Source organism: Chiloscyllium punctatum, chromosome 15, assembly GCF_047496795.1.
Source record: "Chiloscyllium punctatum isolate Juve2018m chromosome 15, sChiPun1.3, whole genome shotgun sequence".
Classification (NCBI taxonomy): domain Eukaryota; kingdom Metazoa; phylum Chordata; class Chondrichthyes; order Orectolobiformes; family Hemiscylliidae; genus Chiloscyllium; species Chiloscyllium punctatum.
The window spans coordinates 103,263,382-103,478,299 of record NC_092753.1 but is presented as its reverse complement, the minus strand read 5'-3'; the positions used below and the strand labels follow the sequence as shown (position 1 = coordinate 103,478,299).

Below are 214,918 nucleotides of genomic sequence, written 5' to 3'. Positions count from 1 at the left end.
AGATTTTTCCCATGGAGAAAATGTCTATGACGAGGGGGCACAATTTTAAGGTGAGGAAGGGAAGAAGGTTTAGGGAAGATGTCAGAGGTCGGTTCTTTACACAGAGAGTGGTGGGTGCGTGAATGCACTACCAGCAGTGGGAGTAGAGTCAGATACATTAGGGACATTTAAACCACTCTTGGAAAGGCACATGGAAGATAGTGAAATGCAGGATATGTAGGTTAGTTTGATCTTAGAGTAGGATAGAAGGCCTCTTCTTTCTGGCCATTATTAGACTGGTGAATGAACTCTGTAACTTCAAATAACGCTGACCTTGCTAACAGTGATCTCACCAGCGCACACCTTGTGCAATGTAACCTTCATGCCTCTGTCTATGTTTTTTTAACAATTTCTGATCTGTCCATCCCTGCATACTGTGATCAGCCTGTACTTCTCAAAAACAAAGCTTTTCACTGTACTTCAGTACACATGACAATAAGTCAATCAATCCCTGTGCACTGCAGCATGCTGCAATTTTTCACTGTTTAAATAATAGTCCATTTTATGGTTATTCCTACCAAAATGGGGACCTCACATTTACCACCATTGTACTCCATCTGTCAGACCCTTGCCCACTCATTTAATCTAACTATATCCCTCTGCAGACTTTCCATTTTGTCTACACACTTTGCTCTAGCACTCAATTCAGTATCAACTGTGAACTTTAACACACAACACTTGGTCCCCAACTCGAAATCATCTGTGTCAGTTGGAAACAATTGCAATCCCATTCTGATCCCTGAGTCACACCACGAGCCACTGATCGCCAACCAGAAAAACACCCACTTATCCCTAATCTTTGCTGTCTGTTAGTTAACCAATCTTCTATCCATGCTAATGTGTTACCCATAATGCTGTGCACCTTTATGTTATGGAGCATCCTTTAGTGTAGCACCTTGTCAAATGTCTTCTGGAAATCAAGATACACTACATCTACCAATTACCTGTGGTCTACTGCACAAATAATGTCCTCAAAGAATTCCAGTAAATTAGTTAAAAATGACCTACCTTTCATGAGCTCCCCATGCTGCATCTGCCTGATGGGACAATTTCTATCCAGGTGTCTTGCTATTTCTTCCTTTTAAAAAACTTTTTAATAATATATTTTTATTAAGAAAAAATAGATTTTTAAATATTACAACAAATACAAAACAATGCAATTCAAAATAATACAAACCTAAATCCAAATAATAAAAAAAATTCCCCAACCCACCCTCCCATATGAATGTGTAAACATATATAGAGAAGTATAAAATTTTTAAAAAAACTAAACTAGCTATTTAACTCAATAAATAAATACCTAACAACAAACAAATAAATATAATAACTCAGCCCAGCCAAACAAAACACTCATACATTCACAGTTCCTCCTCCCCGGATATTGGACTCATGAAACATAATCGTTACGGCTATATAAGAGCCCTTGTTAGTGTGGCAGATAAATCCATGTCCAGGTATTTCAAAAAGGGTTGCCATGTCTTGTGAAAATTCTCAGTTTTGTGGTGTACCATATTTGTGAGAAAATCCAGGGGAATATGCTCCATAACAATCTTCCGCCAACCCGACAGGCCTGGGGGGTTTTCTGATATCCCACCTAGCAAGATATTCTTCCTTGCACAGAATGTAAGAATATTGAAAAGTTTTTTTTTATACGTGTCTGCAGGAAATACAATGGGTAGGCCCAAAAGGAGCGAAATAGGGTCCTTCTCCACCCCTGCACCTAAAATCCTCTCCATTGCACCCACCACAGCGTTCCAATATGTTTGAAGCCTGTCACAAGACCAAAGACAATGGGTAAGAGTGCCCGTGCAGACCTTGTACTTGGGGCATGCTGAAGATACCCCGGTTTAAATTTTGACAAATGGTCTGGGGCTAAGTGGACCCTGTGGAGAATCTTCAACTGTAAAGTATGGGTCCTATGGCAAATTGATATCTTCCTTGCATTCTCCCAAATATTCTCCCAAACCTCTGAAGAAACTTCAACACCCAGCTCTCTCTCCCACATCTTGCAGAGTCAATCAGACTCATCTGAGGAGGCACCCCCCAATTGGTGATATAGAGTACTGACAGAGAGTGTACTATTAGCCCTTAGTACCCCTCTTTATATGTCAGATTTGTAGGGATCAGTCAAAAGTGTGGTCTTTTTTTGAATAAAATCCCTAACTTGAAAAAAACGAAAGAGGTCTCTATTAAGTAACTCGTACTTCCGTACTAACTGATCGAAGGACATCATTACATCACCCTCAAATAAATCACCCATGCAAGATATACCCCTAGCTGCCCAACGTTTAAATCTTGAATCTATCATACCTGGTTGAAAACCCGGCATACCCACTAAAGTTGTAAACAAAGATGTTTTGCCAATATTTCCTTCCCTCTGCTGAATTGCCCTCCATGCTTCAACAGTATTGATGACTATTGGGTTAAGGCAATATTCCCTAACTGTCCTCACCTTGTCCAAAAACAGCAAACTGGTAAGGGGGCACCTTGCCTGGGAGGCTTCGATATCTCGCCATACTGAAAGAGGGTCCCCACAAACCCAATCACTTACGTAGGTCAAAAGCGAGCTTAATTGGTAATTTTTAATTAGATTAGATTAGATTACTTACAGTGTGGAAACAGGCCCTTCGGCCCAACAAGTCCACACCGCCCCGCCGAAGCGCAACCCACCCATACCCCTACATCTACCCCTTACCTAACACTACGGGCAATTTAGCATGGCCAATAATGTCCGAGGAGAAAGTGAGGACTGCAGATGCTGGAGATCAGAGCTGAAAATGTGTTGCTGGAAAAGCGCAGCAGGTCAGGCAGCATCCAAGGAACAGGAGAATCGACGTTTCGGGCATAAGCCCTTCTTCAGGAAGGGCTTCCTAAAGAAGGGCTTATGCCCAAAACGTCGATTCTCCTGTTTCTTGGATGCTACCTGACCTGCTGCGCTTTTCCAGCAACACATTTTCAATTTTTAATATCCGGAAGGTCTACTCCCCCCAATCTGTGAGGCAACTGCAGTTTGGCTAATTTAATGAGGGGCCGTTTATGGTGCCAGATAAAGGAGCTGAACCAACCGTTCAGTCTCCTGAGTGTGTGTTTATTGAAAATCAGAGGGAGCATCCGTATAGGTATAGCAAACGAGGGAGAATATTCATCTTAATAAGCGCAATCCGACCCAACCATGAGACTGGAAGTGCCTCCCATCTTTGGAGATCTTGTTTAATTTTTTCAAATAATTGAGCAAAATTGGCTTTGAACAGCCAATCCAGAACTGGAGTAATGAATATGCCCAAATACATAAAACCCCCCTGTGACCACCTAAATGGGAATCTATAGTCACTCTCAAGAGCCAACTCTTTTGAAAGACCACCCATAGGCATAGCCTCTGATTTAGCAAAATTAATCTTATACCCTGAAAAAGCGCCAGACGTGTGAGTGCATTGTATCAGGCAAGGCACTGAGACTGCTGGATTTGTCAAGAAAATTAGAACATCATCTGCATACAGCGAGATCTTATGTAATTCTGACCCCACTTCTGGAGCTGATATATTGAGATCCCCACGAATGGCCTCTGCCAATGGTTCAATCACCAACGTAAAAAGTAATGGTGAAAGGGGACAGCCCTGCCGGCTGCCCCTAGAAATATTAAAATTGCTTGATCATACCCCGTTGGTAATGGCCGCCGCGAGAGGTACACTGTAGACAACCTTTACCCATCTTATGAAAACTTCGCCCAGACCAAACCGGTCTAGAGTATAGAAAAGGTACGGCCACTCAACTCGGTCAAATGCCTTCTCTGCATCTAAAGAAATCACCAATCCCTGTATTGACTGCTGTTGGCATGCTTGAATGTCGTTAAGCAGCCTCCTAACATTATTGGAGGATCTGCGACCCTTTATGAAGCTCGTCTGATCCTCTTTAATAATAGAGGGTAACACAGTCTCTAGCCTTAACGCGAGAGCCTTAGAGAGGATCTTAAAGTCCACATTTAAGAGCAAGATGCGCCTGTATGAAGCACAGTCTTCCGGGTCCTTCCCTTTTTAAGGATAAGTGAAATATTGGCCTCACTCAGAGATGGTGGGAGACAAACATGACTGTATGAATCATTAAACATATTCAGCATCGGGTCTGACAATATACTTATAAATTCCTTATAGAATTCACTGGGAAGTCCATCAGGACCGGGCGCCTTTCCACTCTGAAGCTGCCTCACAGCTTCCTGCACTTCTTGTCTGATAATGGGGCATTCAGAAAGGACTGTTGTTTGGGAGTCACACCCAGGAGCTTCAGATCTCTAAAAAAAGGATTCCATTTTGGCCTGCTCCTCCTCACAATTCTCAGATTGATATAACTCAGAGTAGAATCTCTGGAACGCCACATTAATCTTTTTAGAATCACGTTAGGTTCCCAGATCCTTCCCTAATCGCTGTAATGGTTTGTGGCAAGGTATGCTAAGTATTTGCCTGGCTTGTCACCATGCTCATATAACCTTTGCTTTGCAAAAGCCAGCTCCTTCTTTGCTGTCCGTGTGAGCACAGAATTTAGTGCAGACCGCAGTGCCGTGATCCTCTGTAGTTTGACCAACGAGGGTCTGTCAAAATAGGCCTTCTCGGCTGCCTTCAACCGTGCTTCAAGGAGACGTTGCTGCTCACCTTTCTGCCGCTTCCTACTGGCGGAATATGAAATAACTAACCCCCTAGCATAAGCTTTGGCAATTTCCCAGAGAACAGATGAGCTATCAACCGAGCCCATGTTGATGTCTAGGAATGCTCGAAATTCTCTAGAGAAATACTCCACAAACTTACTGTCCATGAGAATAAAGGGATCCATTTGCCAGTACCTTGAATCCACTGTAACATCCTTAATCTTAACCATGAGGTACACTGGAGCATGATCAGAGATGGCAATATTGCCAATCGTACAGGATGCCACCAGATCCAGGGTTACCGCAGGGGTCAGAAAAAAATCAATCCTCGTGTGACATCTATGCGGATTGGAGAAAAACGTGAAATCCCTACCCGTAGGGTGGAGACATCTCCAGACGTCCACCAACCCTAATTTCCCACACAAACCCAATAACTGTTTAGTTTGTGCAGAGGGTATCGAGGGACCTTTAGGCAACCTGTCTACTGTGGGGTCCATGAGGCAGTTAAAATCTCCCCCTATATTGATGTGCTGAGACTCGAGACTTATCAGTTTAGAAAAAGCATCTAAGAGTACCTTCTTCCTCTTAATTGGTGAGTGACTTCCCTTGGTATTCCAGGTACACCATTTAATCAAATCATTAGCCATAATCTTCTGCAATTACATTTAAATTCCAGAGAGGAGGAACCCGAACCACAAATTGCTGAGCCTTAGTGTCGCATGGTCCACCAAATATAAAAACTACATAAACTAAAACCACTACATTTAACAAACATACAAAATTATTAAAAATAAAAAACAACAAAAACCAGAAAACAAACCAACATATAAAGCGCCAATAGCATTGAGTAGGGGAACTCACCCCCTGCCCAGAGGGGGCAACTATCCATCCTGAACTGCCCATAAAAAAGGGGCAATAAATACCCCACCCATCCTTTGGTATGTCCTAACTTAGAAATTTAAAATGTACATCTTAACCACCACCAGATATAGTTTGAACCAAACTATTATCAACAGAGGAAAAAATAGGGGGACAAACAAAGCTCCAACCCAATTTCCTCCATTTCTTTTACAGAATGATAAACACATACCCAAGCAACAATATTTATACATACTACAATTGTTTAAATTAGGTTAGTTTGTCCACAAAGTCTCTTGCCTTCTCCAATGTGTCAAAGAGATGCATGGATCCATCTAAGGTGACCCAAAGCACTGCCGGATATCTCAGGGAATACTGAATCCCAAGCTCCTTCAATCTTCTCTTGACACCATCATACGATTTTCGTTTCTGGATCACTGCCACTGAAAAGTCCTGAAAAAACATGATCTTAGACCCCTCGTAAATTAGGGCCTTTGGATCCTTCCCCTGGAGTCTGGAAGCCTCCATGACTCTCTCCTTCTCCCGGTAATGATGGAACCGCACCAGGAAAGGACGAGGGCATTGACCCAGACCCGACCTCTGCGCTGCGACCCGGTGAGCCCTCTCTATCTTCAATCCTCTCATGCTAGTCTCCAAGTCAAGGAATTTCGGAAGCCAATTTTCAACAAATTCCGCAGGCCGCTCACCTTCCTTACCCTTGGGCAGATCGATGATCCAAATGTTTTTTCTCCTGCCCCTGTTTTCAAGATCATCCACTTGGTCACGCAAATTACGAACCTGCGTCTTCAGGGGTTGGATCTCTTCCTTGAATGAACTGGCATCAGCTTCCACCACTGTGACCCTGTGCTCCACCTCATCCATCCTCTTCTCCAGGTCTCCCAGCTGCTGCTCATGCTTCTGCAGCATGAAAGAGACTGGAGCCAGCTTCTCTTCAATCTCTTTCCCCAACATCTCGCGAGATTTTGAGAGCTGGTTCACCAGGTCCTGGAGAGTAATCGGCTCAGAGGCTGCTGCAGGCTGAGCTGCAGGCCCGGCCTCAGATGCTCCTCCTCCCTTTTTAGGCATCTCTGGACAGCTGAAAATACAGGTAGGTCAATTTTTAAATGTTTCTTGGGGCTCCACAATCTTTCCAACGCCCCAAGAAATCCTGATGACCTGGGTTGGGTGGGTCAAAGGACCATCCTGCTCCTGCTGTGATGCGAAGCTCTGCAGTGTGATCTTCTCAGATCACCGCCATCTTAGATCCCAGCTATTTCTTCCTTGATGATAGTTTCAAGCATTTTCCCTTCTATAGAAGTTCAGCGAATGAGCCTTTCTTAAACAGTGGCATCACATTTGCTGTTTTCCAATCTGCTGGAACTGTCACCGAGTCCACCAAGTTTTTGTAAATTACCACTAGCCGATCTGCTTTCTCTCCCACCAATCTTTTAATACCCTGGGATGCATTCCATCAGGTCTAGGACGCTTGTCAACCTTTAGCCCCATTAGCTTACCCAACACGATCTCTTTAATGATCATGATCGTTTCTAGGTCCTCACCTGTTATCGCCTTCTTGTCATCATTTTTGGCATGTTGTTTGTGTCTTCCACTGTGAAGGCTGACACAAAATACCTGTTCAACACCTTGGCCATTTCCTCATTTCTCATTATTAAATCCCCCTTCTCAACCTCTAAAGGACTAATGTTTACCTTAGCCACTCTTTGTTTTATATATTTATACAAATGTTTGCTGTCTGTTTTTATACTCTGACCTAGTTTACTCTAATAATCCATCTTACCTTTCTTTACCGCTTAATTTGTTGCTTTTTGTTGACCTTTAAAGATTTACGAATCCCCTTGTTTCCCACTGATTTATGCCACTTTGTATGCATTAGTTTTCAACTTGATACCCTCCTTTACTAACTTAGTTATCTCTGGTCAATAATTATCCCTTTCCCTACAGTCCTTCCTCTTCGCTGGTATATACTTTTACTGAGCGCTGTGAAAAATCACTTTGAAAGTCCTCCACAGTTCTTCAATTGTCCCACCAAATAGTCTTTGTCCCAGTTTGCCTTAGGCAACTCCTCCCTCATTCCACTGCAGAGTTGCTAATGGAGAGAAGACTTTGTACCATGTTAAATCTGATTTTACCGGACTTGAGAGGGTGAAATCGTATCAGAAACACCAATGCTGGACACAATACTCCACAAAGCAAGAGAGAAAGTTTATTTCAGGGACAAGGTTTGGTGTTGGAACCATGGGACAGGCCCTGCATGGGTAAGAGACGTGGTCAATGCGAGGTCAGGTCCAGAGACATATAAAGTTCGGCTAGTTGTGATGGTCCTGATGTGGACCATATGAAAGCTGTGAACGGTGCAGGAACAAACTGCTCAACAGTCTCTCTGACTGTTCTGGAATCTGTGGGTTTTCCCTGTCTGTCAAATGTCAACGTTACCTTGGAATCGGAGATCCACACAGCGGATGTTGCTGCCTTTACATCTTTGCTGCCTAAAGAAGATAAAGATTTTTTTCTGAGATACTCAGAGTGCAAGAGGAGAGCAACTGTGTTACCTGCCGCCTGAATCAGATACAGAGTTGGAGGGAATCTGACCCAGTGCTAAAACACCCCAGGAGGAATTACAGAAGAATGAACCAGCCTATGTCTTTGATCTCAGAGCTGGAGGGTTGTCGTGATTGTAGCAAGATTAGGCAGGTGAAATCGTAGAGTATGAGTTCCCTGAGTGGGGTTGTTAATCTGGCGTGTCAGCCGTGTCTGTTCAGTCAGGGAGCTGGCTCTGAGGGAGCTGAATCAGTGTCAAGGATTCTTCACATGTAAATAAAGGGGGACTTGGTGACGGGATACCAGCCTCTGTGGAGTTATTTCAGAATCGGTGTAAATTTGTTCACCTTTTGCCTGTCTTATTTGATATTGTGTTTCAGGGTTTTGAAGAAGTATAAAGTGCATTAATTAGATGTCATGTCTTTTTGATTATATAATGGCTTTAAGAGATGTATTTTGTCCTTTCTTTTGAAGAGAGCTTTTGAGCCATAGGTAATAAGCTGTCTATTCTAAGTCAATAAAATAAACAGTTTGTGAAGCCTTGGGGTTTTTTTAAAGATAGAATAATAGAAGCAGAATGAATGGTTGGAGTCAGGCTCCCACAGAGCCAGGGTTGCAGTTCAACTTTTCACAGTTACTGAGGTTTGAAGTTGACTGTGGAAGCTGTGACTCTCTCTCTCTCTCTCTCTCTATTACTTTTAAAATTACTAGAGGTGGTTATATAAACATTAGACGGGGATGGGTGTTGTTACAAACATCTTGCAGCTTCAGCAGCAACAGGAGCTCCAGCCGATGGGCGGGCAGTCTGTAAGTTGTGAAGCCACTGATGGGCCCTTCTCCGAGCACCAGAAGACTCAGTTTGGAGGCAGGCAGATGTGTGCAATCTCTGAGGATATACTCCAGACCTTCACCAGCACCTTCTATGGAGACATGTGACAGTGTACTCTAAGGTCCTCCATCAACCTGGCCAGGCATTGTGGAGCAAACCCCCGATCATCATGGTCCACCAGGGAGGCCTTAGAGAACATTGACCACTTCCATTACCTTGGGAGTGTCCTGTCTGCCAAAGCAGCTCTTGATGAAGCGATCTAGCATCATCTTCAGTGTGTTAGCACAGTCTTTAGACACCTGAGTAAAAGGGCTACAACATCAGATCCAATACCAAGGTCATGGTATACAGAGCTGTGGTGGTTCCCACCCTGATATATGGCTCTGAGATGTGAACTGTGTACAGCAGGCACTTCAAAGTGCTGGAGCAGTCCCACCAACACTGTCTACATTAGATCCTGTGAATCTACAGGGAAGACAGACGCACCAATCCCAGCCCCAGCATCTGCAATCAGGCCAACATCTCCAGCATTGAGGCACTGAACCGCCCCCCCACCCCCCGCCCAACACCTTGATTGGCAGTGATTGGTTGGGTATGTCGTCCCCATGACCAACATGAGACTCCCCAAGACAGTGCTCTACATCCAGCTCCAAAACAGCAGGCAAGCCCCAGGTGGACAGAAGAAGTACCTCAGGGCTACCCTCAAGGTCTCACGGATGACGTGCAGTATTCCCACTGACACCTGGGAATAACTGGCCCTAGACCGTCCACAGTGGAGGAGGAGCTGGGAAGGCGTTGAGCATCTCAAAACTTCCAGTTGGGAAAAAGTGGAAGCCAGGGAAAACAGCAAAAGGAGAGAACAACCAGACCAAGGCCCCACCCGCGCCCTTCAGTGACCACCGCCCGCCCCTTCCCGTGACCATCGACCCCCCCCTCCAGTGACCACTGCCCGCCCCCTCCCATGACCACCGCATGCCCCTTCCCATGACCACCAGCCCCCTCCCGTGACCACCGCCCCCCTGTGATGACCACCAGCCCCCCTCCCGTGACTACCGCCCCCCTCCCGTGACCACCGCCTGCCCCTTCCCATGACCACCAGCCCCCTCCCGTGACCACCGCCCCCCTCCCGTGACCACCAGCCCCCCTCCCGTGACCACCGCCCCCCTGTGATGACCACCAGCCCCCCTCCCGTGACCACCGCCCCCCTCCCGTGACCACCGCCCCCCTGTGATGACCACCAGCCCCCCTCCCGTGACCACCGCCTGCCCCTTCCCATGACCACCAGCCCCCTCCCATGACCACCGCCCCCCCTGTGATGACCACCAGCCCCCTCCCGTGACCACTGCCCCCCTGTGATGACCACCCACCCCTCCCGTGATGACCATTACCCGCCCCTCCCGTGATGACCACCCGCCCCTCCCATGATGACCACCCGCCCCTCCCATGATGACCATTACCCGCCCCTCCCGTGATGACCACCCACCCCTCCCGTGATGACCATTACCCGCCCCTCCCGTGATGACCAGCCGCCCCTCCCATGATGACCACCCGCCCCTCCCGTGATGACCACCCGCCCCTCCCATGATGACCACCCGCCCCTCCCGTGATGACCACCCGCCCCTCCCGTGATGACCACCCGCCCCTCCCATGATGACCACCCGCCCCTCCCGTAATGACCATTACCCGCCCCTCCCGTGATGACCACCCACCCCTCCCGTGATGACCATTACCCGCCCCTCCCGTGATGACCACCCGCCCCTCCCATGATGACCACCCGCCCCTCCCATGATGACCACCCGCCCCTCCCATGATGACCATTACCCGCCCCTCCCGTGATGACCATTACCCGCCCCTCCCGTGATGACCACCCGCCCCTCCCGTGATGACCATTACCCGCCCCTCCCATGATGACCACCCACCCCTCCCGTGATGACCATTACCCGCCCCACCCGTGATGACCACCCGCCCCTCCCATGATGACCACCCGCCCCTCCCATGATGACCACCCGCCCCTCCCGTGATGACCATTACCCGCCCCTCCCATGATGACCACCCGCCCCTCCCGTGATGACCATTACCCGCCCCTCCCATGATGACCATCCACCCCTCCCGTGATGACCATTACCCGCCCCTCCCGTGATGACCACCCACCCCTCCCGTGATGACCATTACCCACCCCTCCCGTGATGACCACCCGCCCCTCCCGTGATGACCACCCGCCCCTCCCATGATGACCACCCGCCCCTCCCGTAATGACCATTACCCGCCCCTCCCGTGATGACCACCCACCCCTCCCGTGATGACCATTACCCGCCCCTCCCGTGATGACCACCCGCCCCTCCCATGATGACCACCCGCCCCTCCCATGATGACCACCCGCCCCTCCCGTGATGACCACCCGCCCCTCCCATGATGACCACCCGCCCCTCCCGTGATGACCACCCGCCCCTCCCGTGATGACCACCCGCCCCTCCCGTGATGACCATTACCCGCCCCTCCCGTGATGACCACCCGCCCCTCCCGTGATGACCACCCGCCCCTCCCGTAATGACCACCCGCCCCTCCCATGATGACCACCCGCCCCTCCCATGATGACCACCTGCCTCCTCCCGTGATGACCACCCGCCCCTCCCATGATGACCACCCGCCCCTCCCATGATGACCACCCGCCCCTCCCGTGATGACCACCCACCCCTCCCGTGATGACCACTACCAGCTCCCTCCTGGGATGACCACCTGCCTCCCGTGACCATCACCCACCCCCTCCCGTGACCACCGCCTGCCCCCAGTGTAACAGAGCCTGTGGTAGCGCCATTGGTCTGTACAGCCACTTACAGACTCCCCCTGAGGGTGGAGGAGAGTCATCCTCATCTGTGAGGGACCCTCAAAGGTTATTTTGTTAAGTTTTCCAAAAGAGTTAAAGTTATACCAATTCTTCTTTCTTTTGTTTGTATTTTAACTGGGGTTAAGAGTACAGTAAGGTTTGCTTAAAGCTGAGTAGGAAGACCAAGCGAAGTACAATGTCAGGGACCTGGTTTCAGTTCCACTCTCGGGTGACTGGATGGGTTTCCTCCGGGTGCTCAAGTTTCCTCCCACAGTCCAAAGATATGCTGGTAATGTGGGTTAGCCACAGGAAATGCAGGGTTACAGGGATAAGGTGGGGGGGGGGGGGGGGGGGGTCTGGGTCGGATGCTCTTCCAAGGGCTGGTGTGTACTCAAGGGGCTGAATGGCCTGCTTCTGCATTATAGGGATTCTATGATTAGTAGAGTCTTTTTTTGTTCCTCATGAGACCTGATGTGAATTTCTTCCCCCACCTCCCCAACTCCCCGAGTAGCTGTCCTTCAGGCAAATTGTTTATCTGATGAGGAAAGGTTGATCCAATGGGCCTGTACCCATTGGAATTTAGCAGAATAAGAGCAAATCTGATTAAAACATATAAGTTTCTAAAGAGATGCTGAAAGAATGAGAGACAAGGGGATAAAATTTAAAAATAAGGACTCTGAGGGTGATGAATCTTTGAAACATTCTTTCCCTGGAGGTGGTGGGGTCATTGAATATTTTTAAGACAGAGGTTGATAGGTTCACAATGAACAAGGGATACTAAAGTTATCAGGGGTCAGCAGGAATATGGAATGGAGGCCATTCTAAGATCAGTCATGATTTTATCGAATGGTGCATCAGACTATAAGGACTGATTGGGATATCTCTGCTCCTAATTTGTCTGTGCATATCAGTACAGAAACTCTGAATATTTACTAACGGTGAACAAACACAATGGTGTTGAAAGGATGTGATGCTACTTCTGCCCACCTTTTGCACAGTGTCAATAAGCACTATCTATTCTTTAGGAACAGTACTTATGCAGGAATATGGTTTCTTTACAATGTCAGTGAAAAATATTGATGAGTTTTGTATCTAATATTTTATTTTTAAAATTGTAAACTGAGACGGTGTGATGGTTCATATCGCTGCCCAGTCCACAAAACAAGAAGGAAACTTGCTCTCCTTGATTAAAATCACTTTGGATTAGTAGTCAGCTGACCAAGACACAGCTTCTTGTTTTTGAGTCGTGGATATTTTTAAGCCAATGTGTATCATTTGTTTTTTTTCAGCCTGCAATCAAATGGTTTTCAGTAACTGGTGGTGCTCTCCATCCCACTATTAATTAGGCAGTCTAGCCTCACACCACATCCTCAATCTGCAGCCAGCTCAGATACAGCGTCAGATGCTCCTTCATTACCTTCTGCTAAACCAAGGGAATCGAGAACAGGGTCATCTGAACCAGGAGCTTCTGTCACAGGACCATTTGTTTCAGCCGCATCAGCCTCTGCTGCATCAGCCTCTGCTGCATCAGCCTCTGGGGCAGCAGCTTCTGACGCATCAGCTTCTGGGGCATCAGCTTCTGGGGCATCAGCCTCTGGGGCAGCAGCTTCTGACGCATCAGCCTCTGGGGCATCAGCCTCTGGGGCATCAGCTTCTGGGGCATCAGCCTCTGGAGCATCAGCTTCTGGGGCATCAGCCTCTGGGGCATCAGTATCAGGAGCATCTGTCTCAGCAACGTCAGTGCCCTCTGTATTATCGGCAACCTGCTCCTCAGGCTCTGAAGCATTGGACTTTACATCGGCCTTAAATGCTGGAAAGGAAAAATGAAACACAAACTATAATTCCATTTAGAGAAAGAGAATTATTTATAGCATAGAAGGAAACCATTCAATTAAGTGTATTGTTGCTGGTAGCACTGTCGATTCAGTACCTCAAGTTCATCTCCAAGTGTTTCTTAAATGTTATCGGGGTTTCTCCTCTCACCTGCCACAAACACTTCCAGGTAGAGAGTTCCAGACCCCTCATTCTCTGAATGCAAAGACTACTCCTTAACTTCCCTGTTGTAACTTCTACCAATGTTGGTTATTGACCTCTCCTCAAAGGAAAAAAAAATATTTCCTGTCCACTCTATCCAAATCCCTCACAATTTTAATCACCTAAACTCATTTCCCCATAACCTCTCTGTTCCAAAGAGAGTAATCCTAGCCAGTCCTCGTTGTAAATCTCCTACCCTCTCAAGTGTGATCACATCTCTGTTTCATGGGGGTCAGATATGTAGTTCGTATTCTTGTTAGTCTGTCATTAACCTCATGCTCACCCACCCAGCTTAACCCCACCATCATTGAAAGAGCTCTCAACCGTTTTACAACCCATTTCATAAACTTCTGCCCAAACTCCTCCCCCTCCCTCCCAAAAGAACAAGAGGGTTTCCTTTGTTCTCACTTTCCATCCACTAGCTCTGATGCCTCCAACGGTATGCTACAAACACACGTCCCTCTGTCCTCCAGCACACTACTGAAGCTGTTCCCTGCACAACAACGTGATGCATTCCTTCTCCATCACTCCCAACACTTTGTCAGTCCTAGCATGACACCTTCCCATGAGTAACACTTGCAACAGGCTAGAGAAGAAATTGCGAGGGCCACAGGTGAGGTCCTGGAAGACTCAAGGGTAGTGAATGTTGTGCCCTTATTCAAGAAGGGCTGCAAAGAAAAGTGTGGGAATTATAGACCAATAAGCCTAACATCTGAGGTGGGTAAGTTACTTACGAGTATTCTGAGGGATAAGATATACATGCATTTGGAAAGACAGGGTTTGATTAGGAGCAGCCAACATGGCTTTGTGCATGGGAGATCATGTCTCACAAATTTGTTAGAGTTCTTTGATGAAATGACCAGGAAGGTTGATGAGAGCAGGGCAGTAGACATAGTCAACATGGATTTCAGTAAGGCCTTTGATAAGGTTCCACCTGGAAGGTAAGATCACATGGAATCCAGGCGAAGCTGGCAAATTGGATCCACAATTAGCTTGATGGTAGGAAGCAGGGGGTAAAAATGGAAGGACGCTTGTCAGACTGGAGGCCTGTGACTAGTGGAGTGCCTCAGGGGTCGGTGCTGGGCCCATTACTGTTTGTTATCTATACCAGTGATCTGGATGTGAATGTACAAGGTATGATTAGTAGGTTTGCTGATGACACTAAAATATGTGGTATCATGGACAGTGAGGAAGACTATCAGAAATTGCAGCAGGACCTTGATCAGCTGGGGAAGTGGGCTGAGAAATGGCAAATCGAGTTTTATTTAGATAAGTGTGAGGTGTTGCATTTTGAAAAGTCAAATCAAGGTAGGAGTTTCATGGTGAATGGTAGGGCCTTAAGGAGTGTAGTGGAACAGAGGAACCTTGGAGTTCAAGTTTATGGTTCTCTGAAAGTGGAGCCACAGGTAGACAGGGCAGTGAAGAAGGCTTTTGGCACACTGGCCTTCATCAGTCAGGACATTGAGTATAGAAGTTGGGAAATTATATTGCAGTTGTACAGGATGTTGGTGAGGCCGCACTTGGAGTATTGTGTTCAGTGTTGATCACCTTGCTATAGGAAGAATGTTATTAAACTGGAAAGAATTCAGAAGAAATTTACAAGAATGTTGCCAGGACTCAAGGGTCCGAGTTCTCTGGACAGATTGAACAAGCTAGGACCTTTCTCTCTAGTGCGTATGAGACTGAGGGGGCATAAGAAATGTATAAAATCATGAGAGGCATGGCATGGCTAGGGTGAATGCACTCAGTCTTTTTCCCAGGGTTGGGAAGACTAGAGGGTATGGGTTAAGGTTAGAGGGGAAAGAATAAAAGGGAACCTGAGGAGCAACATTTTTACACAGAAAGTGGCACACAGATGGAATGAGCTTCCAGCAGAAGTTGTTGAGATGGTACATTAACAACACTTAAAAGGAATTTGGACAAATACATGGATAGGAAGGGATTAGATGGACATTTTGGTCAGCATGGACCAATTGGGCTGGAAGGCCTGTCTCCGTGCTGTAGGGCTCCATGACTGGTGGTTTTACCTCCTAAGTGTCTGAGACAAAAATACATCTTCAGGTGAAACAGCAATTTACTTAGACTGTTTTCAATTCAGTCTATTATATTCAATGATAACAATATGATGTCCTCGATACTGGTTATACAAAATGCAGACTGGATGACCACTTGGCAGACCACATCTGTCTTGTCACAATAGTGATGCTAACCTTTTAGTCACTTGCCATTTCAATACATTGCCTTGTTCTTATATTAACATTTCTGCCCAATGACTGTTCTTGTGACATTCAATGCGAGCCAGACAAAAAGCATCTCATTTTCGATTTAGGCACTTCACCGCTTTCAGGACTAGCATTTCTTTCTTCTGTGCACATCTCCTTAGGTCCAAGTATGGCAGCAACTTCCAAAGTCAGAAGGCAACATTGTGAACAAAGTCAGTCGGTCAATCGCCATATTCAAATCTACAAAGTAGCTATGCAGCTTAGAGGGAAGTTTGTTCAGGATTCGGCATTGAGCTCAACAGCTACAGACCATGAACGCTGTCCTTCTTTATGATTTCACATAACCATCCATCCTGGGTTTTGTTTATTTAGGCTGGCTCTCAGTGGAACTCAGCTAGTTTCTGCTATAAACATTACTACTAATGTATGACTCTCGTCTGCTCCCATTCATATTCACATCACCCTTTGATCTGGACACAGTTACATGGAAACATTGAAAGTAAGAGCAGGAGCAGGCTATTGAGGCCACTCCACCATTGGAAAGGATCATGGCTGATTGTCTATCACAACTCCATACTCATGCATTCTCTCCAAACCCCTTGACATCTTTAGCTGCTACCAAATCCATTCTATGACTTCCCTCTACAGCTTTCCATGGCATAAAACTCCATAGGTTCAGTATCATTGAAGTGAAGACACTTCTCCTCCTGCTCAGGGATTTGGGTGTCCTTGTGTATAAATCTGTAAATGCTTGGTTACTGGTTTAGTGGGTAAAATGGAAGGCAAATGAAATATTGGCCTTTATTTCAACGGGAATGAAGTATAAAAACACAGAAGTCTTACTTAAAACCGCACAAGGCAGTAGTCAGCCCACAGCAAGAATATTGTGAACCATTTGGGGTACCTTACCTAAGCAAAGATATACCAGTATTGGTGGCAGCCCAAGCTCCTTAGCACCTTCAAAGCCAATGATCACAGGAGATACAAAGGAACACTACCATCTGCAAGTTCCCCTCCAGGCCCTCAGTGTCAAAGTGTTCTGGAACTTCCTCCCTAACAGCACTAAATGGACTGCAGCAGTTCAAGAAGGCAACTCACCAGCACTTTCTCGGGGCACCTAGGAATGGGTAATAAATGCTGGCTCAGCCAGTGGTGCCCACATCCCATGAGTGAAGAAAAATAATGACCAGAGCCAGTTCACTTGGCTAATCCTGGTTATGGAAGGAATGTGTGATGAGGAGAAATTAACAGGTTGGGCCAAATTTCGTTGGAGTTTGGAGGTGACCTTCTTGAAAGATACAAGATTCTTGACAAGGTAGATGTAGAAAGATTGTTTACCCTTGTGGGAGAGTCTAGGACCAGAGTTAGAATCTCAGAATAAGATGTTAAACATTTAAGACAGGGATGAGGAAGAATTTCAATCACAACCAAAATGAATCAAAACTACAGAATTTCAACCATTCTGCAGAATAAAGGACTATTCAATTACCAATCACAACACTACTGAGAACCTTGACTACAAAGGCTGCAATGTTCAAATATCTGCTCTTCATAAACAATGATTTGTATGTCTGTTTTTTCAACTCCTGTCTTTTGTGCTCACCTCTTACTTCTAATTTGTATTTGTGTGTTCTGTTACTAGTTTTCTTACATTAACTAATTAATAAGCTCTCTCATTTTGTTCATTCAAGGAAGTCTGATTAAATTGGCTTCTTTTAGAACGTATGTTCATTTGGGTCCACAAAGGCAAGAGTCTATTTAAAATGAATGTTGTTGTAGACAATTCATGAATATAAGTGAATAAAGAAGGGGAGCCAGTTCATCTATATCATAAAGCTGCATTGGAGAGTTGATGCAGATATGATGGCTTGATTGCCTTCTTTTGCACTGTAACACTTCTGTGATTCGGTGACATTTTTGTTGTTCACACTCCTCATCTGAGAGTATTATAGTTCCTGGTATCCCGTCAGGAATCATAATAAATTGGGGAAACTTGCCTGGAGCTAGTTGTATGGACTTTGTTTTAAAAAGGTTTTTCATGGATGTGGGCATTGCTGGCTTGGCCAATGTTTATTACTCACCCCTAATGGTTCATGAGAAGGTGGGGATGAGCTTTCAACAAAATTATAATCAGATCTTAAACTTGCAAATCAAGAAACTAGTTATTCTTCCTGTTTAATTATTCCTAACAAAAAGAGATTGAGGGGGGACCTGATTGAGGTCTGCAAAACCATGAAGGGTATAGACAGGGTGGATAGAGATAGGCTTTTTCCCAGGGTGAGGGATTCAATAACAAGAGGTCACACGTTCAAGGTGAGAGGTGGAAAGTTTAAGGGGGATACAAGCGGGAAGTACTTCACACAGAGGGTGGTGGGCGTTTGGAACACGTTGCCAGCAGAGGTGGTAGAGGCAGGCACGGTAGATTCATTTAAGATGTGTCTGGACAGATGCATGAGTAGGTGGGGAGCAGAGGGATACAGATGGTTAGGAATTGACTGACAGGTTTAGACAGTACATTTGGATCGGCTCAGGGCTGAAGGGCCTGTTCCTGGGCTGTAAATTTTCTTTGTCCTTAATCAATTAATTTTATAGAAACAAAGAATGATTATAGCACAAACGGAGGCTGTTCAACTATCTTGTTGAATTTCATGTCTGGAAAAGTAACTTAGCTAGTGACACTGCACCATTGCAATTTCTTTTCTCTTCAGATACTAACCCAGTTCCTTTTAAAGTCACAAACGAATCTGCCGACACCAGATTTTCAGGCTGCACATTCCAGATCCTGACCATACACTGTGTAAAAAAATCTTATTTTTCCATGACTCTGTTGTTTCTTTTATCAATCACCTTTAATCCTTGAGCCTTCCACCAACATGTACAGTTTCTGCCGGTCTCTAATAAACCATAACACATAGGAACAGAAGTAGGCTATTTAGCCTGTTGTGTCATTCAGTGAAATCACAGCTGATATGATAATCCTCCTTTTCCCCATAACCTTTCCTAAATGAATAAAAATCTGTCTATCTAAGCCTTGAGTATACTTAATGACCCCACCTCAACAGCCCTCTATGATAAAGAATTTCATAGATTCACTCCTCTTTGACTGAAGAAATTCCTCCTCATCTCTGTCTTAACTGTATAATCCCTCATTCGCAGATGATGCCCTCTGGCCCTAGACTCTCCCACAACTGGAAACAAACTTTTTGCATCTACCTTGTCAAGTTCTCCAATATTTAGATTACTTACGGTGTGGAAACAGGCCCTTTGGCCCAACAAGTCCATACCGCCCCACCGAAACGCAACCCACCCATACCCCTTACCTAACGCTACGGACAATTCAGCATGGCCAATTCACCTGCCCTGCACATCTTTGGACTGTGGGAGGAAACCGGAGCACCCGGAGGAAACCCACGCAGACACGGGGAGAATGTGCAAACTCCACACAGTCAGTCGCCTGAGGCAGGAATTGAACCCGGGTCTCTGGCGCTGTGAGGCAGCAGTGCTAACCACTGTGCCACCGTGCCGCCCATATGAAAAGAAGATATTGATAAAGCAGCTGAAGATGGTTGTGCCAAGATCACTATTGGTATTTCCTGATGGCCTGGGTTCAAGTCTCACCTGCTGCAAACGTGTGTCAAACACATCTGGATGGTATGATTGAAAAAGATCTAAAAGTAACTCTTGTGATGTAGTGGCAGTGCCCATACCTCTGAGCCAGGAAGCCTGGGTTCAAGTCCTAGCTGCTCCAGATATGTGTAATAACATCCTGAAGCAGGTTGGTTCAAAAATGTATCAGTAACTGTGCAGTGATGTTCTGGCTGCAGATGAATGATCTCTAACTACTATAATCATCTTCCTTTGTGCTCGTTGTTCCTCCTGCTGGTGGAATTTTCCACTCTGAGTTCCATTCACTCTAATCCTGCCAGGCCTCGTAGATGCTATACTGAGTCAAGTATATAGTGCACAACAGGCCATTCATCCCATTTGGTCTTTATGGTCGAAATGAGCGTCTTCCCATGTCTCTAACTCACCTGATCAGAATATCCTCATTCTTTTCTCCCTCGTGTAATTATCTAGATTCACCTAAAGTGCATTCAAACCATTCCCCACAACCAGCTACTCTGATTCAGTTTCACAGTCTCACCTTTCACTCATTAGGCAAGTTTCTCTTGAATTCTCTGGTCAGACTTACTTTATACCACAGTGGATTTGAGCAGATATCACATAACCACATCACTTCAGAGTCAGGTCTAACATAAATAGCATTCGTACTTACTTGGAGAGTACAACGTCAATCCTGACAGCTTCTCTGCCTTCCACTTCAGGACGGTTATGGTTATGGATTCTTCCTCTGCGATCTCTTCATCGGTTTTGTCCTGTTGTGAGAGATAGTGGGATTCCACACTCAATAAGGGGTGGCAGTGGGATAGTGGTAATGTTACTATACTAATAAGCCAAAAAATCACGCAAATGTTCTGGGAACATAGGTTTGGATTACACCTTGGCAGATAGTGAAACTTTAATTCAGTAAAATCTGGAATTAAACCTAACCTAATGGTCACTGTTGATTGTCATAAAAATCCAACTGGTTCAATGTCTTTCAAGGGAAAGAAAACTGCCAAGGGCAGCATGGTAGCTCATTGGTTAGAACTGCTGCCTCACAGCAACAGAGACCCGGTTCAATTCCTGCCTCGGGTGACTGTGTGGAGTTTGCACATTCTCCCCATGTCTGTGTGGGTTTCATCTGGGTGCTCTGGTTTCCTCCCACAATCCAAAGATGTGCAGATTAGGTACATTGGCCATGTTAAAAATGCCCATAGTGTTCAGGGATCTGTAAGTTAGGTGTACTAGTCTGGGGTAAATATAGAGCTGTAGGCAAATGGGTCTGGGTAGTTTGCTCTTCAGAGAGGTCAGTGTGGACTTGTTGGGCCCAATGGCCTGTTTCCACACTGTAGGGATTCTGTACCATGCCATTCATTTCATAGAATCAAATCCCTACTGTATGGAAAGAGGCTATTCAATCTGTAGAATCTGCAACAACATTCTCAAGAGCATCCCACTCAGGCCCAGCCCAATTCTGTACTAGTAATCCTGCATTTAATGGGCAGCATGGTGGCACAGTGGTTAGCACTGCTCCCTCACAGCGCCAGAGACCTGGGTTCAATTCCCGCCTCAGGCAACTGTCTGTGTGGAGTTTGCACATTCTCTCCGTGTCTGTGTGGGTTTCCTCCAGGTGCTCTTTTGCAGTCTCTGCAATACATTGACATTGTTCTTCCAGTACTGCATCTAGAACTAAACACAAGTGTCTTAAGCAAATACAGCGTTACTTCCTTGCTTTTGTATTCCATGCTCGTGATATTAAACCCACAGATACTGTATGCTTTATTCATTATTCTCTCTGGATGATCTGTCACCTTTCATGATCTGTGTACATATACCTCTAGGTTCTTCTCTGCTCCTGTATCCCTTTTAAAATTTTGAACCTTATTTTGTATTATCTGTCTGTATGCTTGTTACCAAAATGCATCAACTTAGACATTGCTGCTTTTGAACTTTATCTACCAGTTACTTGCCCATTTATCAATTTGTCTCTATTCGTCTGAAGCTCTACATTATCCTCCGCACAGTTTACAATGCTTTTAAGTTGTGCATCATCTGCAAGGTGACCAAAATTGAACACAATACTCCAACTGTGAACTCACCAACATCCTGTATAGCTGCAACATAATTTCCCAGAGTAGGAGAGCCCAAAAGGACATAGGTTTAAGGTGAGAGGAGAAGGATATCAAAGGGACCTAAGGGGCAACTTTTTCACACAGAGCTGCCAGAGGAAATGGTGGATACTGCTACTATTACAACACTCAAAAGGTATCTGGATGGGTTTAGAGAGATGTAGGCCAATTGCTGGCAAATGGGGCTAGATTAATTCAGCATATCTGGTCTGCATGAACAAGTTGGACTGAAGGGTCTGTTTTTGTACTGTACAACATTTTGACTCTATGACCCTACCACATGGCTGCCTCCCCAGTAATTTCGGTTATACCCTATGCAACCACATATATGCACAAAATCCTTATATAGACTTCATCACTTTCTCCCTTACTGCAACTTTACATACTAACCCAGTATTCTGAAAGTTGTGTATTTCCATCACTCCCAAGTTGATCTTCTTCTTCAACATTTTTTTCTTGACTCCCACATCTTGCCAAGTTCACTTAAAGCCCTCCCATCAGCATGAGCAAAATGTTATACAGGTAACTCAGTCTCAGCTCTGTTCAGGGACAATCCATCTGGCTTTTACTGGTGCTACCTACCCCAGAGCCAGCCCCAGTGTGCCAGGATTCTAAACCCTTCCCTCCTGCACCAGCCAAGCATTCATTTGCCTTGTTACTGTAATTTCTTACATGCTGTAATGGCTGTAACTAGTGGTGTGCTGCAGAGATCAGTGCTGGAACTGCAATTCTTTATGATATTTGTTAATGACTTAAATGAAGAAAGTGAATGTGCTATTTCCACGCTTGAGGATGACACAAAAACAGGTGGAAACACAACTGGTGAGGCACATAGAATCTACAGAGGGATATGGACAGGTTAAGTAAGTGGACAACACCTTGATGTATAATATGGAAGATGTGAGGTTATGCATGTTGGCAGGAAGAACAGAGGAGCTGAATATTATTTAAATGAAGAACGACTGCAGAAAGCAATAGATTGAAGGATTTGGGACCCTTTGTCCATAAATTACAAAAAACTAGCATCCATATTCAGTGGGTAATAGGGAAGGCAAATGGAATATTGACATTTATTTCAAAGGGAATGGTGTATATTAGGTTGGGATGTCTGGTCGGAACAGAGGTGTTGGACCGAAGGGTCTATTTCTGTGCTGTAAATCTCTATGATTCTATGACTATAAAAGTAGGGAGGGTTTGCTAAAACTATACAAAGCACTCATCAGATCACAGCTAGAATACTGCGGAAAGAAAAACTGGTATTGGAGGCAATCCAGAGAAGGGTCACTAGGCTGACACCATGTATGGAAGGACCTCTTAGGTGGAGAGGTTGTGTAGGTTGGGCATGTACTCATTGGCGTTTAGAAGAATGAGAGGTAACCTGCAACTTGATTAAAACATAAAAGATTCTTGGAGAATTTTACTGGGTAGATGCATAGAAATGTGAGAGCACCAGAGGGCATGAGGGGCATGGTGGCTCAGTGGTTAGCACTGCTGCCTCACAGCACCAGGGTCCCAGGTTTAATTCCAGCCTCGGGTGACTGTGTGGAGTTTGCACATTCTCCAGTTTCCTCCCACAGTCCAAAGATGTGCAGGTTAGGTGAATTGGCCATGCTAAATTGCCCATAGTGATAGGGGCATTAGTCAGAGGGAAATGGGTCTGGGTGGATTACTCTTCAGAGGGTTGGTGTGGACTTGTTGGGCCGAAGAGCCTGTTTCCACACTGTAGGGAATCTAAACAAAAATCTCAGAGTAAGAGGTCACACATTTAAAACAGAGATGAGGAGGAATTTCTTTCCCAGACTGTTGTGAATCTGTGGAATTCTTAACCATTTGGGCTATTGAGGCTGTTATTAGTATATTCAAGGCCAAGATAGTCAGATTTTTGATTAGTAAAGGTTTTAGGGAGAAGGAAGGTAGAGTTAAAGATGATCAGATCAGCCATGAACGGTAGAATAGGTCAATGGATTGAATGGCTGATTTCTGCTCCTACATTGTATGGTCATATTGTCTTACTTGAGTAATCTGGAGATTGAGGGATCCCCGATTTACAAATACTGGTACTTACAAATGCAGGGGTGCAATTTTAAACACTCAACATATGAATATCTCCTGGACATACAAATGGCTGCTTCATATTGTCTTGTATTGTGTTCTGATTTGTGTACAAATTGTCTACTGAATGGATTTAGAAATGGAACCTGCTTGCACCCCAGGGACTGCTTCTACATTTGAGAAGATGATCTCATCAGAAGGATTGTCTTAGGCACAAGAAATCATATTGTGAAAGAATATATCTGCCGAAAGAGAGGAAACCTCAGACCACTAGGAATAGGAACAGGAGTAGGCCATTCAGCCCCTCGAGCCTGCTGCACCATTAAGTAGGAATGGCTGATCCAACATTCCTTCCATTCACTTTCCTAACCTTTCTCCATGACTTTCAATTCCCTTGCCGATTAAAAATCTGTCTCAATCTTGAATATACTAAGTACTCGGCCTCCACAGCCCTTTGCCTAACTATCTCAGCCTTAAAATACATAAGGAATCTGGTCCCACAACCCTCTTTGGCTAAACCCTCGAAAGACTCACAACCTCTGAGAGAAGAAATTCCTCCTCATCTCAGTTTTAAATTAGCGTCCCTTTATTCTGAGACTGTGCCTTTTGGTTGTAGAAGAGCACAGCAGTTCAGGCAGCATCCAAGGAGCTTCAAAATCGACGTTTCAGGCAAAAGCCCTTCATCAGGAATAAAGTCAGTGAGCCTGAAGCATTGAGAGATAAGCTAGAGGAGGGTGGGGGTGGGGAGAAAGTAGCATAGAGTACAATGGGTGAGTGGGGGAGGAGATGAAGGTGATAGGTCAGGGAGGAGAGGGTGCAGTGGATAGGTGGAAAAGAAGAAAGGCAGGTCGGACAAGTCCGGACAAGTCCAGACAAGTCATGGGGACAGTTACTGAGCTGGAAGTTTGGAACTAGGGTGAGGTGGGGGAAGGGGAAATGAGGAAACTGTTGAAGTCCACATTGATGCCCTGGGGTTGAAGTGTTCCGAGGCGGAAGATGAGACGTTCTTCCTCCAGGCATCTGGTGGTGAGGGAGCGGCGGTGAAGGAGACCCAGGACCTCCATGTCCTCGGCAGAGTGGGAGGGGGAGTTAAAATGTTGGGCCATGGGGCGCTGTGGTTGATTGGTGAGGGTGTCCCGGAGATGTTCCCTAAAGCGCTCTGCTAGGAGGCGCCCAGTCTCCCCAATGTAGAGGAGACCGCATCAGGAGCAACGGATACAATAAATGATATTAGTGGATGTGCAAGTAAATCTTTGATGGATGTGGAAGGCTCCTTTAGGGCCTTGGATAGAGGTGAGGGAGGAGGTGTGGGCGCAGGTTTTACAGTTCCTGCGGTGGCAGGGGAAAGTGCCAGGATTGGAGGGTGGGTTGTTTGGGGGCGTGGACCTGACCAGGTAGTCACAGAGGGAACAGTCTTTGCGGAAGGTGGAAAGGGGTGGGGAGGGAAATATATCCCTGGTGGTGGGGTCTGTTTGGAGGTGGCGGAAATGTCGGCGGATGATTTGGTTTATGCGAAGGTTGGTAGGGTGGAAGGTGAGCACCAGGGGCTTTCTGTCCTTGTTACGGTTGGAGGGGTGGGGTCTGAGGGCAGAGGTGCAGGATGTAGACGAGATGCGTTGGAGGGCATCTTTAACCACATGGGAAGGGAAATTGCGGTCTCTAAAGAAGGAGTTCCAGGTAGCTGTGGGAGTCGGTGGGTTTGTAAAAAATGTCAGTGTCAAGTCGGCCGTCATTAATGGAGATGGAGAGGTCCCAACTACCTCTTGCAAAAATGCCATCCCGTATTCCCAATTCCTCCGCCTCCGCCGTATCTGCTCCCAGGAGGACCAGTTCCACCACAGAACACACCAGATGGCCTCCTTCTTTAGAGACCGCAATTTCCCTTCCCACGTGGCTAAAGATGCCCTCCAATGCATCTTGTTGTGGACTTCAACAGTTTCCTCATTTCCCCTTCCCCCACCTCACCCTAGTTCTAAACTTCCAGCTCAGTAACTGTCCCCATGACTTGTCCGAACTTGTCCTACCTGCCTATCTTCTTTTCCACCTATCCACTCCACCCTCTCCTCCTTGACCTATCACCTTCATCCCCTCCCCCACTCACCCATTGTACTCTATGCTACTTTCTCCCCACCCCCACCCTCCTCTAGCTTATCTCTCCACGCTTCAGGCTCACTGCCTTTATTCCTGATGAAGGGCTTTTGCCCAAAACGTCGATTTCGAAGCTCCTTGGATGCTGCCTGACCTGCTGTGCTCTTCCAGCACCACTAATCCAGAATCTGGTTTCCAGCATCTGCAGTCATTGTTTTTACCTTCTGGTTCTAGCCTCTCCCATGAAGGAAAGCATCATCTTAGCATTTAACCTGTGAAATCTCTTAAGAATCCTATATGTTTCAATGAGATCACCTCTCATTCATTTAAATTCCAAACAGTAGTTTTCCAATTTATTTAACCTTTGCTTATAATCTGTCCAAACCAGGGATCATCCTAGTGAACCTTTTTTGAACTGCATCCAATGAAATATCTTTCCTTAAATAAGGGGACCAAAACTGCTCACAGTATTACAGATGTAGTCTCTCCAGCACCTTGTATGGTTGCAGTAAGACTTCCCTACTCTTATACTCCAACTCCCTTGAAATGTGGGCCAACATTCCATGACCTTTCCTAATTACCTGCTGCCTGTATGCTCGCTTGCTGTGTTTTGTGCATAAGAACCCCCCTGAATCCCTTTGTGTTACAGCGTTCTGCAATTTTTCTCCATTTAAATAACCGTGTTCTTTTGTCCTCTCTTCCAAAATAAACAACTTCACATTTTCCCACATAATACTTCATTTGCTAACTTTTTTTGCCCAATTCCTAAAACCCATCAATATGTTTCTGTAAACTTTTTGTATCTTTCATACAACATGCCTTTATTTTTGAGTTGTCTGCTAATTTGGCTACAGTATTGTCAACAGTATTCAACATAAATTTGGATTCTTTTTTCCAAATCATTAATTATATGTATAATATATATATGTTAATAGTTGCTGTCCCAGCACCGATCCCTGTAGAACCCCACTGGTCACAGGTCACTAATCTGAAATAGAACCCCTTATCCCCAATTTCTGCTGATCACCCATGAATTAATTCTCTACCTAGCCAATATTCTACCTCCCACAATGTGGGCTCTTATGACTTAACATTTTGTGAGGTGACTTCCTCTGGAAGTCCAAATACATCTACTAAATCCTCTCTGTCCACTTTGGTTCAGACTTCCTAGAAAAACTCCAATAAGTTAGTCAGGCACAATTTTTCTCTTGTGAAACCATTCTAACTCTGCTCAATTAGATTATGATGTTCCAATTATGCTGCTTAATAATTGGTTCCAACATTTTTCCAGCTATGGATGTTAGGTAAATCAGCTTATAAATGTCCAATTTTTGCCTCCTTCCCTTTACCCTCAAGACAGCTATCTGCATGTCCAAAAGCTTTTAGATTATCAATCATCAGCCAGAGAATATTAATAAGTCTTTCTAAGCAACATTCTAGGCCAGGCAAGGACAATGTATTAGGTAAAAACAATGACTGCAGATGCTGGAAACCAGATTCTGGATTAGTGGTGCTGGAAGAGTACAGCAGGTCAGGCAGCATCCGAGGAGCAGGAAAATCGATGTTTTGGGCAAAAGCTCTTCATCAAGAATAAAGGACAATGTATTAGTAAAAGGAAGAACTATTCACAGAAGGGCCAGTAGAAAGAACAAGGCCAGAAGTCAGGCAGTAAATATTGTTAAGGACATCACACAGCAAAGAATAGATTGCACGCCCAGCATGGACTAAACAATACTCTAACTGCAAGAAGCTGAATCACTTTGTTCATATATTTAGCTAGGAAGAAATAAAGCAAGCCTGAAAAGACGTCTGATGGAGAAATATCAGCCCATGAATCTGATAATTCACAGTACACCATACACAAGTCTTATGGCCCAGTGGATTGCATCTCCACCTCTGGCCCAGAAGGGCTTGACTGAAATCCCACCTCACATGATGCTTTGTAGTGATCCCACATAATGGAAAAAGGTGAATGATAAATAAATCTCTACATCACAGAACATGTTAACACCATCTAGTCTAAAGGTAATGATTGGTTTGTGACTTTTATAATGATGCCACTGAGAGTTTCAAGTGAATCTGAAGTATCAGAGACACTCCATTGCTTTGTGCAACATCATGAGTTTTCCAGACCTGCTGGCAGTCTTTCAAGATGGTCAGTAAGATGAAATACAGGAAAGTAAGGTTGAGGCTCTCTGACAGAGTGATAGTGATATCAAGAGGATAAATGAAGCTGAGAGCCAATATAATGAAAGATAACTTGGGTTCCAGATGGTAGACATTCAACAAAGTCCACTTCTCTCAGATGAAGTAAGTCTAACATTCAGATAAGTAATCTTAAATGCGCCAGAAGAAATCTTCAGCCATTTGCATGAGTGTTACCTTGTAGAACCTGTTGGTAAGTCAAAATCCTGAAACACCCTCCCCTAAGGGCATTGTGGGTCTACCTACAGCACCTGGACTGCAAAGGTTCAAGGCATCAGCTCACCACCACCTTCTCAAGGTCAGCTAGGGATGGGCAATAAGTAATAGCCCAGCCAACAACACTGACATTCTATGAATAAATCAGAAAAAGTTCCATTGCTTCAGAAGAATATCAGTGCAGATGTACAGGCTGGGCAGTGATGTTTCTGGAGTGGAAAATACCGTGGGTGATTTATAAGTCTTTGGATATGAGATACAATGGAATAAGCCATTACAAACTACGTTGAGAATTTCATGCAATGCTAAAGACAACCAGATGCATGAACAATTAGAGAATAAACACAAATGCTATGCTCAGATGCAGAAAGAGTGTCTGGTTATTATCTTTGCTTGTGAGCATTTTAATCAACAACTGTTTTTGAGAGACCAAGTGACAGTGGAGTCTGACCACAAGCTACTTCAAAGTATCTTCCTCAAAACACTTCTGTCTGCTCCATAGCGGCTGCAAACAATGTTGTTCAGTTTGCAGAGACATCATCTGAATGTGAAATATAAGTGATAGAAAACGGATGCACTTGGTAATATGCTGTCAACAGCAGCACTCACTGTCATGACTCCCTGGTGTAGTGAGCTGGAAATCAAGCCCCTCTATTCCCAGAGTGTTACCAACAAACTGACTAGCTCTCTGTACTTAACAAGAAAACAACTATTCATTGCAAACAGATTGTTTTCAACCAACAGCAAAAAAAACCCAGGAATTCCTAACTTATGACTCTCTATAATTTAAAATCTACCCCTTTAAAAATATTCTTGTACACATACAAAACGACACTTGAAGAAACAGGGCATAAATATGGGGATGAAACAAAATGTCAGTGAAGCACAACCCTGGCACCAGTCCAGATTACAAGTGTCAATACAACATTTTCTTTCAGTTCTTTCAATTTCTTTTCCACTCTTTGATGCCATGAGGTTGTGGACACACCAATTCTTGACTTGTCATTCACCAACTGAAATTCATTTTTTCAGTATCTCTGAAGGTCGTTTTCTCTTTTTGCTTTCAAGTAGAGAATTTGTTGAGAGACAGAGTCACTAGTTGCTTCAAATGTTCTTCTATTTCTCCACTCACACCAGGGAGAGAGTGAGATGTTTTTTCTCTTTTACAGGATGTTTCTGCTGCATTGTCTAAACACAAAGATGCCACTTGTCCAGGAACTAACCAAGAAGTTGTCACTATGCTAAGTACTTCTGAACCTACACATCTAGACCTGGTTGAAAAACCAATCACAAGCCTGACACTGGGTAAAACAGAGCTGAATATGTGTTGCTGGAAAAGCGCAGCAGGTCAGGCAGCATCCAAGGAACAGGAGAATCGACGTTTCGGGCATCAGCTCTTCTTCAGGAACATCGATTCTCCTGTTCCTTGGATGCTGCCTGACCTGCTGTGCTTTTCCAGCAATACATTGTCAGCTCTGATCTCCAGCATCTGCAATCCTCACTTTCTCCACTGGGTAAAACAGCCCCTGGTCACAAACCCATGGAGCCGAGGTGACAAGTAGGCACCCCACTGCTTGAATAAGGCAAAATTGATGATACAACAGATAATGAATTCCAATAACTTGTCTTCCTTAAGCATTACAACATAATTCCCCACAGTCCCATGGTTTGAAACTGTTAATTTTTTGCAGTCCACAGTCTAGAAAAATAACTGGTCATCACAGTGTGTTATGTCTTCCAGGTTTAATCAGAAGCAACAGCTTCGACCCATCAGAAACATTCAATCTAAATGACAAGCCTCTTGCTAATAGAATGTTATTGCTTATTGCAAGGTGACAAGGGCATAAGACTTCAAAGCAGAGTAAGTTTTTTTACCCATCAAGTGTGCTCCACCACTCACTAAGGTCAAGGCTGATCTGATGATCATCAACAATGTACTTCCTCCTCTTTCTAGTTCTATAGGGTCATCTGTTCACTCTGAGGCTATGTTCTAGGATCTTAGTCTCTCTTACTAATGAAAACATCTTCTGCACATCTACTCTATCCAGGACTCTCAGTATTCCATAATTTTCAATGAGATTCCCCACCCCCCACCCCATTCTTCTCAATTTCAACAAGTGCTGACCCTGTGTCCCCAACTACTCCTCACATGACAAGCTGTTCATCTCCAGTCCATTCTTGTAAATCTCCTCTGGACCTCCTCCTATGCCAGAACATCTTTCCTTAGATAGGGGGACTAAAATTGTTCACAATATTCCTACTGCGGATGGAATAGGACCTTGTACAGCCTTAGCAGTGCATCTCTGCCTTTGTATTCCAGCCCTCTTGATATGAATGCTTACTTTGCATTTGCCTTCTGAACTGACAACTGAACCTGCACGTTAACCTTAAGAGAATCCTGAATTTGCTTTGTGCTTCAAATTTCCAAAGCCTTTTCAAACCTCTTCCTATAGCGCATACTCTCCAATCCAGGCAACATCCTGGTAAACCTTTTTTTTCTACTCTCTTCAAGACCTCCACATCCTTCCTATAATGTGGTGACAAGAACTGCACACTATACTCCAAATGTGGTCCAATTAAACTTTTAAACAACTGCAATATGACTTGCCAACTTATATACTCAATGTCCCAATCGATTGAGGCAAGCATACTGTACACCTTCAACTTGTGTTGCCAGTTTCAAGGAGTTATGGTTTTCTATCCCAAGATTCCTCTATAAATCAATGCACCTATGGGGCCTGTTATTTACTGTATTCTTTCCTCTTCCATTTGACTTCCCAAAGTGCATTACCTCACACTTATCTGGATTAAACTTCATCTGCCATTTCTCCACCCAACTTTCCAGTTGACCTAAATCCTGCTAAACCATTGACAACCTTCCTCACTATTCACAACTCCATCAATTTTAGTGTCATCAGCAAAGTTATTAATCAGGGCACCTACGTTTCATCCAAATCATTTAAATATATATTACAAACAATAGAGGTTCCAGGATTGATCCTTGTGGAACACAACTGGTCACAGATCTCTAGTCAACAAAACACCCCCCCCAACAACTACCTTCTGTCTTCAACAGCCAAGCCAATTTTGGATCCAACTTTCCAACTCACCATGGATCCCATGTAACTTATACTTCTGGGACCAGCCTACCATGAGGGACCTTATCAGATGCTTACTAAAGGTTCACATAGATAACATCTGTTATGAAGGTGTAGGTGTGTACTGTACCTTTAAGAGAGACTGGAAGCTGGCAAGGACTTAGAAAAGCACAGAGTATGCTGAGCAAGGTAAAAATGTAACATTTGGTTGACACAAGTAGCTTGTGCTGTGTTGCCATGGAACAAAAACAAATTCAAATTCGGCCAATCAGTTAAAATTATGCCCCAGATACCAAAATCCAATTGAGTTTGAATTTTACTGTTTGGGATGGCATCAAACCAATGAAATGATCTGATGTTTTGGGGTATAAACCCAGACATTTTGAACAGTTAGGGGGAGAACTACAAAGAGCTGCCAAGAAGCAACAGACTGCTAGCAAAATAAACCTCTGAAAGGTATCTGTCTAAAATCACCCACAGCAACCTTTTGTTTTTAGATCTTTCCCTGTCTGCTGACATATATATTCCTATCTGTCCTGCTGGCTATTGTGAGGCCTATAGTACAACCACATCATAGTGACTGCACCATTTTTATTCCTGAGTTCTACCCATATGTCCTCTTTTAGTGTAGCTGTGACCGTCTCCTTAATCAGTAATGCAATTCCCTGAGCCCTTTTGTATCCCTCTCTATCAGACGTCCAACACCTAAACCCTAGAATATTGAATTGCCCTCTCTCAACCATAATATCATAGTTCCATGTACTAAGCTAGACTCTAAGCTCACTTGCTTTACCTATTATACTCCTTACATGTTGTTCTGGTTCTGTTCGCCGAGCTGGGAATTTGTGTTGCAGACATTTCGTCTCCTGTCTAGGTGACATCCTCAGTGCTTGGGACCCTCCTGTGAAGCGCTTCTGTGATGTTTCCTCCGGCATTTATAGTGGTTTGTCTCTTCCGCTTCCGGTTGTCAGTTCCAGCTGTCCGCTACAGTGGTTGGTATATTGGGTCCAGGTCGATGTGCTTATTGATAGAATCTGTGGATGAGTGCCATGCCTCTAGGAATTCCCTGGCTGTTCTCTGTTTGGCTTGTCCTATAATAGTAGTGTTGTCCCAGTCGAATTCATGTTGCTTGTCATCTACGTGTGTGGCTACTAAGGATAGCTGGTCGTGTTGTTTCGTGGCTAGTTGGTGTTCATGATGTGGATCGTTAGCTGTCTTCCTGTTTGTCCTGTGTAGTGTTTTGTACAGTCCTTGCATGGGAGTTTGTACACTACAATGGTTTTGCTCATGCTGGGTATTGGGTCCTTCGTCCTGGTGAGTTGTTGTCTGAGAGTGGCTGTTGGTTTGTGTGCTGTTATGAGTCCTAGTGGTCGCAGTAGTCTGGCTGTCAGTTCAGAAATGCTCCTGATGTATGGTAGTGTGGCTAGTCCTTTGGGTTGTGGCATGTCCTCGTTCTGTTGTCTTTCTCTCAGGCATCTGTTGATGAAATTGCGGGGGTATCCGTTTTCAGCAAATACATTGTATAGGTGTTCTATACACGAGCACCCAAGCTACAAATAGGTATAGATGTTCTAACAACAAGCACCCAAGCTACAAATCTTCTCCCAAACTTTGAATACTCCTTACATTAAAATTATTACACTTCAGACTCTCAGTCCCGCTATGTTCATTAACCTCGCCCTTTCTGTACTTCCTGTGAAACATATTTGACTTACCTAAATCACTCCATATGCTGACCATATCCCACCCCCTGCCACACCTGTTTAAGCCCTCTTCAGTGGGGCTCCTGCACCTCCAGCTCCCTCATCAAGTCTGCCTCATTACACATCAGCAAATCCAGAATTGCTTGATCTATCGTGGGCTCTATCACAAGCTGCTCCAAAAAAAACATCTTGTTGACAGTCCACAAATTCTTTTCCTTAGAATCTGCAGCCTGATTTTTCTAGTCCACCTGCATATTGAAGTCCCCCACGGTTATTGTAATATCGTTGTTATTATTGTTTAAAAGAGATGTGTGAGGCAAGTTTTTCACACAAAGGGTGGTGAGCACCTGGAATGTGCTGCCAGAGGAGGTGGTAGAAGTAGACACAATAGGAGCATTCAAGAAGTTAGAAATCACACAACACCAAATTATAGTCCAACAGGTTTATTGAGAAGTACGAGCATTCGGAGCATTGTTCCACAACCACCTGATGAAGGAGCAGCCCTCTGAATGCTAGTGTTGGAATATAACCTGGAGTTGTGTGATTTCTAACTTTGTCCACCCCAGTCCAATACCTGCTCCTCCACATCATAGCATTCAAGATGCAACTGACGAATCCATGAATAGGAAGGGAATAGAAGGATATGGATCTTGCAAGTCGAGAGTGTTTTAGTATGGAAGGGCAAAATGTGTTGGCGCAGGTTTAGAGGGCCGAAGGGTCTGTTCCTATGCTGTATGCTTCTTTGTTCTTTGTCCTAGTAGTGCCATTCTTATATACCTTTTCTATCTCCTGATTTATTTTCTGTTCTACACTATCGCTATTCTTCTTACAAGTGTGAGAGGAGAATGATTTAAGGGTGACACGGGAAGCAAGTATTTGCACAGAGAGTGGCTCGAGTGTGGAATGAACTTCAAGAGGAAGTGGCGGGTATGGATAGAGTAACAACATTTAAAAGACATTTGGATAAATACATGAATAGGTCCTTTGCATCATGAATGGGAAATGTTTGGAGGGATATGAGCCAAGCGCAGGCAGGTGGGACTAGTTTTGTTTGGGATTATGTTCAGCATGGACTGGCTAGACCGAAGGTTCTGTTTCCTTGCTGTATGACTCTATGCCTCTTTCTTACTACCAATTCCATAATGGAATTTTATGATCATGCCCACGAATTTCTATTGTGCCATTAATTTACAAATTTTGTTCCAAACACTACCTGCATTCAAGTAAAGAGCCAACAAGGCCCCCTACAACCCACCCTCCCGTCCTGGCACTTTCCCCTGCCACTGCAGGAACTGTAAAACCTGTGCCCACACCTCCTCCCTCACCTCTATCCAAGGCCCTAAAGGAGCCTTCCACATCCATCAGAGTTTCACCTGCACATCCACTAATATCATTTATTGTATCCGTTGCTCCCGATGCGGTCTCCTCTACACTGGGGAGACTGGATGCCTCCTCGCAGAGCGCTTCAGGGAACATCTCCGGGACACCCGCACCAATCAACCCCACGCACTGTGGCCAAACAGTTCAACTCCCCCTTTCACTCTGCCAAGGACATGCAGGTCCTGGGCCTCCTCCACTGCCGCTCCCTCACCACCCGATGCCTGGAGGAAGAATGCCTTGTCTTCCGCCTCGGAACATTTCAACCCCAGGGCATCAATGGACTTCAGCAGTTTCTTCATTTCCCCTCCCCCCCCCACCTTACCCAGTTCCAGCCTTCCATCTCAGCACCGTCCTCATGACCTGTCCCATCTGTCAATCTTTCTTCCCATCTATCCGCTCCACCCTCCTCACCGACCTTTCACCTTCACCCCCCACCCCCATTCACCTATTGCACTCTCAGCTACCTTCTCCCCAGCCACACATTCCCCCCCCCCCCCCCCCTCCCATTTATCTCTCCACTCCCAGGTTCATTCCTGATGAAGGGCTCCTGCCTGAAATGTCGGCTTTCCTGCTCCTCAGATGCTTCATGACTTGCTGTACTTTTCCAGCACCACACACTCTCGACTCTGATCTCTAGCATCTGCAGTCCTCATTTTCTCCTTTAATGTTGCCCTATTACCATTTTCTTCCCTTATTTACTGCTGTTTTCTACGTTTGAATACTTTGTCCCTTCCTGTAATCTACAGTATTACTTGCTGTGCAGTGATGGGGAAGAGGGTGGTGTAGAGGTATTGTCACTGAACAAGTGACCTGGAGTATTATGTATAGTGCAGGGGTGTGTGGCATTATGATAATGTCACTGGGTGAGTAACCCTAAATTCAAGGTTAATATTCTGAGGACATGAGAGTTCAAATCTCATCACGGCTGATAGTAAAACTTGAATTCAATAAAAACCTGGAATGAAAAAGGCTGGCATAATGGCAATCATGTAAGCATCATCAATTGTCATTAAATGCCCATCTAGTTCAGTAATATCCTTTGAGGTAGCAAATCTGTGGCCCTTACCTAGCCTGGCCTACATGTGACTCCAGACCCACAGCAGTGTGGTTGACTCTGAACTGCATTCTGGATAATTAAGGATTGATAATAAATGCTTGCTCAGCCAGTGATGCCTGTAGCCCATGAAGAATAAAGAATTGGTCATCTTATCTTATATGAGGAATGATGTACATGCATTGGAAACAGTTCAGAGACTGATCATGCAACATGCAAGAAAATAGTGAACAACACGCCAAACCAATGCAAGCTACACCAGCCTTTGTCAAAGTAAAAGGTTCAGCCATGACTGGAGATAGCGTGGCCAAGCTGGAAGATGCATCCTTCAAACCCTTCCCATTGTTCACAGCAGAATCCTGGCAAAAATAATCTGAAATTAGTGAAGATACCAAACCACACATTGTAGTGATTGTAACGTAACGAGGTCAACCAGGTGGACATCACAGAATATGAGATCCCCAATTGGGGCTGTTAACCCAGTCAAATCAGGAACCCCCCCCCCAACCGACAGATATAAACAGGAGTGTCAGATGTTCTGTTCACTCTGCGAGCTGGCTCTAAGGGAGTCGGATCAGTGACAAGTATTATGCATGTGTGAATAAAGAGTGACTTGGTGAGTGAATGCTGGCCTCTGTGGAGTTATTCCACACATCATCCTGATTCAGTTTATAACCCCACACAATCTCAATTCACTTTATAACTGAATCAGGGTGATGTGTGTTTTATTTTGTTTGTTACAGTATTTCTTTAAGGAAAAGTTCCTCAATTGCGCTGATTTTAAGTTCATTTGTTTCTTCTGGAGCATGAAGTAAAACTCAACGAAGCCTGGGTTCAAATTCTACTCTAAGGCTTTAGTGCAAAAATGATGACCTCCAGTGTAGCAATGAGGGAATGTTGCCTTTCAGATGAGACATAAAACCCAGGCTCCAGCTGCCTGCTTACACATATAAAAAATTGTACAGTCAGTAAAGCTGGGGACAGTTGAGTTCAGAGATGTATAGCTTGTACTGTTTCACTCTGTAAATAATTATTAAGACAAACTAAAGGCTGGGTTTGGGTCTATGCTTCATTAACTGGCTTTTGTGATTATAATTGAAGTTACTTCCTTGCAGAGGACTAATATGAAGCACAGTGCACTATAAATGTAGATGAACTTACAGACCTTAGTGTCCATGAACACAAGGCAAGGTATTTACCGTGTAAGGGTTTGTAAATACAAGGATGGAATATGAACGTGAAGACATTTTAGTGGAACTTTATGAACTTTATGATCACAGGTTACACCTCAGCTCATATATTATGTTAATTTACATCATACTTCAGCAAAGGTGTAAAAGGCTCCGAAAGGGAACAAAGGATTCCCATCATAGACAAGCAGGAGACTAAAAGGACACAGCAGCCAGGCATCATCAGGAGGTGGAGAAATCAACGATTTGGCTGTAACCCTTCTTCATGACTGGGGGTGGGGTGGGGAGGGGGGGAGGAGGGGGGTGTAAGGGGAGCTGCAGATAAAGGAGTGGAAGGGCAGGGTGGTGGTGGTGGTGATGGTGGGAGCAGGGAGGGGGTTGGTGAACACAGGTAGAGAGTATGACCTGGTGGTCGATGCGAGGAATCCAGTTGGTGGCTCGAAAGAAGGGTCGAGGAGAGGAATGGAAGGGAGGGGGGAGGAGCTGGGAACGGAGTCAGGGGATGGGAAGGGAGATCATTTGAAATTGGAGAATTCAATGTGCGTCCTCTGGGCTGTAGGCTGCCCAAGTGGAAGATGAGATGCTGTTCTTCCAATTTGAGATCTGATTCGTTATGGCAATGGAAGAAGCCAAGGATGGTCATGTCAGAAAAGGAGTGGGAAGGGGAAGCCCACCCTTCAAAGTAGTCCCATCAGCTGGGATCATAACAAGATGGACAAACCATTCCCTCTAAGAATAACCAAAAGGCATCGGTTTCAAACCATTGCAAAACGATCTAGAGAGGAGAGAGAATTTTCCTCTCAAAGAATTTTTCTTTTCATTTTAATTCATTCACAGATTGTGGGCATCACTGGCTGGGCCATTTATTGCCCATCAGACTCATTGTTGTGAGTCTGGAGTCACATGTAGACCACACCCGGTAGGGATGATAGTTTCCTTCTCTGAAGGACGTTCGTGAACGAGATGGGCTTTTCCTGACAATCGGCAATGGTTTCATGCTCATCATTAGACTTTTAATTCCAGATTTTTATTGAATCCAAATTCTACCATCTGCCATGGTGGAACATTACCTGAGTCTCCAGATCAGTGGTTTCACAATAATACCACATTGCCATTGCCTCCCGTTTCAAATAATCGGATGTCCCAACTCAAAGAATTGTCAGATTTGGAGCACTGGACCTGAAAAGCTGATAGAAGCTGATTGCATATATTCCATAAGGCAGCTGGAGAACTCTTGGAGAGTGAGGAACTAACATGGCTAGGGACAAAAAGGTGGGAGGGGTCAGGAGCTTTTTCAAATAACCAGCACAGGCTCGATGGCCAAATAACCATTTTCTGCACCAAAAGTTTCAATCATATTATGCTTGTCCTCATATCCTGCAAACAGATCCTAGTGAATAAGTCCTTGTGAAAACATGAAACATTAAGTGACTACAGGGGTCACCTTCAGGATACAGTCTCTGATGAGTGCAAGCCATTAATACTCAGCTTACCATGCAATTCTGTCAGCTCGCCGTCTCCCCTAGCAATTACCTGTTCTATCTGAAGGTATTCTCCATGCTGCTCACAGCCAAAGTCAAAGATGTATTTCCCTCGACCTGTAGGCTGTAGAAATGAAGCAAAATAAATTTTAGTCGAACTTGCCATAATTGATCCAGTTCTCCACCACTTTTGGAATATCGTTAGCAGTTTTGGGCCTATATCTAAGGAAGGATGTGTGTGCTGGCTTTGGAGTGGGCCCACAGGAGGTTTACTAGAATGATATAAGACCATAAGACCATAAAACATAGGAGCAGGAAATAGGCCATTCAGCCCACTGAATCTGCTCCGCTATTCAATACAGCTGATAGGTTCCTCAACCCCATTCTCCCGCTTTCTCCCCTTGATACTCAAGAATCTATCTGTCTCAGATTTAAATACACTCAATGACTTGGCTTCCACACCTTTCTGTGGCAATGAATTCCATAGATTCATCACTCTCTTGCTGAAGAAGTTTCTCCTTATCTTCATTCGAAAATGGCTTCCTATTACTCGAAGTCTGTGTCCTCGAGTCCAAGTCTCTCCTGCTAATGGAAACATTTTCCCAACATCTACTCTATCCAAGCCAATTAGTGTATTCTGTATGTTTCAGTTAGACCCGCCCTCATCCTTCTAAACTCCATCGAGTATCGACCTAGAGTCCTCAAACGTTCTTCATATGTTCAGCTTTTCAATTCTGGGACCATTCTCATGAACCTCCTCCGAACACACTCCAGGTCCAGTACATCCTTCCTGAGATATGGGGCCCAAAACTGTGCACAATACTCCAAATGATCCAGGTGATGAAGCGCAATTAAAGATTCCAGTTCTGTACTCATCCTGAAAGACCTGGATAGAGTGGGTGTGAAAAAAATAATTCCACAATAGGAGAGGCCAGGACCCAAGTACACAGCCTCAGAGTGAGGAGATGATCCTTTAGAACTGAGATGAGGAGGAATTTCTTCAGCCAGAGGGTGGTGAATCTGTGGAACTCATTGTCACAGAGGGCTGTGGAGGCCAAATCATTGAGTGGATTTAAGACAGATGGGTTCTTAACTATTAAGGAGATCAAAGATTATGGGGAGAAGCAGGAGAATGGGGGTGAGAAACAAATTAGGCAGAAGTGGGCACTGCGGATGCTGGAAATCAGAGTCTAGATTAGAGTGGTGCTGGATTTTCCTGTTCCTTGGATGTTGCCTGAGCTGCTGTGCTTTTCCAGCACCACGCTAATCTAGCCCCTGAGAAACAAATTAACCATGATTGAATAGTGGAGCAGATTCAATGGCAGAATGGCCTAATTCTGTTCCTATATCTTCTGATCTGCCAGTACATACATGAGAAGCCTCTTGATTCAGAGATTTTGGAAGATCATTGTCCTTTCACTGCTTACTGCACTGTTTGGAGGTGTTTCTCTTCTACTGATAAACTCAGTTGTCCAGAAAGCCGAGAAGGAGAAAGTGAGGGCTATAGATGCTGGAGATCAAAGTCAAAAAGTGTGCCACTGGAAAAGCACACCTGGTCAGACAGCATCCAAGGAGCACGAGAGTAGAACTTTTGAGCATAAGCTCTTCATCAGGAATGTGAGGGAGGCCCAAGGGCACTGAGAGATAAATGGGAGGGAGGGGGTGGGGTTGGGGGGAAGGTAGCTGGGAATGCAATAGGTAGATGAAGATGGGGTGTGATGGTGATAGGTTGGAGCCGAGGGTGGAGATGATAGATGGGAAGGAAGATGGACAGATAGAACTGTTCAAGAGGGCAGGCCCGAATTGGAGGGCTGGATCTGGGATACGGTGGGGGGAGGGGAGATGAGGAGTTAAATGATAGTGAAATCAACATTAATCCAGTGTGGTTGGAGGGTCCCAAGGTGGAAGATGAGGCGTTCTTCCTCCAGACATCGAGTGGCTAGAATCTGGTAGTGGAGGAGGCCCAGGAATTGCATGTCCTTATGGAGTGGGAGGGGAAGTTCAAGTGTTCGACCACATGGCAATGGGGTTGTTTAGTGCGTGTGTTCCAGAGATGTTCTCTGAAATGTTCCTCAAGTAGGGACCAGTCTCCCCAGTAGAGAGGAGACCACACCAGGAGCAATGGACACAGTAGATGACGTGTGCGAAGGTGCAAGAAAATCTCTGCTGGATGTGGAAGGATCCTTTGGGGCCTGGATGGAGGTAAGGGGAGAGGTGTGGGCGCAGGTTTTACACCGCTTGCAGTAGCAAGGGAAGGTGCAGGAGTGGAAGGTGGATTGGGGGGAGAAATGGACCTTATGAGGGATTCGCGATGGGAATGGTCTCTGCAGAACGCAGTTAGGGGTTGGGAGGAAAAAAAGTCCCTGGTTGTGGGGTTGGTTTGTAATGATGGAAATGTCAGAAGATGTTGTGTGTTGTATCCACAGGTTGATCAGGTAGATGGTGAGGTCCAAAGGGGTTCTGTCTTTGTTGCAATTGGCGGGGTGGGGTTCAAGGATGGAAGTGCAGGAAGTGGAGGAGATGCACTGGAGGGCATCATTGACCATGAGGGAAGGGAAATGGCAGTCCTTGAAGGAGGAGGCCATCTGGGATGCTATATGGTGGAATTGGGCCTCCTGGGAGCAGATGCTATGGAGGTGTAGGAATTGGGAGTAAGAGATAGCGTTTTTGCAGGAGGTAGGCTGGGAGGAGGCATAGTCCACATAGCTGTGGGAGTCGGTGGGTTTGAAGTAGATGTCTGTGCTGAGTTGGTCACTGGAAATGGTGATGGAGAGGTCCATGAAGGGGAGGGAGGTATCCGAGATGGTCCAAGTGAACTTAAGGTCAGGGTGAAAGGTATTCATGAAGTTGGCGAACTGTTCAATTTCCTTGTGGGAGCATGAGGTGGCGCCGATACAGTCATCGATGTAGCTGAGGAAGGGTGCTGGTGTAACTGCAGAAGATGGACTGTTCCACATACCCGGCGAAGATGCAGGCATAGCTGGGGCCCATGTGGGTGCACATGGCTACCCCTTTGTTCTGGAGGAAGTGGGAGGATTCGAAGGAGAAATTGTTGCGAGTGAGGACCAGTTCAGCCAATTGAAAGAGTGTGTTTGTGGAAGGGTACTGGTTGGGTCGACAGGAGAGGCAGAAACAGAGAGCTTGGAGCTTTCATCATGGTAGATGGATGTGTACAGGGACTGGATGTCCATGATGAAGATGAGGCATTGAGGGCTGAGGAACTGAAAATCATGGAGAAGGTGGAGGGTGTGGGAGGTGTCTCAAATGTATGTGGGAGATCTTGGACTAGGGGGATAGGAGAGTGTTAAGGTATGTGGAGATAAGTCTGATGGGGCAGGAGCAGGCTGAGAGGATGGGTTGATCGGGACAGTCAGGTTTGTGAATTTTGGGTAGGAGGTAGATCCGGGCAGTGCGGGGCCCAGACTATGAGGTTGAAAGCTGTTGGTGGGAGATCCCCTGAGGTGATGAGGTTGTGGGCAGTCTCAGAGATGATAGTTTGGTGATGGGGGGGGGTGGGGTTGTGGTCAAGAGGGCAGTAGGAGGGGGTGTCCGCAGGTTGGCGCCTGGCTTCAGCCCCCAACCCCCTCCCCGTCCACTGGTTGGATGGTGATATTGGGTTTGGAGCGGAGGGAGTGGAGGGCTGTGTTGTGAGGGTGAGAGATTGGAGTGAGTGAGAGGGTGGACAGGCTGAGGTGGTCAATGTCCTGTCAGCAGTTGGAGATGAAGAGATTGAGGACGGGCAACAGACCAGCATGAGGTGTCCAAGTGGATGGAGTATGTTGTAGACGGGAGAAGAGATCCTGGGCCTCCTCCACAGTCTGATGCCTGGAGAAAGAATGGCTCATCTTCCACCTTGGGACGCTCCAACCACACAGAATCAATGTTGATTTCGCCAGTTTCTCCCCTGCACCCACCTTATCCCAGATCCAACCCTCCAACTCGGTACCGCCCTCTTGAACTGTCCTACCTGTCCACCCTCCGCTCCGACCTATCACTATCACCCCTCAACGTCATCTACCTGCCTTCCTCCAGCCCCATTCCCCTCCCATTTATCTCTCACCCCCCTCGGGCCTCCCAACATTCCTAATGAAGAGAGTATGCTCAAAGTGTCGATTCTCCTGCTCCTTGGATGCTGCCTGACCGGCCGTACTTTTCCAGCCCACACTTTTTGTCAGGAAACTGAGAAACCAACTCCAGAAGAATGCTGCCAGGCAATCTTCAGTACATTGGTCCCATCTGTTCCAAACTATGTTTATCCAGCAATGAAAGCAGTAAACATCATTCCTTAACTCTCTTGAAAGAATTAACAGAATTAACAGTATTAACAAGATGAGCCACAGCCCATATTACTGTTGAAAGGTTCTGATAAATCATACAATCCTTCAACCCCTTTTTAAACTAGAATGTCCACAGTTCTATACTCCAGTTGCCATAACCCTTCAGTATTTCTGTTTACTTTCAGTAACATTCTCTTCCTTCATTACCCGATGCCCATTATTAGCAGCGTGTACCATCTACAAGATGCACCGCAGTAAGTGACCAAGGCTTAGAACATAGAACATAGAACATAGAAGAATACAGCGCAGTACAGGCCCTTCGGCCCTCTATGTTGCGCCGATCAAAGCCCACCTAACCTACACTAACCCACTATCCTCCATATACCTATCCAATGCCCGTTTAAATACCCATAAAGAGGGAGAGTCCACTACTGCTACTGGCAGGGCATTCCATTAACTCACAACTCGCTGAGTGAAGAACCTACCCCTAACATCAGTCCTATACCTACCACCCCTTAATTTAAAGCTATGCCCCCTTGTAATAGCTGACTCCATACGTGGAAAAAGGTTCTCACTGTCAACCCTATCTAACCCCCTAATCATCTTGTACACCTCTATCAAATCACCCCTAAACCTTCTTTTCTCCAAAGAAAACAACCCCAAGTGCCTCAGCCTTTCCTCATACGATCTTCCGACCATACCAGGCAACATCCTGGTAAACTTCCTCTGCACCCGTTCCAGTGCCTCCACATCCTTCCTATAGTATGGCGACCAAAACTGCACACAATATTCCAGATGCGGCCGCACCAGAGTCTTATACAACTGCAGCATGACCTCAGGACTCCGGAACTCAATTCCTCTACCAATAAAAGCCAGTACGCCATATGCCTTCTTCACTGCACTATTTACCTGGGTGGCAACTTTCAGAGATCTGTGTACATGGACACCAAGATCCCTCTGCTCTTCCACACTACCAAGTAGTCTACCATTAGCCCAGTAATCCATCTTTTTATTACTCTTACCAAAGTGAATCACTTCACACTTAGCTACATTGAACTCCATTTGCCACCTTTCTGCCCAGCTCTGCAGCTTCTCTATATCCCGCTGTAACCTGCCATATCCTTCCTCACTGTCTACAACTCCTCCGACTTTCGTATCATCCGCAAACTTGCTCACCCAACCTTCTAACCCTTCCTCCAGGTCATTTATAAAAATGACAAACAGCAATGGTCCCAAAACAGATCCTTGCGGAACACCGCTAGTGACGGCACTCCAAGGTGAACCTTTGCCATCAACTACTACCCTCTGTCTTCTTCCAGAGAGCCAATTCCTAATCCAAACCTCCAACTCACCCTCAATGCCATATCGCTGTATTTTCTGCAGTAGCCTACCATGGGGGACCTTATCAAATGCCTTACTAAAATCCATATATACCACATCTACCGCTTTCCCCTCATCTACCTCCTTAGTCACCTTCTCAAAGAATTCAATAAGGTTTGTGAGGCACGACCTGCCCTTCACAAAACCATGCTGACTATCCTTGATCACATCATTCTTATCCAGATGTGCATAAATCCTATCCCTTACAATTCTCTCTAAGACTTTGCCCACAACAGAAGTGAGACTCACTGGCCTATAGTTACTAGGATTATCCCTACTCCCCTTCTTGAACAAGGGAACCACGTTTGCTAGCCTCCAGTCCTCTGGCACTACTCCTGTCGACAAAGAGGACACAAAAATCAAGGCCAATGGCTCTGCAATCTCCTCCCTTGCTTCCCAGAGAATCCTAGGATAAATGCCATCAGGCCCAGGGGACTTATCTATTTTCACCCTTGCCAGAATTTCCAACACCTCTTCTCTACATATCTCAAAGCCATCCATTCTACTTATTCGTGCCTCAGTATTCATATCGACAACAATGTCCTGTTCCTGAGTGAATACTGACGAAAAGTATTCATTCAGCGCCTCCCCAATCTCTTCAGCCTCCACACGCAACTTCCCATTACTATCCTTGATTGGACCTATTCCTTCCCTAGTCATCCTTCCCTAGTCTGAGACAATAACTTCCAAACCCACCAAGAAAGACAAGGGCAGCTAATGCATGGGAACCACATCAGCCTGACTTGGAAATATATCAATGTGCCTTTGCTGCTGCTGGATCACGATCCTGGAACTCCTTCCCTAACAATTCTGTTGATGTACCTACACCACATGGATTGCAGCAGTTCAGGAAGCTAGCTGACCATCACCTTCTCAAGGACAATTAAATGCTGGCCTATCACTGAATTAAAAATAAAAATGATCTTGCACAAAGCTTAATGATTGTATGGAGTGTACTGGAAAAGCACAGCAGGTCAGGCAGCATCCGAGGAGCAGGAGAATCAACGTTTTGGGCAAGAGCCCTTCATCAGGAATCTGACTTTGTCCACCCCAGTACAACACTGGCATCTCCACATCATGGATGGAGTGAGGGAGCACAGTGATTCAAGGGACAATTGTGGTGAGGTGAGAGACACTGTTGAGATTCCTGCCACAAACACAACACTTACATTGTTATTGAGAAAATTGCCCTGGTATCGGTGGTTCAGGTGAATGAGCTCTCCAGCTTCGATCTGCTTTCCATGAACCCAGGTTCCCACATACTTGGAGCCAGCCTGTGCATACATGTAGGTTCCCTGACCATGCCTGGTGAAGGAAAGCAATAAAAACAGGGATCCAGATGAAAGGTGTATGACTGAAAGACACATCACTTTCTTGGATTTCAAGTGAGTGGTATGTGGATGTTGGTCTATTTTTGTGAACCCTCTTGAAAATTAACTCAGTTAATCCTTCTTGAACAATGATTTTAAACCAAAATGTGCCTCCTGCAATGTAAATGGGAGGTTGGTTATACTGTGGGGTTTACAACCAGAAAGAGAAAATATTAAGTTATTGATTTAGCAGCAGTTTAATTGAACATTTTGATGGAGACTCTAACTGGGGTCAGAAGCAAGTGTAGTCTGTCCAAGAAAAAACAGACTGTTTAGAGTAGTTATGGGAATACGTTACTTCAGTGAAGTGTTGTTTGTGAACCTTGTTTAGAACTCTGAAAATTATTAATAGACTGACAAAATCTAAGCTCTCAATTGTGTGAGGATCCAACTAAGAAACTTCACAGGTTGCAGGACCAGACTGACAAGAAGCGGTTGATCAGGAACTAATTTTTCTAGAGTTTGGTGTTATGGCAAAGAGAGGGTGTTAGGATTAGATGAGATTTTGTTTTACTATATATCTTGACATTTTAAAACTATTTATTTAAATAGTTTGGTCTGATTTGTTTATATTTCTTTCATGTGTGTGTAATAAACTTTGGTTGCACTGACGAAACTAAATCTGCCATATTGCATGTATTAGTGAAAGACCTTCTGGTAAAAAGAATCTATCAAGTGAGATTTCATTCTGGGACCTGATCTGTCCAGTATTTGATGCAGACTTGATCAGCTGGGATCATAACAACACTTTCAAAATATACAAATCCTTCACGACTTTACCATGTGTTACTTATCTAATGGGCCATTGAGAACTTTATCAACTGTCAACTTTTATTTAATAAATACACCAAGATAGCTGCCCAGTAAGATTATCCAGTGAGTAGCTATGCATTTAGGCAACAGGCTTCCAGACTCATTCCGTATCTTGTGCTGAATAGCGTGTGGAGTCAGTGTTCTCTGAGTTGGGAAGAGGCTATCAAAGGATGTTACTGCAGTTATCATTATCTCAAGACTCCATTTGGACACAGGATAAGAGCAAGGTTGGTCTCCATGGTGATGGTTCTCATGGTGTAAACTTGTAGTCTGAGATCACAACTTAACCTTGAATTTTGACTTAAATGCCTGAGGGTAGTTCATTCCAGCAGAAACCAAGGGCTTTCATCACAGAGTGAAGATGAGGTGAGAAACAATGAGCTTTCACATCCCATCCTACCAAGTTACCTTTCTCCTCAGGAAACTGACCTCTTGCATTTGATAAAACTGTGAATTGATCATATTGGAATTGTAATTGATCTGACTGTGTTAGAGGGTAGTCAAAATGTGTGGCACTGGAAAAGCACAGCAGGTCAGGCAGCATCCGAGGAGCATGAGATTTGACATTTTCAACATAAGCTCTTCATCAGGAATGTTTCTGACGAAGGGCTTATGCCTGAAACGTCAATTCTCCTGTTCCTTGGATGCTGCCTGACCTGCTGTGCTTTTCCAGTGCCACACTTTTCGATTCTGACCTCCAGCCCCTGCAATCCTTATTTTCTCCTGTGTTAGAGGGCAAACAGCCTCACTCTAAATGGCCAAGTACAGTGACATGATGTGGTTATATATTACAGTGAGATAAATCAGCCCGAACTTCAAAGAAATTCTAACTGCTGATGCTATCCCACCTCACATCAACATCATCAACTCAGAAATTAGCGAACTTACTTGGTTACAATGTTAAAATTTAACAGCCCTCCCATCCCCATCCCCACAATGAGCAGAAGGCTGGTATTACACTCAATGTTAGACCTGTGTTGTACCTTTGATGAGCAAGCCATTCTCCAGTATATGTATCACCATTTGGATAATAATAAGTTCCTTCTCCGTGTCGCTGATCATGTGCCCAACTTCCTGAATAAGACAAGGAACAGAGTTGGTGGGTAACCAGGAGGGATTGCAGGATAGCAGATTGTGTGAATGACTGACTAACTCCCCAGGCATACAGTCCTGTCACAGTGTGATTAAATGAGCCCTTAATAGAGGAGCCCTGTCACTTGTTATTGACCGGCTCCTAGATTTAGAATGTCATTGGAGCTGGAGCCAACATGTTGTTCAATCTCAAGCTGCAAGCACTCTTGCTTTTTCTCACTATCACAGTTAGTAGACACAAAGAAAGTATTTTTATGATTGGCTAAGATCTGAACTTGTGGTATTGTTTTGTGCAGGAATACACAGGTCAACTGCTAAGGTGTCAGCTAATCAGAACACAACACAGATTGTGTCCTGTGCTTTGATGGTATGAGCAAGATCTCTTTATTGCACACTGTATAATAAGAGAAGACTAGATGGCAAAATATTACCTTCATACTTGGAACCATCTGGATAACAGAAGATCCCTTGACCATGTTTCTTGTTCTGCAGATATTCACCTACATAACGTGCTCCATTCTTAAACCTGTATGTTCCCTGCAACATTAATCAAAATTTCAAAGTAAATTGCAGAAAGGTGAGTATCATAAATATTGTTACTGATTGAAGGCTGCAATCTGCATTTACACAAGTTGCTTCGTCCAAAACAAGGCAAGTGAAAAGCTAAACACCACAAGACATGGGGAGAAGCAGGGCTGACCCCACCCAGCATCTACATGAAGGTAAGCTAAACACCTTCTACACCACTGTGAAAGAGGCCTACTACTCCATCCCCCACCCTCAGTTTGGGAACTCCGACCACAATGCCGGCTTACAGACAAAAGCTCAAGCAGGAGACTCCCTCGCGGATACAGGTCCAGTGCTGGTTGGAGGAAGCAGAGGGTCAACTCCAGTGCTGTCTGGAGCTGGCTGATTGGGCCATGTTCAAACAGGCTGCAGGTACTTTGGACAAGTACGCCACCACCATCATAGACTTTATCAGCAAGTGTGTGGAGGACGGCATACTGAGGGAGTCAATCCGGGTGTTCCCCAACAGGAAATGCTGGATGAATCAGGACTTAGAGAACCTGCTAAAAACAGGCGTGAAGCCTTCAGATCAGGAGAGCCACTCAAATATAAGGAATCCAAGTATGACCTTCGCAGAGCCATTAGGACAACCAAGGACCAATACCGATCCAAACTAGAGATCCAAACGAGCCTTCTATACTCGCTTTGAGCGGAATTTCGGCGGAGAGGTAACACCTATTCTGACATGTCCTGACAAACCTATCCCAACAGTCACTGCATCAGAGGTCAGATCTGTTTTCCTTCATGTGAATCCAAGGAAAGCAATGGGACCAGACGGAGTACTAGGCCGTGCACTCAGGGCATGCACGGATCAACTGGTAAAGGTCTTCGCAGACATCTTCAACCTCTCCCTGCAGCAGGCCACTGTCCCTGCCTGTTTCACGAGGGCCAACATCATCCCTGTGCCTAAGAAAGCTCATGCAGCATGTCTCAATGACTCCCGCCCAGTGGTCCTAACTTCAGTGGTCATGAAGTGATTTGAAAGACTGGTCATGGTAACTCCAGCCTCCCCACTACTCTTGACCCACTCCAGTTTGCCTATCGGACCAACAGATCCACGTCAGATGCCATACCACTTGCCCTTCACTCCACCCTCAAACATCTGGACACCAAGAACAGCTACGTAAGAATCCTACTCATTGACTACAATTCAGCCTTCAACACTATTATCCCCTCAAGACTGATTACGAAACTTAGTGATCTTGGACTAAGCCCCAGTCTCTGCAACAGGATCCTCAGTTTTCTGAGTAACAGGCCACATTCAGTGAAGACTGGGGACAATATTTCATCCTCACTAACACTCAATACTGGAGCCCCGCAGGGATGTGTAATCAGCCCCCTACTGTACTCACTGTATACCCATGACTGTGTCGCCAAATACCAGACTAATGCCAAATTACAAGTTCGCTGATGACACTACCATAGTAGGTCGAATCTCAGATGGCGACGAAACAGACTACCGACGGGAGGTGGAAGACCTGGAAAAATGGTGCACTGAGAATAACCTAGCTCTCAATGCCAGCAAACTAAGGAACTCATCATTGACTTTCAGTGGGATGTTACTCATGCCCCCCTACACATTAACAGCACAGAGGTGGAACAATTGGAGAGTGTCAAGCTCCTGGGAGTGGTCATCAACAACAAACTTTCTTGGACTCTTCATGTGGACGTACTGGTTACAAAGGCCCAACAACGTCTCTTCTGACCAGTAAGTTTGCAGATGACACGAAGATTGGTGAAGTAGTAGAAAGCATAGGGGACTGTCAAAGAATACAGGAGAATATAGATAGTCCAGCGGAGATTCACACGGATGATCCCTGGAATGGTAGGTCTAACATACGAGGAACGGCTGAGGATCCTGGGATTGTATTCATTGGAGTTTAGAAGATTAAGGGGAGACTTAATAGAGACGTACAAGATAATACATGGCTTGGAAAGGGTGGACGCTAGGAAATTGTTTCCGTTAGGTGAGGAGACTAGGACCCGTGGACACAGCCTTAGAATTAGAGGGGGTAAATTCAGAACAGAAATGTGGAGACATTTCTTCAGCCAGAGAGTGGTGGGCCTGTGGAATTCATTGCTGCAGAGTGCAGTGGAGGCCGGGACGCTAAATGTCTTCAAGGCAGAGATTGATAGATTCTTGTTGTCTCGAGGAATTAAGGACTACGGGGAGAATGCGGGTAAGTGGAGTTGAAATGCCCATCAGCCATGATTGAATGGCGGAGTGGACTTGATGGGCCGAATGGCCTTACTTCCACTCCTATGTCTTATGGTCTTTTGGTCTTATAGACTGGAGAGTTGTGCGGAGAAGTGGCAGATGGAGTTCAATCCCAGCAAATGTGAGGTGATGTATTTTGATATGGAGATGATGGTGTTGGACTGGGGTGTACAAAGTTAAAAATCACACAACACCAGGTTATAGTCCAACAGGTTTAATTGGAAGCACTAGCTTTTGGAGCCCTGCTCCTTCATCAGGTGGTTGTGGAGTATAAGATTGTAAGGCACTGAATTTATAACAAAAGTTTACAGTGTGATGGAACTGAAATTATGTATTGAAAAATACCTTGATTGTTTGTTAAGTCTCTCATTTGTTAGAATGGCCATGACAGTTTCACTTCTTTCATATGCAAATCGCAAAACTTTTAAAAAAAAGTTACATTTTAGATTAGATAACTTACAGTGTGGAAACAGGCCCTTTGGCCCAACAAGTCCACAACGACCCGCAACGCACCCAGACCCATTCCCCTACACCTAACACTATGGGTAATTTAGCATGGCCAATTCACCTAACCTGCACATTTTTGGACTGTGGGAGAAAACTGGAGCACCCGGAAGAAACCCACGCAGACATAGAGAGAACATGCAAACTCCACACAGTCAGTCGCCTGAGGCAGGAATATGAACCCGGGTCTCTGGCACTGTGAGGCAACAGTGCTAACCACTGTGCCACCGTGCCGCCCCAACCACTGTGCCACTTTAACAATTGGTATCAGCCCAGACAATTTTTGGGTATTAGCACCCTTCTGTACTGCTGTCTGTTCCATAATATTCAGACTGATTCTAATCTAAAAAATGAATTAACAGAATCTTTCACGGATTCATGCAGTTTTTGAGCAAACTATAATGTAACTCTGCAAGTACAAATTCACCCCACAAACTTGTGTGTTTCTGTGTGTGGGTGTGTGTGTGTGTGTCTGTGTATATAGGAGTGCCTGTGTCTGTGTGTGTGTGTGTGTGTGTGTGTGTAGACACTCATACACACACTCTCTCTCACACACAGGCACTCCTACATACACACACACACACACACGTTTGTGGGGTGAATTTGTACTTGCACAGTTACATTGTAGTTTGCTCATAAACTGCATGAATCCATGTAAGAGTCTGTTAATTCATTTGTTTAGATTAGAATCAGTCTAAACATTATGGCACAGACAGCAACACAGAGGGGTACTAATACCCAAAAAATTGTCTGGGCTGACACCAGTTGTTCAAGTTCACTTGAGAATGTAACTTTTAACCTGGTGTTGTGTGATTTTCAACTGATGTATTTTGGGAAGTCTAATTCCCGAGCGAACTATACTGTAAATGGAAAAGCCGTGGAAAAAGTTGATGAGCAGAGAGATCTGGGAGTTCAGGTCCATTGTACCCTGAAGGTTGCTGCACAGGTGGATAGAGTGGTCAAGAAGGCATATGGTATGCTTGCCTTCATCGGACGGAGTATTGAGTATTAGAGCTGGCAAGTCATGTTAAAATTGTACAAGACCTTGGGTTCAGCCATATTTAGAATACTGTGTACAGTTCTGTCACCACATTACCAAAAGGATGTGGATGTTTTGGAGAGGGTGCAGAAAAGGTTTATGAGAATGTTGCCTGATATGGAAGGTGCTAGCTATGAAGAGAGATTGAGTAGGTTAGGTTTATTTTCATTTCAGAAAATGAGATTGAAGGGGGACCTGATTGAGGTTTACAAAATCATGAAGGGTATAGACGGGGTAGATAGAGATAAGCTTTTTTCCAGGGTGAGGGATTCAATAACGAGAAGTCACGTGTTCAAGGTGAGAGGTGAAAAGTTTAAGGGGGATACACACAGCAAGTACTTTACCCAGAGGTTGGTAGGTGTCTGGAACACGTTGCCAGCAGAGGTGGTAGAGGCAGGCGCGGGAGATTCATTTAAGATGCGTCTAGACAGATGCATGAGTAGGTGGGGAGCAGAGGGATACAGATGGTTAGGGATTGGGCAATAGGTTTAGACAGTGGATTTGGATCAGCTCAAGCTTGAGATTAGATTACTTACAGTGTGGAAACAGGCCCTTCGGCCCAACAAGTCCACACCGCCCCGCCGAAGCGCAACATTTACCCCTTACCTAACACTACGGGCAATTTTATCATGGCCAATTCACCCAACCTGCACATCTTTGGACTGTGGGGTGAAACCGGAGCACCCGGAGGAAACCCACACAGACACAGGGAGGACATGCAAACTCCACACAGTGAGTCGCCTGAGGCGGGAATTGAACCCAGGTCTCTGGCGCTGTGAGGCAGCAGTGCTAACCACTATGCCACCAAAGGGCCTGTTCCCGGGCTGTAAACTTTGTTGTTCTTTGTTCTTTCTCAGGCAGCTGAGAAAATTAGGCATGACGGTGAATACCCTTGCCAACTTTTATAGGTGAGCCATCAAGAGCATTCTGTCTGGATGTATCACTACCTGGTATAGAAACTGTACCATTCAAGATCAAAGACGGTTACAGAGAGTGGTGAACTCAGCCCAGATAATCACAAAACTCAACCTCCCATCTATAGAATCCATATACCAGGCCCACTGTCAAGGAAAGGCCGCCAGCATTCTCACATATCCATCCCACCCTGGCAATGCTTTTCTACAACCTCTACCATCGAGGAGAAGATACAGAATCCTGAACGTACGAACCAATCAGTTTCGAAAAAGTTACTACCCTGTTGTTGTTAGAATACTGAATGGACTCACAATCTCTCAGCATTTGCCTATACCTGTGTTTTGGTTTTTGCCACTGTTTATGGATTATTTACTTATCTATGATATTTAACTCTGTGATCTGACTGTATTGCTCACAAGACAAAGCTTTTACTGTACCTCAGTACACGTGACAATAAATTCAATTCAATTCTCAACCACCCTATTGAAAAGCGATACAAACGTCAAATAAATTATATACCTGAACGCCTAGGCACTCTGTTCTACAACACGACCCAAGACCCTACTTTTAATTTGTAAGTCTTGCCTTTGTTTGTTTTGCCAAAATGCAATACCTTGCATTTATCCAAATTAAACTCCATCTGCCATTCTTCAGCCCTTTGATCCAATAGATCAAGATAGTGGTGAGATAGGGAATTAAAGTAAATTAGAGGTGCATGCAAAAAGTGTCCTACAGTACTCAAGGGTGACTTCAACCTGCAAGGATTGGACAAACCATATTAGTAAGGATGCTCTGGTGAATGAATTCCTGGAATGTCTCCAATTTTTTTTCAGTCCAGTCCAACTAAGGAACAGGCTAGCTGACATTTGATTTTATACAATGAGAAAGATTAGATTAGATTGCCTACAGTATGGAAACAGGCACTTCGGCCCAACAAGTCCACACCGACCCTCCGAACAGTAACCCACCCAGACCCATTCCCCCACCCTGTATTTACCCCTAAATAATGCACCTAACACTACGGACAATTTAGCATGGCCAATTCACCTAAACTGCACATCTTTGGCCTGTGGGAGGAAACCAGAGCACCCGGAGGAAACCCTTGCAGACACGGGAAGAATGTGCAAACTCCATACAGAGAGTTACCCGAGGCTGGAATCGAACCTGGGAACCTGATGCTGTGAGACAGCAGTGCACACCACTGAGCCACCGTGCTGCCCCTAGGGTTAAAGGTTAAATAATAATTTTGTTCTGAGGCCTTTCATAAAAAGTGACCATAATATCAGACAGACAGAGATCATAGAGTCATAGAAAATTATGAAGGGAATAGGTAATATAGAAGCAGGGCATCATAGGAAATGGAGAAAGATATGGAAGCTGGGGAACTCAGCGAAATAAATAGTGTTGTCTTGAAGAGTCTACATTACAGACGAGGTGGTGCTGAAAGTGTTAAATGCACATAGCTAGATAAATCCCTGGGACCTGATAAAGTGTATCCCAATTGTGGGAAACTACGGAAAATTGTGGGGCCCCTATTGACAACCAGGGGTAAGCTACCGGAAGTCTGAAGGGCGGCTAATGTCCCATTATTTAAGAAAAACTGCCAGGAAAAGCCAGGGAACTGTAGACTGCTGAGCCTAATTTCACTGATTAGAAAGTTGTTGCAGGAGATTCTGAGACACAGGATCTACATAGAACATAGAAAAGTACAGCACAGAACAGGCCCTTAGGCCCATGATGTTGTGCCAAGATTTAATCCTAATGTAAAACATAGCAACTTAACCTACACACCCCTCAACTCACTGCTATCCATGTCCATGTCCAGCAGTCGCTTAAATGTTCCCAATTATTCTGCTTCCACCACCACTGCTGGCAACGCATTCCATACATTCACAACTCTCTGCGTAAAGAACCTACCTCTGACGTCTCCTTTATACCTTCCCCCTAATATCTTCAAACTATGACTTCTCGTACCAGTCAATCCTGCCGTGGGGAAAAGTCCCTGGCTATTGACTCTATTTATTCCTCTCATTATCTTGTATACCTCTATCAGGTCTCTTCTCTTCCTCCTTCTCTCCAGAGAGAAAAGTCTGAGCTTATTCAACCTTTCTTCATAAGGCAAGCCCTCCACTCCAGGCAGCATCCTGGTAAACCTTCTTTGCACCCTCTCCAAAGCCCCTGTATCTTTCCTATAGTAGGGCAACCAGAACTGGACACAATATTCCAAATGTGGTCTCACCAGGGACATGTAGAGCTGAAACAAAACCTTGCGGCTCTTAAACTCGATCCCTCTGTTAATGAAAGCCAAAATACCTTTCTGAACAACCTAATCCCTACATGGCATATGGAAAGGCAAGGTCTGATCAGGGATAGTCAGCATGGCTTTGTGTGCGGGAAATTGCGTCTCATAAACCTGACTGAGCTTTTTGAAGACTTTACCAAGAAGATAGATGAACATAGAGCGGTAGACATTGTATACATGAGTTTAGCAAGGCCTTCAACAAGGTTGTGCATGGGAAACTAATTAGTAAGGTTAAATCACGTGGGATCCAAGGAGAGCTAGCCAATTGGATTCAAAATTGGCTTGACGGTAGGAGACAGAGGGTGGTGGTAAAGGGTTGTTCAGACTGGATGCCTGTGACTAGCAGTGTGCCTCAAGGATCAGTGCTGGATCCACTGTTATTCATCATTTATATCAATGAGTCAGAAGTGAATATAGTAGGCATGGTTAGTAAGTTTGCAATGACACCAAAATTGGAAATATAGTGGGTAGTGAAGAAGGTTATCTACAACGGGATCTTGATCAACTGGGCCAATCGGCTGAGAAATGGCACATGGCGTTTAATACAGATAAATGCAAAGTGTCGCATTTTGGTAATGTTATGGACCAGACGAAACTTCTTATTTAAAGGCAAGTGTAAGGTACTGTGTTTCAGATGTAATTCAATTGATCACGCTACTTGACTTTAAGCAAATCACACTTTATTCTGACACTAGAGTTAAAATACATACAAAAGAAGAATTGTTATAACTTTGCCTCTATCGGAATACTTAACAGAATATTGGATTACTTAACTACTAAACAGCAACTGTTCCAATATAGTAAAGTCCCAATAAAATAGATTGTCTCACTTGTGATGTTTCTCCAGTCCATTAGAAAAGAACACCAAGAGAAACCTTCAGCAGACCAAGAGCTTTGGCAGCTTCAACAACCAATTTCAAAACCCCAGCAACTGTTGAAAGCTCAATTAAAACCCTTGTTCAATGGAAGCCTGACTCCACCATTCATACTGCTTATAGATTCATAAATTCATTCATAGATTCATACAGTGCAGAAGAGGTCCTTCAGCTCATTGAGTCTGTACTGACATGACCATCAGTAAAAGTGTGCTAATCCCAATATCCTGCACTTCTCCCATATCCTTGAATGTTATGAGTCTTGTAGTTCTCATCAATTATTTTTTAAAGGTAGTAAGGTTTCCAGCTTCCACGAGGCGATATGTTCCTGATTCCGACAAACCACTAAGTGACAATGTTTCTTCCCAAATCTCCTCTGAAACTCCCGTTCCTTACCCTAAAACCATGCTCTCTCATGATTGACCCCTCAACAAAAGGGAACAGCTGCTGTCTATTTCATCCTGTCCATACCCCTCATAATCTTATACACCTCAATCATGTCTCCCCTCCCCCAGTCTTCTCTGCTCCAAAGAAAACAACCTAAGTCTTTCTAGTCTCTTCTTATTGCTCAATCACTCCACCCCAGGTAACCTCTGGTGAACCCCCTCTGTGTCCCCTCAAGTGCTATCACATCCTTCCTGTAGTGAGGTGACCAGAAATACACAAATTGTGGCCTGACCAACACTCTGTACATCTCCAACATTACCTCCTTGCTCTTATACTCTGTACCACAACTGATGAAAGCAAGTGTCCTATATGCCTTAACTATCCTATTCACATGGTAAAATTAATGACTGCAGATGCTGAAAACGAAATACTGGATTAGTGGTGCTGGAAGAGCACAGCATTTCAGGCAGCATCCAACGAGCAGCGAAATCGATGTTTCGGGCAAAAGCCCTTCCTGATGAAGGGCTTTTGCCCGAAACGTCGATTTCACTGCTCGTTGGATGCTGCCTGAACTGCTGTGCTCTTCCAGCACCACTAATCCAGTATCCTATTCACATGTTCTGCCGACTTCAGGAATCTGTGAATAATTACTCCAAGATCCTTCTGTTCCTCTAAGCTACCCAGTATCCTGTCATTCATTAACTATTTCCTCATCTTGTTTCTTCTTCCAAAGTGCATTACCTCACACTTATCAGGGTTAAATACCATCTGCCACTGCTCTGCCCATCTGCCCAACCCATCTATATCTCCTGTAACATACAACCATCTTCTTCGCTATTAACTACTCTACCAATCTTGGTGTCATCTGCAAATTTGCTTAACATTCCCCCACTTTTTCATCTATGTCATTTATGTATACAATAAACAATCAGGATCCAGTACTGATCCTGGTGGAACACCATTGAACACCGGCCTCCAGTCACTCAAACAGCTTTCTACCATTACCCTTTATATCCTAATAACAAGCCAGTTTCTGATCCATCTCACCAAATTTCCCTCAATTCCATGTGCTTTAACTTTCTCAATCAGTCTCCCATGTGGGACCTTGTCAAAAGCTTTGTTAAAATCCATATAAATTTCATCAACTGAACTTCCCTGATCCGCACACTTGATCACATTTTCAAAAGATTCTAGCAGATTTGTTAAGCATGACCTCCCTCTGACAAAACCATACTAACTCTTCCCAGTTAACCCATGCTCTTCCAAGTGGGTAGTAATTTGTTTCTTCAGAATTTTCTCCAATTGTTCCCTACCACTAGCACGAGACTCACTGGACTGTAATTTCCTGATTCATCTCTACCACCTCTCTTGAAAAAGTGGAACTACATTAGCCATCCTCCAGGCCTCTGGCATGTCCCCTGCCACCAAAGAGGAATTAAAACTTTGTATCAGAGCCCCGGCAATTTCCTGCCTCCCCTCCCACAGCAGACTCACTTAGTGCTATGCTCATCCGGGTTATTCATATTCAATCATCACGCAAAGATATTGTTTTATGTAAAGAAGAGACAGAGCAATTGACCTGATCCGGCACTTCCAGATGGGTACTTGAGTGCAGCCAGTTTCATAGTATTTCTTATAGATGAAAATGAGAAAGATTAATTTGAAGTAAGAGAATAAAAAGCATTTTAAAAAATCTTTAGCTACTGAAACATTGGCTTTTGTGGTGGCACCCAATATGCAATTCTATGAGTCAAATATTTTAAGTAAGGGGCCAAACTGAAGATAATATACCTGCTGAATGTAATATGAATTTTCCAGTTTTGATTTGATTTGATTTATTGGGATTTGAGTATCAGAATAAGAATGGCTTGCTGCAGTTATACAGGGCCTTGGTGAGGCCACGCCTTGAGTATTGTGTGCAGTTTTGGTCTCCTAGCCTGAGGAAGGACATTCTTGCTATTGAGGGAGTTCAGTGAAGGTTCACCAGGCTGATTCCTGTGTTGGCAGAACTGACATCTGAGGGAAGACTGGATTGGCTGGGCTTGTACTCACTGGAATTTAGAAGAATGAGGGGGAATCTCATAGAAGTATATAAAATCCTGCTGGGACTGGACACGCGAGATGTGGGAAGAATGTTCCCTCTGTTGGGAAGGTCCAGAACAAGGGATCACAGTCTGAGAATAAGAGATAAACCATTCAGGACTGAGATGAGGAAACATTTCTTCACTCAGAGAGTTGTGAACCTATGAAAATCTCTCCCACAGAAGCTATTGGGGCCAATTCATTAGGTATATTTAAAAGGGAACTGGACGTGGCTCTTGTGGTGAAAGGGGATCAAGGGACTTGGAGGGAAAGCTGGAATGGGATACTGAGATTGCATGATCAGCCAAAGTCATATTGCATGGTGGTGCAGGCTCGAAGGGCTGAATCCTGCTGGCCTACTCCTGCACTGGCCTACTCCTGCACTGAAGGGCTGGCCTACTGCTGCACTTATTTTTTATGTTTCTATTATTGTCACATTTACCTAAATGTGGGAGATAAGAAATGTAGTTTCTGCAGGTGGTGGTGGTTAGAGATGTTGTTTTTGCAGATGGGTGAGGGGGTGTTGTGGGGGGAGGGGAAAGGGAACATTACACAAACGGTGGCAGGATTCTTGCAGCATACTTAAGGCTAAGATTTTAACGAATATTGAGGTTTTTGTTTAAGAAATAGTTTTAAACTAAGAAATAACTTTAAAATGTCGTAGCTGACCACAAAAGAAGCAGTAGAGACATTTCGCAATAAAGCTTATAGTATGATAAGAGAAACTGGATAAAAGAACAAGTTGTAACAAACAAGGAACAAAGAATGCAGACATACAAGGGCAGCAGGATGGCCAGATAAGAAAATAACTAGAGAGAAAAAAACAAGTGAGGTAACCGGCTTATGATAGGATGAGATTAGACCAATGAGAAAAGGGAGGCATGATTCAGCAACTTGCAAACTGAACAAAGAAAGTTTACATGCTTTGTTACATGCGCATTTTTGCTTGATTGCAGAGGCGTCCGGTACTTGCAAGGCCGTAATAAATTGTTCTTGTTTCCAAGGCTTTGTCTCAGGCTGATTTGTGAGTGAGTTTTGTTTCTCACATAAGTACAGTGAAAAGTTTTGTTTTGTGTGCAGTACAGTAGATCATAACATAGAAAGATCATAGGGTGATTGAACAGAACTAGGAATACAAAGTTAAGGCTGCAAAGAAGGTGCACAAAAGGCAAGATCAACATTAGATTTGAAAGTTGAGAGGTCCATTCAGAAGTCTAATAATAGCAGGGAAGAAACTGTTCTTGAACCTGATGGCATGTGTGTTTAGGCTTTTGTATCTTCTACCTGATGGAAGAGGTTGGAAAAGATTATAACCAGAGTGGGAGGGGTCTTTGACGATGTTGGCTACCTTTCCGCAGCAGCAAGAAGTATAGATGGAGTCCGCAGATGGGAATTTGGCTTGTGTGATGGCCTGGGCTGCGCTCACAACATTCCATAGTTTCTTACAGTCCTGGGCAGAGCAGTTGCCATACCAAGCAGTGATGCATCAAGATAGAATGCTCTCTATGGTGCATCTGTAAAAGTTGGTGAGGGTCCTTATGGACATGCCAAATTTCCCAAGTGTTATGAAGGTGTAAGGGGTACTGTACCTTTAAGAGAGTTGAAGGACTTAGCAAGCACACAGAGTGCTGGAGAATTTACAATGAAACATTTAGTTCAGAACAGCTAGCCCTGGTTGGGTTCCTGAAGACAAAAACAAATTCAAGTTTGGCCAATCAGTTTAAATTATACCCCAAAATACCAACCTCCAATCAATTTTGAATTTAGGATATTGACAATATTAAAAACCAATGAAGCAATCCAATGCTTTGGGATATAAGACTGGGAAAAATCAAACAGTTGGGGGAGAACTGCCAAGCCACCAGCATGTACAGACTGCCTGAAACATAGCTTTCTTAAAGATACCATTATCTATCAATGACCTGTGAAACAGAAATCCGTAAGAAGAAGAAAATCTACAGAGGAAGATACAAAGGGAAGATTAGACAGCTGACTGTTTTTGAAATTTGAATTTTTGGTAAATCTTAATCGGGTGTTTTATCAGACTGATATTATAGAAGAAAAGTAAAAAACAGGTTTAGATAAATGAGTTGTAAATAGTTGTAAGTTAATTATTCTTTGTTAGACATTAAAAAATTAAAGTTGTTAATTTTTACTTTAAATAGTGATTTTTGGGATAGTTCTTTGCCTCTTCAATTTTCATAGATTACAACACGGGTGAATTATTTCTGTGTTGCAGGCTTAAATTGACGGGGGGGGGGGGGGGGCTAAGGTTTACCCCGTGTCGTAACTCTAAGCCTTCTGAGGGAGAAGAGGCGTTGTTGTGCCTCCTTGACTATCGCATCAACATGGATGGTCCAGGACAGATTGTTAGTGATAAAAAGATAAGAGATTAACTTTAGTGGCTTACAGTGGAGAGAAAGAAAAACTGTGACATTGAAATGCGTAGATGCAATTGACTTTTTACAAAAATAAATGCATGTAAAAATAAAGTGATTGGAGTACTCAAAGTGGGGTGCCTCCCAATCAAATACTTTGTATAAAATATCCAAGTTGGGTGTGTTTAGAATTTTTGTTTCTACATATACTATCCTTCAGCAATTCGTTTTCCAGAAATAAACATTGAGTATATGATTTGTAAATTATACATCGAACTTATATTTTACAACATTGGGGACCGTTAATGTCTTACCATTCCATGGCGCTTGCCATGTTCATAGGCACCTTCATATGTGTCACCATTTGGCAGAATAGCTTTCCCTTGACCATGTCTCTCATTTTCCTCATTCCGATCACCTTCATATTCCTGAAAGAAGAACCAAATGGAAAAAGCATATTTCAAACATTATCTTTGATTCAAAAGTCCACAAGAGCTGGGGAAGACAGTGTCAGGTAAAAAGACAAGTCAGAATTGAATGTCCTGTTGCTCAGCTTTTGGTTCAGGCCGTGTGACTCTCAAGCCAAACTCCAGCTGCTTTCCAAAAACATTTTCATCAAGTTTGCCAAATGCAGGGCTTTGTTCTCTTTACTGATCCCAGAGAAGAGACCACTCACTGAATCCAGTGGATAGCTTCAGTGCAAGGGATCCAGGCTAAGGACAAGTGTCAGATATACTGTAGCCTTGGAAGAATAGTCATAGTTTCAGCTCCCAGGTTTGTCACAATTACAGCTTAATCTGCATTGAAGCATGGAGTTACAGTCAGTTCTTCTATAACGCGATGGTTACATTCTTGTGCAACCCTATGTTATTGAAAACTCCTGCTTTAGAAACAGCACTTAAAGTGTTGGTGCTGTAATTGCATTAGTTTTAAAAGTGTAAAACTTTTAGTTTTAAAGTTCACACTGTCCCCAACTTCTCTATTGCATTACAGCGAATTTGCATTGACAAACCATGCATTATAAGAGAAGAATCCTAGGAGGGACAGTCAGTTTCTGTCCCAGAAATGGCTGGGGGTCGCATGCTCTGAAGGGCCTGTGTTAGTTCCTATATTTTCAAATACAACTTTACTTTCTGTTTTATGTTACTTGTTAGTTTAGCCTCATAGTTTATTATGGTCTACTTTTGTTGAATTTTAAACATTCCTAATACTCTGTTTTACCAATAATCTTTGCTACTTTGTTTTTTTCCTTGAATTTAATGCTATCCTTAACTTCCTTGAAGTTAAAAATCACACAGCACCAGGTTATAATCCAACAGGTTTATTTGGAAGCACTAGCTTTCGGAGCGACGCTCCTTCATCAGGTAGTTGTGGAGTATAAGATCGTAGTTTACAGTGTGATGTAACTGAAATTATATATTGAAAAAGACCTGGGTTGTTTGTTAAGTCTCTCATTTTTTAGAATGACCATGTTGGTTTCAGTTCTTTAGGCAGCATGGTGGCTCAGCGGTCAGCACTGCTGCCTCACAGCACTAGGGACCCAGGTTCAATTCCCACCCCGGGCAACTGTCTGTGTGGAGTTTACACATTCTCCCTGTGTTTGCGTGGGTTTCCTCCCACAGTCCAAAGATGTGTAGGTTAGGTGAATTGGCCATGCTAAATTGCCCGTAGTGTGAGGTGCATTAATGGGTCTGGGTGGATTACTCTTCTGAGGGTCAGTGTGGACTTGTTGGGCCGAAGGGCCTGTTTCCACACTGTAGGTAATCTAATATGTAAGTTGCAAAACTTTTTTAAAAGTTACATTCTCAACTGAACTTTAACAAATTGGTGTCATTTCAGCCCAAATAATTCATTTAGCATGGTCATTCTACAGTTACATCACACTGTAAACTTTTGCTATAAATTCTGTGTCCAGTAATCTTATACACCAGCTGATGAAGGAGCAGCGCTCCAAAAACTAGTGCTTCCAAATAAACCTGTTGGACTATAACCTGGTGTTGTGTGATTTTTAACTTTGTACACCAGCATCTCAAAATCTTAACTTCCTTGGTTAAATCATGTTTTTGGTTTTACCTTCTTATCATTGATCATGGAATCTCTACAGTGTGGAAACAGGACATTTGACCCAACAAGTCCACACTGACCCTCCAAAGAGTAACCCACCCAGACCCATTCCCCTACATTAACCACTGACTAGTGCACCTAACCTACACATCCCTGAACACTATGGGCAGTTTAGCACAGTCAATTCACCTAACCTGTATATCTTTAGATTGTGGGAGGAAACCGGACCACTAGCTGGAAACCATGCAGACATGAGGGGAATGTGCAAACTCCACATAGACAGTCGGCCGAGGCTGGAATCAAACCTGGGTTCCTGGCGCCGTGAAGCAGCAGTGCAAACCATTGAGCCACCGTGCTGCTCTGCAATACATCCTTTTTGTGAGTAATGAACTACTTTCTTAAACTTCTGCCATTGACCTTCAACTATTTTGTTTGCTAAACTCCTTACCCAGTTCACTCCAACCAACTCTGCCCTCATTCCTATGTAATTACCCTCCTTAGGGAGGTGACGGCCTAGTGGTATTATTGCTGTACTGTTAAGCCAGTGATCCAAGTAATGTTTTGAGGACCTGGGTTCGAATTTCAGGGTGCAAGGGTCAAAAGAAACCCTCCTGTTTGAGGTGGCTCAGTAGCTAGCATAGCTGCCTCACAGGACCAGGGATCTAAGTTTGGTTTCACCGTCAGGCAACTGTCTATGTGGTTTGCACAGTCTCGCTGTGTCTGCGTGGGTTTCTGCCAGGTGTCTGGTTTCAAAGAACAAAGAAAATTACAGCACAGGAACAGGCCCTTCGGCCCTCCAAGCCTGTGCTAATCCAGATCCTCTATCTAAACCTGTCACTTATTTCCTAAGGATCTGTATCCCTTTGCTCCCTCCTCATTCATGTATCTGTCTAAATATATCTGAAATGATGCTATCATGCCTGCCTCCACTGGCAATGCATTCCAGGCACCCACCACCCTCTGTGCAAAGAACTCCCTTATATCTCCCTTAAACTTTTCTCCTCTCACCTTGAACTCGTGACCCCTAGTAATTGAGACCCCACTCTGGGAAACATCTTCTTGCTATCCACCCTGTCTACACCTCTCATGATTTTGTAGACATCAGTCGGGTCCCCCGCCCCCCCCAACCTCCGTCTTTCGAATGAAAATAACCCTAACTTACTCAACCTCTCCTCATAGCTCGCACCCTCCATACCAGGCAACATCCTGGTTGACCTCCTCTGCAGCCTCTCCAAAGCATTCACATCCTTTTGATAATGTGGCGACCAGAACTGTATGCAGTATTCCAAAGGTGGCCGAACCAAAGTCCTATACTGTTGTAACATGATCTGCCAACTCTTGTACTCGCTACTTCGTCTGATGAAGTAAGTCATGCTGGACGCCTTCTTGACCACTCTATTGACCTTCGTTGCCACCTTCAGGGTACAATGGACCTGAACACCCAGATCTCCCTGTACATTAATTTTCTCCAGGCTTTTCCATTTACTGTATAGTTCGCTCTTGAATTGGATCTTCCAACATGCATCACCTCACATTTGACCGGATTGAACTCCATCTGCTATTTCTCTGTCCAACTCTCCAATCTATCTATATTCTGCTACATTCTCTGATAGTCCCCTTCACTATCTGCTACTCCACCAATCTTAGCGTCATCTACAAACTTGCTAATCAGACCACCTACACCTTCCTCCTGGTCATTTGTGTATATCACAAACAACAGTGGTCCCAACACAGATCCCTGTGGAACACAACTGGCTACAGTTCTCCATTTTGTGAAACTCCCTTCCACTACTACTCTCTATCTCCTGCTGCCCAGCCAGTTCTCTATCTATCTAGCTAGTACACCTTGGACCCCATGTAACTTCACCTTCTCCATCAGCCTACATGGGGAACCTTATCAAACACCTTACTGAAGTCCATGTATATGACAGCTACAGCCCTTCCCTCATCAATCAGCTTTGTTACTTCCTCAAAGAATTCTCCTAAGTTGGTAAGACATGACCTTCCCTGCACAAAATCATGTTGCCTATCACTGATAAGTCCATTTTCTTCCAAATGTAAATAGATCCTATTCCTCAGTATCTTCTCCACCAGCTTCCCTATCACTGACGTCAGGCTTACCAGTCTATAATTACATGGATTATCCCTGCTACCCTTCTTAAAAAAGGGGACAACATTAACAATTCACTAGTCCTCTGGAACTTCACGGATGCTGCAAAGATATCTGTTAAGGCTCCAACTATTTCCTCTCTCGCTTCCCTCAGTAACCTGGGACAGATGCTATCCAGAACTGGGGACTTGTCCACCTTAATGCCTTTTAGAATACCTAACACTTCCTCCCTCCTTATGCTGACTTGACCGAGAGTAATCAAAATCTATCCCTAACCTCAATATCCGTCATGTCCCTCTCCTCTGTGAATACTGATGCAAAATACTCATTCAGAATCTCACCCATTTTCTCTGACTCCATGCATAACTTTCCTCCTTAGTCCTTGAATGAGCCAACCCTTTTTCTAGTTACCCTCTTGCTCCTTGTATAGGAATAAAAGACTTTGAGATTTTCCTTAACCCTGTTTGCTAAAGACATTTCATGACCCCTTTTAGCCCTCTTAATTCTTTGTTTCAGATTTGTCCTATTTTCCCAACATTCTGAGAACATAGAACGTTACAGCACAGTCCAGGCCCTTCGGCCCTCGATGTTGCACCAACCTGTGGAACCAATCTAAACCCTACCTATCCGACACTATTCCATTTTTATGTTTATGTTTATCCATTGACTATTTAAATCCTCTCAAAATTGGCAAGTCTACTACTGTTCCAGGCAGTACATTCCATGTTCTGAGTAAAGAAACTACCTCTGACATCTGTCCTATGTCTATCACCCCTCAATTTAAAACTATGTCCCCTCGTGCTAGCCATCACCATCTGAGGAAAAAGGCACTCACTGTACACTCCATCTAACCGTCTGATTATCTTATATGTCTCGACTGAGTCACCTCTCAACCTTCTTCTCTCTAATGAAAACAGCCTCAAGTCCCTCAGCCTTTTCTCGTAAGACCTTCCGCCCATACCAGGCAACATCCTAGTAAATCTCCTCTGTGCACTTTCCAACGCTTCCACATCCTCCCTGTAATGCAGTGACCAGAACTGTATGCAGTACTTCAAGTGCGGCTGCACCAGAGTTTTGTACCAACCTGGGTTGCAACTTTCAGGGATCTATGTACATGGACATCAAGATCTCTCTGTTCATCCACACTACCAAGAATCTTACCGTTAGCCCAGTACTCTGCATTCCTGTTACTCCTTCCAAAGTGAATTACCTCACACTTTTCCACATTAAACTCCATCTGCCCTCTCACAACAGTTCTGCAGCTTACTATGTCCTTCTGTAACCTGCAACATCCCTCAGAACTATCCACAACTTCACCAAACTTAGTATCATCCGCAAATTTACTCACCAATCCTTCTATGCCCTCATCTAGGTCATTTATAAAAATGATTAACAGCAGTGGCTCCAAAACAGATACTTGTGGTACACCACTATTAACTGACTCCAGGATGAACACTTATCATCAACCACCATCTTCTGTCTTCTTTCAGCAAGTCAATTTCTGATCCAAACCACTAAATCACCCTCAATCCCATGCCTCCGTATTTTGTGCAGTAGTCTACCATGGGGAACCTTATCAAACGCCTTACTGAAACCCAAATACACCACATCAACTGCTTTACCCTCATCCACCTGTTTGGTCACCTTCTCAAAGAACTCAATAAGGTTTCAGAAGCAAAACCTCCCTTCACAAAATGGTGTTGACTATCCCTAATCAACTTATTCCTCTCAAGATGATTATAACCTTTTCCAACACTTTACCCACAACCAAAGCAAGGTTCACAGGTCTATAATTACCAGGGTTGTCTCTACTCCCCTTCTTGAACAAGGGAACAACATTTGCTTTCCTCCAGTCATCTGGCACTATTCCTGTAGACAATGATGACATAAAGATCAAAGCCAAAGGCTCCACAATCTCCTCCCAGATTTCCCAGAAAATCCTAGATAAATCCCATCCGGCCCAGGGGACTTATGTATTTTCACACTTTCCAGAATTGCTAATACCTCCTCCTTGCGAACGTCAATCATGACTAGTCTAATAGCCTGTATCTCAGTATTCTCTTCGACAACATTGTCTTTTTCCAGTGTAAATACTGATGAAAGATATTCATTAAGCACTTTCCCTATCTCCTCTGACTCCACCCACAACTTCCCACAACTAAACTTGATTGGCTCTAATCTTTCTCTAGACATCTTTAAAATTCCTGATTGACCTGTAGAAAGCTTTAGGGTTTTCCTTGATCCTATCTGCCCATGACGTCTCATGTCCTATGCTGGCTCTTCTTCATGCTCTCTTTCGGTCTTTCCTGGCTAACGTGTAACTCTCAAGCGCCCTAACTGAGCCTTCAAGTCTCTTCCTGACATAAGCCTTCTTCTTCCTCTTGACAAGAGATTCTGCTTCTTTAGTAAAGCACGTTTCCCCCACTCAACCACTTCCTCCCTGCCTGACCGGTACATACTTATCAAGAAAACACAGAAGCTGTTCCTTGAATAAGCTCTACATTTCAATTAAGCCATCCCTGCTGTTTCCTTCCCTATTCTATGCATCCTAAATCTTGCCTAATCGCATCATAATTGCCTTTTCCCCTAGCAATAATTCTTGTCCTGCGGTATGTATCTATCCCTTTCCATCACTAAAATAAACATAACCGAATTGTGATCACTATCACCAAAGTACTCACCTACCTCCAAATCTAACACCTGGCCAGATCCATTATCCAGTACCAAATCCAGTGTGGCCTCGCCCTTTGTTGACCTGTCTACATACTGTTTCAGGAAACTCTGCTGCACACATTGGACAAACACTGACCCATCTAAATAACTTGAACTATAGTATTTCCTGTCAATATTTGGAAAGTTAAAGACCCCAGAACAACTACCCTGTTACTCTCGCTCCTTTCCAGAAATATCTTTGCAATCCTTTCCTCTACATCTCTGGAACTATTTGGAGGCCCATTAAAAGCTCCCAACAGGGTGACCTCGCCTTTCCTGTTTCCAACCTCAGCCCATACTGGACGAGTCGTCAAACATCCTTTCTGGCACCACAATACTGTCCTTGACTAACAATGCCACACCTCCCCCTCTTTTACCATCTTCCCTGTTCTTATTTAAACATCTTAATCCCAGAGCCTGTAACAACCATTCCTGTCCCTGCTCTATCCATGTCTCTGAAATGGCCACAATATCAAATTTCCACGTACCAACCCATGCTGCACGTTCACCCACTTTATTCTGGATGCTCCTGGCGTTGAAATAGACAGACTTCAAACCACCTTCCTGTTTGCCGGTGAACTCTTGTGATCTTAAAACCTCATTTCTGATGTCACTACTCTCGACCTCCTGGACACTAGATCTACAATTTAGGGTCCCATCCCCCTGCTGAATTAGTTTAAACCCTCCTGAAGAGCACTAGCAAATTTCCTCCAAGGTATTGGTACCTCTCTGGTTCAGGTGTACATCCTATTTGTAGAGATCCCACCTACCCCAGAATGAGCCCCAATTATCCAGGTATCCATAACCCTCCCTCCTGAACCATCCCTGTAGCCATGTGTTGAACTCCTGTCTCTCCCCACTTCTCGGCTCACTAGCATGTGGCACGGGCAACAAACTAGAGATAACAACTCTGTTCTCGCACTAAGCTTCCACCCTAGCTCCCTGAATTTCTTCCTTAAATCCCATGATAAAAACAAGGACTGTAGATGCTGGAAACCAGAGTCTAGATTAGAGTGGTGCTGGAAAAGCACAGCAGATCAGGCAGCATCCGAGAAGCAGGAAAATCGACGTTTCGGGCAAAAGCCCTTCATCAGGAATAGAGGCAGGGTGCCAGTACACTCTGCAGGCACCCTGCCTCTATTCCTGATGAAGGGCTTTTGCCCGAAACGTTGATTTTCCTGCTCCTCGGATGCTGCCTGACCTGCTATGCTTTTCCAGCACCATTTAAATCCCCATCCCTTTTCCCACCTATGTTGTTAGTGCCCATGTGGACCACGACTTGGGCTGCTCCCCCTCACCCTTAAGGATTCTGAAAACATGATCCGAGACATCACGAACCCTGGCACCGGACAGGTAACCCATAAAACCTCCTTTCTGTACCCTTAACTATGGAGTTCCCAATGAATAATGCTCTGCTCATCTCCCCCAGTTTTCCCTTCTGAGCAACAGGGACAGATTCCATGCCAAAACTTCATCTGTTTTCAGTTGCCGAGACCTTATTATGCTCCTTTTTTTCTCTTAGCTAGTCTCACAATTTCACGTGTCATCCATGGTTCCCTAATCTTGCCATTTCTATCCCTCATTTTCACAGGGTTATGTCTGTCCTGTCCTCTCATCAACCTCTCTTTCGAAATCTCCTACATATTAAATGTGGATTTACCTTCAAACAGCTGCTCCCAATCCACATTCCCTCGCTGCTGCCGAATTTTGCTATAGTTGGCCTTCCCCCAGTTTAGTACTCTTCCTTTAGGACCACTCTAGTCTTTGTCCATGACTATTCTAAAACTTACGGAATTGGGATCACTTTTCCCAAAGTAATCCCTTACTGAAATTTCGACCACCTGGCCGAGCTCATTCCCCAACACCAGGTCCAGTATGGCCCCCTTCCCGATTTGGACTGTTTACATATTGCTTTATAAACTCTCCTGGATGCTCCTTACAAATACTGCTCCATCTAGACCTCTAATACAAAGTGAAACCCAGTCAATGTTGGGAAAATTAAAATCTCCTATCCCCACCACCCTGTTGCTCCTACATCTTTCCATTATCTGTTTACATATTTGTACCTGTATCTCACACTCGCTGTTGGGAACCCCAACATTGTTACTGCACCCTTCCTATTTCTGAGCTCTGCCCATATTGCCTCACTGCTCGAGTCCTCCATAGTGCCCTCCTTCAGCCCAGCTGTGATATTTTCTCTGACCAGTAATGCAACTCCTCCACCCCTTTTACCTCTCTCTTGCTCCTGCCTGAAGCATCTACATCCTGAGATATTTAGTTGCCAAGCATGCCCTTCCCTCAACCAAGTCTCAGTAATAGCGATAACATCATACTCACAGTTAAAACTCGCATAACACCAGGTTATAGTCCAACAGGTTTATTTGGAAGCACTAGCTTTTGGAGTGCTGCTCCTTCATCATGTGGTTGTGGAGAATAAAATTGTAGGACACAGAATTCATAGCAAAAGTTTAGAGTGTGATATAACTGTAGAATGACCACGTCAAATACATTATCTGGGCCAACATGACACCACTTAAAGTTCACTTGAGAATGTAACTTTTAAAAAAGTTTTGTCATTTACATGTGAAAGAACTGAAACCAACATGGTCATTCTAAAAGATGAGAGACTTAACAAACAATCCAGATCTTTTTCAATATTTAATTTCAGTTACATCACACTGAATCTTTGCTATAAATTTTGTGTCTTACGATCTTATACTCCACAACCACCTGATAAAGGAGCAGTGCTCTGAAAGCTAGTGCTGCCAAATAAACCTGTTGGACTATAACCTGTTGACTTTTAACTTTGTACACCCTAGTCCAACACCAGCACCTCCAAATCATCATGCTCTTAGGTACTAATCCAAGCCCTGAGTTAATCTGCCTTACACGTCTCACACTAAAACAAATGCACCTCAGACCACCTGTCCCTTGGTGTTCATGATTTGGTCACAGCCTACTCTTACCCTTAGTCACGGTGACTTCATTATCTCGTCCATTACAGGCTTTAGTTACTACCTTCTTAACACTAACCTCCTCATTTGGTTCCCAGCCCCCTGTTTAAACCCTCCCCAACTGCGTTAGCAAGAGCCACCCCCTTGGACATTGGTTCCAGTCTGACCCAGGTGTAGACCATTCAATTTGTAATTAGATTAGATTACCAGTAGATTAGATTAGATTACTTACAGTGTGGAAACAGGCCCTTCGGCCCAACAAGTCCACACTGACCTGCCGAAGCACACCCACCCAGACCCATTCCCCTACATATACCCTTGCACCTAACACTACGGGCAATTTAGCATGGCCAATTCACCTAACCTGCACATCTTTGGACTGTGGGAGGAAACCAGAGCACCCGGAGGAAACCCACGCAGACACGGGGAGAATGTGCAAACTCCACACAGTCAGTTGCCTGAGGCGGGAATTGAACCCAAGTCTCTGGCGCTGTGAGGCAGCAGTGCTAACCACTGCCGTAATAGAGCCACCTCCCCCAGAGCCAGTCCCAATATCCCAAAAATCTGTACCTCCCTCCTGCATCATCTCTCAAGCCATGCATTCATCCTGCATATTCTATCATTCCTACTCTGACTAGCACGTGGCACTGGTAGTAATCCTGAGATTACTACCTCTGAGGTCCTACTTTTTAACTTGGCTCCTAACTCCCTAAATTCTGCTTGTAGGACTTAATCCCGTTTTTTAACCTATAACATTGGTGCATATGTGGACCATGGCAGCTGACTGTTACCTTCCCCCTTCAGAATGTCCTGCAGCCGATATCAGACATCCCTGACCCATGCACCTGGGAGGCAACAAACCATTCGGGAGCCTCGTTTTTGACCACAGAACCGCCTATCTTCTCCCTTTACAATTGAATCCCCTATGACTGTAGCCTTTCCCACCACTTTTTCCCGCCTTTCTGTATAGCAGCACCAACCATGGTGCCATGAACCTGGTTACTACTACCTTCCCCTGGTGAGCCATTTCTCCCAACAGTATCCAAAATGGTATACCTGTTTTGGAGGGAGACGACCGTAGGGGACACCTGCACTGCCTTCTGCTCTTTCTCTGCCTTTTGGTCACCCATTCCCTTTCTCCCTCAGCAATCCTAATCTGTGATGTGATCAATTCATTAAACATGCTATCCACGACCTCCTCAGCATCGCGGATGCTCCAAAGTGAATCCATCTGCAGCTCCAGAGCCGTCATGCGGTCTAACATGAGCTGCAGCCAGATACACTTCCTGCACATAAAGATTTCTTTCCACAGTCAAAGATGTGCAGGTTACGTGGATTGGCTGTGCTAAATTGCCCTTTAGTGTCCAGCAACGTGCAGGTTAGGTGGGTTAGCCATGGTAAATGGGGGATTACAAGGATAGGATAGGGATCTGGGTCTGGGTGGGATGCCTTTCAGAGGACCAGTGCAGACTTGATGGGCCAAATGGCCTCTTTCCACACTGTATGGATTCTGTGATTAATCTACGCACAAGTGTGCCGCACTGCATGTCCAACTGACAATCCTAAACTAGTTGTTAGTATAATTGATTGTACCTCAGAATTACATAGTAACCCATCCAATTGTGAAACTACCTCTAATATTGGGCACTGTATTTTGTGTTGTACAAGTTCACACTGGTTGTGTACGGTCAGGACCTTGCTGGTTGTGAACTACCAAAGGAATGTGATGTTTGATATAATCCACCAGTGAAGAATGTGAGGACTGCAGCTGCTGGAGATCAGAATCGAAAAATGTGGTGCTGGAAAAGCACAGCAGGTCAGGTAGCATCCGAGGAGCAGGAGAGTCAGCGTTTCGAACATGGAAGAAACATCAACTCTTCTGCTCCTCGAATAATCCATCGGTCTTTGGAACATACTGCCTACATACATGGCATCACACCAGCACTGAAATTCATATACCACATCACTTAGTTGTGTGAGAGGCAAAACATCTTTTTGCCGTCACAGCAGGTTCCTGTTAGTGCTGGGCAGCAGGATAATCAGAGGTAGACTGGACACACTTTTCAGGACCAAAAATTAAGACCTTTGATAAGATTTTGTGATAAACAGCAAGAAATGATCTGATCAGGATAGTTAGTCATTGTCCCACATGATGGCTTTGATGTACTCTACTTCATAGTAATCTGATGGCTTGGCGCTATTGCTGAAAAGATCAATCTCACAGCATGTGGGGGTGTAGAAATCTCATTGTGTATACCAACTAGTAAATGCAAGTTTTGGGTAGACTTTATTAGAGAGACCCTAGCTGACCCTAGGACATTGAGGAAAGGGAGCTCATTTTGTTCCATTGATGGTTCAGTTTCAAAGGGTAATTTAAGTACAGGATGGTTCTGTCTCTGGGAGGAAATTGGCTTTGCAAGGCTTCCGGCACATCTGGCCTAGAGACAGTAGATGATCCTAATCTCAGGACCTAGTCTGAATCCTTGTCATTGTGAGGCTGTTGACCCAATTATGTCAGACAGGGCACACATTCTGGTCATTATAACTCACCCCTAAATAAGGGCCCTGCTCCTCTTCAAACTCCTCAGATTCTGTCACTGACATCCTCCAGGTGAAAGGTCCTCAGATCAGCACCTTTGTCAATGGCACTCTTCAATCCAGCTCAAAACTCCCTCTTTCTCTCTTGCTGCTCTCGTTTGCTGTCTCCTCACCCTCTTACACTTCTCTCTCCTGTCCGCGTCCTCTCTCTGCTCTCTTTTGCTGTGTACTCACCCTCTCACACTCCTCTCTGCTTCCTGTCCCTGTCTCCTTCCCTCTCTCTCTCTGCTCTCCTTTGCTCCCTCCTCACCCTCTCACACTCCCCTCTCTCTCTCCTGTCCCTGTGTCTGTCTCTGTCACCCTGTTTCCTGTCTCACTCTCTCACCCCTGCACTTCCCCTCAAACTTTGCCTCTCTTGTCCAACCTCCCTCGCCTACCTTTCCACTCTCAAATCAAAATATGCCCCTCTCCCTTTCCTTCTGTGCCCTTCTTATCCCCTTCTCTGTCTCTCTCCCCTTCTATCTCAGTCAATCTCTCTCCTGTCTCTCCCTGTCACTCTCTATATCTCCCTCTGTCTCTACCTTTCTCTCTATTTTTCCCTTTCTATCTCTATCTCTCTACCTCTGTCCGTCCCTCTATTTCTGTCACTCTCTGTATCTCCGCCTCTCTATCTCTATCACTCTCTATCTCTCCCTCTCTATCACTCTCTCTATCTCCATCCCTCCCTCTTTATCTCTGTCACTCTATCTCTCCGTCTATCTCTGTTACTCTCTCTATCTCTCCCCTCCCTCTATCTCTCCCTCTGTCACTCTCTCTATCCCACTCTCTATCTCTCCCTCCTTCCCTATCTCTCTATCTCTCTATCTCTCCCTCCCTCCCTATCTCTCTCTCTATCTCTCCCACCCTACCTCTTATCACACTCTCTATCTCTCCCTCTCTGTCACTCTCTCTATCTCTCCCTCTCTATCTCTATCTCTCCCTCTCTAATCTCTATCACTCTCTCTATCTCTCCCTCCCTATCTCTATCACTCTCTCTATTTCTCCCTCTCTAATCTCTATCACTCCCTCTATAACTCCCTCTCTAATCTCTATCACTCTCTCTATCTCTCCCTCCCTATCTCTATCACTCTCTCTATTTCTCCCTCTCTAATCTCTATCACTCCCTCTATAACTCCCTCTCTAATCTCTATCACTCTCTCTATCTCTCCCTCCCTCTCTATCTCTATCACTCTCTCTATCTCTCCCTCCCTCTCTATCTCTATCACTCTATCTCTCCCTCCCTCCCTATCTCTAACACTCTCTCTATCTCTCCCTCCCTCCCTATCTCTATCACTCTCTCTATCTCTCCCTCCCTATCTCTAACACTCTCTCTATCTCTCCCTCCCTCCCTATCTCTATCACTCTCTCTATCTCTCCCTCCCTCCCTATCTCTATCACTCTCTCTATCTCTCCCTCCCTCCCTATCTCTATCACTCTCTCTATCTCTCCCTCCCTATCTCTATCACTCTCTCTATCTCTCCCTCCCTATCTCGATCACTCTATCTCTCCCTCCCTCTCTATCTCGATCACTCTCTCTATCGCTCCCTCCCTCTCTATCTCGATCACTCTCTCTATCTCTCCCTCCCTCTCGATCACTCTCTCTATCTCTCCCTCCCTCTCGATCTCGATCACTCTCTCTATCTCTCCCTCCCTCTCGATCTCGATCACTCTCTCTATCTCTCCCTCCCTATCTCGATCACTCTCTCTATCTCTCCCTCCCTATCTCTATCACTCTCTCTATCTCTCCCTCCCTATCTCTATCACTCTATCTCTCCCTCCCTATCTCTATCACTCTCTCTATCTCTCCCTCCCTATCTCTATCACTCTCTCTCTATCTCTCCCTCCCTCTCTATCTCTCCCTCCCTCCCTATCTCTATCACTCTCTCTCTCTCTCTCCCTCCCTCCCTATCTCTATCACTCTCTCTCTATCTCTCCCTCTCTCCCTATCTCTATCACTCTCTCTATCTCTCCCTCTCTATCTCTATCACTCTCTCTATCTCTCCCTCCCTCCCTATCTCTATCACTCTCTCTATCTCTCCCTCCCTCCCTATCTCGATCACTCTCTCCCTCCCTCCCTATCTCTATCACTCTCTCTATCTCTCCCTCCCTCCCTATCTCTATCACTCTCTCTATCTCTCCCTCTCTATCTCTATCACTCTCTCTATCTCTCCCTCCCTCCCTATCTCTATCACTCTCTCTATCTCTCCCTCCCTCCCTATCTCGATCACTCTCTCTATCTCTCCCTCCCTCTCTATTTCTATCACTCTCTCTATCTCTCCCTCTCTATCACTCTCTCTATCTCTATCACTCTCTCTATCTCTCCCTCCCTCTCTATCTCTCCCTCTCTATCTCTCCCTCCCTCCCTATCTCTATCACTCTCTCTATCTCTCCCTCCCTCCCTATCTCGATCACTCTCTCTATCTCTCCCTCCCTCTCTATTTCTATCACTCTCTCTATCTCTCCCTCTCTATCACTCTCTCTATCTCTATCACTCTCTCTATCTCTCCCTCCCTCTCTATCTCTATCACTCTCTCTATCTCTCCCTCCCTATCTCTATCACTCTCTCTATCTCTCCCTCCCTATCTCTATCACTCTCTCTATCTCTATCACTCTCTCTATCTCTCCCTCCCTATCTCTATCACTCTCTCTATCTCTCCCTCCCTATCTCTATCACTCTCTCTATCTCTATCACTCTCTCTATCTCTCCCTCCCTATCTCTATCACTCTCTCTATCTCTCCCTCCCTATCTCGATCACTCTCTCTATCTCTCCCTCCCTATCTCTCCCTCCCTCCCTATCTCTATCACTCTCTCTATCTCTCCCTCCCTATCTCTATCACTCTCTCTATCTCTCCCTCCCTCCCTATCTCGATCACTCTCTCTATCTCTCCCTCCCTCCCTATCTCTATCACTCTCTCTATCTCTCCCTCCCTCTCTATCTCTATCACTCTCTCTATCTCTCCCTCCCTATCTCTATCACTCTCTCTATCTCTCCCTCCCTATCTCTATCACTCTCTCTATCTCTATCACTCTCTCTATCTCTCCCTCCCTATCTCTATCACTCTCTCTATCTCTCCCTCCCTATCTCTATCACTCTCTCTATCTCTATCACTCTCTCTATCTCTCCCTCCCTATCTCTATCACTCTCTCTATCTCTCCCTCCCTATCTCTATCACTCTCTCTATCTCTCCCACCCTATCTCTATCACTCTCTCCCTATCTCTATCACTCTCTCTATCTCTCCCTCCCTATCTCTATCACTCTCTCTATCTCTCCCTCCCTATCTCTATCACTCTCTCTATCTCTATCACTCTCTCTATCTCTCCCTCCCTATCTCTATCACTCTCTCTATCTCTCCCTCCCTATCTCTATCACTCTCTCTATCTCTCCCTCCCTCCCTATCTCGATCACTCTCTCTATCTCTCCCTCCCTCCCTATCTCTATCACTCTCTCTATCTCTCCCTCCCTATCTCTATCACTCTCTCTATCTCTCCCTCCCTATCTCTATCACTCTCTCTATCTCTATCACTCTCTCTATCTCTCCCTCCCTATCTCTATCACTCTCTCTATCTCTCCCTCCCTATCTCTATCACTCTCTCTATCTCTCCCACCCTATCTCTATCACTCTCTCCCTATCTCTATCACTCTCTCTATCTCTCCCTCCCTATCTCTATCACTCTCTCTATCTCTCCCTCCCTATCTCTATCACTCTCTCTATCTCTATCACTCTCTCTATCTCTCCCTCCCTATCTCTATCACTCTCTCTATCTCTCCCTCCCTATCTCTATCACTCTCTCTATCTCTCCCTCCCTCCCTATCTCGATCACTCTCTCTATCTCTCCCTCCCTCCCTATCTCTATCACTCTCTCTATCTCTCCCTCCCTCCCTATCTCGATCACTCTCTCTATCTCTCCCTCCCTCCCTATCTCTATCACTCTCTCTATCTCTCCCTCCCTATCTCTATCACTCTCTCTATCTCTCCCTCCCTCCCTATCTCGATCACTCTCTCTATCTCTCCCTCCCTCCCTATCTCTATCACTCTTTCTATCTCTCCCTCCCTCCCTATCTCTGTCCGTTGCTCTGTGTACCGAAACCATGACAACGCTCCAGCCACACCTCCTGGCCGCGCGATGTCACGTGACCTGCGATAGAGGTGGAGCCAAAGGAAATATGGGCGGGACCAATACCGCAAGGGGCGAGAACAATGCGGAGATGGGCGGGGCTTGTGTCCCAAGGGACGGGAGTCGGAATCCCACAGGAGCGCATTCTCTCTCTCTCGAGAGAGAGAGAGAGGAGACTGATAACTGCGCACTCTCAGTGCCGGCCGGTCAGTGTGCGCACACTCAGTGCCGGCCGGTCAGTGTGCGCACGCTCTGTGTCTGGGCGGTACCGGGGACGCTGCACCTGTTACGGAAGCGGATCAGGTCCGAGTGTCCAGAGCGGGGGCGGACACCGGGGGCGGACACCGGCTGGTACATACCGCCGTGACAGGTAGGCTCACCGTGGAATGGGGCAGTCCCGACAGGAACTCGCGCCGGCTGAGGATCCAGGAAGAGGGATCCAGGGAGAGGGATCCAGGGAGAGGGATCCAGGAAGAGGGATCCAGGGGAGAGGGATCCAGGAAGAGGGATCCAGGAAGAGGGATCCAGGGGAGAGGGATCCAGGAAGAGGGATCCAGGAAGAGGGATCCAGGGGAGAGGGATCCAGGAAGAGGGATCCAGGAAGAGGGATCCAGGGGAGAGGGATCCAGGAAGAGGGATCCAGGAAGAGGGATCCAGGGGAGAGGGATCCAGGAAGAGGGATCCAGGGGAGAGGGATCCAGGGAGAGGGATCCAGGGAGAGGGATCCAGGAAGAGGGATCCAGGGAGAGGGATCCAGGGAGAGGGATCCAGGGGAGAGGGATCCAGGGAGAGGGATCCAGGAAGAGGGATCCAGGGAGAGGGATCCAGGAAGAGGGATCCAGGGGAGAGGGATCCAGGGAGAGGGATCCAGGAAGAGGGATCCAGGGGAGAGGGATCCAGGGGAGAGGGGTCCAGGGAGAGGGATCCAGGAAGAGGGATCCAGGGGAGAGGGATCCAGGGAGAGGGATCCAGGAAGAGGGATCCAGGAAGAGGGATCCAGGGGAGAGGGATCCAGGGAGAGGGATCCAGGAAGAGGGATCCAGGGGAGAGGGATACAGGGAGAGCGATCAAGGAAGAGGGATCCAGGGGAGAGAGATCCAGGGAGAGGGATCCAGGGGAGAGGGATCCAGGAAGAGGGATCCAGGGGAGAGGGATCCAGGGAGAGCGATCAAGGAAGAGGGATCCAGGGGAGAAAAATCCAGGAAGAGGGATCAAGGAAGAGGGATCCAGGGGAGAGGGATCCAGGGAGAGCGATCAAGGAAGAGGGATCCAGTGGAGAGAGATCCAGGAAGAGGGAACCAGGGAGAGGGATCCAGGGGAGAGGGATCCAGGGGAGAGGGATCAAGGAAGAGGGATCCAGGGGAGAGGGATCCAGGAAGAGGGATCCAGGAAGAGGGATCCAGGAAGAGGGATCCAGGGGAGAGGGATCCAGGAAGAGGGATCCAGGAAGAGGGATCCAGGGGAGAGGGATCCAGGAAGAGGGATCAAGGAAGAGGGATCCAGTGGAGAGAGATCCAGGAAGAGGGAACCAGAGAAGAGGGAACCAGGGGAGAGGGAACTAGGGGAGAGGGATCCAGGGAGAGGGATCCAGGAAGAGGGATCCAGGGGAGAGGGATCCAGGAAGAGGGAACCAGGGGAGAGGGAACCAGGGGAGAGGGATCCAGGGAGAGGGATCCAGGAAGAGGGACCCAGGGGAGAGGGATCCAGGAAGAGGGATCCAGGAAGAGGGATCCAGGAAGAGGGATCCAGGGGAGAGGGATCCAGGGAGAGCGATCAAGGAAGAGGGATCCAGGGGAGAGGGATCCAGAGGAGAGGGATCCAGGGGAGAGGGAACCAGGAAGAGGGAATCAGGGAGATGGATCCAGGGGAGAGGGATCCAGGAAGAGGGATCAAGGAAGAGGGAACCAGGGGAGAGGGAACCAGGGGAGAGGGAACCAGGGGAGAGGGATCCAGTGAGAGGGAACCAGGGAGAGGGATCCAGTGAGAGGGATCCAGGGGAGAGGGATCCAGGAAGAGGGATCCAGGAAGAGGGATCCAGGGGAGAGGGATCCAGGGGAGAGGGATCCAGGGGAGAGGGATCCAGGAAGAGGGATCCAGGGGAGAGGGATCCAGGGGAGAGGGATCCAGGGGAGAGGGATCCAGGGGAGAGGGATCCAGGGAGAGGGATCCAGGGGAGAGGGATACAGGGAGAGCGATCAAGGAAGAGGGATCCAGGGGAGAGAGATCCAGGGGAGAGGGATCCAGGGGAGAGGGATCCAGGAAGAGGGATCCAGGGGAGAGGGATCCAGGGAGAGCGATCAAGGAAGAGGGATCCAGGGGAGAGGAATCCTGGAAGAGGGATCAAGGAAGAGGGATCCAGGGGAGAGGGATCCAGGGAGAGCGATCAAGGAAGAGGGATCCAGGGGAGAGAGATCCAGGAAGAGGGAACCAGGGAGAGGGATCCAGGGGAGAGGGATCCAGGGGAGAGGGATCAAGGAAGAGGGATCCAGGGGAGAGAGATCCAGGAAGAGGGAACCAGAGAAGAGGGAACCAGGGGAGAGGGAACCAGGGGAGAGGGATCCAGGGAGAGGGATCCAGGAAGAGGGATCCAGGGGAGAGGGATCCAGGAAGAGGGAACCAGGGGAGAGGGAACCAGGGGAGAGGGATCCAGGGAGAGGGATCCAGGAAGAGGGACCCAGGGGAGAGGGATCCAGGAAGAGGGATCCAGGAAGAGGGATCCAGGAAGAGGGATCCAGGGGAGAGGGATCCAGGGAGAGCGATCAAGGAAGAGGGATCCAGGGGAGAGGGATCCAGAGGAGAGGGATCCAGGGGAGAGGGAACCAGGAAGAGGGAATCAGGGAGATGGATCCAGGGGAGAGGGATCCAGGAAGAGGGATCAAGGAAGAGGGAACCAGGGGAGAGGGAACCAGGGGAGAGGGAACCAGGGGAGAGGGATCCAGTGAGAGGGAACCAGGGAGAGGGATCCAGTGAGAGGGATCCAGGGGAGAGGGAACCAGGAAGAGGGATCCAGGAAGAGGGATCCAGGGGAGAGGGATCCAGGAAGAGGGATCCAGGGGAGAGGGATCCAGGGGAGAGGGATCCAGGGAGAGGGATCCAGGGGAGAGGGATCAGGGAAGAGTGATCCAGGGGAGAGGGATCAAGGAAGAGGGAACCAGGGGAGAGGGAACCAGGGGAGAGGGAACCAGGGGAGAGGGATCCAGGGGAGAGGGATCCAGGAAGAGGGATCCAGGGTAGAGGGATCAAGGAAGAGGGAACCAGGGAAGAGGGAACCAGGGGAGAGGGATCCAGGGGAGAGGGATCCAGTGAGAGGGAACCAGGGAGAGGGATCCAGGGGAGAGGGATCAAGGAAGAGGGAACCAGGGAGAGGGATCCAGTGAGAGGGATCCAGGGGAGAGGGATCAAGGAAGAGGGATCCAGGGGAGAGGGATCAAGGAAGAGGGAACCAGGGGAGAGGGATCAAGGAAGAGGGAACCAGGGAGAGGGATCCAGGGGAGAGGGAACCAGGAAGAGGGAACCAGGGGAGAGGGATCAAGGAAGAGGGAACCAGGGAGAGGGATCCAGGGGAGAGGGATCCGGTAGAGAGGGATCCGGGGAGAAGGATCCAGGGGAGAGGGATCCAGGAAGAGGGATCTGGGGGAGAGGGATCCTGGGAGAGAGATCCGAGGGAGAGGGATCCAGGGGAGAGGGATCCAGGGGAGAGGGATCCAGGAAGAGTTCCAGGGAGAGGGATCCAGGAAGAGGGATCCGGGGGAGTGGGATCCAGGAAGAGGGATCCAGGAAGAGGGAACCAGGGGAGAGGAATCCAGGCAGAGGTTCCGGAGAGGACTCCAGGCAGAGGGATCCGAAAGAGAGATCCAGGCAGAGGGATCTGGGGAGAGGGATCCAGGCAGAAGGATCCAGGAGACGGATCGGTGGAGAGGGATCCAGACAGGGATCCTAGGAGAGGGATCCAGGCAAAGGGATCTGGAAAGAGGGATCCAGGCAGAGGATCCGGGAGAGAGATCCAGGCAGGGGTCTGGGGAGAGAGATCCAGGCAGAGGGATCCCAGTTGAGCGTTTGTGGCAGAGAGATCTGGGGGGGGGGGGATCCCAGGCAGAGGGATCCAGGGAGAGAGATCCAGGGAGGGAGATCAGGGCAGAGGGATCCTTGGAGAGGAATTGGAGAGTGACATCTGAGGAGAGAGAGATATAGCAAAGGGATCTGGAGAGGGGATCGGGAGAGAGATCTGGGCAAAGGGATCTGGTGGTGAGGAAGATCCAAGCAGATGAAGCTGTGAAGAGGGATACAGGGAGATGGATCAGGGAAGGGGGATTGCGGAAGAGGGGTCCAAGCAGTAGATAATGTATGCCTGAGAGCGGGCAGTGAACACCAGGTGCCAATCAGGGTAGTGGAAGGTGGTCACAGGGTACAGACTGTGGGCAGTGGACTCCAGACACAGGGTGTGGTCTCTGGGCCTCAAATGATGGAGACCCGATATTGAATGGTGGGCATCAGACACTGGACGGACAGTGGACACAAGGCAGTGAGAACTGGGAATTGAGTGACTGGCAAAAAACACTGGGCAGTGGACTGTGAGCACTGGGCAATGGCCAGGTGGTTACTGTACAAACTGCCTCCTATGACTACCCTCTGTCTCCTGTCAGTAATGTAATTTTTGATCCAACTTGCCAAGTTACCCTTAATCCCATGTGCAAATGTGATCCAGGACAGTGGACCAAAGGGCTTTTGCCCGAAACGTTGATTTCACTGCTCGTTGGATGCTGCCTGAACTGCTGTGCTCTTCCAGCACCACTAATCCAGTATTTGCTTTCCAGCATCTGCAGTCATTGTTTTTACCCCAATGTAACTGCTGCTCTAGGGTCTAAACCCTCTTCAACTGGCCAAGGTCCACAATGAGATTTCAGATCCCACCTCATTACACTGTAATGCCAGTGAACTTGGAGTATTGGTGCCCAGCAGTTGCTTTTATCAGTCTCCCATGTGGGACTTTGTCAAGGCATAGCTGAAATCAGTATAAACTACAGCAACTGCAGTGCCCTCATCTGCACACCTCTTCAAAAAATCCAATCAAATTTGTTTGGCACGACCTCCCTCTGACAAAGGAGGAAGTGAGGACTGTAGATGCTGGAGCTCAGAGTTGAGAGTGTGGTGCTGGAAAAGCACAGCAGGTCAGGCAGCATCCGAAGGGCAGGAGAATTAACGTTTTGGACATGAGCCTTCATCAGGAAACCCCGTGCTGGCCTGTTATCCGCCCTGACCTCTCTGTTTCAAACTGCTGCCATGACATCAACCACCTCATCCTGTCCAACCACCTCACCCACTCCAACCTCCCACCCTCATTCCTGATAGAGAGTTTATGCCCAAAACGTCGATTTTCCTGTTCCTTGGATGCCGCCTGACCTGCTGTGCTTTTCCAGTGCCACACTCTCAACTCTGTCTGACAAAGCCATGCTAACGTTCCCTGATCTAACAATGTGTCTCTGAATGGAGATTAATTCTTTCTATCAGAATTTTCTCCAACAGTTTCCCTACCACTAATGTTAGATTCAATGGTCATTAATTCCCTGGTTTATCTCTACCACCCTTCTTGAAAAGTGGAATACCATTAGGTGCTCTCATGTCCTCTGACAAATCCCCTGTGTCCAGAGAAGAGTGATAGTGACCAGTGACCCAAGGTAAGTCCGTGGCACCCAGTGCTCACCCTGGGCTCCCTGTGTTCCCTGTGTTCTTTATTTGGTGTCACCAGATGATAGGTAGTGCCTATTTCTAGGAACTCCCCAACACGATTTGAACAGTCACGGTTTGAATAGTCAAGGCTATTTAATCTATCAGCTATTCCCATTCCTGTTGTGGTGAGTTGCGTGTTCCCTTGAATGTGTATTGGGCTCAAGGATTGGTATACAGGTACGTATCTCTTTATCTGAAATGCTCGGGACCAGCTGCTTTGTGGAAATCAGAATTTTGCGGTTTTCGGAACTAATGTAGTGTCCGCTGTAGGGTGCAGGGCAGCAACCTATAATCAAACATAAATACCGTACTTCAGCAAAACACTAAGTGGGATAAATAAAGACTAGAAGTACTACCACACTTTATTTATAGAGTAGTGTACTGATAAATGAAATACATTGACCATAAATATTCAACAACGTTTTATTCCATTAAAAAAATTACAAGAAAAATATTCGGTAAAACTCAAACATACACAGCTTCAGCACTATGGCAGGCAGTGGTTTTAAAGGCTTCTTCAAGTGTCATCTGTCTCATTAACATAGGTTTCTGTCTAAGCAATCTCTCTTTAATTGAGTAAATTGCCATAATCTCTTGCTCACCGATAAATGAACGTTGTTCAAAGCCAGCAATTGACTGATCACACATTTTCACCACATCGTCAATGGGGACTTCTTCAACTGTGTTCGCTAACTCATCATCATCACCATTACTGTCCTCACACTTATCTGTACAGGAACCCGTATTTAAAACCATTTCAGTAATGTTCCCATTGCTCAAGGAATGCAAGACAGGCACATGATTGTCAACGTTCAGCATTTCTACAATGTCAGCTTCATGTAATTTATTTACAGTTTCATCCGATAAATTTTGTGTGTATGTTACAAGGCTTGCTATCATCGTTTTCTCTTCAGTGACATGAAATCCTTCAAACTCTTCATCTGCAGGTTCATTTACAAGAAACATTGTTGTAGGCCAGAGTCTGGGCCAAGCATTTGTTAATGTTGCTTTATCAACATCATTCCGAGCATTAGCAACTGCGTAAATGGCACCCTTAAGACTAAACTCTTTCAGGAAGCCTTGAGTTCCTACCTGTCTGCAGCAAGCATACTGTTTAAAGTCTTTATACTTACTCTTCATGGAGCGTAAAATTCCTTGGTCACAAGGCTGTAATACCAATGTCACATTCGGGGGGCAAGTAAATGCCAAAAACATTACTTTTCACAAGCTGTTCGGCAGGGGGATGTGCGGAGCAGTTGTCCAGGAATGAGAAAGTTTTACACTTTTCTTCCAATCCAGTTTGTCAGCAATGAGCTGCTGCCGCTGGTACGAAGTGTTTACTGAACCAGTCGGAAAACATTTCTCTGGTTACCCATCCTTTCTTGTTTGCATGATAATGCACAGGTAAATTGTGCACACCTTTAAGACATCTTGGATGTTTGCTTTTCCCAATTACTGCCAATTTCACCTTGTGTGTGCCTGCAGCATTGACACACCCAAGAATAGTCAATCTGTCCTTAGTTTCCTTAAAACCTGTTGGTGCTCTCTCATCAGCTGTTGCTCATGTTTTTCTCGGGACATAGCACCAGTAGAGAGCTGTTTCATCAGCATTGTAACTTTATTCAGGACTAAGGCTTTTGTCAGATAGCAGCTTGGCAAACTCACCAATTTTCAGCTGCTTCATGGTCAGCAGAAGCCTTTTCACCACAGATTTTCAGGTACTTCCCACCATTACGCTTCTTGAATTTCTGCAGCCAACCTTCTGAATATTGACATTCGCCTTTAATATTCAGTTCTTTATGATACTTTCTAGCTTGTTTCATGACCATCAAACCAGTCAGTGGCATGCGTTCACTTCTTCGTTGTCGAATCCACTCCATCGACACACGGTTCGGATCTTCATTTTTTGCCCTATTTAGTGTTTTCCTATTTTTTATTAGTTGATGGTCATCACTGTCACCATAAAACTTCAGTAACTTGTCTTTCTATTTCTTCAAATCGTAGACAGTGGTAGTTCCGGCACCATATTCTTCAGTAAGACACCACAATTAAGCTTCTGCAATAACTCTACTTTCTGCATTACTGATAATGACAGATGCTTCTATTTCTTTTTGTTATTGTTAGTCACAGAGGTACCTGCACCTCTTTGTGACATTTTCACTCTAAAATTAAAGAATTTAGCACAGTAAATACAATACACAACTGACACCTCCGAGTGCTGGGCCATGTCACCACGTGGGTTGAGTGGGTGTGGCCTTTGGCTCCCCAGAAAACCCCATTATGTTAAGGCACACATGACTGACGCTGCACTCTCCATGGAAACCTTCGGTTTTCTGAACTTTTTGGTTTTTGGCTGTTCGGATAAAGGGATACGTACCTGTACTTGGAAGTCTTGAGTATAGAAGCAAAGAGGTGCTTCTGCAGCTGTACAGGGCCCTGGTGAGACCACACCTGGAATACTGTGTACAGTTCTGGTCTCCAAATTTGAGGAAAGACATTCTGGCTATTGAGGGAGTGCAGCGTAGGTTCACGAGGTCAATTCCTGGAATGGCAGGATTACCTTACACTGAAAGACTGAAGCGACTGGGCTTGTATACCCTTGAGTTTAGAAGACTGAGAGGGGATCTGATTGAAACGTATAGGATTATGAAAGGATTGGACACTCTGGCAGGAGGAAACATATTTCCGCTGATGGGAGAGTGCCGAACCAGAGGACACAACTTAAAAATACGGGGTAGACCATTTAGGGCAGAGATGAAGAGAAACTTAATAGAACATAGAACAATACAGCACAGAACAGGCCCTTCTTCACCCAGAGTGGTGACTGTGTGGAATGCTCTGCCCCAGAGGGCAGTGGAGGCCCAGTCTCTGGATTCATTTAAGAAAGAATTGGATAGAGCTCTTAAAGATAGTGGAGTCAAGGGTTATGGAGATAAGGCAGGAACAGGATACTGATTGGGAATGATCAGCCATGATCATATTGAATGGCGGTGCAGGCTCGAAGGGCTGAATGGCCTACTCCTGCATCTATTGTCTATTGTCTATTGTCTATTATTTCTGCTGATTGTCTACAACTGCAAAACATTTCTCTTTAAAAACTGAATATCATTTCTCTTTAACAACCAAATTAAAAACAAAATCCTGCAATGCTGGAAATCTGAAACAAACAAAATCTCAGTTTCTGCAGCAATTTCTCTGTCTCTTTAAAAACTAACCACACGCTAGTGTGGCCTCATTGAGTTTTCCACATTATCTATTGATGTTATTTTTGTCAATTTTCAGGTGCCTGCATTGCAAAAGGGATATTCGTCATCTTAGTTGTTACTGTTTCGTCTCAGGAACATGATTGCAGTTATTTATTCTTTTGTGGGGTGTACTCACTACTGATAATGCCAATATTTGTTGCCCAGGCTATTGAACTGAGTGATTTACTGGGCTATTCCAGGAGGCAGTTAAGAGTCAACCACATTGCTATGCATCTGGAGTCAAATGTCACAGACCAGAGAAGGTGATAGTCAAGTGTTATTACTCCTAGGCTCTTAATCCAGAGACCCAGATAATGCCAACCTGAGTTCAAATCCCATTGTTGCAGATGGTAGAATTTAAATTCAACAAATATCTGAAATTAGAAGTCTAATGACAATAAAATATGTGTCGATTGAAAAATCCATCTGGTTCACTAACATCCTTCAGGGAAGGAAATGTGCCATCCTTTCCTGGTTTGGCCAACATGTGACTCCAGATCCACAGCAATGTGGTTAACTCTTCACTGCCTTTCTGGGCAATTAGGGATGGGCAATAAACCCTGGCTGAGCCAGTGACATCCTCATTCTGTAAATAAATTTTAAAGGAAAGAATGTCAGATTTCCATCCCTAAAGGAAATCAGTGAACCAGATGGGTTTCTGACTATAGCCAATGGTTTTATTGTTGTCATACTCGCGATTAACCTTCAGATTTATTTCTGAATTGAGTTTACTGTGTTGGAATTTAAACCGATATTCCCAAAGTGTTAACTTGGGTCTCTGGATTACCAGTCTCTCCTTTGATTTGTTGAGATCACCCGTACTCAGATGCGATACAGGTATACCCCGCTTTTCGAACGTTCACGTTACACAATTTTGCTTCTACAAAAGACTTACATTAGTATCTGTTTTCACATGTCTGAAGAGGATTTTCACTTTTACAGAAAACGGTGATACTTTTTCCCATATAAATCACTCACCTTCATTTTACACCATTTTCAACTTACAAAAGGTTTCCTGGGAACGCTCTACTTTTGGATAGTGGAGGCTACCTGTAATTATTTAGTTTCTTTAGTCAGATATTTAACTGTAAAGTGAGCAGTGTGTTTTGCCTGTTTGATATTGTTGTTGGGTAAGTAATTGGTTAAAGAATGTACATGATGAGAGTCAGCATGCGTGGTTACTCACAGTGTGTTCATGGGAAGGTGATGAGCTTTTTTCTGGTTATAATGAAACTGTGACTCAGGACACAGTGATTGCAAGCAAATCTCCATTGTTCATTATTTAAAATGTCAGTTTCAGCCTGTCTTTTAAATGACCTGACCTATAATAAAACGTAATTATCTTTCTTTTTAAAGAGTGTTCACTGTGAAGAGGGCGGAGGGAGATGTAATGAGTGTTGCCATCAAGCTGGGCCTTTATGTGAATGGTTAGAAATACCTGCTTTACAGCCAGTAAGGTGAAGGTTTATGAGTTTTTGGTTTTGAGAAGAGTGGGAACAAGTCAATGGCACCCCTTCCACTTGGCATTCGCTTCATAACTTCATTTACACGTGATCAGTGGTAAGTTAAGCTACATGATGCTCTCTTACAATCACTTCTGTTACAATAATGAGGTAATTTAGTTGAAGCTTGTCTAGTTTTGAGTCCTGCATGACGTCTGTGCAGTGTGTAATATTCTTTCTGTTCTCGTTGTGTCTATAAAAGCTATAAAATGCTTTCTGTCATCTACAGAGACCAGTTAGCACTCCGAGAATTGACTATAAGAATTGTCATCAAAGGTGCTATTAAGCAGCAGAATTGGCTTTCTTGTGTAATTTGGTGCACTTCAGAATTCATAACAGATTTGCATGAACAATCTTACCTTTAAATTATCCTAATATTTTGCCTCTTATCCCTATGATTATTAACATCAATTCTGAACAGTACAACTATAACTCTGTGTTCTGTCAAGTAATTTCCGATAATGGTTTTAGTGGTGTGCAGGCCAAGAAGCTGATTATGTTATCATATATAATCCAGGGGCTAAAGGGAGAGGAGGAAATAAATACAATCATCATGAGAGAAAAATACGACAGAAAACTAATGAGGCTAAAGGCTGATAAGTTCCCTGGACCTGATGACTGCATCTTAAGGTGTAACAGGAAATAGTTAGTGATAGTGGCTGCAATGGCAATAATTTTCCAACATGCCTTTCCTGAAAAAGTCCCAAAGCATTGGAAACTTACCAAAATAAAACTCAAAGAAAAGCAAAATACTGAGGATGCAGAAAATCTGAAACAAACACTGAAAATGTTGGAGCAAATCAACAGTTCTGGCAGCATCTGTGGAGAGAAAAACAGAGTTAACATTTTGAATCTGGTATTATTTGTTCAGAATTCCAGAACCTGACGAAGATATAGGAAAATGGCCTGCTTCTGTCCATGTCTTAGGGTTTTCTGATCAGCCTGTTCTAAGACGCCTGTTGCTTGTGGATACATTTGGAAGCTGTAGCCTTGAATGTTGTCAGCATATTGTGCATAAAAAGTGCCAACATGTTGGCTTGGAATAGCAACTATATGTTGGGTTTAATCCTGTTAGTGTCAGTACGAACAGTAAACATATCTGTAGATAGATTTAATCAGTTCACACATTAGATAATACACAGAAGCATGAGGACATGCAGCAATATTAAATGCTACAGTAATCATTGTTGATAAAAGGGAAGGTGCATTCTGAGGCCAAGCACTTTTTGTACCAAGGGATCATTTTTCATCAAGTATTTAAATCTAGTCTGATGTCAGGTGAGGTAAATTGGTAAGTTGACCAATTTGAGGCCAGGTCTCAGGTATAGCTGTAGAAATTATTCAAGGACAGGTTGAGAAATTGGAGAACAAGGCAAAAAGGATCCTGAATATTTATAAATAGAAGTATAAAGTCCAAAATTAAGAGTATGATGACGGTCCTTTGTAAAATACTGCTTTCGCCCAAATGTGTCTAATTCTGAGCACCACACCTTCAGGAAGGACAGAAAGGCATTAAAGAGAGTTCAGAAAATATTAATCAGAATGGCACAAGGATGAAGAACTTCAGTTATGTGATTTGAGAGAAAATGGCTGTATTACTTTGAGAAGAGAAGATTGAGAGGACACTTGAACAAGGATAGAGTAGAAGGGGAGAAACGGTTCCCATGGAGGAAAGATTCAAGAACCAGCGAGCATGGATTCAAGGAAATTCGAAAAGAGCAATAGGAGCATGAGCATTTCGTTCATGCGGCAAGCAGTTAGGATGGGAAGACAATGTGTGAGAGTACTGGAGGTTATTTACGGAAGACTGGGACTGTAGCTGATCCAGTGTCAGAGGTGGCCTTTTAGAGAGGAGGCCATCATGATCTTGGAATTGTTGAACATATTTCAGAGGATCTCCTTTAACAGGTATGAGAAGTGGGAGAGTGGCTGACCAGGCATGGCTTGGCATGAGATCTGTTTTGGCAACCTTCAGGGATAGGCTCAGTCTGTCGCAGTGAATGTTTAACAACAAAGACTGCCACAGGTCAACATCAGTCAGGTGTAAGGAGCATTGTAACCAGCCACCTGCCATGCAAGGAGACCTGGGCTGTGTATCAGCAACACGTAAAGATGAGAGAAATTCCACCAGCAATGTCTCCACAAAATCCTCCATATTTAATGGGAGGACTATAGAACAAATATTAATGTTGTTGAAGCCAGCTCCACAAGCACTTAGACAAAGCTCCATTAAAATCAATGATCACAGTCCAGAGACAAGGTCCAGGTGGCTGCAAAGAGTCTCACTTGCCAAATCCTGTTTTCTCAACTCACAAATAACCAGTGTTCCAGGGAGGGCATGTTAAACGTTGCAGAGAAACTCTTTGACTCTGCTTGATGCGTGTCAGCAATGACATTGATAATGGGAAGTGCTCACTACCAGTCAATCAAAATGAGGACAATTTGTCCAAACCAACATCGGAATCAGGCTCTGGACTACATCACTCGCCCTTTGAGCTCACTCTGCCATTCAGTAAGATCAAAACTCATCTGAGTGTAACCACAAATTCACATTCCTGTTTATCGCTGATAAACTTTCACCCCTTTGAATCATAGAATCATTTAGTACAGAAGAGGCCCTTCAGCCCATTGGTCTGCATTGACATATGGGAAACATCTAACCTTCCACCTCATCCCATTTACTAGCACTTAGCCCAAAGCCTTGCATGTTATGATGTGCCATGTGCTCATAATGTAGCAGGTAGAATTGCACACAGTATACTAGTGGGGTCTCACAGAAGTTCTGTACAACTCCAGCATGAGTTCCCTGCTTTTGTAATCTATGCCTTGATTGATAAAAATGCCTTTTCACCCTCTGACTAAGATGCCCTTCTACCTTCAGAGATCTATGGGTAAACACAACAAGCTAAGTGTGAAGTGATTCACTTTGGTAAGAGTAATAAAAAGATGGATTACTGGGCTAATGGTAGACTACTTGGTAGTGTGGAAGAGCAGAGGGATCTTGGTGTCCATGTACACAGATCTCTGAAAGTTGCCACCCAGGTAAATAGTGCGGTGAAGAAGGCATATGGCATACTGGCTTTTATTGGTAGAGGAATTGAGTTCCGGAGTCCTGAGGTCATGCTGCAGTTGTATAAGACTCTGGTGCGGCCGCATCTGGAATATTGTGTGCAGTTTTGGTCGCCATACTATAGGAAGGATGTGGAGGCACTGGAACGGGTGCAGAGGAAGTTTACCAGGATGTTGCCTGGTATGGTAGGAAGATCCTATGAGGAAAGGCTGAGGCACTTGGGGTTGTTTTCATTGGAGAAAAGAAGGTTTAGGGGTGATTTGATAGAGGTGTACAAGATGATTAGGAGGTTAGATAGGGTTGACCATGAGAACCTTTTTCCACGTATGGAGTCAGCTATTACAAGGGGGCATAGCTTTAAATTAAGGGGGGGTAGATATAGGACTGATGTTAGGGGTAGGTTCTTCACTCAGCGAGTCGTAAGTTCATGGAATGCCCTGCCAGTAGCAGTAGTGGACTCTCCCTCTTTATGGGTATTTAAGCGGGCATTGGATAGGTATATGGAGGATAGTGGGTTAGTGTAGGTTAGGTGGGCTTTGATCGGCGCAACATCGAGGGCCGAAGGGCCTGTACTGCGCTGTATTCTTCTATGTTCTATGTTCTATGTTCTAAGGTCCCTTTGTTCCACAGAACCTCCTCATGCCATGTTGCTCATTGAATACTTCCTTGTCAAATTACACCTTTCAAAGTGCATCACTTATCTACCCTTTTGACCATCCCATTTATACCTTCTTGTAGCCCAAGACACTCAACCTCACTGTTAACCGCCCAACTAATCATTGTGTCATCACAAACATACTAATCCAACCCTCACACAGTCGCCTATCATTTATATAAAAGATGAATAATAGGGAGCCCAGCACAGCTCTTTGTGGTACACCACTGGACATTGGTTTCCAGTCAGTAAAGCAGCCTCTATTATCACCCTCCATCTGCTATGACTGAGCCAATTTTGAGGCAAAGGTGAGGACTGCAGATGCTGGAGATTAGAGTGGTGCTGGAAAAGCACAGCAGATCAGGCAGCATCCGAGGAGCAGGAAAATCGACGTTTCGGGCAGGGTCCCTTCATCAGGAATGAGGCTGGAAGCCTCAGGGGTGGAGAGATAAATGGGAGGGGGTGGGGCTAGGGAGAAGGCAGCTGGGAGTGCAGTAGGTGGATGAAGGAAGGGGTAAAGGTGATAGGTCGGAGAGGAGGGTGGAGCAGATAGATGGGAAGGAAGATTGATAGGTGGGACAAGTCATGAGGACAGTGCTGAGCTGGAAGGTTGGAACTGGGGTAAGGTGCGGGGAGGGGAAATGAGGAAACTGGTGAAAACCACATTGATGTCCTGAGTTGAAGGGTTCCGAGACGGAAGATGAGGCGTTCTTCCTCCTGGTGAGGGAGCGGTGGTGGAGGAGGCCCAGGACCTGCATGTCCTCAGCAGAGTGGGAGGGGGAGTTGAAATGTTGGGCCACGGGGCGGTGGGGTTGATTGGTGTGGGTGTCGTGAAGATGTTCCCTGAAGCACTCTGCGAGAAGGCGTCCAGTCTCCCCAATGTAGAGGAGACTGCATCAGGAGCAGCGGATGCAATAAATAACATTGTTGGATGTGCAGGTAAAACTTTGATGGATGTGGAAGGCTCCTTTGGGGCCTTGGATGGAGGTGAGGGAGGAGATGTGGGCGCAGGATTTGCAATTCCTGCGGTGGCAGGGGAAGGTTCCAGGAGGGGAGGGTGGGTTGTTGGGGAGGCATGGACCTGACCAATTTTGAATCCACTTTATCGAATTACGATGGATCCCATCTGTATTTGTCTTCTTGATAAGTTATGGTCTCCCTCTGGAGAAGCTATGCTGACTATCCCCCATCAAGCCTTGCCTCCCCAAGTGGAGATAGATGCTCTCTTTCAGAATTTTCTCAAATAGTTTCCCTACCACCAATGTGAGACTCACTGCTCTGTAGTTCTCTGGCTGATCTCTACAATCTTCTTAAATATTGGTGCCATATTAGCTGTTCTCTAGTCCTCTGGCACCTCCCCCATGGCCAGAAAGAAATTAAAATTTGGATCAGTGTTCCTTCAATCTCTTCCCTTGCCTGAGGTAATGGCTTTCTTCACAATTTATCCACACCTGGAGATTTCTCCAATTTTAAGTTTGCCAACATCTCCAATACTTTGTCCTTCCCAATGTCAATTTGATCCAGGAAATGGCTGATGGAATTTAACGTGAGCAAGTGCGAGGTCTTGCACTTTGGCAAAAAGAATAAAAGCATGGACTACTTTCTAAATGGTGAGAAACTTAATAAAGCCAAAGCACAAAGGGATCTGGGAGTGCTAGTCGAGGATTCTCTAAAGGTAAACATGCAGGTTGAGTCTGTGATTAAGAAAGCGAATGCAATGTTGTCTCTTATCTCAAGAGGGTTGGAATATAAAAGCAGAGATGTACTACTAAGACTTTATAAAGCTCTGGTTAGGCCCCATTTGGAGTACTGTGTCCAGTTTTGGTCCCCACACCTCAGGAAGGACATACTGGCACTGGAACGTGTCCAGCGGAGATTCACACGGATGATCCCTGGAATGACAGGTCTAGCATATGAGGAACGGCTGAGGATACTGGGATTGTATTCGTTGGAGTTTAGAAGATTAAGGGGAGATCTAATAGAGACGTACAAAATAATACATGGCTTTGAAAAGGTGGATGCTAGAAAATTGTTTCTGTTAGGCGAGGAGACTAGGACCCGTGGACACAGCCTTAGAATTAGAGGGGGTCATTTCAGAACGGAAATGCGGAGACATTTCTTCAGCCAGAGAGTGGTGGGCCTGTGGAATTCATTGCCACGGAGTGCAGTGGAAGCCGGGACGCTAAATGTCTTCAAGGCCGAGATTGATAGGTTCTTGTTGTCTAGAGGAATTAAGGGCTACGGGGAGAACGCTGGTAAGTGGAGCTGAAATGCGCATCAGCCATGATTGAATGGTGGAGTGGACTCGATGGGCCGAGTGGCCTTGCTTCCACTCCTATGTCTTATGGTCTTAAGCACCGCACAGTTTTTGCTCCGGGTTCCATTTTTGCATCTTTGTTATCTTAGGTGAGGGTGGATGTGAAGTATTGGTTCAACGCTCTACCAGTATCCTTTTGCTGCAGCCACAGATTACCCCCTTGGTTCCTAATGGGCCCTAATGTTTCCCTGGTTACCCTTGTCCCATTGATCTACTTATAGAATATCTTGGGATTTTCCCTACTTTTACCAGCCAGAGGTTTCTCATGCAGAAAGTGAGGACTGCAGATGCTGGAGATTAGAGTCGAGAGTGTGTTGCTGGAAAAGCACAGCAGGTCAGGCAACATCCGAGGAGCAGGAGAATCGATGTTTCGGGCAAAAGCCCTTCATCATGTTTCTCGTATCCCTCTTTGCTTTCCTCATTGCTTTCTTAAGCTCAACCCTGCACTCTCTGTACAACACCCCTGCCACCTGCTGATTTATTCCCCTGCTAAAAGCTTCTCTTTTCCTTAACACTGTATCCTGAATATCTATGACCATCCATGGTTCTCTGGGCCAGTAAATCCTTCCTATCACCCTCGAGGGAACCTAGAGGGAACAATTCTCTACAGTAAGTAGACCTCCCAGTAGGCCTTATTTCACTAAAATCTGCTCCACCCAATCCAGCACCATTTTTTCTTGCAGCTTGTCTCTTTCTTTGTCCGTAATAAGTTTAAATTGCACCATGTTGTGATCACTATCACTAAAGTGCTCCTCAACCACTTGTCTGGCTTCACTCCCCAGAGTTAGGTCCAGATCAGCTCTCTTCCAAGTTGGCCTAAAACATCCTCCTGCACACATTTCAAGAAATCCATTCCATCCAAATCCCTAACTCTGTGTCTATCCCATGTAGTGTTGGGAAAGTTGAGATCACCAAGTAGAGTTTCCCTTTTGTTATTATTTTACACACCTCTAGGAAGTTGCACAAATGTGTTCCTCCACTTCCCATCAACTCTCTGAGGGTCTACAAGAAAGGCCTAGCAATGTGGTTGTCCCTTTTTTATTCCTACACTTAATCAACAAAGCTCCATTTGATGCCCTTTCCAACATATTATCTCTCCTTAGTGCAGTAATTGATTCCTTAGCTAATAGTTAGGACTGCCTTGAGGACAAACTTCTTCACCTCAAGGATCGTGAATCTTTGGAATTCCCTGTCCAATGAAGCAGTTGAGGCTACCTCGGCGAATGTCCTAAGAGCATAAGAACCAGGAGCAGGAGTAGGCCATTCGGCCCATCAAGCCTGCTCTGCCATTCAATAAGATCATGGCTGATCTTTTCATGGCTCAGCTCCACTTATCCACACTCTTGGCCTTGAAGATATTCCGGGCTCTGTTTCCTTCACTTTTCAGGAAGAGAGTTCCAAAGACACTCAATCCTTATTCCATATAAGCACACCTGCTGCATGAAAACACTGTCCCTTAGATCCCTTTTATCTTTCCCCTCTCACCTTAAATCTATGCCCTCTAGTTTTGGACTCCTCTACCCTGGGGAAAAGACTTTGAATATTTACCCTTACCACCCCCTTGTGATTTTATAAATCTCTGTAAGGTCACCACTTCAGCCTCTGATGCTCCAGGGAAAAAGCCCCATCTTATTCAGCCTCTCCCTATAATTCAAACACTCCAATTCCAGCAATATCCTTGTAAATCTTTTCTGAACTCTTTCAGGTTTAACACATCTTTCCTATAGCAGGGAGACCAGAACTGAACATGGTATTTTAAAAGTGGCCTGGCCGATGTCCTGTACAGCTACAACATGACGTCCAAACTATCAGACTCTATGCACTGACCAATCAAGTCAAGCATATCAAATGCCTTCTTCACTACCCTGTCTACCTGTAATTCCACTTTCTAGAAACTATGCTTCTGCACCCCTAGGTCTTTTTGTTTGGCAACATTCCCCAGAGACCTACCATAACTGTATAAATCCTGCAAGGTTTGTCTTATACCCAGTGAAGACCCATCAGAATGTTGTATGTTTCCATCGATTCATTCCTTACTCTTCCAACTCCAGTAGATGTAGGCATAGTCTGTTCGTCCTTTCCTCATTAAGGCAACCTTTTTATTCCAGGTGTTAGTCTGGTAAACCTGCTCTGAACTCCTTCCAACCCATTTATATCCTTCCTTAAATAAATTGTTCTGAAGAAGGGTCATTGGATTTGAGATGTTATCTCTGCTTTCTCTCCACAGATGCTGGTTGACCTACTGAGTTTCTCCAGCAATTTCTGTTTCCATTACAATCATGGCTGGTGTCATATTTGCCTCAACTCCACTTTCCAAGCCACACTCCATAACCCTTCAGTCCATTGCTGATTAAAAATCTGTTCATTTCCTTATTAAGTTTATTCAATGTCCCAGCCTCCACTGTCCTCTGGTGTACTGAATTCCACAGATTCACAACCTCATCTCTGTTTTAAATCTGCTCCCCTTATCCTAACACTGTGACTGCTCATTCTCAATTACCCCACAAGGATACACATCCACTCAATGTTTACTTGTAACTCCTCTTTATTATCTTATATACCTCATTAGATCTCCTCTCACTCTTCCAAACTCCAGAAAGTATGGGCCAGGTAATTTTGGAATATTATCACTTTGGGTCCACTATCTCAGCTGCCACTTCCTCTAAGACCCTCACCAATCCATGCCAAGATGCTTCCATTACACTGAAATTCTGTTATCCACAATACACTTTGAGACTTATTCTGTTATCCACAATATATTTTGAGATTTTATTACTTCCCCCAGACACCCAAGTTTCCCTTTACACACAGCACGAGTTCCTTCCTCAAAGAACTCCAGTAGGTTGGTCAAACCTGATATTCCTTTCACAAAACCACATTGACTCTGCCCAATTACCTTGAACTTATCCAAGTGCTAACATATCCAACATATATGACATGTTAAACTAATTAGCTATTAATTCCCCCCTCCTTTTTTGAATAAAAATGTTATATCTTCTATGTTTGAATCAATGGAACCATACTAAGTCAAAGAAATTTGGGAAAATAAGAACCAATACATGAACAATTTCATTAGCTGTGGTTTGAAGTCCAACAGGACCCAGGCCACAGCTCCATCAGTTTACTCAGTGCCGTTTCTCTGATGGATGTGATTTTCCTGAGTTCCATCCTTCCACTTCCTGATTTATCACTGCATTTGGGATGGTATTTGTATCATCTGTGGTTAAGACTGACACAAATTATCTGTTTAATTCATCTGCCATCTCTTTATTTTTCATAAGTAATTATCCATCATTTTCTATAGAACCAATGCTCACTTTGCCTTTTAAAAATAATTATAGAAACTACTGTATCTGTTCTTATGTTTTTGGCTACTCTCTCTCACATGCTAATTTTCATCTCATTTGTCCTTATGAATTTTTTTGCTATTTTAATACCCTGTTTAATTTTCTGAGCTGCCTTCTATCTTTGCACAAGTATATGCCTTTTGATTTAATACTATCTTTTAACATTTCTAGTTAACTACAGATGATGGGTCTGCTCCTTGAAATTTTTCTTATTCATTGGAATGTATATATTGTGTATTCTGTAATATCTTCATAATATACGTCACTTCTACACTCTGTATTCTGTGCTAAGCCCTAACAATGCCACAGAGAAGAAAAAGAAGCAGGTCCTGCACTTCAGAGCCCAGTACTTGGACATACTGGGCCACTTGCCTAAAGACTTTTATGGGTCAAAATTCAGCCTATTCAGTTACATGAGTATACAGGTCAGAAATTATTGATCCTGAGGAGATATTTTCTCCTAATTGAGGGACAGTCTTTGATGATCTTGAAGGTAGATAGAATATGTAAGAAGCACTTGTGAAGTTTGTTGTTTCTGCAAAAATCACAAGGCTGTGTCATGGGGGGGGGGTGGTATGTTAAGCTAGATATGCTTGCAAGCAGTTACAAGTAGCTGTGTCTTGCTTCTGCAAAAATCGCAAGGTGGAATCATGAGGGTATATTCCAAGAAATAACTAACTGAAGAGGGAGTTGGTTGACTGTACAAACAAATGTATGACATGACCGTTGCAACTGTCACGCATATAAGAGTTAGTACGAACAAGATAACCAAATAAGACCCTGTGTTGCGTCAGCAAAAGCAATAAGACCCAGCTATCAAGGCGGGGGGGTGGGGGCGGGCGGTGGAGGGGGGGGTTGCACCCCACAGACAGATGTGGTAAGCCGATTAGATTAGCAGAAGTAAGAGGGGAGGACCAGGAGACTCAACTGAACTGTATAAATTGTAATGTTATCTCCTGATCCGGTGTGCCTCCTTTATGGTCACCCAGCTTGCAAGAACGTATGAATAAAGACTGCTTCAGAATTTGACTCGGACTGAAATTAGTGAACAGTGAGCTTCGTTTCTCATAAATAATTAACTGACTAACTTAGGAACTGAATAATGATCTGGAATGAAAAACATAGCATGGCTGTGAGGGAATGGTTTGAATCCCGTTCCCAGTAGGAATGGACCAACAGCAAAGACAGTTTCTAAAATAACAGGAATTGTCAATCACTCCCACCTAGAGTGCATGGGTGTGCATTTCTGCAACTGGAACATGGTATATGTTTGGGATTGTCAAGGGCTTGTTGCTGTCACAAATTGTTTCATCTGACCCAAGAATGCTGAATACTGACCTGTATCCTTGAAACAGGAAAGCTCCATTCTGCACTGCTATCATCCCTCATCTTGAATCAAATTGAAAGTGTCAGTATATCTGTCCTTGCTAAGTTGCTTAAGTTCATGTTCTTTGATTGGGTGACCATGTGAATCCCATAGACACTCTCTGGAAAATATGGCTAGAGTATCTAATTGTCATAAGAGTTGCTATAAATAAAGTGCAAGTTCTGCATAGTTTTCCATAATTCTCTGATTTTCAATCTGAAAGATATATCTTTTGACATCTCCTTCCCTGATTTGACACAAAACTGGGTTGGAATATAAGTTGTGAGGAGGGTCATACTTATGGGTATGTTCACTGAGCTGTGAAGTTGATTTGCAGACATTTTGTCCCCTGTCTTGGTGACATTGTCAGTACTTTGGAGCCTCCTGTGAAATGCTGCTGTACTGTGTTTTCTGGAATTTATTTGATTCCTTTCCTGCTGCTTCCAGTTGCCTGTTCCGGTTGTTCATTGTGGTGGCCGGTATATTGGGTCGAGGTCTATATGCTTGTTAATGGAGTCCGTGGATGAGTGCCATGCTTCTAGAGATTCTCTGGCTGTCCTCTGTTTGATTTGTCCTATGATCATCATGTTGTACCAGTCAAATTTGTGGTCCTTGTCACCTGTGTGTGTGGCAACTAGGGACAGCTGGTGTGGTATTTAGCGCAATGGGAATTCGTCAGGTTTCTCTCTGGGATGGTGGGCTTTCCAATGAGGAGAAGTTGAGAAATTAATGAAGTGTGCGTGCCAAAAGCAGCAGATGGTATACCTAAAGGCGAGGTGTCAACCAGATAAAACCGCAAACAGGATTACATGCTTGCCAAACAACATAAGCAACAAGTGATAGAGAGATAAGCAATGCCACAGCCACCAGCTCAGATCTAAGCTGTGCAATCCTGCCATGTCCAGTCGTGAATGATGGTGAATATTCAAGGTGTCAGATTTTGATTTCTGTGCTCCTGTGAAACACCTTGGGCTGTTTTGCTGCATTAACATAGTTGTACAAGAGTGTGATGTAGACATCTATGCAGAAAGGTGTAATGCTGTGGCATGTCAATGCCTGTATTGAGATGATCAGGAATAAATGCTGCGCATACTGTCTGCTGTCTAAAGGAAGGAGAGAAATGTTTGGAACTAACAGTTGGTACCAACTCCAGACCTTATTTTTTTCAGCTACAGAGCGTTTACACTGATTCTGACCTTCTTGCTGTACACGGCTTATCATCTGTCTCGGAAACCAATCAGCATTGTCAAGGTGAGAACCTCTTTAATTTTGGAGCATGATAAAAGTTGGATCATTTGCTTCTAAAATTGTTGCAGAATTGGGACTACCAGTCTGTAAACTTTGTAAATCTGAGTGAGTAAAATATATAATGACAAATGTGCTTGTTTTGGTTTAAATATTGGAACTGCTGCTTTCAGACTTCAAACCCCTGACATTTTGACACAACCATCAAAAGGGATTGGTGTACTTGGGAGGCCAGCTTACAATAGCTGTCATGGTATTAATGGCAGGACGGTACCTGTATCATTGTCCTGTTCATCCTCTGAATTTTTAATTTCAAACCAGGAGTCAGCATGCACCAGAATTCCAATGAACAGGCAGGACACTGACAGTGCTGGGTGGAAAGCAAATTGCTTCCCATTGTCAAAATGGCTTGACTTTGGTAAAGTAAGCATCACATTCTCAATTGCTCACTTTAACCCACAACTGCAAATGTGGACTAGCACTGAACATGAAATTTCTATCATAAAATCCCTAAATCTTACAAGATTGACAGGCAACTGGTCCATGATCCCCCTGCCTTCTCTTTCAAAGCTATTCAATTTGTTCACTCACCTGCTGCCCCCTAAGGCACAGCATGGTTTCCTTAAACTATACAGTATATCCAAGTCGATGTGTCACAGCTCACAGTGTACAGCTCAGGGTGTGCTGCAGGGTACAGGTCAAGGTGTGCTGCAGGACAAAGGGCAGGGTGTGCTGCAGGGCACAGCAATCCAGAGATTGGACATTCTACCTTTTAGTTTAGTTCCAAAGTGTTCCAAATCTTTCAGCAGAAACACCTTCCAGTCCCATCAATGCCATTGATCCCAATGTGGATGATGAGAACATGATCCCTCCCCTCCCACTCCACGATCTTCTCCAATCCCAAGGAGATGTCCTTAACCCTGGCACTGGACAGGCAACACAGCCTTCAGAACTCTTGCTCACTCATTGCCACCTACTGCTTTTCATTTTCCTTGCACAACAGATCAGTTCGCTCATCCATTCTGCAGGCCTCTCTCTCATCTCCAAAGTGTGTCAGAACCTTGTAACTGTTGGTGATTGCAGGGCCAGGGGCTTCTCAAGTGCTACTACCCAGTGGGTCCCCCTACCTGCCTCATGTACAATCTCACACCCTGCCTTTGGTCACAAACCATGTTTGTATTATCTGAGGTGATGTGACTGCTTCCTGGAGGAAAATATTCTGTTAAGTTTCTCCCTCTCTGATGTGGAGTAGTGCCTACAGCTCAGATTCCAGCCATGGAATTCTGATCTGAAATTGCTACAGTTTTTGCACTGTGGATCACCTAGGTGTCTGGCAACTCCCATATTCTGTAACATATCACAACACATCTGCCACAGGAAACTATCGAGGCCAAAGTATTGAAGACTTTCAAGAAAGATGTTGATATACTTTTTGGACCAAAGGGATAAAGCAGGGAACAGGGTATTGAATCGGTAATTAGCCATAATTATATCGAATGGCCGAGCAGGCTCAACGTTGCTATATTTCTATAACCAGCCAACTCAATAACCAGCTAACTCTATAACCAGCCAAGTTTATAACCATGTAACTCTATAACCAGCCAACTCTATAGTATTTATCAAAGTTATTAATATCTTTCTAGTATCCTTGCTCTTCACACTTGAAGAATCCGAGACTGAGCACTGGATTATAACTTTATTTGTTCCCTTTTTACATTTATGCATTCCTGTCAATCTTGTCCCTAACAAGCTATATGCAAGGAGAAGAGAGACAAAAAGACCACAGACCTGGACACACAGTGAAGACCTTGATTTTATCTGAGAGACTAGAACTACTCATCAATCCTCTTCCCCAATCAGATGCTTCATTGAGGCAAAGGCAACCAGAGATCTCTTTCTTTCCTCTTCATGAACTTGGTCAACTTTGTTCGTTCCTTCAGCAACTGACATCCATCCAGATCTTTGAAGATGGCCAGCTTTTCAGCCAAACAAAAGCTTAGGAATGTCCATCCTGGATGCAATGGAAAGGATTCCGGTCAGGGAGCTGGACAAGAAAGAAAAATGACAGAAAATGCTGAAGCAAAACTTTACTGAAGCATGAAAACAAAATCCTAGAAATGCTGGAAATCTGAAATAAAAACAGAAAATACTGGAAATATAGAGCAGGTCAGGCAGTGTCTGTCAAGAAAGAATCTGAGGTAATATTTCAGGCTGATGTTGGCCCTTCGTCAAAACTAATAATCTCTCAGCTTGGTGGCATATTAACCCTGGTTCCCTCCATTGCCTGACCTCCTGAGTTGATTGAACAACACGTCACCCCCACATCAATACTCCTGAGCATAAGCAACTGGTCCAACAAAGTAGACATGACACACCCATGTTACTTGTTGCTTACGCTGTTTAGGAATACAAATGATAGACAGGGCGAAGCAAATCCACGACCAACAGATCATCTCAAAAGTTCTGCAGTCCTTACACATTCAGTTTTGAATAGTAGTGAACAATTAAATGATTAGATAGATTAGATTCCATACAGTATGGAAACAGGCCATTCAGCCTAACAAGTCCACACTGACCCTCCGAAGAGTAACCCACCCAGACCCATTTCCCTCTGACTAACGCACCTAACACTCTGGGCAATTTAGCATGGCCAATTCACCTGACCTGCACATCTTTGGAATGTGGGAGGAAACCAGACCACCCGGAAGAAACCCACACAGACACTGGGAGAATGTGCAAACTCCACACAGACAGTCACCCAAGGCTGGGTCCCTGGCACTCTGAGGTAGCTGTGCTAAACACTGAGCCATGGTGCCGCCCAAAAATCCTCAAAAAGCTTCCATAGTCCCCCTGGATGTACCAGCTGCAATTCATGGATGGAGGATAATTCATGGGCCGGGGCAGCTGTAGATAACTCCACATTGCTCTTTGTGTGGCTCCAGCCTCCCATGGCAGGCGGCCATTCTGGAACATTCCATGTCTCCCAAAGAGAATGAATAGGCGAGGATGAAGCCTCCCATCGGGGGACCTCCTGCCGATGCCATCTTCACTGACTTGGTTCCCTCACATTGTTGTCGCTGTGTCCGCCTGGCCACTGCGCCTCTACCCACCTCATGATGATGGAGAGTCGGAATGTCCTCCGCTCCCGGTCCCAATCCCAGCTCGAACCACTTGTCTTTTGGGGTCGATTCAAAACCCTCCTGAGGCTGCAGACCCACTCCACTTTGACAACAACATGGTGGCTCTTCTGCAACTGTAGCTGTGTATTACCGACTGCTGACATGAGTAAGCTGCCACAGTAAATAATTCACTGGAGGAGGTGGCTAAATAAATATTCCCATCTTCAGTGTTGGAAGAGCCCATCACATCATTGTAAGGCTGAAGTATTCACAGAAATCTTTAGTCAGAAGTGCCGAGAGGATGATTGATCTTGGCCTTTTCTAATGGTCCCCAGCATCACAGTGACCAGTCTTCAGCCAATTCGATTCACTCCACGTGATAGCAAGGAACAGTTGAAGGCTCCGGATACTGCAAAGGATATCGGCCCTGACAACATTGTGCTCCCCTAGCCAACCTCTCCCAGTAAAGTTACAACACTGATATCTTGCTGACGTTGTGGAAAATATGTCATGTACACAAAAAGCAGGACAAATCCAACCTGGACAGTTACCACCCCATCAGTCTACTCTCGACTATCAGTCAGGTGATAGAAGGTATCATCAACGTTCTATCAAGCAACACTTGCTCAGCAATAACCTGCTCAGTGACGCCCAGCTTGGGTTCCCCCAGGGCCACCCAGCTCCTGACCTCATTACAGCCTTGATTCAAACATGGACAAAAGAGCTGAATTCCACAGGTGAGGAGAGAGTGACAGCTCTTGACATCTAGTCCACATCTGACTGAGTGTGGCATCAAGGAGCCCGAGCAAAACTGGCATCAACGGGTTTAGGAGTAAGTCTCATTGCTGGCTGGAGTCATATATAGAAAGATTGTTGTGTTTATTGGAGATCATTCATCTCAGCTCCAAGACATCTCTGCAGAAGTTCCTCAGGGTAGTGTCTTAGGTCCACCCATCTTCAGCTGCCTCATCAATGACCTTTTCTCCATCATAAGGTCAGGAGTCGGGATGTTTGCAATCTGCAAATTGTGCAATGTTCAGCACCATTCCCGACTCCTGAGATACAGTCCATGTTCAAATGTAGCAAGATCTGGACAATATCCAGGCTTAAGCTGACAAGTGGCAAGTAACAAAGTGCCAGCCAATGACCATCACCAAAAAGAGGCAATCTAACCATCATTCCTTGACATTCTATGGCATTACCGTCATATATCCTATATTATCAACATCCTTAGATTACCATTGACCAAAACTCAACTGGCCTCGCCATATTAATACTGTGGCTACAAGGGCAAGTCAGAGGCTAGGATTGATGCAGGGGGTGACTCACCACCTGATGCCCCAAAGCCTCTCCACAAGTCTACAAGGTACAAGTCAGGAGTTTGATGGATTACTCCCCACTTGCCTGGATGGGGACAACTCCAACAACACTCGAGAAGCTTGACACCATCCAGGATAAAGCAGCCAACTTGATTCACGCCACAACCACAAGCATTCACTTCCTCCATCACCACAGTGACAACAGAATCAGAGATAATATTTCAGGCTAATGTTGTTTCATCAAAACCGATAATCTCTCAGCTTGGTGACACATTAACACTGGTTCCCTCCACTGCCTGACCTGCTGAGTTGATTGAACAACACGTCATCTCCCGCACATCAACACTTCTGAGCACAACTGGTCCAACAAGGTAGATGTGGCACACCCACATTACTTACTGCTTACACTGTTAGGAATACAAGTGATAGACAAGTCCACAAATCTATAAAATACACTGTAGCAATTCATCAAGGCTCCTTCGACAGCACTTTTCAAACCCAATGGGACAGAGGTAGCAGATGCATAGGGACGTCACTATCTGCAAATTCCCCTCTGGAGCATAGTTTATTCTATCTTGGAGCCATATCACTATTCCTTCACCCATTGACATTTACAACATTGTTGTTATATCAGTCATGATTTGGTTTAACCATTAGTTGACTTTATGTCAATTCTCTCTCCCCAGTCTCTGAGATTTTCCCAGTTGTTAGATGTAATTCTTTGTAAATGACTGGCGCTTATATTCTGTAAGAGGAGCTCAGGAAAACTTAACACTGGGCTGTTACAGTTGTGCCTGGTAATAGGAATGATTAAATTGTCCTCTGTCCTTGATGCACTGTGCACCAACATTAATCCACTGTGCAGTGAGCTCTGACTCTAATCTCCTATGTGTTTCTTCACAGAGTGCCCTGCACATGAATTGTTCGTTAGCCAATGAAGTTGAACTGTACAGCTATAAAGAACATTTGATTCAGGCTAAACTACTGAGAAAAGCCTTCTCCAATGACACTTGGTGCAGCTGGGAGCCTTTTGGTGAGTGATTCCCCTGGAACTGCCTTGTAAAATAAAACAACCTAATGTAATGTAATACAGAAGTGTGGAAGGAAGAGCAGAGGGATCCGTAGACAGGTTCACAGGGCATTAAAGTCCAAGGTCATAATGACCTATGAATTTATCATCTTGCAAAATATCCATATTACAGAGGAGGAAGTGCTGAATGTCTTGAAATGCATAAAGGTGTATAAATCCCCAGGACCTGATCAGGTGTACCTGAGATCTCTGTGGGAAGCTAGAGAAGTGATTGCTGGGCCTCTTACTGAGATATTTGTATCATCAATAGTCACATGTGAGGTGCCAGAAGACTGGAGTTTGGCAAACGTGGTGCCACTGTTTAAGAAGGGTGGTAAGGACAAGCCAGGGAACTATAGACCGATGAGCCTGACCTCAGTGGTGGGCAAGTTGTTGGAGGGAATCCTGAGGGACAGGATGTACATGTATTTGGAAAGGCAAGGACTAATTAGGGATAGTCAACATGGCTTTGTGTGTGGGAAATCATGTCTCACAAACTTGATTGAATTCTTTGAAGAAATAACAAAGAGGATTGATGAGGGCAGAGTGGTAAATGTGATCTATATGGACTTCAGTAAGGTGTTCGACAAGGTTCCCCATGGGACAATGATTAACAAGGTTAGATCTCAGGGAATACAGGGAGAACTAGCCATTTGGGTACAGAACTGGCTCAAAGATAGAAAACAGAGGGTGGTGGTGGAGGGTTGTTTTTCAGACTAGAGGCCTGTGACCTGTGGAGTGCCACAAGGATCAGTGCTGGGTCCTCTACTTTTCATCATTTATATAAATGTTTTGGATGCGAGCATAAGAGGTACAGTTAGTAAGTTTGCAGATGACACCAAAATTGGAGGCGTAGTGGGCAGGGAAGAAGGTTATCTCAGATTACAACAGGATCTGGACCAGATGGGCCAATGGGCTGAGAAGTGGCAGATGGAGTTTAATTCAGATAAATGCGAGGTGCTGCATTTTGGGAAAGCAAATCTTAGCAGGACTTATACACTTAATGGTAAGGTCCTAGGGAGTGTTGCTGAACAAAGAGACCTTGGAGTGCAGGTTCATAGCTCCTTGAAAGTGGAGTCGCAGGTAGATAGGATAGTGAAGAAGGCATTTGGTATGCTTTCTTTTATTGGTCAGAGTATTGAGTACAGGAGTTAGGAGGTCATGTTGCGGCTGTACAGGATGTTGGTTAGGCCACTGTTGGAAAATCGTGTGCAATTCTGGTCTCCTTCCTATCGGAAAGATGTTGTGAAACTTGAACGGGTTCAGAAAAAATTTACAAGGATGTTGCCAGGGTTGGAGGATTTGAGCTACAGGGAGAGGCTGAACAGGCTGGGGCTGTTTTCCCTGGAGCATCAGAGGCTGAGGGGTGACCTTATAGAGGTTTACAAAATTGTGAGGGGCATGGATAGGGTAAATAGACAAAATGTTTTCCCTGGGGTCGGGGAGTCCAGAACTAGAGGGCATAGCTTTAGGGTGAGGGGGAAAGATATAAGAGAGACCTAAGGGGCAGCTTTTTCACGCAGAGGGTGGTACGTGTATGGAATGAGCTACCAGAGGAAGTGGTGGTGGCTGATACAATTGCAACATTTAAGAGGCATTTGGATGGGTATATGAATAGGAAGGGTTTGGAGGGATATGGGCCGGGTGCTGGGAGGTGGGACTATATTGGGTTGGGATATCTGGTCAGCATGGACGGGTTGGACCAAAGGGTCTGTTTCCATGCTGTACATCTCTATGACTCTGTGACTGTATGCTCTCAGTGATGGTGCTGTGGAGGGTTGGAGTTTATACTTGCAAAGAATTTGAAGATTTCAGGAGGGAACAGCACATAATCACTGGGACACTGCCTGCTACGAGGAAATATAAACAAAGTAGAACTTCACTTTTTCTTGAAAACTGTGCAGATCACAGAAATAACACAATTTGTTATTGTGCCAGAATGGTAGAAACAAATTGTTCTCAGAAATTAAGAGGTATAAAGCAAGGGGCCAGAGATTCATGATTAAAGGGATTTGGAAAAGAACACAGGAGAAATTCTTCATACAGTTAGTGTGTAGAATTTGCATCAATGATGTATTTTGTATTCATTCATGGGATGTGGTTCTCAAAAAGACAATAGTAAACCAGATGAGTTTTCAGAATTGATGGCAGCGATGGTCACTATCAGGCAAGTATTTTATTCCAGAAATTTTTTTAATTGAATTTAACTTTCACTGCCGGCCGTGGAGGGATTTGTAACTGGTTCCTCAGGGCATTAGCCTAAGGTTCTGAATTACTACTCCACCCTATTAATCTACCACCAACTCCCCTTCACCTGAATGAGAACCTGGAGAATAGATTGACTATTGTTGGTTTTTGGCATCACTTTTTAAATGGGTCTTATTTGGTTTTTTAGTTTATTTATTAATTTGTGGAATGTAGGTGTGACTGCTGGGCCAGCATTTATTGCCTGTCCCTAGTTGCCCTTTGGGAAGGTGGGGTTGAGCTGCCTTCTTGAACTGCTGCAGTCCACCTGCAGTGGGTTGACTGTCAACACCATTAGGGAGGGAATTCATTCAGTAAGCTGTGACCAGCGGAATGTCAAAAAGCTCACTGTTGGCGTCTCAATTCTTTTCAGTTTATAGAATAATAGAACAGTAATTTATTGTCATTTGTATCTTTAAAGTGTTCAAGTCACCATACTCCAGCGTCTATGACAGTTAAAACGGTTTCACAGCACTCCAGAGGTGGGGACCAATTTATATCAATGGAATGGTGCAAAGGCCAAAGGAATGATTGCTAAATTAGTTGATGACACCAAGTTAAGAACGTAAATTAGAAACTACAGAAGTGATACAGCACAGAAGGGGACCATTCAGCCTATCTCATCCATGTGACCCAAGGACACCCAGATGCCCTTGCTAACCCACCTTCCAGCACACCACCCACAGTCCTGCAACTTAAGGTGCTGACCCAGGAATTTTTACGAGAGTTTCGGTGTCTGCGTCCAGCACCAACTCAGGCCACGAATTCCAGACACTCACCACCCTCTGTGTAAAAAAGGGTTTCCCTCATGTCCCCTTTAATCCTTCTATGACTTAGCTTGAATCTGTAACCCCATGTTTTGGAAACAAAAGTTAAAGCTGATTATTTATTGGAGCAGAGTTCTTGCATGCTCCTCATGTAAGATAATAATCGATCCACAAAGCACAACTTCCAACATAAGCAAAATCTCATGATAGGGAACCACGAAAAAAGACCACAAATCTTTAAGCGATATTTCTCAAACAGAAATATTCCCTGATGGAATGTTGGTTTCAATGGTTTTGACTGTCAAACATATTTGCCATTGTTGCTGTTTTACTGGTAGTACCAGGAAGGTGATAAATAGCTATGGGGAGTGATGTCACTCACTACTGGTGTGAACTTGGCAGCTGGTTGACTGGCTGACCTCTTGACTAAAGAACTTTGGGAGAATCGAGTCAAAGAGCTGTACAGCATGGAAACAGACCCTTCGGTCCAACTCATCCATGCTGACCAGATATCCTTGAGAAATCTAGTCCCATTTGCCAGCATTTGGCCCATATCCCTCTAATCTCTTCCTGTTCATATTTCCATCCTTTTAGATGTTCCAGCCTCCACCACTTCGTCTGGCAGCTCATTCCGTACACCCTCTGCGTGAGAAAGTTGCCCCTTGGGTCCCTTTTAAATCTTTCCCCTCAACGTAAACCTATGCCCTCTAGATTTTGACGCTCCCACCCCAGGGAAAAGACTTTGTCTATTTATCCTATCCATGTCCCTCACACTTTTATAAACCTCTATAAGATCACCCCTCAACCTCTGACCTTCCAGGGAAAATAGCCCCGGTCTATTCAGCCTTTCCCTAATGCTCAAACCCTCCAACCCTGACAATATCCTTGTATATCGTTTCCAAACTCTTTCAAGTCTCACCACATCCTTGCTGTAGCAGGGAGATCAGAATTGCATACAGCATTCCAAAAGTGGCCTAATCAATGTCCTGTACAGCAACAATATGACCTCCCAACTCCTATACTCAATACTCTGACCAATAAAGGAAAGCATACCAAACACCACCTTCACTATCCTATCCACCTGCAACTCTACTTTCAAGGAGCTATGAACCTGCACTCCAAGTTCTCTTTGTTCAACAGCACTCCCCAGGACTTTAAAATTAAGCATATAATTCCTGCCATGATTTGCCTTTCAAGAAGATGCAACTCTTCACACTTATGTGAATTAAATTCCTCAGCCCATTGGCCCATCTGATCAAAATCCCTTTGTACTTTGAGGTAATCTTCTTCGCTGTCCACTACACTTCCAATTTTGGTGCCATCTACAAACTTACTAACTATACCTCTGTGTTCATATCCAAATCATTTATATAAATGATAAAAAGCAGTGGACCCAGCACCAATCCTAAAAAACAGTCTGAAAAACAACCCTCCATCACCATCCTCTATATCCAAATGGCAAGTTCTCCCTGTATACCATGTAAGTTAACCTTGCTAACCAGTTTCCCCTGGGGAACCTTGTCGAACACATTAGTGAAGTCCATATCGATCCCGTCCATATAGATGAATGGCACAATTTCTTATTTAAAAATTTGCCAAGTTATTCTGTTGATTTTATTGTTCCTGGTTTGAATTTCAATTGTTGTATCTGTTGTTAAACTGTAGATAAAAGTAACTACAAGCAGCTACTGGGAGCCCTGGATTACTCATTCCTGTGTGCGTATGCTGTTGGAATGTATGCCAGGTAAGTGCTTTAGAATCCTTTACACAGTAGTGAATAAAGCGCGATAAAGCAGAAATTGCATGTTTAACGTTGAGAATATTGCCACTGTTTGCCAGCAGTAGTCTCCCTTTTTTTGGACAAGTAGTGCAGGACATGAATGCACCGCCTGACAACGTAGTGGAGCCAAGTTCAATGGAAGCCAGTTGGGGTTGGATAATTATCTGAAAATTTTTAAAAAGTGCAGGGCTATGAGGAAAAGCATTGGTGTGGGCCAAGGTGACGTGACTTCATTCTGAAGCAAGATGGTGGAATGGCAAACCAGATGCTAATCTTGACTAATACTAGAATTATTCACAGAATGCAACATTACATGTATCGCCCCACTCCCTAACTAAGTGTTTCAGAAATCTCTCTTCATCTCCTTTTAATGACAAATTAACTGAGAGACTTGCACTGAAACCAAATACTGAATTTTAAAAGACATTTAGACTTGAATTCTAGTGTCACTATGTGTGTTCAATGTAGGAATAATTTTGTGGTGCAGGTACTGCCCCTACCTCTGGATTAGAAGATCAAACTCCAAATTCCACCCGCCAGGCTTTGATGGTCCTGGAGCACATCCAAACTTTAATTAAACTAAAATATAGAAGCTCTGTATGCAATCAGGGCAGTTCACCTGTGTATCCTTGACCTGGTGAACAGCATGAACAGGCGAGTTGCTGTTGCACACCATTTGTATGAAGCAAATGGGTTCCTTCTGTATTGTTCCTTTCTATGATTCTACATTGGGTTGTCTATGTCTGCAATGGTCTATTCCAAAACCTTCCAAGAAGCCAGGCAGCGAAGGATGGATCTGGAACCCATCTTCTCACATTTGTAGAAGTTGCTCCCCTTCTCCACGTCAGTCTCCACCTGCAGCCAATGCCCCCCCCCACTGCGTCAGTTTCCATCTGGAGGCGATGCCCTCTGTGCTAGTCTTCCATGCAGCGAATTCCAAACACCCACCACCCTCTGTGTGAAAGCATTTTCCTCAGGTGCCCTCTAATCCTTCTGCCACTTCGATTGAATCTGTGATCCTGGTTTTTGAACTCTCTGCCAAAGGAAACAGTTACTCCAGTCTACTCTATTTCTACCCCGCGCAATGTTGTATCCCTCAATCATGTCACCCCTCAGCTTTCTCTGTTCTGAGAAAAATAACTCCAACCTCTCCATTCTCTCCCTGTAGCTACAATTCTCCAGCCCTGGCAACATTCTAGTAAATCTCCAGAGTAATTACATCCTTCCTGTAATGTGGTGATCAGACCCACACACAATGCTCCAGTTGTGGCCTCCCCACTGTCTTATACAGTGTCATCTTTATATTCCTACTTCTGTATTCTGCATCTCTGCCAATGAAGGAGAGCATTCTATTTGCCTTCTTTACAACACTATCTACCTGGACGGCTACCTTTAGGGGAGCTGTACACTTGCACACCAAGATCTCTCACTTCATCTATCCTTCAGAATATTCTTGTTTATTGTCTTTCCCTTTTACTGTTTACCTCACAGTTATCAGAGTTTATCTCATTTTGTAGCACCTCCCATTGGTTTAGCACTGAGTTATCCATTAGCAATCCTGTCCCATTCATCTCAGCCAAATCACTACTTAGTTTTGGAAAATTCCACCCCGCCACAAGTGTAAAACTTTTCCTCCTGATTTAGCTGTGTCCTTTTCCATAATAATATTAAACCTAACTGAATTGTGATGGCTATCCCTGATATGGTCACTCTTAGATTAGATTCCCTACAGTGTGGAAACAGGCCCTTCGGCCCAACAAGTCCACATCGACCCTCCAAAGAGCAACCCACCCAAACCCCATTTCCCTCTGACTAATGCACCTAACACTATGGGCAAGTTAGCATGGCCAATTCACATCTGTGGACTGTGGGAGGAAACTAGAGCACTCGGAGGAAACACATGCAGACACGGGGAGAATGTGCAAACTCCACACAGACAGTCGCCCGAGCCTGGAATCGAACCGGGGACCCTGGTGCTGTGAGGCAACAGTGCACATTGTCATTTTACCCACTTGTCTATCTTCGTGCATCTGAACTAAATCAGAGTTGCATCTCATCTCTTTGGGGCTTGTCATATATTGTTTTAAAAACATTTCCTGAACATAGTACGTGATTGTTTCGCCCTCAGTTCCCCTTATATTGTTTGTAACCCAGTTGATATTGGGGATAGTTAAAGCCTCCTGTTATTATTGCCCTCTTACTCCTACAGGCAGCAATGTGTCCATATGTGTGTTCCTCTATCTCCCTCTCATTATTTGGGGGATTGTAGTAGACAACTAGGAGAAAGTGAGGACTGCAGATGCCGGAGACCAGAGTCAAAAAGAGTGGTACTGGAAAAGCACGGCTGGTCAGGCAGCATCCGAGGAGCAGGAGAGTTGAAATTTCGGGCATAAGCTCTTCATCAGGAATGGGGGGGGGCAAGGGGGCTGAGAGGTAAATAGGAGGGGGTGGGGCTGGGGAGGAAGGTAGCTGGGAAGGCGATAGGTAAATGAAGGTGGGGGATGATGGTGATAGATTGGAGTGGAGGGTGGAGTGGGTAGGTAGGAAGGAAGATGAACAGGTAGAACAGTTCAAGACGGGTTGGATCTGGGATAAGGTGAGCAGTGGGGCGATGAGGAAACTGGTGAAATCCACATTGATGCCTCATCTTCATCTACCTATCGCCTTCCAAGCTACCTTCCTCCCAAGCCCCACCCCCCCTTATTTATCTCTCAGCCGCCTTGGGCCTCAACCCCACATTCCTAATAAAGAGCTTATGCCCGAAACATCGATTCTCCTGCTCCTCAGATGTTGCCTGACCTGCTGTGCTTTTCCAGCGCCACACCTTTTGACTTTGGGCCTGTAGTAATCTGACTGTCCCTTTATTTCTGAGTTCAACCTATAAAGCCTGATTTATTAACCTGCTTTGTATATCATTCCCTCTCACAACTGTAATTGATCCTTTAACCAATACTGCTCCCCTCTCCTCCTTTTTTATCACCCACTTTACCCTGCCTGAGAACTCTCTAACCTGGATGTTGAGCTGCCAGTTTTGCCCCTCCCTTAACCAAGCTTCTGTTATAGAGATGACATCAAGCTGCCATGTGTCTGTCTGTGCCCTTAGTCTATCTGCCTTGTCTGTAATATTCCTTGTCTAGAAGTTTAAACAGCTCAACCCCGTCAATTTCCTTTTGCAGGACACTTTTTAATCCTCACTTCTTTTCTCTTTCCAAGTCGCTAACTATTGTACATCAGTAACTAATGTGTGTCTCCTGTTTCCTGATCTGAATCTTACCCATCTAAGCCCACACTTTGGTTCCCATCCCCCGTAATACTCGTTTAAAACGTCACCAACGGAACTAGCAACATTGTTAATCTTGTGTACCATCAGAAGGTAATTAATTTAGAAGAGATATATGAGCCATTATTTTAAACCTGAGATCATTTGAGAATGAAAATCAGGCAGTTCTTCACAAATTGATCACTGCTCAGCATTGAACCCAATGTGGATGGGGTGAAACACTGAAATTATAGTGATGTTGCAGCAATAGGGTCTTCTGGTTATAATCTGAGGAATCGCGTATTATACATGATTGCACATTTTCTTGTGATAAAGATACTGTTCATTTTCTACAAACAGACATCTTTTCAGTTACTAATTTCCTACTATGATTTGAAACTGTGGCCCCTTGTCCTGTACTTACAATTTACTTGAAAATAATATTCCTAGCAACTGTTGGTTTATTCTGCTGTAATACTGCTGTGCATAAATTGGCTGCATTGTTTCCAATGTAGAAGCTCATTGTGTAAAGCACTGTGTCATTTCTGAGAGGTGAGGTGAATAGCTTTATGGATTTCATATCAACCTTCAGGTTGCAATATCTTCCCATTTGCTCTAAATCCTTTCTCTGTCTCAGATCCAAATGACAGTTGTTTTCTTTCATGGCAGTGGTATAATAGGAGAACGTTTATCTATTCGATTGTACCTCACTTTTGGGATGTTGAGCAGTGGTGTATTCACTGCATTATTTGGTCTGGGATACTTCTACAATATCCACAATTTACAGTACTACATACTTATTCAGGTGAGTAAACATTTCTTCATATTCTTTCAAAAGAAAGTGTTATGTGAAGGCAGCATGTTTTTAGGGTAAGCAACTGCAGGATCTATTGTTTGTTGAGTATTTCAGTCAGGGACAGAAATCATAGGCCCTGGTGCAGCCCCTGGGCCTGACCTAACCTGAGCACAGCTGCCCCATCTCACTTTCCCTCCCCCTTCCCTTTTTTGCTCTCTGTTTTATCTCCCCCCCCACATCCTTCTTGTTCTCTTTCTCTCTCTCTCTCTATCTGTCTCATTCTGTCCCTCTCATTTGTTCTCTTGCTCTCGTTCCCTCTCTCTCATTCCCTGCCTCCCCCCCCCCCACCCCTTTTGTTAAATTTGACCCGTGGGTGTTATTTAAAGCAGCACTGGGTGGGAATTGTCACTGATGATTTTAAGTATTATATGTCACAGGAATATGTTTTTTGATCAGAGATTTTGTCAGCCTAGATTACAATACTGAGCAGTGTCCTGCCCTGTGTTCTCTGTCTAACCGAGTGCAAGACACAGTAATGAATCACAGGCATTGATGTTAATGAAACTCTTGGGTTTATTTGGTCTTTTAGATTGCTAACGGTTTTGTGCAGACCACTGGCTGGCCCAGTGTTGTGACCTGTATCGGAAACTGGTTTGGTAAAGGAAAGTAAGTATAATGATGGAGCATTTCAGAATGATCTTTCTCTGTTTTGTTTTGCTTGAGCTTTAAGCTTGTCTAATAGACTTGCTGTGTCTCTTTCGACAGGAGAGGCCTGATCATGGGCATCTGGAATTCTCACACCTCTGTGGGGAACATCCTAGGCTCCCTGATAGCTGGCTACTGGGTGTCCAGCTGTTGGGGAATGTCCTTTGTGGTGCCAGGCATCATTGTCGCTTTGATGGGAGTAGTTTGTTTTCTGTTCCTAATTGAACGTAAGTATGTCAAAAACTGTACAAGTTTAACATGATCATCAGTTTAAAGAATTCTATCAATAGCAGGTAGGGACTGGTTGCAGTAACTGGTCCTCTCCTCTGGAGTGCCATGTAAGTGTTTTAATTGTTATAGCTGCCGGAGTATGGCGACTTAAACAGTTTTCTCTGCATTTTTTGTAAAAATACAAGTGACAGTAACTTACTATTCTTTTCTATTCTATTCTAATTCATATACAATCAACAGATTTCTGGCAAAGTTTTATCTTAGTGATTTTGAAATTTAAAAATGTTCTTGTTGTCAGGATGTGGACATGGCTGGCAAGGCCAGAATTTGTTGCCTGATTTAGTTTCTTGCAAAATAGACGGGGTGGGACTGTCCTTCACCAGTGGTGGGACTGTGGGGCAGTGGGCGGTGGGGAACTATGGGGCTGTCCTTCACCCACTGTGGGCTGTGCTGAATACATCATCATTTTGATACAGTGAGAGCACACCAAATAAGGACACCACATTTCATTCCTGAAAAGAAATGAGTAAATCAATTGCATTTTCACGCTCCTTAGTTGGACATGTGACTCCAGTCCCACAGCATTGTGTTGACTTTGAATTTCCCTCTGGAAATTAGAGAATTTCCAGGCAGCATTGCCCTCATCCCATGAATAAACTAAAAAATGTACTTTGGGTGTGTCCCAACCAAGGGTTTGTGTAATTCAAACAGTCCTTCACGCCATTGTATTGTGTTCCCCTGGGTATTAACACTGGAATCTATTAGCCTTTCTGATTGTTCACTGTATTTGTTAATAACATTTTAATGAACTACATATGGACAGTAGGTTTTCAAGTCAAATCACATGAGAACCCCCGAGAATCTTGAGTCGAAAGGGTCTTCTGATTTGCACAGTGGCAACCAGGCAATATCAGAGCTGACAGTGGATAAAATGAGTGAGATACCATTCCAGCATATGGAAAACATAGAAACACACAAGAGTTACAGCGCAGAGGAGATCATTTGGCCCATCATCTCTGTACCAGCTCTTCAAATGAAGATCATTACCTACTTTCAATCTCCTGCCTTTTCCTATCCTCTTGCATGTTATTTCTATTCAAATAACCATCCAATACCCTCATGAATACCTCAATTGAACTTGCCTCCACCTTATTTCCATTCCCTAACTACTCACTGTGTGAGAAGGGTATTTTTCTCATTATCACCTTTGCTTCTTATGCATGTCACTGTAAACTTATTCCCTCTTGTTCCTGTTCCTTTACAAACAGGAGCAGCTTCTCCCTATCTACCCTATCCAGCCCGTTTATGATCTTGGAAACCTCAATCTGGTCTGCTCTCAACCTTCTTCTCTCCAAGAAAGTTAAAAATCACACAACATCAGGTTATAATCCAGCAGGTTTATTTGGAAGTGCTACCTTAACAGTCCCATGTTGTTCAATCTATCTTCATCACTGAAGTTCCTCATCCCTGGAACCATTCTTGTGAATCACTTCTGCACTCTCTCCAATCCATTCATATCTTTGCTGTAATGTGGCATCCACAACATACGCAACACTCAGCTGAGGCTTAACAAGGGTCTTGTACAATTTCAGCATCACCTCCCTGCTCTTGTACTGTACGACCCTGTGATAAAGCAGAGGTCACTGTGTGCTTTGTGACATGTATTTGGAAAGGTAAGGATTGATTAGGGATATGTAACAGCTTTGTGCATGGGAAATCGTGTTTCACTAATTTGATTGAATTTTGTGAAGTAGTAACAAAGAGGATTGATGAGGGCAGAACAGTGTACCTGATCTAAATGGACTTCAGTAAGGCTTTTGACAAGGTTCCCCATGGGAGACTGGTTAGCAAGGTTAGATCACATGGAATACAGGGAGAAGTAGCCATTTGCATACAGAACTGGCTTGAAGGTAGAAGACAGAGGTTGGTGGTGGAGGGTTGTTTTTTCAGACTGGAGGCCTGTGATCAGTGGAGTGCCAACAAGGATCGGTGCTGGGTCCACTGTTTTGCATCATTTATATAAGTTTACCTAATTGCCCAGAGGACAGTTAAGAGTCAACCACATTGCTGTTGGTCTGGAGTCACAAATAGGCCAGATCAGGTAAGGATGGGCAGGAGGCTGGAAGAACACAGCAAGCCAGGCAGCATCAGGAGGTGGAGAAGTCAACATTTCAGGGGTAACCCTTCTTCAGGACACCCGAAATGTCAATTTCTCCACTTGCTGATGCTGCCTGGCTTGCTGTGTTCTTCTAGCCTCCTGCATGTCTGCTTTGGATTCCAGCAATTGCAGTTCTTTTGTCTCAGACCAGGTAATGATGGCAGATTTCCTCTCCAAAAGGATATTAGTCTCTTATATTCAAGTCAGTCCATAGATTATTCTGCACTAGCTTCCAATGCTGACAGAAACTCAACCATCCATCTCCTAATGCATTAACTTAGCTTTTTTCATTTTATGTTGATTTGGATGTGAACATAGGTATAGTTAATAAGTTTGCAAGTGACACCAAAATTGGAGGTGTAGTGGACAGTGAAGAAGGTTACCTAAGAGTACAATGGAATGTTGTTCAGATGGGCCAATGGGCGGAGGAGTGGCAGATGGAGTTTAATTTAGATAAATGTGAGGTGCTGGGGAGGTACTGGGGAGTGTTGCTGAACAGAGACCTTGGAGTGCAGGTTCGTAGTTCTGTTAAAGTGGAGTCACAGGTAGACAGGACATTTGGTATGCTTGCCTTTATTGGACAGTACATTGAGTATAGGGGTTGAGAGGTCATGTTGCAGCTGTACAGGACATTGGTTAGGCCACAGTTTGAATACTGCATGCAATTCTGGTCTCACCGCTATAGAAAAGATGTTATGAAATTGAAAGGGTTCAGAAAAGATTTACAAGGATGTTGCCTGGGGTTGGAGGATTTGAGCTAGAGGAAGATGCTGAATAGACTGGGGCTGTTTTCCCTGGAGCGTCAGAGGCTGAGGAGTGACCTTATACAGGTTTATAAAATCATGAGGGGCATGGATAAGGTAAAATATACAAGGTATTTTCTCCAGGGTGGGGTGAGTCCAAAACTAGAGGGCTATAGGTGAGGGGTAAAGGTTTAAAAGGGACCTGAGGGGCAACTTTTTCACACAGAGGGTCGTGCATGTATGGAATGAGCTGCCAGAGGAAGTGGTGGAGGCTGGTACAATTGCAACATTTAAAAGGCATCTGGATGGGTATATGAATAGGAAGGGTTTGGAGGGATATGGGCCAAATGCTGGCAAATGACACTAGATTAATTTACCATATCCGGTCAGCATGGATGAGTTGGACCAAAGGATCTGTTTCCGTTCTGTATGTCTCTATGACTCTTTAACTGCTCTCTCTAACTGTCCTGCTACCTTCAATGACCTGTGCATATCTACAAGTAGGTCTCTCAACCCTCCCTACACCATCCCCAATCAAACACTTATGCAACATGCACAGCCTGGTGTTAGATAGAATAAAACTCCCTCCACACTATCTCCCAGCACATTCGCAGGACAGGGACAGCGCCAGGTTAAATAAAGTAAAACTTCCTCTACACTGTCCCCATCAAACACTCCCAGGACAGGGACAGCATTAAGGATTTGTTTTACAACATGCCCATGTTCCTCCTTGTAACTAAATTGAGACTGACGCAAATAGACAAGGACAGTGCAGTCCTTTTGGTTTGAGCAGGAATCCAGGCTAAGTGGAAGTCAGACTCAACCACTGCTTGCTCAGTCTACTCTTACTCATGGGATGTGGGCATCTCTGGTGACACCATCATGTATTGCCTATCAGGCAGTTAAGAGCCAACTCAATTGCTGTTGGTCTGGAGTTACATATAGGCCAGACCAGGTAAGGATGACAGATTTCCTTCCCAGCAGTTCTTAACCAGTACGTAGATTATTCTGCACTAGCTTCCAATGCTGACAGAAACTCACGAGTCCATCTCCTAATGCATTAACTTAGCATTTCTCATTTCTTTAGATCCACAAGATGTTAAATGCACTCTATCCCGAGCCCGGGTAAGTAGTTGTTGTAAATTGAATCTTTGGATAAAGACTTCTGTAAACTGCGAAGCATATTTATTTTAGTGAATTAATGTAAAGGTTGGTTGCTTATGCCCAGGATATTAAATAGAAATCCCATTCATACAGGAGAGGATATAACTTTCCCAAATGTCATTGGAAGTGCTACACACAGCAGTTAGACCTTCTCTCACCTCAGTAAAAATGGAGCATAATAATGAGGTGAAAATGTTTAAATGTTGAATTCTGCGTTGGGTGAATTCTCCCATTCTAATCTCACTTCCCAGCACCCAGTCTCACATCTTGCAGGTTACAGTGTTTCAGGGACAGATCCAGGTTCCTTCTAAATGAGTTGAAAGCTTACACCTCACCCACCAACTGGACAGGTCCTGATGGACTTTGTTTCAGTAAGGAGTTTAATAAGGTTCCGCATAGGAGGCTATTGCACAAAATTTGTAGACTTGGGATTGAGGGTGATTTAGCAATTTAGATCAGAAATTTGCTAGCTGAAAGAAGACCGAGGGTGGTGGTTGATGGGAAATGTTCATGCTGGAGTTCAGTTACTAGTGGTGTCCCACAAGGATCTGTTATTGGGGCCTCTGCTGTTTGTTCTTTTTATAAATGACATAGGTAAGGGTGTAGAAGGATGCGTTAGTAAATTTATTGATGACACGGTGGAGCTGTGGATCGTGCTGAAGGATATTGCAGGTTACAGAGGGACATAGACAAGCTGCAGAGCTGGGCTGAGAGGTGACAAATAGAATTTATAACATAGAACAATGCACAAAAGAGACCCTTCAGCCCTCGATGTTGCCCTGACCTGTAAACTAATCTAAGCCCATCCCCCTACACTATCCCATCATCATCCATGTGCTTATCCAAGGACTGTTTAAATCTCCCTAATGTGGCTGAGTTAACTACATTGGCAGGTAGGGCACTCCATGCCCTTACCATTCTCTGAGTAAAGAACCTGCCTTGGGCATCTGTCTTAAACTATCACCCCTCAATTTGTAGTTATGCCCCCTCGTACAAGCCAACGCCATCATCCTAGGAAAAAGACTCTCATTGTCTCCCTATCTAATCCTCTACCTTGTTCTTTCCAATGAGAACAGACCCAAGTCTCTCAGCCTTTCCTCATAAGACCTTCCCTCCAGATCAGGCAACATCCTGGTAAATCTCCTCTGCAACTTTTCCAATGCTTTCACATCTTCCTGTAATGGGGCGACCAGAACTGTACACAATATTCCAAATGAGGCCACACTAGTATTTTGTACAGCTGCAGCATGACATCTCGGCTCCAGAACTCAATCCTTCTACCAATAAGACCTGATGCACTGTATGCCTTCTTAACAGCACTATCAACCTGGAGGGCAACTTTCAGGGATCTATGTACCTGAACACAACAATCCCTCTGCACATCCACACTACCAAGAATCTTTCCATTGACCCAGTACTCTGCCTTCCTGTTATTCTTTCCAAAGTGAATCACCTCACATTTGCCGCCTCTAAGCCCAATTCTGCAGTTTAAACAAGTCCCCCCGCAACCAGTAACATTCTATCCACCACTCCACCAACTTTAGTGTCATCTGCAAACTAATTAACCCATCCATCTATGCCTATGTCCAAGTCATTTATAAAAATGACAAACAGCAGTGGTGCCAAAACAGATCCTTGTGGCACACCACTAGTAACCGGACTCCAGTTTGTCATTTTCCATCAACCACCACTCGCTGCCTTCTTACAGAGAGCCAGTTTCTAATCCAAACCCCCAAAAGTTTAATGTGGAAAAGTATGAGGTGATTCATTTTGGAAGGAGCAACAGGAGCATTGGGCTAGTGGTAAGACTATTGGTAATATAGATGAGCAGAGAGATCTCGGTGTCCATGTACATAGATCATTGAAAGTTGCCACCCTTGATAGGGTTGTTAAGAAGGCGTACGTTGTGTTAGCTTTTATTGGTAGAGGGATTGAGTTTCAGAGCCATAGTCATGCTGCAGCTGTACAACTCTGGTGCGGCTGCACTTGAAGTATTGCATCCAGTTCTGGTCACCACATTATAGGGAGGATGTGGAAGCTTTGGAAAGGGTGCTGAGGAGTTTTACTGGGATGTTGCCCGGTATGGAGGGAAGTTGTCGTGAGGAAAGGCTGAGGGACTTGAGGCTGTTTTCGTTGGAGAGAAGAAGGTTGCGAGGTAACTTTATTGAGACATATAAGATAATCAGAAGGTTAGAAAGCCTTTTTCCTCAGATGGCAATGGCTAACATGAGGGGCATAGCTTAAATTGAGGGGTGAAAGCTATAGGGCAAATGTCAGAGGTAGTTTCTTTACTCAGAGAGTAGTAGGTGTGTGGAACACCCTGCCTGCAGCAGTAGTAGACTCACCAACTTTAAGGGTATTTAAATGGATGAAAATGAATAGTGTAGGATAGATAGGCTTCAGATTGGTTCCACAGGTCGGTGCAACATTGAGGGCCGAGGGCCTGTACTGCACTGGAATGTTCTGTGTGCTGTGTTCTATCATAGGGTCTTAAAAGAAGTGATTGCTGAGATCATGGATGCATTGGTTTTTATTTTCCAAAATTCCCAAGGTTCTGGAACGATCCCTGCGGATTGAGCAATACCAATAGCAAATGGAACTCTACTGTTTCAGAATGGAAGGAGTAAGAAAGCTGCAAGCACTAGGCTGATCAGTTGAACATCTTCGATAAAATGAACTAGCACTCAAGGATGCATGAACCCTGGACCCTGCATAATTCATAACAGACCTCAAAATGTGACTCATATCCTTCGACCAACAAGCGGGCTACCCATTGAGTTCGTAACATCAGGGACAACACGTTAGCATGATTCGAAGATTAGCTCACTAAAGGGAAACAGAGAGTTGGCAAAATGGGCCATTTTTGGCTTGACAGTCAAAATGACTGGTGTACCAAAGGATCAACTATTTACGACTTTTACTAATGATTTGGATAAGAGGACTGAACTTATAGTTGGTACATTTGCTGACAACATAATGTTTGGTTGGTAAAGTAATATGTGAAGGAGACTTAAGTCTGTAAAGGAATATAGATCAGGAGAATACGTTGGCAAAAATTTAGCAGATGGTGTATAATGTGGGAAACGTGAGCATAGCAATTTTGGTAGGAAGACTAACAAAGCAGGACATTATTTAAGCTGGTGAGAAATTCAAAGTTCTGAGGTATAGAGCAATCTGTGTATCTTGGAATGTGAATCTCAAACGGTTGGAAAGCTGGTGCAGCAAATCATTTCAAGGCAAATGGATGTGTTATTTTTGAAGAGTGCGGTTGTTTTAAATGCTTAGGAATCTCATTGTGGAGTAGAATTATCCCTACCTCTGGGCCAGAAAATCTAGGTTCAAGATCCATCTGCTTGAAGGTGTGCTATAAAGTATATAACCAGTTTGTAGAAAGAGGAATGGAACATAACGGTCAGGGTGCTTTATTATATTTGTATGGGACTTGGGGAGGCCTCATACAGAGTACAATTTTGACTTCTTTGTTTAAGAAAGGATCTAATTGCATTAAAACTAACAAAGAATGTTCATTTGATTGCTTGATTGAGTGGATGAGAAGGTTATCTCTTGAGGAAGAGCTGAGTCTGTATTAATTGCAGTTTAATAGAATAAGAGGTGATCTTATTGAAGCATGTCTGATCCTGAGGGGATTTGACAGAATGGACATTGATAGAATGTGGGAGAGACTGGAGAGAATTAAGAGAGACAGTTTAAAAATCAGGCATCTCCCACTTAAGATGGAGATAAGAAGAACTATTTTCTTAGGATTGCAGGTCTTTGGAACTCTCTTCCTAGAGAGAAGTGGAGGCGGCTCTTTGAATATTTTAAGAGTGACATAGATCATTTCTTGACTAACAAGGGTGTTTAAGTTTATTGGGGTAGATGAGAATGTGGAGTCAAGGCCCACATCTGATCAACCAGGACCGTGTTACTAGTCCTGCTCCTAGTTCACATGTTTGTACATATATAGGTTGCTATGGTCACCATTACTGAGACTAGCTTTATATTCCAGGTTCATTTGTTGAATTTAAATTCCACATGGATGGGTAAGAAATCAAGAATTATGGGGAAATGCAGCAATGTGGAGTTGAGGATTATCAGATCAGCCATGATCTCATTGAATAGTAGAGCGTATTCAATGGGTTGAGTAGCCTGTTTCTCTTCCTTTGTTTTATAACCTGTATCCCAAAGCATTATCCTGGGCCTCTAGATTGGTAATTCACTGATATTACTTATTATGCCCCCATTTCCCTGTACTAATTAGTGCAACCTACAATTGGTTTCACATCACCTTGATCTCCGAACTCCTAAGAATGAAGTGCTGTGATTCTCTGAAATTGTTGTAACTTATATCATCATATATAAAACAGGTACAAAATGACAGTGAAGAGCTTTTGGTCCCTCAAACCCCAATCCCACCCACTGCCTCATTAACCAAGAGGGCTGCACAATCCCCAGGAAGGAGCAAAGACAGAATTTTTCTTAAATTCCAAAGTGATCAGATAAGATCCAGGGAACCACACTAACTGGGTGACTCAACTCAAATGTGAACCACAACATCGATACGCAAATATTCCAGATTCTCTCAGCACATTGTGCAGCTAATATGGCCTCATTATTGTTACAACACAGGGTAAACCCCTCTGCTACTTTATACCCGACACACAGAGAAGCTCACCTCGCACATTTTGAGAGGCAAAGAACTATCTCAGAGGTCACTATTTAAAGTAACAATTTTATTCTTTAAGTACAAAGGAGAACATTAGACAGCTATTTACAACTCCTTTCTCTTAAACCTATCTTTTACCTCCCATTCTAGAATACTGGTCCACTAAAAAAACACGATTAAAATTTACAAAAAAAAACACATTTCAAAACCAATCAGCTTTGTCGATTCCTTTTGTAGATTTTCAAAGAACAAAGAAAACTTACAGCCCAGGAACAGGCCCTTCGGCCCTCCAAGCCTGAGCCGATCCAAATCTACTGTCTAAACCTGTCAGTCAATTCCTAAGCATCTGTATCCCTCTTCTCCCCACCTACTCATACATCTTAAGTGAATCTACCGTGCCTGCCTCTACCACCTCTGCTGGCAACGCATTCCAAACGCCCACCACCCTCTGGGTGAAGTACTTACCGCGTGTATCCCCCTTAAACTTTCCACCTCTCACCTTGAAAGCGTAACCTCTCTTTATTGAATCCCTCACCCCGGGAAAAAGCTTGTCTCTATCCACCCTGTCCATACCCTTCATGATTTTATAAACCTCAATCAGGTCCCCCCTTAATCTCCTTTTTTCTAATGAAAATAAACCTAACCTACTTAACCTCTCTTCATAGCTAGCTCCTTCCATACCATACAACATCCTCATAAACCTCTGCATTCTCTCCAAAGTGTCCACATCCTTTTGGTAATGTGGCGATCAGAACTGTACACAGTATTCTAAATGCGGCCGAACCAATGTCTTGTACAATGTTAACATGACTTGCCAGCTCTTATACACAATACCTCGTCCAATGAAGGCAAGCATACTATATGCCTTCTTGACCTCTCTATCCACCTGTGCAGCAACCTTCAGGGTACAATGGACCTGTAATCCCAGATCTCTCTGCCCATCAACTTTTCCCAAGGCTCTTCTGTTCATTGTATAATTTGCTCTAGATTTAGACTTGCCTAAATGCATCACCTCACATTTGTCTGGATTGAAATCCATCTGCCACTTTTCTAGGTCGGCTTTTCTTTGGTCTTCTGCTGCACAAATTTCCTTATGGACAGGTACTTGTTGGTTTTCTTGGCAGTTCTCCTGACTGTTCAACATGTCCAGTTTTATACCCCAAAAAAAACAGATCATTTCATTGATTTGATATCATCAAAACAACAAATTCAAATTTGATTGGATTTTGATCTCGGGGCATAATTTAAACTGATTGGGCAAATTTGAATTTGATTTTGTTCCATGGCAACACAGCACCAGCTATTTGTGTCAACCAAATGTTACATTTTTAAGTTGTTCAACACACTCTGTGCTTTCAGTCCTTGCCAGCTTCCTCTTTCTCTTAAAGGTACAGTGCATACCTCCACTGTAATAACATTACACATGGTAGCGAATTGTCCCAGATACCAGGAGTTTGTTTACTAAGGGCTCAGGGATAGAAAGTTTATGTAATCCCTTGTATCTACACAAATGGGCTTTCTCTGGGCTATTAGGCTAAATCTAATGCCCTATTTATTAGAAATGCTTCGGTCAAGACTCCCGGAATTCCTTAATTTTGTCATAGAATCATAGAAGCTGGCCATTTGGCCCATCAAGTCAAACGAGCCCTTGAAGAGCATGCCACCCAGATCCATCCCCTACCCTATAACCCTCCATTTCCCTTGGCTAGTCCATCTAACCTGCATATCTTTGGATGGTGGGAAGAAACTGGAGAAGCTGGAGGAAACCCACTCAGACACCGGGAGTACGTGCAAACTCCGCACAGACAGTTGCCCAAGTGTGAAATTGAACCCAGGTCCGTTAGGCTGTGAGGCAGCAGTGCTAACCACTGAGCCACAGTTCCACCCCTGTTGGTTAAAATGCCGATGTATTCTTGTGGTGACTGATGCCTTAGGAACATATGGTGGCGTGGTGGCTCAGTGGTTAGCACTGCTGCCTCACAGCACCAGGGCCCCAGGTTCGATTTCAGCCTCGGGCGACTGTCTGTGTGGAGTTTGCACATTCTCCCCATGTCTGTGTGGGTTTCCTCCGGGTGCTACAGTTTCCTCCCACAATCCAAAGATGTGCAGGTCAGCTGAATTGGTCATGCTAAATTGCCCATAGTCTTAGGTGCATTAGTCAGAGGGAAATGGGTCTGGGTGGGTTACTCTTCGGAGGGTCGATGTGGACTTGTTGGGCCAAAGGGCCTGTTTCTGTACTGTAGGGAATCGAATCTAATATAATCTATTATGAACAGTAATAGGCCATTTCTTTCTTTGAGCCAGCTCCACCTCTGATGGACCAATCCATGCCTCAAATCAATTTCACTACCTTTCACCCAAATTCTTTGATCACTTTGCAGTCAGTTCTGCCATTTCTTCAATGCGAATTGGCTATAATGTAATTGAAGAATTTAGACCAGTATTTGTAGAAAGCAAACTTTCTTTACCTGTATTGGCTATAATGCAATTCCAGTCTCATTAGTTTAAATGGTGTGGCTATTGCACAATTTTCTTATTACATGGGATTGCAAGGGAATGGAACTATCGCGTTGTATCAGAATAGACTGTATCTCTCAAAACATCTATTGATCTCAATCATGAAGATTTCAGTTGATCATCAGCATCCATAGCCTTTCCATCAATGGTGTTCCAGATCTCCACAATCCTCACACAAACATACAAAGCAGGAGAAATAGAAACATAGAAAATATGAACAGGAGTGGCCACTCAGCCTTCAAATCTGATCTGCCATTCAATAAGATTGTGGCTGATCTAATTGTCAACTCATGTCCACATTTCCATTTACCCCTGGTAACTTCACAGTATATTTCTTAACAAAAATCTATTATTTTTAAAAATTAATTCATGGGATGAGGGCTTCGCTGGGCAGATCAGCATTTATTGCTCATAAGGTAGTTAAGAGTCAACCACATTGCTGTGTGTCTGGAGTCACGTATAGGTAAAGATGGTAGTATTCTTCCCTAAAGGACATTGGTGAACCAGATGGGTTTTTCCAACAATCACCATGGCCATCATTAGACTCTTAATTCTAGATGTTTATTGAATTCACATTTCACCATCTGCCATGGCAGGATTCAAACTCACATCTCCAGGACATTACCTGGATCAACATTTCATTGACAATACCACTAGGCCATCCCTTCCCTCTGTTTACCTCTATCTTAAAAACATTGAAGAACTCTGCTTCCACCAGTATTTGAGGAAGAGAGATCCAAAGAGTCATGATACTCTGAGAGAAAATATGTCAACTCTGTTTTAAATGATTTTTAACAGTAAGTCCTACATCTAGATTCTCCCTAAAGAGGAAAATTCCTCACAGCCTCCATTGTGTCAAGACCGTTCAGGGTTCTGTATTATGTATTTATATTTTAATATTACAAATTTGCTGTCTTCATTTAATCCTGGATGAAGGAGGTCTAATTTTAAAACTCAGCTGCTTTGTTCTGGATTCCTCCATCTGAGGAACTGGTTGCTTTACCTCCATCTGAGGAACTGGTTGCTTTACCCTACCTATCTCCCCTATTTAAATTAAGTGACCAAAATCTATGAGAAATGGGGCTTTTTAGGTTGTCCGCTTTGGTTGCAAGGAGAGAAATTGAATGAGAGATTGTTGAGCAGCAGAGAGGATTATGAATCCAAGCCCCAAAATTGTTGGATTCTCGTTAGTCACAAAGAGTGTTCAAAAAGGTTCCTGGAATGTTTGTTGTTTTCTTGAGGGAATAAAACAATACAACGGAGTGCTTGGGAGCCTCCTGGGAAGCTGGAGGAATGCCGGAGGAAAGATCACAGAAGCGCTTCACAGGAGGCTCCCAAGCACCGAGTATGTCACCTAGACAGGGTCTGCAACACAAATTCCCAGCTCGGCGAACAGAACCACAACTACTACTCTTATTTTCTAAATTTGTTTTTATGAAATAATATAAAAGGCAATGAGGAAAAGGCAGGAAATTGGCACTCAGTCATGGTGTTCCGACACTGATCTCCTTTTAAGACAGAAAATAATGGCCATGAGAAATAGGGGCAGGAATAAACTTTTTGGCCCCTTGAGCCTTCTCTGCCATTCAATAGGATCATTGCTGATCATCCAACACCATATTCTATAATGTATGTGACACTGTAGTAATTGTGTGGCCTTTGAACATCCTCTTTTTAGATTGCCCTGAGTAAGCAACTTGAATTTACATAGCACTTAAATGTAAAGCCCACGAGGGGATCCAAAGGAACTTTGTCAGACAAAATCTGCCACCAAACCATACAAAGAGATGTGAGTCGAGTGTCCAAAAGCTTGGTCAAAGAGAGAGGCAATTTGAAGAGAATTTAAAATAAGGAGAGAACTTTAGAGAGTGAGTTAGGAAGAGAATTTCAGAGCAGCTTGGACACAGCCAGCATTGGTGGGCTCAAGGCAGTTGGGTTACACGGTATCAGAATTGGAGCAATGTTAAGCTTGTGGAGCTGGGCTGGACAAAGTTACATCGATAGGGAAGCAAGGGATTGATTAATGTGACATTGAAATTCAACACTGCTAACATTTCTGTATTATTGGATGTATTAATTTTTCTCCCTGTATTTCTTTGTTCACAGAAACCATCCAAATGTTTAACTGAGTGGGTTGGATTTAAACAGAAGTACCAGTTTTACCAAAACAGTAGAAGTGACTCACTAGGAGTAAGTATGATTTATATTTAATTTTGGCCAGCAGCTTACAGACAGAAAGCGGAACGATAGTATAGTTGAGGATGAGAGAGTAATGAGAGATAAATGATGATAATAACTGAGGAAAGATAGGTGGCGGTGTCATCTGCCCACTGAATTCATAATCCAGAGACAAGGACAGACACTCTGGGAATATGGGCTTGAATCACACTATGACAAATGGTGGAATTTGAAATCAATTCATGAATCAGGAATTTGAAATTAAACTCTAATGTCAATCATGAAAACATCAGTTATTGTAAAATTCCATCCAGTACATTCATATCCTTTAGGGAAGGAAACTGCCATCCTTAGCTGGTCTGGTGTACATGTGACTCCAGACCCAAACTACCTAACTACCCTGTGAAATGGCTGAGCAAGGCACTTTGTTATTATCAAACTGCTACAAAGACTGAAGGAATGAAAGAAACCCGACAGACTTTCTGAGATCTGACTTACTAGGCAGTGGAAATGATCAATGCTGTGAACACTGCTGAGTTCTCCTGACTACCATCTGGAAGTTGGTGCCAGCATTGGGAGAGCTGTCTCACAGACCAGTCAAGCAACAGCCCGACAGAATCATACTCACAGTAGGAAATGGTTGGAGCCACTGGCTATGGGCCCTGACAACATTCTGGCAATAGGACTGAAGGTGAATGCATCAAGGTTAGCTGTGCCTGAACCAGACTGTTCCAGTACAGCTATGAAACTGTATCTACTTGACAATGTGGAAAATTACCCAAGTTTTATCTGTCCACAAAAAGCAAGACAAATCCAACGCAGTAATCACAACTGCCCCATCAGTCGACTCTCGAGCATCAACCAAGTGATGGATGTCATCTTTGACAGTGCAATCATCCAGAGCATGGTCAGCAACCTGCTCATTGATCCTCACTGAGGGCCATGTGGTCCCTGACCTCAGTACAACCTTGATCCAAAAGAGCTGAACATCAGAGGGGAGGAGAGTGCAACTCCCCTTGACATCAAGACTGCCTCTGACCGAGCGTGGCACCTAGGAGGCTGAGCCAAACTGGACTCAGTGGGAAGGAGGGCAAAGCTTTCCAGTGGTTAGAATCATACCTGGCACACAGGAAGATAAATGATCATATTCCACCCCCCTCCCCCCCCCATTCTCTACAAGAATCTCAGGGAGTCCCTCTCCCACTGCAACTCCCAGGTCATTTCCTCTGCTCTGAAGCTCTTCAACCATGTTGTGAACTCTATGCTACTCTCTCCCCACCCCCACCCTCCTCTAGCTTATCTCTCCACGCTTCAGGCTCACTGCCATTATTCCTGATGAAGGGCTTTTGCCCGAAACGTCGATTTCGCTGCTCGTTGGATGCTGCCTGAACTGCTGTGCTCTTCCAGCACCACTAATCCAATACTCCCCACTTGCCCTGGATGGGGTCAACTCCAACAACACTCAAGAAGCTCACACCATCCAGGACAAAGCAGCCCCTGCTTGATTGGCACCACAATACAAACATCCACTCCCTCTACCACTGATGCTCAGTGGCACTCACAAATTGCACTTCCCAACCCACTAAGGCTCCTTCATGACCTTTACGAAGGACGAGGGCAGCAGATTCATGGGAATATCATGACCTGCAAGTTCCCCTCTGAGCCATTCCCCATCGTGACTTGGAAATATGTTGCCATTCCTTTTGTGTCACTCGGTCAAAATCCTGAAACCCCCTTCCTAACAACATCGTGGGTGATCCCTTTTCCTAAAAATTGCTGATTCTCAAGACAGTCGCTCTCCACCATCGTCTCTAGGGCAGTTGGGGATGGGCAATGAATGCAGTCTGAGCCAACAGTGCCTACATCCTATGAACAAATATTTTGAAATGCTAAGCGACCCATGTAATCATGAACAAACCTGACAGTTTTTTTATTGTTCACTGTGATCTTCCCTATCTTTATTGGACCTACATTTCCCTGTGCTGCAATCTGTTTTTGTATACACTTATATGGAGTGTGAATGTTGCCCATCCCTTCTTGTGTTTAACTCCTGCAATCCATCTGCTGCAGGTACACCCACATTGCCATTACAGAGGGAGTACCTCTCACAATATATTCATAAAATGTTTGTTATGGTGTTGTTTTCTATCTTTATTCATAATATCTTGTTGCGTCTTTTGATATTGGTTTATTATTCTTTGCTTTTTATGACTCTCCCGTTCCAGACTTTCTTTGTATTTGGAATCGCGGAGTGGTTTCAGGACAGAAGGAATACATTCAGCCCATCATGCCTGTCCTGGCTCTCTGGCAGAGAACACACCTCATCTCTCTGCCTATAAACCTACGCATTATTCCTTTACAGATAACAATCCATTTCCCTCTGGAAATTCTTGAATGACCATGTCTCCCACACATTCTCAGCACATTTCAGAGCCTAACTACTCGCAGCAAAAAGGTTTCTCCTTGTGTTACCATTGCTTCAGTTGCTATTTACCTGAAATCTGTGCCTCTCATTCTTAATCCTTCCTAAGACTCTGTGTCCAAAAAAGCTGGACACAATACTGTTGCTGAGACTGGACCGGTATTTTGTATAAGTTTGTCAGAAATTAAATAAAAGCACAGAACTGCAGAGCTAGAGAACTAAATATTCAGTCATAGAGTTAAAACAGAGAGTGCTGGAGAAACTCAGCAGGCCTGGCAGCATCTGATGAAGGGCTTATGCCCGAAACATTGATTTTCCTGCTCCTCAGATGCTGCCTAGTCTGCTGTGCTTTTCCAGCACCACACTCTCGACTCTGATCTCCTGCATTTGATGCTTACTTCTCTTACTGTAACCTATTGATCAAAAATGTTAAGGATCAAAGTCAAATTTATGAATGCAACTAAGCCTGAATTTTAATGATCAGTAATAAACTGAACCAACTGAGAGGTCTCAAGGAAATTTTTGTACAAGTCAATGGCAGCATAGTGATTCTGGTACAATTCAGATTACACAGGGACTGGTATGCAATGAACTAAAATTAGTTAGCAACATTTATTAGATTAGATTAGATTAGATTACCTACAGTGTGGAAACAGGCCCTTCGGCCCAACAAGTCCACACCGACCCGCCGAAGCATCACCCACCCATTCCCGTACATTTACCCCTTTTACCTAACACTACAGGCAATTTATCATGGCCAATTCACCTGACGTGCACATCTTTGGACTGTGGGAGGAAACCGGAGCACCCGGAGGAAACCCACACAGACACGGGGAGAATGTGCAAACTCCACACAGTCAGTCACCTGAGTCGGGAATTGAACCCAGGTCTCTGGCGCTGTGAGGCAGCAGTGCTGACCACTGTGCCACCGTGCCGCCCTTCAACCTATTGGCAAGACAGAGCAAGTACGAAGAGGAAAGCAACAACTTTCCAATTTGGAATTGCACATCAGCATTCGCTAAGACAGCCATGTCATCTTGCTGCAGGAAATTGGATTTGCTTTTTGAATGCAATGCCTGAAAGATAAAACTAGACAATGTTGCCCACCCAAGAAATCCCTTGCAGACAAAATTACCAGTACCAGCTCAAAACAAACATTACAATCTCAATTTTATCAAATTACTGGACGAACAACATACAAACCAGGTTCAGTCCATCTTCCTCTGCTCTTATCTGACTTGTTCCAGAAGATTCCAGCCCTGAAAAACATTCTTCAATTACACGACTGCCTCATCAGCCCCTCTGCTCTCAACTTCTGCCAATGTGTGCCTCCAGGAACTCTTCATCTGTACTGGCTATCTCATTCTGCGTTGTTAGTGATCTCTTCCTATCCAAGCCCCTTTCCTCCTGAAGATCTTCAATCTTAACCTGCGTGTTGTTCCATCTCTTCATTCTGGTCGACTTCCATGCCAGTCCAATACTCACATCAGTCCTTCACAACTTCACATCAAACACTTTTTCAAGTGAACACTGCACCTTCTGCGTAACCAAAGTCCGTCATCTAAAATGTGGTCCAATGCCAGATTTTGCTTTATTCTGCTTCCAAGTATAACGCTTAGATCAGCAAATATAAAAACATACAGTCATGCAGACAATAGTCACAGCACATCTTCAGCCTTCCAACAAATTGCAACTGAAAACCTTTGCATCTTCAGTGTTTGACCAAAACACATTTAACAAACTCAACATTTCAGATGTTCATGAACTTTTCCACTTTTTCCCCATTTGGCAATACACCACACCGGCACGCAAATCAGATTAACATACCCAGGAGAATTTCACAGTTGACCATCACACCCACACAGCACTCCATACTTGCCCACTATTTCAAAGTGTAAAGACTTTGTCATCCCTCCCCAGATACAGAAGACTGCTCTCGACTGAGGAAAAGACATACAGACTCTACAAAGTCAGAGTGAGCAGCTATCCCAGAGTGCCCTTGTCTTGATGCTGACAAGGTGGAGTTTCTGTGATTTTGACCCAGTGACATCGATGGAACTGCATGCAATATATTTCCAAGTCAGGATGGTGACTGAACCTGATATCAGATTCGTTCATATGATTGCTGTTCACAAGATGTTCCCTGAAAACCAGATTATTAACTAATTCTGGGTCATTACATGTCGCTAAATCTCATATCCTTTGTTGATTCTGAAACATGTTGTTCCAGAGAATTCTCAATATATTCCGGACATTCATTGGCTTTACTACAAGGAGTTATTTTTCTTTCTGTCATTCTGCGGAGCATTTGCTCTGTCATTTTAATTGTGCGGTATGGCTTTGTGTTTTTTTAACTCTGTATTTCTCAGCCCTCCCCCCAACAGCCCTTAACTTTATCACAACAGTCAGGCGCTCTGAATATTTATTCATACCAGTGTTCTACTTTACTGTTCCTTGCTTTGACCTGACCATTTCCACTGACCATTCTCACCTCTTTCTTTCCGATATTGTGATTATATCTTTCATAATTACATTGTCTTTTCCGAATCTCCTGCAAACTGAAACATTTATCTCTCAATCCCGTATAGTTTGTAATCTGCTGTTTGTAATGTCTATTTGGAATGCATTGCCTGAGCAGGTAGTGGAAGCTGGAAACCATACAACCTTTAAAAATTATTTGGATGAGTACATCAAATATCAGAACATTCAAGGGTATTGGACAAGTGCGGGAAATTGGAATTAGCACACTTTTAATAGCAGTTATGTTGGTGCAGACTCGATGGGTCGAAGGGCCTATTCCGCATGGTATGAATCAATGAAACTACGACACCATTTCGTTTATCAGGATGAGCTTACAACTCATTTGTTTTCTTTCCTGTGTTCCATTAATTTGCTTACTGAATGTCCCTGACAGTATTGTGTATAGGCTACAGTGGGGATGTGGCAGCACTGACCCCTTGTGTATCAGCCACTACTATGGATTTGGAGTGTGGCATCCTTGTCCTACCAAAGAATGCTGGGAAAATTGGACAGCTTTTATGGGCAATTTAGATCTGGTTGAAGCCCATTATACTGTTCATTAAAGATCTAAGTTGGTCAGGATGTAGTTTGGAAGTTTTCGCCATTGGGTTGCTGGTTGTGGTTCATGAGACTATGCTGCCAAGCCCTGAGCCCAGTTGCTTAGTTCTTAAAGTAACCAAGTGAATAAAAATGAAGCAAAACTTCAGGGAGGAGGCAGTGGCATTGTCATTTTGTCATTGGACCTGTAATTCAGAAGCTGAAGGGACATTTCAACAGCATCTTCCAAACTTACAACCACTTCGAGAATAAGAACATGGTAGGACAGTAGGAGCGCCATCACCCGCGAGTTTCCTGGCAAGCCACTCCCAATCCTGACCTGGAAATATATCACCGTTTCTTCACTGTCACTGGGTCAAAATCCTGATTCCCTTCCTAACAGCACCGTGGGTCAACCTACAGCACATGGACCACAGTGGTTCAAGAAGGAGCCTCACCACCACCTTCTCAAGGGCAATTAGGGATATACAATAATTGCTGGCCCAGCCAGCAATGCCCACATCCCTGAATTAAATAAACACTAGCACAAATCCCATTATGGCAGGTGGTGTAATTTAAATTAATAGCATCTAAAATTAAAAAGTGCTTGGCTCAGTAACGATGGCCATGCAGCCGATGTTGTAAAAACCCATCTAGTTCAGGAGTAACCTTTTGGGAATGATACCTGCCACCTTTACCGAGTCTGACTCCAGAGCCAAAGCCATGTTGTTGATTTTAATCGCCCTCTGGCTCTGGTAATACACTTCACGGCTATTTACGGGTTGGTAACAAATGCTGACCTTGCCATTGGGACCATGACTGAATTGAAAAAAAACCACTGAGATTAAAAGTAAAAACACAAAATGCTGCAAGTACTGAGCAGAGTTAATATTGAAAGAAATGTGATAAGTTATTGTTTCTGACAGTGAATCCCACTTCCAACAACGTCTGCATGTTTAAATTACATTTAATTCATTTTAACCTTAGTTTTTATTTAATTTGAAACTTACAATATGTTCTTTTTCTCTTAATTTTAAAAAAATCAATCAGGACCCAGAACAGGAATGTTTTTTGAAGTACAGTGATCATCAGCTTTCAGCCAAGTCCAATGGCTTTCCAACAAACCATGTTGTTGTCATCAGCAATGAGAAAGGGGATACACCAGCAGCAATTAGCTTCTTTGCAGCCCTGAGAATCCCGGTGAGTAATTTAGAAGGGTTCCGCTGTTTGTCGTGTATTGTCTTCCATCTCTGCCTTGGCTTTGTAATACTGGCAGGTTATTTGAGATATCCAGCTCAACAAAAGTTGTAATTCTTTTCTGCAACGACACTGTCAGAAAAATCAGGCTCCTATCTTCCAAGCTCTTCCAAGTCATCAGCAAAGGACACAATGTTAATGTTACAACTGTGTCAGTGCAGATCAATGCTTGGTGATAGAATTGGCGATTGTATTTTGAATTTGAATCAAGCCATCCACTTTCAATATTTAGTATATGATATTTCAATACAAACATCTGAAGCAATATTTTCCTCACTCTGCCTCTGCCTGCAGGAAATTGAGTACATTTTACCCTTTCAGCATGTTCTATACTTCAGTGAGATCATGGCTGATCCACATCCATATCCTGTTGTGCTTTTGCTTGGGAAAATCAGATCAATCTTGGATTTAAAATTAATAGTTGATCTGACATCAGATATCTCTTGCAGATGAGAGTTCCAAATTTTAATTATCCTCTTGATCTATTTTTGTTATTTGAATTCCACATTTCCCATCTTTTTTATTCATTTACAGGTTGATGGTGTCGCTGGCTAGATCAGCATTTGTTGTCCATCCCTAATTACCCAAAGCACATCTCGTCTACATCTCGCACCTCTGCCCTCAGACCCCACCCCTCCAACCGTAACAAGGACAGAACACCCCTGGTGCTCACCTTCCACCCTACCAACCTTCGCATAAACCAAATCATCCGCCGACATTTCCCCCACCTCCAAACAGACTCCACCATCAGGGATATATTTCCCTCCCCACCCCTTTCCGCCTTCCGCAAAGACCGTTCCCTCCGTGACTACCTGGTCAGGTCCACGCCCCCAAACAACCCACCCTCCCATCCTGGCACATTCCCCTGCCACCGCAGGAACTGTAAAACCTGCGCCCACACCTCCTCCCTCACGTCTATCCAAGGCCCTAAAGGAGCCTTCCACATCCATCAAAGTTTTACTTGCACATCCACTAATATCATTTATTGTATCCGTTGCTCCCGATGCGGTCTCCTCTACATTGGGGAGACTGGGCGCCTCCTAGCAGAGCGCTTTAGGGAACATCTCCGGGACACCCGCACCAATCAACCACACCGCCCCGTGGCCCAACATTTCAACTCCCCCTCCCACTCTGCCGAGGACATGGAGGTCCTGGGCCTCCTTCACCGCTGCTCCCTCACCACCAGACGCCTGGAGGAAGAACACCTCATCTTCCGCCTCGGAACACTTCAACCCCATCAAGGGCATCAATGTGGACTTCAACAGTTTCCTCATTTCCCCTTCCCCCACCTCACCCTAGTTCCAAACTTCCAGCTCAGCACTGTCCCCATGACTTGTCCTACCTGCCTATCTCCTTTTCCACCTATCCACTCCACCCTTTTCTCCCTGACCTATCACCTTCATCCCCTCCCCCACTCAGCCATTGTACTCTATGCTACTTTCTCCCCACCCCCACCCTCCTCTAGCTTATCTCTCCACGCTTCAGGCTCACTGCCTTTATTCCTGATTAAGGTCTTTTGCCCGAAACATCGATTTCAAAGCTACTTGGATGCTGCCTGAACTGTTGTGCTCTTCCACCACCACTATTCCAGAATTAAAGAATTAACCACATTCCTGTGGGTCTATAGGGCAAACTGAGTAAAGATGGCAGTTTCCTTGCCTAAGGGATATTAGTGAACCTTTTCCTGACAATTGACAACAGTTTCATGGTCCATATTAGATTCTTAATTCCAGACTTTTTTATTGAATTCAAATTCAACCATCTGCTGTTCTGGGATTAACAATCCAGCAATGTTAGAATAAGGCCATCACCTCACCTGCTCCTGACAACCTGAGATTCTTGTTAAGCAAGGAAATCATTGTACTTCCACCTTAAAAATATTCAAGGACTCTATTTCCATTACTTTTTCAGGAAGAATTCCAAAAGTAGTCAACCCTCTGAAGACAATGTTTCACTTCATCTCCATTTAAAATGGCATCCTCTGATCTTTGAAGGACTGACCCATTATTATTGATTCTCCTGTACCAGGAACCATCCACTCACCCAGATCTCTCTGTAGCTCAGAGCTATGCAAACTCTCAGCATTTAGATAATCTGCTTCTTTTTATTCAGACAGCCAAAATGTACAGCTCCACATTTTCCAGCATGCTTCATCCCTTCCCACTCACTTAACCTATCAAGTTTTCTGGTCGCCTCTTTATGACCTCCTCACAGTTTCTTTGAGTCTTCAACATATTTGGGAGCCTCACCTTTCATCACTTTATCACTTTTCATTTAGATAAATTGGAAGCAGTTGACAAACCCAGCATCAATCCCTGTGACACACCAGTTGTTATGTCTTGCTGTTAATTTCCTGTTACCCAGCCAATCTTATATCCATATCAGTATACTACCCTTTAAACCAGAAACAATAACCTATGATGTGTTACCTTGTCAAATACTGCCTGGAAATTGAAGTACAGGATACTCACTGGTTCCCTTTTATCTCTCAAAATGCCCTAACAGATTGATGAAGCAGAATTTCCAGAGCAGTGCGGTGGCTCTGTGGTCAGCACAACTGCCTCGTAGTGCCATAATGTGGAAGTGCCAGTGTTGGACTGGGGTGGGCAAAGTTAAAAATCACACAACATCAGCTAATAGTCCAACAGGTTTATTTGGAAGTTTCAGCTTCCTATTGGATTATAACCTCGTGTTGTATGAATTTTAACTTAGCCTGATAGTGCAGGGAACCTGAGTTCAATTCCAGCCTTGGATGACAGTGTGGAGTTTGCATGCTCTCCCTGTGTCTCTGTTGGCTTCTTCCCACAGTGGGTGATGTGCAGTTAGGTGGATTGGCCATGGTAAAATGTGGGGTTACAGAGATAGGGTGGGGGTCTGGGTGGGATGCTGTTCGCAGGGTTGGTGTGGACTTGATTGGCTGAAAGACTGACTTATTAGCACACTGAAAGGATTCAATGATTCTCTTTAACAAAATCATATGAACACTGCTTGATTACCTTGAGCTTTTCTAAATGCCCTACACTGTTTCCACACTGTAGGGAATCTAATCTAATCTATCATTTTAATAATAGAACATAGAACAGTACAGCACAGTACAGCCCTTCAGCCCATGATGTTGTGCTGAACATTTATCTTAATCTAAGATCAACCTAACCTACACACTCCGCAATTTACTGCTATGTGCCTGTCCAGCAATCTCTTAAATGTCCCTAATGTCTCTGACTCTACTATTACCACTGGCAGTGCATTCCAAGCACCTACCACTCTCTGTGTAAGGAATTTATCTCTGACATCTACCCCATACCTTCCTCCAATCATCTTAGAATTATGACTGCTCGTGATAACGATTTCAGCCCTGGGGAAAAGTCTCTGTCTATCTACTCTCTCTATGCCTCTCATTACCTTGTACACCTCTATCAAGTCACCTCTCTTCCTTCTTCTCTCCAGTGTGAAAAGCCCGAGCTCACTCAACCTCTCTTCCTAAAACGATTTCTCCAGTCCAGGCAGCATTCTGGTAAATCTCCTCTACACCCTCTCTAATGCATCTACATCCTTCCTATAATGAGGCAACCAAAACTGGACACAATATTACAAGTGTGGTTTAACCAGGGTTTTATGAAGGTGCAGCAAAGTGAGGATGCAAAGTTCATCGCCAGAGGCGTAGCAATCCCTTGCTTCCCTTGGTAACCTTGGATATATCTGTTGTGGCCTTGGGGAATTACCTATCTTGATGCTTCCCAGAATTTCCAGCACATCCACTTTCTTAACATCAGTCTGTTCATGCCTATTAACCTGGTCCACGGTGTTCTCACTATCAACAAGGTTCCTCTATCTAGTGAATACTGAAGCAAAAACCTATTTTAGGGCCTCCCCTATCTCTTCAGACTCAAGGCACAAGTTCCCTCCACTATCCCTGATCAGCCCTCCCCTCTCTCTTATCATTGTCTTATTTCTCACGTAAGTGTAGAATGACTTTGGGTTTTCCCTAATCCTTCCTGCCAAGGCTTTTTCATCCCCCCTCCAAGCTCTCCTCAGGCCATTTTTCAGTTCTTTCCTAGCTACCCTATAATCCTCTAAAGCGGTGCCAGATCCTTGCTTCCTCAACCTTAAGTAAGCTTCTTTTACAGTGGCTCAGTGGTTAGCACTGCTGCCTCACAGCGCCAGGGATCCAGGTTCGATTCCAGCCTCGGGCGACTGTCTGTGTGGAGTTTGCACATTCTCCCTGTGTCTGTGTGGGTTTCCTCTGGGTGCTCCAGTTTCCTCCCACAATCCAAAGATGTGCAAGTTAGGTGAATTGGCCGTTCTTGGTTCAATTCCCGCCTCAGGCAACTGACTATGTGGAGTTTGCACATTCTCCCCGTGTCTGCGTGAGTTTCCTCCGAGTGTTCCGGTTTCCTCCCACAGTCCAAGGATGTGCAGATTAGGTGAATTGGCCATGCTAAATTAGGTGAAGGGGTAAATGGAGAGGAATAGGTCTGGTTGGGTTTCTCTTCGGAGGGTCGGTGTGGACTTGTTGGGCCGAAGGGCCTGTTTCCACACTGTAAGTAATCTAATCCTTCACCTTACCATTCCTTGCCTGTCTCAGTGGGACAAAGTTATCCAACAAGTGCTCCTTAAACAGCCTCCACATTTCTGTTGTACATTTCACGTAGAACAATTGTTCCCAATTTATACTGCACAGCTCCTGTCTAATAACAGTATAATTTCCCCTACCCCAATTAATTACCTTCCCATTACCATCTTCTCCTATCCCTCTCCATGGCTATGGCAAAGGTGAGGCAGTTGTGGTCACTGTCTCCGAAATGCTCTCCCACTGAGAGATCTGACACCTGGCCTGGCTTGTTGCCTAGCACCAAATCCAATATGGCCTCCCTCCCTAGTCTGCCTATTTACATATTGAGTCAGGAATCTCTCCTGGAGAAACCTGACAAAATTGGCTCCATCCGGATCATCTGCACTAAGGAGGTTCCAATCAATATAGGGAAAGTTGAAGTCATCCATTATAGCAACTCTGTTACATCTACACCTTCCCAAGATCTGCTGTCCAATCTGTTCTTCCATCTCTCTGCTGCTATTGGGGAGTCTATAGAAAACACCCAATAAAGTGATTGTTGCTGGCGTCCACCCATACTGACTCAGGAGACAAACCCTCCTCAACAACCTCCTTTTTTGCAACTGTGATGCCCGCTCTGATTAACAATGCTCCTCCCCCTTCTCTTTTGCACTCACTCATTATTAATTCTTCTCATTCACTTTCTGCAGGACCAACAACCAGTTTTTAATTATTTTATTTTAACAGAAACTCTTGCTATCTATTTTCATGTTTCTGATGAGCTTTTTCACCAATTCCAATTTGTCCCTCCTTATTAATTTTTAGTCATCCTTTTTTTAATTATGCTGTCCAATTTTCTGACCTGTCATCTGTCTTTGACAACAATATACTTATTCATTTAGTTTAATGCTACCTCAAACTTTTTAGAGTTAACCAATATTGTGGCTTCAAGTGTTGAGATGTTCTTTGGAGTATATCTATTTTGTGTATTCTGAATGATCCTCTTCAATATCTGTTACTGCGTCTCTGCTGACCTGTCCTTTAGCCTAATTTACCTCTTCACTTTAGCAAGCTCCACTTTAATGTCCTCAAAATTCTGCTTTTTCAAATTTTGCAATACAGTCTCAAGCCCATTTCCCTTTCTCTCTCAAACTGACTAAATTCAATTTTGTCGTGATTGCTACTGCATAAGTGAGCTTTCAGTGTGAAATAATTCATTAATACTATCACATTGCATAATATCAAATCTATCCTGCTCTCTGGTCATCTCCAGAATAAGATGTTCTAAGACACTATGAGACCATGAGACATAGGAGTGGAAGTAAGGCCATTCAGCCCATTGAGTCCACTCCGCCATTCACTCATGGCTGATGGGCATTTCAATGCCATTTACCCACACTCTCCCCGTATCCCTTTAACGTCCCGGCCTCCACTGTGCTCTGTGGCAATGAATTCCACAGGCCTACCACTCCCTGGCTGAAGAAATGTCTCCTCATTTCCGTTTTAAATTGACACCCTCTAATTCTAAGGCTGTGCCCACGGGTCCTAGTATCACCACCTAACAGAAACTAATCCCCAGCGTCCACCCTTTCTAAGCCATGCATTATCTTGTAAGTTTCTATTAGATCTCCCTTCAACCTTCTAAACTCTAATGAGTACAATCCCAGGATCCTCAGCCATTCATCATATGTTAGACCTACCATTCCAGGGATCATCTGTATGAATCTCCGCTGGACACGCTCCAGTGCCAGTATGTCCCTCCTGAGGCGTGGGGCCCAAAACTGGACACAGTACTCCAAAAGGGGCCTAACCAGAGCTTTATAAAGTTTCAGAAGCACATCGCTGCTTTTACATTCCAACCCTCTTGAGATAAATACAACGTTACATTTGGTTTCTTAACCACAGACTCAACCTGCAAGTCAACCTTTAGAGAATCCTGGACTAGCACTCCCAGATCCCTTTGTACTTTGGCTTTATGAATTTTCTACCCGTTTAGAAAATAGTCCATGCGTGTATTCTTTTTTCCGAAGGGCAAGACCTCACATTTGCTCACATTGAATTTCATCAGCCATTTCCTGGACCACTCTCCTAAACTGTCTAAATCTTTCTGCAGCCTCCCCACCCCTTCAGTGCTACCTGTCTGTCCGCCTAACTTCGCCAGAATGCCCCCAGTCCCCTCATCCAGATCATTCATATATAAAATGAACAGCTGCGGCCCCAACACTGAACCCTGCGGGACACCACTTGTTACTAGGCAAAAGTGAGGACTGCAGATGCTGGAGAGTAGAGTCAAGATTAGAGTAGTGCTGGAAAAGCACAGCAGATCAGACAGCATCCGAGGAGCAGGAAAATTGATGTTTTGGGCAGGAGCCTTTCATCATTCCTGATGAAGGGCTCCTGCCTGAAATGTCGATTTTCCTGCTTCTCAGATGCTGCCTGATCTGCTCTGCTTTTTCAGCACCACTCTAATCAGGAGTCTGGATGGTGGATGTAAGTTGAATCAGGATCTGAAATTGGCCTGTCGCAAAGTTGTTACTACAGTTGTTATGGGGGATTTTAACATGCAGGTAGACTGGGAGAATCAGGATGGTATTGGACCTCAAGAAAGAGACTTTGTGGAGTGCCTCAGAGATGGATTCTTAGAACAGCTGGTGCTGGAGCCGACCAGGGAGAAGGCAATTCTGGATCTGGTATTGTGCAACGAACCAGAATTGGTCAGAGACCTCGAAGTGAAGGAGCCATTGGGAAGTAGTGACCATAATACAATAAGCTTCAATCTGCAATTTGAGAGGGAGAGGGTACAATCGGTAGTGACAATATTTCTGTTGAATAAAGGGAACTATGGAGCTATGAGGGAGGGGCTGGCCAAAGTTCAATGGTGCAATACCTTAGCAGGGATGACAGTGGAGGAACAATGGCGGATATTTCTGTGTATAATGCAGAAGTTGCAGGATCAGTTCATTCCTAAAAGGAAGAAAGATCCCAGGAGGAGACATGGGTGGCCGTGGCTAATGAGGGAAGTTAAGAAACATATAAAGTTAAAAGAGAAAAAGTATAACATAGCAAAGATAAGTGGGAAAACTGAGGATTGGGAAACTTTTAAAGAGCAACAGAGGATTACTAAGAAGGAAATACGCAGAGGAAAAATGAGGTACGAAGGTAAACTGGCCAAAAATATAAAGGAGGATAGTAAAAGCTTTTTTAGGTATGTGCAAGGCAAAAAATTGGTTAAGACTAAAATTGGGCCCTTGAAGACAGAAACAGGGGAATATATTATGGGGAACAAAGAAATGGCAGAAGAATTAAATGGGTACTTCAGATCTGTGTTCACTGGGGAAGACACAAGCAATCTCCCTGAGGTAACAGTGGCTGAAGGACCTGAACTGAAGGGAATTTATATTTGCCAGGATTTGGTGTTGGAGAGACTGTTAGGTCTGAAGGTTGATAAGTCCCCGGGGCCTGATGGTCTACATCCCAGGGTACTGAAGGAGGTGGCTCGGGAAATCGTGGATGCGTTAGTGATTATTTTCCAGAGTTCGATAGATTCAGGGTCGGTTCCTGAGGATTGGAGGGTGGCTAATGTTATACCACTTTTCAAGAAAGGTGGGAGAGAAAAAGCAGGAAATTATAGACCAGTTAGTCTGACCTCAGTGGTGGGAAAGATGCTGGAGTCTATTATAAAGGATGAAATTACAACACATCTGGATAGTAGTAACAGGATAAGACAGAGTCAGCATGGATTTATGAAGGGGAAATCATGCTTGACTAATCTTCTTGAATTTTTTGAGGATGTAACTCTGAAGGTGGACGAGGGAGATCCAGTGTACCTGGACTTTCAGAAAGCTTTTGATAAAGTCCCACACAGGAGGTTAGTGAGTAAAATTAGGGCGCATGGTATTGGGGGCAAAGTACTAGATTGGATTGAAAATTGGTTGGCTGATAGGAAACAAAGAGTCGTGATAAACGGCTCCATTTCGGAATGGCAGGCAGTGACCAGTGGGGTACCGCAGGGATCCGTGCTGGGACCGCAGCTTTTTACAATATTTGTTAATGATATAGAAGATGGTGTCAGCAATAACATTAGCACATTTGCTGATGATACAAAGCTGGGTGGCATGGTGAAATGTGATGAGGATGTTAGGAGATTACAGGGTGACCTGGACAAGTTAGGTGAGTGGGCAGATGCATGGCAGATGCAGTTTAATGTGGATAAATGTCTGGTTATCCACTTTGGTGGCAAGAACAGGAAGGCAGATTACTACCTCAATGGAATCAATTTAGGTAAAGGGGCAATACAGAGAGATCTGGGTGTTCTTGTACACCAGTCAATGAAAGCAAGCATGCAGGTACAGCAGGTAGTGAAGAAGGCTAATAGCATGCTGACCTTCATAACAAGAGGAATTGAGTATAGAATAAAAAGGTGCTTCTGCAGCTGTACAGGGCCCTGGTGAGACCACACCTGGAGTATTGTGTGCAGTTCTGGTCTCCAAATTTGAGGAAAGACATTCTGGCTATTGAGGGAGTGCAGCGTAGGTTCACGAGGTCAATTCCTGGAATGGCGGGATTACCTTACACTGAAAGACTGAAGTGACTGGGCTTGTATACCCTTGAGTTTAGAAGACTGAGAGGGGATCTGATTGAAACATATAAGATTATGAAAGGATCGGACACTCTGGCAGCAGGAAACATGTTTCCGCTGATGGGTGAGTGCCGAACCAGAGGGCACAGTTTAAAAATACGGGGTAGACCATTTAGGACAGAGATGAGGAGAAACTTCTTCACCCAAAGAGTGGTGGCTGTGTGGAATGCTCTGCCCCAGAGGGCAGTGGAGGCCCAGTCTCTGGATTCATTTAAGAAAGAGTTGGATAGAGCTCTCAAAGATAGTGGAATCAAGGGTTATGGAGATAAGGCAGGAAGAGAATACTGATTAGGAATGATCAGCCATGATCATATTGAATGGCGGTGCAGGCTAGAAGGGCTGAATGGCCTACTCCTGCACCTATTGTCTATTGTCTAATCTTGACCACTTGTCATTGGCTGCCATTCTGAAAAAGAACCTTTTATCCCAACTCTCTGCATTCTGTCAGACAGCCAATCCTCAATCCACCCCAGTAGCTCACCTCGAACGCCATGGGCCCTCACCTTACTCAGCAGCCTCCCGTGCGGCACCTTATCAGAGTCCTTTTGGAAGTCTAGGTAGATAACATCCACTGGGTTTCCCTGGTCTAACCTACTTGTTGAATCCTGAAAATATGCTTCGAGTTCCTCAGCTAGGATCCCTATGTCTGTCTGATTGTTCCTATCTTTGATTTGTTACATCTTCCCAAGTTTGATTCCTCAACTGTCTTGTTTAGTTTAATCTTGTCTACTTCCCTAGTTATATGGACATTTGCTGGAACACTGGTCTCAGCGCAGTTCAGGTGCAAATCATCCCAATGGTACAGTCTCCACTTTCCCCAGTACCAGTACTGATGCCCCAGGAACCAGAACCTACTTCTTCCATGCCTGTTTTTGAGTTACTTCACAAACTTTATGTGCCCTCTGTCAACTAACAAGCAGAAATCCAGCGGTTATTACCCTCGAGATTCTGTCCTTCAGTTTAGTACCTAGCTCCTCCAAGTGTCTAAGTAGAGCCTCTTGTCCTGTTTATGTTGGTGGCAGCTTCACGGATCATAACAGCTGGATCGAACTCTTCAAGGCTGTAAATTCCTGTCTAGCTCTGGGCAGACGTCATGAGCCCTGTTACTAGGCAAGGTAACACAGCCATTTGCAGTCACAATTTTGGCTGCACAAAACAGTGTCTGTCCCTCATCAAGTATTCCGTTTAACTCTCCACACTTGAAAGGTATCCTGAGACAAGTTGCTCTGGTCAATCTACTCCTCCTCCTGAAAGATGATGCATTCATGCACACGGCTGACTGCCTTAGTTTGTTGGATAATTGCAACGTCTGAGGCTCCAGCACTATAATATCCTCTGTCCACTGACCTATCTCACTTAGGGTCACACCCATCTGTTACTTGTTGTGCTCTCTCTTCAAGGCTGTGGTTATCTTATGGATCGAAGTGCTGATGTATCTTTCCCCATCCCTGATGTGTTGTAATATCTACAACTCCACCTCCACCTCCCTGATTTACTTGCAATGGGTGTGTTCCCCTGGATCACTTCCAGGTGGAGATGAGCTCACAGTATCGCAGCTAGCACACCTCTTCCACCATTGTCAGTGTGCTGATTTGTCTCCCTGATCGTAAAATTCTCACAATGCAAACAAACTCACATTATCACTCCAGGATGGCCCACATTCAGCTGCTCTCTGACACAAGCCTCATGTCTCCAGAAAGATTGACAAGTTAATTTTTAAACTTGCTCATAGACATCAAAGCCTACTTGCTGCTAAAATCTAAAAATAGAAAAAAAAATGACACTACGTATAAATCAGCTCATAAGTGATCACAAGCATCATAACGGCTTTTTGCTGGGAGGCTGCTGTAATCAGCTGCTTGTCTGGTTGTGTTTTGCAGGGAGTGTTGGAGTTTGCCTTCTGTCTCCTGTTTGCCAAGTTAGTCAGTTATACATTCCTTTTCTGGCTGCCAATGTATCTTGCTAACAAAGGTGAGCATCAATGTTCTAAACCAGTGCTGTGGTTGCAGTGACCGATTTTAGTGTTGGAGTTATTACAGATGTACACTACATTGTCTCTGATATTATAAAGGTGAAGCAGTGTATCACATATGTTACAGAGAACATAGCCATCGTCACAATTTGAGTAAAAACCAAAACAACTGCGGATGCTGTAAATCAGAAACACAAACAAATTGCTGGAAAAGCTCAGCATCTGTGGAGAGAAATCGGAGTTAACGTTTTGGATTGAGTGACCCTTTTTCAGAACTCTGTTCTGTTCTGTTCTATTCAGTTCTGAGGAAGGTCACTGGACCCGAAATGTTAACTTTGATTTCTCTCCACAGATGCTGCCACACCTGCTGAGGTTTGAATGTAGTTCACTGCAACTTTTAAAATCTAGAAATGAAAAGTGATATGAAACTGTTCTGAGAAACCATCTCGTTTCCTAACATTTTGCCAAGTCCACTTATTCTGAAAACTCTGTTAGTGCACAGCTATAGAAACTAGAGTGCTCTTGTGTTGCCTTCTCTAAAATATTGTGCATGTGCTCAATGAAATATAAACACAGTGTGATTTCACAAATAAACATGAAGTAGTCAGTACTTCAATCCCATGCCATGGAGGTTGGACCTTAACTATCATATAAAGTGGCTGCACAAACCCTCTATTTGTCAAGAAGGGTCACAGTTATTGTCTCTGTTAGTGATGCTCACATCCCAGATATTGTCCCTGTTAGTCATAGAGTCATAGAGATGTACAGCATGGAAACAGACCCTTCGGTCCAACCCCTCCACGCCGACCAGATATCCCAACCACCTGCCAGCACCCCACCCATATCCCTCCAAACCTACCCACATCCCAGATATTGATGAAGCAATGAGGACCAGTTTACCCTTTCCATATTTATAACAAAGGAAAACTGTTGTTTAAACTAGAGTTGAAAATGGCATTCCCCTAAGGCAATGACTGATAGGTGGCAATGAGAAACCTGCGCACACTGAGAGTTTGAAATGTTTACCCATTTCCAATTTGATTTATTTTGTATTTCCAGAACACTTTGAAGCCAAGAAAGCTGGAGATCTTTCAACGCTGTTTGATGTAGGTGGAATCATAGGTATGAATCCTCCAAGTTACTTATCATCAGATTTTATTTCTTTTTAAACATTAGCCAAAGGAAAGAACACCAGATGGAAAGTGAGCCATGGTATAACATGAATTGTAGAACTGCAAACATACGATGAACTGTTTAGATTGTTAGACACTTTGAATATTACAACCTTTGGTGTCCTGGATGTAGTCAGCTGACAACAAATCAAATTCTTGTGGTGTGATGGTAGTGTTCCTGCCCCATCCTTTGATCCAGGAGACCTGGGTTCAAGTCCCACCTGCTCCAGAGTTATGTAATAACATCTCTGAACAGGGTGCTTAGAAAAAATATAAAGCAGCAAATCTGATTTTATAGACAGCTATATCCTTTGCCTGTTGTCGTGTTCTATGGGTCTGTACCCCTGACCTGTCAGCCTGCTCTGTACCTCACATATCTCACACTGACTTCCTCACGCTTGCTCTCTGACATATGTATTTATGTTATGGATTTCTGTTCTGTGCCTTGATTAAAAAGTCAAAACTCCTCTCTGCCTTAGTAACCACTTTACCAACCTATCCATCCATCCTCGGAATCTGCTGAGACAATAACCCAAGGCCTCTGTGTTTCTCTCTATTTCACAGCATTATATCATTACCTGCCTGCTCTTGCATTATTTTGTCTCTTTGCCCTGCCCCCTCACCACCACTGAGACATTGTGTCACAGGATTGATTCCATTTGTCACTTTTAAACCCACTTGGCTACTTCATTGATAGCTGGTGGCAATGGGCAGGTTCCCCACAGCACTGCCAACATGATCATGTTTCTGTTCTTGTGTTTCTGTTTCCAGGTGGAATCCTTGCGGGTGTGATATCTGATTACACAAAAAAGAGAGCAACTACTTGTGGAGTGATGTTGCTGCTGGCTGCACCAACAGTAAGACCTGCTGCTCATGATATTTATAAAGAAGCTTAAATTGAACATTTTGACTCATCATTATGTGGGAGCAGAAATAAGCCCTTCAGCCCCTCAAGTCTGTGCTGCTATTCTAGATCATGGTTGATCATTTACTTACCTCAACCCTGAATTCTTATGCTATCCCCTATCGTTAGCGTTCAGAAATCGATCAGTTTCTCTGTTGTGCCTGCACCACAACTGAACTTTCACAGTCCTCTAAGGTAGAAATTCCAAACATTCACCTATTCTGAGTGATGTAATTTCTGCATATGTCCTAACAGTCTACCACTTAACCTGAGACCACATTAACATGTTAACATATTAACCTGAGACTATATGACTGATTCTAAAGATCACCCTGACCTACTCTACCCTCCCCTCCCCACCCCAGCCAGAGGAACCACATTTTCATCACTACCTTGTCAGGCTCCGGAGGAATTGGTTACATTTGAACGAGAAATCTGTCAGATGTCACAGAAGAGTGAATTGCAATAATTGTTACATGCTTACTTTGAATATTGTCAGAACCCAAAATTCAAATTTCACTTAATTTTAATGTTAGTTGAAAGATGTTCAGGGCCATATTCACACACACTGACCCTCACTGGGGGACAGTCCCACGCACACTGACCCTCGCTGGGGGACAGTCCCACACACACTGACTCTCACTGGGGTACAGTCCCACACACACTGATTCTCACTGGGGTACAGTCCCACACACACTGATTCTCACTGGGGTACAGTCCCACACACACACTGACTCTCACTGGGGGACAGTCCCACACACACTGACTCTCACTGGGGGACAGTCCCACACACACTGACTCTCACTGGGGGACAGTCCCACACACACTGACCCTCACTGGGGTACATTCCCACACACACACTGACTGTCAGTTGGGTACAGTCCCACACACACTGACTCTCACTGGGGTATGGCTCCCACACACACTGACTCTCATTGGGGTATGGTCCCACACACACTAACTCTCACAGGGGGACAGTCCCACATACACACACTGACTGTCACTTGGGTACAGTCCCACACACACTGACTCTCACTGGGGGACAGTCCCACACACACACTGACCCTCACTGGGGTACAGTCCCATACACACTGACTCTCACTGGGGTACATTCCCACACACACACTGACTCTCACTGGGGTACATTTCCCCCCACACACACTGACGCTTACTTGGGTACAGTCCCACACACACTGACTCTCACTGGGGGACAGTCCCACACACACTGACTCTCACTGGGGTACATTCCCACACACACACTGACTCTCACTGGGGTACAGTCCCACACACACTGACTCTCACTGGGGTATGGGTCCCACACACACTGACTGATTAGAGTGACAATTCTTTTCCTTATATCATCTCCCTCTCTCTCCATCATTCAGACTATTGCCAAAAATCCTCCAAATATTCCCCCTTCCAGTATCTTCCTGTATTCTAATCAGTAAACACATCCAAAAATGCCTGTCCTTCATCTGCAATGCCCTTGTCTCTACCAATCCCATGGGTTACTCATGATCACCTTTCTCATGGTATTAATGGGTTAAAGAGCAGAAGTGATTGTGCTGTGCAACAAGAAATAGTTCTCCACTTGCAGATCAAGCTTGTCCACCTTCCGTGTTCTCAGTTCCACTGTTTAGTGCAAGAAAACCCCTGCTCTTTACCAACTGACTCAATCGTTCTCTACTCCCTCTGCCTGCAGCATCACCCTGACATATTGTTTAGCCATCATCCTCACACATTTCTCCTTTATTGCGCCTTTTTTGCACAATGTGATTAGATCATGGTGTACTTTTCATTATACACTCTGTGAGATCACATCTCATCCCAATTCTGCTTCATTAGCTGCTTCTCCTGAGCTGTCTTCCAACTCATCTCCCTGTCACTCCCGACCTGCATTTGGTGTTCTTCTAGCCCCACCTTAATTTTGCAGATCCTCCTTTTGAACCTCATCCTTTTACTATCCTTGTGAATTGTCCCACTATCATAGTCATAACCTCCTAGAAAATCCTGCCATTCCTTGTAAACTCCTGGCCAACTTTCATCCTCTGCCCCTGCCTTTCAAACACATTGTCATCCAGTTACATTGAGGTTTCACTGAGTGCCTTGATTCTGGTTTCTGACCCAGCCGTAGCATCACGACCTCCAGGATAGTTGCCCGTTGGTCTTGTGCGTGGCCTTCTCTCCCTCTGTGCTGCCCTGAAATTTCTCACCAGCTTCAACACCCTAGACATGAGGCTGAGAATGAGAAAAGATCATCAGTCCATCAGTCCATTCAAAGTTCATTTCAGCTCATTCTATTCTTCCTTTGGTCATATTCCCACCTCTTGTTCATCAACTTTATTTCCTTTCCTCTTCTGCGAGTCAACCAGTCCGTGCTATTAATGTCTCTGTACCTGTCAATTCTCTTGTCCACAGATATCGAATCGATCCAGTTGCTTTTTAAAGATGCCAATTGACCTTGAGCTACCTTTCTGCAGGTCTGATCTCTATGTTCACTATCCTGGCCTTGCTCTGCTTTGCCCACTTTATTTTAGTGATAATTCTCTGTGCTCTCTTGTTACCAATTTATCAACCAGTGGAAACAGTTGTACAGTCTTTGCCATCTGAAACCATTTGACAATTTGGACAGGTTAATGTGTGTGTGCACATACTGATGGCAGTAAATATTTAGCAGCTGAATCAACTTGTTTCCTCTTGCACAGCTCACTCCACTGAACACAGGAGGTTCTGGTGGTAAAAATTAGTTAGAACAAACTGTGTTAAGATAACAGCTAAATATTACATCTATATTCCTACAGCTCTACGTATTTTCTGCGGTTGGCTACATGAGTCTGAAAGTCATTGTTGGTAAGTTCAGTCCTGTTTCTGTTGGACCGATCAACTCTGAGCCTGAAGTTTCCTCAATGTGATTCTCAGGCATAATGTGAATTTACCAAAAGAACATAGAAACCAGGAGCTGCAATAGGTCACTCGGCCCTTCAAAGCTGCTCTGCCTTCCATAAGATCATCATTGACCTGACTTTAACCTCAGCTCTACACTGCTGCATTTCCCCAATATTCTTTCACCCCTTTGGAAATCAGGAACCTGTCTAACTTCTCCAGTCGGTTCTGCTATTACATGAATTTCTTCAGCACAAATTGGCTATAACATGATTGAAGAATTTAGACCATTGGTTGTATAGTGCGAGCTTTCCTTACCTGTATTGGCTATAATGCGGTTCTGGTCCCATTCGTTTAAATGATGCTGCTAATAAGCGATTTATATTGCAAGATCACACGGGGACAGAACTATCGCGTTATATCAGAACAGACTATACCTTAAAATATTTAAAGATTCTGCATCTTTTGAGGAAAGAAATTTCAGACTGAAAACTCTCTGAGAGAAAAATAAATGGCAATCTGCAGTGTGCCTGTGAGTTCAGATTGAAAGTATTCAACACCAGGGGTGTCTGACAGGCGCAGTTTGCAGGGAGGGTAAATGGTGAGGTAGAAGCATGTTTTAGGCGGCACGGTGGCTCAGTGGTTAGCACCACTGCCTCACAGCGCCAGGGACCCAGGTTCAATTCCAGTCTCGGGTGACTGTCTGTGTGGAGTTTGCACATTCTCCCCGTGTCTGTGCGGGTTTCTTCCGGGTGCTCCGGTTTCCTCTCACAGTCCAAAGATGTGCAGGTCAGGTGAATTGGCCATGCTAAATTGCTCACAGTGTTAGGTGCATCAGTCAGAGGGAAACAGGTCTGGGTGGGTTACTCTTCGGAGGGTCGGTGCGGATTTGTTGGGCCAAAGGGCCTGCTTCCACACTGTAGGGAACCTAATCTAATCTAAAATGTTTCCTTATCTCTGTCTTAAAAGGGCATGGCCTTATTTTTAAACTTTGACCCCTAGGTCTAGATTCTCCCACAAGAGGAAACATCCTTTCTATGTCTGTCTAGTCATTCCCCTCTAGATCTTCATATGTTTCAATTAAGTTACCTCTGACTCTTCTGAACCCCATAGGATACAGGCCTAGTTTGTCTAGCCTTTCCTCAGGATGCAATCTGCTCATTCCAGGTATTAGTCTGAACTGGTTTAAACACATTAGATAGCATCTCCTTTAAATATGGTGGCCAGTACAGTACACAGTGCTCCTGATGCAGACTCACCAATGCCCTGTAAAACTGCAACATTACCTCCTTACTCTTACATTCAATTCCCCTCGCAATAAACTGTCACGTTCTATGCGCTTTCCTGATCACTTGTTGTACGTGTGTGCTAACCACCTGTGATTCACGCACTAGGACACCAGATCACTTGATATCTCAGAGCTCCACAGCCTCTCATTATTTAAAAAATATTCTTCATTTTTATTCTTTCTACCAAAATGGACAGTTTCACATTTTCCCATTTGCCAGATGTTTGTCAATTTCCTCAATCTATCTACATCCCTTTGTACAAAAACAGAAATTCCTGGAAAAACTCAGTTTTTTGGCAGCAATTATGGAGAGAAAGCAGTATTAACATTTCGGGTCAGGTGACCCTTCTTCAGAACTGGTAGTAGCTGGGAAAAGGTTAGTATGTGTGCTAAAGTTCAGGTAGGTGGCAATGGAGCACAGAGAGAGAGAGAGAGAGAGAGAGAGTGAGAATGATAGCCCCCAGCAATTTCTGTTTTTGTTTCTGAGTTCCAGTATTGTCAGATCTTTGGGTTTTTTTAAGGACCTTTTTGCATTTGGTCATCTCTTTCAAAACCTGGATAGGTCAGGCCTTGGGGTCACTGAAGTTGGGAGAACTGAATGAAAAATCCAACACCAAAACAGTTAGAGAAACTCCATTACAGATAAGATCAGTGAACTTGTATCAGTTCCAGCTTCATATTGATACTGTTTATTCTTATCTCATTTCCCTTGTGATTCCATATTCCCTCCCAAAGTTCACCCTATAAGTATTTATCACTAGTTATCTTAAGTGGGCATACACAGTAGAATCAGAGAACCACACAAAATGGTGGGTCAGTGAACACTGCTCCCTCACAGTGCCAGGGACTGGGGTTCCATTCCACCCTCAGGCAGCAGTCTGTGTGGAGTTTGCACATTCTCCCCACGCCTGTGTAGGTTTCCTCCATGTGCATCAGTTTCCTCTCACAGTCCAAAGATAGAAACATAGAAAATAGATGCAGGAGTAGGCCATTCGGCCCTTCAAGCCTCCACCATCGTTCAATATGATCATGGCTGGTCATGCAATTTCGGTGTCCCATTCCTGATTTCTCTCCATACTCTTTGATCCCTTTAGCCACAAGGTCCATGTCCAGCTGCCTCTTGAATCTATCTAATGAACTGGCCCCAACAGCTTCCTGTGGGAGAGAATTCCACTCTCTGAGTGAAGAGGTTCTTCCTCATCTCAGTCCTGAATGGCGTATCCCTTATTCTTAGACTGTGATCCCTAGTTCTGGACTTTTCCAACATTGGGAATATTCTTCCCACATCTAGCCTGTCCAGTCCCATCAGAATTTTATATGCTTCTATGAGATTCCCCCTTGTTCTTCTAAATACTAGCTAGTACAAGCCCAGTCAATCCAGCCTTTTGTCATATGTCAGTCCTATCTTCCCGCGAATCAGTCTGGTGCAGATTAGGCGTTTGTTGCTAAAGAAATGGAGTACTGAAGCAGGGAAATGTTGTAAAAGAGTCATGGAGATCTACAGTACAGAAAAGTCCCCTTCAGCCCCTCACGCTTGTACCAGTTAAACACAATCCCCTAACTATTCTAATAGCGCTTAGCCTAAAACCTTGTATACCTTGACATGAGAAGTGCACATTGAAATACTTCTTCGATGTGATGAGGGTTTCCCCCGCTCCCACCCTTTCTGACGCAGATCCCACCTCTAACTACATACAAACCATTCATTGATGTTTGTGAGACGGTAAGGGGGATTGATAAAGTAAATGTAGATAGTATGCTCCCACCGGTGCCGCGATCTGTAGTTTTAAGATAAAGGGTAGCAGATTTGAAACAGAGTTGAGAAATTATTTCTGTCAAAGGGTCATGAATCTGTCACATTCACTGCCCTGACTGTGGTGGACTTTGGGACATTGAGGAGGCAATGGACACATTTTTATTTAGTATTGGGTTGAAGTGTTGTGGACAGTGGGCACAAAAGTGAGCTCAGACTGAGATGACATCAGCTATAAGGCCATAAGATATAGGAATGGAATTAGGCTATTCAGCCCATCAAATTTACTCCACCATTCAATCATGGCTGATATGTTTCTCAACCCTATTCTCCTGCCTTCTCCCATAACCCTCCATACCAATACTAATTAAGATCCCATCTATTTCTGTCTTAAAAACACTTAATTACTTGGTTAACAATCACACAACACCCGGTTATAGTCTAACAGGTTTATCTGGAAACACTCACTTTTGGGGCACTGCTCCTTCATCAAGTGGTTCACTTGGTTTGGGTTCCACTCCCCTCTGCAGCAGTGAGTTCCACAGTGTCACTGCCCTCTGGCTGAAGAAATTCCTTCTCATCTCCATTCCAAAGGGTTGTCCCTTCACTCCGAGGCTGTGCCCTCAGGTCCTAGTTTGTCCTCCTGGTAGAAACATCTTCTCCCCAGCCACTCTATCCAGGCCTCTCGGTATTCTGTAAGTTGTAGTCAGATCCCCCTCACCCTTCTAAACTCGATTGAGTACAGACCCAGGATCTTCAACCGCTCCTTATTTGACAAGCCCTTCAACTGTAGGATTGTTTTTATAAACCTCCTCTGGATACCCTCCAAGGCCAGCACATCCTTCCTTAGATGCAGGGCCCAAAACTGCTCACAATATTTCACATGCCATCTGACCAGAGTCTTATACAGCTTCAGCAGTACATCCCTGCTCTTTTCTTATAACCCTGTCAGAATGATTACAAAAATTGCATTTGCCTTCCCAACTGCCAAGTGAACCTGCATGTTAAGAGAATCCTGAACTAGGACTCCTAAGTCCTTTTGTGCTTTGGATTTTTGAAGCCTTTCCCCATTTAGAAACTTGTCTATGCCTCTATTCTTCCGACCAAAGTGCATAATATCACACTTTCCCACATTGTATTCCATCTGCCACTTTTTTGTCAATTCTGCTCAACGAGCAGGTCCTTCTGCAGTCTCCCCACTTCCTCAACACTACCTGTCCCTTTCAGCTATCCTTGTGTCATTAGCAAATTTAGCAACAATGCCTTCAGTTCCTTCATCCAGATGCTTAATGTTTAACGTGAATAGCTGTGATCCCAACACAGACCCCTGCGGAACTCCACTCGTCACCAGCTGCCATTCAGAAAAGACCCCTCTGCCTTGTGCCAGTCAGCCAGTTCTTTGTCTGTGCCAGTACCTTGCCCCTAATAGCATGGGCTCTTATCTTATTTAACAGTCTCCTGTACAGCACCTTTTCAAAGACCTTCTGGAAATCCAAATAAATAACGTCCACTGGCTCTCCTGTGTCTAAATTGCTCATCACTACCCCAAAGAATTGATGAAGGGCTTTTGCCCGAAACGTCGATTTCGCTGCTCCTTGGATGCTGCCTGAACTGCTGTGCTCTTCCAGCACCACTAATCCAGTATTTGGTTTTCAGCATCTGTAGTCATTGTTTTTACCATTCTAATGGATTTGTCAGGCATGATTTCCCCTTGGTGATGCCATGCTGACTCTGCCCTGTTTTACTATGCACTTCCAAGTACTCCATAATCTCATACCAACGGTGCAGGTCAGACTAACTGGCCCTTACTTTCCTGTGTTCTGTTGCCTTCCCTTCTTAACCAGAGGTGTTAGATTAGCTGTGATTGTATTAAATAGGATAATGAAGAAGGCGTTTGGTATGCTTTCCTTTATTGGTCAGAGTATTGAGTACAGGAGTTGGGAGGTCATGTTGCAGCTGTACAGGACATTGGTTAGGCCACTGTTGGAATATTGCGTGCAATTCTGGTCTCCTTCCTATTGGAAAGATGTTGTGAAACTTGAAAGGGTTCAGAAAAGATTTACAAGGATGTTGCCAGGGTTGGAGGGTTTGAGCTACAGAGAGAGGCTGTTTTCCCTGGAGCGTCAGAGGCTGAGGGGTGACCTTATAGAGGTTTACAAAATTATGAGGGACATGGATAGGATAAATAGACAAAGTCTTTTCCCTGGGGTCGGGGAGTCCAGAAGTAGAGGGCATAGGTTTAGGGTGAGAGAGGAAAGGTATAAAAGAGACCTAAGAGGTAACTTTTTCACTCAGAGGGTGGTACATGTATGGAATGAGCTGCCAGAGGATGTGGTGGAGGTTGGTACAATTGCAACATTTAAGAGGCAATTGGACGGTATATGATAGGAAGGGTTTGGAGGGATATGGGCCGGGTTCTGACAGGTAGGACTAGATTGAGTTAGGATATCTGGTCGGCATGGACGGGTTGGACTGAAGGGTCTGTTTCCATGCTGTACATCTCTATGACTGTAAATAGTGAAGAAGGCTTAAGGGGCTGAATTGCGTACTGCTGTGCCTAACTGTTGTGTTCTAGGAAAATTTCAAGTCATTGAGGTAGTCACTTTCTTCTAAGTTAATGTGGGATATCTAGTTTAGATACCTATCCTACGTAGGTTCAGGAGCTGCGAGCAAAGAATGAGGCAAACCCTAACAAAATGAACACACTCAATTGTTAAAATTAAATCTGAGATTAACTTTCACGATGCAGTGGACAGTGTTATATGGCTGGTTAAAATGTTCCAGCTTCTTGCATGTACAATGGAAGTACTTTAGCTCTGACCTCACTGTTCTGAAGAAAGTGTGTTTCACATGATGGCATTTTGTATGTAGAAATGTTTCCATTATTTTGAAACCAAAAACTTTGGTAATGTATACGACTTATACTAGACTAGTGTCTAAGAAATTGATGCTTCTATCTGTGCAAGGCTCACAAGGATGTTGTCATTGCTTAATCGAGCTTGGATATTTATTGATGATATTGATGAATTCTAGTTCTGCTCATGCAAAAGTCCAATATTCCACATATCAACACCAATGCCAAAGCGGAATGTTATGGCATTATCTAATGAATGAGAATCCAAGAGTAGGCTGGAGAAAACCTTAAGTGGTCTCAATAAATAAAGATGACTTATTTTGACTCTTGGGTCAAACATACAGCACATGGACTGCATACATATAGAACACAGAACATAGAAAAGTACAGCACAGAACAGGTCCCTTAGGCCCACGATGTTGTGCCGAGATTTAATCCTAATGTAAAATATAATAAATTAACCTATGCATCCCTCAATTCACTGCTCTCCATGTGCATGTCCAGCAGTCACTTAAATGTCCCTAATGACTTTGCTTCCACCACCACCGTTGGCAATGCATTCCATGCATTCCTGCATAAAGAACCTACCTTTGACGTCTCCTTTATACCTTCCTCCTAATATCTTAAAACTATGACCCATCATACCAGTCAATCCTGCCCTGGGGAAAATTCTCTGGCTATTGAGTCTATCCATGTCTCTCATTACCTTGTACACCTCGATCAGGTCACCTCTCTTCCTCCTTCTGTCCAGCGAGAAAAGTCCAAGCTTAGTCAACCTTTCTTCATCAGGCAAGCCCCCCAGTCCAGGCAGCATCATGGTAAACCTTCTTTGTACCCTCTCCAAAGCCTCTGTAACTTTCCTATAGTAGGGCAACCAGAACTGGACACAATATTCCAAGTGTGATCTCACCAGGGACTTGTAGAGCTGCAGCAAAACCTCGCCGCTCTTAAACTCGAACCTCTGTTAATGAAAGCCAAAACACCATATGCTTTCTTAACAACCCTATCCACTTGGGTGGCAACTTTGAGGGATCTATGTCATTGAACACCAAGATTCCTCTGTTCCTCCACACTGCCAAGAATCTTGTCTTTAATCTTATATTCAGCATTCGAGTTCGACCTTCCAAAATGCATCACTTCACATTTATCCAGGTTGAACTCCATCTGCCATTTCTCAGCCCAGTTCTGCATCCTGTCTATGTCGTGCTGCAGCCTGCAGTAGCCCTTGATACTATCAATGGCACCTCAAACCGTTGTGTCATCAGCAAATTTACTAACCACCCCTCAACCTCCTCATCCAAGTCATTTATAAAAACTACAAAGAGCAGAGGCCCAAGAACAGATCCCAGCAGGACCCCACTCAACACTGACATCTACAATCACTTTCTGCCTTCTGTCAGCCAACCAATTCTGAATCCAGATAGCCAAATCTCCCTGTATCCCATACTTCCTGACTTTATGAATAAGCCTACCATGGGGAACCTTATCAAATGCCTTGCTGAAGTCCATATACGCCACATCCACTGCTCAATCTTTGTCAACCTGTCTTGACACCTTCTTGAAGAACTCAATAAGATTTGTGAGGCATGACCTGCCCCTCACAAAGCCATACTGACTGCCTTTAATCACGGTATGCATTTCCAAATAGTCATAAATCCTATCTCTCAGGATTCTTTCCAAAACTTTGCTGACCACAGACATAAGACTGACTGGTCTGTAATTGTCAGGGATTTCCCTATTCCCCTTCTTGAAAAGAGGAACAACATTCGCCTTCTTCCGGTACGACTCCCATGGAGAGTGAGGAAGCAAAGATCTTCACCAGTGGCTTAGCAACCTCCTTTCTCACTTCCCGGAGCAGCCTGGGATAAATCTGGTCTGGCCCTGGGTCTTATCAATCTTAATGAAGCCAAAATTTCCAGCACATCAGCTTCATTTGTATGAGTATATAAAACTGGGAGTAAACCATTTGGTCCCTCTAACTTGCACCACTATTCTATAAGATCAGGCTTAATTGTGGTCTTAACTCCACATTCCTGCCCGCCCTGAGAATCTTTGAAAACTGCCGTATCCAGTAGAAATATACCCTGGGCCTCCCAGTTGGCATTCTCCCATTGAAGCGACGAATACTTAATGTAGTGGTTCAAGAAGGCTGTGAGCCTTTCCATCGAGCTGGTTCCACACGGTCATGGGCAAGTGTGATCTTACTCTAGTTCCCCACTTCCCATGTTCATGCTCATTCAGGTTTCACACCTTGTCATTATACAGATTAATGTTTCCTGCCTCAATTTTGTTCTGTAGTTATGCTGATTGGCTGCGGGGCATTAGTGAATGGACCATATGCACTCATCACAACTGCAGTGTCTGCTGATTTGGTGAGTACTGAATGCTCTTCCACCAGAACAACAACCATGATCATGTCCAAGGCTGGCTCAGATCATTGTAATTCGCACTTACACTGGGGCAGGTGACCCAAACTTTAACCACAGAATTTGTTTTAAGGAGCATTGTAAATGGGGTGAGAGAGAGTGATGAAGATATGTGAGGGAAATGTGGATGAAAAACTGCTGATGGTGGGTTGGAGGATGTGGGCGTTGGAGGAAAGCCAGGGCTGAAGTTTGCAAACTTGGACTATTTTGGAGAGATGAAGACAAGAGGCATTCTTCCAACCTTACTCTCATGTAGATCCACTGACTCTTCAATGCCCACAGCAGCTGTGTCTTCAGCATTCCAGGCTTTAGTCTGTGGAAAACTCTCCCTAAGACACTCCTGTCTCACCATTTTTCCTGACCAACCTGTTCATTACCTCCCAGATATCCCCATCTTCCATTTTTGTCAGATATTTCAGTAATGTACCATAGAACTTGTTTCTATTAACTGCCTATATTGCGAGGAACCTGTGGCTGTAAATTTATATTTTTCCAGGCAAATCCTAACTGAAACAGAAATAATCTGATGAATCAGCAATAAACCAGTCCTTATATCTGTAAATGTTTCACTTGACTATTTTCCAAAGAAATTTGTCTTTCTGTAATCAAGACAGATTACAGCCTACATGAAATTGGTTTTTTTCCAGTAAACCACATGGGTTCCCTTTAAAACCATGAGAAAATCCTTGCGTAATCTCTGAAGTGTCTGAACGGTTCAATATCTTCCTGCTCTCTGCGTAGCCCAAAAATATAGATATCCATATATATTTTCCCCAGCTCTTTGTTGTCTTTTGTATTGTAGAATGCCATCTGTTTTAAATAATGGAATCTTGTGCTTTATTCCTTTTGTAAATCACAAGAAATTTGCAGTTTTCCAGTCAGAAAATACCATTTCAGGAAATATAAGTACAAGCTGAGTAGTTAAACTGAATCTTTCAGCAATGTTCCTCACTAATACAGACCCAAATATCTTCTATCTTGAATGTAATTTGTGATTTGTTCTTGGTTTGGGATTTTCCTGTTTGCCTGAGTTGAGCAGACCAATGGGATTATATTTCACTTGGTTAGTGCTTCTATTGCACAGGCTAGGTACCCCAAAAATTGCCACTGATAATTCTGTTCTTTTAATCATGAATGATTTCTGATTTCAGGGCACACACAAGAGTTTAATGGGAAATTCCAAAGCTCTGTCCACTGTGACTGCAATCATTGATGGTACTGGCTCCATTGGTAGGTGTTTGAACATCCCTGCTGCATTACACAACATAAGGCAACATATCACCATTACACCATATCACCATGATTTGGAAACACCGGTGTTGGACTGGGGTGTACAAAGTTAAAAATCACACAACACCAGGTTATAGTCCAAAAGGTTTATTTGGAAGCACTAGCTTTCGGAGCGCTGCTCCTTCATTGTCCACAACCACCTGATGAAGGAGCAACGCTTCAAAAGCTAGTGCTTCCAAATAAACCTGTTGGGCTATAACCTGGTGTTGTGTGATTTTTAACCATGTCACCATTACACCATATCACCATTACACCATACCACCATTTCACCATATCGCCATTACACCTTATCCTGTCATTACAAGGGAGGGCCTGGGCAATTCACTCAATCCACCCATTGTTTTCATGGACAGGTTGCGATGTGAAGAAGCATGATTGAAATGTATTAATTAATCTAGGAATGTCACCTAAGACCCAACTAAAGCTAATCACAGCACATATCAATCATACACTGATGATTATTTGTTTCATACTTCACATTGATAGCTGATAACACAGACAACTAGTTAAACTAGATCCATTCAGCAGACTTCAGAACTATGACTACCACATATTTGGGTTAGGATTATCGCAGACTAAATACATGAGGGTTGTTTTTCACATGAGTTGAACTTAAAAGAGAAACGCTGACTTCATCACTGAAATGATAACAGCTGGTTACTGTAGATCTGTTGTGATTGTGAGGGAATAATTTGCTTGATCTCAACAATCGATATGGCACAAGTCAGGAGTGTGATGGAATACTCCCCACTTTCCTAAGTGGGTGAAACTCCAACAACACTCAAGAAGCTTGACACCATCCAGGACAAAGCAGTCCCCACTTGATTAGCACCACATCCACAAGTATCCACTTCCTCCACCACTGACACTCAGTAGCAGCAGTGTGTACTGTCTACAAGATGCACTGCAGAAATTCACCAAAGATCCTCAGACGGCACCTTACAAACCCATGACCACTTCCATCCAGAAGGACAAGGGCAGCAGTTACATGGGAACACCACTCCCTGCAAATTCCCCTCCAAGCCACTCACCATTCTGACTTGGAAATATATCACCGTTCCTTCAGTGTCACTGGGTCAAAATCTCGGAATTCCCTCCCTAAGGGCATTGTGGGTCAGCCCACAGCACATGGACTGCAGCGGTTCAAGAAGGCAGCTAGGACAGGAAATAAATGCTGGCCAGCCAATAACGTCCACATCCAAAAAATGAATATTAAAAAAAACTATATGTATCAAATGTGTCTGTCCATGCTGTATTAGGAATGTGATCACTGCACAGTCTTTGTGAAATCAAGTCCCAGTTTCACACTGAGGGCATTCTCCATTGTATCATATTGCATCCTGACTGTGCTGAATGGGATGGATTAGGAACAGGGAAAAAAACAAATTCTTGGAAAAGCTCAATGGGTCTGGCAGCGTGTGTGGAGAGAAATCTGAGTTAATGTTTCGGATCCAGTGTCCCTTCCTCAGAACTGATGGTAGCTGGGTTAAAGTTGGTTTTTATGCAGAATATAGTTGGACGTGGGAGGTAAGGAGTGAACAATAGGTGGAGATAAAGCCCAAAGAGAGAGCACGACGGTTGGATAGACAAAAGAGCTGATAATGATCAGCCTGGGAGAATGAATAGCTGCTAATGGGACTACTGGTGGCTAACAATTAGTGGTGTGTAATGGCAGACCATGTGATAATAAGGCCTAGTGTGTGGGGGTTGGGGTAAGGGCCTGGGCGAAGGTGTCTCAAGCATGTTGAACTCAATATTGAGTCCAAGGCTGTAAAGTTCCCAAACAGAAAATGAGGTGTTGTTCTTCTAGCTCGAGCTGAGCTTCCCTGGAGCATTGTAGCAAGTCTGACACAGCGGTCGGCCAGGGAATAGGGTGGGGTGTTAAAGTGACAGGCAACTAGAAGCTCAGGGTCTTTTTTATGAACTGCAAAGCAGTCACCCAGTCTATGCTTCGTTTCCCCAGTGTCGAGGAGACCACATTGTGAGCACCGAATGCAGTAGACTAGATTGTGAGAAGTTGCAGGTAAAGTGCTGCTTCACCTGGAAGATATATTTGGGCTGTTGGGTACTAAGGAGGGAAATGGGCGGGTGTTACACCTTCAGAGGTTGCAGGGGAAGGTGCCCTGAAGCTATGGGGGGATGTGGGAGTGAAGGTGGAGTGGACCAGGGTTCTCCAGAGGTCCTTGTAGGAAGTCTAACAAGGGAAGGGGAGGCGAATATATGTCTGGTGGTGGCATCCCACTGGAGGTGGGGGAAATGGATGTGGATGTGGTGGGAAGGTAGGTGAGGACTAGGGGGACCGTATCACTGTTGTAGGAGAGGGGAGAGGGAGTGAGGGCTGAAGAGTGGGAGATGGATCAGACCCAGCTGAGGGCCCTGTCAGCTATGGTGCTGGTGAATTCTCGGTTCAGGAAGAAGGTGAACATTTCAGAGACCCCTTATTGAAGATGGCATCATCAGAACAGATGTGATGGAGACGAAGGAACTGGGAAAATGGAATAGAGTCTTTACAGGAAACAGGGTGTAAGGATGTGTAGTCACGGTAACTGTGGTTGTAGTTTGGATTAAGAACAGGTCTTGCAGCTCAAAGCTGATCATCCATGAGATGCTTTGGATGATTTTGATTCTTTTGGTTCCTGAACACAACCCCTCTCAGTTTTAAAATTGTTCTAGTTAGTATGTATTGTTGTCCATAGCACTTCACTGCATCATATCCAAGGTCAGAAGTCATATGACACCAGGTTATAGTCCAACAGGTTTATTTGAATTCACAAGCTTTCCAAGCGCTGCTCCTTTGTCAGGTCAACTATAACCTGGTATTGTGTGTCCACCCCAGTCCAACACAGGCACCTCTACATCATATCCAATAAAGCTGTCAATTTAATCACAGTTGCAGTACTTCTGAAATCCTGTTTCAGATCTCATTTCTGGCTACAATGTTTGGCGTGTGTGTTATTAATCTTTTGTGCCTATTCCCTTTTATTTAACATGCCACTTCCAATAGTGCAGCTGGTGTTACCCTTGGGACTGTAAATGTAAATATTTATCAATGGCAACTAAACTTAATTTAGATTATGCAAGTTAATGCCTATTACAAAATGCAACATGATCATGATAAAGATTGTCTGTTTTTCCTGCTAGTATCTGCTGCTCCTGAGCTATCAAGGATCTTTGAGATAAATGTGTGTCTCTGTCCACTATTTTTGCAGTTTCCTATTGTTGTTGTGCTGTCATGCTCAGGAGATTGACGGACTCTTGCTTTATCCTTCTTTCACCTACAGGTGCTGCTTTAGGACCTCTGTTAGCAGGGCTCATCTCTCCCACAGGGTGGAACAATGTTTTTTATATGCTGATGGTTGCAGATGCCTTTGCATTTTTGGTGAGTAGAAATACATTGTCCATTATCTCACTCTCAATAGCTAATCATCTTTTGTATGTTAGGCATGCAGAACCCTCCAAGAACTTTCCAGAATTGCTAATACCTCCTGCTTATGCACCTCAATCCCATCTAGCCTAGTAGCCTGTATCTCAGTATTCTCCTTGACGACATTGTCTTTTTCCAGTGTGAATACTGATAAAAAATATTCATTTAGTGTTTCCCCATCTCCTCGGACTCCACACACAACTTCCCACTTCTGTCCTTGATTGGCCCTAATCTTTCTCTAGTCATTCTTTTATTCTTGATATACCTATAGAAAACTTTAGGGTTTTCCAGGATCCTATCCACCAAAGACTTCTCATGTCCCCTCCTGGCTCTTCTTAGCTCTCTCTTTAGGTCCTTCCTGGCTAACTTGTAACTCTCAAGCACCCTAACTGAGCCATCTCATCTCATCCTAGCATAAGCCACTTTCTTCCTCTTGACAAGAGATTCAGCTTCTTTAATAAACCACGGTTCCCTCACTTGACCACTTCCTCCCTGCCTGACAGGTACATACTTATCAAGGACAGGCAGGAGATGTTCCTTGAATAAACTCCACAGTTCAATTGTGCCCATCCCCTGAAGTTTACCCCATTCTATGCATCCTAAATCTTGCCTAATTACATCATAATTACCTTTCCCCCAACTATAACTGTTGCCCTGCGATATATACCTATCTCTTTCCATCGCTAAAGTGAACTTAACCAAATTGTGGTCACTATTACCAAAGTGCTCACCTATCTCCACATCTAATACCTGGCCAGGTTCATTACCCAGTACCAAATCCAATTCATTTTGGAGAAGGGGCCATTTTAACGCAGAAAAAGCTCAGAAGCTTAACAGGAGACTAAGCAGGTTAAGTAATATTTAGGTATTAAGAGGCACTAAGAGGCCTGGAATCTAGACATTACAGTCAATGGCCATAAAGCACATTAACTGCTGCTGGAGGAGATGTATCAGTTCCTTCAGAGACAGATTGGTGGCTGAAGTCTTTGGCCATCATCAGTTCAGTTTCGCAGTTCAGGAGGCTCTTAACTGGTGGTCAAGGGACAGCTGCATTCTATGCTTCAGTGCAGACAGAGGAAAATCAGAGACACTCTGTACCTCTCAGAAGTAACCAGAGGGCTTGCTCAGATCTATAAGTCACCCATGAGGATGAATTGCAAATCCAGGACAAATGAGGTCAATTCAGCTCTTATTTCCTGAAGTTATTCATAGGCCTGGGGACACTGAGAATGGCTTACCACATTTGGCTAAGATCAATTTGTCAAAAGTTCACCCCAAGGAAGGCTCTTGAGAAGGGCAACAGAAAATGGAGTCAATGTTGTCACCAGTAGCCCAACCAGTAGCTGGAGTTCAGGGACATTTCCAGTTGCTAAACCAAACAGCTCCCTACAATCTGAACAGACCTGAGCCAGTTGAACCAGGCTGTGAAAAAGCTCAGAAGCTTAACAGAAGACTAAATAGGTTAAGTAATGTTTAGGACTTAAGAGGCACTAAGGGATCCCATGACATTGACAGATGAAAACCTGGTGATGTTCACAAGGATTTTGGTTTTTGCCGAGGGTATGGAAAGTCCTGCTTCCTTGGCCATGCAGTTACTAGCAACTGCAATCAGCAAACTCAGAAAACAATTGCAGACTGATACAGGACTGCTGTCTGAAAAGTTGGCCAGTTTATAGTCTCAAAGATTTTATTCTCAAACAGCAATTCAGACAATGTCTGTACTTCAGAGCCCTGGATAATGTGTTTTTCCATAATGAAGGACTAAGCAAACCCAGAATTCTGCAGCTCGACATCCTCCAACACTTCAGCTAAGAAGATTGGCTATCACCAAGTACCAGGCCAGAGCACAGAATTTGGTTTCGTGGTCATGGATCCCTAAAGCCATTGAGGAAATGATTTATCACTCCATCACTATAGATCAAACTGCAGACACTACTTATTCCTATCTAGATGGTGGGAGTGCCTCCGAATGAATCTTTATACCTTCCAAGTTAAAATTTGCCTCATCACTGTTGATTATTATTTAAAATGAATCATAGTCTCGGCTACTGTTACTGCTGGGCTCAGGGGAGTCCTCACCACTCACTCCATTCCAAACTTGATGACTGCTTTCAACACCAAAACCAGTGACTTTATGCACATACATGTCTACCCAGACACCTGGAGGCTAATAGGAAGCCGGAGACAAGTGTCTAAACCAGAATGTCTTTGTAAGAATAGAATGTCTTTGTTAAGCTAACTCCATACAATAGTGAACCTCCATCAGAACTCCTGGAAATTATGCATGCAGTTCCCAGTACTTCTGGTAGTCCCTTCATTCAACATCGAGTGAGAGAAAGACGACCACCATCATGCACTCCATATAATGCAGGATTTACCGTAGCTGAAGACACAGGAATCTGTCTGTCTTTGTGACCTGAATCATAGGGCTAGCAGTTATCAATAGGATAGCTGATGACCTACCATAGAGTCCGACAGCATGGAGACAGGCCCTCTGTCCAAACTGGTCCATGCCGACCAAAATGTCCATCAGCGCTAACCCCATTTCCCTGCACTTGGCCCACATCCTTCTAATCCTTCTCTATTCATGTATTTGTCCAAATGCCTTTTAAATGTTGTTAATGTACCCACATCAACCACTTCAGCTGGCAGCTCATTGCATATGCTTACCAAAGACTGAGTGCATTCACCCTATCCATGCCTCTCATGATCTTATACACTTTTGTAAGATCTCCCTGCAGTCTCCTACACTCTTTGAAGAAAAAGGTCCTAGCTTCTCCAACCTCTCCCTATATCTCTATGTCGACGTTTTGGGCAAAAATGAAGGGCTTTTGCCCGAAACATCGATTCTCCTGGTCCTCGGCTGCTGCCTGACCTGCTGTGCTTTTCCAGCACCACATTCTCGACTCTGATCTCCAGCATCTGCAGTCCTCACTTTCGCCTATAACTCAGACTGTTGACTCCTGACAACATCCTGGTAAATTTCTTCTGCACTCTTTCCAGTTTAATAACATCCTTCCTGTAGCAAAGTGACTAAAACTGAACACAATACTCCAAGTGCAGCCTCACCAACATCTTGTATAATTGCAACATAACTTGCCAACTTCTATACTCAATGCCCTGACTGATGAAGGCCAGTGTGCCAAAACCCTCCTTCACTGTCCTGTCTACCTGTGGCTCCACTTTCAAAGAACCATGCACCTGAACTCCAAGGTTCCTCTGTTCCACTACACTCCTTAAGGCCCAACCATTCAGCATAAAACTCCTACTTTGATTTGACTTTCCAAAATGCAACACCTCACCCTTATCTATATTAAACTCCATTTGCCATTTCTCAGCCCACTTCCCAAGCTGACCAAGGTCCTGCTCCAATTTCTGATAACCTTCCTCACTGTCCATGATACCATCTATTTTAGTGTCATCTGCAAACGTACTAATCATACCTTGTACATTCACATTCAAATCATTGATATAGATAACAAACAGTAATTGGCCCAGCACCGACCCTTGAGGCACTCCACTAGTCACAGGCCTCCAGTCCAACAAGCATCCTTCCACTATTAACCTCTGCTTCCTACCATCAAGCCAATTGTGTATCCAATTTGCCAGCTCACCCTGGATTCCATGTGATCTAACCTTCCAGGTCAGCCTACCATGTGGAACCTTATCAAAGGCCTTACTGAAATCCATATTGACTATGTCTACCGCCCTGCTCATAGAGTCATAGAGATGTACAGCATGGAAACAGACTCTTCGGTCCAACCCGTCCACCAGATATCCCAACCCAATCTAGTCCTACCTGCCAGCACCCGGCCCATATCCCTCCAAACCCTTCCTATTCATATACCCATCCAAATGCCTCTCAAATGTTGCAATTGTACCAGCCTCCACCGCTTCCTCTGGCAGCTCATTCCATACACGTACCACCCTCTGTGTGAAAAAGTTGCCCCTTAGGTCTCTTTTATATTTTTCCCCTCTCACCCTAAACCTATGCCTTCTAGTTCTGGACTCCCCAACCCCAGGGAAAAGACTTTGTCTATTTATCCTATTCATGCCCCTCATAATTTTGTAAACCTCTATAAGGTCACCCCTCAGCCTTCAACACTCCAGGGAAAACAGCCCCAGCCTGTTCAGCCTCTCCCTATAGCTCAAACCCTCCAACCTTTGCAACATCCTTGTAAATCTTTTCTGAACCCTTTCAAGTTTCAAAACATCTTTCCGATAGGAAGGAGACCAGAATTGCACGCAATATTCCAATAGAGGCCTAACCACTGTCCTGTACAGCCGCAACATGACCTCCCAACTCCTGTACTCAATACTCTGACCAATCAAGGAAAGCATATCAAAGCCTTCTTCACTATCATATCTACCTGCGACTCCATTTTCAAGGAGCTATGAACCTGCACTCCAAGGTTTCTGTTCAGCAACACTCCCAAGGACCTTACCATTAAGTGTATAAGTCCTGCTAAGATTTGCTTTCCAAAAATGCAGCACCTCGCATTTATCTGAATTAAACTCCATCTGCCACTTCTCAGCCCATTGGCCCATCTGGTCAAGATCCTTTTGTAACCTGAAGTAACCCTCTTCGGTGTCCACTACACCTCCAATTTTGGTGTCATCTGAAAATTTACTAACTGTACCTCTTATGCTCATTTATGTAAATGACAAAAAGTAAAGGACCCAGCACCAATCCTTGTGGCACTCCACTGGTTACAGGCCTCCAGTCTGAAAAACAACCCTCCACCACCACCCTCTGTCTTCTACCTTCAAGCCAGTCTGTATCCAAATGGCTAGTTCTCCCTGTATTCCGTGAGATCTAACCTTGCTAACCACTGTCCCATGGGGAACCTTGTCGAACGCCTTACTGAAGTCCATATAGATCATATCTACTGCTCTGCCCTCATCAATCCACTTTGTTACTTCTTCAAAAAAACTCAATTAAGTTTGTGAGATATGATTTCCCACTCACAAAGTCATGTTGACTATCCCTAATCAGTCCTTGCCTTTCCAAATACATGTACATCCTGTCCCTCAGGATTCCCTCCAACAACTTGCCCACCACCGACGTCAGGCTCACTGGCCTATAGTTCCCTGGCTTGTCCTTACCGCCCTTCTTAAACAGTTCTCATCAACTTTCCTGGTCACTTCATCAAAGAACACTAACAAATTTGTGACACATGATCTCCAAAGCGCAAAGCCATGCTGACTATTCCTAATCAAACCCTGTCTTTCCAAATGCATGTATATCTTATCGCACAGAATCTTCTCAAGTAACTTACCCACCTCAGATGTTAAGTTGACTGGGTTATAGTTCCCAGGCTTTTCTTTGCAGCCCTTCTTGAATAAGGGCACGACATTCACTACCCACCAATCTTCCAGAACTCACCCGTGGCTAACGATGATGAAAAAATATCAGCCAGAGCCCCTACAATTTCTTCTCTGGCCTCTTGCAGTGTTCTTGGATCTATCCAGTCAGGACCTGGAAATTTATCCAACTTCATACATTCTAATACATCCAACACCTTCTCTGCTGTGATATGGACTGTCCCCAAGATATCACCACTTCCCCAAGTTCCCAAGTCTTAATGTCTTCCTCTGTGGTAAACACAGAGGAGAAATATTCAATGAGAACATTGCCCATCTCCTGTGGTTTTACACATACATGTCTATATTTGTCCTTTAAGGGCCCTATTCTCTCTCTAGTTATTCTTTTTCTTTAATATACTTAAAGAACCTCTTTGGATTCACCCTAATCTTCTCAGTCAAGGCTATCTCGTGCCCCCTTTTTGCCTCCTGAATATTGTTCAGGAAGGAAACTGCCATCCTTACCTAGCCTGACCTACCTATGACTCCATACCCACAGCAACGGCATTGACTTTTAACTACCCTCTGAATTGACCCAGAAAGCCATTCAATTGTATCAATTACTACAAAGTCTCAACAAAGAAGTTACACTGGACAGTTTACCTGGCATCGGCCTAGGCACTGGAAATGACAACGGCCAAAACAGTCCTGTCGACCTCTCAAAATCGACCTTAATAATATCTGGGGTCAGTGTCAAGATTGGGCAACAAGCTGACCTGTCTGTAAGGTATGATTCCATGAGTATTTCCCAGACACTGACATCGCCATCCTGAGCTGGTCGGGTCCTAAAGGTCATAGCTGCTAGACTGGGTCTGAGGCATATGGTGAGGAAACCAACAAGAGGGAGAAACATACTTCACCTCATCCTTACCAACCTGCTGCACAAAGTCCTAATTCCCATTGGTGGAGCAATCTTCAGTTGTTGGTGATGACTCTGAAAGCCAATTGTTCTATTTCATCAGTAATATTAGAAATGTAAAATTCTGATGTAAGTGATGTAAAATCCAAATACTCTGTGGAATTCTACTTCAATGCACTGGATTTATAGCAATGTAAAATACAATGTTTTTCAGAATTGAAGTTTTATTTTTATTTCAGTTACTGATACGTCTTGTAATGAGGGAGCTTCGATTTAAAGGGCCCAAGGCAGATCAGACTGAGTAAGTAACAACTGTTCTGATACTGGAGTAAAACTGTCATAAATGATGCTGAAGCTGACGAAATTTGGTGACTTTCTGCAGTGCATCTTGTAGACAGTACACACTGCTGCTACTGAGTGTCTGTGGTGGAGGGAGGGGATCTTTGTGGATGTGGTGCCAATCAAGTGGACTGCTTAGCTCTGGATGGTGTCAAGCTTCTTGAGTGTTGTTGGGTCTGTACCCATCCAGGCAAGTGGGGAGTATTCCATCACACTTCTGACTTGTGCCTTGTAGATGATGGACAGGCTCTGGGGAGTCAGATGGGGAATTACTTGATGCAGGATGCCCAGCTCTTGGCTGGCTCTTGCAGCCACTGTGTTTATATGGTGAGTCCAGTTGAGTTTCTGGTCAATAGTAAGCCCCCAGGACACTGATAATGGGGGATTCAGCGATTGTGGCAGTTGAATTCTGTCTTGTTGCAGGTGGTCATTGCCTGGCTTTTGTTTGCCACGAATGTTACTTACCATTTGTAATCTGAACCGGCGCATTATCCATGTCTTGCTGCGTTTGGATATGGATTACTTCAGTACCTGAGGACTCACGTATCAGTCATTGGGCCTGCATTCAATAGAACTTAAAAGAACGAGGGGGTTGTGGAAACATATAAAATTCTGACCGGGCTCCTCCGTCTGGATCCAGGGAGGATGTAATTTGGGATCCAGCAGAAGAGCTCACAGTGTCAGGGTTTGCACGTGGCCATTTCAGACTGAAATGAGACATTTCTTCACTGAATGTGGTGAACATGTGGAATTCTCTACCACAGGAGACTGTGGAACCACGTCACTGAATATATTTAAGGAAGAAATGGATTTCCAGAAGGGAAAGGTGTCAAGGGTTGTGGCGTGTGAGTGGGAGTGTGACATCAGGATAGAGGATCAGCCATGCTCATGTTGAACATTGGAAGGAGCTGGATTGGTTGAATGGTCTACCCCTGCTCATGTTTTCTGTGTTTCAAAACTATCAATAAGACCATAAGATATAGGAACAGAATTAGGCCATTCAGTCCATCCAGTCTACTCCATCATTCAATCATGGCTGATATGTTTCTCAACCCCTGCCTTCTCCCCATTCTCTGCCTTCTCCTTGTAACCCTTGATCCCCATATTAATCAAGAATCTAGCTATCTCTGTCTTAAATACACTCAATGACTTGGTCTCCGCAGCCCTCTGTAGCAATGCATTGCAGATTCATCACCCTGTGGCTGAAGAAATTCCTCCTCATCTTGGTTCTAAAGGGACGACCCTTCACTCTGAGGCTGTGCCCCGGGTCCTAGTCTCTCCTCCTGGTGGGGACATCTTCTCCACATCCACTCTATTTACAGCAAACTGTAAATTTCAATCAGATTCCCATTCCTCCTAAACTCCATTGCACACAGTCCCAGAGTCCTCAGCTGCACATCACACAACAAACCCATTCTAAGGGCAGCCAGGGATGGGCGACAATGACAGCCTGCAATTCCTACATCCCAGAAAAGAGCAGAGAAATGCAGTGTTAGATTATTATGGGGTATATTGATATTCTTAGGCACGTCAATATAAAAAAAACAGATGGTGTTGAGTGTTTTGAAAAATGGTGGATGCAGGTACAATACATTGTTTAAAAGACATTTGGGTAAGTACATGAATCGGAAAGTTTTGGAAGGATATGGGCCAGGAGCAGGCAGGCGGGACTAGTTTAGTTTGGGATTGTGTTCGGCATGGACTTGTTAGACCGAAGGATCTGTTTGCATGCTGTGTGACTCCATGGCCTTCCCCTGTACGTCCATCTGCTCAATTTATTTGAATAGTTTCTCAATCCAATTGCTCCACAAGCTTCTCATTCGAATGAGTTTTTGTAACATCATCCACAATGGAGACCAGACATCCCCCCCCCACAACGGAGACCAGTGTCCTCCCCCCTGCCCCCACCCTCCCACCACCACCACAATAGAGAGCAAACCTCCATCCCCCCAATAATGGAGACCAACCTCCCCATGCTGCAATTTACCTTCTAAAAAAATAATGAAGTTGTAGAGTCATAGAGATGTACAGCATGGAAACAGATCCTTCAGTCCAACCCGTCCAGTTGATGAGATATCCTAACTTAATCTAGTCCCAATTGCCCAGCACTTGGCCCATATCCCTTCCTATTCATGTGGAAGATGCCTTTTAAATGCTGTTATTGTACCAGCCTCCACCACTTCCTCTGGCAGCTCATTTCATACATGCACCACCCTCTGTTTGAAACTGTTGCCCTAGGTCTGTTTTTAATCTTTCCCCTCTCACCCTAAACCTATGCCCTCTAGTTCTGGACTCCCCACCCCAGGGAAAAGACCTTGCCCCGATCCATGCCCCTCATGATTTTTTTAAACCTCTATAACCTCTAAAACCTCAGCCTCTGCCGCTCCAGGGAAAACAGCCCCAGTCTGTTCAGTCTCTCCCTATAGCTCAAATCCTCCAACCCTGGGAACATCCTTGTAAATCTTTTCTGAACCTTTCAAGTTTCACAATATCCTCCGATAGGAAGGAGACCAGAATTGCTCACAATATACCAAAAGTGGCCTAACCAATGTCCTGTATAGCCTCAACATGATCTCCCAACTCCTGTACTCAATACTCTGACCAATAAAGGAAAGCATACCAAATGCCTTCTTCACTATCCTGTCTACCTGTGACTCCACTTTCAAGGAGCTATGAACCTGCACTCCTAGGTCTCTTTGTTCAGCAGAACGCGCCAGTACCTTATCATTAAGTGTATAAGTCCTGATCTGATTTGATTTTCCAAAATGCAGCACCTCACATTTAACAGAATTAAACTCCATCTGCCGCTTCTCAGCCCATTGGCCCATCTGATCAAGATCCCCTTATACTTTGAGGCAACCTTCTTAGCTGTCCACTATACCTCCAATTTTGGTGTCGTCTGCCTCTTATATCTCTTATGCTCGCATCCAAATCATTTATATAAATGATGAAAAGTAGAGGACCCAGCACCAATCCTTGTGGCACTCCACTGGTCACAGGCCTCCAGTCTGAAAAACAACCCTCCACCACCACCCTCTGTCTTCTACCTTCAAGCCAGTCTGTATCCAAATGGCTAGTTCTCCCTGTATTCCATGAGATGTAACCTTGCTAATCAGTCTCCCATGGGAAACCTTGTTGAACACCTTACTGAAGTCCATATAGATCACATCTACCGCTCTGCCCTCATCAATCCTCTTTGTTACTTCTTCAAAAAACTCAATCAAATTCGTGAGATGATTTCCCATGCACAAAGCCATGTTGACTATCCCTAATGAGTCCTTGCCTTTCCAAATACATATAAATCCTGTCCCCCAGGATTCCCTCCAACAACTTGCTCACCGCCACTTGCTCACTGGTCTATAGTTCCCTGGCTTTTCCTTACCACCTTTCTTAAATAGTAACACCACATTAGCCGGCCTCCAGTCTTACAGCACCCCACCTGTGACTATCTATGATACAAATATCTGAACAAGGGACCCAGCAATCACTTCTCTAGCTTCCCATAGCGTTCTAGGATACACTTGATCAGGTCTTTGGGATTTATCCACCTTTATTAAGACATTTTAAGACATCCAGCACCATCTCCTATAATATGGATGTTTTTCAAGGTGTCACCATCTATTTCCCCACCTTCTATATCTTCCATGTCCTTCTCCACAGTAAACACTTATGCAAAATATTTGTTTAGTATCTCCCCCATCTCCTGCGGTTCCACACAGAGGCCGCCTTGCTGATCTTTGAGGGGCCCTATTCTCTCCCTAGTTACCCTTTTGTCCTTAATGTAATTATCAAACCCCTTTGGATTTTCCTTAATTCTATTTGCCAAAGCTATCTCATGTCCCCATTTTGCCCTCCTGATTTCCCTCTTAAGTATACTCCAACCGCCTTTATACTCTTCTAAGGATTCACTCGATCCTATCTGTACCTGACATATGTTTCCTTCTTTTTCTTAACCAAAACCTCAATTTCTCTAGTCATGCAGCGTTCCCTACACCTACCAACCTTCCCTTTCACCCTAATAGAAATATACTGTCTCTGGACTCTCATTATCCCATTTTTAAAGGTTTCCCATTTTCCAACTGTCCCTTTACCAGCAAACATCTGCCCACAATCAATTTTTGAAAGTTCTTGCCTAATACCATCAAAATTGGCCTTTCTCCAATTTAGAACTTTAACTTTTAGATCTGGTCTATCCTTTTCCATCACTATTTTAAAACTAATAGAATTATAGTCCCTCGCCCCAAAGTGCTTCCCCACTGACACCTCAGTCACTTTCCCTGTCTTAGTTCCCAAAAGAGGTCAAGTTTTGCGGCTTCTCCCTTTTTCTGGAAGACAGGTCAGTATGAATGATACAAGTTTGAGGTGTGTGCAGGAGCAGAGGGACACATGCATGATTCTCTGATGGTGACCAGGCAAGTTGAAATAGTTGTTGAGAAGGCTGATAAGATCCATGGATTTATAGTTAGAAGTGTAGCATATAAAGGCAAGGAGATGATGCTACACCTGTTCAAATCATTGGTCCTACCACATTTGGAGTATTGTGTTCAATTTTGGGCACCTTCTTTAAGGAAGGATGTTAAAGCCTTGGAGAGAGTGCAAAGGAGATTTATTGGAATGATACCAGGAATGAGGAATTTTAGACACAAGGAAATATGAGAGAAGTTGAAACAAAGAAGGTTAAAAGGTGACCTTGTTGAGGTGTTCAAAATTATGAACCGTTTTGACCAGGGTAAAGCAAGATATTTTGTTTCCACTAGCTTGTTTGTCAGTAATTCGAAGTCACGATTTCAAGATTGTCAATGAGAGAGCTAGGAGTGAGGAGAGGGGAAACTCCTTTACTCAGAGAGTTGTTGGGATTTGGAACACACTGCCTAGGGGAGTGGCGATTTCCATTGGAGGTTTCAAAATAGCTGGATAATTATTTGAAAACGATGAATATACAAGACTTTGGAGATAGGTCTGGAAAATGGGACGAACTGGGTCACTCTTTTGGGAGCCAGTACTGACACGATGGGTCAAACGGTCTCGTTTACTATAAAATTCTATGATTGTTCTCTGTGATTAAAGTCTGGGATAAATCAAATCGATGTAGGATTAGAACAGGAATGAGATTACTGTCATGTGAAGGATAAACGTCAACACCAAATGTATCCTTGTTAGAATTTCTCTCTGATTCTAGAATGGATCGTTTCTGTTGGATCTCACTACTCTGTTGTGGACAAGCTGATAGAGGCTGTTCAGTGCATAATGCACACTCCAGTCTCTAAAACAGCTGTCTAATTAGTCCCACACCCCTGCTTTTTACCTTCAGACCTTCCAACTTCTCCCCTTCAGGTATTGCTCCAGATCCCTTATGAATCTTTGCGTTGAAGCTGCTCACATTCCCCTTTGCAGATCACAGTGTGATGTTATTACTAGACAGATCCCAGACTGAAATCTAGCTTGATTGATCGTGTTTTGTTTTGTTCTGTTTTGTTTTAAACAAAGTGGTCTCTCAGTAAGATATAAGGATTAGAGATGGTGGTTTAACTTGAGGGTCATCACACCTAAAGCAAGGGGAGATGTTGAGAAGGCAGGTCCTTCATGATAACTTCAGCTGCTGCAGGAATTGAACTCACTATTGACATCACTGTAATTCACAAACCAGCCGTTCAGCCAACTGAGCTACCGAATCCCCAGTCTCTCCATGAAATATAAGGAGTCAATGTTGCAGATTTGGTTTCAGCAATAAAAGAGAATCATACAGTCTGGAACCTTGCTAATTTCCGTGCATCAAAGGAGTTTGTTTTTAATAATTCTAAACTTTTTTCAGGAGTAACTGCTTCACACATCCAGCCTCAGTCAAGAACGCTGTGGAACTGACCCAGTTAGAACTGGAGAAAACACTTTTTTTTTCCAAAATATGGATGTTACTTGTAATTAAAAGAAAAACAAAATGAATTTTTCATTCTGAACTGGACGTAATGCACAATCTTGCTTACATGTTCCCAATGTGAACAAAAGCTCATTACTCTGCAGGAAGACTTCTACACTCAATATGTTTTTCTTAAATGCAGAAGTACTTGCAAGTTAACCATTAAACCTCTTCAGACACACACAAACCCAGTTCACATTCAAAATCCTAGCTCAAGTAAACGATGACATTTCTATAAATCTTACATCACAAGGTACCTCTATCCTGCTCTGGTGCCTTAATCGCTCATCTTCCAGCCGTGTCCCTCTGGTCACTTAATCTCCTGGTGTGTTACTCCACAAAACACCACACCATTTACAGCACCTCAATTACACCTCACTCCACTGCTTAGGCTCCTCAGACTGCAGGCTCCAGAAAAATGGAAGCAGCAGATCAAAGTGCTAATTTTAGAGAGAAGTCTGCTTTTAAAATACAGCAGGAGTTAGAAAGACAATGAAAATGGATGGAATAAGATACAACCAGTTAGCGTGCTGACATCCGTATGAGAGAGGGGTTATAAAATAAATAGTTCTGCAGGTGAGTTTAGCTCTCTTCAGCTTTTGATACATTGAGCCAGTAAATGTTCTCATTCCTCATGTTGTCACTCATTTAAATATCCCAATGCATTCCTGGCTGGTCTCTCACACCTTTCACCCCTCCCTCTCTATTTTACCCCATGCAGCACCCTAGACCATTCCATCTCTCTGTAACCTCATCCAGCCCCTACACCTTTCCATATCTCTGTAACCCTCTTCAGTCCCTACACCCCCCCCACCTGTGTAACCTCCTTTAAACCCTTTTCCTCTCCCTATCTCTGTCACCTCCTCCAACACTCCATCCCCCTCTATCTCTGTCACCTCCACCAGCCCCTACAACCCCTCCCTATCTCTGTAATATCTTCCAACCCCCATATCCCTCCCTATCTCTGTAACCTACTCTAACCCCTATTCTCCTCCCTATCTCTGTAACCTCCTCTAACTCCTCCCCTTCCCTATCTCTGTCATCGAGCCCCTACACCCCCTCCCTATCTCTGTCAACTCCTCCATCCCCACACCCCTTCCCTACCTCTGTCAACTCCTCCATCCCCTACACCCCCTCCCTACCTCTGTCAACTCCTCCATCCCCTACACTCCCTCCCTACCTCTGTCAATTCCTCCATCTGCTACACCCCCTCCCTATCTCTGTAACTTCCTCTAACTCCTCCATCCCTCCCTATCTCTGTGACATCCTCCAGCCCATACACCCTCTCTCTATCTCTGTAACATCCTTCAGGCCCTACACCTCTCCCTATCTCTGTCAACCTCTCCAGCCCATACATCCCTCCCTATCTCTGATGTCCTCCAATGTCTACATTCTTCCTATCTTTGTAACCTCCTCTGACCCCTATACCCCTCCCTATCTCTGTAACCTCCTCTAACCCCTATACCCCTCCCTATCTCTGTAACCTCCTCTAGCCCCTATACCCCTCCCTATCTCTGTAACCTCCTCTAGCCCCTATACTTCTCCTTATTTCTGTCACCTCGTCATTAATTCTAGTTCAATTAAGCATCGTGATCTCAGTGACTTTTTGACCTTTCATTTTGCTTTTAACTCCAACAAGATTTACTGGCCGTGGTTGATGTTGCAGTAAAATGCACAGTAAATACTTGGAAAATGCAACTTTCAAGGAACCTCAGTTTCCAACAACTTGTGAAGTACTTTGGGACATCTCATTATGAAAAAGCTGCTATAAACAAGTTGTCTCATTTTGTGAGAATCTCGTTTCAGTTATCATAGTTCCTGTAGGAGGTGTTTTATGCTATCATGAGGTAATTGTGTTGTCATATAACTTCTGACTTCACTTATTTTGAAATAATATTATAGGTTCAATTCACCTATTCCTTTTAATATGTTAATTAGCTGCTTCAGTTGTTAGTGGATGTGGATGAAGCCAGGAAAGTGAAGTCAGGCCGCAATCCCATCAGCTATGGTCTTCCTGAATGGTGGAGTAGATTCAACTGGGCTGAATGATCTACTCTTGCTTCTCTTTCATAACTTCATGAGTACCCTTTAGCAATTGCCTTTCTAGATTGTAAAGCTTAAGCTTCTCTAGCTGAACTTTTCTCATTTCTTTGCAACTTTGCTTTGTCAGAGAGCCTTGGCCCAGTTCACTCTACAGACTAGGATTATTGTAGTGGCAGGGTTGGCTGGTGGTTGGATTTATTATGCAGTTCTGGAGCTTGCTTTTTGACTAACTAGTGTTTTTTTCTATTTGTTTACTTTCCTCCAACCCACATGATTCCTCGGTCCCACCTACAGGTTGAAGGAGCACTGACGCTCATATCTCAACATTACATTTCAAATCTCAGCCATTGGGTTTCTCGTATCCATGTCCCGCAGTGCTATGGAAGAAGCATATTTGCACAACACAGGAGACAGGAAGTGGAAATGTGGACCCTGTGCCTAGCCTGCAGTCTGCAGCATCTAGGGCTCATTTTCCAATCTCCAGACTGTCTATTCTTTAAATTCAATACTTTTGAACCAAACAATCTGGACCATTTCTTGTCTGAGCCTAATTCAGCGTGCCTTATTTCATTTATTTATGGAGACAATGGGTGCCTTTTTTTTAATATTTACAAAATGATTTGCTTATTTCTGATACAAATGGTGTTAATGTGGCTGATGTTGAGTAAAGATATATTTATTTTGAGCACTTTGGATTCTGTGGAATTTAGTAGACATGTCAATTTTAAATCTCTGCTTGTCAGGAGCTTACAGAATGCCCACCAATAACCTGGTAAATTACACCATGAGGCTTGCCCAGTGAGTGAAGGAGCTTATGCTGTAGAGTAACCATTTTATGTCCAAGAACTGAATGCCCTCAGATACTGAAGCTGAACCTTTTCCCTTAGTTGGGCTAACAGAATGGGCTGACATTTTCACTTCACATAAAAACATACCAGGTGAAACAGATTATGATGACACTTGTACCTCATTAATGTGCGTTTTCCACCATTTCCAAATGAAAGCATTAATATTTGGGTTGGATCTGTAACTTTGGAAATCTCAGCAAGTGAAATGGAACAGTCTCTTATTTACCCACAACAAAAAACAGAAGTTGCTGGAAAAGCTCAGCAGGTCTGGGAATATCTGTGGAGAACAATCAGAGTTAACATTCTGGGTCCAGTGAAGGTTCTGAAGAAGGGTCACTGGACTAGAAATGTTAAATCTGCTTTCTCTCCACAGATGCCGTCAGACCTGCTAAGTTTTTCCTGCAACTTTGTTATGTTTCTGATTTCTGGCATCTGCAATTCTTTTGTTTTTTTTCCCTCTTTACCCACCTTCCTGAAGCACTGAATCACCCTTCCAGCTCGAGAATCCTTCTCACTAATGAACATTTAGCCTTGTTTGCTTTTTGATCTTGAGACCTCCAGTGTATATCTGCTGTTAACAGGTTCACTATTGCAATGGGAATGGCATTTCACACAGAGTATAGAAGAGATTCTGGGAGCGGATGAAAGTTAGAGATTATTGACTCTGTAATTGAATGGGTAGCTGCAGCAGAGAGGATCAAATAGCTATCCATGATTATTCAAGCACACATACAATGCAAATTATATTTGTTGTGCAAACAAGAGCTGTCACACATGCTCAATCCCTTTGACGATTTCTGGAAGATCAAATTAGAATTCTGAATGGTTTATAACATTTTTTACAAAATTCTCAGCTCAGTTGCCTCTGTTAAAGGTGGCTTTGTGTCTCAATTGTAAGTATGTGAAGGTGTGTGTCAGTAAATTTCTATTAGTAACTGTCCCAGCTTGGGATGCACATTGAATCTGGGAGGTGTGTAAGATTCTGGACGTGACGAGATAAATGCACAGATTAGCAGAGAGGGAGGATGTGAATGTTTGAGAGAAAATTAACGTAACGCAAGTCTGATATTATTGAAGGAACAGAAATTAATGTTTGAAAAAGCACTACAAGTAAACATTCCATTTCAGACATGATGAAAGTTTCAAAAAATTAAAGGAATGAAATTGATTGAGGAACAAATATTGACTTGAGACAATGGGAGAACACATTTCTTTCCAGCATTATGATGAGATTGGTCTCACTGGACGGGTAATTCTCAGATTCACTTTTACTCTCACTGGATACCTGATGTGGAGGGGCCAGTGTTGGACCAGGGTGGACAAAGTCAGCCGTCGCATGACACCAGATTATAGTCCAACAGGCTTATTTGAAATCACAAGCTTTCAGAGCGCAGTTCCTTCAGGATTTCACCTGATGAAGAAGCAGCGCTCCAATATCTCATGATTCCAAATAAACCTGTTGGACTATAACCTGGTGTCATGACTTCTGACTTTCTCACTGGAGAGGTTACTTTCAGATTCACTGTCACTGGGCAGGTTATTCTCATTGTCACTGGGCAGATTATTCTCATTGTCAATGGGCAGGTTATTCTCATTGTCAATGGGCAGGTTATTCTCATTGTCACTGGGCAGATTATTCTCACTGTCACTGGGCAGATTATTCTCATTGTCACTGGGCAGATTATTCTCACTGTCACTGGGCAGATTATTCTCACTGTCACTGGGCAGGTTATTCTCACTGTCACTGGGCAGGTTATTCTCACTGTCACTGGGCAGATTATTCTCATTGTCACTGGGCAGATTATTCTCATTGTCACTGGGCAGGTTATTCTCATTGTCACTGGGCAGATTATTCTCATTGTCACTGGGCAGGTTATTCTCACTGTCACTGGGCAGGTTATTCTCATTGTCACTGGGCAGGTTATTCTCACTGTCACTGGGCAGGTTATTCTCACTGTTAACTGGGCAGATTATACTCAGATTCACTCTCTATTATTCGCTCTCATGATCTGTTTTTCTTGTTGCTGCACTTGCTGCAGTATGCCAGCTGCTATCTCACTATATTTTATTGACTGAGTTATTCTAGCTGATATTACATTGGGGAATTTATTCAAATATACTGCACTGGAGGGGTTCTGTTGTATGTAGAGAGCACTGAGTGGGTTATATTCCAGTGTTGATGGCACTGGCTGGTTATATACAGAATAGACTGCACTAAATGGGTTATATTCCAGTGTTGATGGCACTGGCTGGTTATATACAGGATAGACTGCACTAAATGGGTTATATTCCAGTGTTGATGGCACTGGATTAGTTATATTCCATGTTCAAGCAGACTTATTAGTGACTGATAAATGAGAAACATAACACAGGTCTGAAAGTGATTCAAACGATGGCCTGCTGTTACCCTTTTAAGTAAGAACTTAGTGATATAAGAATTTTAGAATGTTAAAGTTATTACAGGTACACAATCCTTTATTCGAAACACTCGGGTCCAGCTGGCATTTGGAATTCAGATTTTTTCAAATTTCAAAATAAGTGACAGTTCAGCAGTACAATTTTTTTAAACATGTTACCGAACAGCAGACTAACTGTGAGTACTACAGGCTCTGAGACAGAATCAAGGCCTGTCACACCCACCCATGTCACATCTGAGTGCCATGCATCGAGTGGGTGCAGATTAGATTAACTCATTGCACACCAAACAGCCTTGTTAAGAAGAAAAAAACTTCACGAAAAGCCTTTGGATTTTGGAGCTTTTCAGATTTCGGGATTTCGGATAAAGGATTGTCTACATGTATAATTAATGGAAATATCAGCTCAGTTAGTAAAAACAGAAACAATGCTTTCTTAATCACTGGTGCTGCCGGTCTTATTGAGTACTTTCAGGATGTGGAGGTGCACAAGGGTGGGCAAGGTTAGAAGTCACACAACACCAGGTTATAATCCTACAGGTTTATTTGAAATCCCAAGTTTTCAGAGCATTTACCTGTAGTCAGATGAAATGTCTTCACCTGATGAAGGGGCAAAGCTGTCAAAGCTTGTGTTCTCAATTAAACCTGTTGGACTGTAACCTGGTGTCATGTGACCTCTGACCCAGCATTTTCAGGATTTGCTTCTTTATTAATCTGCAGTAATTGGGCTGGAATTAAAACTCGGGTGACCTGAATCTATAGGTTACTAAATGAATCTATAGATTACTGAATCTATAGATTACTAAATGAATCTATAGATTACTGAACCTATAGATTACTAAATGAATCGATAGATTACTGAATCTATAGATTACTAAATGAACAGTAAACTGCTCACAGCAAAACAGAAGAGACGTCAATCTGCAGTCTAGCATTACCAGAGGTATTGGGATTTTACATTTTTGCAATTGGATTGGGAGAGGATTTTGGTGAAAGCTTTTGAGCATTGGGCCGACAAATAACTATAAACTTCTTAACATAATTTCCTCTTTTTGCAAGGTTTGTGAAGGTTTGTAGCTCAGGTTGAGGTTTAGGGTGTGGGTTTGCTCGCTGAGCTATAGGTTTGATATCCAGACGTTTCATTACCTGGCTAGGTAACATCATCAGTGGCAACCTCCAAGTGAAGCGAAGATGTTGTCTCCTGCTTTCTATTTATATCTTTCTCCTGGATGGGGTTCCTGGGGTTTGTGGTGATGTCATTTCCTGTTTGTTTTCGGAGGGGTTGATAGATGGTATCTAGATCTATGTGTTTGTTTATGGCGTTGTGTTTGGAGTTCCAGACCTCTAGGAATTCTCTGGCATGTCTTTGCTTAGCCTGTCCCAGGATAGATGTGTTGTCCCAGTCGGAATGGTGGGTTATTTTTCCTCCGTGTGTAGGGCTACGAGGGAGAGAGGGTCGTGTCTTTTTGTGGCTAGCTGGTGTTCGTGTATCCTGGTGGCTACATTTCTTCCTGTTTGTCCTACATAGTGTTTGTGGCAGTCCTTGTATGGACTGCAGTCCTTGCAAAAAAACCACCAATTCGACTGGGACAACACATCTATCCTGGGACAGGCTAAGCAAAGACATGCCAGAGAATTCCTAGAGGCCTGGCACTCCAACCACAATGCCATAAACTAACACATAGATCTAGATGCCATCTATCAACCCCTCAGAAAATGAACAGGAAATTACATCATCACAAACCCCAGGAACCCCATCCAGGAGAAAGATATAAATAGAAAACAGGAGACAACATCTTCGCTTCACTTGGAGGTCACCACTGATGATGTTACCGAGCCAGGTAATGAAATGTCTGGATATCAAACCTACAGCTCAGTGAGCAAACCTACACCCTAAATTTCCTCTATCCATGAACAAAGTTTCTGCATGCTGTCTTCAAATCTTGAAACGCTTCAATAAAGACCAGTGAGGATCAGTTTCAATAAGGAGTATTTGACACTGTTACCCACTTAAAGATTGGTGGAGAAAACAGATGCATTGAGTGAACATTGAGCACTACAAAGTGCTTCGCTTTGAAGTCAGGCATGTTGACAAAGAGAGGAGAAGGCTGAGCAGAACTCTGATTGTGAAGTGGGGAGAGCTTTTAAATGTGAGCATGGGGTGGAGCGGGGTACCAAGGTTGGGACATCAGTTTACCCAGGCAGATGAGCTGATGGGAAATGTGATTGTGGGTACATGTGCAATTCAAGCTCTTGTTTTTGGCAAGGATGGCATCGGCTGGATGGTCCCATTCAGGGCTGGAACATGAAACAAGCCTGACAGATAGCAGAGGGAGTTAGGCTGACATAAACAGGTACAAGATTGTAATAGAGGGGGGAAAGCATATATCAGTGATGGCCATTGCACGGGCAGACTGATGGGAGAACATTACACTCTGACTGCACTGAAGCACACCATTATTGTGGACTTTGGGGCCTTCCAGATGTTTTCCTCTGGCATTCAGTATCTTGCAAATTCCTTCATCTGTCCCGTACTGTCCCAGCCCCTTGTTTTTTTGTTGCTTTTTGAATGTTGATAAATAGATTGTTTTGTTTATTTGTTGCATTAAGGAAATGATAATTCAACATATTTATTATTGATTTATGTCAATTATTAAGCTGATTTATAACAGATGATCCAATTGAATGGTGGAGCAGGCTGAGGAGACCAAATGGTCGACTCCTGTTTCTCTTCCTTCTGGTCTTTTAACCAATGCACTGTGGTAAATATGAAATGTACTTTGTACTGAAGGGTTTTGAAATAATTCAGACTTGAAGTTGTCTGTGGATGATTTAAGATTTGATTCCTGTTTTTCTCATTGGCGTATTATCTCAGGTGTTTCTGTTTATTTTCTGGAATCTGAAATAAAAATACATAAAAGCATTTCTCAAGTATTTCATCCTCCGTGTTAGCTGATAACCTTCATACTGACTAACCTCTTCATCTTTTCAGATTGTTTGCATAAATTAAGAGTAACTGGTCTCAACACTGATTGTGAATTGCCTCTTCGGTTTTTTATCCTATCTCACAGAATCTGTCAGCATGACCTTAGGAACAACGCTGCATGGGGGTGGGGGTGGGATGGGGGGGCGGGGGGGGGAGTGGTGGCAGGGATTGTGGGGGCAAGTGAAGGGGGAACAGTGTATGATTTAGATTGGGAGGGGGTTTGTGGGGGATAGGTATTGATCTCTGTCCCCCCTTCACATTGAATGGCCCGTGTTACACCCAAACATACAAACCAATTGTGAATCTGAGCATGTTTGGCCCACTGTAATATTGAAAGTAGGTTAATGTGTGACACTCTGCTTGAAATGCTGATATATCAATGACCAGAAGTAAAACAAAATCTCCTTTTGCCTCCCCTCCCCAGACTCTCAGGCAGCATTTTCCAGACCCAACCCGAATCACTCGCTGTGTGAAAGCATTTCTCCTCATATTACCTTTTTTTTTCAGACCAATCACCCTAAACCTGTCCACTCTCATTCTTGATTCAACCAGCAAAGGGCACAGGTTTCTCCCTTTCCATTCTATGGGGTATTCCGCCTGATTTTGAATATCTCGATTAAATCTCCCCCATGTTCTTAGAGTCATAGAGATGTACAGCACAGAAACAGACCCTTCGGTCCAACTCGTCCATGCCGTCCAGATATGCTGAATTAATCTAGTCCCATTTGCCAGCATTTAGTCTGTATCCCTCTAATCCCTTCCTATTCCTATACCCATCCAAATGCCTTTTTAAATGCAGTAATTGTACCAGCCTCCACCACTTCCTCTGGCAGCTCATTTTATACACGCATCACCCTCCATGTGAAAGAGTTGCCCCTTTTAAACCTTTCCCCTCTCACCCTTAACCTACGTTCTCTACTCCCCCATCCCAGGGAAAAGACTTTGTCTATTTATCCTATCTATGCCCCTCATGATTTTATAAACCTGTAAAAGGTCACCCCTCAACCTCCGATGCTCCAGGGAAAACAGCCCCAGCCTATTCACCCTCTCCCGATAGCTCAAATCCTCCAACCCTGGCAATACCCTTTTAAATCTTTTCTGAACCCTTTCACGTTTCACAAGTTTAAAGAGGTAACAAAGAGGATTGATGAGGGCAGAGCAGTAGATGTGATCTATATGGACTTCAGTAAGGTGTTCGACAAGGTTCCCCATGGGAGACTGATTAGCAAGGTTAGATCTCATGGAATACAGGGAGAACTAGCCATTTGGATACAGAACTGGCTCAAAGGTAGAATACAGAGGGTGGTGGTGGAGGGTTGTTTTCCAGACTGGAGGCCTGTGACCAGTGGAGTGCCACAAGGATCAGTGCTGGGTCCTCTACTTTTTGTCATTTATGTAAACGATTTGGATATGAACATAAGAGGTATAGTTAGTAATTTTTCAGATGACACCAAAATTGGAGGTATAGTGGACAGTGAAGAAGGTTACCTCAGATAACAGCAGCGTCTTGATCAGATGGGCCAATGGGCTGAGGAGTGGCACAGTGAATTTAATTTAGATAAATGTGAGGTGCTGCATTTTGGGAAAGCAAATCTTAGCAGGACTTATACACTTAATGGTAAGGTCTGAGGGAGTTTTGCTGAACAAAGAGACCTTGGAGTGCAGGTTCATAGCTCCTTGAAAGTAGAGTTATCAGTTGTTTATATCACCAATTGGGGGGTGCCACCTCAGATGAGTCTGATCGACTCTGCAAGATGTGGGAGAGAGAGCTGGGTGTTGAAGTTTCTTCAGAGGTTTGGGAGAATGCAAGGAAGGTATCAATTTGCCATAGGACCCATGCTTTACAGTTGAAGATTCTCCACAGGGTCCACTTAGCCCCAGACTGTTTGTCAAAATTTAAACCAGGGATATCTTCAGCATGCCCCAAGTACAAGGTCTGCACGGGCACTCTTACCCATTGTCTTTGGTCTTGTGACAGGCTTCAAACATATTGGAGCGCTGTGGTGGGTGCAATGGAGAGGATTTTAGGTGCAGGGGTGGAGAAGGACCCTATTTCGCTCCTTTTGGGCCTACCCATTGTATTTCCTGCAGGTGCGTATAAGAAAAAACTTTTCAATATTCTTACATTCTGTGCAAGGAAGAATATCTTGCTAGGTGGGATATCAGAAAACCCCCCCAGGCCTGTCGGGTTGGCGGAAGATTGTTATGGAGCATATTCCCCTGGATTTTCTCACAAATATGGTACACCACAAAACTGAGAATTTTCACAAGACATGGCAACCCTTTTTGAAATACCTTGACACAGATTTATCTGCCACATTAACAAGGGCTCTTATATCGCCGTAACAATTGTGTTTCATGAGTCCAATATCCAGGGAGGAGGAACTGTGAATGTATGAGTGTTTTGTTTGGCTGGGGTGAGTTATTACTATTTATTTGTTTGTTGTTAGGTATTTATTTATTGAGTTAAATAGCTAGCTTAGTTTTTAAAAAAAATTTATACTTCTCTATATATGTTTATACATTCATATGAGAGGGTGGGTTGGGGAATTTATTTTATTATTTGGGTTTAGTTTTGTATTATTTTTGTACTGTTTTGAATTGCATTGTTTTGTATTTGTTGTAATATTTAAAAATCTATTTTTTCTTAATAAAAATATAAAAAAAAGAAAGTAGAGTTGCAGGTAGATAGGATAGTGAAGAAGGCGTTTGGTATGCTTCCCTTTATTGGTCAGAGTATTGAGTACAGGAGTTGGGAGGTTCACTCCTGACTTTTCTATCTATAGAACTGAAATTCCTCCCTCTGGAGCCATTCTGTCAACATCCTGGCTGATAACTGACCACAAACTGAATTGGACATGCCTGATAAACACAGTGGCTACAAGAGCAGGTCAGAGACTGAGAATACTGTGGCAAGTCACTCACCTCCTGACTCCCCAAGCCTGTCCACCATCTACAAGGCAAAGTCAGGAGTGTGAGGGAATACTTCCCACTTGCCTGGATGGGTTCAGCTCCAACAACACTCAAGAAGCTTAACACCATCCAGGACAAAGCAGCTCCTGCTTGATTGGCACCACATCCACAAACATCCACTCCCTCCACCACTGACACTCAGTAGCAGCAGTGTGTACTGCAGAGATTCACCAAAGATCCTCAGACAGCACCATCCAAACCCACAACCGCATCCATCTAGAAGGGCTTGGGTAATACCAGTCCCTGCGAGTTCTCCTTCACAACACCCATGATGCTTTCAGATGTTTTGCTGTTCCTTCAGTGTCACTCGGTCAAAATGTTGGAGCTCTCTTTCTGACCACATTGTGATTGACTCTGCACAGAATCATAAAAGTCTTACAGTGCAGAAGGAGGCTATTCAGCCCATCGGGTCTGCACTGGCTTTTCAAACAAGCATCATTGCCTTGTGCCAAACTCCAGCCTTTTCCCTATGCACTACGCTTATCCAAATAATCATCCAATACCTATTGACCACCTCAGTCAAACCAGCCTCCACTATATTTCCAGGCAGTGTATTCCATACCTTAGCTACTTGCTGTGTGACAAGGATTTGTTTTGCATTACCTTTGTGTTGTTTGCACATCAATGTAAAGCTATGTCCTCTTATTCCATACAAATGGGAACAGTTTCTCCCTATCCTGTCCAGTCCACTGATGATTTTGAATGTTGTTGAGTTGCAGTGTATGTACCTTTAGTTTCTGTCTGTAAAGATCAGGGACTTCCCTCATGGGGTGATGATGGCCTAATAATATTGTCACTGGACTTGTAATCCAGAGACCCATGTAATGTTCTCAGGTCTCAGGTTCAAATCCTGCCATAGCAATAAAAATCTGGCATTAAGAAGCTAATACTGACCGTGTCAATTGTTGGGAAAACCCATCTAATTCACTAAAGTCTTTTCCTACACATGACTCCAGACTCACAGCAATGCAGTTGACTCTAACTGCCCTCTGGGATAGTCTAGCCCTCATCTCATGAATGAATTTTAAAAATGTAGTTACTAGGACAGCGTCAAAAAGTGTGGCGCTAGAAAAGCACAGCTGGTCAGGCAGCATTCGAGGAGCAAGAGAGTCAACATTTCAAGCATAAGCCTTTCATCAGGAATGACTCCCCTACTCCTCAGATGCTGCCTGACCTGCTGTGCTCTTCCAGAGCCACACTTTCGATTCTGATCTCCAAAATCTGCAGTCCTCATTTGCTCCTAGTAGCTTCTAAGACACACAAGTTACTGCCCTGCAAGCCTGATGGACAGTCTTAAATTCAGTGTAATTTTTTTGCACACAGAGTTATCTAGCCAATGTTATTTATTTGCAGCAGCTATATGAGACAGTATTGTGAGTTTTGCAAGTGTTGGGTTTGGTCAATATAACCTTCGAGGAGAAAGTGAGGACTGTAGATGCTGGAGATCAGAGCTGAAAATGTGTTGCTGGAAAAGCGCAGCAGGTCAGGCAGCATCAAAGGAGCAGGAGAATCGACGTTTCGGGCATAAGGGTTTATGCCAGAAACGTCGATTCTCCTGTTCCTTGGATGCTGCCTGACCTGCTGCGCTTTTCCAGCAACACATTTTCAGCTTTGGTCAATATAATACAAGCAAACAAAGGGACTGCAGAAGAACTATATTGGACACAAACATTAATTCTGTTTCTCTCTCCACAGACGCTGCCAGACCTGCTGAATTTCTTCAAACTTCTATGTTTCCTTCAGATGTCCAGCATCTGCAGTGTTCTTGCTTTTATCTGAAGGGACATGATGTTTGATATAATCCAACAGCCTTTGGAACACACGGCTTACATCTGACATATGGGAATCTTTTAAAGGCCAGTTAATCAGAATTCAGGGGCATCATGTTCTTCTGAGGATGAAAGATAAGGATGGCAGGAGATATTGAAAGTTTAGTTACAAAGAGAAAGGAAGTATATATAAGGATTAGCAAACCAGTCAAGACCCTTGAATGTAAAGGAAACAGGAAAGAACCTAAGCAAGGAATTAAGATGCCTAAATGGACTATAAAATGTCCTTGGCAAACAGGATTAAGGAGAATCCCAAAGCATTTTATATGTATATTAAGAACAAGAAGGTAACTAGGGAAAGTGTAGGTGCATTCAAGGGCAAAGGAGGGAATTTATGAGTGAAGCTGAAGGAAGTGGTTGAGGTCCTTAATGAGTATTTCACATTGGTAGTCACCAAGAAGGAGGATGTAGATGATGGTGAAATTAAGGAGGGTATTTGGCATTCTAGGCCATGTCTATTTTAAGAAGGAGGTGGTGTTGGGTCTCTTAGATAAGTCCCCAGGGCCTGATAATATCTATCCCATGTTGTTACTTTGTTCAAGAAGGACAACAGGGATAATTCAGGAAATTACAGGGTGGTGAACCTTACACCAGTGTCAACAAATGGCTAGAGAAGATTCTTCAGGACAGGATTTACTCACATTTGGAAAAATATGGACTCATTTGCAATAGGCAATGTTGCTTTATGTGGTGAATATCAAGTCTTTCAAACCTGATTGAGTTTTTTGACAAAGTGACAAAGATGATTGATGAAGTCAGAGTGGTAGATGTTGTCTACATGGACTTTACAAAAGCATTTGACAAGATTCCTCGTGGTAGGCTGGTCCAGAAGATTAGGTCACATGGGATACATGGTGAGTTGGTACGTTGGATACAAATTTGGCTTGGTCATAGCAGGCAGATGGTAGTTGTGGAGGGGTATTTTTCTGACTGGAGATCTGTGACCAGTGAACAGTGGATCAGTGCTGGGACCTCTGTTGTTTGTCATAAAGATGTAGAAATGATTTGGATGAAAATGTCAGTGGTCTTATCAGTGAGTTTGCAGATGACACATAATTGGTGGAGCTGTTGAAGAAGATTATCAAAGGACAAGCTTGATTTAGATCAATTGGAAATTTGGGGAGAGAAATGGCAGGTGGAGTTTAATCCCGACAAGTGTGATATGATGCATTTTGGGAGGTCTAGTAGAAGAGGAAAGTGTACAGTGAATGGCTAGACCTTTAGGAGCGCTAACATACAGAGGGATCTTGGGGTGTAAGCCCACAGTTTCCTGAAAGGAATAACAATAACTGGATAAGGTGGTAAAGAGGCATATGACATGCTTACCTTCATTGGTTGGGCCATTGGGTAGTAAAATTGCCAGGTCATGTAGCTTTATAAAACTTGAGGCCACGTTTTGAGTGTTGTATGCCCTTCTGATCACTATGCCATAGAAGGGATTTTCCATTAGATTCATTGATGGGATGTGGATGTCACTAGCTGACCATCATTTATTGATTGTCTGTAGTTGCTCTTGAGGAGCTGGCGGTGAGCTGCCTTCTTGTACTGCTGCTGTCTACAGTCTGGTTTCCTTTCTTTGTTGAGACTCCATAGCGATTGATACAACCAATTGGCTTGCTGGGTCATTTCAGAGGGCAATTGAGAATCATTTACTTTGGTATGGATCTGGAGTCACATGTAGGCCAGTCCAACTGAGGGTGGCAGATTTCCTTCCCTAAAGGGCATTAGTGTATGAGGTGGGTTTTCTAACAATTGACAATAGTTTTGTGGTTATTAATAGATTCTTAATTCCAGCTTTTTTTATTGAAGCCAATTCCATCATCTGCCTTGGCAGGATTTGAATCCGGGCCCCCAGAACATTGCCTGATTTTCTAGGTAAACAATCTCGCGAAAACATCACTAGCCCATCACTTCCCCACTTTGGAGAGAATGCAGAAGAGATTTAACAGGACACTGCTTGGATTGGAGTGGTTAGCTGTAAGGAGACGTTGGACAAACTTGGATTGTTTTTGCTGGAGCAATGGAGACTGAGGGCTTCACAGCAATTGGCTAAAGTAAGACAAGAGCCTGTGACATTAGGGCAAGCTACCGGCATGGATAGTGGATTGGCTGACTGGCAGAAACAGAGAGTAGGGATAGAAGGGTCTTTTACAGAATGGCAGCTGGTGACTAGTGGAGCTCCATATTGGGACCACACTGTTTACATTATACATTCACAATCTGGATGAAAGAACTGAGGACATTGTTACTAGTTTTGCAGATGACACAAAGATAGGTGGAGGGTACAGGTAGTGCTGAGGAAGTGGGCAGGCAGCACACACTGCTATGAGAGTGGGTAAAGAAGGGGCAGATGGAATAACATGTGGGAAAGTCGCAGGTCATGCACTTTGCTAGGAATTAAGTTTCTAAATAGAGAAAAACTTCAGAAATATAAGGTACAAAGAGACTGTGCTGTGGAGAAAATGTAGAGAACCACCAGGAGACGCAGTGAGTTCTTCAAGAAGTAGGTCTTTTATTTGCAAACAAAAAACCGTGACACTGAGAAAGCAGATTCTTGAATGCCCTGAACATCAGGGTCTGTGGTTTTTTAATATTTTTTTTATCATGTTTCTGTTAGCTTATCAGCATGTCCAACTATATTAATCAAAGTACCTCACTCTAGCTACACAATAAGCCAGTGATGTTAGTTCCCATTATCCCTTTAGTTGTACATTCTACTTAATGTTATTCTAATGTCACGGTTAGATATTTATTACTAACTCTTTGCAACAATAGTCTTCCATTCCAGACTAACCTGTCATGATAGATATTTAGCTATTCCATCTATTACAATAGTCTCCTGTCTCAAGCTGACTTTACTAACTATTGATTAGTTATTTTAATGTCATGTCCCAAATATTTATAGTCCCAATCCCGTCATAATAATACTTGACAGGAAAATTAGCCCTCCTGACTGTTATCTCGTCTCACCATAGTGACCTTTCAGCCTGACCCTTACTCTGCTCATTGGTGTAAGAGGGTTCCACTATGGTTATCCCGTCCTGCCTTCCACAGAGCACAGATTGCCAGTGGTCTTCAGGTTTTTACCCTTGCCATGCTTTCATGCTCTTTATTTTCCATAACTGGAGTCTAGTTCAGGATTCTCTTAAGATTAACATGAAGGTTCAGTTGGTAGTTAGGAAGGTAAATGCAATGTTAGCATTCATTTCAAAAGGGCTGGAGCAGGAATGCACTGCTGTACAAGGCTCTGGTCAGACTGCATTAGGAATATTGTGAACAGTTTTGGACCCCGTATCTAAGGAAGGATGTGGTAGTGTTGGGGGTGGGCAGTGATTCAGAGGAGGTTTAGTTCTTTGAGAAGGTGACCAAGGAAGTGGACGAGGGTAAAGCAGTAGATGTGGTGTATATGGATTTTAGCAAGGCGTTCGATAAGGTTCCCCATGGTAGGCTACTGCAAAAAATACGGAGGTATGGCATTGAGGGTGAGTTGGAGGTTTGGATTAGGAATTGGCTGGCTGGAAGAAGACAGAGGGTAGTAGTTAATGGTAAAGGTTCATCTTGGAGTGCAGTTACTGGCGGTGTTCCACAAGGATCTGTTTTGGGACCATTGGTGTTTGTCATTTTTATAAATGACCTGGAGGAGGGGCTAGAAGGCTGGGTGAGCAAGTTTGCGGATGATTCGAAACTCGGTGGAGTGGTGGACAGCGAAGAAGGATGTGTCAGGTTACAGCGGGATATAGATAAGTTGCAGAGCTGGGCAGAAAGGTGGCAAATGGAGTTCAATGTAGCTAAGTGTGAAGTCATTCACTTTGGTAAGAGTAACAAGAAGATGGGGTACTGGGCTAATGGTAGGCTACTTGGTAGTGTGGATGAGCAGAGGGATCTTGGTGTCCATGTACACAGATCTCTGAAGGTTGCCACCCAGGTAAATAGTGCTGTGAAGAAGGCATATGGTGTACTGGGCTTTATTGGTAGAGGAATTGAGTTCCGGAGTCCTGAGGTCATGTTGCAGTTGTATAAGACTCTGGTGCGGCTGCATCTGGAGTATTGTGTGCAGTTTTGGTCGCCATACTATAGGAAGGATGTGGAGGCACTGGAACGGGTGCAGAGGAAGTTTACCAGGATGTTGCCTGGTATGGTAGGAAGATCGTATGAGGAAAGGCTGAGGCACTTGGGGCTGTTCTCATTGGAGAAAAGAAGGTTTAGGGGAGATTTGATAGAGGTGTACAAGATGATTCGGGGTTTAGATAGGGTTGACCATGAGAACCTTTTACCGCGTATGGAGTCAGCTGTTACTAGGGGACACAGCTTTAAATTAAGGGGTGGTAGGTATAGGACAGATGTTAGGGGTAGATTCTTTACTCAGCGGGTTGTGAGTTCATGGAATGCCCTGCCAGTAGCAGTGGTGGACTCTCCCTCTTTATGGTCATTCAAGCGGGCATTGGACAAGCATATGGAGATTATTGGGCTAGTGTCGGTTAGGTCGGCTTCGGTCGGTGCAACATCGAGGGCCGAAGGGCCTGTACTGCGCTGTATTTTTCTATGTTCTATGTTTCCAAAAATGATCCCAGGGATGAAGGGCTTGTCTTAAAAGGAGTGGTTGAGGACTCTGGGTGTGCCCTTGATGGCGACTAGAAGGATAAGGGGGATCTGATTGAAACTTTCAGAATACTGAGAGGCCTGGGTAGAGTGGCTGGGGAGATGACATTTCCACCAGTAGGAGAGACTAGGACCTGAGGGGACAGCCTCAGGGTGAAGGGGTGACCCTATGGAACAGTGATGAGGAGGAATTTCTTCAGCTAAAGAATGGTGAATCTGTGAAGGTAAGTTTGGGGTGGACAGTCTCAGTGAACTCCCTAGCTGATTTTTCAATCGGGAAAATGAGAATGGTTCCGTTTGATGGTTCAATTTCAAACCTGAATTCGGAGTGAAATCTGTAGCTCATTAAGACATAAAAGGAAATTCTTACATGCAGCTGCAAATTCAAATATTGCAAACGTATCACCAATATATCAGAAATATACAAAGGGTGTGCTTTCATTTAAGACACATTTCTTATGGAATCCAACAAAGATATTTGTGAGAGTTGGCAGATGACCAATTCCAGATTGTCACTTTTAGTTGCAGTGTTGTGTGCACTGGAATCTACATGTATTAATTCACAGCCCACCCCGATGAAATATTACAGCTCTACAATTGGTGATACTGCCTTCAATTTTCAGAGCAATGCCCAGTTCAATCAGAACCCACCAGCTTGGTTTGAAATGTAAACAGAGCCAGGCAACTACCTGTCAATTATCATTAATTGATGCATCTCAACAGCAACTCCTTTATCAAGAAGAGTTCTCTCTCTCGCACATTACAAACATGGATTTTCCTCTTGAATTCCTATTCTTGCAAATTATCCTGTTGAGTACAAGATGAAAAGCTTTAACAAAATCACTTCCTTTCAATGCTCATTAACTTTAGGGGTGGCATGGTGGCTCAGTGGTTAGCACTGCTGCCTCACAACACCAAGGTTCAAATCCTACCTTGGGCAACTGTTTGTGTGAAGTTTGCATATTCTCCCTATGTCTGTGTGGGTTTCCTCATGCAGGCCAGGTGAATTGGCCATGCTAAATTGCTTGTTGTGTTAGTCAGGGGTAAATGTAGGGTTGGTGGGTGGGTTACTGCTTGGCAGGTTTGTGTGGATTTGTTGGGCCTACTGTAGGGAATCTTAATTCTTTTTTGACATATTTGTACGGATGTTCTTTAATTAACAAAAATTGGTAATTTTGTCCTGGATTACCTTTTTGAGAAGCTTTCCCACCGCCGACGTTAAGCTGACTGCTCTGTAGTTATTTATAAACACCTTTTTAAAGAAAGGTGTGAGATGAATGAGTATTTTTCTTCAGTATTTACAAATGAGAGGGACCATATTGTTGAAGAGGAGAGTATGAAACGGACTGGTAAGCTAGAGGAGATACTTGTTAGGAAGGAAGATGTGTTAGGCATTTTGAACAACTTGAGGATAGACAAGTCCCCTGGGCCTGACGGGATATATCCTAGGATTATGTGGGACGCAAGAGAGGAAATTGCAGAGCCGTTAGCAATGATCTTTTCGTCTTCACTGTCAACAGGGGTGGTACCAGGGGACTGGAGAGTGGCGAATGTTATGCCCCTGTTCAAAAAAGGGAATAGGGATAACCCCAGGAATTACAGGCCCGTTAGTCTTACTTCGGTGGTAGGCAAAGTAATGGAAAGGGTACTGAGGGATAGGATTTACGAGTATCTGGAAAGACACTGCTTGATTAGGGACAGCCAGCACGTATTTGTGAGGGGTAGGTTTTGCCTTACAAGTCTTATTGAATTCTTTGAGGAGGTGACCAAGCATGTGGATGAGGGTAGAGCAGTGGATGTAGTGTACATGGATTTTAGTAAGGCATTTGATAAGGTTCCCCATGGTAGGCTTATGCAGAAAGTCAGGAGGCATGGGATAGTGGGAAATTTGGCCAGTTGGATAGAAAACTGGCTAACCGGTCAAAGTCAGAGAGTGGTGGTAGATGGTAAATATTCAGTCTAGAGCCCAGTTACAAGTGGAGTTCCGCAGGGATCAGTTCTGGGTCCTCTGCTGTTTGTAATTTTTATTAATGACTTGGAAGAGGGAGTCGAAGGGTGGGTCAGTAAATTTGCAGACGATACGAAGATTGGTGGAGTTGTGGATAGTGAGGAGGGCTGTTGTCGGCTGCAAAGGGACTTAGATATGATGCAGAGCTGGGCTGAGGAGTGGCAGATGGAGTTCAACCCTGTCAAGTGTGAGGTTGTCCATTTTGGAAGGACAAATAAGAATGTGGAATACAGGGTTAATGGTAGGGTTCTTAGTAAGGTGGAGGAGCAGAGGGATCTTGGGGTTTATGTTCATCGATCTTTGAAAGTTGCCACTCAGGTGGATAGAGTTTGTAAGAAGGCCTATGGTGTATTATCCTTCATTAGCAGAGGGATTGAATTCAAGAGTCGTGAAGTGATGTTGCAGCTGTACAGGACTTTGGTTAGGCCACATTTGGAGTACTGTGTGCAGTTCTGGTCACCTCACTTTAGGAAAGATGTGGAAGCTTTGGAGAGGGTGCAGAGAAGATTTACCAGGATGTTGCCTGGAATGGAGAATAGGTCGTACGAGGATAGGTTGAGAGTGCTGGGCCTTTTCTCATTGGAACGGCGAAGGATGAGGGGTGACTTGATAGAGGTTTATAAGATGATCAGAGGAATAGATAGAGTAGACAGTCAGAAACCTTTTCCCCGGGTACAACAGTGTTACAAGGGAACATAAATTTAAGGTGAAGGGTGGAAGGTATGGAGGGATGTCAGGGGTAGGTTCTTTACCCAGAGAGTGGTAGGGGCACGGAATGCGCTGCCTGTGGGAGTGGCCGAGTCAGAATCATTGGTGACCTTTAAGTGGCAATTGGATAGGTACATGGATAGGTGCTTAAGCTAGGACAAATGTTTGGCACAACATCGTGGGCCGAAGGGCCTGTTCTGTGCTGTATTGTTCTATGTTCTATGTTCTATTTCCTTTCTTCAGTAATGTGGCACCATTTTCAGTGTAAGGACTACATCCTGCATTTTGCACTAGGACTTCTCTCAGTATCCCTGGATAGCCAAGGTGTGGAGGTGCTGGTGTTGGATTGGGTCAAAGTCAGAAGTAATATGACACCAGGTTATAGTCCAGCATGTTTATTTACAATCACAAGCTTTCGGAGCACTGCTCCTTCATCAGGTGATGTGAACTTCCGTTAGTAACTGTCCCAGCTTGTGATACACATTGAATTTGGGAGATGTGTAAGATTCTGGACGTGACGAGATAAATGCACAGATCAACAGAGAGGGAGGATATGAATGTTTGAGAGAAAATTAACATAACACAAGTCTGATATTATTGGAGAACACAAAGAAATGTTTGAAAAAGCACTACAGATAAACATTGCATTTCAGACATGACAGAAGTTGCATAAAATTAAAGGAAGGAAATTGATTGACAAAGGAACATTGACTGAGACAATGGGAGAACATATTTATTTCCAAAATTGTGATGCGAATAGGTGTCACTCGGCAGGTTATTCTCAGATTCACTCTTACTCTCGCTGGATACCTGATATGGAGGAGCAGGAAAATCAAAGTTTCGGGCAGGAGCCCTTGATCAAGAATGAGGCTGGGACCCTCAGGTTTGGATAGATAAATGGGAGGGGAGTGGGGCTGTGGGGGAAGGTAGCTGAGAGTGCAATAGGTAGATGGAGGTGAGGGTAAAGGTAATAGGTCGGAGGGGAGGGTGGAGTGGATAGGTGGGAAGGAAGATTGACAGGTAGGACAGGTCATGAGGACGATGCTGAACTGGAAGGTTGGAACTGCGGTAAGGTGTGGGGAGAGGAAATGAGGAAACTGGTGAAATCCACATTGATGTCCTGGGGTTGAAGTGTTCCGAGGCGGAAGATGAGGCGTTCTTCCTCCAGGTGTCGGGTGATGAGGGAGTGATAGTGGAGAAGGCCCAGGACCTGCATGTTCTTGGCAGAGTGGGAGGGGGAGTTGGAGTGTTCGGGGACGGGGCGGTGGGGTTGATTGGTGGAACATCCCAGAGATGTTCCCTAAAGCGCTCTGCGAGAAGGCGTCCAGTCTCCCCAATGTAGAGGAGACCGCATCGGGAGCAATGGATACAATAAATGACATTGGTGGATGTGCGGGTGAAACATTGATGGATATGTAAGGTTCCTTCGGGGGCTTGGATAGAGGTGAGGGAGGAGGTGTGGGCACAGGTTTTTGCAATTCCTGTGGTGGCAGGGGAGGGTGCCAGCACGGGAGGGTAGGTTGTAGGGGGGTGTGGACCTGACCAGGTAGTCACAGAGGGAACGGTCTTTACAGAAAGTGGAGAGGGGTGGGGAGGGAAATATATCCCTGGTGGTGGGGTCTGTTTGTAGGTGGCAAAAATGTCGGCGGATGATGTGATGCACATGGAGGTTGGTGGGGTGGAAGGCGAGGACCCAGAGGGGTTCTGTCCTTGTTGTGGTTGGAGGGGTGGGATTTGAAGGCAGAGGTTCGGAATGTGGATGAGATGCGTTGGGGGGCATCATTAACCACGTGAGAAGGGACATTGCGGTCTTTGAAGGAGGTGGTTATCTGATGTGTTCTGTGGTGGAACTGGTCCTCCTGGGAGCAGATACAGTGGAGGCTGAGGAATTGGGAATAAGGGATAGCATTTTTACAGGAGGTAGGGTGGGAAGAGGTGTAATCCAGGTAGCTGTGGGAGTCGGTGAGTTTGTAGAAAATGTCACTGTTGAGTCGGTCACCGTTGATGGAGATGGAGAAGTCCAGGAAGGGGAGGGAGATGTCCGAGGTGAACTTAAGGTCAGGGTGGAATGTGTTGGTGAAGTTGATGAATTGCTCAACCTCCTCGCGGGAAGGTGGGGAGTGGTGCCGGCGTAATTACGGAAGATCAACTGCTCTACGTAGCCACCAAAGAGACAGGTATAGCTGGGGCCCATACGTCTGCCCATGGCTACCCCTTTGGTCTGGAGGAAGTGGGAGGATTCGAAGGAGAAATTGTTAAGGGTGAGGACCAGTCCAGTCAAATGAATGAAAGCGTCAGTGGAAGGGTACTGTTGGGGACATCGGGAGAGGGAAAAATGGAGGGCTTGGAAGCCCTGGTCATGGCAAATGGAGGTGTAGAGGGATTGGATGTTCATGGTGAAGATGAGCCGTTGGGGTTGGGAAAATGGAGGTCTTGATAGAGGTGGAGGGTGTGAGTGGTGTCCTGGGCATATGTGGGAAGTTCCTGGACTAGGGGGGATAGGACAGTATCAAGTTAAGTGGAGAAGAATTCGGTGGGGCAGGAACAGGCTGAGAATCGACCCTATTCCCCTCCCCACACCTTGGCACTATCCACTGGAGCAGATGTTTTGATTCCCCTTTCTCTGTTAGCTGTCAGTCAGCTCCATTTCCGAGACTTCACTCCATTAGCCATGACCTATAATAAGTTGACATCTGCTTGTTAGATGCTAAATAAAGGCTGTTGATCAGATGCCTGTGACATTAAAGTGTTGTCAGCGTTGTTATTATGTTTCAAGTACAGGTTAAACAATCTGTTAGAAGTGGAACATTCCCTCATGTCTGGTTCTAACCAGCTCGTGGTTAATTTTCAGCTTCTGTTTCCAAACGCTAGCAGGATACAAAATCACGATGGCTCAGTGGTTAGCACTGCTGCCTCACAATGCTTGGGACCCAGGGTTCAATTCCAGCCTTGGGTGACTGTCTGTGTGGAGTTTACACATTCTCTCTGTGTCTGTGTGAGTTTCCTCCCACAGTCCAAAGATGTGCAGGTTAGGGTGAATTAGCCATGGGATGCTTTTCAGATTTTGGGCTGAGTGGCCTTTTTCTGCATTGTAGAGATTTAATGATTCTATGAGCCATTCACCCCACCCTATTACTAAATCTGATGATCTATGCATCTGTTTCACCTCTGCTGCTGAAGTGATTATAGGTTGTGATTCAGGATTTTGATATTTGAAGATGTTTAATATAGATTTTTTTTAACTCAGCGTGCTTTATGGCCAATGGAATACTTCTTGAAAAGTTGTCGCTGTTTTCCACTTTGTGAACAATCTGCAATGCAGTAAGATACAACTTTAAAAAAATGCAAACAGAACTTGCTGGAGAACCTCAGCAGGTCTGGCAGCATCTGTGGGGAGAGAAACAAGAGTTAATATTTCAAATCCAATATGACTGCTCTTCAGAACAATGGAGAAATGTTTCTCGTGCTGATACGTGCAAGGTCTGGGGTGGTACGGTGGCTCAGTGGTTAATACTGCTGCCTCGCAGTGTCAGGGACCCAGGTTCGATTCCTGCCTTGGGTGACTGTCTGTGTGGAGTTTGCACATTTTCCCCCATGTCTGTGTGGGTTTCCTCCCACAGTCCAAAGATATGCAGGTCAGGTGAATTGGCCATGTTAAATTGCCCACTGTGTTCAGGGATGTTCTCCTTCTCCTTTGATGCTGCCTGATCTGCTGCGCTTTTCCAGCAACACATTTTTAAGCTCTGCATTAGTCAGGGGTAAATGTCGGGTAGGGGAATGGGTCTGGGTGGGTTACTCTTTGGAGGGTTGATGTGGACTTGTTGGGCCACACTGTAGGGATTCAATGAACTAAATATTGGTTGCCTCCAATAACTCCCCTGTACTACTGCAGAATAAACTCAGGATCCTTTACAATCACCTGTGAGACTGAGTGGGGCATAGGTTTAATGTCTGAAAGATGGCACTTCCACAAGGAGTGATTTTAGGGAATTATTCTATGGATCAAGATTATTGTTCTCCTTCGAGCAGAGAAGGATAAGGGGAGATTTTCCGGAGGTGTTTAAAAGCACACAGATGATGCACAGAATAAACACAGAGAATCTGTTTCCAACAGCTGAATGTCCAGTTACCAGAGGGGACCGATTTCAGGATAAGTATCTCCTTTGGGAAAGGGACTACAACTGAACACAGTCCTCCAGTTGTGATCATACCAGTCAGTGTCTTGTCAAATTTGTCATTTGAAGTCTTCATTACCAGGGCATTGAGCTATAACATGCTGTTTGTTTTCCTATTCACTTGTTGTACCTGCAATGGGAAATTTCTGAACCACAAAGCAGGACACCTCCACATTACCAAATCACATTGTTTAAAAGAATGTTCTACATTCCTATTTGTTTTCTGAGTGGAAACCTTTATACTCCCCCGATGCCCAGCACCCAGACACATACACACAAACATTAGTACCTTGAATGCTGATTCTGATTCTAATAAAGGACTTGATTAAAAGTGAAGCTGCGCTTTCTACCTACAATTCCTGAGAATGGAGACGAAAGGTATATTCCCTTGTGTGAGAAAAGAGCTGATTGGATGAAGTGGCCAAGACCAGTACAATCCTTAATGTTACAAAATGTTTTGACAAGTGCAGCTAACACAGTGTACGTCAGTTTATCCAAAAAGCCACCTGCAGTGTAGGATACTCGATGCCCATCAACTAAAATTTAGGGCCAAAACAATAAAACTTAATCAGACGCTTAGAATTTACATAGAAAATGTTAAGCTGCGGCAGAAATGCAGCAGGACTGGCAGCATTTTAGCATTTGCCCAGAGCTCTGATGAAGGGTTACTGAACCCAAAAGGTTAACTCTGCTTTCTCACCAAAGATGCTGCCAGACCTGCCGAATTTCTCCTGCAAATTCTGTTTCTGTTTCAGATGTTCTTTGTTTTATTTGAATGTTTTGACCTTGACCACTTTCTGCGATAGTGAATTCCATAGGCTCACCATTCACTGGGTAAAGAAGTTTCTCCTAATCTCAGTCCAAAATGGTTTACCCTGTATCCTGATTCTGGACTTCCTAACCATCGGAAATATGCTTCCTGCAACTACCCTGTCTCATCCTGTTGGAATTTTATAGGTTTCTATGGTATCCCCCCACCCCATCCTTCTTAACTCCAGTGAATACAATCCTAATCAACACAATCTCCTTTCGATTAGATTCTCTACAGTGCTGAAACATGCCCTTCGGCCCAACCAGTCCATACCGACCCTCCGAAGAGTAACCCACCCAGACCCATTTCCCTCTAACTAATGCACCTCGCACTATGGGTAATTTAGTATGGTCAATTCACCTGACCTGCACATCTTTGGACTGTGGGAGGAAACCAGAGCACCCAGAGGAAACCCACACAGACACAGAGAGAATGTGCAAACTCCACACAGACAGTTGCCCGAGGTGGGAATTGAACCTGGGACCCTGGTGCTGTGAGGCAGAAGTGCTAACCACTGAGCCACCATGTCACCCTAAGACACCAGCCCCACTATCTCATGAATCAATCTGATAACTCTTTGCAGCACTTCCTCTATGACAACTTCCTCCTTCCTCAAATAAGGAGACAAAAATTAAACACAATTTTCCAAGTGTGACCTCACCAAGGCCCTGTATAATTTTAGTAAGATATCCCTGAACTCAAAACCTTTCACCAAGAAGACCAACATATCACTTGCCTTATGCTTCAAATCAAGGAAGTAAACCAATAAAGATCATTAGAGATAGTGGAGCACATCAGTTACTGATGCTGGCTGATGAAATTATTTGTCTTCCAGAGCGGCTAATAAAAGAGAAAAGATTGATTAAAGGTTTACATGGATGTTACACACCAGTCCTGTTATACAGAGTCATTACAGAGTGACTTCCTAAATGGAGACATTGGAGCAGTGAAACAAATTCTTATGGAAGGAATTGATTTTATCTGAGGGAATGACCAAGCAGGTTCAGGAATATTAGCCTCCCTGAGGGCAATGGCACAATCAGTGAAGGTAAAAGAAACAGATGTTACAGGAGGATTATTTCCTGACTATGTTGTGACTAGATCTTAGGCCCCTAGAATTAAGCAGGGGTAGGAGGAATCTATGAAAGCAGAGATGATCTGGAAACTCAGTAATCAGATACCATTTCTAAGAATTTAAATAAAATGAAAGAAGGTAAGGAGAGTAAGGCTGAGATGTTTAGCTCATAATCTTTAATAGAAATGCAAGAATTGGATCCTGCAGTTAAAGAGTTATATCAAACAACCAGCTCAGAGCTGAGTCAGAAATGATGCCTGAATATTTGTACTTGAAAAACAAAGTACTCGTGAAGTAGGGACCACTTTAAATAGCTATCAATAAAGGCAGTGGACTATCAGGTGGTAGATTCACCTGTGTATCATCATGGCATGTTATGGGTCTCACAAAACTCTAATGGCCAGTAACCAAGGTATTAGGAAATCATAAGCAAAACCTCAAACATCAATTAAATGTGCTTTCAATCCGACACTAGCTTCCAGAGAACCATTCAGCAGGATTTTTATACATTGAGTAGAACCTCTTTTGAAACCCAGTAATAGGAATTAGTGAGATTAGTCATCATGGTTGTTTCATAAAGATTTCCTGAAGCAGTGCCTTTAGGAAGCATTATTGTAAAAATGGTCCAGTTTATAGCCTGTCCCTAGTTGCCCCCTTGAGAAGGTGTGGATGAGTTACCTTCTTGAACCACTGCAGTCCGCCTGCTCTGGGTAGACCCATAATGCCCTTAGAAAGAGAATTCCATGATTCTAACCCAGGGACAAGAACGGCAATATATTTCCAAGTCAGGATGGTGAGTGGCTTGGAGGGGAACTTGCAGGGGGTGGTGTTCCCATGTATCTGCTGCCCTTGTCCTTCTAGATGGAAGTGGTTGTGGGTTTGGAAGGTGCTGCCTGAGGATCTTTGGTGAATTTCTGCAGTGCATCTTGTGGATAGAACACACTGCTGCTACTGAGCATTAGTGATGGAGGGAGGGGATGTTTGTGGACAAAGTCTATTTTATCCTGAATGGTATTAAACTTCTCAAGTGTTGTTGGAGCTGCACCCATCCAGGCAAGTGGGGAGTATTCCATCACACTCCTGACTTATGCCTTGGAGATGGTGGAAGGGTTTTGGTGAGTCAGGAGGTGAGTTACTCACTGTAGTATTCCTGACCTCTGATCTGTTCATATACGCGTTGCATTTATGTGGTGAGTCAAGTTGAGTTTCTGGTCAGTTGTAACCCCCCCTTAGGATGTGGGGGAATTCACTGATAGTAACACTGTTGAATGTCAAGAGGTGCTGCTTGTCTCTTATTGGAGATGGTCATCTTCTTGTGGGACATGTCTTATCTAACTCGGCCTCACCTGATGCCAGTAGCCAGGTGTTGAGTTACCAGAAGCGGTGTAAACGTGCAGGAGTTCGTGCCAAGCTAAACACAAACCCTAGCCTGCCAGCTCTACCTTCCATTCTGCTCTCCAGTGTCTGCTCCCTGGGCGATAAACTGGACCGCATCCAATTGTGGCAGGATTCTCAGCTTGCGTTCAGAGACTGTTGAGTCCTTGTTTTCGTGGAAACATGGATTAGCAACAGAGTTTCAGACACCGCCATCCAGGTGGACAGACTCACCTTGTTTGGCACTGGCAGAAATGCAGCTCTGTGCGGTAAGGCTCAAGGTGGGGCTCGATGTGTCTACATCAACACAGAATAGTGCAAAGCCTCTGTGCTAACCTCCAGTTACTGCTCATCACTGGTGGTGTTTATGACTGTTAGATGCAGACGTTTCTATTTACCACAGGAATTCACCGTTTTCCTTGTCGTCGGTGTGTATACTCGTCCCAGTGCCAATGCTAAGGAGGTACTCTGAACTGTTTGGGGCCATTAGCACACTGCAGAATGCACACCCTGATGGACTGTTTATTGTTGCTGGAGATTTCAACTGCTCGTCAGGTGTGTCAGACTGGTTCGGGAAGCAGGTGAAAACCTGGCTGGCAGGAGCCATTTCTGCTCTTTAAGCGCACTGACTGGCACAGGTTCAGGGAGTCGGCAACCGATGGTGATTCCATCAACTTTGACGAGTACACAGCGTTGGTGATTTGCTATATTAGCAAGTGTGTTTCTGACATCACTGTGCCCAAGACCATCACATCTCACCCCAACCAGAAGCCGTGGATGACCACAAAGGTGTGTGCGCTGCTGAGGACCCATGATTCCACCTTCAGAGCAGATGACAAGGCAGCCCTAACAACAGCGAGTGCCAACCTGACCCGGGATATCAAAGAGGCTAAGTGTACGCACGCACTGAGAATGCACAGTTACTTTCAGGACAGCAGCGATACACCGAGCATATGGAAGGGCATCCAGGCCATCACCAACTACAGAACAACATTGCTTGCTTGGGCTGGTATTGCCTCGACCCCGGATGGGTTGAACAACCTCTATGCACGGTATGAGGCACGAAATGACATGGCTGTGAGGAAGTCCAACACCCCAATGATTTGGAGATGCCAGTGTTGGACTGGGGAGTACAAAATTAAAAATCACACCACACCAGGTTATAGTGCAACAGGTTTATTTGGAAGCACTGGCTTTCAGAGCACTGTTCCTTCATCAGGTGGTTGTGGAGTATAAGATCGTAGGACACAAAATTTATAGCAAAAGTTAACATTGTGATGGAACTGAAGTGATATATTGAGAAAGACCTGGATTGTTTGTTTAGTCTCTCATCTTTTAGAATGTTAAGTCTCTCGTCCCTCTCCCAATGACCAGGTGCTGTGCCTTACCACAGCTGACGTGAGGAAAACCCTATGCAGAGTCAACCCAAGTAAGTCTGCTGGACCAGATAACATCCTTGGCAGAGTGTTCAGAGGATGCTCTGATGTACTGGTGGATGTTCGCATCTCCCTGAGCTGTGCTATAGTTCCAATGTGCTTCAAGGCAGCTACCGTCATCAACGTGCCTAAGAGGTCTTCAGTGTTCTGCCTCAGCAACTACCACCTGTTGCACTAACACCCATCATCATGGAGTGCTTCAAGAGGCTTGTGATGAGGCAAGTTAAGGCCCTGCTTCCATAGCACCCCCTCCCCCACCCCGCCCCCACTGGACACCCCGCAGTTCGCATATCGTCCTCACCGCTCAACAGGTGATGCCATTTCCACCGCCCTCCATCTGGCCCTCACCCACCTGGACAAGAGGGACATCCTATATCAGATTATTGTTCATAGACTTCAGCTCTGCATTCGACACTACCATTCCTTAGCACCTGATTGGAAAGCTGAGTCTGCTGGGCCTGAATACCTCCCTCTGTAACTGGATCCTGGACTTTCTGACTGGGAGACCACAATTAGTCTGGATTGGGAACTGACTCCAACATCATCATACTGAGCATGGGTCCCTCTCTCTCTCCCCTCCCCCCACTCCCCCCCCCCCCCCCCCAACCCCCCTCCCCGATCTGTGTGCTCAGTCCACTGCTGTTCACCATACTGACACACAACTGGGCAGCAACAATGCACAGGTTGAACCACATGATAAAGTTCGTTGACAATACGACTGTGGTGGGTCTGATCAGCAGGAAAGATGAGTCAGCATTCAGAGAAGAAGTGCAGCAGTGGCTAATGGACTAGTGCAGAGCCAACAACCTGTCTCTGAATGTGGAAAAAATGAAAGAGATGCTTCTTGACTTCAGGAGGGCACAGAACAATCGCTCTCCGCTGGACATCGATGGCTCCCCTGTGGAGATCATGTAGCACACCAGATTTCTTGGCATTCACCTGGCGGAGAATCTCACTTGGTCCCTCAACACCGGCTCCATAGCCAAGAAAACCCAGCAGTGTCTCTACTTTCTGTGCAGACTGAGGAAAGCCCTCACCCCCAATCCTCACCCCATTCTACAGAGAGTTCATTGAGAGTACCCTGAGCCTGGTTCGGGAATTGCGCCATCTCAGATTGTAAGACCCTACAACGGATAGTGAGGACAGCTGAGAGGATCATTGGGGTCTCTCTATCCTCTCCATTACAGACACTTAACACCACACGCTGCATCCGAAAGGCTAAGACCATTCTGGAAGGCCCTACACCCCTCACTCAAACTCTTCTCCCTCCTGCCATCTGGCAGAAGATACTGGAGCATTCGGTCTCTCACAGCCAGACTGTGTAACAGTGTCTTCCCCCTAAGCCATCAGGCTCCTTAACACCACGGTCACACTTTATTCCGTCTGTAATTCTTTGCACGACTTTTCAAATTGTTGCTAAAGCAATGGTTTATTCATAATCATTCATTATTACATTGTAATTTGTCCACCACTGTGCCTATTGTCTTGTCTTGTTAGGAATTACTGTGCTGTCTTGTGTGTTTTGCACTTTATGCTGCCCCATGTATGACTGTACTGTCATGTAATTTGTATTGTCCATGTAGCACTTTGGTCCTGGAGGAACGCTGTGTTGTTTTTACTGTAAAAGTTGTATTTGGTAGAAATGACAAGTAAAGCTATTCTGCTCTAACTGCGGATGTTGCTGCATGGATCCTCAATGATTGCAGACTCTTAGAATCCCTGTAGTGTGGAAACAGGCTATTCGGCCCAACAAGTCCATACCAACCCTCCGAAGAGCAGCATCCCACCCAAACTCACTCCCCTACCTTATGCATTCCGTGTGGCCAATCCACCCTGGCCTGTCCATCTTTAGACTGTGGGAGGAATCCAGAGCACCTGGAGGAAACACACGCAGACACAGGGAGAATGTGCAACCTCCACACAGACAGTAGCCCCGAGGTGGGAATCGAACCCACATCCCTGGCGATATGAGGCAGCAGTGCTAACCACTGAGCCACCGCGCTGCCTCACTCAATGCAGAGTAACAGCTGCCTCAGGGTCTGCAGGAGATTGCAGAGTGATTGCAGGTGAAAAGCTATGAATTCAGGGATGGTGTTTTAAATCTGGATTTTACAGAATAAAGTTTCAGTATAAGTCAGCAAGCAAGGGGTTACTGAGTGAGTGGGACACCGTGTGAGTTAAGAGATTGACATTGAGGGTTGGCTCAAGTCAAAGGTTGTTGTGGGACAGGGGACAGGAGGAGATTGCAATTCTCAAGTGCAGAGATAACGGCAGCTAAAAGGACACAGCAGACAGTCTGAGGTGGGTCAGACAGTTTACAGAGGTCAAATTAGGCAGCTTGAGAGATATTAAGAATATTGAGAGTTCATTTCAGAGCCAAGCCATCTGAAAACAGTCTGGATCAATCTCATGAATCTCTCACTGTTGCCAGGATGGAGTTGCAGAGACAGAAACGAGGCCTTCAGTTTACTCAATGAAGGAATGTGTGCAACAGCTGGTACTGGGTGTCAGATAAAGCACCTGATCAGTTTTGACCAGCAGAGAAGCTGAGAGAGGGGTCACTGAGCTCGAGCTGGCTGGAGTCAGTGTACACAGAACTTCAGGGAGCTGTCAGTGAAGGACTGAGGGTCAAGGTAATACTGAGGAGTATGATCCTCCAGGAGCCAATAGCACAATAAACGGAATTTACAAATGACCCTCATGGAAACAGCTGCTGGACATGATATAATGCTTTAACACTTCAACTCTACAATAAAATCAAAATTGATAAACAATTGCAATGAATTAACAGCCAAACTTCATTCAGTAGAGACTACAAATGATTCCTTTAATAGCTGACACAACAGAGTACCTTCAGTTTACAAAAATAAACAAAACTCTCAAGTACAAACATTGATATACAATTAAATCTTAAATAAATAATAACCAAAATTTAACAAAAGAAAAATACCGAGAAAAAAAACAAAACTCAACTAACTACTAATCTAACCTAAAACTAACCAGAGTGTATATTTAAGTCTCTTACATTATTCAAATAAGAGAAAGAAAAGAAAAACAAACCAATGGATAACACAGAAATTGGGTCGTGAGATACATGCTCGGAATGTATTCATATCAAATGTAACAAAACCCGTATTCGTGCGGGATTCCTCTCCCAAGGGGCCCCGGACCAGCCAGGTTCGTAATCTCAATTAAATAAAAGCCCTTATTAGGATAGCCGGAATATCCGTATTTATATAATTCAAGAAGGGCTGCCATATTTTATGAAATAATTCGGTTGTTTGGTGCACCATATTTGTAAGGAAGTTAAGGGGAATACATTCCATAATTAATCTGTGCCAATTTGAAAGTCCGGGGGGCCCTCAGCCACCCAGTTTACCAAAATATTTTTCCTTGCACAGAAAGAGAGAATAGAAAATATTCTCTTCCCGTACATGTCCTGGGAGGGTAAGTTCAAAAAGCCCAAAAGGAGAGATACGGGGTCCACTTTAATTTCCGTTCCTAAAATTTCTGTCAGGGTACTTGCTACTTTAGTCCAGTATCTACGGATCTTATGACAGGTCCATAGACAATGTACAAGAGTGCCCACCTCTATTCTACATCTGGGACACATTGGAGATGCTCCTGCCTTAAATGTTGCCAATCGATCCGGTGCTATATGGGCCCTATGAAGTATCTTCAGCTGGATAGCCTGAGTTCTGTTACAGATAGTGATTCTTCTGGCGTTTTCCCAAATGTCATTCCACGTCTCTATAGAGATTTCTAGTCCCAATTCCTGATCCCATGTTTTAAGCAGATTGTCCATATCTCCCGATACTTCATCATGTACTAAATGATAAATAGTACTGACGGAAGATACCCCCATTGGCCACAGCACTCTACATTCTCTATCTGATTTATAAAGACGATCTAATAACATAGTCTTCTTCTGTACATAATCTCGAATTTGGAAGTATCGAAAGAGGTCTCCATTAGGTAATCCGAATTTCTAACGCAGCTGTTCAAAAGACATCAAGTCCCCTTCTTTAAATAGGTCCCCTCGACATGAGATACCCCTGGATCTCCAGAGTTTAAAAGTGGCATCTGTAAACCCCGGTTGGAATCCCCATGCTCCCACTAGCGGAGCATAGGGGGATGTTTTATGTGAGTTGCCCTCATTTTGCCGCATTATATTCCAAGCTTTAATTGTATTTAGTATTATAGGGTTTTTACAGTGATCTGTAATGATTTTCCTCTTGTCTGAAAATAAAAGGTTAGTAAGTGGGCATTTTACTTGAGAAGCCTCGATGTCCAGCCAGATTGATTGTGGATCAGACAAGACCCAATCAGCTATGTAACTTAATAGGGAACTTAACTGATATTTCCTAAAATCAGGGAAGTCCAATCCTCCCCTTGCCTGTGGAAGCTGTAGCTTCTTCAGCTTAATGAGGGGCCGTCTATGATTCCAGATAAAGGAACCCAACCAGCCATATAATTTACGTAGTGCCAGCTCGGCACCATCACCGGAAGCATTCTCATAGGATATAGGAGACGGGGCAGGACATTCATTTTAATTAGTGCTATTCTACCCAGCCAGAAAATTGGAAGGTCTCCCCATCGCTGGAGGTCCTGCCTTATCCTTTCCAGTAAATGCACAAAGTTAGCCTTGTATAACTGACCAAATACTGGGGTAATAAAAATGCCTAAATATAAGAAACCCTCCAGGGACCAACGAAAGGGAGAGTGTGATCCGTCCAATAAGTGGGGTATCATAGCAAGGCCACCCATGGGCATGGCCTCCGATTTTGAGAAATTAATTTTATTGCCTGAGAATGCGCTAAATGTGTTAATTACTTGGATTAAGAGACCTCAGAGGATTACTGAGGAATAGAAGAACATCATCTGTATAAAGGGTAATTTTATGTTTACCTGTACCAATCCTCGGGGTCATTATATTAGGGTCAGTCCGTACAGCTTCTGCTAGTGATTCAATTATTAGGGTAAATAACAATGGCGGGAGAGGACATCCCTGACGGCAGCCCCTACCCACACTGAAGCTATCCGAACCTAATCCATTGGTAGCCACCAACTGCTTTGGGATCACTATATAATGTTGAGACCCATTTGGTAAACACCTGTCCAATGCCAAACCTTTCTAATGTGTAAAACAAATATGACCGTTCAACCCTATCAAATGCTTTTTCTGCGTCTAATGAGATTACTACTCCTGGTATCTTTCCCTGATGGCAGATTGAATCACATTCAAAACCCGTCTAACATTATTGGATGATCTACGGCCCTTAATAAACCCCGTCTGATCCTCCTTTATGATATGTGGCAATAACCTTTCTAGTCTCAATGCTAACATTTTAGAAAGGATTTTAAAATCTACATTTAGCAAGGATATTGGTCTGTATGACATACAATCTTCTGGATCCTTTCCTTTTTTAAGGATAAGAGAGATATTTGCCTCTTTCAACGAAGGTGGGAGACAGCCCTGACTCTCTGCATAGTTATACCTGAGGAAGGGCTCATGCCCGAAACATTGATTCTCCTGCTCCTTGGATGCTGCCTGACCTGCTGCGCTTTTCCAGCAACACATTTTCAGCTCTGATCTCCAGCATCTGCAGTCCTCACTTTCTCCTCCTATATGCATAGTTATACATGTCCATAAGTGGAACAGCCAATATTCCTGTAAATTCTTTATAGAATTCAGATTGAAAACCATCTGGCCCGGTGCCTTAACCGCTCTGAAATTGCCTGATTGCATCAAGTATTTCTTAGACTGTTAGGGGAGCATTTAAGACCGATACCTGTTCCGGAGTTAGGACCAGATAGGTCAAATTTTTTAAAAATGATTGCATCCTCCTAGTCCTGTCTTCACAATCCTGCGATTTATATAAATCAGAATAACATTTTCTAAAGATTGCATTAATCCTTTTATGATCATGAGTCAAAGTACCTGTACTTTCCTTGATAGACATGATAGTTTGAGGGGCCTTTTTTTTCCTTTGCAAGAAATGCTAATTATCTACCCGGTTTGTCGCCAAATTCATATAACCTTTGTTTTGCAAATAATATTTCCCTCTTAGTCGTTTGGGTAAGCGTGGTGTTTAAAGCTCTCCTAAGGGCCGTAATCCTTTACAATTTGATAAGAGAAGGTCTATCAGTGTATGCTGTTTCAGCTGCTTTTAAGCGAACATCGAGCAGACGCTGTTGTTCTCCCTTCAATTTTTTCTGGGTCGCTGAGTAGGAGATGATCAAACCTCGCGTGTAAGCTTTGATGGTCTCCCACATCATTGATGGGTTGCTAGCCGTACCTAAATTAATTTCTAAAAAAGTTTTAAATTCTTGAGAGAAATACTTTACAAATTTACTGTCTTTCATTAGGAAGGGGTCCATACGCCAATGCCGAGGGGATGTCCCATTGTTCCTCGCCTTGATTTCCATATATACAACAGCGTGGTCGGAAATTGCTATACTACCTATTTTACAGGATGATATGGAATTTTAAAAAATCAAGGGAGCAAAAAACATATCAATTCTGGTATGACATTTATGTGGATTGGAGTAAAAAGAAAACTCTCTGCCCTGTGGATGAAGACATCTCCACACATCTACTAATCCTAATTCTTTGTTCAGATCCACCAATTGTCTAGATCTGGGAAACACTCCTGCAGTAGTCTTGGGAATCCTATCTATTTCCAGATCCATAATACAATTAAAGTCTCCCCCTATAATTGTATGACGGGCACCGAGAGCCATCAATTTTGAGAAGGCTTCCGTTATAAATTTAAAAGGATGTGCCGAGGGACAATACAAATTTAAAATCCCATATTCCTCTCCATTTATCAGGACTTTAATCAGAATATATCGTTCAGATTCGTCTTTTATCTGATTTAGGATTTTGAGAGGGAAATTCTTCCGAATAAGAATAACAACTCTCCTACTTTTTGAGCTAAAAGAAGAAAAAAAAAGGCCTGATCAAATCCACCCTGTCGTAATTTCAAGTGTTCTTTATCCAACAGGTGTGTCTCCTGTAGGAGAGCTATATCAACTCTTTCTTTCTTAAGATTTGATAATATTTTCTTCCTTTTGATTGGCGAATTACTCCCCTTGACATTCCAGGTGCACCACTTAACCGACTGATCAACCATAATCGTCCGGGCAAATCCGAGACCCCTCAGGAGGGGAAACCCTATCCAGAACATCTCGAGCATAGAGCATATAAAATTCACAAAAATAAAGGTTCTCCAATACACACACGCCAGTATAATAAAAAACTATTTCTAAATTAAAAAAACGTACTTAAATGGAGATTTTCCCCCTTGTTCCCAGGGGGTATCACTTCCTTTCCAAAGGTCCATCGTATCCTCTCCCAACCAGTGCCCCACCCTTGACCCAGGCGCACCTCAATAAGATGAGGAGAATTCAAATATACTACAGAGCTAGAGTGAACAGTGAGCACCCTACCCCCATCCCCCCACGCACACCAACACCTGGATATATTTGGTAATGTTAATACCATGTATAAACATATAACTATAAAATTACAACCTCAACAAGTAATAATTAAATATAATAATACAAAATAACAAGGGAAAACAACCCCGCTCCTAGAGACAGAGGTAAAATAGAATAAGGTGACCATCTCCCCCCACCAACATTAACTAGACCCCCCCGGCCTATATATATATAGAATAATAAAAAAAACCAAGTGGGGGGAGAAAATCGTTAAATAGAGAACAAATAAATAAATCCCTCTCCCCACCCCCCAAGATAATATTAAACAGTAAGATAAAAAAAGGGGGGATATAAACCGGAGTGGGGGGGGGAAGGCAAACCAATATCCATTATCTCCTACAATTTTTCTAAGAAAGTCCAAACATTCCTTGGCCTTTTCCGGCGATCCGAAGTTATACAAGGATCCTTCATGGTTAAAGCGTAGTGTTGCTGGGTAGCGTAAGGAGTACTGAATATTTAAGTCCCTTAAACACTTCTTCACCTCATCGAATGCTTTCTTCTTTCAGACCAGAGCTGGGGAAAAGTCCTGGAATAACATGATCTTGTATCCTTTATAGATCATAGCTTGGGGATCTTTTCCAAGATTTCTAGAAGCTTCTAGGAGTATCTGCTCTCCTTGTAGCTCTGCAGCTGGAACAGGACCGGATGGGGACACTGGTTCGAACCAGGCCCACGTATTGCGACCCGGTAGGCCCATTCTACCCTTACCTGGCCTGACCCAGCCTCCAGATTTAAAAGTTGTGGAAGCCACTGTTCTAGAAACGCTGTAAGCTGGCCTTCCTCTTCCTGTTCGGGAAGGCCCAGCAAACAAATATTTTTTCGACGACCTCGATTATCGAGGTTATCAATGTGGTTCTCTAAGATCCGGACTCGCTGTGCGAGAGTCTGGACCCGATCCACGGCCGATTGCGCTGTAGTTTCGGAGGTCGCGGCCTTTAGCTCTGCCCCTCCGATTCGGCGCTCGATTTCCTTAATGTCTCGCTTGTGCTTTTGTAGCGCGGCCGAGAGTGAGTCCCATCGGCTTCGGGATTCTTCAATAAAAGGGTCGATCTTCACATCCAGTTTGGAGATGATTTCCGTGAGGCTCACCTCCGTAGGGAAGTCCCCCAGGGCGGCTGTGGACCCCTCAGCTGCAGCTGGAGAGGGTGGGGGAGGGGGTCCTACCTGCTGAGAGCTGCAGGCTCCCTTCCCTTTAGTCATTTTTACTGAAGAATAAATTGTTTAAATTCAATACTAAACAACTAATTAAATTAAACAGCAATTTTAAATGATTTGGTGAGTGTGGTGGGGGGGGGGGGGGGGGGTTGACCCACTTTGCCCAAGTCTTGGGAGGAGCACTGTAGACTCAGACTTGCTGGGTCGCCGCCATCTTGGATCCCCCTACCTCTTCACTTTAATGAGCTCTTCTTTCATGTCCTCAGAATTCCCCTGAATCTGTGGTTCATTGTTTACTGAGGTTGACAATGAGGAGATGTGTTTATAGAAATTACACAGAATCCCTACAGTGATGATAGAACCCCTACAGTGTGGAAACAGGCCCTTTGGCCCAACAAGTCCACACCAACCCTCCGAAGAGTATCCCTCCCAGACCCATTCCCCTACCCTATTAGTCTACATTTACCCCTGACTAATGCACCTAATCTA

At 44.3% G+C, this 214,918-nt stretch overlaps 2 protein-coding genes across 6 annotated transcripts; one reads left to right on the top strand and one right to left on the bottom strand.

The window, feature by feature from the left end:
- Positions 1-12,829: 12,829 nt before the first annotated feature.
- Positions 12,830-74,047, bottom strand: rsph1 (radial spoke head component 1). The gene is made up of 8 exons (XM_072585843.1): positions 72,790-74,047; positions 60,714-60,827; positions 47,564-47,669; positions 47,024-47,114; positions 45,027-45,162; positions 38,253-38,324; positions 20,278-20,377; positions 12,830-13,555 (listed from the first exon to the last, which is right to left on the bottom strand). Exons 1-8 carry the CDS (start codon positions 72,841-72,843, stop codon positions 13,116-13,118), a joined length of 1,113 nt encoding a protein of 370 aa, XP_072441944.1. The 5' UTR covers positions 72,844-74,047; the 3' UTR covers positions 12,830-13,115.
- Positions 74,048-77,195: 3,148 nt separating this feature from the next.
- slc37a1 (solute carrier family 37 member 1) lies at positions 77,196-214,211 on the top strand. 5 transcript variants are annotated; one of them, XM_072585839.1, is made up of 20 exons: positions 77,196-77,304; positions 87,263-87,466; positions 99,333-99,414; positions 104,750-104,879; positions 109,592-109,670; positions 113,635-113,770; positions 114,351-114,427; positions 114,527-114,693; positions 118,686-118,723; positions 128,052-128,135; positions 134,653-134,802; positions 145,931-146,021; positions 147,082-147,144; positions 147,966-148,051; positions 150,900-150,948; positions 159,175-159,248; positions 160,454-160,532; positions 163,874-163,971; positions 170,479-170,540; positions 213,781-214,211. In XM_072585839.1, exons 2-20 carry the CDS (start codon positions 87,411-87,413, stop codon positions 213,812-213,814), a joined length of 1,635 nt encoding a protein of 544 aa, XP_072441940.1. In that variant the 5' UTR covers positions 77,196-77,304; positions 87,263-87,410; the 3' UTR covers positions 213,815-214,211. The 5 variants fall into 5 exon arrangements, with proteins under 5 accessions (XP_072441940.1, XP_072441939.1, XP_072441941.1 ...); XM_072585838.1 differs by lacking the exon at positions 213,781-214,211 and adding an exon at positions 204,739-205,988; XM_072585840.1 differs by lacking the exon at positions 213,781-214,211 and adding an exon at positions 189,452-189,795.
- Positions 214,212-214,918: the final 707 nt, after the last annotated feature.

Coding starts and splice junctions, on each gene's coding strand:
- rsph1 (XM_072585843.1), bottom strand. CDS start 72,843: ATGTCAGTGACAGAATCTGAGGAGTTTGAAGAGGAGCAGGGCCCTTAT. Junction 47,670..60,713: donor ATGGCAAGCGCCATGGAATG/GTAAGACATTAA, acceptor TTAATGTTGCAG/GGAACATACAGGTTTAAGAA. Junction 47,115..47,563: donor AGATGGTTCCAAGTATGAAG/GTAATATTTTGC, acceptor TGTCTTATTCAG/GAAGTTGGGCACATGATCAG.
- slc37a1 (XM_072585837.1), top strand. CDS start 87,411: ATGGCACCCCTTCCACTTGGCATTCGCTTCATAACTTCATTTACACGT. Junction 87,467..99,332: donor TCATTTACACGTGATCAGTG/GTAAGTTAAGCT, acceptor TATTTTTTTCAG/CTACAGAGCGTTTACACTGA. Junction 159,249..160,453: donor CTGCAGTGTCTGCTGATTTG/GTGAGTACTGAA, acceptor TTCTGATTTCAG/GGCACACACAAGAGTTTAAT.